The 249252-nt window shown below is 39.2% G+C and overlaps 3 protein-coding genes across 5 annotated transcripts; 2 read left to right on the top strand and 1 right to left on the bottom strand.

The window, feature by feature from the left end:
- Positions 1 to 6665: 6665 nt before the first annotated feature.
- Positions 6666 to 17612, top strand: LOC134287596 (coiled-coil domain-containing protein 85C-A-like; the record flags this gene model as incomplete). Its single annotated transcript, XM_062849684.1, is given in 3 exon segments — positions 6666 to 6854; positions 6916 to 7185; positions 15978 to 17612. Coding segments are annotated over 3 exon segments (870 nt in total), but the record flags the coding sequence as incomplete, so codon positions are not given.
- Positions 17613 to 48318: 30706 nt separating this feature from the next.
- LOC109421544 (uncharacterized) lies at positions 48319 to 102152 on the top strand. 3 transcript variants are annotated; one of them, XM_062849683.1, is made up of 5 exons: positions 48319 to 48352; positions 65295 to 65948; positions 100007 to 100156; positions 100303 to 100466; positions 100891 to 102152. In XM_062849683.1, the coding sequence occupies exons 2-5, from the start codon at positions 65486 to 65488 to the stop codon at positions 102061 to 102063; spliced, it is 1950 nt and encodes a 649-aa protein (XP_062705667.1). In that variant the 5' UTR covers positions 48319 to 48352; positions 65295 to 65485; the 3' UTR covers positions 102064 to 102152. The 3 variants fall into 3 exon arrangements, with proteins under 3 accessions (XP_062705667.1, XP_062705666.1, XP_019551609.2); XM_062849682.1 differs by lacking the exon at positions 48319 to 48352 and adding an exon at positions 48449 to 48508; XM_019696064.3 differs by lacking the exon at positions 48319 to 48352 and having other exon boundaries at positions 64740 to 65948.
- Positions 102153 to 111629: 9477 nt separating this feature from the next.
- Positions 111630 to 236757, bottom strand: LOC109409153 (potassium voltage-gated channel protein Shaw). Its single transcript, XM_062847598.1, has 6 exons — positions 236717 to 236757; positions 222843 to 223080; positions 222519 to 222737; positions 205789 to 206392; positions 204624 to 204713; positions 111630 to 113192 (listed from the first exon to the last, which is right to left on the bottom strand). The coding sequence occupies exons 1-6, from the start codon at positions 236755 to 236757 to the stop codon at positions 112897 to 112899; spliced, it is 1488 nt and encodes a 495-aa protein (XP_062703582.1). The 3' UTR covers positions 111630 to 112896.
- Between the last annotated feature and the right edge of the window lie 12495 nt (positions 236758 to 249252).

Here is a 249252-nt window from a genome sequence, read left to right as displayed (position 1 = left end):
AAGGGAGACCCCGTGGGCGCATCAACATTGGATGCGCGCGAAAGCACATGTTTGTGGTTTATGGCATCTGGGAACGAATCATCTGCAGACTGCACAGCAGATGCTTTCAACAGCTCAGTCCTAACTCTATTATTGGGGATGGGTCGATCTTTGCTTGTTTGTACATATTAGAAACAAAAAAAGTTTATTTTCATGAACAGAAGCAGCCCTCAATATACTATTTAAGGTCCCTATACTGCTATTCTACGTCCGATTGTCCCATGTTATATGGGAATCCCACATAACAAAAAAAAATGGTCAAATGGTAAAGAACATTTTCAGCCAATAACTGTAGAAGTGCTCACAGAATACAGCTTTGTTTTAGTGAGGTCGTTAAGCCCAGAAGAAGAAAATAAGAGAAATGCTTAACCCTTTGAGGCCGGATTTTTTCAAAGCGTTATTATAGTATTATTTTTCTACGTATTTATGTAGAGAGTACCGACAACAGCATAATAGAGGTAGAATATGATGCAGAATTTTTTTTCTGGATATCCTAGATCATCCAAAGTATTCTTGAGCTTAGATCCCAATGTCTATGGGTGTAACGGTAACTTCTTGCATTATACAAAGCTACACGCAGAAAAAAACTATGTTGAAATCAAACATATTTGAGGTAAATTCAAATATATTGTTATTTTGTTCAGGCCACAAAAATAAAACTGTTTGGAGTAAATTGATTGATTGATTGATTTGTCTTTATTTGAGAGACTTTCAGCCCTTGGCTGGTTCGTCTCTCTTTTGGAGTAAGTCGAACGTCACATTTGAAGCTAATGCAATTCATGTTTGAAACAAAAATGCATCTTCTGACAGATTCTTCTTCTTTTTCTTCTTTATGGCTCTACGTCCCAACTGGGACTTGGCCTGCCTTGCTTCAACTTAGTGTTCTTTGAGCACTTCCACTCCACAGTTATTGATTGAAGGGCATTCTTTGCCTGCCATTGCATGAAATTGTATATTATGAGGCAAGTACAATGATACACTATGCCCAGGGAGTCGAGAAATTTTCCCGACCGGAACGGGAATCGAACGCGCCGTCTCCGGATTGGCGATCCATAGCCTTAACCACTAGGCTAACTGGAGACCCCCCTGACAGATTATGTTAGAAATAAATGCAAAAGTTTTTTTGTTTTTTTTTTTTTGTGGCAGGTCGGCCCTACGGAAATATTTGTTTTCCCATTAAACTTATTAAGTGTGTTAGGTGTGGCTTCGTGGTCGTGCGGCTAGTGTCACGTGTCTGTGTCTTTAAAGTCATTTCCTTCCCTGGAAAAACTACCTCTCGTGTTGTACTTACAATGCTAACATCAAGTGTACATCTATTAGATAACATACGCTCCTGAAAACAACGGGATTTCGTGAAAACTTTTGGTGAACCTTGCCTTTTTTTACAGGAGGAAATCTTGTTAGGTGTTGCAGCTGGAACTTGTAAGCGACGGCGGAACAGGATATTGCCGTAATCAATATGCAATTGCGTTAGTTTTAAAAATTAAAATTTTAATTTTAAACATTTTATCAGTTTACCGAATAAACTAGATTATTTCTGTTTCAAACGAACGAAATTTGTCTCCGTGTACAATTTGTAACCTATCTCGTCCAGTAAGCCCTCTGAAAGTTCAATATACAATATCAGATCGGTCGAGATATCCGAGGTCATCCAAACTGCTCTTGAGTTCAGTTTCTAAAGTCTACGGGTGTAACCATATCTTCTTTCATTATTCAAAGCTACGATTTGTAATCTATCATGACAATTTAAGGGTTCTGAAAGTTCAATAGACAGTATCAGATCAATCGGGATATCCTAGGTCGCCCAAACTGTTCTTGAGTTTGGATCTCAAAATCTATGGGTGTAGCGCTATCTTTTTTTTTATTATACATAGCTACGATTCATAATCTGTCATGTACATTAAGTCTTCTGAAAGTGTAATAGACAGTATTAGATCAGTCGGGATATCCAAGGTCGCCCAAACCATTCTTGAGTTCAGGTCCTAAAGTCTATGAGTGTAACAATATCTTCTTCTATTGTACAAAGCTACGATTCGTAATCTATCATATCCAGTAAGTCTTACGGGTGTAGCGGTATCTTCTTTTATTATACAAAGCTACGATTTGTAATCTATCATATCCAGTAAGTCTTCTGAATGTTCATTGGGGTCATCCAAACTATTACGATTTTTAAAATTTAGCATCTATAGCTACAGAAGTTTCTGTTTTGACTATATATAGTTATGTTGCATAATCTATTATACTTCCTGGAGCTGCACAGAGTGCAGTCAGAGACTTTAACATAACTTCGGGATATTCAGAATAGAACACACTTTCCTGCAATACATATATTATATGGAGTCTATAGCAGTAATAATATATTTTTACTATTTTATTACTAACCGTAATAATTGAACCTAATTCATTTACTTAGGGTGGTGCGAAGGTGAATCTTTTTCGACCGCAGATTCTTGGGGAGTCCATGGTAGGCCCGACTTCCACTGATAATGCGCCTTCGTATTCCACGGTTAACGTTGTTGTCTGTCGTTAACAAGGACCCGAGGCATATGAAGTCCTCGACCACCTCGAAAGTGTCCCCGTGTATCGTAACATTGCTGCCTGCCTAGGCTTGCCCAGTCGTTCGCGGTTCTACCTGCCGACATGTACTTCGTTTTCGACACGTTCGCCATTAGTCCAACTTTTGCTGCTTCACGTTTCAGGCGGCTGTACAGTTCTGCCACCGTTCTCTATTCTACCGTACTCTAGAGACACGGTGTTTCTAAATGACATCTGAGATTTCAAGAGCTTCACGGATCCTAAATTATTCTTGTAGTTTTGAAGGACTTCATTATAGGACAGTTTGGATGACCCTGAATGTCCCAAAGGTTTATAGAGACTTAGTAGACTTCAAATTGGTCCAGTCACCAAGGTTAAATATGTAACGTTGCTCAGTATATTAGATATGGTTGCTGTTACGAGTGTAGACCTGAAGTTCTGAACTCTAAGAAAGTTTGGCTGACCTGGAATATCCCTATAGTGTTTCTAAATGACATTTTAGATTTCAAGAGCTTTACGAATCCCAGCAGATTATGTACTGCTGTTATTTATGGCGAAAACACATACAATAATTCTTGTAGACTTGAAGGACTTCACTATAACACAGTTTAGACGACCCTGAATGTCCCAAATATTTATAATAATTTCTAGTAGGCTTCAGGTTGATCCAGTAACCGCGGTTGGTTATGCAACGTTACTTAGCGTAACAGATATGGCTACTATTACGAGTGTAAACTTGAAGTTCTGAACTCCAAGGTAGTTTGACTGACCTGGAGTATTCCTAGAGTGTCTATTAATGACATTGGCGATTTCAAGGGATAATTTGTTAATAGTTTGAAATATGAATGTATGTTAACGGATGTATAACAAAAATGGATAAAAAAAATTAGTTATAAAAAAAGGGCTCTACCCCATTTGGCATAATGCCATTTGGTATTATGACATTTGGCATAATGCAATTCGGCATAAAAGCCATTTGGCATAACGGCCATTTGGCATAATAGTCATTTGGCATAACAAAGATTATGTACATTCTTACCAAGAAGGCTGTTCTTCGTATTATGGTAAGCGGCATTATGCCAAATGGCTGTTATGCCGAATGGCATTTATGCCAAATGGCATCGTTTCTCTAAATTTCATGGTGTTCAGGATGTTGTAAGTTGTCAATAAAGCCCTAAATACAAATATTCCCATTTTTACTTATTAGAGGACATAATTCACAGCAACTTTTCCGAAAACAGTATTCTGTTTTATTGAATGTGTGAATTTATACAGGCGTTTCTATGTTGGAGTAATGTATGACCCCTCCGGCTCCAAAGAGTTAAGGGGGAAGGCAAAAGGGGTTGTAAAGTAGCTTGATAGCGGGAAAGACAATGAAAGCTTGAAGTAGATAGAGGAAATTTTAGAAGACCCAAAAGTAGTTAAGGAAGTTACAATTTTGGTTGGAGAGGAGGGCCAGGGATTGGAAGTGGTTGTTCACCTGTTGCCCAGCAAACACACGATCGTATACGATATATATATATGATATTCCATGGGATGCTTAAGTGGAGGCGATTACGTACACTTTAGACGCAGGTAAATGGGAGCATGTGCGCATATGGCCTCCACTTTAGCATCCTATGTAACATCATATAAAACTCCATGCTCGACCATTATCTGCCATAACTCACTAAATCGTACGCAACCTTGACATTAATAAACAGGTGATGGTTTTGCAAGTAGTGCTCCCGAAATTTATCGAGAGTCACATTCACGAAAACCCTCCTTATATTTTCCGACGGAGAGTCCTCCTCGATCGGCCTCAGCCTGTTTGTTCGCTGGATTGAGGAGTGTTATTCTTCTGTAATTTGCGCATTCCAGTCGATGCCATTTCTTGTATAGAGAGCATAGGAGACCATCCAACCAATTAGCAGGTAGTTCTTGCTCTTTGCATATCCTCAATACAATACGGTGTAAGACTTGATACAGTTGCTAAAAACCGTGCTTGAAAAGCTCGGCCGGGAGTTCATTCTACCCAGCACTGCCGTAATTCTGCAAAGTGACGTAAGCGCCATTCAAAATTTCGATATTTTCAGGTATATTATATATAATATCTGGGGAAAGAATAACACTGTGGTATTCCTGCTGTATTAGAATGCAAGATCTAGTCGTAATCTATCATCTATGGAAAGAAACTTAGAGGATAAGTAAGAGTTTTATGCATCATAACTAAAAAATGGGCCAAAACTTTCAATGTCGCTTACGTCACTTTGCAGAATTGCGGCAGAGCAGCCTTGTTGTTCTTCAGATCTTAATGGCTGCCTTGACCTTGTCAAGCGTAGGACGTTCCACAGCCTGCCCGTCGTGTTTCCTCGGCTTCGATAAATCCCTGGGAAACAATTCCTTGGGAAACAGTGCTCTCTCCAGCTGGCTGCCACCTTTTTGTCTGTCAGCAAGTTTACGGGAGAAGGCGCTGTTTTTCTCCTTACGCCACTGCCAGTTTCGTAAAACTTCCGCATATCATTCTGTCCCATACTCTTTTGCGCCTGAGCAATCACATCACGTCATATGCGCTAATTCCCGTCACGTCAGACAGAAAATAGACACTAGTTACAGATATTTCCACTTGCCTTTGTCAATGGCCTATCAGATAGAAGCAAAAAGATGTAGACTATCACTAACCAGCCCATATAGCACTGGAAATTGACTAACAAGGCGAAATTTCACGTTACAATTTCGCTCCACTTACGAGTTGAAAAGTTTTCTCGTTTTGCATACGACGAATGCAACCACACTAAAGCAGCAGTTAGCCGAAATGTCTTCATAGTCGTGCAACTATAACTTCGCCAGATTCACTTGTTGAACCAACCTTCAGTTCAAAAGCTCTGTGGCACTTCAAAGTTAGTAGGATTTCACTGCTGCAGAATGCGGCAGAAGTTGTGCAATTAATCAAATAAATTATCTTTTCCCATCGGTAAAGTGTAAACAACAACTTGTCTTTGCCTAGAAAGCATGCAAGCAAATGTTTGCGTAGATTTCTACATACGAAACATCGTACGTCACAACCATAGAGAAGGATTTCTTCGTTGTCCTGTGATGGCGTTTAATGATCTGGTGGACAAAATATCAATTGAAATATTCAGGTCATTATTCCAAAGCTACAATTTAAAAGCAACCTGCTGGATTGCGAAGAATTTGACCGACTTTTCGAATAAACACCTACCTATGATAATCTTTGATCGTTTTGTGTACCATAATATTATGTAGAAGGTGTGCCGATAACTGAATTCAGGTTGTGCCCAAAATAGACGTGGACTAGACGGGAACAGAATTCAAGGGGCAGTTATTTAATCTTATTATTTTAAGGAATTACAGTTCTTTCACAATATTTGTTTTACATTATTTGAAAGCTATAAATAGCTATAAAAAGTTATAAATTGATAATTGATACCAAATTGGCCATGAGACATTAGGCGAGGTGCAAAATTATACTCGATCATTATTGGTCGGTGAATAGTTAGATGGGAATAAGGTTAAACCCTTTTAAGGAATTCAAAAAACAAAAAAAAAATGAACAGGCTTCCACTCTTCCCTAGCAGTAATGTTCTGTCGTGGTATGTTTCCACGTTATTTTGTAATGAATATTTTGAACTTGTAACCGACCCTGCCCTCTTTCGTTTTCTCTGCTGGCATCCTAAATTCCTCAGCTATGTTTCTTAAGATTAAAATGAAATTCCAGAAATGATATTTATAACTAACTTTCGTTTCCGTTACCGACATGGCAAACACTTCTACAGCTGATTTATCTCGCACCACGTACAATTAATTAGGACTAGCACTATAATTAATTATGCAAATATACTTAACTTACCCACCTCCTTGCAAGTGTAACTGACTGCTCACGATTTCATGGCACTATTGTACCTCCCTCGGAGCTGATGATGTTTACGTGTTTGGTTAAAGTCTATCATATTTTCTAAATACCAGCACTTGGACAAACCGCGGCTTTCGAGCCCATGCTCGAAATTGTTCGATCATGGTTTCGATCAGATCACTCTTCATCCCCCTTGTAAGATAAGTTAAATTTATCTTATTTTTCTTCACATCCGCAGAATCTCCTCGCCGAGCTGCGAGCGCTGAAAGAGGCTAACCAGCGGCTAAGCGATGACAACCAGGAGCTGCGCGATCTGTGCTGCTTCCTGGACGACGACCGGCAGAAGGGACGCAAGTTGGCACGCGAATGGCAACGATTCGGCCGGTACACGGCCAGTGTGATGCGGCAGGAGGTTTCCGCTTATCAGGTTCGATCGGATGTGATTTATTCTTAGATCCATTTATATAACGACTTATTCGTACTTTTAGACAAAACTGCGGCAGCTGGACGACAAGCAGCAGGAGCTGATTCGGGACAATCTGGAGCTGAAGGAGTTGTGTCTGTATTTGGACGAGGAACGATCGAACACCAATCGGCCGGCAGCGGTTTGCGGAAACTGTGGAGCGGCCCCCGGTAGTACGACCAGTGCGAATGCTGTTCCCCTCCGGGACGACGGAGATGGAAGCAGCTCGAGCACGAACGCTGATGAGAATATCCACCAGATAGGAGGAGGGCAGTTCGGCAGGAATGGATTAACGGTGAGTAAATTGGGAGAGCACCTTACTCACCTTACCGGTCAGACTAAGGCCTGAGTGACCTCTGCTGTACATAGGAGTTGTCTTCATTCTACTCGGTCCATGACTGCGTGTCTCCAGTTCCGTACCCTGCGAAAGGTCTGCAAATCGTACTCCACTTGATCGACCCACCTAGCTCACTGCGCTCCACATCTTCTTGTATCGGTTGGATGGCTCTCGAGAATCATTATAATTGGGTTGCTATCCGACATCCTGATGACGTGGCCTGCCCACCGTAGCCTCCCGATTTTCGCGGTATGGACGATGGTTGGTTCTCTTAGCAGCTGATGCAGTTCGTGCTTCTTTCGCCTTCTCCAAGTCCCGTCTTCCATTTGCACTCCGCCGTAGATGGTACGCAACACCTTCCGTTCGAAAACTCCAAGGGCGCGTTGGTCCTCCGCACGTAGAGTCCATGCCTCGTGTCCATAAAGGACTACCGGTCTAATTAGCGTCTTGTAGATAGACTTTGTTCGATCGTATAGTTTTGTGGAGTCCAAAGTAAGCTCGGTTTCCTGCTACAATGCGTATCTGAATTTCTCTGTTGGTGTCGTTGTCGGCGGTCACTAGTGAACCCAAGCACACGAATTCTTCAAGCGCCTCGATTTCATCACCGTCAATAGAAATTCGGGGTGGTGGGCGAGGTGATTCCTCCCTGGAACCCTTTGCCATTATGTACAGTCGAGACTCTTATAAGATCACTGGTCGGGGGGCGCAATAGGAATCCGCTTAATAGGAGATTAACAGCTTATGGGATTTCGGCATTTTGGGGGTGTGGCCTATTATCTCGGGTGTGTTAAGAGTTAACGCAACACTTTCTTCGGCAAAATTTTAGGGCTTGATAAGATCTACCATTTAGAACTTTGGTTCATATGATTAGTTGGCAATTTGGCCGCTAGAGGGACCATCAACAATTTGATGCTAAATTGCACTACGGGAACCATATCAGGTTGTCAAGCAAACGTTACGATATGCGACAGCTCAAGATCCTGATAATTTGGAAGGATAGTGTCTTCGGGAAAGTTGTTGGGTACGCCAATAACTTACTGACGATGAGTTGCGAAGTTCGAAATTCCTCCACTGGGCGGCGCTAGTGAGCAAGTAAAATTTCAAAACCTCATATCTCAGAATCCCGATAACTTAGGAAGATGGTGTCTTCGGCAAAGTTGATCAGTATGACATGAAATTACATAAAAATAAACACTTGTTTCGCAATTCTGCCACTAGGCGGCGCTAGTGAACATGCAAATTTTAGAAATCTCATAGCTCAGAATCCCGATAACTTAGGAAGATGGTGTCTTCGGTAAAGTTGATCAGTATGACATAAACTTACATAAAAATAAACACTTGTTTCAAAATTCTGCAACTAGGAGGCGCTAGTGAACTTGCAATTTTTAGAAATCTCATAGCTCAGAATTCTGATAACTTAGGAAGTTGGTGTTTTCGGCAAAGTTGATCAGTATGACATAAACTTACATAAAAATAAACATTCGTTTCGCAATTCTGCCACTAGGCGGCGTTTACCGGGTTTTTTCGTCTTTTTTCGACTTTTTTGGCGGTTTTTCGGCTTTGCATGTTCACTAGCGCCGCCTAGTGGCAGAATTGCGAAACAAGTGTTTATTTTTATGTAAGTTTATGTCACTCTGATCAACTTTTCCAAAGACACCAACTTTCTAAGTTATCAGGATTTGAGCTATGAGATTTCTAAAATTTGTATGTTCACTAGCGCCGCCTAGTGGCAGAACTGCGAAACAATTGTTTATTTTTATGTAAGTTTATGTCATTCTGATCAACTTTGCCAAAGACACCGTCTTTCTAAGTTATCGGGGGGAGCGACACTAATTTTGCTGAGCCGAAAAACCGCCAAAAAAATCGAAAAAAGATGAAAAAACCCGGTAAACGCCACCTAGTGGCAGAATTGCGAAACAAGTGTTTATTTTTATGTAAGTTTATGTCATACTGACCAACTTTGCCGAAAACACCAACTTCCTAAATTATCAGGATTCTGAGCTATGAGATTTCTAAAATTTCAAAGTTCACTAGCGCCTCCTAGTGGCAGAATTTTGAACCAAGTGTTTATTTTTATGTAAGTTTATGTCATACTGATCAACTTTGCCGAAGACACCAACTTCCTAAGTTATCAGGATGCTGAGCTTTGAGATTTTTAAAATTTGCAAGTTTACTAGCGCCTCCTAGTGGCAGAATTTTGAAACAAGTGTTTATTTTTATGTAAGTTCATGTCATTCTGATAGACTTTTCCGAAGACACCAACTTTCTAAGTTATCGGGGGGAGCGACACTAGTTTTGCCAAGCCGAAAAACCGCCAAAAAAATCGAAAAAAGACGAAAAAACCCGGTAAACGCCGCCTAGTGGCAGAATTGCAAAACAAATGTTTATTTTTATGGAAGTTTATGTTATACTGATCAACTTTGCCGAAGACACCAACTTTCTAAGTTATCAGAATTCTGAGCTATGAGATTTCTAAAATTTGCATGTTCACTAGCGCCGCCTAGTGGCAGAATTGCGAAACAAGTGTTTATTTGTATGTAAGTTTATGTCATACTGATCAACTTTGCCGAAGACACCATCTTCATAAGTTATCGGGATTCTGAGATATGATGTTTTGAAATTTTACTTGCTCACTAGCGCCGCCCAGTGGAGGAATTTCGAACTTCGCAACTCATCGTCAGTAAGTTATTGGCGTACCCAACAACTTTCCCGAAGACACTATCCTTCCAAATTATCAGGATCTTGAGCTGTCGCATATCGTAACGTTTGCTTGACAACCTGATATGGTTCCCGTAGTGCAATTTAGCATCAAATTGTTGATGGCCCCTCTAGCGGCCAAATTGCCAACTAATCATATGAACCAAAGTTCTAAATGGTAGATCTTATCAAGCCCTAAAACTTTGCCGTAGAAAGTATTGCGTTAACTCTTAACACACCCGAGATAATAGGCCACACCCCCAAAATGCCGAAATCCCGTAAGCTCTTAGTCTCCTATAACGCTCACCCCTGTCTAGTAGGAGTTCGTTTAATAGGAGTCCGTTTAATAGGAATTCGTTTAGTAAGAGACTCGACTGTACTTTGTCTTCGACACATTAACCCTTTATAAGGCCGAGAAAACTAGAAGAGTTGTCAACGCATACTATTATGGAAATGATTATATACATGATTTCAAGTACAAAACAATTTTTGTTTGAAAGAAACTCTCAAAAATCTAGGTGGCAATATAGTTGCCACTGCCCGTTTACCCCAAAAACAAGCTTTTGAGGTGGCAATATAGTTGCCACTGCCCGTTTAGGGTACTTTTCTTCTTTTGACTTCGACAAAAAAAAAAACAGAAAAGAGATTTTAGAGTGGATTAGGGCTTAACCCATAATATAAACTGTGTAGTTCAGCTCGTGTCAACCCATAATTTGATTATTTCTTAAAATATTCACCAAATCTATAATTTTACAAAAAGTTTGAGCTAATTTTCTTCACGTGGTCAAATTTAGCCATTTTTGAGACTACAAATGGCTCCAAAATTGTTGTTAGAGCTTTGTTTAGTACCAAACAAATACCAGGCGTTGTTAATAATCCCAATTTTGCGTAAACCAAAACAAAAGTTCGAAATAAATTGTTATATAACAGAAAAAATACAAACAGTAGGTGGCAATATAGTTGCCACTGCCTTATAAAGGGTTAAAGACTAATCCGATTCGCCTGGCTTCACTTTCAGAAATTTTACGGAAAAAATGAGTCAATTTCGTGGGGGTAATTCTTCCGAATCAGTAAAAAGTCGCAGAAAAAAGTTTTCTTACAGTTTAGCTAACAGTTCCTGCTGTGATTTATACAGAAATATCTGGTAGATTCTTTCAGGATGCCTTGCGGGGATTCCTGCTGGTTATCCTCCAGATAACCCAGGACTCCTAAGATCAATTACTGAAAAAGTCTTAGCTGCATTGCCGAAGATTTATGAGTAGGAATATCAGAAGAAATTTTAGACGGAATTTCTGGTGATATTCCAAAAGAAATTCCTTAGAGAATCCATGGAGAAATCTCTAAAAAAATCTCAGCAAGATTTTTTAGAGACATCCTATTAGGCATTTGTAGACTCAAAGAGAATTTCTCCAAAAAATTCTCAATGGGTTCCAGCAAAAGTTCCTCTAGGCATTTTGACATCAACATTTCAAAAGGGCGTAACTGTATTTTGAAACAAACCCCATTTTCACATCTTTGGATCGTATTTCATTGTGCTCATGCAATCCACCGCAGTTATCGGAAAGATGAGCAGTTAATCTGTCTAGTTATGTTTGTGAATTACGTGGGTGATATAAAATACGAACCACAACTTTGCAGATGTATCCAAAGGAAGCTACGCCCTTTTGTTTGTGTTGATTTGTCCGTGGTTTTCTCCAGGAGTTTTTTTTTTCAGGAATTTCTCTAGGAATTGTCCACAGGGATTCCTGCAGAAGTTCCTTCTGTGATTTCTTATTTTTTTTCAGTAATTCCTTCAAGAATATCTCCTGGAATTCCTCTTCCTATTCCTACTGGAAATTCTCTTCAGTTTCCTTTGTCTATTGATATTGCACTTGGAATGCTTCTGTGATTTTTCCAGAAGTCATGCTGAGATTCCTCAAGCATTCCTGCATGAAATATTTCAGAAGTTTTTGGAGGATTCCTTCAGATATACCATATGGAAATGTTCAAGCCATGTCAGCAAGAATGCTTGGAAAAATCCTGATTGGAGTTCCTGAAGGAATCCAAGCGAGAATTTCTGGTGGTATTCCGAGAGGAATTCCTAGAAGAAACGTTCCAGAAATCCCTAAAGGAATCATTGGGTGAATCCTTGGACAAATCCATGGAGGAATCCCAGCAGAAATTTCTAATAGATACCACTTCCTGGAGGGATTCCAAGAGGATCTCTTAAAAGATTTTTCTAGCAATTTTTCTTTGAATTCCTAAGGGGTTACCCCGAAAATTCTTCATAGGATTCCTCCAAGATTTACTCCTAGGATTTTTCAAGGAAGTCCTCCTGAAGTACTTCCAGATATTACTACTACGATTCTTTCAGTGATTTCTTCAAGGATTTCATACAGTGATAACTGCTGGAATTTCGTCGGAAATTCTTTCTTAGCTTTCTGGAGCATTTTCAGAGGAATATTTCCGATTATTGCGTTTGAGAGTCTTTCGGGAATTTTTGGAGGATTCCTTTCAGGTATTAGATGAGAAACCCAGATGAAAATTCTTCAGAACGCTTTCCAGAAATTTATAGACAATTCCCAGCAGTAGCTGTTGAAACAATCCCGGTAGGATTCCCTGTAGGAATACCACATTTCTGAAGAAACCTATGAAATAATTATAGGACGAAATGCTGGAGGAATCATAGTAGGAATTTCTAACGGTAAAGCCAGAAGATTCTCGGGTGAATCCTTGCAGAAATTGCTTTGAAAAAATGTCAAGAGGAATTCCTGGAGAAATCTTTGCAAAAATCTCTGAAGGAGCTATAGGAGAATCTGGAGGAGCAAGCATTCCTGGAAGGTTTCAGGAAGTATCTACTGATCTACTCGGAAATGTTTCCAAAGATTCCTTCGAATATCCATTCTCCTTCGATTTCTTTGCCAAATTCTTCCAGGGGTTCTATCGGGATTCCTATAGTGATTTTTTGGAAATTCTTTTAGCGGTCCATTTCCAAGATTTCTTTTAGGAAATCATCTGGGTGATTCCATTTGGGATCCTTGAGTATTGTTTTGCAATTCTTTCCAGGGATATCTTCAAAAATTCACCCAGGCATACCTTTAATATTTTCTACAGGGAATTTTTCCAGACACGAATGCCACATAAGTGGTAAAGTGTCTTTAATAAATATTAATAATAATAACAGGGAATTTTTAACAGGGATTCTGGAGTTTTTCTAGATGCTCCTTTGTATTTTCCTTCATGAACCCATCCTCTAACACTTTCTTTCCCCAAGGATTTCTTCAGAAATTCCTCCGGAGCTTGAAAACTTCAGCGATTGCATTTCAAATCGCTCCGGAGCTTCTTTCTGCGATTCGTTTACGATAAATTTTAGTGATTCTTCCAGAGATTCTTTATGAAACTCCCCAATTAAGTACTTAGGAAAGTTTTTAGTGATGCTTTCGGAATATGTTTTGCAGGGATTGCTACGTAATTTTTCCTAGAGTTCGCTCCGAGAAGTCCTCGAAAGATTCCTTCAGAAATTTATGCAATGATTTATTCGGAAATTCCTCTCCAGAGTGCCCGAGTCCGTGGCGCAGTTGATCGCATGTCCCCTTTCATTTGCGGATGGTCATGGGTTTGATATATTATTCTGGATAAAAAATATGAAGTTGGTGCCAGAAATTTATTTGAATATCTTTGCTAAAACTTGTGTGAATCATCATTATGAGAATATCTTTCTGAAGTTTACATTTTTCACGAAAACAAAAATCTGCCATAAGATCAAAGCTTTTGCAATAATTATACTGAAACCTTCATTCTACTAGAACTGAATCTCAAGAGAAACGTCTTGTACATTCGCGGAAAGTATTTCTGTAGATATTCTTGGGGAATACTCTCCAAGTGATCCTGAAATGATCGGAACTATGCTCTTCATTACCTGGAAGTACTCACAGTTCTGAACAACTTTGCCGAACATCGCACCTTCCTGTCTGGCTTAAATCTCGTGCTATATCCCACCAAAGTCGTAGCGGAAGTAACTATGTACACGTTGTGGTGAAATTCTGAACTATGCTCTTCATAATCTGGAAGTACTCGTAGTCCTGAACAACTTTGCTAAAGATCATACCTCCCTATCTGGCTTCAATTTCGTGCTATATCCCACAAAAGTCATACCGGAAGTCATTATGTACACTAGTGCCACGCGCTGGTGAAATTTGGAACTATGCTCTGCATGACCTGGAAGCAGGGATGCCAGATGATTTTTTTTGAAAAATCTGTGTCACTATTTCTAAAAATCTGGGTTTTACACAAAATTTGGGTGAAAAATATGAATCCCATACAAACAATAGTTCCTCTAGTCCAAAAATCAGTACTTTATATAAAACGGAATCTGTACGAATGCTCAAAAATCTGTATAATACAGATAAATCTGTATAGATGGCATCCCTGCCTGGAAGTACTGGTAGTCCTAAACAATTTTGTCGAAGATCGTACCTTCCTCTCTGGCTTCGATCTTGTGATATATCTCACTAAAATCGTACCGGAAGTAACTATGTACACTAGCGCCACTATGCTCTTCATGGCGTAGAAGTACTCGTAGACCTGAACAACTTTGTCGAAGATCGCACTTTCCTATCTGGCTTCAATCTCGTTCTATATCCCACCAAGGTCGTATCGGAAGTAGCTATGTACACTAGCGCTAAGTGGGGGTGAAATTTTGAACTATGCTCTTCTTGACCAGGAAGTAATCGTAATCCTGAACATTTTTGTCGAAGATCGTACCTTCCTATTTGGCTTCAATCTTGTGATATATCTTACTAAAGTCGTACCGGAAATCACTATGAACACTAGCGCCACATTGTGGTGAAATTCCGAACTATGTTTTTCATCACCTATAAGTACTAGTAGTCCTGAACAACTTTGCCGAAGATCGCACCTTCCTGTTTGGCAGGAATCTCGTGCTATATCCCACCAAAGTCGTACACTAGTGGCACGTGGTGGTGAAATTAGGAACTATGCTCTTCATGACCTGGAAGCACTCGTAGTCCTGAACAACTTTGCCGAAGATCGCATCTTCCTATCTGGCTTCAATCTCGTGCTATATTCCTCCAAAGTTATTCCGGAAGTAGCTATGTACACTAGCGGCACGTGGTGGAGAAATTCCGAACTATGCTCTTCATGACCTGGAAAAACTTGTAGTCCTGAACAACTTTGCCGAAGATCGTACCTCCCTATCTAGCTTCAATCAATTCCCACATGGCTTGGTCAGCCAAAGCAAAATCAAGAAATTGACATTTTTAATCTCGTGCTATATCCCTCCAAAGTCATACCGGAAGTATCTATGCACACTAGCGCCACGTGGTGGTGAAATTCGGAACTATGCTCTTCATGACCTGTAAGTACTCGTAGTCGTGAACAACTTTGGCGAAGATCATACCTCCCTATCGTGCTTCAATCTCGTGCTATATCCCACAAAAGTCGTACCAGAAGTCACTATGTACACTAGCGCCACGTGGTGGTGAAATTCGGAACTATGCTCTTCATGACCTGTAAGTACTCGTAGTCGTGAACAACTTTGGCGAAGATCATACCTCCCTATCGTGCTTCAATCTCGTGCTATATCCCACAAAAGTCGTACCAGAAGTCACTATGTACACTAGCGCCATGTGGTGGGGAAATTTGGAACTATGAAATCTAGCACCAGGAAGTGGTTGATGTTCTGAATAACTATGCCGAAGACAGAATGTTAATTGCTATCTTGTCGAGGTTCCGAAAGAACTCGCTACAAAGACATGGTACTCACAACCAATCTGGGAACAAAACGGAACCGGAAGAAGTTAAACATGTGGAACTAATGTTTTCGCCTGGTTCTCACCGGAAGCTGCATGAAATTCCAATCGACTTTCATTACACCTCTCTAGGATAGTGTAGGATTCCGTTTACGCCAAAAGATTGAAATTTGGTTCACTAACTGCTGAGATATGGATGTGCAAAAAAAATTAGTTTCACGTTTTTTTGCCTGTCGGTACTTTACGTTACAAAAACCCTGTTGGTATAAGCAGTGTTAAAATATCATCTTATATTCTTTTCAGGAACTCAACCTCCGCTCCGCCCTAAGCGACCAAACCCTGCAGTACGTCCGATCGCTTGAATCCCGAATACGACAGCTGGAAGAGGAACGATGCGCCATCCTGAAAAACGTCCAACCAATCGGACCCACCAACGGAACAGGACCCCCAGTATCGAATAACAACTCCACCAACAATCAGCCGCCACCTCCATCGTCCATTGCTGATCCCATATCGGGCCGACCGGAAGCAGTGGTGCGAGCCCTTCAGGTCCTGGAGGTCCGAGAACAACTCGAAAGGGAACGAATTGGACCGAACATCACGTCCGATCTTCAACTGGACGACGGTGAAAAAGCACTGGTACGCGAGATGTGCAACGTCGTGTGGCGAAAGTTGGAGGATGCTCCGAATACTGGAATCGATCAACACGTTTGACAGGTGGTTCCCTTGGGTCGAATGTGGTGTGCTTGAAATTTTCGGTGGGACATTTAAAGCTGTGCTTGATGATTTCAGGATATAAGTGAAAGCAATTGAAATACTACGGAGGTTACAGAACAATCTTCTCACTTGATCCATAAAAACCATCACAGGCTTCTGCTATAAGCGTAACTCCTGATTTCCTGCGAACCGCAGTTTCCCTATCTGGAGTTTCAAAATCCAGCTGAATTAGCATGACACGGCGCAATAGCTAGATAGAAACACACCCAGAGCACATGGAGGCTTCCTTGTGTAGCTTGTATTCTTGCCCTCCACCTTCATTCTTAACCCCTTTCCCCACAAACCTCAACACCGCAACTACAATGATGTACAAATTAATTATAATGATTCTTCACAGAAAATAGAAAAACACGCGGCCTGCGCGCCGCGCGCGCTCGTGTTTACTCAATAGTGAGCCAACAAGAGATGGCAGAGTCGGAAATCCCGTCGGAAAAAAATAGTTTGTGTACAGGAATGCCAACAAATCATCAGACGACAAAACAAGCCTTCAATCCGTCCCAAAATGGGGACCGGATCAAAATGTAGTGGAGCGTTGATGCGAGAGATTTCTAAAATCTCTCTGAGAGCAGTTTACTTACAGGAGAATGTAACCTAATCACTTAAAATTAACAAAGTATTTATCGTCGTTTATCGTTATATTTATGTCAATCACAAAAAAAATGATAAGATGAGAATGAAATACAATCCAACTTACCACCAAGCCAGCTAATAGCATCAAGTGTGGCCACTTTTGTGTAATTTAGTGTTGATACAGGACTAAAAAGTTTGAAGTCAGCTCTAAACTACACTAAGGGCCAACTAAATGCTAATATTAGGTTTGGTGATTATTTGGAAAGTTCAGAAAAAGTGTGGAAAATGATGATTTGCTAATGCCCGGTGACACGTTAAGTGTTTGTGGAATAATATGCTCGTCGAAATGAAGAATCAATAAATACCTTGCATGTACGGTTGAACCCAAAACGAGATTTGATTAAGAAGTATTGTAATAATGTATGCATGCCGCGTTTATAGGTAGGTTTACACAATTTACAAACTAAATAACGGAAGAAAACAATATTGGACAATATTTCAGCGCTATGTATCTGTGTATCCTAGGATTTCTTGTTAGAGGTTGTTTTTTATACATAATTTTTATTATTATTAAAATGGTTGTTATTCTTACATGCGATGTTTTAATTAGAGAAAGAAATTTTCCTCGGGGGTAATATTTTATCGGGTATGTTGAACACTTACAAACTGATTCTTAAATATCGTCGAAGTTATTTCTGTTGAATCTAGGAGTATTGACCTGGAAAGGTCTTTACAAGTTTCATCGCACCTGACTGGGAGATCGTTGCATAAACTGATTACTTGGCACAAGGTAATTAGTTAGCTAGATGGGAATAACGAAACGGGACACAACATTTTCAACTTATTGGACTCAGTGGCCTAATAAACGAAATGTGGATTAACATCATTGATGAATTCCAATAGAATTTGGTTTAACTGTCTCCGGTAAATTTGATGAAGCGTTTCCATGCATTCTGGTGAAAAAGTATTTCAACGTTAATTCGTTTATTGCATAGGGGCCCTTTAGCCACTGCTGGAGTGACGGGTTCGATTTCCGGTTAGTCCAGGAACTTTCTTTAAAATTTCTTGGGCATAGAATAGCTTCGTGTCTGCCACAAGATGTACACATGCAGAACACTAACACTAATCGGAAATGTGCGAACATACTATCTTGGACTCCTACATAAACCAGATTCTGAACTAATAACTCAGGGGCCGTCCATATACCACGTAGACAACTTGGAGGGGAAGGGGGTTCAAAAAATGTCCTCGTTTGTCCATGGAGTGGGGGTCTGTCAGATGTCCACGTGGACAACATTGATCTAAACATATAGCAATTAATATCAAGGAAACAAATCATCTCGATCAACGACGCAGCCGAGAGCACCATCGGGTACGTGGAACGGAATCGACGGAACGAATGGTTCGACGAAGAGTGCAGAACGGTTTTGGAGGAGAAGAACGCAGCGAGGGCGGTAATGCTGCAGCAAGGGACTCGACAGAACGTGGAACGATACAAACAGAAGCGGAAACAGCAGACACGCCTCTTTCGGGAGAAAAAGCGCCGCCTGGAAGAAGCGGAGTGTGAAGAAATGGAACTGCTGTGCCGTTCCCAAGAAACACGGAAGTTCTATCAGAAGCTCAACGCATCCCGCAACGGCTTCGTGCCGCGAGCCGATATATGCAGGGATAAAGACGGAGGCCTCTTGACGGACGGACGTGAGGTGATCGAAAGGTGGAAGCAGCACTTCGATCAGCACCTGAACGGCGTGGAGAACGTAGGCACGGGAGCCCACGGCAACGGAAGAATCGACGACGCCAGTGCAGCGGAGGACGAAAATGAACCAACTCCCACGCTGAGGGAAGTTAAGGATGCCATTCACCAGCTCAAAACCAACAAAGCAGCTGGTAAGGATGGTATCGCAGCTGAACTCTTCAAGATGGGCCCAGAAAAGTTGGCCACCTGTCTGCATCGGCTCATAGTCAGGATCTGGGAAACCGAACAGCTACCGGAGGAGTGGAAGGAAGGGGTAATCTGCCCCATTCACAAGAAAGGCGACCATTTGGAATGTGAGAACTTCAGGGCGATCACTATTTTGAATGCTGCCTACAAAGTGCTATCCCAGATCATCTTCCGTCGTCTGTCACCTAAAACAAATGAGTTCGTGGGAAGTTATCAAGCCGGCTTCATCGACGGCCGGTCGACAACGGACCAGATCTTTACCGTACGGCAAATCCTCCAGAAATGCCGTGAATACCAGGTCCCAACGCATCACCTGTTCATCGACTTCAAAGCGGCATACGACAGTATCGACCGCGCAGAGCTATGGAGAATCATGGACGAAAACGGCTTTCCTGGGAAGCTGACTAGACTGATTAAAGCAACGATGGACGGTGTGCAAAACTGCGTAAGGGTTTCGGGTGAACTATCCAGTTCATTCGTATCTCGCCGGGGACTGCGACAAGGTGACGGACTCTCATGTCTACTCTTCAACATCGCTCTGGAAGGTGTGATGCGACGAGCCGGGCTCAACAGCCGGGGAACGATTTTCACAAAATCCGGTCAATTTGTGTGCTTTGCGGACGACATGGACATTATCGCTAGAACATTTGGAACGGTGGCAGAACTGTACACCCGCCTGAAACGCGAAGCAGCAAAGGTCGGACTGGTGGTGAATGCCTCAAAAACAAAGTACATGCTGGTAGGCGGAACCGAAAACGACCGGATCCGTCTGGGTAGTAATGTTACGATAGACGGGGATACTTTCGAGGTGGTGGAGGAATTCGTCTACCTCGGATCCTTACTGACGGCTGACAACAACGTGAGCCGTGAAATTCGGAGGCGCATCATCAGCGGAAGTCGGGCCTACTACGGGCTCCAGAAGAAACTGCGGTCGAAAAAGATTCACCCACGCACCAAATGCACCATGTACAAAACGCTAATAAGACCGGTGATCCTCTACGGGCACGAGACATGGACCATGCTCGAGGAGGACCTACAAGCACTCGGAGTTTTCGAGCGACGCGTGCTAAGAACGATCTTCGGCGGTGTGCAGGAGAACGGCGTGTGGCGGAGAAGGATGAACCACGAGCTCGCTGCACTTTACGGCGAACCCAGCATCCAGAAGGTGGCCAAAGCCGGAAGGATACGGTGGGCAGGGCATGTTGCAAGAATGCCGGACAACAACCCTGCAAAGCTGGTGTTTGCAACTGATCCGGTTGGCACAAGAAGGCGTGGAGCGCAGAGAGCACGATGGGCGGACCAGGTGGAGCGTGACCTGGCGAGCATCGGGCGCGACCGAGGATGGAGAGCGGCAGCCACGAACCGTGTATTATGGAGAAATATTGTTGATTCAGTTTTATCTTGAATTTGATGTAATACTAAATAAATGAATGAATGAATCATTGATACAGCTCTCTTATCATTTTTTCTTTTAATAAAACCTTAATCAAAAATTATTCTGGAATTTTGAAATTTTGCGTAGATCATAACAGTATTGTAGTATCTTTAAAAGTTGTCGTTAAATTTCTTAACCTTCCGTAACTCGCGCGGTTGGCTGCTTACGTCAGCACCACACTAAAGCGGAGTACAAAAAGCGAGTTTTTTTCAACGTGTTGTACAAAATACAACAGCGCGATTACTCGAGGGTTAATGGATTACTTGCAATTTCATATCAATTTTAAAAACTACTTCTGTTTCAACCCTTCTTAATTTTGCAGTTTTACCTCATAATTTTGTTTTTTTAATTTGCCCGAACATGAAACAGTCAAAATCTTTGCACTATAATTCAATTAAAAAAAGACACTACATCGTCTTCAACCAGAGGTTATACAGACTGAACGAGCACTAGCGCACATAACTAGCGTGTGACAACGGACAACACACGAAACACCGGTGGTCCAGTGCAGAATTTTTCGTTTGACGAAAAGTTTTCACCAACTGGAGCTGGAATCGAATCCACACTCCGAGGCTTACAAAACGCCTGGACGGCTGCCGCTGCTAATCGCACGGCCACGAATCCCACAATTTCGAATCAGATTCAATTTCGAAATTGCACTATATTTTCTGTGGCTTTTACACACAACCTTAGATTGTAGAAACTTTTAGATAAATAAAATAATGATATTTTGTATTACGATAGCTATACAATATTTGAAATGCATTACATTATGAACTATTTTTGAGAAATTGTTTACAAAAAAAAAACAGTTCTCTTGAAACCTTTAAAATTCACCTTTTTATATGGTTTTAAAAATATTTAGAAAAAAACTATTTTTTCTGAAGTTCACGTGAGGAGGGAGGGGGTCGAAAACCATGATTTTCCATTCCACGTGGTATATGGACGGCCCCTAATAAATCTTAGCCACAGACAAACAGATGCACAGTGTTTTATTTTGCCGATTTTGTGCGCTTTTTTAATAACGTTTCAACCGATGATTTTAGCGATATAATTTCTTCGGAGAAGTTTCTACATTAGACAAGGCGCATCTTTTGACATAAAGAGTTGAATGATTAATCTCCCTATAAGTGAGATGAAATAAATATTTTTTTCAAAAAATGCAGATAGACGTTTGATGTCTTCGGCAAAGTTGTGCAAAATGCAATTTTGAACAACTTTGTCAAAGACGCCATAATGCTGAATCTCATACTTTACTAGATATATTGCGTTGTATGTGCATGACCCCCAGAAATCATATATTTCATCATAACTTTTTAACGGGATCTTTAAGATTTTTTGCGTCTTTTACAAAGTTGTTTCGCACGTAAAAATACATGTTTTTGCTGAACATCGAAAAACGCTAGCTTTTAAAATAACAAAGTTATTTAAAAATTAGTGATTTTATAGGGTAGCTTTGAACTGGTGTTACTTCTTTCGGCGCAAAATCGCGCAGAGAACCGTTTCGAATAATGAAACAACTATATTTCTACTATATGAAAATGGCCTTAGCTTTTGTATGCAAGTGTATTCTTTATGAGTAATGGTAAATATACAAACAATTATCAAATATTGAAATTATTCAATAACTTCTTAACTTAAAGGGATAGAATGTCGCAATGTTCAGCAAAATTGTGTATTCTTGTATGCTAAACAACTTTCTAGAACACGAAAAAATTGTAGAAAATCTTGGTAAAAAGCTATGATTATTTTAACGAATTATAAAAAAAAAATATTTAAAAATCACTCAGAAATTGATTTTTATTATAACTTTTAATCAATAATTTGTACATTATTTGCATGTTCTGCAAAATTGTTGAGCATATAAAAATACACAATTTTGCTGAACATTCTATCATTCTATCTCGTAGAATTAAGAAGTTATTAAATAATTTCAATATTTGATAATTGCTTGTTCATTTACCATAATACATAAAGAATACACTTGAATACAAAAGTTTAAGCCATTTTGATATAGAAGAAATATAGTTGTTTCATTATTCGAAACGGTTCTCTGCGCGATTTTGCGCCGAAAGCAGTTAGACGAGTTCAAAGTTACTCTTTGTAATTTTAAAAGCTAGCGTTTTTCGATGTTTAGCAAAAACATGTAGGGTCTGGGACCATTTGGGCAGGAGCACCTATTTTGGGCACTTGCTGCTATATCTCAGTCAATTTTGAACCGATTGACTAGATTTTTGAAACACGATCAGATACGCACAGTATCTAGCCATGTACAAAAATTCAAGTCAATCGGTTCAAAATTGACTGAGTTATAGCAGCAAGTGCCCAAAATAGGTGCACCTGCCCAAATGGTTCCAGACCCTATTTTTACGTGCCAAACAACTTTGTAGAAGACACAAAAAATCTAAAAAATCCTGTTAAAAAGTTATGATGAAATATATGATTTCTAAGGGTCATGCACATACAACGCAATATATCTCGTAAAGTATGAGATTCAGCATTATGGCGTCCTTGACAAAGTTGTTCAAAATTGCATTTTGCACAACTTTACCGAAGACATCAAACGTCTATCTGCATTTTTTGAAAAAAAAAAAAACATTTTTTTCATCCCACTTATTTTTTTTTTTTGTTTTTATTTATGTGTATTTTAACTTAGAGCTAATTCTACACTTGGTATCCCACTTATAGGTGGATTAGTCATTCAACTCTTCATGCCAAAAGGTGCGCCTTGTTTTACGTAGCAACTTCTCCGAAGAAACTATATCGCTAAAATCATCGGTTGAAACGTTATTAAAAAAGCGCACGAAATCGGCAAAATAAAACACTGTAAGATGTAACACTTTGAACAAGTTTTGATTCAAATCATAGTCACGGAAACATGTTCGCACAATATTATAAGGACAGAGTTTGGCCAACCATCAGTGAGGAAACGTGAAACTCGAACAAAAACGATGCGAGCGCCACGGGTGGGCAGTTGGCAAACTATCATTTTTTTTAAAAGGCCGTTAAATCGGTGTACTATGAGAAAAATATTTATAAGTGTTACGTCTGTTTGTCCATGTCTCAGCTAACAATTTTTTTGAAGATTTATAGCAAATACTATTATAATGTTTTTTTTTCTTAAATGATGTTACCGTATTACCCCGCTAATACGACACCGGCTGTTGTCGAATAACCGGGCTAAACTTTTAATTCGGCAAACTGTTCACCCTACATCACCATGTTCGTTGCAATTTGGCAACTCTATTTTCGTTTTTGTTTTGATTTCCGATTTGTTACGAAACAAAATTTCAACTGATATTGCGGTGATGTGAATGAAAAGCTCGTTCTTTTTACAATTGTTTCCATCCCCAGTTCATTCCGGTTGGTCTTCAGGCGGTTTGAGTTTCGAATAGCACAAACTCAGAACTTCCGGAATTAGCGGCAGCAAGAGGAGCTGCTAACGGTGCGAATATAAGCGCAATATCAAACTTTTTTGCATTTACAGTGTACATCGCTGTGACATTTGGGACATTTGAACACTTTTTAATTCAACATATGTCGAATAAGCGGGGTACAAATTAAAAAGTGTATAAACATAAACTTATTGGTTTCTGAATTTTATATGGAAGAGTACTTTTTTTTTCTAAGCCACTTCGATGTTTAAAGCTTTACTTCGATACCTGAAATCAGTTTCAAATCGATGTTTTGATATGACCTTTAGCGTGGGACACAAAAAGACATTTTACTCCTGTACACTTTTTGAGGTCCATGTTGGTCCCACATCAACTGTGCAAAATTTCAGCTCGATCGGAGAAACTGTATTTTAGCGCCAGCCGTTTTAAGTTTTCATACGATTTACTATGAGGAATATCAATTATTCAAAGAAAAATCGCCACAGGTTGCCCCTTATCCCCTAAAAATATACCGATGAATGATTTCTGTTGGAAATTTTACGAGGAACAAACCCTCTGAAGACCGCAAAGCGATCTAAGGCATGTGGAAAAAGTTATTGACTGAAAACCGAATGACATGCCAACGCTGTTTAACATGTAAGGAATAACAATAAATAATAAAATCTCGTCATTTTATCGATCGGGTAAGGCTTAATAACTTTTTCCACGAATGTCGCATCGCTTTGCGGTCTTTGGAGGTCTGATTCCTCGTGAAGTTATCTACAGAAATCATTCAACGACTTATTTTTAGGGATCAATGAGTGACCTCAAGCGATTTTTTTTGAAGCAGTAAATTTTCCCCATAGTAAATCGTATGAAAAACTAAGAATGGCGGGCGCTAAAATATAGTTTCTTCGATCGATCTGAAATTTTGCACAGTTGATATGGGACCAAAATGGAACTCAAAAAGTATACAGGAGTTGGAGTTTTCCCATTTTTTATATTTTCCCATATAAACCGTGTACCAGGCTAATGACCTATGTCATAGGAAACTATTTGTCAGCTTTGCCCCAAATGCAAATTTGGATTTTGGTCCAGTTTGGCGTGCAATCCCAACATCGCTAAAGAATCGTACGGAATTCTCGAACAGTTTTCAGCACAATTCGATAATAAGGATCGACTAGTTGAAGAAATGAGCAACCCAATTGCAAGAAACTGTAATAACGCTACAAGAAAACCATGCACGTTTGAAATCTTGAAACCATGCCTGTTTGAAAATTGTTAGCTGCTCATCACATGTTTCACTTTTTGGGTTTTCTGGTTCAATTGTGAAACTTTCATATTATACATCATAGGTATAAGTACTAGAAATGTATAAATATCAAGTTTTCTTTATTTGGTTGCACGGTAAGATCCGTTTACCTTTGTTTCAAAAAGTGCACATTTGCAAATATGCGTAAACAAAACTCAAATATGGGTAAAGTGAAACCAAATATGATTAATTGTTACACAAATAAGGGAAAATATTACCTATAAATGCGAATGTGCGAAATTGAAATGAAAAATATAAGTAATATTCATCAATATTTTAGAAAAACAGGTAAACAGATCTTAGCGTGATGGAATAAAATACAGAAACGATAATTAAAAAGTTATGAGACACGGCAGGTAAGGGGCTGTTCATTTACCACGTAGACTTTTTGGGGGGGAGGGGGGGCCTGGCCAAAGTCTACGCTCCATACAAATTCCAAATTTTTTGTATGGACAAAAGTCTACGAGGGGGGGAGGGGGAGTCTGAGATGACCAAATTTTGGTCTACGTGGTTTATGAACAGCCCCTAAGGTATTACAGTGCTGGGTTTGCGCATTGGCTTAGTTAAAATGAAGCACTCTAAAAATTTCTACTCAATGTTCAAAACATTGCCATAAGAGTTATATATGGGATGTAACATGCTGTAATATTTGAGTCAACTAAAATATCATTGATATGAAAATGAAATGCACGCATCAAAAGAATTCACTCTTTTTCGAGCTAAAATGGAGAGCACAAAATATGAGTAAATTGCATTTGCATTTCCCGTGCTAGCGCTGGCCCAAGCTTGTACTCTGAGCTGATATTTCTAGTGTGTAGAAAGTGTATAACAGTTGAGATTTGTTTGCACACATAATTGAATTTGGGAAAAAATACAATTCATTTTATCCACCTTTCAACATCACATATTTTTTGCATTGTATGTTATAACTTTCAGAAATTCTAAATAAAGTCAGGCCAAACATGTCTAAAGGTCGTATCTGCAGAAGAGAGGCTCTCTTTGGTTTCCCTCTTTTTCGTTAATATCTCAGCTGTTTATTTGTATTATGATTGTCGCCTTGCATTGAACGATGGCCAAAAGAATCGTCTTTTGATTGGTACTGCAAAAATAGTTGAAAAGTATACCACAGACAAACAGACGTAACACTCTTCAAAACGACTTGGCACATTCATTTAACGATCAATTCAAATTTCATTTTATTCACGCGATCGTTCCACCAGATGCGCTAGTGTTCGATCGCTTTGACGTTTGCCAGTGTACACGTTGCTGAATGATGCAAACGAAAATTACAGGCAATTTGTGTAGTAGTGTGCGTGTCAGCAAAACGTCAAATCGAAATCCATCATGGCCGACAGTGTCGCGCGCGATTCTACCAACAGGTGGCAGTGCGCTCATGAAAATAACACCGGGCAAAAGTTTTTGATGAACTTCCTCTAAGTGTTACGTCTGTTTGTCTGTGGAAATACTGAAGGCATTTTTGCAGGTCAGATTGAATTATTAGGATTTATGTGAAGACTCTGGCAAGACTGTTTATGATTGTTTCCAACTTTTTCGTTAACAAAAATAAAAAAGAGCCTGTCCATAAAGTACTCAAAGGAATGGAGATAGTGAAGGCGAGGAGTTGCTCTGGTCTAGACATTGACCAGACTTAAGCGAAAAATTTGTGGACAAAAGTCTACAAGGAGGGTGGGAGTGGGGTGGCCAAAAATGAGTATGTTACTATGCAATCTCCCAAATTTATGTCCCGCGTTAGAGCTCTAATCATCTGGTCTTCATGTACAAAATGCAAGAATTTTTTGAGAAAAAATTTCCACTATGTTCTATATTTCTAAATATGATGCTTAGTATCTGGTTTTGAGTAAGAACTGTCAAAGAAAAGCCCTTAACACTAGCTTTAACATCAATAAAAAATAATAAAAATTAAAAGATGCTACAAGATTTGAAATCTGTCAAGGGAAATGATCGTACTCTGTTCTATTAATGGTGAAAAAATTGTGGGTATCTTTTTTGTTTGAAGCTTTTTATTTAATTTTAAAAATAAATCGATGAGATACAAACTTGGCGTCCTCGACAAAATTGTGAGTTTTTGGATGCTCTAAAAGTGATTAGAAGAAAGTATTGCGAAAAAATCAACGCATCAAATTATCTTCTTCTATATTTATAGAAATGAATTTCTGCCTGTCTGTCTGACCCTTATGCATACGGAAACTACTGCACCGATCGGCGTGAAATTTTGTATGCATGGGGCCGGAGAGGGTTCTTAGCTAGGATAAGGATGCGTCACGTAGTCAGCCGATTCGAGACCATTTTGCTGTCAAACGGAGACCAGTCGCTGATTGGTCGGAAATGGTATCCGTTTGCTGCGATCAGATCGCTTTGTTGTTGGTATGGCCGTGTTGCTAGTTTGCAGGTTTAGCATGTGATACCAATATTCAAAATCGTTGTATTTTTCTATTCAAGTTTAATCGACTCAAATATGTCAGCTTTCAAATGTAAATCAATCTAAAGTGCCTCGCATATCTAAACATTGATAGAATTCATTGATTTGGTACAAAATCATTTGATTTTTTGATATATTTCACTATAAATGAAAGAACTTTTCATTTGAAAGCAATTTTACTTGCAAGTAATGCTATTCCAATTGTAAATAATGATTTACGGCACGAAATATGCATCCAAATTTCAATCGTTAATTTTAAATTGTGTGAAAGATTTGGATTAAAGTAAATTGGCAGCACTGGATTTTCGTCTTCGACAAAATCAAACGAAAAAATAATAAGGCACACGGAGAGACGAAACTACCCAAAAGTGGGTTCTTTCCACCCAACTTCGGGGTTGCGTGCGTCAAGCCAATTTTGAGTTGATGGAATCGATGTTTTTGTTGGGTTGTTCCCGCTTGCTTCCATGTGAAAAAAATACCTAATTTTAAGTTTTTTCAACTCAACCGAAATTTTGACTAGCTTGTATTCACTCAAATTTGAGTACTGTGCTAGAAACTCAGTTTTGGCTTGACGCACGGAACTGCAAAAGTTGGGGTGTTTCTCTCTTCACTCTCTGACAACAATAGAAAGAGCGCATGAAAAGGGAGATGAAAAAGAACTCAAAATTGAGTTTAAAAGTACCTAATTTTGAGTTTTTCAGTTTCTCCGTGCAGGCGAATTTCTGTTGTCACATCCTACACGGAACTACAAATGAACCCAAATTTAAGTTGTTTTGACGCAATCCCGGTCTTCCGTGGAATTACTCAAATTTGCGTCAAACAGCGATAGTGCCGAGTGAGTCGTTCTCGTTTGAGAGCGGCAAAAAAATTAACCCAGTGGTAAGTTATTTTCACCCAACGGAGGCCTCAATTGACGCAAATTTGGGTTAACTCAAGAAAACCCAAATTTGGCTTCTTCCACGGAAGAGCACCCGAGCAGGAACGAATAACTGCCACATAACTGGAGCATACCAAAATCAGGTATCATACTAAGACAAGGTATTGGTCGGTTATCCAGGTATTGAAAATAACTTATTTTGGTATTTTGTAGTTATTGATACAATACCTCAACGAGTGTTGAGGACTGCTTGAGGTATTATTGAATTATGGAAAAATCGCTATTTATATGGAAAAACTGCCAATTATTAATTAGGTATTGCCATACCTGATGTCATTATTCACGCGTTATGCATAGAATACACACCAGTTATTATTTTAGGTATTTTACCTCTTATGCAGGGCTACTTAATACCTCATTCAGGTTGTAAGTATTCGGTTTTCCATACCTGAGTTAGTTATTCTTCAGCTATTTTCTCCTGCTCGGGCAGCGGATGCGTCGGTGCTTCTCTCTTTGTTTTCGACAACATTGCGGTGGGGCGAGGGAGAAAACAACCCAACTTTGAGTTAAAACTTTAAGCAGTTTAGTCAAATTTGAGTTTTTAAAACTTATTCTTTGGGTTATAATATTTTTCCGTGTATCCCTCTCTGGAAAGAAGGGCTCCAGGGCAGCCCTGGCAGGGCTCCCATATAGAAGACTATGGAGCTGTGTGTCAAAAACACAGTAGGCAGGCGGTACGATGTTTGCCGAGACAGCTAGTATTGAATAGGAACAGATTTTCAAATAGAAACCGAAACATTTCAAGCAATAAGTTTTACTACAACTTTGTAGAACATTTTGTAAATGTATATAGCTCACGGTGTGTCTGGTAGAACAAATTTATTACAAAAAAATGGGCATCGCTAATTTTTACGCTACGTGAAAGTTGACGCTACCAGTTTTCATTCAAGCCCAACATCGAAATATTCCATCGGGGGAACTTTTTCATACAAAAATTGGGTATGTTTGTTAAGTAGAAATAGGGATTAATTTGGAACCGTGCATTTTGTATGGGGAAAAACAGTATTCTGAAAAAGTTGTTCGGGATCCCTCGGTGGATTTTTTTGCAAATGAAAGCTGAAAGCCTCTATTTTTGAATAGCGAAAAATTTGACGATGCCCATTTTTTTGTTATAAACTTTTCCCATACACACACCGTGAGCTATTTAAAAGCAAATGTTCGGATCAGCTTCACTGGAGGGACCAGTCTAATTTCACAAATATGAGAAAAAAGGTCGAAAAGTAAGAAGAAACTTTCCCATTCCTGTGAGCTGGTAGCGATCAGGCAGTGCCTGCGAAGTGGACGAAAGTCTCCCCGTATTTTCTACAGAAAGTCCATCACCCTGTCATGTCGTAGCCACCGTCGAGATTGGAATGAACTAGAGCAGGGATTCTCAAACACCTTTAATGGAACATTTATAAATGAGCACTTAAACAACTGAGAGTTTGCCTAGTTAATGACCATTTTTGCATATGTATATCGTGTGTCAGGCCCAAAAATACTCTATGCCGAAGAAAGTCAAGGATGATGGTAATGCTTGTGCGACCTTCACTAAATTCTGCGAGCTTTAAGGTACAACTACAAGGTAAAAGTCCTCCATTGACGGTATTGATAGCAGGCTTCTGAACCGAGGGAAAAACAAGGGAGTGTAACTCTTTCCAAGTGAGTGTTCTATACTTGGGCCAAATTCAACTATGTAGAGATGTTGCCCAGATTGTTAGGAAGGTTTCTTATCGATTAGTAACACTAAAGATTGCGGATTTATTGAAAGAAATTTTCTTGTTTTGTACAACTTACTATAATTGCGAGATAAAATCATCCAACATGTCATCTCCTGTTTACCTGGCTACAAGCCTGGCTATAATCCATCATCTGATACCTGTGCTGAACTTCCCTGCCAAAGTGTTACCACACAGTAAAATTTCTTTTCCGTTTCCATGTTTTGTTATTGAATTTCTTCATACCTATTGCGATATGCGCCTACACGAAAGCCAAACATTTTCCCTCGCTCGACTTGTCGTGACACACGGCAACGGTGGTGAGTCAATGTAGCAGATTTACTTATTACCCGGTTCGGCTCGGCGGCGTTGTGGAGGGGATGTCAATCCATCTTGCTTCGCCATCATGCGATCTTGCGACGACAACATGACCACGACGACGACCGGCACCGAGATCCACGGCATGCAAAGTTATGCTTTCTTTGCGTGGTTTACCTTGACTTTGCGTCTCGCGGGTTTGGTCCATCCGGCCTAGGCCGGGCTGTTGAGGTGGGAAAGAGGAGGCCAACGACCGATCGCCGACCGATCCTCAAACCGCACATCTCGAAAGCAGAAGCAGCATGCTACCAACTACAACGGTGATGGGCCATTTGCGGCTGCCAGTCGGTGGCAGCCTAATGATTGCAAAATGAATGGGTCATAATATCCCACCGAACCGACCGACACCACACCGGTACTCGATGCGATCGTCATAGGTAAAATAGCATAGCCGTCGAACGAAATCGTCATGACACAAGCTGGACTTATGCTGCTGCGTGCATTCCAAAACTGGTGAGTGACGTTAGTTCTTTTTCCGTTGTTTTTCCCACTGCAGTCGTGATTGCGTACGATCAATTTTCCCCGTTTTAATGAGCTTCCGACGAAAGGAGATTACCGGCGCGCGAAAGACGTTACCCAGAACCAATCAGGAACACGTGGAGCGATCGCGCGGGATGCAATATGCGCACCGGCAGCAGCAGCCTTCCCTCCCGTATTGTACATCTCTTTCGTCAGGTGGCTTTGTCAGTAAACATCCTCGAGCGAAGCATCCACTTGAGACGCGCTGAAGATGTGTGTCTGTTGTTATTCAATCGGTTTGCAGTAGGGAAACACATTTCAAGTGAGTACTGTGAGAAAGAATAACAGATCACATAGTAGGGAACGGGGAATGAGCATAGACGATCGGATTATTTGATGGCACCCCTTCGATATTTATTTCGCCAGGAACTATCGTGACGCCTTGACCACTACCTAGTGGTAGAGCAGTTGGAGTACTCAAGATTACAGATAAATTTGGTTTATGGAAAAAAGGCAGAATTAAGATTTTAGGGACGTTTAAGAATTAAAAGTTTAAGAGTATTTGAGAAATCCCTGGAGTTTAGGCCATCTGATCTACAAGCGTAATCCGTGATCTATTGGAGCATTATGAATGAAATTTATGCTTACACAGTTACATGTTGTTATGTGTTGTCAAGTGATGAGTTCGTTGTCAGTTTGAAGATCTTCAAGACCTTCCTTGTTTATAGGTCATTGGATCTACCGATGATTCATTAAGGTTCTCCAAGAACTCCCTTGAGTACAGATCTTCGAATCTATGAGGGCTACTAGTTGTATCTAACAGCATTAAGAATGAGGCTTATACTCACACAATCCCAGGCATATATGTATGTTCTATCAAGTGGTGGGTCTTATGATTGTATAGCATATCCGAGAGTTCCCTAGAGTTAAGGTCATCTGATCTACAATCGTAATCAGTGATCTATTGGAGTATTATGAATGAAATATATGCTTGCATAGCCTCATGCAACTATGCGCTGTCGAGTGATGAGTTCATTGTCAGTTTGAGGATCTCCAAGAACTTCCTTGAGTATAGGTCATCGGATCTACTAACGAATTTGGTTGTCTCTAAGAGATTTACGGCTAAGGTTCATACTCACACACCCTCAGATAACTATTTTTTTCTCTGTTCGGAACATAAACCACTGCGACCAATATTTGATCTATTGTGGTATTTTTTTTTTTTTTCCTTCTAAACCATAGGGGGATAATCTGCTCAACAGACACCCTAACAGAAGGTTAGGGTAGTGTAGGTCTGACAGGCCGTCTTCTACAACAAAAGTAAAATCCAGGACTACTCTCTCCTCGTACCCACTAAACCATTCCTATGGTCGCCAGACCCTACGTCTCTCCGGAACCACCAAGAAGGTATTGCTTCAGAGAGGGGCTAGTACACATCGCACCCACAAGGTTAGCTGCGTAGCCTGCAGCAACGAACATCGATGACTCGCTTTGGAGAGTCCATCACGGTAGCATGCTGGCGCTTAGCCAGTTTCCCGAGTGGTCCTCGCCACTCCCTTTGTCCTCGGAAGGCGGGCAGGGTCAACCCCGCCCGCGCCCTACTGCTGAGCGGACATCAAGAACTGATGCCCACGTGCAACCCGATCTGACCTGCCCGTAAGGAAGGGTATGACTACCCTTCAGGCCCTATCAGATGCACCCGTAGGTTGCAGACAGCAGGATCTCACCTACCCCGACCCTTGCCGGGGACCCCTTTCCAACCGCGGGCTCGGATCCAACCCAGTAGACCGACGCCACGACAGCACCACTACCGGGACTTCCTCTCCGCGGCCACTTAATCGTTGTAAGGGTCGATCTCGACCGCAGGGCACCGGTATGACCTACGAAGCCGACTCCGAACCCCTGGACCACCTCTTGTACTGCATCTGGACTAGCCATTCTCCGAGTCCACGCGCCACCTCCTCTGTAGCTCCCAGACGATGTGTGTAATAGCCGTTGAAACGGCGTTCCAGCCAAACTCATCCCTACACATCCTCTGGACCAAGTTGTCCGGAGTTGTGTCCTCCCCGCATGTGGCAAGCATGCGGTCACGCATTGTGCGAAAACGCGGGCACACGAACAAAACGTGTTCCGCCGTTTCCTCTAAACCATTGCACACTGGGCATTCGGGAGAATCCGCATGCCCGAAACGGTGTAGATACTGTCGGAAGCAACCATGACCTGTAAGGACCTGTGTCAGGTGGAATGTGACTTCCCCATGGCGCCTATTAATCCAACTATCTACCCTCGGTATCAACCTATAGGTCCACCTTCCTTTGGTGGAACTGTCCCACGCGCGCTGCCATTTGACCATAGAGGCCATCCTGACAGTCCTGCGTATGCCTCTTGTGCCGCGCATTTCGAAGCACTCCATGTCCTCACTGATAAGAATGCTGATAGGCACCATACCAGTAATGACGCAGAGAGCGTCGTGTGACACGGTACGGTACGCGCTCGCAACCCTCAGGCACATAAGCCTGTAAGTACTTTCCAGCTTCCGTCGGTAGCATTTAGTACTTAGCGCGGTGCCCCACGCCGGGCCGCCATACCTAAGTATGGATGTAGCAACACTAGCCAGAAGCTTGCGCTTACTGGCGTACACCGCAGAGCTATTGGACATCATCCGGGACAGTGCCGCAATAGCTGTGGAGGCTCTTTTACAGGCATAATCGACGTGGCTACCGAAGGTAAGCTTATCGTCGATCATCACGCCCAAGTGTTTGACGGAGCGCTTTGACAGGATAGTACAGTCTCCTACACTGATCTCCGTCTGCTGCTCCGACTTCAGGTTGTTAACAACCGTCACCTCTGTCTTGTGGTGAGCCAGCTCCAGTTTCCTGGACCGCATCCACGCCTCCACAACCTTGATCGAGTGGTTGGTAGTCAACTTTACCTCCTCGATCGTTTCACCGTAGACTTCGAGCGTAATGTCGTCGGCAAATCCGACAATCACCACTCCCACTGGATACTCTAACCTCAACACCTCGTCGTACATGACATTCCATAACACCGGACCCAGGATGGAACCTTGCGGGACTCCTGAGGTTATGTGAAAGCACTTCCGACCCACCTCCGTGTCGTAGACTAGTACACGATTCTGAAAGTAACTTCCGAGAATCTTGTACAGGTACTCCGGTATCCCCAGACGCAAGAGCGCATCGGCAATAGCAGACCAGCTGGCGCTATTAAACGCATTCCTTACATCCAGAGTCACTACCGCGCAAAAGCGAATTCCCCTCCTCTTAGGCTTTGTAACCGATAAGGCGGTTTTTGTAACCGACAAGATAGCGTCTACGGTGGACCTCCCCTTCCGGAAGCCGTACTGGTTACTCGAAAGACCATTTTCGCCCTCGGTGAACCGCAACATTCTATTGAGGATGATCTTTTCGAGCACCTTCCCCGCCGTGTCAATCAAGCATATTGGTCTATATGCCGACGGGTCTCCGGGTGGTTTCCCCGCCTTTGGCAATAGTACCAGGCTCTGCCTCTTCCAAGCTTCTGGGAAAACTCCCTCGTCCAGGCATTTCTGCATAGCAGACCTGAACATCTCGAGAGCCTCTGCAATAGCTACTTTTAAGGCCAGGTTCGGAACTCCGTCCGGACCTGGGGCCTTACCTACGCTAAGGGACTTAGCTATCCCCGCAAGTTCCACATCGGTGATCCTCTCCTCATCGCCAGCCCCAGTCCCCGGCTGTCCTACGAAAGGAGGCCAAGGACTAGGATCATGACGCGGAAAAAGTCCTCCAATGATCCCCTCCAACATCTCTGGAGATTGCTCTGTAGGAGCCATCACACCTCTCGTCTTGGCCATAACGATCCTGTAGGCGTCACCCCACGGGTTCGTATTGGCACTCTGACAGAGACCCTCAAAGCAGGCCTTTTTGCTTGCTCTTATCTCGGTCTTAAGCGCGGCTTTTGCAGCGGCGAACACCACCCGCCGTTCGTTTCGCTCTTCTTCTGCTGATCGTGCTCGCTGCATCCGCCGCCTAGCCCGTAGGCAGGCGCGGCGCAGGTCCGCAATCGCGTCGGTCCACCAGTAAGCCGGTGGCCTCCCATTTCTAGGGTGGACTCGCCTAGGCATGGTCGCATCACACGCACGTAATCTATTGTGGTATATCCCGTGTCATTTGTATAGTGCATGTCGTATTACTTTATCACCATTGAGAAGTTATAAAGTATTCGGTTTTATTACAGTAGTCATTTTCAACTTGATCGCAAGGGAGGATTCTGATTGATAGGTTCCGCTTTGAACACGCTCCTTTTCTAGTCAAAATCTGATCCCCTAACGATAAAGTCAAGAAATGATACCGATATTGACCATGCATCGGAACCCTAGTCCTTACTGTTTCAAACTAGTGAACACCGAATAAAAGATTAGGAATACTAATCCATTTGTCCCTGTTTCAAGGTCTATCTCGGCCACACCTAAAACCGAGACCTATCACTTTCAACAAGGTGTAAAATGTAATAAGGACCAAAGTGTTTCCTTTGATTACTAAGTTATGCTGTTCCATTAGTTGGAAGCAGTTAGGACTAGGGTTCGGTTTGGTAGATCTTTCAGCGCAACGCAACCCAAAAAGGCGATCTACCCACGCTACGGGCTCCGTTAAAGATCGAGCATATTTTAAACCCCCTCAACCATTCATCCCTCAGCACGGATCGCCTGACACCTTGGATTGGGGTTACCTGTTTGGTGGACTCTTACCACCGGAACAGGTGGTCCGTAGTGCTATTCTAAGCCGGCAGCTACACGGGCAACTATAATATATCAAGTTTTGAGTTCGATGAACATTTGAGTATAGGTCATCGAATCTACGAGGGCTACTAGTTGTATCTAAGAGCATAAATAATGAGGTTTATACTCACACAGCCCCAATTCTATCAAGTAGGGGGTTCGATGATTGTATGGGAGTATCCGAGAACACCCTGGAGTCAAGGCCATCTGATCTACAAGTGTAGTTAGTGATCTATTTGAGCATTATAAATGAAATTTATGCTTACACAGCCTCATGAGCTATCAAGTGGTAAGTTCATTGACAGTTTGAGGATCCCCAAGAACTTCCTTGAGTATAGGTCATCGAATCCAATAACGTATTTGGTTGTTTCTAATGGGCTTCTATATTCCCCTGAAACCATTCTGAAGACAATTGAGACGCTTTGAAGCGCATTGAAACGCCTCTAGAACTCCCATGAAATCTTCATTAAAATTACCTGAGAGCATCTGAACCACCTTTAAACCACTCTGAAACCTCCTGAAACGCCCTGAACCGCATTGAAACAGCTTGAAACGCTTTGAAATGCCTTCGAAATCACAATGAAACCCCATGAGCCTCTGAGCCCCCTTAACCATCTTGAAACGCTTTAATACGCCTTGAAATGCCTTGAAACGTCTTAAAATGCTTCGAAATGTGTTGAAACGCTTTGAAACGCCTCGGAAACCCCTATTAACTTACGAGAAATTCACTGTTACGTCTTGAAACACCTTGAAACGCTTTGAAATACTCTGATACGCCTCTAAAATCCCTATATGTAAAACCTCAGTAAAATTATCCTGAGAGCTTTTGAAGCCCCCTAAAACCCCTGTGAAACCTCCTGAAACACATTGAAATGCCTTTAAATGCTTTGAAACGCTTGCCTCTGAAACCCCAATAAAACTCCCGTGAAATTCACATGAGACTCTCTGAAACCCCCTAAGCCTCCTGTCAAACCTTTCGAAATGCCCTGAAACGCTCTGAAGCGCATTGAAATGACTTGAAAAGCTTTGAAATGCCTCTGAAACCTCCCTGACATTCACCTGCGAGCAAGCCCTCTTAAGGCCCCCTAAACCTCCTGAAACGCATTAAAACGCCCTGAAGCGCATTGAAACGCATTGGAACGCTTTGAAATGCCTCTAAAACCCCTGTAAAACCTCCGTGAAATTCACCTGAGAGCCTCTGAAGCCCCCTTAAACCCCTGTGAAACCTCCTGAAACGTCTCTGAAATCCCTATAAAACCTCCGTGAAATTTACCTGAGATCCTCTGACGCCCCCTTAAACCTCTGTGAAACGCATTGAAACGCCTCTGAAACCCTCATGAAAGCTCCGTGAGATTCACCTGGGAGCCTCTTAAGAACCCTCGAATTTATCAGAAACCTTCTGAAACGCTCCTTGGAGTTTTCGAACGGAAGGTGTTGCGTACCATCTACGGCGGAGTGCAGATGGAAGACGGGACTTGGAGAAGACGAATGAACCACGAGCTGCATCAGCTGCTCGGAGGAGAACCAATCATCGTCCATACCGCGAAAATCAGGAGGCTACGGTGGGCGGGTCACGTCATCAGGATGTCGGACAGCAACCCGACTAAAATGGTTCTCGAGAGTCATCCGACCGGTACAAGAAAACGTGGAGCGCAGCGAGCTAGGTGGGTCGACCAAGTGGAGGACGATCTGCGGACCCTACGCAGAGTGCGGAACTGGAGACAAACAGCCATGGACCGAGTGGTATTGAGGCGGCTACTATGTACAGCAGAGGCCACCCCGGCCTTAGCGTGATCGGTAAGGTAAGTCTGAAACGCTTTGAAACGCCTCTGAAACCCTCATGAAACCTCAGTGAAATTCACCTGCGAGCCTCTGAAGCCCCTTAAATCCCCCCCTTAAACCTCCTGAAACACCATGAAATGCATTGAAACGCCATGAACAGGGATTGGCGGCATGCACCGTGCGGTGCGAAAAAAGCGTGTGTTTCACACAATCGCAAGTGCTCGTCTCCCGTTTTGCCGAGAGACAAGAGACGTATGAGTGAGAGCTTACGTAATTGTGCGAGAGACAATCGCAGCACTAGCTCTACGGCGCAGGGAGTAATGCACGGTGCTTGGGACTGTGCTTGTCTCCAAACAGAAAAAAATCAATTAATAAATTAATTGAAGAGTTTGTGTTTTCGGCAAAGTTGTTAAGCTTGTCAAGAGCTGACAAGTGATGGGTCGTTTGATTCGAAATTTTTCCAATCATGCGTAGTATCAAGCCAAGTGCAAAGCGCGGAGACATGCACCGAGAGAGTGCATACGACAAAGAGTGAGAGACAGGAGAGCTCCAGCGCGCGGCAAAGTAAGCGAGCAACACACAACCGTTTGCGCGTACTCGTCTCCTTCTAGTTTGTTGTGCTGTCTCGTAGCAGAGTGTGCGGCACGCAAAGAGTTTTGAGTCGCACCCTATCCCTGGCCATGAAACGCCTTGAAACTCTTTGAAACGCCTCTACAACCCCTATCGAACCTCCGCAAAATTCACCTGCGACACTCTGAAACGTTTCTGAAACCTCCGTGAAATTCAAACCTCTAAAAGCCCTCAAACCTTAAACCCCTAAAAGCCCTCTGTAACCTCCTGAAACGCCTGGAAACGCCTCTGGCCAGCCTCCCTTTACATCTGAAAGCCTTGACCCGCTCCCTTTCGCATCTGCAAGCCACTTGCCCTTCTTACAGGGTGCGGCAGGAAAAAATGCGAAAAGCTCAAGGCACTATTACACGCTAAATATAGGATATATATGACTATTTTTTCATGACAGTGTATCAGTCAATGTCTATATTCTAGCACTGAAAAATAAAAATCAACACATTTGATGTTTAACATGTGATAATGTAGGCCTAATAAACGGATATCAATAAACTGCGCGCCCAATGGTCATTAAACAAAATGACTATAACAGTAACAAAATTAGCTCAAATTCGATGAACAACCAGACCACACTGATCCAGAGCCATGTAGTTTCACATACCAGATGAAATAAATACATATATTTGATGATATTGTAGAGAAAATCAAATTTTTTGTTTTATCAGATGCGAAATTTAGCGACCTGTGCGATTTTCTGCGGTTTGAAAATTCTGGTTGTCTTCATCTTCAGGCGCCGCCCTGTAAAGGTTAGTGACCAAAATGGGAAATTTTTTAATTAACTTTTCAGAAAACTAGCCTATTATAGATCATGGAACGTTGAAACATAGATTGTTAAATGTCAAATGGACGAAAATGAGGTTTGAAGTTGAAAAACACTTTCGCATTTTTTCCTGCCGCATACTGTAAACCTCTTTGCAACCTTGAAATCCATTTAGGTAAAAAATCTATTTAGGCAGTCCCTCCCGTCCGGACTCGTTACCTAAACGGAGGTTCGGGTGTAGTACCAGAGACCGCCACAATTTGATCTAGAGAGAATGAACGCATCCCGAGACGGCTTCATGCCACGAGCTGAAATCTGTAGGCAGGGATAAGGACGGGGAGCGCTTCACCGACGGATTGAAAGATGTAAGCAGAACTTCGATGAGCAACTGATCGTAGGCACGGGGAGTAACGAATGAAACGACTATGGCAGTGCAGTAGAGGGCGGAAAGGATTCAGCTCTCACACACTGTCTGTCTGCACCGGTTAACAATCAGGATCTGGGAAAACGAATATCTACCGAAAGAGTTGAAGGAAATGGTAGGCTGATCAAAGCAACGATGGACGGTTTGTAAAACTGCGCAAGAGTTTCGAATGAACTATCTAGTTTATTCAAATTTCGTTGGGGGCCCGCATCAAATGTACAAAACGCTAAAAGATCGATAGTCCTCTACAGGTAATCGACGTAGGCAGTGCTCGTCGAGGACCTCCAAGCACTCACTCTAAGATGGGGCAGTGCATTTCGCTAGAATACCGGAAAAATTAGGATTGAAATTCTTCAAGAAGTTCTGTCTAAAATTTATGTAAATCCAGAGTTTCTCTTAACATATTATGCTTCAACGATTCTAGGTTCGATTTGAATAGGTCGTCAGTTTGCTAAATCAAGTCGAACCTAAGCATTTTTTTCCAAGCGTTACACCGCTCAACACATAATAGTGAACCCTAAGTTGTCACCGTATCAAACCCGCAATTACTCATTGATGCTGTTCAATGGAAACCTGCTGACTTGCAACTTCTGCAGTCTCAACCGGCCACTCGAAAGAAAGTGAAATGAAGATCTTTCCCGGCTAAACTGGTTATCGTCGGAACCACTCGTCGCATCATCGAGAAGACAAACCTGCAATACTGGAACTCACGTGGTTTAGCTCGCGGCGCGGCGCGGCGGTTTAGTACACACACCACCTTTATGATTGCGCATGTTTATGGCGAAAATACCTACTTCCCCCGATGACCGAATGGCCTAGCGCTGTGAACCATCATTATAGCTACCACCATACGGACGGAGTGTCACAGCGGGCGTACCTACGGTAGCATTCCTAGTCGAATGGATGGATGGATACATACTTACCAGTCAGTGCTGGCGTGGGTTAATATGTATGGAGCATTTATGATCATAGCGTATCTGTTCATGGCGCGATTTCAAATTGAAGAAAACCACAACTCTGGCAACGGTTCATGATGATGGCGGCGGGTGGTGGCGGTGATGTGAATGGTTTATTTACGTTTTCACTTTCCGTTGGCTTCTGCTCGGTTTAGATCTAATCATCGACAACACAGCAGACGCCACCGCGCCCGATGACCGGATCATGATGTGGGGGAATTCAATTGAATGGTGTAACTGGCAGAGAGGTTATCGAATGACTTTATTGTGTGGGTTGAAAACAACTCAAGTGTTGAACTGTTCATGCTTTAGAAATACCTACCTTTATACCTTGTCTTGTGGATGTTATTTACCTTACCGATCAGGCTAAGGCCGGGGCGACCTCTGGTGTACATAGGAGTCGTCTCCATTCCACTCGGTCCATGGCTGTTTGTCTCCAGTTCCGCACTCTGCGTAGGGTCCGCAGATCGTCCTCCATTTGGTCGACCTACCTAGCTCGCTGCGCTCCACGTCTTCTTGTGCCGGTCGTATGACTCTCGAGAACCATTTTAGTCGGGTTGCTATCCGACATCCTGATGACGTGACCCGTCCACCGCAGCCTTCCGATTTTCGCGGTATGGACGATGGTTGGTTCTCTGAGCAGCTGATGCAGCTCGTGGTTCATTCGCCTTCTCCAAGTCCCGTCTTCCATCTGCACTCCGCCGTAGATGGTACGCAACACCTTCCGTTCGAAAACTCCAAGGGCGCGTTGGTACTCTGCACGTAGGGTCCATGTTTCATGCCCATAGAGGACGACCGGTCTAATCAGCGTTTTGTATATAGTTAACTTCGTGTTACGGCAAACTTTATTCGATCGTAGAGTTCTGCGGAGTCCAAAGTAAGCACGATTCCCCGCCACAATGTACCTCTGAATTTCTCTGCTGGTGTCGTTGTCGTTGTCGGATGTACGTTTCCGCCATCGTCTCAAACTTACGAGCTATAATATCTATATCATCAGCGAAACCAAGCAGCTGAACGGACTTCGTGAAAATCGTTCCACTCGTGTTTTCTTCGCTCACGAGAGTTTTCCTGATACCCGAACTACGCATTTCACTCGATCCATCGTCGCCTTGAATCATCGTATCAGTTTATCCGGGAATCCGTATTCGTGCATAATCTGCCATAGCTGTTCTAGATCGATTGTATCATACGCCGATTTGAAATCGATGAAATGATGTGTGAGCACGTTGTATTCGCGGCATTTCTGCAACACCTGGCGGATGGCGAACATCTGGTCTATTGTAGCGCGTTCACCCATAAATCCAGCCTGATATTTCCCCACGAACTCTCTTGCAATCGGTGATAGACGGCGGCATAAATTTTGAGAGAGTATCTTGTAGGCAGTGCTCAGTAGTGTGATCACGCGGTAGTTCCCGCAATCCAACTTGTCGCCCTTTTTGTAGATCGGACACACGATACCTTCCATCCATTCTTCCGGTAATACTTCCTCCTCCCAAATCTTGGTAATGACCCAGTGTAGTGCTCTCACCAGTGCTTCTCCACCGTATTTTAGAAGTTCGCTTGGTAGTTGATCTGCTCCAGCGGCTTTGTTGTTTTTCAACCAGCCAACCTCCTCCTCAATCTCTTGAAGGTCAGGGGCCGGAAGTCTTTCGTCCTGTGCACATACTCCTAGATCTGTTACCACGCCACCTTCGGTACTTGCAACGTCGCCATTGAGGTGCTCATCGTAATGCTGCCGCCACCTCTCGGCCACCTCACGTTCGCTCGTGAGAATATTCCCGTGATTAACTCGGCACATGCCGGCTTGTGGCACAAAGCCTATGCGCGAGCGGTTCAGCTTCTCGTAGAACTTTCGTGTGTCATTAGCGCGGTACAGCTCTTCCATCGCTTCGTGATCTTGTTCTTCCTGCTGGCACTTCTTCATCCGGAAGACTGAGTTCTGCCTGTTCAGCGCCTGTCTGTAACGTGCCTCATTCGCTCTCGTACGGTGTTGCAGCATTCTCGCCCATGCTGCATTCTTCTCGTTTTTCAACTGTTCACATTCGCCGTCGTACCAGTCGTTTCTGTGATTCGGAGTCGCGAAGCCTAGTGCTGGGCCCATATAGCCGAGGCGGTAAACGCACGGGTATTCAGCATGACCATGCTGAGGGTGACGGGTTCGATTCCCGGTCGGTCCAGGATCTTTTCGTAAAGGAAATTTCCTTGACTTCCTTGGGCATAGAGTATCTTCGTGCCTGCCACACGATATACACATGCAAAAATGGTCATTGGCAGAGGAAGCTCTCAGTTAATAACTGTGGAAGTGCTCATAGAACACTAAGCTGAGAAGCAGGCTTTGTCCCAGTGAGGACGTTACGCCAAGAAGAGGAGAGGAGAGGAAGCCTAGTGCTGTAGCCGAGGTACTACCTATGGCGGATCGGATGTCCCTCCAACCATCTTCAAGTGTAGCTGCGCCAAGCTGCTCTTCCGTTGGTAGGGCCACTGCTAACTGCTGCGCGTAGTCTTGACCCACTTCTACGTTACGAAGTTGCTCGATGTTGAGCCGCGGCGTTCGACTTCGACGTGTGGTGATAACTGTCGAAAGTTTTGAGCGCATGCATTCAGCGACTAAGTAGTGATCCGAATCTATATTCGCACTGCGGTATGTGCGGACATTGGTTATATATCCGAGAAGAATTTACCGTCGATTAGAACGTGGTCGATTTGGGTTTTTGCCTTTCTCGTACACCAAAATGTACCGAAAGGCTATATGTTCACTCCAAAAACGAAAATTTGATAGAGCCCGCGGAGGGGTCAAGTGTTATATACCAATCGACTCAGCTCGACGAGTTTATACGAGTTGAGTGTACAAAAAGGTCACCTCATTTTTAGATAGTAAATATGAACCGATTTCAACGACCGATGGTTCATTCGACGCGATATATTGCCCCATTGTTTCCTATTGAAAATGGTTCAGATCGGTCCAGCCGTTCCGGAGTTATGGCCATTTAGGTGTTCCGGACCGGTACCCCAGGAAGGGGCCAGATATGAAAATGCAACAAACCCATGCATGCGACCCATCAAACCACTGCATTTTCGATTATCTAATGAACGGGAAGTAGGAAAATGGTCTCAGACTATATTTGAACCGGTAGTGTTTCGGAACCGGTTCCGGGTGTCCCGCCGGAAGTGGCCAAATATAAAAGTGAACATAACCCATGCATGCGACATGTCAAATAGCGGCATTTTCGATAACCAATTGAATGGTGAGCAGGAAAGTAGTTTCATACTATATTTGAACCGGTAGTGTTCCAGAACCGGTTCCAGGTGTCCCACCGGAAGTGGCCAACTAAAGAAGTGAACCAAAGCCATGCATGCGGCACATCAAACAACGGCTTTTTCGATAACCTGATGAACGGTAAGCAGGAGAATAGTTTCAGACCATATCTGAACCGGTTGTGTTCCGGAACCGGTTCCAGGTTTCCCGCCGGAAGTGGCCAATTAAAAAACTGAACCAAACCCATGCATGCGACACATCAAATAGCGGCTGTATCGATAACCAGATGAACGGTAAGCAGGAAAATAGTTTCAGACCATATCTGAATCTGTTGTGTTCCGGAACCGGTTCCAGGTGTTCCGCTGGAAGTTGCCAATTAAAATAAAACAAACCCAGGCATGCGACACATCGAATTGCGGCTTTTGCGATAACCAAATGAACGGTAAGCAGTAAAATAGTTTTAGCCCATATCTGAACCGGTTGTGTTCCGGAACCTGTTCCAGGTTTCCCGCCGGAAGTGGCCAATTAAAAAAGTGAACCAAATCCAGGCATGTGACACATCAAAGAGCGGCTTTTTCGATAACCAGATGAACGGTAAGCAGGCAAAAAGTTTCAGACTATATCTGAACCGGTTGTGTTCCGGAACAGGTTTCAGGTGTCCCGCTGGAAGTGGCCAATTAAAAAGTAAACCGAGCCCAGACATGCGACACACCAAATAGTGGCTTTATCGGTAATCAGATTAATGGTAAGCAGGAAAATAGTTTCAGACCATATCTGAATCGCTAATATAGTAAACTGACGAAGTTGAAGGGGTGAATCCTGCTGAATGCGTCTGATGATGACCGAAGAATAGTAGGTCGAAACGCTTAGCGCTAAACAAGCTGTTTATCACCGATAATCACTAATCTATCCTCTAAATAACATATCTGAACCGGTTGTGTTCCGGAACCGTTTCCAGATGTCTCGCCGGAAGTGGCCAGTTTAAAAAAGTGAACCAAACCCATGCATGCGAAATATCAAAACATCAAAAATGTTCGATAACCAGATAAACGGGCAGCAGGAAAACAGTCTTTGACCCAAGCTCTGACCACACCTAAGATTACCGGCAGTGTTGCAGAATCAGGATTAGATGCATCGCTCAAATTACAACAAAACAAAATCGATGCAAGCGATACATATGCGTGGAAGAACATAATCTTGATAAAAATTTAAGCGATCATGTCAAATCCCACCATTTTCCTGAGGCGTATTTATACAGTAGAATGAATCAACGTTGTATGGGAAAATTTTAATTTTATAGCACTTAAATTACTGCGCACAATTTTGATGCAACTGGTTGAGCCATCGCGCTCTGTAACACGGTTGAAATTTGAATGGGTTTTATTATGAGAAATTTTACTTGCTTGCACTTTTTTGTCAAATTTTACATCTATCTTATACTACCGTTCCACGCCCAATTGTCCCATGTTATATGGGAATCCCATATAACATGTGATAATCATGCGTAGAACGGCAGCATAACCAATATTAATAAAATAAAGGCTAAACTGTGCAGAAAAAAAAAACTGAAATGTCTTGATAATGTTCGGCATCCAGTTCTAGTAAAGGTGGTCAAGCAATCAACTGAGAGGTTTAATATTTTTCAGCTCTGCTTATACGTTTAAAATAATACATAACATAGGAATATGAGCCATCAATAAGTTTCCAAATTCGATTATGGCTTTGATAAGGTTCTTGCTTTTATGAACAAGGCTGACACAAATTTCGATTTTCTCTTAAGCCAAGAGGGGTCCCCCCTTGGAAGTTTTGGATCGGAATTCAACATTCTGAGGAAGGGCACAAATGAATAAACCAACAAATTTTTAAATTTTAAGGAAAATTTCTTACCAAACCCGATGAATTAAGCGGTTTTGCCTCATTGTTTGAGTATTTTTTTCATTCAATACATTTATTATTCATCAACTCCATCCACTCATTGACGAACGAGCACTGTGACAAAAGAAGAAAATGATATTTGTTCCGTTCTAGAGTATTTTCAGGATTTAGGAACACTTCGGCTTATGGCGACGGAAATATCTTAGAGTACATATTCGACGAGAAAGGCGCTATCACCACTAAATGGATTAATCTGGGTTTTTTATTTGATGGTCGGGTGATCTCCAGGTGGCTTTGTGGACATCTTTGCGGGGGAAGAAGGTGCTTCGGACTACCATACCACGGGAGGCTGCAAAGTTTACGCATCGTTGGCCGTTATCATTCGATACGGCGTGCATGCTGTTTCGCCCGATTACCGGTCTGTACATTTCCTCCCTTCCTACCTGCGCGTTCATGTCACCGGCAACGATTTTCATGTCACGCAGCGAACAACCATCGTATTTTTGCTCTAACTGCGCGTAGAACGCTTCTTTCTCGTCATCGGATTTCTCTTCATGTGGGCAGTGGACGTTGATGATGCTGTAGTTGAAGAAACGGCCCTTATCTCTTAACATGCACATCCTTGCGTTGATTGGCTGCCACCCGATCACACGTTGTCGCATCTTGCCCAACACTATAAATCCTGTTCTCAGTTCATTAGTGGTGCCACAGCTTTGGTAGAAGGTAGCCGCTCGATGCCCGCTTTTCCCCACTTTCTGTCCAGTCCAACAAAGCTTCTACATTGCCAGTTGCGGGGTGTAGTTCGTTGTGAATTATCCTGTCACATGCTGCGAAACCTAGTGACTTGCAATTTCATGTTTTCTCCTATGCTATTCGCAATGGGGATTTTTACGGGTGGCTTATTGGGCCTACGCCAACACTCCTGTCTCGCCGGAGGGCCATCGTGCCAGTTCTGTTTAACGTCCCAACCAACACTGGGACGACCACGCTGATGGGGCTACCACCTTAGATCTGCAGTGGTGGTGCAGCGTTTCTTACTCAGCCGCTGGATGCCAGAACAGACGCTGTTTGTTCCGCACCTCCTTGGTGAACAGACGCTCGGGTTGTACCTCCTCAATCTAGCTGAAGTCAGAAGGACAACAGTGCCCAGGCTGCACTACCAGCTAAGCACACAACTCTTAGTTGGCGGTCTTTGCCATCGCTTGACCCGTGGAAGCATGAGGTAGGAACTTGTGAGGACCAGAGCTATGTTGGACGCTCTTCTTATCGACTCACCGTTTTGCAGCCCGCATTAGCTATATGGTACATGCATTTTATATGCTTCAGCAATCACCACAGTAAAACTTGCTTTGAAACAACAATAGTAGCGCCACTGTCGACTTTAAACCTACTTTAATGGTACCTACAATGACAAAACAACTTTATACTGCATGTCATATAATGCACTATAAAGCGAAATTAATGCTCTATATCCAGCGTCATGATTACTTGGGTAGAGAGATGGAATGCAAGAGATGTTTAAGAATGATTCAGCGGTACAACAGATATACATGCATAAGGTTGGGTGGAATATATGGTTTCAGTTAGGTAGGTGCATAATTAATTTCAATTATAGTTCATTGAGAGACTCAAAAGTTTGGAGGGGGTGGGGTCAAGGAGAGATTAAGGGAATACTATGAGAGTATCAGGCTAAGGGGGACGAGACTGAGATATCTCTGGGGACGGGGTTTATAGGGAGTCAAGGAGATCCCTCGAATTTTACAGTAGCTTGTTTTGAGTGTTCAATGAGGGTTTCAGAGTAGTTTTTTCATGTGTATCTGTATATCGTGCGGCAGGCACTTCCATGGGTAAGGAAGTCAAGAAATTTTCGATTACGAGAAGTTCCTGGACCCTTAGCGGTTATACCGAATACCCCAGCCTTTACAACTGTTGCTATAGGAGCCCTTATATCGACTAGTGTGAACCATTTAGTTATATAACCATTAGCTTTTTATTATTAAGGAATTAAGCTCTATTTGTTTATTTGTATTGTATTGTATTGTTGTTTTGTATTTTTGTGTTGCATGAGCACGCATTACAAAAATAACAGAACCAATATGGCGCTGTCCACAAACTACGTAGACTCATTTTTGGCCATTTTAAGGCCGGACGGGACGGTGGTTGAATCGTCCGCCATTGCTCTGTTGCTAGTAAGATGCAAATCTCAATTTCTACTTCATATTATTGACTAGAAATTTGATCGTTCATTTGCTCACTTGTGGTGCACAATCGACTAAAGCTTCAGCTACGTCAGTGCAGTGGAAAATGATATTTGCTTCTTCAAAATCGCGAGGCAAATTGTTAGAAAGAGAGGGAAGATAGGAAAAATTACACGTCGTCCCGTGCGGCCTTAAATACCAACCCCTCCTCCCTTGTAGACTTTTGTCGATTCAAAATTTTCGTAATTTGTGTGAAGCGTAGACTTTATCCAGAGACCCCATTTATACAGATATTCAAATATTTTGAATAAGATGCTGCATATTAGGGTATTTCCCAACTTTGTTGTATTCAATCAATCATTCATATAAATGTTGATCGTTGCGGGACGGCATGTCGGAGCTTTTTTTTCATGCTTTTTAAACACTTCCAGCTGTACCATTTGATCATATTCTTTGCATTATTGTTGAAATTTTAAAAACTACCCACATGGAGCTCAGCAGTGCAAAACAAGCGGATCTTCATCTGCTCGCGCAAAAATTACAGTCTGCTTTCCCACCACCACCGCAGCAGCATCACCTCGGTAAGTACTGCAGCCGCCATCCGGCGCGGCGTGGCGGCGTGAGGTGCCTCGTGAGCGCAACCTCTTGGAGCATCGCGTTGAGTTTGTCGCAAGCCACCGAGTGGTACGGTCGTGTCTCTTCAGAGTAAGTCGAAGTAAAAACTCACACGCGCGGGCGCACCAACAAACGCGCAACGTCTTCGTCTGTTCGGAGTTCAAATTGTGCAAGGGTTCGGATCAATCCCGGTACAAAAAAACACGGATCAGTGTTTTGTTGCTGCTTTCAATTATCATCCAGCTGGTAATGGTTTAATCATCTTTGATCCTCCGGGGTGGGACTGTGGAGGAGATGACCGGAAAGTGTGTTAATTGAAACGATCGTTGGGACTGTTTCCGGCTGGTTTAGTGAGTGGGACTCAACGATGGAGTGTGGCTAACTAAATACGGAGAAGAAAGTGTTATGCCATGCGGCGAGTGCTCGGTGTGTGTTCGCTTCGAATTGCAGAGTTCGTTGATCCATCCGTTGGCAATTTGCGCGAGGGATTGCTGTGCTCGTGGGGTTGGGTCAGTGGTGCATACGGAGTTTTGCATATGTGATACAGAGAGTGATGTGCTGTTTCGATGTATGAACTGTTCTATTGCATATTGAAAATTGGACATGTTTTAGTTTCCGGAACAAGGCTTTGAAAGCTTCAGTTAGGTTTTATTGCAAAAGAAACTTTATTTCAAGTCATTTAGGAATTATGGTTTAAAGGCCGTTCACACCAAAATCCGGACACACAAAAAATATAGTAGCAAAACAACAGCATGTTTTTTCATACTTTTTAATTCATGTTATAGACAAATATGTGATACTCAACACAACAGCATGTGGATTTATAAGAATTTGATTCCGTAAGCTGCTTTCTTGTTTACACCTTTCGTGAAGCTTTGCACGGTGAACTTGTCGATTTTCTTCAAAGCAGTTTGTCACTTAGAACGAAATTCTTGGATTGTTGAAACCTTTCCTATGCTTTTTGAGGTCTTCCTTCACCATAGACCAGTATTCAATTGATCGCAGCTGTGAACTGTTTGGTTACATAAGCAACGTTGTTTTGATCGTACCAAGTGATTGTATGTTTAACGTAATAGCAGCTGGTCAAATCTGACCAGAATAAGATCTTCTTCTTTATGGCTCGACGTTCACATTGGAACTTGGCCTGCCTCTCTTCGACTTGGTGTTCTTAGATCACTTCCACAGTCATTAACTGAAGGGCTTTCTTTGCCTGCCATTGCATGAAGTTGTACATTGTGTGTCAAGTATAATGACCAGAACAAGGTCACATGTTTTTTTTTCAGAAAACGAAAGAGATGCTTTAGGTCCTAAAGCATCTCTTTCGTTCCTAAAGTTCCTAAAGTTTAGGAGGTATTGTTGTTACAAAAATCTGAGATTTTAGCTTACACGAACAAACCCAAGTAACAATCACTTATTCAATAAGTACCTTCATGACGAATCAATTGAGTAAAATGCTGAATAACTTTTGGAGATGTTTCAGGTAAAACCTTTGTTCGGGTTTTGTTAACACAAATTTGGAGAAATTTTAAGCCAAAGTGGTGTTTATCAACTGAACTGTTTGTTGTTAAAAGCGTTTTACAATTATATAGTAATGCTATTATTCAGCTTGAGCAAAAATGATTAAATTTTTACGAGGGTTTATAATTGGCACTTATGCTATAAATAACTATAATGAAATTATAACCACCGACTAACCGACGTGACAGCTAGAACAAATAAATTCAAATTTGTTGTCCGTGACGCCATGATGAAAAATAGCCGAACACTATCGTCACCTCTATAACGGCTCGCGATGATTTGATAGCTCGACACCGAACCCCGTGTGTTCATATAGGAAACGGTTCGCGTCTGCGCTGATTTGACAGAAGCGATCGCTCGCTTCGGTGGTCGACCGTTAAATTTTGGGGGGACACTTTTGAATCACCACTGTCACGTCGGTTCGTCGGTGTTATAACTACACATAAATTTACCTTAATCAAGATTTGAACTCGGGACCCGTCGATTGCTAGCCGCACGCCTTCCTATCTGCGCCATCCTAGAGATAACACTGCTCGACAAAATTTTACAAAATTTGGTGTTATGGGATGAGAAAAAAAAATAACAGGGGTTTGGGACCCTAGAAGTGTCAAAGTGAAAGAATTTTTGAAAAATATTGGACCGTGCCTTCACAGTTTAAAACCGAAGTTTGTATGGAGAACTTGGGGTGTTCAATTGATATGTGCATTAGAACGTGTCATGCATATTTTAGGCGTTTTCGGTGTTTGGGTTAGTTGCGTTATTCCCTAACGCCTAAATATATGCACAGCGCGTTCTGATGCACATTTCAATTGAACACCCCAAGTTCTCCATACAAACTTCGGTTTTGAACTGTGAAGGCCCGGTCCAATATTTTTCAAAATATCTTTCACTATGACACTTCGAGGGTCCCACACCCCTGTTATTTTTTTTTCTCATCTCATAACAAAATTTAGTGTTGAACGGTGTAATGAATGAAATACTCAAATCAAAACATGAATTCCCTTGGTTCAATAATGATCACACTTCTACTCCTATTCAGTAGTGGTGGATTAGCACATAATGTTGGTTAACAACTGATCAACAAATTAATTCAGCTGCTGTTCAGTAGAAACACGAATGTTTTGTCCTGTTCTCTGAGTCGAGTTATGATGAAATGAAAGCGCTTATTCGGCTTGTGAAGAACCCTCCTCCTCTCCTCTTCTTGGCGTAACGTCCTCACTGGGACAAAGCCATCTTCTCAGCTTAGTGTTCTATGAGCACTTCCACAGTTTTTGACTGAGAGCTTCCTCTGCCAATGACCATTTTGCATGTGTATATCGTGTGGCAGGCACGAAGATACTTTATGCCCAAGGAAGTCAAGGAAATTTCCTTTACGAAAAGATCCTGGACCGACCGGGAATCAAACCCGTCACCCTCAGCATGGTCATGCTGAATACCCGTGCGTTTACCGCCTCGGCTATATGGGCCCTTGTGAAGAACCCATTGTACAGAACAATGCGCTAATTTGTGCACAAACTCAACATGAAACAGAAAAAAAGGTCTTTTTAAACTATTTTGTTATGGAATTACACCACGTCAAATAGAGATGTTATTATACTCATGAAAAGTGTTTTAATTGATCATTGTTGATACCGATACGAAAGGTTGAACATTGGCTACTTCCTAAATTGAGAAAGCATTTGTACAGTAATGTGTACACTGTTCAGCATAATTTTAGTTCAGTTATCATTACTTTTGTAAAGCAACTGTTCAGCACGCATGCTTGTTTGTGGCCTGCGATTGTTAGCTGGGTATTGCTTGCTTGGCAAGTAATGTGAGTTTCATTATTCACTTTGTTGGGACCATACTGTTGGAAGGAGATTCTCTCAAACCCGCGGATTTTGCGTAAGTGTCTCTACTTCCGGGTCCGCCACACTCTCTTTTGGCTCTTCATACGGCGATATGTTGAATGTGGTAATGAAATGTAATCTTTACAGTTAAGTGGTACTGCTTACAAAGCAAGACTCAACCTGAGATGGTGGCTACCTACAGGAGATGGCCAAAATGTTTGGGATAGGCAACTTTTTTTCTCCCACAAAAAAAAATCAACATGCTGTAACTTTTCATAGAGTGCATCGAAAAATCTCAAATTTTGACTGTTTGTCAACCTATTATATGTGCATTATTGGTACAAATTTGGGCTCAATTGATTAATATTTCGCGAAGTTAGAACCGTTCGGGTAAAACACTATTATTTAGACAACTAATTTTTGAACTGTCACATCTCGGAAACCAGTGAACCGAATTAAATGAATTTTCTAACGTTTATCAAAAATATATTGATACTTAATACGACGTTATAAAATGTAATATTTTTTACGGCGAATTAAGTTATACTGGATTGAAATTTTAACCCATATAGAGGAAAATAAGTCAAATTTACAATACCACACAAAAATTACTAAATGTGTTCTTCCTTCAATCTTAATAGGCTCTAATAAATCTGATTAAAGATAACTTGAGAACAGAAGTGGAAAATCTTTGGATATCAACACTAAAATTCATTGACATTATTGATGTAAAAAAATTACATATTTTTCGAGAAAAATCCAAAAAGTGTCAATCCATGGTAACTTTTTTCAATGTTTAAAAAGCACCTATATTTTAATAGTTTGTGAAGCATTTGCATATTGTTAGTGTACGTTCAAAATTTCATTCAGTTCGGTTCACTGGTTTCCGAGATATAACACCTCAAAAATGAGTTGCCTGAAAAAAAGTGTTTTACCCGAACAGTTCTAACTTTGCGAAATATTAATCAATCGAGCCCAAATTTGTACCAATGATGCACACATAATAGGTTGACAAACAGTCAAAATTTGAGATTTTTTGATGCGCTCTATGAAAAGTTATAGCTTGATGAACTTTTTTGCGAGAGAAAAAAAAGTTGCCTATCCCAAACATTTTGGCCATCCCCTGTATATACATTTTTTTTCTGTTCGGGTGAGCCACTGCGACCAGTATTTAGATCTTTTGTGGCATTACCCGTATCCTTAGTATTTAGTGCATGTCGTACTACTCCATTGTCATTGAGAGGCAATGAAGCATCGATTTCTGTATAGTTGTTGTTTTGTTATCCCAGAGATGCAAGAAATCAATTGCGATGAAAAGGTTCCGTTATCATAGAGATTTTAATCCCAGTGAAAGAGCGCCCATAATCAAACACACTCTATTCGAATTCTGAGAAAATCAAAACGGCGGTACTGATATTTATCCATGCACCGGAACTCTAGCGCCATCCATGTCTTGCTTCTAGTTTAGTCCCAGGACAACATAAAAAAACCCGGGTAGGCTAGTTGCAAAACTCTGTCAAATTAGATAATGTGTTCTACAATAAGAATGCTCGTGAGTCCTTGAATTACCAGAACTTAACAGTCCTTGATTGGTTAGTACACAGTTAGATACGTATAGCATGTTTGTTTCCCTAACATCAAGTGTAGTCTCGGGTGGGCAAAGTCCGATTCAGAATAAATGCAATTTAAGAAACTGTCACCAGTAACAAGGACTTTGTACCATGAATCCTTATTACCAAATACATTACTCCAACTTTACAAACCGGATGTCACAAGGGTTCGGTTTGGTAGATCTTGAATCGTAACGCAACACATAAAGGCGATCTACCTACGCTACGGGCTCCGTTAAAGATCGAGCATATTTTAAACCCTCTCAACCATTCATCCATCAGCACGGGTCGCCTGACACCTTGGATTGGGGTTACCTGTTTAGTGGACTTTTAGCCCCGCAACAGGTGGTCCGTAGTGTTATTCTGGAAAAACTTGTAATTAAAAGGCACGAAATGTTGTTAATTGACAAATTGAGAGATGAAATTTGTGAAAAAAATCGCGTTCTGGTGGGATTCGAACCCACGACTACGTATCCGCTAGACCGGCGCTTTAACCAACTAAGCCACAGAACAGGTAATGGTAATTCGCTCGCACTTGTCGTTAGTGGGCACAAACAGGAGTGTGTTGTGGATTGGCATCAAAGCCGAAAAGAGAGATGAGTTTGTGAAATAGGAGTGTTCACGGTGCGGCTTCGGAGTCAGTTTGGCTTTTTATTCCACAGAACCATTATCTGTCCTGTGGCTTAGTTGGTTAAAGCGCCGGTCTAGCGAATACGGAGTCGTGGGGGTTGTATACCATTTCACCGAAAACCATTTCGCGGATTTTTTTTTCGCGGTGTAACATTTCGCGGAATGAACCATTTTGCCGAAAACCATTTCGCGGAATGACTTTTCGCGGAATGTACTGTTTCGCGGAATACCATTTCGCGGAATTGAGTGTTTTGCATATAATTATGGAACAACACATTATTTTCTCTGCTAAACTTTACTAGCTCCATCATTGATTCATGCGCAAACATAATCACCTTAGCTCTACGATTGTATTGATTGATGCTAAATTGGATACTATTATGAAAAAAAAAAGTTTGGCTTCTTTGATTCGTAGACTGTTCTTAAGAATTCTGAACGTCAGGCCAAAGGACATTAGGCCGAGTGTCATTAAGTCGAATGGAAATAAAAGCGAATGATCATTAGGCGTAATGATCAACAAGCCATCGTTGTCACATAGATTGAACTTTCAAGCGCCTACATATATTGCTAGCAACATCAGAGATTTTTCCATCTTTAAAAACAGACTGTTCTATCCAGTAACGTTGTTGTTTGGCGAGCGAATTGCTAAGTGTTTCATCATTTACCCTCTTCTTATCAAAAGCTGTTCATGTGTTGTGCAGTTTGCGGCGAACTAATGGATAACTTTATAGAATATTTGACCTTCTTTCGATAATAGGCTGTTCTTTCAAGTTACACTGTTGAAAATTTTGGCTGACGATCAAACTGGTAACTTCATCTGAGTGAGTTTTTTTGGTAGCTAGGCTGCTGGTCCTACTTTTTTATCCTTCTTCTATTCAAGAGCCGTTCTTTCGAGTTGCACTGTTACATATGTTATTTATTGGTGGTCTCACTGCTTACTCCGTGGGAGATTTGTTCTTCTTTAAGTAGGCTATTCTTGCAAATAACACTTGCTGGTGAAGAAACTGAATCTACATCTAAGATTGTTCCTTCTTTTAAAAAAAGGTTGTTTATTTATAAGTTGCTGTGCTACAGTGCTGTTTGGTGACCCAGCAACTAACTAATTCCTGTAAGATATTTCTTGCATCTGATAATAGACAGATCTTTCAAGGCCTATTATCCAATTGGTGTAACATCTATTCAGCCCAACGATTATTCGACCTTATGTTCATTTAGCCTAATATCCTTCGGTCTAATGACCCAGCATCATAATTCTGTATCTGAACCTGCTTCTTAGCCTCCACACTTTCACCCTTATTGATTGAAAGCATTATACATATATCAAAATGTTGCTATTTGTAAACCGGGTGACAATGTTACCCTCAAGCTATGTAACACTGTATTTTGTACGGCGAGTTTTAAAATTTTTAAAACTCGCCATACAAAATAAAACAGCATTGCGAACGGCCTTAGTGATAACTTTACAAGCCTTCTATGTTTTAATATATCGAGCTAGTTTATACTTGTATAATTAGATATGCTGTTGTTTTTATTTGGAAACTTTTCCTTCTTTTGATAAAAGGCTGCACTTTCATAAATGTTATGTATTATTTTCTTTGTATTAAAACTGCCAAATTTTTATTATTAGTGAATTTCCCTTCCCTTACAAATAGGCTGTTCTTTCAATGTTTACTATTACAAAAATTGAAATATTGATACGAAACATTTCATTTTTCACTTGGTGGTTATTTTGAATCTTATCATGATGTTGTTTCCCGGTCAATTAAATTTTTCTCTCTCATTAACGTTTTTCCGCGGAACGGTACATTCCGCCAAATGGTTTTCGGCGAAACGGTGCATTCCGCGAAATGTTACATCGCGAAAAGGAATTTCGCGAAATGGTTTTCGGCGAAATGTTATACAATCAGTCGTGGGTTCGAATCCCACCAGAACGCGATTTTTTTCACAAACTTCATCTCTCAATTTGTCAATTAGCAACATTTCGTGCCTTCTAATTATAAGTTATTCCAGTATGTTTCAGACATACCAGCAAATCTGGTAAAATGCCAGTAAAATGGGCAATATGTATCATCGTAGTGTTATTCTTAGCCAATTGAGACAACCGCTACCGACACTACACAGCTATCTAGGCTGATCGGGAGAAGAAGCTAACATTGATAGTTAACTTCTTAACGAGCCTGTTTTTGAAAATTTCAGCTTTAAATTCTTTTAGCAGTTTCTCTATAAATTCTGGCAAGAGCTTCTACTAAATTTGGGATAAAATTCCACGAATACACTCGTGAAAAGCTCACAACTGTTTTCACGCTAGAATTTCAAATCAGTTACGATTAAGTTTAGTGAACATTTTTTCTAGCTCTGCTTTATTGATCTAGATTTAAATTCTTTCATGACATTAATACCTTCATTAAGATACACATAAGATATACATTAAGATATTTGTAAGCATGGTTAATATGAATTTTTTAGATTTTTTCCATGTAAAAAATATAACTTCTATGTAAAGAGTTTCCAAAACACTGTGGCCCTGGGCCACATTTGCAAATCCGGCCCTGGTTGAGGCGGTTAACAGGTAGTGACAAACTTCCATCTGAAATCCGTGTTAGGGTAGTGGACGTATTTTGGCCTACGCTGGTTTTTTTTTTATTACATTTGTCATATAATCTCGACCAAATCTTGGCAAATGATTATTGGAACTTTTAGTTATGATTTACCAAGATTTGGTAGAGATTATATGATAAATGTAATAAAAAACCTAGGGTGGGCCAAAATACATGCCCTGGGTCAAAATATGTCCACTACCCTAATAGTAATTGACTTTCAATACAACATGGGATGCAACTGAATACGTCATTCCATCAAAAGAGACAACTGAAAATGAATAATGATGATAATCCGCGTGATAACCGATTAAGTTTGCTGCAATAATGTGCCAAACAATGATGATTCAATCTCCTGGAGTCAGATTGCCCATTTATCTCTCTTAGGGGCTGTCCATAAACCACGTGGTCATTTTTTTGGGACTTTTCAACCCCCCCCCCCCCCGCGTGGTCATTAGTCCATACAAAAAAAATTATTTGTCCATACAAAACGGTCATTGGCCGAAACCCCCCCCCCCCCCCCTCATGACCACGTGGTTTATGGACAGCCCCTTACCGCCCCTATAAAGACCGTGACGAACCCACTGTTGATGTTGCTAAACTGTGCTGTATTTCGGCACACAAGAGAAAGTGTCGTGCACCGTTCGGTTGTTGTAATATTGACCGAAAAAATAATAATTTTGGAGAACAAACACACGTACCTCCATAAGCATGTGCGTTGAAATGCACGGCACTGAATACCTTTATGAAGCTGTTGCTCTTAAAGTGGTTTCAGTTTCTTAACAGCGCGGTGGCGTGGCGAGCAAAGGAGAAATTTTGATTGACAGTAATTTCGGACGGCGGGAGACAGACCGGAACCTGCATTACCTTGTACGGTGGTGGTGCTGGATGAAAGTGATATTGTCGACGACGAGTTTGAGTGATGAATGAGCGCATGGTGCAAAAAAAAACCAAGTCGTGACCTTGTCCAGACGCGCAATCTTCTGTGACAGTAAGTTTTTGGCGTCATTGTGGTCGCTTAAGTAGGATGCTGGGTGGTCGCGCAGGAAAAAGTTAGGGATTTCCATTGGCGGTGGCACCGGATAATCCCAGTTAAGTTATAATCAGATTACGAAGTTTTGATGGATCATTATTTTTCGACACCGGAGTGCACTAGCAGGGTGGGGTTTATGATTAATTGTTTTGACTGTTCGGATTTCAATTACACCGTGGTCATGGTATTACTCGCTAAGTCAATTCTTTTTATGATCATGTTGTTTTGTTCGGATCTATTTATGTCTACGCCAACATTCAAGTTGGCGTAAATTTTAATGTCGTTCGTCATATTATACAGATTATTCAAATGGACATACAGGGAGCATGAGCATAGATGACCGACCGCACAATTCGTAGTTGCTGCTCCATGATTGACCAGAGCAATAGAAATTGCACAAGGAACCAATGAATAGGGCTTGGGACTAGCTTACTATTCTCAATGTGAACAATTCGAGAACTCACAAGTAATATCAATGGAGCGGACCTGGTGTGATGGTTAGAACACTTGACTATCACGCCGAGGACCTGGGATCGAATCCCACTCCCGACATACTCACAAAATGTGGGTTCTTCCTTCGGAAGGGAAGTAAAGCGTGGGTCCCGAGATGAACTAGCCCAGGGTTAAAAATCTCGTTAATACAGATAAAAAAAAAGTTATATCAATAACGGCGCTGGCCACGTCCTTACGGTCATCGAGGAGGGAAGGGAATGTTAGTAAGACTACCGTTGTTATAAATAGAGACCGGGAATCCCAGTGTCTCCATGATTGTCTTGGGAAGGAATTTTTGTTAGAATGGTAGGGTACATTGTCAGGTCTAGGAGTCACCTGTGACTGGTGATGTGATCTGACAATGTATCAATAAACACTAACTTTCGCGCACAACCGACCACTTTTCTATACGAGAACATGTCTAATAAAAGGAATCCTGAAGCGCGTCTCCACCCCACTAGGGAGCAGAAGCTTCAATCCCATTGCACACAGGAATGAACTGAACGCGACAAAGGACAAACCAATGATCCAAACCATATGCATTCATAGCAAGGAACATCACAATATTCTATTCAAATGGACATACAGGGAGTAGCCAAAATGTTTGGGATAGGCAACTTTTTTTCTCTCACAAAAAGGTTCAACATGCTGTAACTTTTCATAGAGTGCATAAAAAAATTCTCAAATTTCAATCCGGTATAACTTTTTTCGTTGTGAGAAAATATTACATTCTATAACGTCCTATCAAGTATCAATATATTGTTGATAATCGTTCAAAGTGTCATTCAATTCGGTTCTCTGGTTTCCGAGATATGCCAGTTCAAAAATTGGATGTCTAAAAAATAGTGTTTTACGAAGTCGGTTCTAATTTCGCGAAAGATTAACCAATCGAGCTCAAATTTGCAAAAGCAAAGCAAAGCAAAGATAACCGTACACATCGTAGTTGCTATTCCTTGATTGACCAGAACAATCGAAGTTGCACAGAGATCCATTGAATGGAGCTTGGGACTAGCTACACACTCTCAATGTGCACAATTCGACAGATTAATGTTTTGAAGTCAATAACGGCGCTGGCCACGTCCTTACGGTCATCGGGAAAGGGAAGGAATGTTACTTCGACAACCGTTGTTACTAGAAACCGTGGAATCCACAGTATCCCCACAGTTGTCTCGGGAAGGAGTATTTATTAGTAGGGTGGGGTAAGGTGTGGATCTTGGATCCACCTTCGGTAGGTTATATGATCCACTAATTATATAAAAATACACGACACGGTCTTCATCCCGATTATGTTTTATTTGGTCGCGTTAGTAAATGTTATGCACATACGTCAACGATCGTTCTAAATTTAACGCATTGATCGTTTACACAACCGTGAAAACCGACTTTCTCACGAAAGTTATCGCGCGCTTTTGATTTCGCATTCAATATTCGCGTCCCCATCTCCCTACCGAGAAAACCGACCGACTCACGGAAATAGTCGCGCGTTTCCCACAGTATGGAACTTACAGTATACGAAAAATGAACTTTCAAGCTTAGATTGCTATTTTCGAATTATGTATTTTACTTAGAGTAGATCCATGTGTTGAAGGGTGAGTCGATAGTTATTGTGCCATTTTCAAACTAACGTAACTTTTTTCCTACTTCACCAATATCAACCGAATTTTGCAGTTTCTCCTTATAGTCTATTGTTTACATATAATTGATTGAGCAGATATCAATGAGATTCCGGTCGATAAAGAATAAAATTAGTTAACAGTTCTAAAAAAGATGTTGTATAATCACATGCTAAAATCCAAAATCATGGTTTCGCGCCTTGGAACATTTAATGATTATTCATTATCGGATCATCTTAATGCTCGTCAATAGGTTTTAGGAATGGTTGAAAGTGAAACATAAGCTTGGAGGTAGGTGAAAACCAGGCACGATGCGCATAAACAAACCAGAGAGCTTGAATTATTTGTTTCAAGTGGAGGCTGAACATGTCCATATGGAGGGCGTTCATTAAAAATGTCGAGAATTTCACTAAAACGCATCCTAAATTTGAACCGATACCAAAAAGTTGAAATACATATAGGGTAGGTAATCAAAATTTGAACCAAATTAAGGCTTTCTGAAGCAGTGCTAATTTTAAGTGATTTTTTCTCCCACATGGAAATAATTTACTACGGCAAAATCGTATGTACTTGAAAGCCACGGGTATAAGCTTTCTGTTAAATGGTAAAAAGTTTGTATTTGCACCGAATTTCATTGAAATATTTGATTTTTCATCAACAATGATTTTAATCTTAATTTGAACTACTGGCGGCAGCAGCTCGAGCAACTCACAAAACAGCCAATTCTATGCTAAGCAATGAAAAATCACATGAATCTGCTAATTCTCATACCTCTTTTTCATTAGGCAGTGGAATCTCAACTCAGAATGTTCGAAATTCTTTAGAAATTTGGAAACTAAATTTGGATTTTTTCATCCCCCAAGAGTAAACAAAGCAACCACTAGCGCAATCTACAGGCCAACACTAGAAGCTCACCCCCGTTTACTAGTTCAAATTTAGATTACAAATGGTTCAACTTAAGATAACATTCTCCAAGTAAGAATCACTTAAATTTGATAATTTTATGACAAATAATGCGGAATATTATTCGGTTAGTCGATTCTACGATAAAAAAGCTTTCATTTGACGTGTTCACATATTGTGTGTGATACAATGCATGAGCCGTACGAGTGCACCGAAAATGTGCTTTATCTTGGGGGAAATGGGTGAAATCACAGTGATTTTTCAATTGCCAGTTTTCCATGACAAAAACGCTTTTTTCAATGCTTTAAAAGTCCATGTTATCAGGTTATATTACGGAAAGCTGTTTAACATCTTTTTCGGGACAATATTTGCCTGAAAAGTACGTCTTTTTAATGAATTTTGAAATGGTTCAAATTAAGATTACAATTTGACTAGTTCAAAGTTTGATTTCTTACCCTATATACTAGACTACTGTAAAAATTTGGTTTCATTTCGTTCACTGTAGACAATTTGCGAATCAGTTGAAGGTGGGGTGGCACAATAATTAACGACTCACCCTTTACCTGTGATCGACAGCCGTTGAGGTAATAAAGCCAATTATTTTAAATTTGCTCAACGATTGTTGTGAACTGCAATCACTTTCTTCTAGCATTTTTATCGCTTCAATATTAGGCCAGCACCAGAGCTACAAGATTAATTTGCAGATATTGCAGACTCCAGGAGTCCTCATGAAAACGCATTTGCGAAATTACCCCAACTTCTTCTATGTAAAGAAAAAAAAAACTCGGAATGATCTCACCCAGTTCTATGTCGTCGGATGACCGCAACCACTCCTTAACTCCTTCAATTTTCTACAATACTGTTTGCTACCAAGCGTGCATCCATTTTAATCACTTCGAAAAATGCTACCCGATCACGATCCCCATTGCAGCTGCCCCAAACACGCATCATTTTTAATACTACTCAAAATAGGAGGGAATAACGAATGTAATGAAAGAAACGGTGGAGTCGCAAGTGTGCGACGAGAGAAATTGAATAGAAGTTGAAAATTAACGGGGGCCATAATTTAACAATACAATCACAATTCTTTCATTACTTTCATTACGCCCTCCTTCTTTGAGTAGTATTAAGTTCACCGAGACAAGCCAATAATATTCATTTATCAGTTGCCAGTTTAGTCTAAGCGTCATATATCCCGCATTTTGGACAACTTGAAAGAAAATATTTGCTCAAAAGAATAGAAGCTTTTGAATTTTTATAGAATGTTTTCATTAAATCTCTTTGGAAACTCCTATTGAAATTTCCCAGACAATTGATTGCATTTCATTTGAAAACTTTTTCTTATTGTTCAAATGTTTTGATTTTTTATTTCTTCGGAAAATATTTTGAGATTTTAATTTCTTTGGTAACACCTTCGGAAATTTCTTCCAAATGTTGCTGGCAATTCTTCAGGAAACTCTTTGAGAAGTTTACTTTGATTTATACTGAAGAAATTTTCAAAAATTCAGTTTTGCAAGCAGCTATAGATAGAATTACAAAAGTAATTGTCAGCTAAATTTCCAAAGGGATTGCAGGTGAAACTTCCAAAGAAATTGATGAAGGAAATCTCGTAGAAGTTGCTTGATTAAACTGCACACCGTCTTCAGCCAGAGACCATCACAGTTAAAAATTGCGTGTAAATTTGCGTTTATTTTGATGCACATTAGAGCATTGAAATAAATGCAAAATTAGGTTTGACTTTAAAATTACACGACTTTAATTTTACACGATTCATGTCTCGTACATGAGTCGTGTAAAATTAAATATCGTTTAAATTTAAACGATTTATTTTTGGCGATTCCGTTTGTTGACATGGATGTTTTTTTTTCGCCACACGACTGCCAGAGCTAATTTTGTTGTGGAGACAAGCTTCACGGCGATGCAGTATTGCCATAATTCATACTTGCCGCTCATTATTTGGTCATACTAATTCTTGGCCATCAACAGTTTTGCTTTACGCAGCCGCATCGCAAAACGGAGCACCGGGAGACGCACTGCGATTGCAGTTGGTGCTGCTGCTGATGAACTTGTTTTTGAATGAACTCGATGGTTTTGTATCAGAATCAACAATCTGATAAATTGCACTAGTATCAATCAACATTTTATGCACTTGCGTACGCACAAGGATTCATAAAACACGAAAATTCGCGACACAAATCCAACAATCAGTGCGTCTTTCGGTGCTTCTCTCACGACCAACTGCCTTCTGTCGTCGCGCTAAACAAAACTGAAACAGAGACGCCATTTGTTTTGATTGTAAACGAATGTCACTGTAAATTTACACGCCAATTTAAATTTATAGTTTTGTTAACAGAAAATCGGTTGTTATTCAATTTAATTTTAAATTCAAACCTGAAAATTCTTTGCCATGGAATTTTAGGTTCATAAAAGTGCAAAATTGTATGTTTTTCAATGCTCTCAATATGTGCATCATATTCATATTCATAATTACTGATTCACTGAGCTCACTTCTGGCACTGTCAAACCCTTTTTCTAATCATCCAATATTACAAAATATCTTTGACAATATATTTTTATGTCAACAAACTCTCAAAACAATAAAATTCTTTTTTGTACCGAGCCATATCGGTATTCTTGGCAATGAAACAGTGGATAAAGCAGCAAAAGAGGCTTTGTCAGAGTCAACTCCGCAGGGGGAACTATTAGCGAAAGACTTCAGAAATTCAGCAAAAGCGAAATTATTGCATTCATGGGAAAACATATGGAAAAATACTACAGATAACAAATATCGTCAAATTCGTGATTCAACATCTTATCTACCGTGTATCAATATGTTCGGAAGGAGAGATTCAGTAGTTCTAACAAGATTACGACTAGGCCACACGCATTACACCCACTCATATTTAATTTCTAAAGACGAACCTCCATCTTGTGATTCTTGTAAGCAAATAATGTCTGTCAGACATATCTTTGATTGTCCCAAATATTCTATTATTAGAGAAAAATATTGTATTCAAGGAGTAAATTCTCTGGAAGATAATATTGATAGTATCAAAAATGTTATTCGTTTTATGAAAGAGGTAAATTTGTAGGATTTAATTTAAAAAAAAAATCAAAAAAAAATCACAAAAAAAAGATGTTAAAAAAATACGTACTTACTATTCAATAACACTTAAATTTATCGATGTACTTAAAATTAAGGAATCAACTACATTTAATATGTAAATACTTTTTTTTGTTTTTTCAAAATTGTAATTTCTAAATTTATACCATGTAATTAGGTAGTTAGAAACCTACGGCCCATATAGCCCTAGTAGTGCTGGCGGCCGATCAAATAAAATAAATAAATAAAATTTTCAATCATTTTTTGAATTAAATTCGTTTAAATTTACAGCTTCTGCCATTTACATGTCGTTTAAATATAATTATTTTTTTCTGTGCAGACTGAATATAACATACACTAGACAACGAATAACATGTAAGACTGTAAGACATTCAGTGGCTCAATGAAAATTTTTCCGTTTGACGAAACTTTTCTTTCGAATTGAATGGGAATCGAACCCCCAATCCGTGGCTTACAATACGCCTAAAAGCCTGGCGTTACTAACAGTACGGTGATTACACAGATCGAAAAAAGAGTGTAAAATTCTGTGACATATGATGCACATAATTGGAGCGTGGGATATCACAGAAGTTTACATGACATATCATGTAAAAGTCATGAAATATCATGTAAACTTCCATTATATGTCATGTAATTCAGCATGACTCTAAGGGGTTACATTATGTATAACACAAATTTACATGATATATCATGTAAACCATCAGAACAATAAATTTACATGACTAAAATGAAGTTTACATGACGTGTAAATTTCATTATTTTTATCTGTGTAACTCCACAGTCATGCTATAGGTATTTTCAAATATAATAACCTAATAACCAATATTACTGCCATTGCCGCCATGCTATCATGTCGCTCATGTTGTGTTTGGGCCTTTACATATTGTTTTACTGTGATTGACCATTGTTTAACTTCATTCATTAAAACAAATAGGTTTAAAAACAATATTTCGCTAACATTATTTTAAATTTGATATATGATATTACCATACCGAGTTGATCAAAATGAGCTTTAATTATTGTTCCAGAATCGTGATTCCATTTCAGTGCGATATCATCGCAGTAGTAAATTGGTTCGGAATGGCAGATATTTACCAGACCCGCAAGTACGAATCCGAAACGCATCGAGTTGCACGTGCATATTGCAATTTTATTTTGTTTACACTTCTGTTGATTTATTTTTTCACGTGCTTTCATATAACACTGTCAAGCCGATTCTTTTCCGGATCAGTTTACATGTACTTATGGGTAGCTTTTGATTTTTATTTCTCCATGGAGCCTGAAATAATATTGGACTTCTGGTGATTGTACATATCCTTTTCAACTGGCCTTTTAATATTTCACATCAACTAGGTGAACATTTGGACAGAATAGGGACCAAAAGCAATGCTGTCTAGTTGATTTATAATTCAGAATTGAAACAAATGTGACATCCTTAGGTACAGGTACTTTTCAATAAAAATTTTCACTGAAACAGGCTTTGTTTGGCATCATATAATATGAACGTGAATTAATGCTTCAATGACATTTTAAATTTGCATCATTCAAAGAATAATAACGTGGTATTATCCGGTAATTGTGAGCGAAAACAGTTTGGGTTTCATTAACATAATCAGTGAGAGGTAATTTGTTTCCATTGGACGACACGCAAGTTCAGTAAAAAATGTATTTTATTCGTCACAGACCTGTTAATCATCGTGGACAGTTTTCAGCTTGTATCCTGTAATGATTAATTAGTGTTCGGCCGGATACGCGTAAATCCATCAGCTGCACAGTTTCCGAACCAGATTAAACATGTGATTGCAATCCACCGCACTCAATCATGCGATAAACCACGGAAGAAAAGATAGAAGAAAAAAGCGAGCAGAAATACAATGCTGGTGAAAAATATGCCAAAATTAAATGTGAATCATCGCGAATTAATTGCATTACCGAGGGCGGCGACATCGGCGCTGGTGTCGCTGGTGTCGACGACGACGGTTGTTACCGCAGTGCTGTCGATGATGGTGCTGCACCGGAGTGGCTGTCAGGCGGCCCCGTCCCTCGCCGCGAAATCCTGGCCGGTGATGAAAAATTATGACATCTGGGGCACGACGCTAGCGGAACAAGTCTCGCGGGAGGCAGATTTATCATTATCAGGCCCGTTTTCGCCTGGTTCGCGCTCGTCGTCGTCACTGCTGCAGTCGGCCACCGACATACGCAATGGGACCGCCTTTCGGCGGCGGAGTCGAGTTTTCGGAATGGAAGGATTGGTGGAAAACGACATTTTTGACTTGGATCGGAGCAACGACTTTGGTGTGGGAGGACGCAACCGAAGCAGACGACGTAACTCTAAAGGTGAGTGTGATAGATTTTTATGGTTCAACTTTTTTCATTTGAAAATTCTGAATGAGTCTACCACATTTTGAAACTTTACATAGCCTTGAATCATCTAAAAAACAAACACATGAAACGAAAAAAAAAAATACATACAAAACGTATTCACAAATCTTGAATTGAGTTGCTAAGATGAATTATATGAGTACATATATCCATTAGACTGGGTCAACAAAGTCGATTTTTCGGAAGAAAGCTTTTTCGATTCCTTTTAGCGTCCAAAATAACTGTGCAAAACTTGGGAGCGATTGGTTGCTTCCCCGTATTCCGCATTGCAGTTGAAATATTTATGGAATTTAGTATGGAAAAATGTACTTTTTGCATTTTTTTTCATAAATTGAAATTTTTTGTCCAAAACGATCTTACTAATGATGTTGAAGTATAGACTAGGATATGCCGAAAAACATTACCGAAGACCGCAAAGTAATCCGACACTTGTGAAAAAAGTTATAACGTACAGATTGTCCGGTGGTGCCTAATATTTAACATGTAAAGAAATAAAATCTACAGGGGATAGACAAAATGATCGGGGCAGGCAAAATTTTCACTTTTCAAAAAATGTCTCATTAGCTGTAACTTTTTGAAAAGTGCATCAAATATTCTCAAATTTTCACTGTATGTTGATCAACTAGTTGTGCATCAGTGGACAAAATTTGGAAAAGATCGGGCTATTCTACACGAAGTTATAAACATTTTAGAAAAAGGTAGAATTATCCAATAGCCAACTTTGAACTGTTATATTTCCGGATTCAATAAACTGAATGCAATGAAATTTTGTCCATTTATGATTTTTATAATTAGCTCTGAAAAACATTTGACTAAACTTAAATTATTAACAAGAGAAAAAGTTATGACGATTTCATTAATTTTATGATTTTTTAGTAAATTGGTCTATTTTTAATATGCGTTGCATACCATTACTTTTTCAATGAATTGCCGTCTATGTTGTTAGTTTCTTTCAAAACATATCTGTATTCAAGACAATCACAAGGAATTTAAATAAACTATAATTAGCATATTGCATTTTGAAACAATGTTGAAATTTAAAAAAATTTGGTATTTTATTAGAAAAATAATCTAATCGTTATAATTTTCTTCCGTGTTAAGAATTTTAAGTTATGTCAAAAGTTTTTCAAAGCTAATTATATAAGTCAGATATGGCCAAAATTTCATTGCATTCGGTTCATTGAATCCGGAGATATAACAGCTCAAAGTTGGCTATCGGATAATTATACCTTTTTTTAGAATCTTTATAACTTCGTGCAGAATAGTTCGATCTTTTCCAAATTTTGTCCACTGATACACAAATAGTTGATCAACTCACAGTGAAAATTTGAGAATAATTGATGCAATTTTGAAAAGTTACAGCCATTTGAAATTTTTTTGAGAAGGGAAAATTTTGCCTGTCCCGATCATTGTGTCTATCCCCTGTATAATAAAATCTCAATTTTTGGCCTAAGTTACCAGGCGAATAACTTTTTTTAAAAGTGTCAGATCACTTTGTGGTCTTCGGCATATCCTAGGCTATACTGTAACGTCATTAGTTACATGGTATTAGACAAAAGAATTCATCTTATGAGTAAAATGCAAAAAAGTACGCTTTCCCATACTAACTTCCATACAAATTTCAATCGCAATGCGGAATACGAGGACGCAACCAATCGCTCCCAAATTTTGCACAGTTGTTTTGGACGCTAATATAGATTAAAAGAGCTTTGTTCCGGGTTAATACGATCAAATTTGAGGATTCTCCATACAACGTTGACCCACTCTAATATCCATTGCCATTGCATACTTTGGTACCATAAACCGGGGTCAAATTGATCGCTAGGATACTACATGTACATTAGGCCGTCCCTATTTTTGCAAAAGTTGGAAATGTTATAAGATCAATATTGCAAAACGATCGTTTAAGCTAAAAACCATTATGCCAAAATTCGAAGTCCGTATCTCAAGGCTAAGTGGTCCGCAATGGGGCCTAAAGTTCTTAAAAACTGTATGGAGTCACAAAAAAACACGATCTTTTTTCAACGAAAATTCCTTACTCTACTAGAATTGGTGATTTTAGGACCCATAAGCGTCAAAAATATGCTCAGAATTGCGATATCTATTTTCGTTTCTGAGTTATTGACAAAAAAAAAAAAACTATCCAAAAATGAACATTTTGATCATTTTTTGAGATGTTTGAGGAAACTTGCAATATATTGTCCGATAACTCAAAAACGAAAAGAGATATCGCAATTCTGATTTCTGCTTAAGATTCCTTCAGGTATAACTTCAAGGACTCTTCTAGCGAATTATCCTAAAAATATCTCCAGGAACTTTTACAAGGAATAATTTTCAGAATGTTTGCTGTGAATGCTTCTTCTAAGGATTCCTCGAGGAAAACTTTCAAGAATTACCCAGATTTTTTTTTTCGAACACCTTCCACGATATTTCCGTAGAAACCCTCCAAGAATTCTTCCAAGGACTCGTTCAGTTATTTGTTTTACGATTCCTCTTGGCATAATTCCAGGGATTTCTTTTAGGGGTTAGTCCGATAATTCCTCCAAGAATGCTTCAAACGACCATTCCAGGAACTTCTTAAATAATATATGCTGGAATGCTTTCAATTAACCAATTCAATAGGGTCCCAAAATGGAAAATATTTCCCTGGTTTTGTTATAAAATACGAAGAATATACTGTTCTGATCTCAAAACAAGTTTTTCCAAACTCAAACAATGACTGAATAGTTAATAAACTCGAGAATAAAATAATGGCAAACAGTTCTTGTTCGACATTCGAGGTCAACCTTGACGTAATGAAATTTGTACAGCGGGTTGCAAAAGATATCACATTGGCTCACTTTTGACAGCAAATGTTGCTGTTTAGAAACACGGTAAAAAAAATTTACCCAAAATTAAGTGCTAAACAAGAACAGTCGCATTTTTTTTTAATTAAAAAAATAATTTATGGCCTTTATCTAATAAGAATAATTAAAAATGAATAAATATGTCGTATTAACCAATGCTTGATCGATTTATGCAGAAATTGAGATAGGCCTTTAGGAGCCTATTCTATTCACGAACAATGATAAAAATGCTCCAAGATTTTTTTCCGAGGATTTCACTGGATTTTTTTTTACAAGAATCCCTCCAAGAATTCTTTCAAGGGTTCTCCCAGGAACTCTCCAAAAATTCTTTAGAATTTGTTTGGAAATGCTTCCACGTATTTCTCCAGAAATTATTCTGAGGACTCCTCCAGGAATTCTTCCAAATACTTTTTTAAGAACTCATCTTTAGATTCCTCTGACATTATTCGAAGTATTTTTTCAGGTATTCTTCGCTTGCTGAACACATTATCAGCGTGATTCTGACGGTGGTAGCCACCGCGTTATGGTCAATTCAATTACCTCTTCAAGCATTTTTTTTTGAAAAAGTTTTCCAGAATACTTCAGAGGATCTTTCCAAATTTAACCAAGATTTTCTCCAGATTTTTAAAAACAACTTTTTGAGGATTGCTTCACCACAAACATTTCCAAGAAATCCTGGAAAAAATTATAGATTCCTCCGGTAGTTCTTGGAAGGCCTAGTCCAGAATATGCATTTAAGGATTTGTTGAGAAATCCTCTCCATATATCTCCAACAATTCTTACAAGAATTGCTCCATACATTCCTCTAAGATTCTCTTAGGAATTCTTCAAAGGATTCCGCCAGGAATTCTTTTAAGGATTCCTTCAGTATTTCATTGGCATTCTGGACCCGAATTATTTTGTTCGGTTCCATCGCCACATATGATTCCTTTGGCCCATTTAAAGGAACATTTTTTATTTTTTCCGGGAATCCTCAAGAAAAAAAACCGAGGATTTTTCCAATACTTCTTCCAAGGATTTATCTAGGAATGCTTCTTAGGATTTGTCCAGGAACTCTCGTAAATATTCCGGTTATTCTTGTCAAGTTTTTTGAAGACTCTGTATAAAAACTATTCCACGAAGGACTCATCCGAAAATGGCCAGTAGGCTGCGGCTTATTTTTCAAAAGTTGTTGAAACCTGGAATTCGTAAGCTCTTTTGGATTCAAATCACACAAAAAGAGAAACCTCTGAGTTTAAGCGAAAAATATTGAGATTTAGAGGTCGCGCAATCGCTTCAAAGTCGAATTTTCGAGTAATAAAAAGGTGTTTTCACTTCAAGTGCCATAACTTTCTCAATTTTCAACCGATTTTCAATCTTTTTATGAATTTCTCACAAATTGAATTTCGAATAAACTCGTAGAACATCATTTTTTTTCCAAAGTCACGCAAAATATGAGTTTTTGAAGATTTAATTCATTTTTTTCTTCTTTTTACAAAAATTTTTAACTTTAGAGTTCTATAACTTTTTAACCGTTTGACCAATTTTAATCTTTTAAGCTTGCTTTTGTAGATATTTTTGTTGCCTATCTTTGTCCTAAAAAAACTTTTCATCAAAGTAGTCATTTTTATGATACTTTTTACCAAAAACTGCCAAAACATGCCTTAAAACTTGACTTTTTCATGCATTATTGGAGTTTTTAACAATTATTTGCAATTTTTTACTCCAAACCAGATACTTAGCAACATATTTAGGGATATGGAACACATTGGAGGATTTTTTTTTCAAATTTTTTTCTCGCATTTCGAACATGAAAATATTTTATTATTCAGAACACTCCAAAAACTGAATTTTAAGGCTTCCTAATGATTATCTAGTATAAATTTTTCACTTTGAGCTCGAAACTAAGCATGAAAACTATTAAAATTTTGCCAAAATTCTGATTTTTCCAATAAAATAGGTGTTTCTGAACGGTTTTTGGTATTTATCTATTTTGAAACGTTGTTTTAAAGGTATAGTTTATTCACAGCATTCTTAGGCAACAAAAATATCTACAAAAGCAAGCTAAAATATTCAAAATTGGTCCAACGGTTAAACAGTTATAGGACTCTAAAATTAAAATATTTTGTAAAAAGAAGAAAAAAATGAATTAAATCTTTAAAAGCTCATATTTTGCGTGACTTTGGAAAAAAATGATGGTCTACGAGTTTATTCGAAATTTAATTTGTGAGAAATTCATAAAAAAGATTGAAAATCGGTTGAAAATTGAGAAAGTTATGGCACTTGAAGTGAAAACACCTTTTTATTACTCGAAAATTCGACTTTGAAGCGATTGCGCGACCTCTAAATCTCAATATTTTTGGCTTAAACTCAGAGGTTTCTCTTTTTGTGTCATTTGAATCCAAAAGAGCTTACGAATTCAAGGTTTCAACAACTTTTGAAAAATAAGCCGCAGCCTAATGGCCAGGTTTGTTTTCAATAATTTCTTGCAATTTTTCCAAGAATACTTCTTGGAATTTCTAAAGAAATTCTCCTATGTGTTTCTCAAGAAATTTTGTCGATCAAATGTTTGGTAGTTGTTTCAAAGTTTTGTTCAGAAGTTCATTCAAAGATTACTCTGTAAATTCTTCCAAGAATTTATTCAAAAATACATCTAACGTCTTCTCCAGGAAATCTTTTAAGCCATCGTACTCAAACTTTAAAAATACTTTTAGTAATTTATCCTCTGATTAATCATGTTATTGTTCAAGGTTTTCTTTAAAAACTATTTTACAAATTCCTGCAAAAAATATTACAAAAAATTTCCAAATATTTTGCTAAGGTGTTCTCCAAAAATCAGAATTCTTTCAAAGATTTATCAAGTTTTTTTCCTCTACCAAATTCTTACAATAATTCTTCCACTGATCTCTACAGGTATTCTTCCAAAGATTTTTTTTTGGAATTTAATTCTAGGTTTTTCTCAGAAATTATTTCACAGATTCTTCTAAGCAACTTTTTGAAGATGTGTTTGGGAATTCTTGCAAGAATTGCTCCGAAAATTCTTCCAAGGATTTCCTCAGGAATTCTATCGAGGATTTTTTTTTCAGAAACTCTTACGAGGATTCCTTCTTAGAATTCTTCCAAGAACATCTAAGAAGTTTGTTTTAAATGTTTCTTTTTTTGAAATTCTCCCAACGAATTTTCCAGTTATTCCTCTAGGTTTTTCTGCAGAAGAAAACAAGAGACATATTTTTTTGTAAGAGGTACTAGAAGTGTTCTTGGGTGAAATTATGGAGGAATCTTCGGAAATATTCCTGTAGGGGTTTTTGAGGATATCTTTGAAGGAATTCTTTGTAGGAATATGTGGAGGGTTTTGAAGGTAAATTCGTGGTCATATTCATGTAACTATTTCTAGAATCTCTCCCGGAGAAATTCCTGGAGCAATCCATGGGAGACCTCTTGAAGAAACACTTGGCGAAAGCATAAAAATAATCAGTTGAAGCAATTTCTGGAGGAATCCTTGGATAAATTGCTGGAGTAATCCTTATTACAGTTCTTGCAGAAATTTATGTAGGAATTCTTGGAACAATTTCAAGGGGATACTACTACGATAAATACAAAATCCCGGAGTATATTTTTGAGTAATTTCGAAAAAGTTCCTTCTCTTTCACCTTGAAAGACTTTGAACTTCAGAAGGAAGTGACAAAGAATTTCTGGATGAATCTCAGTAATAATACTTGGTGTAATTCGTAGAAGATTTGTTTGATTCTGGAGGATTCATTGGAAGATTGTTTGGAGCAATATTTGAAAATATCCGGATAAACCATTTAAAGGAGTCCCGGAGACGTTCTCTAGATGATTGCATGGAGGAATCCTTAAAGAGATTCTTGGAGGACTTTTTGGAGCAGTCCTTAGAGAACACCAAAAACATTCTCGGATGAACTCCTAGAAGAGTTTCTGAAAGAACTCTAAAAATATCTCGAGAAACTATTACAAAAAAATTTGGAGGAACTCTGGCGTAAATTCCTATTAATATAGCTGAAAGAAGTTTTGGTGAGCTCCTGGGAATGTTTCTTGAAAATCTCCCAAAAAAAAAATCCTCGGTTAGTCCTGGAAGACCTTCCGGAGGAATTACTTTTTGATTTGCCGAAGGTACATCGGAAACAAATTCTGGAGAAACTTTTCAGGGTTTTCGTAAGAATACCTGTGGGGATGTTTCCCAGAGGAACTTCTGAAAGACCTTCTAGAGCAATTTCTGTAAGAAGACCCAGAACAACGCTCTGAAAAATTACGAGAAGAATTACTGAAAGAATTATCATAACCGCTTCTTAATGAAAACTTTTGGAAAAACTCCTTAAGAGGTTTCTAAAAGGACTCCCGGTGGAGCATCTGGAAGATTTTTTTGCAGTCGAGCACTCGACACTGAAGAAGTCTGTTAGTCGCAGACGAAATAGGCCTATCTATCCGAAGAATTTCACATTAGTGGAATTAAAAAGAATTTCCTTGTCCTTTCCAGTTATTCCTTAAAAGTTATTCAATTTTTGTTTTACAAAGGTGAAGTAATAGTGAAGTGTTATATATTAACCAGGGTTTCAAGTGAAAGAGTTCTACTAAAAGTTCAAAGTGATAGTTTCTCTCTCTTCTTGGCGTAACGTCCTCACTGGGACAAAGCCTGCTTCTCAGCTTAGTGTTCTATGAGCACTTCCACAGTTATCAACTGAGAGCTTCCTCTGCCAATGACCATTTTGCATGTGTATATCGTGTTGCAGGCACAAAGGTACTCTATGCCCAAGGAAATCAAGGAAATTTCCTTTAAGAAAAGATTCTGGACCGACCGGGAATCGAACCCGTCACCCTCAGCATGGTCATGCTGAATACCCGTGCGTTTACCGCCTCGGCTATATGGGCCCAAAGTGATAGTTTAGCGGTTTTGAATAACGACCATTGGCGTATCTAGGATTTTTTCCTAGGGGGTGCCTAGGGGGTGCCAGTTTCAGTGGCTCTCAGGTTGCTTTCTTTTAAGGAAATACCGATCCGGCCTCAATTTCTTAGAATAATGATATACTGCGTCGCGGGAAAATAGAATTTGTATTTTCAGTTTGAACTTAAGTACATAACGATTGTCTGATTATCGCGACAACCCATGTTTTGTGCATTGAAAACAATCAGGTCCATTAGAATACATTTTCGAAGCAATTATTAGACGTGTAAATCTCGGAAACTATAAAATATCCACTATCTATCGTGACATCCTCTTTGTTTTACTGCATGATAACAACCCTTATAAAAATAGCTTCCAAGAGCAATTTTAGGAAATATAAATACTTGAAATTTCAAAATCAGAATACATGTTTGCATTTTTGGTTTGGCCACAAAATTAATGGCTAAAAAGCGTTTTTTTAATTAGTTGAACCACGTCGACACAAAAATACTTTTACAGAAAAATTGTGAGTATGATTCTCAAAACTACAAAATTCGCACTCGATTATCCTGAGTTCCTTTCTAAGCTTCACTAACATATTATCAATCCAGTTGAAACCCGGAATTTGGTGCGAGCGCACTTCGATTTTTCTCATCGGGAATGATGTTCACACTAATTTCCGACTTCGACAGGATTCAGCGCACGAAAATGTGCGTTTTTGGTCTTTGGAAGCTCTTAAAGTGGTTCTTTGACGACTTTGATGAGAAAATTGAAATGAAAAAGATAAAGCGAAAAAACTGCTTTGCCCAAATTTTGAGCATTTTCCCATAGTTTTCATAGGGTGACGCTAGAACAAATCGTTTTATCGCTCTAATTTTTGTGTTTCAATTTTCTCATCAAAGTCGTTAAAGAACCACTTTTAGAGCTTCCAAAGACCAAAAACGCACATTTTCGTGCGTTGAAGTTTGTGTTTCTACAGCATTCCATTCACCAGATATATTAATATATGGTGATTACCAATCCTGTCGAAATCGGAATTTGGTGCGAACATCAGGAAAACGCACATTTTCGTGCGCTGAAAATGTTGCTACGTCATTCCGTTCAAAAGATATTGATGATTTTCTAGAAAATATGTGAAAATATGGACCACCTTAATTTTCATGTTTATGGGAAAGAGGGCCATATTATTAGCAACAACTTAGTAATTTGTCTAAAAAATCATTTGAAGGCGCTGCATGCATCTTTCCTCTTAAATCTGGTTCGTGGACCATTGTGCATTGTTTTGTTAATGTCAGCAATTCTATTGATATTTGCTTTTAAAAATTCTCCAATTATTCTCCAGGCAATTCCTTAGGGAATTCTTTTAGTGAAGCCATTCGACAATGACTCTTGGGAACTTCCACACATTTTTTTTTTAATATCTTCGGCAAGTCATTCTCGGCTTTTTTGAATTCTCGTCCATTTTTTGGACTTTTATTATTTATGCTATTCGATATTCCTTCGCCAATGCCTTCGAAAACTCCTTCAAAAAGTCTTTCATAAATCGCTTCTATAATTTTATTGAAACATTTTCAGACACTTCCGTCTAGATTTCTTCAGGTTTTATGTAAGGCATTCCTGCAGCAGATGATTCCGGAATACCTTCGGCAATTCCGATGTTTCTTACATTGAACATTTATTCGGGAGTTTCATCAGCAATTCATTCGAAAATTTTGGCAACTTCGATTATTACTTTTGGGAACTTCTTTGGTAATTCCTTTTGAAATTGATTCGGCAAATTTCTTAGTGATTTCCTTTGGCAATTTATTTGAAAAAAAAAAATAAAAAACTTTGTCGGTTCTTTAAAAATTCTGTCACGGTGATTCTACGGAAATTACTTTTGGGGTTCTTTTTAATTTTTCTTCAGAAATTCCTTTAATGCTTTCGGAAAATTCATTGAGAATTTCTTCGAATTCATTTCTTTGTTTTTTTTATAGACTACATAGAATACTTCGGCAATTTATTTTGAGATTGAATTTGTCAAATTGCCTTAAAAAGTCTTAATATTTTTTTTCAGGAATTCCTCTGGTAATTCTTAGATGAATTCTTTTGGCAACTACTCTGAAAGCTCTAATGTAATTTTGATGGATTTTTTTCCGACAATTTCTTGGGAAACTTTTTCAGTAAGTTTTTCGTGAATTTCATGGGATTTTCTTTGACCAAGACCAGTTGAGAATTTTAGATTTTTCAATTCAGCAACTTTCGGAAGCAATGAATATAAATACATAAAGAATTTCAAAAATAATCACAATAAAATTGCCTAATAAATCCACAAAATAACTGAAAAAGAAATTGCTGATATAATTTTGGAGGAATAGCCATTGAAATTAAGCAAAAAAAAATCCAAAGAAATTGCTGATGAAATTAAAAAAAAAAAGAAAAATAACCATGTCGAAGGAATTCTCAAAGAAATGGTCATACTACGACTGTAGGGAATACGGAGTCGTAGGTTCTAATCCCACCAGAACGCGCAAATTCATCTCTCTTGCAAATTGGCAACATTCTGTGTTTTCTAATTAATTACAAGTTTTTCCCTGTACATTCCTATAGGATTTCACTAGATTTCTCTAGTAATACCTTCTAGGATTTCTCTGGAAATTCCAACTATTCCCGAAATTCGATTAGGGATTCCTCTAGAGATTTCTACTGGAATTCCTTTAAGAAGCCCAAGAGGAGTTTAATTTCTATAGTAATTCACAAATAAAAATTCTAGAATAATTCCTGTATGAGTCTCTAGAAAAATCCATGGAAGGATCAAAGGCATTTCTGGAAGTAACCTAGGAACACTGCCTAGAAGAATCCTAGCTAGGAGGCCATGAGAAATCCCTAGAGGGATTCCTGCAGGTTTCACCGTGAGAATTTCTTGACGAGACCTACAGGAGGCATTCCTAAAACATTAGAAGCAGCAGGACTTTTTTTTCTTTTTTATTATTGTGTATTTTAACTTATGCAACTACGCTTATGGAATCCCAGGAGGAGTTCCTGGATGAAAGTCAAGAGAATTTCCTGGAATAATCCAATGAGAAATATTTGGAGAAATTCCAAGAAAACCTTTAGGATTTCCAGGAGGAATCACTGAAGGTACTTCTGAAATGCTCCTAGAAAGATTGCCTTGAAGAATCCCAGCAAGCTTTGGAGGAATCCCTAGAGAAATTCTTAAAATAATTCCTAGAAAAATTCCGGGAGATATTACAGTAAGACATTTTGGAGGAGTCCTAGGAGGAATTGCTGGAAGAACCACAGTAGGAACTGCTTGAGAAATCCAGCGGAAATTCCTGGAGGAAGACCAAGTGGAGTTCCTGGAGAAATCCCATGAGAAATTTATCAGAGAATCCTTGTATAAAATATCTTCCATACAAATGCCTGGAGGATCACCGGAAAGCTTCTGAAGAAATCACAGGAAAAATCTCAGGAGGTATTGTTAAAAGGGTTCTGGGGTGTATCATTGTAGAAATCTCAGCAGAAATCCTAGGAGGTATTGCTGGAGGAAACTATACAAGAATTTATAGAGAAACCCAATGAGGTATGCCTGGCGGAATCCAAAGAAAAAATCCTTGGAATGCCAAGAGAAGCCCCTGCAAGAACCGGTAGAGGTATTCTTGAAGAATTTTTAGAGAAGGTCCTGAAGGAATCACAAGCAAAGCAAAGATAACCGTACACATCGTAGTTGCTACTCCGTGATTGACCAGAACAATCGAAGTTGCACAGAGAGCCAATGAATGTGAAAGTTTGGGACTAGCTAACCATTCTCAATGTGCACAATTCGAGAGTTCAGCTATTTAAAGACAATAACGGCGCTGGCCACGTCCTTACGGTCATCAGGAAAGGGAAGGAATGTTAGTTCGACAACCGTTGCTACTAGAAACCGTGGAATCCACAGCATCCCCACAGTTGTCACGGGAAGGAATGGTGGTTAGTAGGGTAGGGTAAGGTGTGGATCTAGGAGCCACCTCTGTTAGGTGATATGATCCACTAGTTATATGGAAATACACGTCGCGGTCTTCATCACGATTATGATTTATTTGATCACGATGACCACTGATCCCGGATTTCGTGCTCGCGTTTCCATCGCCCTACCGTGGAAACCGACTGATTTACGATTATTGTAGCGCGATTCTGAACCCGGATTTTTCACTCGCACTTCCATCGCCCTACCGAGAAAACCGACTGACCAACGAATATTGTAGCGCGATTCTGAACCCGGATTTTTCACTCGCACTTCCATCGCCCTATCGAGAAAACCGACTGGCCCGAATTTTTAGAGAAGGTCCTGAAGGAATCACGAGGAATTACTGAAGAAATATCAGGAAGATTTCTCGGAAGAATTCCAGCTATAATGCTAGGATAAATTCGTAAAGGAATCACAAGAAGAATATCTGGACGTATCATAGTAAGAATTTCTGAAGGGATTGCTGTAAGAACCTTACTGCCGTGAGTCGCAAGTCAGTCTCATATGTAAAAAGTAGGCATTGAGCAAATGGACTCTGAAGTTTTTAAATTCGATTTCTATGTGATATTTAAAACATCGCCAAAAATTGAATATATCTGCGATCATCATGAAACTTTCACAAATTGTTTCAAACGTGAAAACGTAACTGCGAAAATTATCAAACTGGTTAAAACAGTGTTCAATGTTGTACTGCAGGGTACAAAAGTTCGTAATGGGACTGACTTGCGATAACTTTTCATTATGGGACAATCTGACTTGGTGTTGTTTTACGATTTTACTGAACAAACTAAATATTTTATTCACACAGCTGAAAGATCCTCCGAAGAAAGATCGAAAACGATCAAAACGATCAACGATCAATTCTGACTATACGTGTCAATGGTTGCTCCTCCGTGATTGATCTGAACTGGTACCAGTTGCACTGAGATCCAACTGAATAAGGGGCTGGGACATTCCACTTATTCTCAAAGTGCAATTTTAGCAGCTCATGCATATTTGATCAATAACGGCGCCGGCCAAGTCCTTATAGTCAGGCTGGGAAGGGAAAGGAATGTTAGAGTGTACCGGTTGTTGCTACTAGAGACCGAGAGCACTCTGCGTCCCCACAACGCAGCACGGACTGGGGTATTTGTTAGATGGAAAGGATGGGAGATCTGGGAGTCACCGTTGGGTCGGTGATGCGATTCATGGATAGGGTTATTTCGTGATAGATTGTGTGGTGAATAAGGTGAATAAGGTCAAGCGGCACAGCACGCTTTGGTTGCATAACTTATAGGCGTTATATACACTGTGCTGTGAGTGGAAGTTGGAAGGGAGGGAAACGACTTTTTTTCAATTCGTTTCTGGTTCTAGCGATGGCTATGAACATATGAATATACATGAGTTGTATATGTAGAGAAGAGAGAGCGAGAGAAAGTGGATAGAAAGATACAGAGTAGGATGAAAAGGACGGGCCAGGGATTGAACCCATGACCTTCTACATACGAATCAGAAGCGGTAGCCACTAGACCACCAAGCCCTAGATCCTCCGAAGAAAGATCGAAAACTGCCATTAACTCAATTTTGCCCAAAATGCAGATGGGACTGACTTGCGATTCACGGCAGCTTAGGAGGAGTTGTTTGAGGTATTCTTGGAGGAAGGCCAAAGGGAGTTTCTGGAGGAATTCCATGAGGAATTTCTATAGGAATTCCTGAATGAGTCCTTGGAGAAATCCCTGGTAGGACAACCAAAGAAATTTCTGCAAGAATTCCAGGAAGATTACCTGGAAAGATTCCAGCAAAAAAGCCAAGAGAAAGCTCTAGAAGAATCCGTAGCATAATTTCTGAACTACCATAACCATAACGTCTTCAGGCGCAAACGTCATCGGCGATACAGTTAACTGTGGAAATTATCGACTCGATAACGTCACCGAAAAATTTTCTTCGCGATCTGAACCGTTGTTGATGCCGTCACTAGGGTAACTAGATTTATCGCAAAATTATCGAAGCTACGTTGATCTTTGCGTTGATTTATCGTTTGGTTATCGTCAGTGGTGGAAAGCATCATGCGCTTGACGTGTTTTTTGGTTCGCATCAAACACAATCTTTACTCACGCGCTCGCGAACCCAAAAAGAGAGAACGGTTCACGATTTCCCGGATCGACGAACCAACACAAAACAAATGTCGAACGAGCAGAATCGCAGTTGGTTCGCCAGAAGGATCACAATGTAGAGCACTTGATTTGTTGCCATTTTTTGTACACTTAAAGGTAATTAGTTGGGTGTTTTTTGATTATACTGGTCAGCTACCATTCCAATAAATGATATCGACGAAAAAGTTTACCAATATTTTATTTCATTACAGAAATATCGGCCGCGAACCTCTAAAATAAAAAAAGCATCGCGCTTACAAAAGATGCGATGCACTCGTTGGCGTTCGTGTCGTACGATCGTGAGTCACAGACGTACGAACACCATCGCACAGCAAAGGTTTGCGATGCGATGGCATTTTTTTGTAGCGCGTAAGCACACGTTCGCGATCAATTTCCACCACTGGTTATCGTTATCGAGAGATTATCGAGCAACCTTTATCGTTATCGAGTTTGCGTTGAGTTAACTGTCGATAATTTATCGGTTAACAACCTTGGTTAGAATGTATTAAGGAAGAATAGCTGGAAGAACCGCAGGAATTGCTAGAAGAATCCCAGCTGGAATAACTGGAGCAGCGCTTCCCAAAATTGGGAAGTGGATCTTGGGAGTTTGGGAAGCGCGGATCTGGAGGAATTAATAGAATTCAGGGAGGTATCATAGAAGTAATTTCTAGAGAAATCCTTGAATCAGGAATGCCGGGGTATCCTAAAAGAAGTTCCTCTACCAAGTGCCCGGAGGAATACCTATAGTTCTCCTTTTTTTTTTTTTTTTATTATTATTTAACTTGCAGCGTAAGATTTACATCTTTTAATTGCTACAAAGTATTGAATACTGGAACGCGTCATAGCAACAACAGACTAACAATTACTAACACAAATTACAAATACAAAACTCAAAAATAAACTAATTAAAATACACTTTGCATTGCTTCTTAAACACTAAAATAGAATTCGTTTCCTTCAAGAAATTCGGTAGAGTATTCCACAAACTTACACCTCTTACGAAAAACGTACTCGCATATTGGGATGTACTATGAACAGGAATAGAAAAATTTCTACTTCTGTTACTCCGTAAAGGCCTCATTTTTGCGTGCAAATATTTAGGACATTTGGTAAGAATTAACTTATGCATGATAATACAAACACGTGCCTTGTAAAAACCAGTAAAAGAGTTGCCCAACAGAGAGCATTGCAGGTGCGAAACATGGTCAAAACGATTAAGGCTGTAGACAAAACGAATACATGAATTAAGTGCAACTCTGAGTCTTTGCTGGGTACAAGACGTAACGCCGGAAAACACAAAATCACAAAATAAAAAGTATGGTAATATGAAAGATTTGAACAATTTCAATTTTATGTCTACGTTCAACACATTGGGTTTGGAATAAAGAGTCCTTAAAACACCATAAAAAGAATCTTGAAAGAATCGGTAGAAGAAGTATACTGGAGGAATCCCTGATAGAATCGCAGGAGGATTTTTTTGAGGAATCTCAAGAAGATTTCCCGAAAGTATTGCAGCATGTAAGTATGCCTGGTGAAATCCCTAGAAGTATTTCTGAAGGAGTTATAATGGAAATTGCTTGAAGAATTCCAACCGGAATTCATGGAGGAAGGCCAATAGAAGTACTTGGAGAAATCCCCTGCGGAATTTCTGGAATAACCTCTAGAGGGAGTCCTGGTTAAATCCTTGAAGAAATCTCTGGAAGAATCACCGAAGGGATTTTTAGAAAAAAATCCCAGGATGATTTTCTGGAAGAATTTCCGAAAGAACTTCCCTAGTAGAATTCCTGAAGGTATCACAGTGAGAATTATTGGAGGAGTTCTAAGAGAACTTGCTGGAATCCTAGCCACAGTTCCCGGGGGAAGGCCAATATAAGCTCCTGGAGGAATTTCATGAGAAATTTCTGGAAGAATCTCTGAATAAAATCTCTGAAGGAATTCCTGGAAGAATCACCGGAAGAAACTTCTGAAAAAATCCCAGGAAGGTTTTGCTGAATAACCCCACGAGGAATTCCTGAAGAAATTCCAAAAACAATTTTTAGAAGAATTCCAAGAAGTATCATAGTAAGAATTTCGAAAGCAATACTACGAGAAATTGCTGGATCAATCTCCGTTGAAATTTTTAGTATGTACAACCCCATCTGAACAGCCTGGAGAATCCTGAGAGAAGTTTATTAAAGAAATATCGAGAGGAATCCATAAAGCAAGCCTAGAAAAATCACTGTTTGAACAGATAAAGGTATTACTGGAGGAATCCATGAAGAAGTCTGTTGATTGTTCTTACCAATATCCAAAACGCCAAAACGTGTAACAGGTGTATAAGTAATTCCGGGTGTGTTTATGTTTTTTTCAAATGTGCCTTTAATAAATATTGAAATTTATTGTGTGAAATTTTAAATTTTAGGTGACTGTCAAGGAAAAATTCTAAGGGGTGCCAAATTTGTTCTAGGGGGTGCCAGGCACCCCTGGAACCCCCCCTAGCTACGCCAATGATAACGACTGCAGCAACAAAAGTGTTCAAATATGATCATTAACAAAAAAGGAAATCGATTATTGCAATAAAACTTTGGAAATGTTTGAGTTGCAACTAATGTTATCCGCAAAAGCTGTTTTAAAGTGATCAATTTGACCTCGGATTACGGCACTATCCACAATACCTTGGCTCTACTCCTCCCTGTTTGCCTGAATTTGATGACGTCATGTGTCAAATCCAAATCATTTGAAAAGCATAATCTTTTTAGTATGATGCATTTTGGTTTCGTAAGGCGATGATATAAATGCAGCATCTACATAACGCAAATTGGCAAGAAAAAATCTGGAATTGAAATACATCCAGGAGATGCGCATTTCTTCTTGTCCATTTTATTCACAAAGTTGATAACCTAACCATCCTCCTACGGATATAAATCCACCACTAATGCTCCCCCGGAGCTTTCTTCGTCGAAGTTTCATCTCGGCAGCTGCCAATTTCGTTCGCGCGCTATATCCAACTGACAGCCAGCCGGCTGGCTGCTGTGATCTTGACATTGAAACCAGTCTTAGCATCATCAATGCGAGAAGCATAAAATATGCATTTTCCACCTAGGCTGAGTCAGTGGGTTCGGTCGCGGCGAACAGCAGTGCAGATTTATACCACCGCTGGCTGGCGCTGAGCTTGGGGGGAAGCCTTATGCACGTGCCTGCCATGTCGGCGAAGGCAATTTGAAACGGTGGATGTGCGAATAGAGGGGGCATATGGTTCAGTCGGTGAAGGAGTAGCTATTCAGCCGGACCATGTTTGGATTCGATTCCCAAGTCCTATCGTAATGCCGAGTTTTGACTCACACACGGTATAACTTCAAAAGTAGTAATTTAGCAAAAAAAAAAACAGCATAGATGAAGGCACTGTTCTACATGAGACGCCAAGCCAAGAAAAAGAGCAAACGGCAAAATCTAGGGTGAAATGTTTTACGATGATTATGATCTGAGCTGTACAGCAGCCGTATAGAATAAAATGCAAATCTGGAAATCTGGTTCTGTTGAGTGGGGGAAACGGTATGGATGCCTCGTTTCGGTGGGGATGATAATCGATAAAATTTTCAATCAAATGATGAAGCACATACTGTTGAGTAAAATTTGATTGAATCACTTGCAAACAAAGGATTTTATGAAGTTTCATTATGATTCAATCAGTAGAAATGCAGACGTTGTTTTCAGTTTTCTCATTATAAACAATATTGAACAAAATAGAAAATTAATTGGAGACCATTTCATTGCTATAGTTAGATCCTTAACTATTGTTTGAATGTATGACTAGTACTTTGATTGCTTTCAAAAGCAAAACTTTAAGGGATGTTTATGCAAAAATAAAAAAAAACCTTTGTCTTTTATGCAGTTATGCGCCTTTATTGATTACTTTGGTGGAATTAATATTCGAACAAGCATGGGTTAAGTACTGTCCATTTAGAATTTCACTAAGACTCGATTCGAGTCAAGTACGAGACACTGTGGACGACCTCACATTTGAGGTCGAACCCAAGCAACACGACTTGTTTCTGAGCTAGTAACAGCAATGTTAGTGCAATTACTTCACTGTCCGTATTACGGACGACAGAACACAATTGTTTTTCTGTGAAACCCAAAAAGCGCACATTTTGAATTGTTATGCATTATAAACGAAAGTGGATGATAAAAAAAATGAAACAGATATTGTCCAGATTCGAACCAGGATAATTATCCACTCACCTTACATACTACCTATACCAAGAGCTCTGTGAGAGAATCGCTGCCCAACGCACCATTAAACCTACTGAAGGTACTTGCTACTTTATTGCACCTTCTTTGTCACAAGCTAGATTACTGTCAAAATAAAAAGACACATAGCACATTTAATGTGAGCTGACTGTATTATAACTTACGAGGACTATGTAAGCTTCGCCTCCACGAACCGATGTCAAACACGAGGTAGTTTGTGATTTATATGAGACAAAGCCGCAACTTAAGGAATTTCGGACTTGAAATGCAGCTTAACTGACAAGATGAAAATTTCGTGTGCTTTTAGTGCAATCAGTGGCGTAGCAAGGGGGGTGCGATGGGTGCGGTCCGCACCGGGCCCCCGAAGTCAGGATCAAGGAAGGTTTCTAATACATACTAGTTTGAATAAAGTTCTTTAAATAGCGAAAGTTTCCTATAAGCATAAGTTCAACACTTCGCAGAACTGCTGATAGGTATAGGGCAGACTTGATCCCTTTTTCTTAATTTTCCTGAAACTTTGAGAAAAAACACAAAACCAGATTCGATTTCCATACAAAATGGCAGGTAAACATCTATTGCAAGTTTATAAACAGCAGAAGGCCTTTAAATTATTGTTAAAGTTTTCAAAACTGTGTTTTTATGGAGGCATGTCTTATGATGTATTTTTCAAAAATGGGTGACACTTGATCCCCCTTTGAGCACATGGTTTATTTAAAAAGAAAATAATTCGAGAGTCTTCCTATTCATGTTCTTTTTGAGTTTTCTTGTGTTTCCGATGAATACACGCTAACGCCGCTCAGCACTAAAGTGCATAATTTCCAGACTACACCAAAAATGTGTAACCCTTGCACATTTACAAAATCAGCTCCAGTGTCCGCAAAATTGTTAAAATCGCAAAAAATTTTGTACGCCAATCTAGGTAGGATTACTAGTGACCTTGGAAAACAAAAAAAAATCAACATTTCGCATCTAGAAGAGTGTACGAGCTGTTTTTTTGAGAATGTGTAACTGCTACACATTTTTGTGTGGTCTGGAAATTATGCACTTATGAGTAGGTCTTACACATTTTAGTGCTGAGCAGTTTTAGCGTGTATGGAGTGTTTGAAATTGTAAGATTTCCTTAAATTTTTAAGGATATGCCGGATTTTAAAAATGGGGAGACTTGATCCCCCTTTTCTTGGTTTGTACTCTAGTTATAATTATCTGACACATTTTATCGTTGAATAGACTAGAATCCCGAGTAAATAGAGGCTTCCGAATAGAATTTTATTTTTCACATGTATAATCCTCGAGGGATCAAGTCTCCCCATGTCACTGTTGTCAATACTGAGCTGAATTAATTAAAATATGTTATCAACAGCCTTATTTGGATTAATAAGTTTGAAAGTATTTTATTTAAACTATGTGCTGTGAAATTTTGACACCATTTGGTTCAATTTTCACAAAGTTATTGAGACTTTCGGAATCGCCTAAAAGATTTCTGAAGAACCGAAAACAAATCATCAGCCATTAAAAAATAATGTAATGTACAATCGAAATCACTTGTAGCCAAAACATAGTCGTTTGTCCATGAGTAGTTTTGGAAAAAACATGCTAGAAGAAAAATGTTTTTGATTCCGAGCAAATATGGGGGGAACAAGTCTCCCCAGGGATCAAGTCTCCTCAGTCTTCCCTATGGGGGCCGCTTTATGATCATCAAAAGATTTTTTGGAATGTGGCATACAGATAGCCCCAAAATGTCAAGAAAAATGTGTTCAATTAAAATTGAATTTTACGAAATTCAGTACCGACATGGATGCATTGTGAAAACGTCCCTAATATCCTAAAAACAGGACCAAACATAGTTGTTGACTTAGCTTAAGGTAGCAGCAAATCAGGGGCCGCATTTATGAAAATTATGATCTGAACACATTGTTGTAAATACTGGCCTGAAAACGGTAAGCTGCAACTGCAGCATCAACTACTGATTGTACAACACACATATATATGTGATCATGATGAATAAATAAAGCTTCGAGCGAAGGCTCAACCTCTTTTAGTAGTACTAGCTATGCAAGAAACATCATCTTTAATTCTCCTACGACCGAAAGTAAATCTTAGATAAATCTTGATTTTAAAATATTTTAAACTACTGCATAGATATAAAACACATGTCAAGTCAAAACCGTAATAAAATAACAATAGTTTGTCGATTTTTTATGCTTTGGTTTGATTTCATCAAGTATTTCTTTTCAAGCATTCCTTGAAGGGTTTCTGCAAGAATTCTTTCGGGCAAAGTTACCTTGCCTTCGGGAATATGTATTACGATTTACAAAAAAATCCTCTAAGATTTACTTCAGAACTTTTTTCATGGATTGCTTCAGGAATTCGTCTAAGCATTGATTTTGGAATACATGAATTGATTCCTTCAGGAACACCTCCAAGAATTTCTTCAGGGATTTCTTCAAAAATTTATCAAGGAATCCTTCAAATATTCCTTCAAGGATTACTTTTTTTGCGAATTCCTTCAAGCATTCCTTCAGGAATACCTCTTCGGATCCCTTCATAAAGTCCTTCAAGCATTATGTCATGAAGTCCTTTAACGGAGTTACGTACAAAAAGCTGAATTACTAAAGGCTGAAATAACAAAAGGCTGAAACACGAAGAGCTGAAATTACAAAAGGCTGAATGCATCAAAAGACTGAAGTAACATAATGCTGAAAAAGTGATTCGCATAGTTTTCATATGCATCAGCCCAAAGACTAACCTCAACACAAACAACTCGAACAAACAGACGTATCACTTTAATTGTAAATAATTACATACATACACTAATTTTACGATGCTTGTTGGTCCATTACCCAGCCGTGGCACTCGCATTGGATTTGCTTGAGCGTGACGTTTGACCGTCCTATCGTCCCCTAGTTCATGTTTGGCCAAATTAAACCATTTTGAGGGAACATGCCTCAGTTACTTTGTTCTGTATCGGAAAGTTTTACAACTGGTCATAATCCTATGCATTATTAAAGGCCTACATTACTAAGACAGAACTTCTCAAAAGAATAGCATATATTTTAAAGAAGGGAAATTCTCTCATGATATTGTTAGTAGCCGTAATGACAACAGTCTCCAAAATAACATGTAACATGACTCGGAAGAATAGGAACGGGCCATCCATAACTCACGTGGTCACTTTGAAGGGGGGGGGGGGCTAGGGTTCGGCCAAAGACCACAATCCATACAAAGGTGGGTGGAGTTCGGAATCTTGCAGGAGTTCCGCATGGAAAATATCTTTGATGTATTTCTGACATCATGCTTGATCAGGTATGGCTCCTGAATGGATCCTTTTGAGATATTCTGAAGGAATTTCGTAGGAATTCCCAAAATAATTCTTGTACAAATGCTTGCAGAAATTTTTGAAGGAATTTTTAATGGAATCCTCATAGAATCTTCTCTAAGATGCATTCGGCAAGAATCATTGGGTTGATTTTGGAGATATCTTTGATCCCATTCTTGGATTACTACAGTACTATGAAAAAGTAGTAGAAGTACTTGAAGTACTATGAGGAATTACGTAAAATAAAGGCTTCTTGAAGAAATTTTGAAAGCAAAGAGATTTTGGAAGAATTAATTGGGAAATGCCTAGACTATTTTTCAAAGAAATCAATTGCATAAACCCCAAAGAATTCCTCTCATATTCGTTGATGCAATTTAAAAAACAATTGTCAAAAGAATTATTATAGATTTCCGTGGAGAAATTAATGCTGGGGGAATTTCTTTAATAGGATATTTGTGCAGGAATCCTTTGGGGATGAATGCGTTCACCCTTGTAGGGTTATCTGAAGGAAAAGTTTGAGAAATCACTGAAAACATCTTTGTAACATAGCTTGATAAAATCCTTGGAGAAAAAGATTAAGTCTTCACTGGAATTTCTTAAAGGATTCATTAATTCATGAGTTTGGGAAATTTGCTCAAGGGATCATGTGGGGTAGCCCAAAAGGAATCGCTTGTTGAAATCTTTATGAAACTCTTTATCGAATTCTTTGGAATACATGTTACTGAGGAAATTGCGTCAGAAACACTTGGAGAAGTTCGGAGGAATTCCCGACCAATTGGTGTAGTAACTTTCGAAGCAAATATTGGAGGAATTTGTTTGGTGTTATCGCTAAGTATAGATGGAAACCATGGAAGAATATCTAAAAAAATTATTGGAAGAATTTCAGTAAAATTTCTTGGACGAATGTCTGTGAGAATTCTTGAAAGAATTCTTGCATTTTTTTATTAGAATTTTCATTCGGAAATTTCTTTTGGATCTTTTTAAGTAATTACTTTGGAAATCCGTGCAGCAATTCGTTTAGGAATACCTTTGAGTTTTGTTTGAAACTTTTTTGCTAATATTCGGGCTTTTGTAATTCTTTCCACTAGGAACTATTGCCTTGCGAAATTCATTCGGCAGGTACTTTTAAAATTCCTTAGTCAATTCGTTTGTAAATTGAGACTGCAATTTTAGAAAATTTCTCCGGTAGTTGTTCAGAAAATTCCCTTGGTAATTCCTCTTAAAATTCCATTTGATAGTTCCTTATGGAATTCCGTCTATTGTTACTTTTGAAATTCTATGAGATACACTATTGAGAATTAAACAAAAAAAAAAAAAAAAACAAACATTTACAATGGAACGGCCGAAGAAAATCTCAAAAGAATTGCCAAAGGAATTTCCAAAAATCTAAGTAAGTTCACAAACAATATCCTTAAATAAACGGAAAAATGTTTGAAGGAATACCAGTTGAATTAGGGTAATTTCTATGAGAATGCTTGAAAAAAATCTTCTCTCGAATTTTGAATTAAACCATGGTAGAATTCCTGAAGCGATCCCTGGAAAAAGCTCAAAAGTAATCCTCTAAAGAGCTCTTGGAGAAATTATTGAATAAATTAAGCAAGAGATGCTTTATCTGATTCATGCAACCTTCGCAGAGGTTCCTAACAAGACCTTTAAAGATATTCCAAAAGATTTTTTTCAAGAAATATTTAAGAAATCCTTGGAAAAAATCGTGTAAGAAATCTTGAAACGATTCCTGAAGAATTGGATTGGAAGATTGGATCTTCAACTTTCATTAATCACTTAAAATATGCTTCTAGACATTCTTAAAGAATTCTTGAAAAAAGTGGCAAAACAGTCTTAAGAGGAGTCCTTTGAGAAACTTCACAAGATAAAATCTAAAAAAATCTTGTGAAATCATTGATTGATTGATTTATCTTTATTTGAGAGACTTTCAGCCCTTGGCTGGTTCGTCTCCCTTGTGAAATCAGGTATCTGTTCCTTTAAGCATATACGCTCCTATTTTTATCTCACTGAAAATAAAGGAATGAAGCGCTTGTTTGTTAAAAGTGGCACAAATGATAACAAAAATAACATAATCAATCGGTGTCACAATCACTTTGTTATCGAGTAGGATGAATTTGGGATTGTAAGATTACACAGTGCAGCATTTTTTTTGTCTCAGCAGCAAACTTATGTGTCTCTGACAGATTTTGGGCCGCTGAATCCGAATCCGGGCTCAAATTTGCTCCAGCACGCCAAAATTTTGAGCTATACCTCAATTTATAGGGCAAAATATGCGATTTTGGGCTTTTTTGACTGCAAGCCATTAAGCATAGAAATATTTTTTTAGGCAATGCAAAATATTCCGTTTTACCAAATCAAATTTGATAGATTTAAGCATTTTATGTTAGTATGTAAACTTGCATGCAACTTTTGAAGGGTGACTTGTATGGGAAATATGGTACCTAACATAAATCTCTTAAAACTAGTAAATTCGATTTAGTAAAACGAAATATTTTGCATGAGTCGTTAATTTAGATGTTGATTGACCAATTTACGTTTCGATTGCTTAAAAAAAATTCCATGTTCAATGGCTTGCAGTAAAAAAGCCCAAAATCGCATGTTTTGCCCTGTTAATTAAGGTATAGCTCAAAATTGTGACGTGCTGGAGCAAATCTGAGGCCGGATTCGGATTCAGCGGCCCAAAATCTGTCGGAGACACATAAGTTTGCTCTTGAGACAGACCAAAAGTTTATTTTTGTAACGCTGTGTTTTTGGACTGAAGACTTGTTTTTGCATGTGGATCGATAATTTGATGTGACACGGGTAGGTAAAAAAAAGTGAACAGGTCTAATATCCATAATACATGGTTTTAGAACTTAAAATTTGGCTGTAGGTTTGGGCGTGGCACAATATCACTCACGAATCGTACCGCCACTTGTTCGCTTGCGATACGAATGTGGACGAATAAATGCATAATTTACAAATGTGGCTTCCAACCGTTTGCCGGAGTTTGATATAGTCACTGACAAACAAGTACATAAACTGAAGCATACACCGTTTGCTGCAGACTGGTTTCGAATGTGGAGGAAAATGCAAAGTGGAAATCAGGAACCCTGGTTTTAGGGGCATATCATGGTATCCAAGGAGGTTTGAAGGAGATTTCAGAGGCATTTTTGGCGGATTTCAGAAGCGTTACGGAGGCGTTTTCGAGGGCTTCGGAGGCTCTCAGATGCAATACAAGGGTCTAAGAGGGTTTTAGGGGGATTTTGAAGGCGTTTCAGGGAGTTTCAGGGAATTTTAAGCAAACTCAAGAGGCGCTATGGATGAGTTTTTGTGGGTTTCGGAGGGTCATAGCATTATCACTGATTCTAATGGAGGCTCGACTGTATCGTTTCAACTATCATTAAAAAAGGCTACGTAGTCTTGAAATTAGCAAGCGATGTTTATTACTTGCCCAACGTTTCGACACTGGGTTAGTGTCTTCCCTGAAGAAGAAACTTACCCCGTGTCGAAACGTTGGGCAAGTAATAAACATCGTTTGCTAATTTCAAGATTGCGTAGCCGTTTTTAATGATTATTACTGATTATGCTGAATTATACTACACTGCTACACTGCTTATGCTAGATTATCACAATTATTTTTTTGAAATGCCTCTGAAACGTCTTGAAACGCCCTTGAAACTCCCGTTAAAGGCTTCAACCGCCCCCTTCTCTAATTCCCTTAAATCCGCTTGAAACGTCCATTAAATTCCCTTAATATTGCTGAAATGCTCCTGAAATCCCTTCACTCCCACTAAATCGCCAACGAAACCTGACAGAACGTCCTTAAAAAGCTTCTTAAATCCCCTGAAACGCCCCTTATTTGGGCTCTTTGGGAGCGTTCTGGAAATTTCCTGGGCCACATCTTACATGCCCAGGATTAAGACCTGATTTCGCGAACAAGATTCCCTCATTAAAGTCCTGAATTCTTTTGTGGACAAAATTTCCTTTTTTCTTTGCCTTTTTTAACCTTCATCCAGCTAACGTATATTTTCCACCTTCGGAAAAGCACAAAAATGGTCAGAACTTATTTGTTTTTCGATAATTCCCAGTGGATTTTATTTTGAAAAAAAAAAGAAAGTTTTCCTGAAGAAACTCCCGGAGGAATTTCTGGGGGATTTCCTGGACAACTTCTTGAAGAAATTTCCGAAGCAATTCCTGGCGGATTACGGAAGGAATTCCCGGAAACATTCCCGGAGATATTCCTGGAGGAACTTCTAGAAAAATTCTCGGAGAAATGCAGCCTGGAGAATTCCTTAAAGAATTTCTGAAGAGAATCCCAGATCAATTCATGGAGTATTTGCCGGAGGATCTTATGGAGGTATTCCTGAGAACTCCTAGAGAAATTCCCAGAAGAATTCCTGAGGACATTACCGAAGGAATTCCTGAAGGAATATCCGCATGAGTTCCTGATGCGGTTCCTAGAGGAAATCCTGGAAAAATTTCCGGAAGAATTCCCGGACACATTTCCAGAGGAATTCTTAGAGAAATTCCCGGAGAAATTCCTGGAAAAATTCCCGGAAGAGTTCCTGTAGAAACTCCCGGAGACATTCCCGGAATAATAAACGGAGCAATATTGTGGGGTGACAAAATTTGTCTACGGGGGGTCAAAGACGGCGAATTACATAGCGAATTAATCACGAATCAAAGACTCAACTATCAGACAGTTTTTAGTTTGCTGAAGAACTTTGTTGAAGACGGCACCATTCTATCTTATCAGGATTCTGGGATATAGAAGTTTGAAGATTTTTGACCCTGGCGCCACCTAGCGGACGATTCTCGAACCAAAGGCGCCATTGCCAGATAGTTCTTAGCCTGCCGAACAACTTTGCTGAAAACGGCATGCTTGTACCTCGAGATAAACGTGTTTGAATTTTCCAGACACAATGCACCACCTAGCGGATAAATACCAAACCAAAGACTTTATTATCAGATAGCACTGAGCTTGCTGAAGAATTTTGCCGAAGACAGCATCATTCAATATTATCAGGTTTCTGAGATCAGAAGATTTGAACATTTTTGACACTGGCGCCACCTAGCGGCCGAATGGCGAACCAAAGTCGCCGTCGCCAGTTAGTTCTTAACCTGCTGAACAAATTCGCCGAAGACTTTTTACTTCTACCTAATCGGGATCTTGAGATATACGTTGCGCAAAGTATGTGGCCAATTTTGGTACCCTAAGACAATCCGGAATAACTCCGGAACCATGTGGACCAGGTACCCGTGTCCCCGGCATCTTACACTAGAAGAGTTTTTCGGGAAGTTGTGAAAATTCCATCAAAATCCATCGAAAAACAAAAAAGTTATGACCATTTTTGTGCTTTTCCGAAGGTGGAAAATGTACTTTGGCTGGATGAAGGTTAATTTGCACCCCTGCCAATGGCATAAAAAGAGGTTCCAGAGTGTAAGATATTCTATGTACGAATGTGGTAATAATGAATACTTTTGTTAGTTATCCAAATCTACTTCAGTTTTTAGGGTGCCAGTCCGGTCCATAACTCCGGAACCCCTTGGCTTCCCGAATAAAAAAGTAGAAAAACCGAACGTTTTATTGTAACAGCACTATTCAGAACCATATTTTTTACAATAGACACCACTGTAAAAATAAAAATACAAAAACAATAAGATGTAATGTAGACACCATACAGTGAACTGTGTATAGGACTTTTACAATATAGTATACGGGTTGTTAAGTATCGTAACAATACAAAAAAAATATTTTTCTCCATATATACATATTTGAAAAACCATACATTTTATTGTAAATGAATTGTTCTAAGTACTCATCATCGAGTGTGAGTGTGATGAAGCGCGGTAGTTAGTGAGTTGTTCTGGTCGTGATTCGATGAAGTTTTTCGACGTGCAAAACTCCCTCATGCTATAATTTTCTTCGCGATCGTGGCACACATCAACACTGCCGTTCTAGTTTTGCCAAATTTCAACCGATGTTTGCTGCTCGCCGCTGGTAAACGGAATTTTATTGTCGTGCAAAAGTACAACTGTTGCCCTCCATATCGATTCACATTGTTGTTGGTCCATTGCTACTGCGCTCACGTCTTCCATCCACTCACTTGGATGAGCTACAACAGGCAAACTCGTGCCGCTGCTATGGGTAAAGACGGTAAGGAGAAACCCACACTAGCTCTGCCTTTAGGTTCGAGTGGTGAGAACCAAAACAAAAAACGCTCACGAGATGATCTGGATCAGACGGATGATCAGGTAGAGGGTTTTGACGTTCTGCTCATGCGTATGAAGGAACTGATCGCAGAGGGAAATGCGCGGATTGAGCAGAAAATTGACGCCAATAATACTGCTCTCGTCAATGAAATCACTTCTTTGAGGATGGAAGTACATCAACTAAAAGCAGACTGTGCTCGGGACTTCAAGCAGATTTGTGAGGTCCAAACAAAAACGGAAATGGATGTGCGGAAGAATAGAGATGCTATCAACAGACTGGCTAAATCGGACGACCTAATCCTCACCGGTGTTCCTTACAGTGCCACGGAGAACACCAAAACTATCGTGAAGCTACTTTCTGCTGCTATTGGTTACTGTGAATCTGATTGCCCTTCAGTGTATACCAAACGGCTGGCTCGTGCTCCAATCGCAGCCGGTGCGTCACCGCCAATATTGCTACAGTTTGCTTTTCGTGCCTCCCGAGATGACTTCTTCTTTCGCTACCTATCGAAGAAAAGCTTGAATCTGAACCAGCTTGGATTTGATGTCGATAAAAGGGTGTATTTGAACGAGAACCTCACCGAGTCGGCGCGCAACATCAAAGGAATCGCGTTGAAGTTGAAGACTGGCGGCCGGATAAAGAACGTCTACTCCAAGGATGGTACTATCTATGTCAAACCGAATGATGGTGCTGCTGCTCAACCGATCTTTGAAGTTGGACAACTGACCGAGTATGGATACAGTCCAAAATAACCTTTCCTAGCAATTTCTTTTCCTACCTATTACGATCCATGATTCCTATCATCAATACATCCTATGATTCTTCCCCTCCTAGAAGTCAATAGCATAAACCTTTTCTACGGACGTTTTTTTATTTTTCCTACCAAGCATTTTCCATGACTCCTTTCCCATTACTTTTCCATGACTCCTGCCTTCCTAAAAGTTAACTGCTGCTGTCGCTGTTGCTGTTGGGAACTGCTGCTGTTGTTGAATTCGCTGCTGCTGGAGTTTGCCGTTGGAGTCTACTGCTGTCGGTTGCTGCGGTTTTTTGATGCTGCTGGTGTCATGATGTTGCCAATGATAATGCTACATTGTATCGAATAGCTTATAAACTTGTTTCATTGTATTCACGACCTATTGCCACTTTCTTAGTTAAATTTAATGGATTACTTGGAGTTTGTGTTTAGTTCGTTTGTTGATTTGTTGCTCTTTTCGTTCACAATTTCTGCTCACCTCAGTTGGCTCTTTCATTCACGATTGGACTTGTTGCTCGCCGATGATGCCGGATAGTCAATCAAGAAATGATGCACGTACAAATATAGGTATCACCGATATTCCACGAGTTGTCATGAATGTTGCTCTGCCCGACGATCTTATCAATTTATGTCACATCAATGCTCAAAGTTTGTGCGCTCGTCAACTAGAGAAACTTGATGAATTCAAATACTGTTTCGTCAACAGTAAATTAGATATTATTTGCATTTCAGAAACATGGCTGCAAGACAACATTCCTGACACTACCGTTGATGTCGAGGGTTATGCGATTCTGAGGAATGATCGAAGCTATAGCCGTGGTGGAGGTGTTTGTATCTACTACAAAAAAGGAATTAGTTGCAAACAAATTGCTGCTTCCGCGCCGGTGTTAGGCTTGGAAGATTCTAACCGCACTGAATATTTATTTGCTGAAATGTGTATCAACCAAGTTAAGTTTTTGTTGGGTGTAGTTTATTGTCCTCCAGGGGTTGATTGCTCACATGTACTAGAACAAAAATTTTCAGAATTATCTCTAAATTATTCTAATATGGTTCTAACAGGAGACTTTAATACCAACCTGATGAAGAGTTGCTCTCAAACAGTGCGCTTTACTGATGCTTTGGCCAATTACGGTATACATTGTGTTAACAACGAGCCTACTCATTTTTATAATGGGGGAAGTTCCCTGATTGATTTGATGTTAACAAACAGTTCTAATTTTATCCTTAACTTCAATCAAGTGTCAGCTCCAGTGTTCTCACAGCATGATATTATTTTTGCATCGCTTAACATAACTCGTACTCAATCGGAGCAATCGAAATCGTTCAGAGATTACAATCGGATTGATTATGCTCGTCTCAGAAACGCATTAGAGTTTCTTGATTGGTCGTTGCTTTATAGTATCAATGACTCTGATTTGGCACTTGATCTTTTCAATAATAAAATCAACGAACTTTACGATAATTTTGTTCCATTGCGCTTGCATAGACCAAGAGCAAATGCACCATGGATGACCAATGATATTGTAAAAGCTATGTTAGAAAGGGACGTAGCATATCGACAATGGATTCGCAGCAAAAACACAGCTGACCGAAATGAGTACAAGAGGTTGCGTAATAGAGTCACTTGCGTGATCTGTAAGGCTAAATCTGATTATCTCTCAACAAACTTAGAGTCATCACTGTCTAGCAAAGAATTGTGGAAGAAATTAAAAAAAATAAATGTTACAAATTCAAAAAGCGATGCAGAATTCTGTAATACTAGCGATGAAATAAATAATTACTTTGGCGGTAACTTTACTCGTGAATCAGAATTTCATTCAATACCACCGCTTAACGCATATGGTTTCAAATTCATTGCGTGTAGTGAGTTGGAAGTTTCATCAGCAATTTCCGCTGTTTCTTCAAACGCTGTTGGTTTAGATGGCGTGTCTCTAAGGTTTATTAAGATTATTTTACCTTATGTTATTACTCCAATTACTCACCTTTTTAACTTATTCATTACTACAGCCAAATTTCCTAGAGCGTGGAAAACTGCCAAAGTCTTACCAATTCGCAAAAAGTCGTCTGGAAATAGTTTGGATAACCTTCGACCGATCAGTATCCTATGCTCTCTTTCGAAAGCATTCGAAAAGATTTTGAAAGTTCAAATCCAAGATTATGTGAAACGATACGATCTTCTCAGTCCTTACCAGTCTGGATTTAGATCAGGGCGCAGTACAACATCCGCCTTACTAAAAGTACACGATGATATACATCAAACTATTGATAAGAAAGGTGTAGCATTCTTGCTTCTGATCGACTTCTCTAAAGCCTTCGACAGGGTCCCACATGTTAAACTTCTAAAAAAGCTCTCAACACAGTTCAATTTTCACCGGAATGCAGTAGAGTTGATAAAATCCTACTTGAACCAACGCATGCAAGTGGTGGAAGCAAATGATAATCTTTCGAAACCAATCTTTATTTTGTCAGGTGTACCTCAGGGTTCAGTTTTAGGCCCCCTGCTGTTCTCTCTGTTTATAAATGACCTTCCAACTGTGTTGAAATCATGCTTTATACATATGTTTGCTGATGACGTACAGCTTTACCTTTGTACTACAAGTAATGACCTTGGAAACATAGCGCTGTTGATAAATTCAGACCTCAAACGTGTTCAACAATGGTCCGAACATAATCTTCTACCCGTAAATTCTTCTAAAACAAAGGCTATGTTTATCTCTAGATTACAAACACGTCCATCTCTACCTGTTTTACTTATTAATGATGAAATTATCGAATATGTAGATAGAGCTACAAACTTAGGAATTATATTTCAAAATAATCTTGAATGGAACTTTCAAGTTAATTCACAATGCGGGAAAATATATGCTGGTCTTCGCCACTTGAAACTTACTGCTTCAATGCTTCCGGTTACTACCAAGTTAAAGTTGTTCAAGTCGCTAATATTACCTCATTTCGCATATGGTCTGGAATTGATTATAAATGTTACTGTTGCTAGTTATGATCGCCTTAGAGTTGCTCTGAACCACTGCGTACCATGGATTTATAATCTCAATAGATATGCAAGTGTAACGCATCTACAGCGCCATCTTTTAGGCTGCTCTTTCTATAACTATTTTAAACTACGCTGCTATACTTCTTTGTTTAGAATAATTCATCATGGACCTCAATACCTAGCTGATAAGCTGCAACCTTTTAGGAGCAATCGTGTAAGACATTATGTTCTATTGCATCACAACTCGTCACACTATGGCAATACCTTTTTTGTACGTGCCATCATTCTATGGAATCAGCTTCCTAACGAAATTAAAGTTTTGCGAGCTGCAGCAAGTTTTCGTCGTGAGTGTTTGAGCTGGCTCAATGAGGGGAATTGAAGTGAACGAGGCAACTAATCAACAAAGTAGAGTATAGTTTAAACTTGTTTTTTTTAATGTATATATTTAGAAATGAATTAGCTTGAGTATATGAAAGTGGTTGAACAACATTAAGATACCGATTGTAGTAATTTTATAAGGGTGAACCCTTACGCTACAAGTATTTGGCAAATAAATAAATAAATAAATAAATAAATACGTGGGTTTTCATATACCGTACATTGTATGGTACATATATGGTTTCAAACAATAAAATGAACCGTAGATATATTGTTTTTAATTGTAATTTCACTACTGGCTATACATTTAATCAAATGGTTTTGGAATGGTTCTTTTTTGTTATGTTGTATTGTTTTACATTCCATATCCTTTTATAATATCTTGTCATTTTCCTCCTGTTAATGGCATCTTAGGCTTTCTAGCCAAACTTACCTGAAAATAATGTGAAGTAGAACTATCTTTGATAGTGAGGATTAGAACCTATCAAGTTCAACATTATTAGAATGCGCTTTGGTAATTCTCCAAAGTGTCTTGAACAACCCTTCATGTTTAGGATCGCCCCGTCTGAGTAGTCTCTAATTGCATTAACAGTTGAAGCTTAGGCTCCCATGCTCAGTGTTTTATTTTGCCGATATCGTGCGCTTTTTTAATAACTTTTCATTGTGAAAAATTAGCTTAAGATAAAATTCACGAATAAAAAAAAAAAAAATAACTTTTCAACCGATATGCGATATAGTTTCTTCTGAGAAGTTTGTACATAAGACAAAGCGCATCTTTTGACATGAAGAGCTGGATGATCAGTATACCTATAAGTGAGATAAAAACAATAATTTCTCAAAAAATGCAGATAGACGTCTGATGTCTTTGGCAAACTTGTGCAAAATGCAATTTTGAACAACTTTGTCAAAGACGTCATAATGCTAAATTACATACTTTACGAGAAATCATATATTTCACCATAACTTTTTAACGGGACTTTTTACATTTTTTTGCGTTTTATACAAAATTGTTTGGAATGTAAAAATACATTTTTTGCTGAATGTCAAAAAACTCTAGCTTTTGAAATAACAAAGTTATTCACAAATTTATTATTTTTATAGGGTAACTTTGAAATCGTCTAACTTCTTTCGGCGCAAATGGCGCAGAGAACCGTTTCGAATAATGAAGCAACTATGTGCTAATCGTTATTGCAATATTGAGCTTAATCGTTATTGCAATATTGAGGCTCCAGTTTGACTAATGTTTGAAATGCATAACAACTCATGAGGAAACCGTCAAGTTCAACTCAAATATAAGTTAGGTTAAACAGCAAACCCGCAGACGAACCTATATTAGAAGTCATTTCAGTGTCCCGTCCATATGTTAAAGATGGCTCTTCGTCAAAGATAAATTTCGTCAATCGCATTTGATGGAAGATGGCAAATTCACATGAGAGAAGGATAGAAAACTCTCCTAAATGCAAATACAGAAAGAATAGTATTGGACTCATCCACTGATTTACAATAATCTGACCTGTGTCTTTCCGGGTTGACCTACTTTCGTATTCCTCTCATCACACTCTATATACCTTGCCCGCCATATCTCTTGGATCTGCAGTCCTTAGAACACCTGGTTTACCACTTATTTAAACATTTGATTGATTTTGAATTGTTTCAACTCATTCACTTTTTTCTCTTTCCTTTCCTTAAATCTTAAATTGAATAAAACATTAAAAATGCACGAAAAATAATATTTCGGAAAAATGAATGGTTCACGCGTATGATAAACAGTATAATATATTGTTACATAAAGATCGGATGTAAATGTATAGTAGCTACAATGTACAAAGGTTTTAGCGAATCATTCAATTACAATACACTTTATTGTAGCTGATACACTGTATGGTACAGGAATGATTTTCACCTAATACCTTATGGTTAGTTTTAATCCGGGTTATCGTTACTATTTTCTACAGACAACACGTGCTAAACTCCTCAGAATCGATTAAAGGGAAGTATTTAATTGGAGAGTAACTTTTTTGTACATAGACGCACATATAGACATCATCTGAATTCTGCAAAAGAATGCCGTTTGTCCACCACCCTGATGTTCAGCCTGAAAAACAGTTTGAGACGAGACCCTACCATATAAAGTTTTGTTGTTTGCAACACCGACCACCGATCTAATCTCGTTTACATTTGTTTGTCCAGAAAATTGTACTTTGCCAAACTCAATAACCAACTGCCGTCATTCACGAGGATTCTCTGGTAATTAATTCTAAATTTTCCGTTTTCCCTCCTCTCGTTTATTTCTCAGTGCTCAACTTTTTCCCGGTCCCGGTGGATGACGAGTGTCTCTCGGAGGACGGACTGCGGACCGGTCAGTGTTTGAACACGTACGAATGCCGCATCCAGGGTGGCTCAGCGCGGGGCCAATGTGCGCTCGGTTTCGGCGTTTGCTGCGTCTGTAAGGCTTAATTTCAGTTTTGTTCCCTCGAGGTGTTTTGGGCGGAAATTTAGCGTTTATTTATTCATTTTATTGCCAAACTTTGCAGAAGCTAATTTGCCTTTAAATATTTCCGTTTTTGTTTGTTTTTGTTCACACGATTTCAGTCACCGCCACGTGCGACCAGGAGATGGCCAACAACATTACGTACTTTGTGTCCCCGAGCTTCCCGGCGTTGGTACCGAGGGATATGTCACTGTGCAAGCTGAAGATCAAGCTAATGAGCGAGGAAATCACCCAACTCAAATTCGATTTCATCCATTTTGCATTGGTAATTGAGCGTAATTAGATTCATTGCCGTTAACCTGTTGAACGGATGCTGTGACCATTTGTGTGTGGGTCATTCCATGCCAAATGGAACATGGAACATTTGGACATAATAAGTATCATTTTTGAGTATACCTCATCAAGCACAATAGATGTTAGACATAATGGATGTTAGGTGTAGCGAGCGGTTAAATGATTGACAAGTTATGCCTATCGCCCAGTAATCCTGACGTCCGCTATGCCGGTCGTCGATTATGCCTAACGTATTTATGCCCAACTTTACGCATCTGTCATATTTTCATGGAGTTGTTAAACCTTGTGTTAAACTAATAGGTACCTACTGGTGATTGATACATACAAAACGATTTGTCGATACAACGTGGAACAACCCGTCCGTATTTATCTGTTTGTTTGCTTTCATTCCGCAGGGACAACCCAATCGACGGACAGGAATATGCGAAGGGGATGTGTTCAAACTAATTGGCGGAGTGTTACCGTTTGACCTGTGCGGTCAAAACAGTGGACAACATTTGTACTACGACCTGAACCCGAAGCGGCGGGACGACGAGGAGATTGAACTGCTGATGAACTTTTCGCCGCGGTCCTTCACACAGCGACTGTGGGAAATCAAGATTACACAGATACCGTTCAGCCAGCGGGCTCCGAGTGGATGCATGCAGTATTATACGGGACTGGAAGGGGTCATACAGACGTTCAATTTTGCCGAAAACGGAAGGCATTTGGCGAACCACAACTATCGAGCGTGCATTCGACAGGAGAAAGGCATGTGTTCAGTTGCTTATGAGCCGTGTGATGATCAATCTTTCAGGATTGGGAATCCTTTATCGGATGGGGGAGGGAGCGGTTCTCCGGGTGGCGGTTTTCCCGGGGGATCGTCAGGTGGGCCTGGAGGCTCAGCTGGACCAGGCGGAAGCATTGGTGGTCCGGGTGGAACAGGAACGTTTTCGGATCCGGCATTGGCAAGTGATCCACTTGCACCGGCTGCTGACATTCCGGTAGTGGACGATTTAGTTCCCGCGGCGGATGGCGAGGGCAGTCCAGGATTGCTCGATTCACCGGCAGATGACGCCGTAGCGGCAGACGATCCAGTGGCCGCAGATGAGCCGGCAGCAGATGAACCGGCTGCTGACCCGCCTGAAGCTGACGAGCCACAAGCAGATGACCCTGATGCTGCCGACGAGGGCTCTGGAGGGGGTGGAGGTGGCTTTTTCGATAGCTTCTTCCCGTCGTTCTTTTCGCGGAGTATTTTCGATTCGTATCGAAGCTTCGATGGATCTCATCGGCAAGGCCGACAGTTTGGCGGTTATTCGCGGCAGTTTATCTCCAACTGTCGGGACCGCATTACGCTTCCCTGTATAGTGGAAGATTTCATCGGCGCCGGGATGGGCGATTTGCCCAGCTGCATTCCGGTGCATTGCGGGAACTCTCTATGTCCTTTGGGGGTTTCTCCATGCCGGGTGGAAACGTCGGTGACCCCGTTCGGGTTGGGGATTCACTTTGGTGAAGGAATGGACAAAGGGAGTCCAGAGGATAACATCGGAGCTTGTTTGAGGTATAATCAGCTACCGTGTGCAGGGTAACCGGGGTTTAGCAATAGTATGTGAGAGTGTGTGCGTTTGTATTTATTAGCTGTGAGCGCTTGCCAGTAAATGAAAAATTGTAAAAATTAGTGTGAAGCTTGCCTTTAATAACATCCGAAACATTCCCAGTAAATATAGAAGCGTACGAATGGCTTCATATTAAATCAAACCACCAATTCGCCGTCATAAATTCGAGCGAGTTTTGTGCTACTTGATTTGAATACTGCAACGTTTCATCGCGCTGTGATTTATAATCGACGATAGCCTGTTATGGTATTGTCACGGTCGCCATGTTATGACTTGTCATTATTTATGAAAATATAACATACTTGTTCATATACGTGATTATACTTGCTCAAATAGGATAATTTGGACCTTCTTCATTTGTATGGTTAGTTATGGCCTTGGATATATCGAAACGATGGACTATCTTTGTTTACGTATTAGATGATCAAATCTGCTATTTTGTAAGTGTTTTTTTGTAAGTCAAAAGCACCTAATTTTCTGCAGCACATATATGACGAAATCCAAAGATGGTCGTCACAATGGCAGCCTTGCAAATACGCAAACATAACACAGAGCTTGAAAAAAAAACTCTACTTGTTGCTTTCTCACTTTACCAGAGATGCATTTCAAAGTGGTCTGTTCAAAAGTGGTCTGTTGATCAAGGTCTCTCGGAGATTTTTACAAGATTTTCGTGACATCGTTGGAAGTGAAATATCTGCGGAGCTAACGAAAATGAAGGCAAAGTCTGAATGATTGGATGGTCAGATCTTGAGGCTTTTGGTCCATTTTTCATTCTCTAAACATATTATTGGGCTTATTAGATCGAGCTACTCGTGGGTCGTGACATTCAAAAATGAGCTTAAATACCTAAAAACCAAAAATCAAATACAGTTAGCAGCGGTATTTGTGAGATAAACCCTTTCACGACAGGTGAGTTAGTTGAGTCTCTTCTAAAGAGAGCAGAGGCAGAAGAACGTAGAGAATACCATTTTCTTTCCCACTAGTGCGTCTGGAGAGGTCATTGATAGAGCGTACATAGTTGTTAAGAACCATAAATGAAAACAGGAATGTGCTTTCTGTGGTTGAGGTAGTTGCGCAGCAGCTTTTGGCTTTGCGTCATCGAAATCTAAAATTAGCAAGGATCTTAAGCAGGGCTTGTTATACAGAGCCGATGAAGCTGAAAAGGCCAAAGTCTACCCAGACTGAGATTTTCGCCTTCTCAGGCAACCCGAAGAGTGTACCAGATACGATCGCTTACGACAAGATCAGAAAATAAGTAGTAGGGGTAGTGACGAGGTGAACCCCGTTGCAAGAAGTGGGAGGCAGCTGCGCGCCAAATGTCAGCGTGGGGAACTTCATTATGTCCACGACCAGTTTGTTGGGATAGGTCATGTGCGAAGCGTAGAGATAGCTCTGTACAAAGGAGGTGGCTGCGCAGCAGCTTGCCTCCATCATTGGCTTTGCGCCCTTGAGAAGTCTAACATCAGTAAAGGCCTCAAACTTCGGAAGTCTACGATGGCGGTCAAGCAGTACCAGGATAAACTCATGACAACTGCGGCAGAACCGTGAAGTTAGTCTACACAGACGAATGCCTTTTCAATGCCAGCAATCGCAGAGCGTGTGAGGCAGCCGTCAACTGTGGAGTAACCAGGCGGAGCTCGCAAGTCTAGAAGTTTATTAACCCCGAAAGTCGGCGATAATGCCAGTGGAAAGCTGGGAAGGATGGGCCCAGAGACCATTGATAGGTCCTCAGTCACCGCATGTTGGGGCGGGCCATTTGGAGGACACCCTCTGGACCCTAGTGGATAGAAAAAAGAAGAAGAAGAAGAAGAATTCGGAGGGTCAGAATTGTACGGTCCTGGTCGAAAAATGGGTAGGAGGACAAGTGCCAAGCGCGGGAAGGATGATGTGTTGGAGCTGACGTACGCAGTATTTGACGTACTCGTACAGGCGAAATGATCTTCGAGCTCAAGCGCAACAAAGAGCACAAGGGAGCCTTGCTGATAGTGTCGAGGTTACAGGGTGCGGCTGGAAAAAATACGAAAAGTTCAAGACACTATTACACGCTAAATATTATAGCACTGCAAAATAAAAATAAACATACACTCTGTTCCATAACTATAGATCCATCTAATATATATTTGCTATTTATTCAAAGTGCAACTGATTATTTCATGCTCTATGCCATTATGATTACCCATGTGCCTTACATATACTACCATGTAATTCTATTCATGCACATGTGTGTATACAGATAAATTTAGAAAAACTGAAAGCCCTTTGTTTCATGACTATAGATCCAATACATGTAAGTCATTCGTTGTGCCTAATCAACGCGTTGTTTTAGGTTCTGTGCTCAGGTTTATTTCGGCGTTTGATGTATTGTAACGTGTAAACTTCAGTTTATAATATGCCGTGTGCAAAATATATATCTGAAGTTGAAATAAGAAAGATTTTGACACATCAATACAAGTGTTTAACAGTTTGTGAAATTTCTCGTCGTGTATGCAGATTTCATCGTGCCGTTGTAATTTTCTTTTAAGATTCAATTCAACACGTGGAAGCTGTCTAATCACACAAAACGAAATACGGATGGAAATCAACTCACTAAAAAGTTTGAACCAGTTAAAGAAAGAACTAGGTAGCACTAGACGTCTCACGTTTGACAATTTATAGAGTCCTGAAAGAATGTTCACATGACCAACGTGAAAAAATAGAATGAGCTCCACAACTTTTGAGCCATCATAAGGATTCGTGCTCAAATTTTGATTGCGATAACATGCGTTGGGATTGGAGTAAAGTAGGTACTACAGTTGACACCACATCCTGATGTTCTACAGGTAAATATCATCGTGTACCGACTTTTCAAACCCTTTATACAGAATACTCTCTTCGAATGAGTGTACTTCAAAAGAAGTTCAGCTTGTATCGGCCGAATGGCTTTTTTTCGTATTGGAGAGATTTACGAAAATAACCACGTTACTTCTTAAGGAATCTCTCGGGGATGGCGGCATAATAGTATGGAGAGGGTTCTGTCGACTCGAATGGACGGGCATTCAGGGATGTGCCGAGCTTCTGAACCTGAAAAATATATACTATCGTTTCTTGCAGCAACGCCGTTAAACAAATTAGACAACGTTTCATCAAGATCGTGAATACACTTGTGCACACGGCTCAAGCAACTATGGCTTAGTTTCGTGAAAAGCTTATTCAGATTAATGAATGGTCTTAATTAATTGAATTAAAGTTAATTGAAAGTATCCTGAATAGGCTGTTTGAGCTTATTAAAAACAAAAGAGAGACTACTCATTATTGATATGTTGAATGTTTTGTGTCGCTTGAATTAACTAGAATGAATTCTCGCTTGGATCTATTGCTATGAAACAAGGGAATTTATATGAGATTATTTATCAGATTCAGAGAACACATGTAATATCGAATTATTATTTTCTCATGTCTACTCTAAATAATGAATTAAACAGGAGAACAATATGATTCGAATTCATTCTACATATCTGAGTATCCAGAAATATTGTTTGGATCTATAGTTATGAAACACAGTGTATTTGATGTTAACATGTGATAATGTAAGCCTAATATGCGGGTATCAATAAACTGCGCGCCCAATGGTCATTAAACAAAATGACTATAACAGTAAAAAAAATAGCTTAAATTCGATGAACAACTAGACCACACTGATCCAGAGCTTTGTAGTTTCACATACTAGATGAAATAAGTGCATATATTTAATGATATTGTAGAGAAAATTGAAAATTTAATTTTATCAGATACGAAATTTAGCGACCTGTGTACTTTTCTGCGTACTTCAGCGTACTTCAGCGGATGCAACTCAGAAGATGAAAGTGAAGTTCACTGACGCGGAAGAGCACGGCACTGTGGCAATAGTTCGAGGTACAGGTGGCCACCACGGACGCTCAAAAATCCATTAAAAGCTCAAGATAGGCTGGTGGATATGTCCACTGTACTGGTCATAAACTAGCCACTTTAGGCTTGCTACAGGGGTCTTGAACCGAAACACAAGTCTGCACTGACTGCAAAGACCCTGCAGGGTCTGTAGGCTTTGCAGGCGATGTGGAGATGAAGATCATAAGGCGCAAGGTAGCACAACGCGAAACCCTTATGCTTCATTTATTCCGCATGCAACCGACACTAGACCCAAGGTGCCCGGCCTTCAAGAGATTCTCAGTTGACAAGTCACATTGCACGTAATGCAGCGATTTCTGAACTACTAAGATGCAGCCCAGCAACTGATGTGTCAGGCAGTCGCTGAGTAGGGGACGGATATTGCCATCATAGTGGACTCATTCTGAGCACCCGTCGGCAACGATAACTAGGCCACCGTTGAGTCCAAAATGGCGGCGATAATTAGAATGGGTAAATACTCAGTCCAGAAGTTGGTGTTTACATCCCCCGAGGGAGTCGTGGTCGCCAAAGCCAACGGAGTCTTCTTTTGTAGTTGCAATGGGCCTCCACGGTGATCGATCGAGCAGTTCGTGTAAATCCTGTGCTGTATAATCATAGTCTTTTAATATTATAATGGCCATGATAATAGCTGAGCTGACAGGGCGAAAACCGATGGTAATAGCGGGTGAATTCAATTCCTGGGCCATGGAATGGGGAAGCTGTTTCACGAACCAGCGGGGTCAGATTCTGCTACAGACATTGGCCATGCTCGATCTGACTAATGTCGATACTAAAAAATGTCTTTTGTTGGAAAGGAGAGAAGTCGATTATCGTTGTTACTTTTTATAGTCCTGGCCTAACAAGTAGTTAAGACACTCACAGCGACCATCTGACGATTCGCTACAGAATCGACTTCAATAACAGCAAGTATGGGACGGGAGAAGATGTATCTTGATCAATGCCAAACCCTCGTAGATGGAAGGCATCATACTTCAACGACAAGATATTCAAGAAGGCGCTCTGCTATGAACGATACTTATTCGGTCTAAACGGTGACCAGTTGGTAGCGGTCACCATGCCTAGGCAAGTTTACCCTAGGAATGGGGGACCACCGGCGTACTGGTGGACTCAAGCTACTGGAAACTTACACCGTGTCTACCTAGGCGACGGATGCAGCGAACAGGGAAGGTTCATCGATAAGGAACTTACAGTTGCGTTATGTATCATCACCGGTGTGATGCTTATCAGCAATTTTATCGGGATGGATGTAGTGCTTCGAAATGCGTGATGCAAGGGGCATAATAGGTCTACCAGGTTGGCCTCAATGGTTGGTTCAGAGGGTAGATAGTTGGGTCAATAGGAGCCATGAAAAATTAACATACCACCTGACTCAGGTCCTTTCAGGCCATGGTTGCTTTAGACAGTATCTAATTTCGATCATGTGGATTGTCCCGACTCCGGACAATCTTGTTCTGCTGAGTTTCGCTGTAATGCCGTTTTATCAGCTATATTCTACATCATCTTGGAACTGTAGAGGAGGTATCTCATGCACTCGAACTAGTGCAGGGGATAAACAAGAGGTGGTCTAAGGGTTCAGAGTCGCTGCGGTCGGACATCCTATTAGAGTCGCTGTCTTCGGGTCGGATCCGAGCCCGTGTATGGTAAGGTGTCCACGAAAGGTCCAGGGCAGTTGGAGGCCTCATGTCAGAAAGTCCTTCTGTGTTCTATCTGATACAGGAGTGGTAAGGCCACCTGTTAAACTGGCAGCGCCAGCGCATGACCTCCCAACTAACAATCACTCATTTTACAAGCGCCTTTACGACGAATTGATTCAGCATGATGCTGAATGACATTTGGATAATTTTCAGGCACAACCCTTGTTCGGGTTTTGTTCACACAAATTTGGAGAAACTATAAAGCATAGTGTTGTGGACCAACTGCACTGTTTGTTGTTAAATTGTTTTACAACTATATAGTAAAGCTGTTATTCAGCTTTAGCAAAAATGATTAAATATTTATAAAATGAAAAAAAATTCAATTTCCACGAGAATTTACGATTGGAACTTAATGCTGTGAACAAATATTGTGAAATAATAACTACCCATAAATTTACCTATATGTAGATTCGAACTCAAGATCCGTCGATTGCCAGCCGCATGCCTTCCTATCTGCGCCATCCTAGAAATGATGAATTGCAGCGCTCAAATCAAAACATAAACTTCCCGTGGTTTAATAATGATCAGACTTCGACTCCCGTTCAGCAGTGGTGAATTAGCAACGACTGAACAACAGATTAATTCAGCTGTTGGTCAGTAAAAAACACGTGTTTCTCATCATGTACTCTGAGTCGAAGTATGAAACAACAAAAGCGCTTATTTGACTTGTGAAAAACACATTATACAGATACATGTCCTAATTTTTATATGAACATAACAAGAAGCAGAAAAAAGTCTTGTTAAACTATGTTGTAAAGGAATTACTGCGAATTGAATAAAAATCTTATTAAACGCTTGAAAAATGTTTTAAATTATCATTGTTAATACTAATACGAAAAGTTGAACATTGGCTACTTTTGCAATTGAAATAGCATTTGTACAGTAATGTGGCCAGCATAATTTTAGTTCAGCTATAATTACTATTATAAAGCAACAATTCAGCATGCATGTTTGTTTGCGGCTGGCGATTGTTAGTTGGGCTTGGTGTCCTCCTAAGCATGCCATGATGTTCATTGCTGCAAAGCTGCGCAGCTAACCTCGAGGGTGCGAAATGCTCTAGCAGTACTCCGAAACAATACCTAGAGAATAAAAAAAAACAGGGGCTACATCGAGCTCGCCTTTGTCTGGTAAGGCTGCCCGGAGACTTTGTGCGTATGTTGGGACGACATCCGGTTGCTTCAGTCGCTCTGAGTTATACCGTTATGGTGGCCGGTATCTGACAATGTTGATAAAGGAGAGTTTCGGTGAAATTTGACCATCACTAGCTAGTGATCAGAGTCGATATTGACGCAGATTTATGTACATTCGCTGATTTTTATGTCCATGCTAGTGGCAGTGATCTTCGTGCAATTGGAATCAGGTTATGGATAACGTAGTTAGGATAAAAGCGATACGGTGTACCAAATAATGTAAGCCAAGACGATAAATCGAATGTGCCACAGGTCTAACAGATGCTATGACGGGCGTTTAATGCGTCACGAACTTCACACTGCACGTTAGCGATTGTCGACTGGAAGGCCAGCCCGTTTAGCTAGATCAATACAAACCTTCATGATTTTGTCATGCAACAATTCAAGGCTAATTAACGACACATATTTGCATACACTGAAAAAAAATTGGTTGTGGAAACTGCCGATTCCACAGTAAAATTAATAACCGTTCCTATGATTCTCAACCGACAGCAAAATCTGTTAAGGTTACTGAAATATGTATGCATTGTAGTAAATTCAACTGAAAGGGCAGTCGCCTCAACAACAAAACATTGTCAATTTTTCCTGGACACATATTTAACAACACAGTATGGTTAAAAATACAATGCTCAGTTGTTAAATTAAGATTATTTTTGGTAATGTTAACTGCACTGCTAGTTAAGTTGACAGTGTTTTAGCGGAATTAACTGGAAATTGCTGTCGGTTGAGAATCATAGGTACGGTTAGTAATTTTACTATGGAATCGGTAGTTTCCACAACAAAATTTATTTCAGTGTAGTTGGCGTAAGCACCACTGTTGTTTTCAACACACTTTTGAAATTTTAACAATGAATGATGGAAATAAAAAAAAGAATTTCACGTCTACATCTAGCTAGTGATTAGATTTTGCTCTATTGAATAAAATTGGCCACAATTATGCACATGCGATAGATATTAGCTTGTGAATGCTGGGTGAACAGCTGACATTGCCAACGGTGGTTACGACGACTATGCGACTATGCGAAATTGGTCAATTAACATCTAAATTAACGACTCATGCGAAATCTATCGTTTTACCAAACCAAATTTGCAAGTAAACTACACTTTTGGAGGGTACTTTGTATGGGGAATATAGTACCTAACATAAATCGATTAAAATTATCAAATTCAAACATGTCAGCAAATTGCCATTAAATGGCTCAAGAAACGGCTAAAATATAAACGACTCATAAGAAAGTGATCATTCTACATAAATAATTCCAAAAGTGCCAGTGAAGAAACAGGGGTGTAAGCAGTCATAAATTACAAAAGTTCCATAAACAAATAAAAAAATGCAAAAATAAATCAAAAGTTTCCATAAATAATTGATTTTCGAGCAATTATAAAAGTCAAAAATGCAATGAATAAATCAACTGTTGCAATAAAAAAAGCAATTTTTCCCACCGAATAGCTTCGAATTTTCCATAAATAATTCCGATTTTTCCATAATAAATTAGAAAATTCACAATAAAAAATATCTAAAAAGCAATAAATAATTTGAAGAGTGCAATAAATTAAAAAATAAATTATCAATAAATGTTAAAAAACGAGCAATAAACGTAAATGCATTTTGAGCCAAAAAAATATATCGACCATGCGGCGAAGCCGCATAGAGGATTGAGGATTTCCGATATCCGATGCACCGCAACTGCATCGTTTCGATTCTAGGCAAACCACAGATCCAAGAATTTGCCCGGTATAATGCAAACATAGATGTTATCCTTTTTTTAGGTCCGACGAGCGATAGCGAGTTCGGACAGCAAGCGATTGCTCGGTAAATTGCAATCATAGTTAGGCAGGCTTTTCAGTCGTTACAGTCATATCTCGCGCTCAGTATCATACGGGCGTATCTACAATGATCGATTTCTCTTCATCGATTTTCTCTTTGGTTAATAACTTGGCCGGCAAAACATTTTTGGTTCTTTTTGTTGCTTTAGATGCTAGTCCTAGTCGTCCTTCACCGAAATACACCGATAGATCATCCGACTATTGGTCGTAGTTTCCGGAATAATCCGAAGAGAAAATCGATGAAGAGAAATCGATCATTGTAGATACGCCTGTATGATACTAAACGCGAGATATATGTGCGATTCAGCTTTTCACTGCCTCATACTTTCCTGCATTTGTTTTTCATGGGTAATTTAGTCATTTTTTATTGCATTTTTTGAATTTTTTATTGCTTTTTCGATTTTTTTTTATTGTGAGTTTTCTAATTTATTATGGAAAAATCGGATTTATTTATGGAAAATTCGAAGTTATTTGGTGGGAAAAATGGCTTTTTTTATTGCAACAGTTGATTTATTCATTGCATTTTTGACTTTTTTAATTGCTCGAAAATCAATTATTTATGGAAACTTTTGATTTATTTATGCATTTTTTTATTTGTTTATGGAACTTTTGTAAGTTATTACTGCTTACACCCCTGTTTCTTCACTGGGACTTTTCGAATTATTTATGGCAAATTTTGTATTTATTATGGAATGTTCAATTGTCTGCCCTTAAGAAACCGTAAGTGACTCGAAGCAGTCGGGCAAAGTTGTTTTTTAAATGATGATTTCTATTCCAGAATCTAGGTTAAATAAGAACGACATTTTTTACAACAACCGTGTACGTTGGATATGTGTCAACTAGGGACTTTCGGATACAATGAATGATGAATTAGCTCTCGAAAGCACTTCAACTAGCTTATCGATAGTTTGTCGCAGGTGGCCATGAGCGTTTTTATTCATTCATTACCAGATAAAGAAAGACCATGTTCATCAAAGTTTTCCGTTAAGTACTAATTCCTTGATTGGTGCTGTTCACTCAGATTGTTAGGTATGCAACGTAAAATTCAGCTTCAGTTGACTGACACAAATTAAAAAGTAGTAGCAGCTAATGCGGGCTTTGGCTTAAATCGTGTACTAGTTATCGATTTTATCCTACGCTTAGCGGTTAAGGTTTAAATATAATTCTTTCGTAACCGGCTTGTTAAAATTTCTCTGTTGATAACGCAGTGTGATAGTTTCTCTGTGAGTGAAATGCGGCGATTAACACAACTGTTCGATCTGATCGTATTCGTTATTCGATTTCTTCGTTAAATTCCTCGATTCCAGTGCAAACTTCGTTAGGTAACTCTACTTGTATCACATTTGATGCTTCTTGTCCTTCGTTTGAAAATGACTTTGATTAAAATGGGTTTGAACTGACTAGATAAAACTAAAATATTTCTATTGTTTGTATGAGATGCTTTCCCTAGTGATGGTGGAAAGCTGTTTCATTGGAAATCTTACCTCGTCGTCTAAGATTGATACATAAGTCGTTTTGAATCTGAAGTTTGTATGCACGTTCGGTTTTGGTCCATGTAGCCTGATCTAAACAAAGCATGGTAAAGAATGCGTGAAATTTGTCTGACCCGTAGCATTAGTAGTTGTTTTACGGAAATATTCGCTTTTCGTTTTTACTTGGTAAAAGTGGGAAACCTGTGGAATGAAGTTATACTTTCTCAACTAATATGATCATCAGTTTGGTTTGTACTGTAAAAAGCGAGTTTCTAGGTGAAAGTCATCCCCTACCGATTATGTCTTTCTTCCGATGCAGTTCAATCAATATGGACCAAAATGTTACGTTCTAATTGAGCGATCATAAGAATAATTGTTTAGTTCCTCTTTTATCTTAAGCAAGAATTGAAAGTTAAAGCGTTTCCTCACTGCAACTGCCCTCATTGCGCTTAAAAGGACAAAACTCCACCAAGAATGAGTAGTAAATTTCTTAGAATACATCTGCATAACTATTTGACTATAAATGCTGCGAGATTGCTGAAATATGTACAGATTCCGGTTGTTCTCTAGATATTTACATAAAGCTAGCTACATGTATCTCTGTCGAATGTACAAAGTTAAGCTTCGAAAAAGTGCACCCATCCGCAGGAGAATCCGTTTCAGGGAGCGAACCAACTTTCCGAGGCTCTTGGCCTGGCTTCATTTGGTGTTGTTTTCATTTTCGGTTTTGCCGGTAACGGTGCTGGCGTTACCATTTGCATTCATGGTACTGTTGTTGTTATTGTTATTATTGAACTTTCCGATGCTGGCATCTCGGGGGATCAGCGTCGTCGTCGGTTTGGTGCTCATCGGCGCAGGTGGCGCCACTGGGTTACTCAGGGTGTTGATCACCGGAGGTCGCACCTCGAACGTTGGCTTGCACATGGCCAGTGCTGGGTTGGTGTGAAGGCCCACGTTTTTGGGGCACATGGCGACGATACTGGCACCGATTGGACCTGATGAAGAGAATGGAATGGCTGAATTAGATTTTTTGCGGTAGTACTCAGAACCATCGACCATTGAGAAATACAGTAAAGGGGAGTTCGAACTACACGATGAATTCGACTGTGACCATGCAGTGTGAGATGGTGCTTCGCTACAGTTCTACTGTGATGTTCCATGTTGCGTACAGTCCAACTGTTCTGATATACGACATCAATTCGACAATCAATCTGCTCTGCTGGAAATGGCATTGACACTAACCTACATGAGTATTGTTAGAGAAATAGAAAGTTGATGAGCCAAACTGTGGTGTCATTTGAAGTTCTACGACATTCAACATTTAGATACATTTGGATCTTATTATAATTACATGCTACGTCACTTTGCTGAGATGGGCCGAACATCGAAGGGTACTGAACGTCGAATAGCTATAAAAATGTATGGGCTGCCCAACGTACGGCCCGCGAGGACATTTTGTGCGGCCCGTGGCACAAATAAAGAAAAATAATAGGCAAAGATCTGTAAAAGTTCTGAAAACCTCATGGAAGTTCAAAAAAATAGGTCTAAATCCGTGAAGACCTATGAAAGTATTATTACGTTTGTAAAAGTTCACGAAGACTGAAGTACATCAATTCAAACGTCCATAAATGTCTAAGGTCCGCAAGGATGCGAGATGATAGAGTCACTATTGCGAATCTTTTCTGAAATCCGCATACTGGCCAACAACTTGTGCGCGGACAGCCCATGCGCCGGGTTGTGCGCCATACAAAATGTAAATAAACAAATGTCAAAATGGTTCTCGCCAAGAGCTCTATCTCTCTTAGGGTTCGGATCAATTTTTTGTCTAAAACATTAAACTTCCTTATGTTTGGAAATAATGTACGGCAATGATATTATTGGCGGTAACAACGCTTTTACTTCATTTAATCAGTGATTAATAGTGGTTTGGTCAGTGAAAAACTTGGCGCATAGGCAATCGGCGCGCAAATTGTGCGCTGGTGTGTGGATTTGAGTTAATCGTCGCAAAGTGCCCAACACACATTATACCCTGGCGCGCAACCTAGAGGTCGGAGAGAAACTTGTCGAAATGCTAAAAATTCTTGAGAAGCTCAATAAAGGATTGTTTAGATTATCAACGAAGCTGCGACGATCCATAATAGTGGTCTGGATGGTTCAATCGCCGCGAATTGATGTGTTGGTGGTTCATCGATTTCTTTCGACGAGAACCATTCCGTACAAGAAATTCTTTAAAGTAATCATCAATGAAATGCAATAGAAATTCGTACGTTATTTTATTTTACGTCGGGTGTAGTTTTCAGAATTTTTTGCTGTGTATGAAGATCGTTAGACATCCACGGAGAGAATTTACGCTGATGAGGACACTTCAGTCTAGTAGGATGTTGGGGTAAATATTTATGACCCACACACTAAGATTGAGATGTTCCAGCTCAGTAATTATTTCATTGAGTTCAGCATTTTTTCCATCTTTTTACTGAGCTTTCAACAGCAGATTTATCTCGATACACTCGGTAATCGTATTTACCGTACACCAGTAACGGTTTTTACCGTACATCAGTAACTTTTGACAGTTTATTAGCTGAGCTTTGTAACTCATTTACAGAATATCCGCAAAATAGACAACCGAGCGTACCGAGTTAAATCTGCTGTTGAGAACTCAGTAAAAAGATGGGGAAAATACCGAGCTGATCTTAGTGTGCAGACAGGTTCACTGAACGTACGCTACGCTATCCTAGCTATCGCCTAGCCTTACGTCTTAGGAGGTTTAAATGTTTGAAATGGTGTGTGCATATTTGTGGAGGTTTGCAAAGTGTATGTAAAGTATGTCTACAGGTATGCAGAGTTTCGCGAAGGTTGTGTGAAGCCTGAGTATCGATTTTACTAATCTACAGAATAGAACTCATAAAAATCAGATTTTCATTCTTTCATTCAACCACCAGTTCTAATTTATGGTTAATTGGAAAACAATTTGTATTCATGGGGTGCTACGCACTACGCAGCAACCACACTAAACATTCGCTTTCTCAAGCAAATCGGCTTACTCCGTGTTCCACTGCTGATTTGATTCTACGTTAGCAACATTTCATTTCCTCCGAAATGTTTGGGCTACAATTTGCCAAAACACCGCCAAACAAATAGCAGATATCATGACCAACCCCCTATCTAGAATCAACCATGCGTTTTATTCCGGTCATGTCTTGCAATCAATACCACACGTACCCACCCAACTCGCTCATGTACTTTCTCTGGAAACAATGAACTATTTATCACACCTCTCGTACGTTCTCAGATCTCAGCTCTCAGTGCATTCAACCAACCTCCAGGCGGGGCGGCGAAGCACATTATACTCGTTTCAATTCAACCATGCTGGTTGCTGCGTCAGAGAAATGGGATAGCCACACGGCCACCTCGAATTGGCCTGATCGTTGCGAAGTCACGCTTTGTGAATAAAATTTAACTCCTTGCTATCGGTGCGGTGGTGGGTGTGCTTCGTGAGAAAAAGTTTGTGCTGCTGCTTGAAAGCTTCCCCGCTCGCAGTGTGTGTGGGTGCAAGATCTTTTTTTCTTTTGACCCATTGCTCAATAGGAAGCGAAACTGTGAAGATAATTGAAAATGCTCGTTCTGAAAGAATATTAAAATAAGACTAGTTGCTTGTTAGCTTTATGCCAATAGGGTGGAAATCTTATCATAACCAAAGAAAGGATAATCGCTTGAGCGGATTGAAAGTTTTTTTTTATGTGCTGCTCGTTCATTGGTTTAGGATTAAGCTTTTGTTGCAGGTAAAGTGATATGTACTGAACTGATAAAGATTCAACTTCAAGAGTCAATTAGCTTTCGATGGTTGAAGAAGGAGAATTGTTGCATTGCTAGTACATACTCACAACAGTTCTTGTTGATGACCTATTGAGACTTAACTCTGTCATTCGTCATTATTCTTATTGAATTGATTGAATAACAACAAAAAGGTATTACGTCCGACGTTGTCACTGGCGAATCCAACATACAGTGTATCAAACAATTGTCCGTACAGCAAATTTTTCATCAAAATAATTTTTCATTCAAATGTTTATAACTTTTTTATACGCCAATCAAAAACTCTGAAATTTTGACCAATCATGAAACATATAATAATGCTCCATTGGTGAAACTTTGAGCGAGATCGAATAAGTATTCTGAAAGTTATAGAACTTTTAGTAAAAATTATAATATTTTTGAACATATTTTCAAATCGTTATATCCCAATATGTACTCGATAAAACTTTTTAATTTTTTTTTGTGTCACAGCTTAAACCTGTTGCTTTCATATGCAGCTACGTTTGAAATTTTATATTCACTACAAAAAATATGAAAAATTTGCTTATGTAGTTGACGATATTTAAAAAATTACCATATTTTGCACATATAATCTGCCAAACGTTTTCCACCAATAAAAGTGCATTAACTGAACGAAAAATGCATAGGACCTACTAAGGCATTGTCCAGTTAGAATCCGGACGCAGATAATCACTTATATCTCAGAGGTGGAATAACAAACATAAAAGGTTAAGCCCTCAAAACAAAGATAATTTACTGTAGCTTCATGGAAAAATATCATTAAAATTATTAAATTTGGTTTTTAATACATTTTCTCATTTTTTCCGTGATAACTTTCCTAAAAATCTGCACAATGGTAGTAAATTTTAACATCAACCCCTTCGGCGTATTTGTTTAACAATCGGGTCATCTCTGTAGTGTCCTGAGACCCTCTACCAGTCTGATTAGGAATCCAAAGAAACTTTACCAAATATTTCTCTTCTTGGCGAAATTACGGGCTTATCAGTGAATTCCAAAGAAGCGAAATTTGAGTGTTTTTTCGTTAATAAACACTATCCAACAGTGATGACACCACTGCACATCTCAAGCTGTCGTGATAGCTCACCAAAGTAGCTCAAACCTCTTCAGATCCCTTGTGGGCATTTTTGAAAAGCAGCACGCGATTCTTGAGGTTATCATCTTGGTGTCATCTTTGGTGTCAAAATCGTGATGTGAGAAAACGATGTCCAGAGCTCGAACTTCCTGCCAAATCTTGGAATTCCAAGCAGATTTATCCATGAACATAAACTTTAATCTTCCTTGGACACTTCCTCATGGCATGGTTAACAACATCTGAGCACATCACACATAATGGTTTTGGAGATATTAACATTGTAAGGGGATCGACTGTAATTGGTATTATGCAAGCGGGGATTTTCGGCTTCCAGTCTCTATGTAATCATAAACGGATATTGGTTCAACACCTGACGTTTCGGTCACATATATTGTGCCTTTTTCAAAGGATCTGCAAATTGGACAGGTTTTAACATAGGTTTTAAGCACGAGTAAACGGAGGGATTGTATCTGTAAGATTATGTAGAATTATGCTTAAAACCTATGTTAAAACCTGTCCAATTTGCAGATCCTTTGAAAAAGGCACAATATATGTGACCGAAACGTCAGGTGTTGAACCAATATCCGTTTATGATTACATAGAGACTGGAAGCCGAAAATCCCCGCTTGCATGATATTAACATTTTTCGCGACTGTCGTACCTGACCACCCTAAATTTTTAGCGTGTTTGTGCAAGATTTTTTTTCCTTCGCATGTGTTCAATCTTAAATAACTTTTCACTCGTAGCAAGAAAATCGATGAAATTTTCACCGTCAATAGAGGACTTGTTTATGATCAGACTGCAGTGAAAAAAATATGATTATGATCATTTAGAGCGTCACAATAAATTATCCTTTGCGTCCGGATTCTAACTGGACAATGCTTTATTCATATGTAGTTTAGTCGGTCCTGTATAAAAATATTACATAAAAAGAGTTTAAAAAAGTTGAAAACACTTGGCACTTTTATTGATCAAAATATGATAAATTTCCAAATAATACTCTGAACATATACAGATTTTTCATATTTTTTGTGGTGAATATAAAACCTCAAACGAAGCTGCATATGAAAGCCTTAGGTATAAGCTGTAACACAAAAAAGATCGAAAAAGTTTCATCGAGTATATACTGAGATATAATGTTTTAAAAATGTGTTCAAAAATCTTAAAAGTTTTACTAAAAGTTCTATAACTTCCAGAAAACTTATTTGATCTCGCTCAAAATTTTACGAATGGAGCTTCAATATATGGTTTATGATTGGTCAAAATTTCAGAGTTTTTAATTGACGTATAAAAAAGTTATAATCATTTGAATGAAAAATTATTTTGACCAGAAAATTGCTGTACGGACAATTGTTTGATACACTGTACGTACGTTACTAAAGCATAGGGTTCCAGTACAGAAAATATTATTCTACCAAACAAACTAATTATCATTCGAGTTTTTTTTACAAGAGTCCCACAAAAGATTTCCTGTGCAGTTCCTGGAAAGATTCCTCCTTTTACAAAATCTGCATGCATTCTCATCATTATCTTATCCCATCAGCAGGTGGTTGCCATTTCCAATGGCGCGGTTTGCATCGTGCTGGTACCTTTGAAGTAGATGGTCTTTGCGATTGTGCAACGTTACTACTATAGTGGGTGCAAGTGAAAGTTAAATGCAAGTGCTAAGAAGCAGCAAAAACTGAAACTAATGGAACGAACAATAACGCTCAAACGGTGCAAATTTAACTCATCCCTTAGTGCCTCTAGCTTTCCTTTTTTATTTTCTGAGTGAAAAGAGCTCCACGGAACACCCATAAAGGGGAAGGAAAACAGCATGACTTCACAAAAGCTGTAAAAATCTCGCAAGATTATATCCTGTTTTACTTTCATGACGGTCGGTGTTAAAAGCATTTGCAAAAAAAAAAAGAAATTGCTTCTGTTTCCCTGACAGCCAATCAAAGGGAATAAAACACCGGATTGAAGTGGTTCAATAACCACTACTTTTTCACACAATCAATCGGTGCAAGTATTGACCGTTTCCGTTAAAGGGGAAATCACTCGCGTCATACGGTTTTTCTTCAACCGTTCATTCACCGCTGACCGTCGCGTCGTGGCGGGTAATCAAAGTCCAATAAATCCCTCAATGAACCCCACTCATTCGCGGGAGGAAGGAAAACCTCATCATCGACCTCCCACGCACCAAACCGAATGTAGGCAGGAACGCACAAACACTACATACTAGCCTGGTACACGCTTTATATGGGGAAATATAAAAAATGGAAAAACTCCAACTCCTGTATACTTTTTAAGTTCCATTTTGGTCCCATATCAACTGTGCAAAATTTCAGATCGATCGAAGAAACTATATTTTAGCGCCCGCCATTCTTAGTTTTTCATACGATTTACTATGGGGAGAATTTACTTCTTCAAAGAAAAATCGCTTGAGGTCACCCATTGATCCCTAAAAACAAGTCGTTGAATGATTCCTATAGATAATCACGAGGAATCAGACCTCCGAAGACCGCAAAGCGATGCGACATTCGTGGAAAAAGTTATTAAGCCATACACGATCGATAAAATGACGAGATTTTATTATTTATTGTTATTCCTTACATGTTAAACAGCGCCAGCGTTGGCATGCCATTCGGTTTTGAGTAAATAACTTTTTCCACATGCCTTATATCGCTTTGAGGTCTTCAGAGGGTTTGTTCCTCGTAAAATTTCCAACAGAAATCATTCATCGATATATTTTCGATATAAGTTAAGGGTCAACCTATGCCGATTTTTCTTTGAAAAAGTAATTTTCCCCATAGTAAATCGTATGAAAACTTAAAACGGCTGGCGCTAAAATATAGTTTTTCCGATCGAGCTGAAATTTTGCACAGTTGATATGGGGCCAAAATGGAACTCAAAAAGTGTACAGGAGTAAAATGTCTTTTTGTGTCCCACGCTACTACATACTGCTGTTTGCTTGCTACTGGATGGCAGTCAGTATGTACACATAGGCAAGGTCTCGAGCTTCACTAATGATGACTGGGAAGCAATGGTACCTACTCGCTCTGGGGGATCGTAAATCTGCAATGATGGCTATTAATTTTTAATACCTACATCACCCGCCAGCACACGTACCCCATGTTAGTATCTGCAAAATGGGTAGGTCCCATTAACACAACATAGAGGGTTTCCTATTTGTAGAATTAATGAATATGGATTGCGCGGATGGATGTAAGTTCGTGACGTGATATCTGACACGTCTAATTTTAATTGCTGAAAAAGGCTGTCAACTTTGTATTTTAAGTAGTGTTCTAACTGATTTGAAAATGTGGAGTAGTACATGACAAACGTACGCGCCTTTTAATTATTTTCGCACATTAACTGTTAAACAAAATGCATATAAAATCAAATGTCTTGCATGTGCGTCGTTACTTTCAAAACATAATACTTGCTTTTCTCTAAATGGCGTTAGTGGTGCAAATTCAACATTATTTAAGCAATAGGTTGCCTTTAAGAGTCACGTGTTGATCGCATAAACACTACAGTTTACTCATTGTACTGTTTTGTTGGTGATATTCATCCGAAACCGACTCCTAATGGCTATGATTAGGATAGCCCAGTTCAATGTTCAGCATAAAATAAGTGCTACGATTAACATTTTCATACTTAAGCAAAATAACGGATATTATATGTTTTTCTCGAGAGAAAATTCTGTGTAGGCTACCTTCGGTACTCCATTTTTATAGTTTTACAGCTATCAATATACATGAAATGGCAAACCCGCGGTCATGCCTCGAGCATGTGAGCTTTTCAACAATACAATAATCTCTTAACAAACTACCAGAGATGTAATGCCGTTGTATGAATAATTTTCCAATGTAGTATGCTAATTCCTATATACGCGGTCGGCCTAGGGTCTGAAAGTCCTCTGCTGTACTTTAAACTGTGCTCATAAGTATGCTCGTGGCAAAACAACCTTTTACTTCTCAAGCATTTTTTAAACATATTTCTCAGACTATTAGACAACCCGAGATGACCTGAGTAGTACACGTACACACGGAATAGCTACGGCTATTTTTATTTTGTTAATTTCCACAGCAATAATTTTGGATTTACGTACCTTCAGCAATTCTCTTGAAATTTTGTTCGAAAATTTCTTAGGAAACTTTTTTTGACAATAGCTCAAGGATCATCACTGGAAATTTATTGGTAAAACAAAAATCATTTTCCACCAAGAAAAAGAAATCAGGAGATACCTTGACCCTTCTTCTAAACGAATGTGAAAACCGATTTGAAAAATATTGCTATCTCTGAACCCCCCCCCCCCCCCCTCGTAGACTTTCGTCCATACAAGAATTTTAAAATTTGTATGGAGCGTAGACTTTGGCAAGACCCCCCCCTCCCCCCAAAAAGTCTACGTGGTTTATGATTGGTCTCTAAGTAGAATAGTAGATTTTAGAAACTTGTTGGTGGTAGTAGCTCCTCTCTGGAGCCACCAAATTGTTGGTGTCAGAACAATCTCCCAATTGGCAGCACGATTGGTATGATGTTCCTATTGTGGACCGAATACTTACTGAATGCAGGAACACTCTTGTCCACAGCTATATGCGATGATGAATCGACGATGATCAGGATGACGAAACCCACAATCACGTTTCACGATATCGTTGCGAAGGGATACGGTATTGGTATTTGAATTACATCCCGTTTGTGCCAACCAACAGACTTGACGGAACGCGTTGCTTTCGAACACCGATTCTACTCACTCAGAGTAGGAGGTTCGAGAGGGTATCAGGTATCAGGTATCAGTAGGTCGGCTCTAGGGGCACGTTCTCCTCCATTCGGGAAATTTGTGCCATCGCCATGAACACGAGCCTATTCATCATTTACCTGACGGAGAAGGGAAGGAAAAAGGATAGGACAAAGGGCAGGTAAGGGAATATGATCGTCATACTCGCAAAAGCGTACCACAATGGGTTCACATAGCGTCCTGAAAAGGACACTGTAATAACGCATAAGCGTGCCACAATGGGTTCGAACAGCGCCCTGAAAAGGGCACTGTGATAATGCATAAAGCGTAAAGAGAGCCTATAGCTCTTTACCACAGCGGGTCAAGAACAACAGAACGTCCTGAAGATTCAGGTTTCTGAAGTCAGATTCACTTAATAAGTGTTTCCCGAGTACTCGGAAACGCAATTGCGCAAAAACTGTACAGTTACATATTAAATGATACGAAGTTCCATAATCGGATTCACAGCTATCACATGGAAATGAATCAGCTTGCTGAATATTCGCCATGTGATAACTGAGTCGGCAGTGGCCAGTCAATGCTTTGACCAGCATGCTGCAATTCTGCTTTGACAGATTTGTTAGATACTTTGCCACCCCTAGAGATGGCTCAGTACAATACAATTTTGTTTGACGACATGACTCCAAACTATTCCAGTATTGTTTGTGCTGAGTGGCAGCCCACGTGTCAATCCGAAGCTTCACCCAACACTTGGATCGGAATAGCTGGCTCAGGGCCAATGAAGTCATGTGATGCTCCAGTGCGAGCTAACTCATCAGCCAATTCATTTCCAGCGATGGAAGAATGGCCAGGTACCCATACAAGGTGAACAGCGTTTGCTGAATTCAGCTCCTCAATTTGAGTTCGACAAGCGATAACTATCTTCGACCTGGAGTTAGCCGAAGCAAGTGCTTTAATAGCAGCCTGGCTATCTGAACAGAAGTATATTACTTTGCCCATTACGTGCTGCTAAAGTGCTGATTGCACTCCGCGCATAAGAGCAAAGATTTCGGCCTGAAAAACGGTGCAGTGTCTGCCAAGTGAATAAGACTGATACAGCCTTAGCTCACGAGAATAAACACCAGCACCTGCTCGACTTTCGAGAAGGGAGCCATCAGTGTAACATACGATGCCGTCTGAAATACCTCTCTCCAGATAACCAGATGTCCACTCTTCCCGGGAAGGGAATTTCGTGGAAAATGTCCTATATGGAAAATTACAAGCAATTGTGAGATCACTTGGAGCAAGGACAACTTTGTCCCAATTCACCAAAAGTGGAAACAACGAGGTGTGTGTTGAACTGCGGTTCACAGGAGTTTCCTCTAGTAAACCGAGTACCCATAGGCGGTAAGTGCAAGAAAGCGCTTCTTGTTTGAGATGAATGTGTAGTGGGGCAACGTCAAAGAGAACTTCGAGAGCTGCCGTGGGAGTTGAAGAGAACGCTCCAGACATCGCCATTAAGCACATTCTTTGGAGATGGCCTAACTTTGATTGGACCGTTCTCACTTCGCCCTTTTGCCACCATATAAGGCATCCATAAGCCAATATTGGCCGAACAACAGTTGTGTAGATCCATTTGATATACTTGGGATTTAGACCCCAAGTTGTACCAAAGGTTCGCCGGCATTGCCCGAAGGCCATACAAGCTTTCTTGATTCTGAACTCAACATGAGGTGTCTAGGAAAGCTTGGAATCAATAATGACTCCAACGTACTTTACCTGTTCAGTCACATTGATTTCAGAATCAAAGAGACGCAAAGTTCGAACACCATTACGGTTTCGCTTTTCCGTGAAAAGAACAATAGATGTTTTACTCGGATTTACCGAAAGGCCATATTGGCGACACCAACCCTCAACTACCTGAAGAGCGTTTTGCATCAGGTCGAAAAGGGTGCTGATGCACATACCGACTAACAATGTTAGGTAGTCGTCGGCAAAACCATAAGTAGGAAAACCGCTATTATTGAGTTGCCTCAATAGCGTATCTGCTACGAGATTCCATAAAAGTGGTGATAAGACTCCCCCTTGGGGGCATCCACAAACACTAAATTTCCTAATCGCCGCTTGACGCAATGTCGAGAAGAGATGTCGGTTTTTGAGCATTTGGTGAATCCAATTGGAAATCATTGGAGATATACCATGACCCCGTGCGGCTTCCAATATGGCATCGAAAGGCACGTTGTCAAAGGCACCCTCGATATCTAAGAAAACACCCAAGCAGGATTGCTTTTGAGCGAATACCTTCTCGATATCGTAGACAACTTTGTGTAAAAGAGCCACAGTGGACTTTCCGGATTGGTAAGCATGTTGGTTCAAATGAAAAGCCACATTGGCCAGATGAACATCACGGATGTGATGATCGACTATGCGTTCTAAGCATTTCAGAAGAAAAGAGGTCAAACTGATAGGTCTGAAGCTCTTTGCTTCTTCATACGACGCGCGTCCCACTTTCGGAATAAACTTCACAGTAATATCCTGCCAGGATTTGGGAATATACCCTGTAGCAAAACTGCAAACAAGTAGTTGTTTCAAAACATGTTTGAAATGATCAAATCCCTTCTGAAGCAAAATAGGATAAATCCCATCTGCCCCAGGAGATTTGAAAGGAGCAAAGCTATTAAGTGCCCATTCAATCGATTCTAAAGTTATGATACTCCGAGCCGAAGCTAAAGAATCATAACTACAAGAAAAGACATCAGGTTCATCCGAAGATGTAATATCCACACATTCGGGGAAGTGTGTACTGAATAAACATTCTAAAACTTCCTCATCAGAGGAAGTGAAATCACCATTTGGCAAACGAAGTTCGTTCACTTGAAAATCCTTAGATTTTGCAAGGATTTTGTTCGAATCGACTGGCTTCACTCAGACTGGAAACATTTGTACAAAAGTTTTTCCAGCCGGATCGTTCAGCAGACCGAAGAGCTTTCTGGTAGGCCTTGCGAGCCGACCTGAAAGCCTCCGATCCAGCCGAACGTCGTCTGTTCCAACTCTTTCTACATTGTTTCCTGAGCTTCGCCAGATCGGAGTTCCACCAAGGGGTTCCTCTCGTGGTCTTCACAGACCGCAGAGGGCAGGCTTCTTCAAAAGCTTCCATGATGAAGGCCGTTGTAGTATCAACGGCATCATCTAAATCACTTGGAGTGTCAATTGATGATGAGTATCCATGAAATTTGGCTGCAACCAAATCGGTAAAGAGATCCCAGTTGGTTGACCGGGGATTCCTGAAACGCAAAGTTTGCGAAGTAACATTCACATGTTCAAACAAAATGTAACGATGGTCAGATAAAGATTCTTCATCTGACACATGCCAATTGGTCAGCTCATGACTTATTCTGCTAGAGCAAAGCGTTATGTCTAACCAGATACCATGAAGGTTGGGCGGTTGCCTATGTTAAGTAATCCAAGATCTGTACTACCCAAGTAACAAAATTAAATTTATAATGCTTTTGAAGTATTCTTCAATACCTGTTCTTTAAAACCATGCATAAACCAAATTGCTCTGCAACACGACATCAACTCAACCATAAACCCGCCATAATACCAAAGAGGCCCATCCTAAGATGCTCTTTGAGAGTTGTTTTTAAATTTCTCTTAAAACTTGTTGTACTTCCCAAGTTGTCCTCAAGGCGAATTGCTCTCTCCTTGTAGAATTCTTCAAGTGCACGATAAAACGATAATAAATTTGTCAGTGTTGTTGCTGATGCAGCTTTTTTGTCGACAGAAAAGTTTGGTGAATTAAATTGAAATTAAAAACACAATGAAAATGACACATTATTGTAATCGGGATTAATTTATTACACAAATTGGAAATATTTCCGTGGTGTAACAAGGATGCCAAATGCCAAGCGAAATTCATTGTATATATGTGGCAAGATACTTCCAAAAATTGCAACGCGCTTCCATTATAACGCACTAATAAAATATTTAAAAATATTATTCCTGGTCATGCGAACATTGCTCATGAGTTTTCTCAACATGGCTTCCATTGAAATCTAGGCCGGTGGTCGGTCCATCATCGATGGTTTTAATCAACATCACCATAAGATCGTCTTAAATTTCTTTCAACTCATGCCAGAGCTAAAAGCATAACTCAAGAATACTAGGATTTATAACGTTCTCAATGCAGCCTGGTTGGCATCCATCCAGAACGCCTTAAATTTATTTCATCTTATGCAAGGGTAAGAAGTATTACTCAAGAGTACCCAGGTTTATAACATTCTTGATATAGGTTTATGCAATCTCCGCCAAGAACGTCATAAAACATGTACGCCAAATTGTAAACAAACAATAAATTATCGCACCGCGGTGGATTTTGTGAATCTCGTCCGATGAATTTATTTATCAGCCCGGTGCCGTTGCCAACCAGGCAGACCTTTTTCGATAACCGGCCTTGATGCGGTGCAGTGCCTCATTCCTCCGGTCAGCACTTCCAACAGGTAAGTAGTTGTTGATTTCGAAGATCGATGATTGGAACCCCGATTGCACGGGAATCGACGTCCTGGATGACGATACCCACCTCATTTCGGATGCGGCAACCGGAGGAACTTGGCACTGCACCGCATCGCGGTTGGGTTTCCGGGTAGGTGTTCTTGATTGGCAGCAATAATGGAACGATGAGAATCAAAATCTGATGCTTGAGTTTTTTCTTGTATTTTTCATGTACCAAACTGTTCTTATGCGAGAACAGTTACTCTTGACCAAGAACGGATGATTGAAGATAATTACAAGAACCTTATAAAACTGAAAATAAGTTCAACAGTTATTGTTGTGTTTATGGTTTTATGAACTGAACCTCAAGTATTCTTGAAGGTGTTTTTAAAACCACATATTGACGAAGAATAGTTGTGCTCAGCTGAGACTCCGATAAGATCAACTAGAATATGCAATGTTCCGATAAAACTATCATAAAAACAAATAAAACCAAATAGAATTAAGATTGTTACTTGGGTACTTAAGTATTCCATCAAACTGGAGCCTCTCAAATTGATGTCTGAGCTGCCCCAGATTATATGGTGAGCATTAGCATCACTACCAACAATTAGCGGAAGGCCTTTCGAAGTGCAGTATGCAATGACTTGCTTGAAAGCATCCGTAGGGGATGGTTCATCATGCGGTAAATAAACCGAACAATAAACGTATTTCCTGTTGAGGTTTCCAACAGATACATCTATTGTGATAGCACATACATCTCTGGTAGTTAGTTCAGAGATGAGTGTAGCAACGATTGCGTTGTTGACAAGCACACATGCTCGAGGCATGACACGTGAGTTTGCCATTTCATTTTTACTGAAAGTAGCAAACACCGGATTCACAAGGTTTCCTAAATAGAAATTCCCCTTACGAAAGTAAGGTTCTTGGACTAACGCCACTTGGGCTGTACCATTTTGCATAAGTCTACAAAGATTGATCGTTGCTGTTTTTTTGTGCTGAAGATTGATCTGAGCTATCCTAACCGTAGCCACTACCCAAAACTAGGCAAGATTAAACTCTTAACAATCACAGCACAAAAAAGAACAGCAACAATAAAGCCAGATCGGTATCGATTTGAGTGCGCCAAAGGCGAGGATTCACAGAATACACTGTGTAAAACGCATAATGCGAAACCATATAGGTGAAAATCTAAACTAATTAATAACATCTTCATAATCCCGCCCTTATTCAGCCTCAACTATTAGATTGAAGAAGGGCAGCTGATTGTCTCGGAGAAACACAAGGTCCACCGCGCTATTGCTCCGGTTAGCACAGTAAGGGCAAATATTGTGGAGGGTGCCCTGGTACTCCACAGGCTCCGTTTGCGATTAGGTTTTTATAAGACCCCCCTAATCATTCATTCCTAGGCACGATAAGCATAAAGCCGCATAACACCATGAATTAGGTAGACTTTGGCCAGACCCCCCCTCCCTCCAAAAAGTCTACGTGGTTTATGAATGGTCCCTAAGTAGAATAGTAGATTTTGGAAACTTGTTGGTGGTAGTAGCTCCTCTCTGGAGCCACCAAATTGTTGGTGTCAGCACAATCTCCCAATTGGCAGCACGATTGCTATGGTGTTCCTAGTGTGGACCGAATACTTACTGAATGCAGGAGCTCTCTTGTCCGCAGCTATGCGATGATGAATCGACGATGATCAGGATGACGAAACCCACAATCACGTTTCACGATATCGTTGCGAAGGGATACGGTATTGGTATTTGAATTACATCCCGTTTGTGCCAACCAACAGACTTGACGGAACGCGTTGCTTTCGAACACCGATTCTACTCACTCAGGGTAGGAGGTTCGAGAGGAAGAACAGTTGTAATCGATACGTCCAAATCGTGTGTGATAGCATTATGGTCTTACTAAACTCATGCTAACGTTCTCGGATTCGGAACCTTAGCTTGCCAGATTGAGAAAAAGTGATCGATCCAATGATTTTTGAGTTCCACGATTCTAAGTATCAACATTTTTGAAGGAATGAGTGTAATCAACTTCGTACCTTTTAATTTCGCCCAAATTGCTTATTCTTTGACAGATACGCACACTTATTTTAGAGTCACTTCGGCAACATATTACCGGAATTCGTCAAAAATTACCGAACGTTCGGTTAAGTCTACCGAATCATCGGTAATGTTTACCGAACGTTCGGTAAAAAATTGCCGAACTTCGGTAAAACTGTGCTGAATTTCGGTAATCCGAACTTTCACTGAAAATAGAACAGCCCAACAAGTGACTCTGAAATAAGTGTGCGTATCTGTCAAAGGATAAGCAATTAGGGCGGATTTAAAAGGTACGAAACTGATTATACTCATTCGTAGATTCTGTTAGAGGGTTCAAAAAGTCGGTACAAGATTTTTGAAGGCTTGAATTATCCAATGGAGTGATCAGAATAATTTAAGCTTTGCAAGTGCTAGTTCAGAATCAAAGGAATTTGAGCAGCAAAATACTTAACCGGGAGGTATTCAGCGTGCAGTCCAAAATAAAACTGACTGTCGTCTTTATTGATCTTGCTCTGTTATAGCCGCAGGGCCTAATAAAAATTACACATGATCTTTCCTGAAAAGATGATGAAATAGTAACTCTCGTTATCATCTACACATCTAACACTTTGGTACGTGTATTAACATGAATATATGAGCGGCAAGAATTTGAGAATGATCTTTTGCAGGTACATGGTTTACGTGTTTGCCGAAGGAATTTGCAAGGAAATTAAAGTCCAAAATTAACTTTTACGAGAACTTCCAAGTAAATTACAAGACAAGTTATCAGATGCATTTTAAAGAAATTTGAAAGAGCATTAAATTACATGAGAATTGTCAGAGGAGTTGCTGGAAAAAAAATCGATGGAAATTAACCCATGATTTCTCAAATAAATTTCCAACGGAATTTTCAGAGAATTTATATAAGTTATAGCAGAAAGTGGGTTTCCACTTGCATACAAATGGATCCATTGCATTTTGAAGTATGGGTCGCAATATCTGCAAATCTTAGGATATTTTTATTTCAGCGAATGCTCGCGGAATATAATCTACGCTACTCCTAGAGCCTCAGAGTTCAATTCTGATATCTCAGCAATATTCACTTGGTGATCTAGGTGATCTAACCGATCAGGCTAAGGCCGGGGTGGCCTCTGCTGTACATTATAGCCGTCTCCATTCCACTCGGTCCATGGCTGTTTTCTCCAGTTCCGCACTCTGCGTAGGGTCTGCAGATCGTCCTCCACTTGGTCGACGCACCTAGCTCGCTGCGCGCCACGTCGTAGATGGTACGCAGCACCTTCCGTTCGAAAACTCCAAGGGCGCGTTGGTCCTCTGCACGTAGGGTCCATGTTTCGTACCCATAGAGGACTACCGGTCTAATCAGCGTTTTGTAGATAGTTAACTTCGTGTTACGGCGAACTTTATTCCATCGTAGAGTTCTGCGGAGTCCAAAGTAAGCTCGATTTCCTACCACAATGCGCCTCTGAATTTCTCTGGTGGTGTCGTTGTCGGCGGTCACCAGTGAGCCCAAGTACACAAATTCTTCAACCGCGATTCCGAAGTGTAAGCATGTACCAAAACCGACACAAAACGACAGTTTAAGTAAGACAAAACATTTGACCAAAAACGTTAATATTTATTTTCCCCCTGAGGAAGACACTATCCCCGTGTTGAAACGTCGGGTGAATAATAAAACTCGTTTTTTGCACCCTAAGACTGCGTAGCCGTTAATCTAGTCAAGATTACAGTCGATTTTCAACAGCAATTAATGACTATTCCGATTCGCCTGGCTTCACTCTTCAGTCGGATGTACGTTTCCGCCATCGTCTCAAATTTACGAGCAATAATATCAATATCATCAGCGAAACCAAGCAGCTGAACGGACTTCGTGAAAATCGTCACACTCGTGTTTATCCCCGCTCTCCTTATTATACCTTCCAACGCAATGTTGAACAGCCAGAACGAAAGACCATCACCTTGCCGTAACCCTCTGCGAGATTTGAAGGGACTCGAGAGTGTCTCTGATACTCGAACTATGCACTTCACTCGATCCATCGTCGCCTTGATCAACCGTATCAGTTTATCCGGGAATCCGTATTGGTGCATAATCTGCCAAAGCTTTTCTCGATCGATAGTATCATACGCCGATTTGAACTCGATGAACAAGTGATGTGTGGGCACGTTGTATTCGCGACATTTCTGCAACACCTGGCGGATGGCGAACTTCTGGTGCGTTGTAGCGCGTTCACCCATGAATCCAGCCTGATATTGCCCCACAAACTCTCTTGCAATTTCAGAGAATACCTTGTAGGCAGCGCTCAGTAGTGTGATCGCGCGATAGTTTCCGCAATCCAACTTGTCACCCTTTTTGTAGATGGGACACACGATACCTTCCATCCAGTGTTGCATTTGAACTGAACGCGAGCCAAAAATGAACTGAACGCGTTCAATTTTTTGAACGTGAACGCAGTACACATTGAACTTGCGTGTCAGAGCTTTTCACTGCTCAAGAACGCCCGTTCAGATCCCCATTCGGCTCAATGTTCTAATGCACTATTCTATCAATATGTAAAGCTAATGAATCGGTCCAGTCGTCCAGAGCTCCGTAAAAATAAGACTTCATGGAACATGGCCCTTTACGGTACCACATAATACCATATTAGTAATACGTACATACATTGCATTGTGGGGTTGGGAAGGGAGCGGATCGAATCGTCCGGGGTGACAACGCCTCGGTCCTTATGACGCGTTTTTATGCGAAATAACGTCCAAAAGCTTGGATGCGTCATCATATCTTATATGTCTTCTCTCCTAGGACTTTGTGACACATTTGTATACACTCGTTGTTGCACGGAAAAATGCGCCATACGACCTGGGCCATTGTGGCATCGGGCATTAATATTCTGCACCGAAATACGGATTATCCGCAATCCACGGTGACCAGACCGGTTCCCCCTCACAATAGAAGGTCAGATTCTGAATTCAATGAGCCCAAGATTGCTAGAATTGGCGAAAAAATGGTAGAAATATGACCATTTCAGTTTAGCGGGTACCAGGGTATCATGTTAGCATGGTGGCATTATACTGGTGCAGTTCTTGCTCATTGTTCAAGGTGCGTTCAATTTCGAGCTCGCTCGCGTTCCAAATTTTGAACTGAACAATGTTCTAATCGTTTTGATCGCAGCGTGCCGAATTTGAACATGAACGCAAACTGATCGCGTTCAAATGCAACACTGCTTCCATCCACTCCTCCGGTTATACTTCCTCTTCCCAGATCTTGGTAATGATCCAGTGAAGTGCTCTCACTAGTGATTCTCCACCGTGTTTTAGTATCTCGCTTGGTAGTTGATCTGCTCCAGCGGCTTTGTTGCTTTTCAACCGGCTAACCTATTCTTAAATCTCTTGAAGGTTAGGGGCTGGAAATCTTTCGTCCTACGCACGTACTCCTATATCTGTTACCGCTCCACCTTTGGTGCTTGCAACGTCGTCATTGAGGTGCTCATCTTAATGCTGCCGCCACCTCTCGACTACCTCACACTCGCTCGTGAGAATATTCCCGTGATTGTTTCGGCACATCGCGGCTTGTGGCACAATGCCTCTGCGCGAGCGGTTCAGCTTCTCGTAGAACTTTCGTGTGTCCTTAGCGCGGTACAGCTCTTCCATCGCTTCGCGATCTCGTTCTTTCTGCTGGCGCTTCTTCATCTGGAAGACTGAGTTATGATGTTCCGCGCCTGTCTGTAACGTGCCTCATTCGCTCTCGTACTGCGTATTAGCACTGCGGTATGTGCGGACGTTGGTTATATCCGAGAAGAATTTACCGTCGATTAGAACGTGGTCGATTTGGTTTTCTGTTTGATGGTCGGGTGATCTTCAGGTGGCTTTGTGGATATCTTTGCGGGGGAAGAAGGTGCTTCGGACTACCATACCACGGGAAGCTGCAAAGTTTACGCATCGCTGGCCGTTATCATTCGATATGGCGTACAGGCTGTTTCACCCGATTACCGGTCTGTACATTTCCTTCCTTCCTACCTGCGCGTTCATGTCGCCGACAACGATTTTCACGTCACGCGGCGAGCAACCATCGTATGTTTGCTCTAACTGCGCGTAGAACGCTTCTTTCTCGCCATCAGGTCTCCCTTCGTGTGGACAGTGGACGTTGATGATGCTGTAGTTGAAGAAACGACCCTTAACTCTCAACATGCACATCCTTGCGTTGATCGGCTGCCACCCGATCACACGTTGTCGCATCTTGCCCAACACTATAAATCCTGTTCCCAGTTCATTGGTGGTGCCACAGCTTTGGTAGAAGGTAGCCGCTCGATGCCCGCTTTTCCACACTTTCTGTCCAGTCCAACAAAGTTTCTGCAACGCCACGATGTCAGAGTTGCGGGGTTGTAGTTCGTCGTAAATTATCCTGTCACATCCTGCGAAACCAAGTGACTTGCAATTCCATGTTCCAAGTTTCCAATCGTAGTCCTTATTTCGTCGCGTGGGTCTTTGCCGATTGTATCGAGTCGTATTTTCTCCTATGTTATTCGCAAAGGGGATTTTTACGGGTGGCTTATTGGGCCTACGCCAACACTGCTGTCTCGCCGGAGGGCCATCGTGCCAGTTCTGTTTAACGTCCCAACCAACACTAGGACGACCACGCTGATGGGGCTACCACCTTGGATCTAGCTGGGTCTGGTGCTTAGCTGGTAGTGTTCAAGTAGTAGAATGAAGGCTCTCCTTACCAATTATCGGGTGGTTAAAATCCTCTCTACTGATCTGACGGTCAGAGTCCCCGATAACAATTTACGTTATTCTTTGGACACTCTCCTAAAATTTCCCCGAGACATCCATAAAATGCGTCCTTCGTGTCAGCCCGATTACATATCGTTTATCAGCACATAGATAGTGATCAAGATGAAGTTGCAAAATTTTACCCGTATCTTCAATACACAGATGCGTTCACTAACCGGTTTCCATCGTGTAATTCGTCACAACAGCTTCCCGCGCGCAATGGAACTTACTCCATGTTCTGCCTTATTAAGCCACCGCTATGGTTGATGATGTATTTAAAGGAAGTGTTGGCGATGGGATTCATTGCCTTGAATTCACGTGCTTCAGATTGCTACCTATACATATCGCGCTAGTGGGGCTGCCATCCGTGGTATAGCTGACGCATTTCTACATTCAGCCGTTGAATGCTAAAACAGACGCTGTTTAAGCCGCACCTCTCTGGTGAACAGACACTCGGGGCGTACCTCGTCAATCAATATGAAGTCAGAACGACAACAGTGCCCAGGCTGCACTACCAGCTAAGCACACAACTCTTAACTGGTAGTCTTTGTCATCGGTTTCCCGTAGAAGCATGAGGGAGGAACTTGTGAGAACCCGAGCTATGTTAGTCGCTCCTTCAGGTTGTCGACTCACCACTTTCTAACCCCTAAGGCTAAACATTCCAATCAATATTATCGAATTACTGAAAACTCTAAACTGAACAGCTAGAGTTAAATGTGACTGACACACAAATCCAACCTGACGACAAGGCACGCCGTTCGAACGCGTTCCTTTGAGGTTCACGTAATCCACCAAAACTGTTTGATGGCTACCATGTAATCAATTCAAGCCCACGACGACATCAACACATTCGTGGGGTGTTGTGCACCGAAATATATTGTCGTCGTTCGTCAGCTGCCGCAGGAAGAGCCTATAAAATGGCATGACCCCATCTACCGACGAATCAGATATTACCACCTACCCGACCGGGTAATGACAACGCAACCCAAATTAGGGGCTGTCCATAAACCACGTGGTCATGAGGGGGGGGGGGGGTTCGGCGTATGAGCATTTTGTATGGACGAATAAAAAATTTTGTATGGACAAATGACCACGGGGGGGGGGGGGGGGTTGAGAAGTCCCAAAAAAATGACCACGTGGTTTATGGACAGCCCCTTAGAGGTGCGAACCAACAACAAGATGACGACGGTAAATGTCAGAGGGTCTTCCACGCTAAAACCGTGAGCGCAGGTATAGGTAGCACTGACTGTGTGTACCCGCCAGCCAAACCGTATCTTCCACGCCGACCGGCATGATTTATGCCGGAAGGATTTATTGTCCGTGTCGCAGCACGTGCCCCGACCTGGTTCTGTTTTTCGTAGCCATGTTGTTTTGCTACTAATATCCTTAATATACCGTTTGCCGACCCCCCTGACCCCTTCGGCTCCCGTAACGCGCGCAGGACGTCGTCGCCGTCGTCGTGTCGTCCTGTCCTGTCGTCTCGTAGTACTCATGTCCATGCCCAACAGATACAAGCCGCCGCCACCGGGTGCACGAAACATCATCGCGGTGAAAACCGAAATGGAAGGGTTCATCCCATGAAGTGGAACACCGTATCCGTTTTCCGCTGGCAAAGCGTTCGACTTCCTCCGGTCGCACAGTGGCGGGCCTCCATACAATAGTCGGACAAAACCTCAAATGTTAACTGAAAATGCTAAAATTCACAGGTTATGATGATTTTAGTTCCCTAAATCTATTTCTGATATGGAATTTTTCATATATTTTTATTTTACTATATTAGGGTGGTTCAAAATTTTGAAAGCTGCTGATTACACTAGTTTACAAAATAAAACGAAAGTCGTGAACTCCTGTCAACGACCAAAATTTTTGAAGCATAATTTAGCGCTGATTTCGAAACCGTGCTTCACAAAATTTAAAGTAGAACAGTTTTTGAGTTTTAGCTCAATATCGAGTTTTATAACTTTTTAAAATATGGAATTTAATAAAATTCAAATATCTTGCGTTTTGATCAGCCAATTTTAAATCTTTTTCCATAAAGTAAAAGCTGAATATAATACCATTCGATCATCTGAATGCAGGTTTTGCGTCAGATTGATGAATTTCAAGATATTGGCGAGTTTTAGGGACGATCTCCTTAAATTTTAGCAAATTTTCCAAAAATATATGAAGAAATGTATTTTTTTCAATAAGAAAAAAACCATTTAAAAATTCTTTCTCAACGTTTATTTGACATATCATATGTAGGCGAGTTACAGTAAAAAATTCAGCTCAATCAGAGCATTGATGACGTAGAATGAGATGTGTGAAGTGAGCGACGTTGCTTAAAAATAGAACAAACATCCATTTCAAATCATCAACCTTGTATGGAAAGTCGAAAAATTTTTCGCTCTACTGTAATTTTTTTCCTTTGCGTTTTCAAACTCAGGGCATGATTCTACACCAAAAACAATCATCAGCTTACCAAGTTCAAAAATGCTGTAAACTAGTGTTATGGAAAGCATGAAAAATAATCGATAATAAGCTATCACGATGTGCTTTCTGAACGTAGATTTTGATTAACCTTTTAATTTGGGGGTTCTTAAATCATGTATTGGAATTGAAATAAACTATATTTGTGTATTTGTTGCTGTTAGGGTGGTCCAAAATCTTCAAAACTACATAAATCATTTGATAAAATCGTTCACCTACGTTTTCTTTTTTTGTATCTGTATTAACAAGATTTTTAGCCCTAGGCTAGTTCATCTCGACCTACGTTTTCTTTCAATGGATCAATTCAGATACACACCAATGTTGGCTGACAAGACATGGTCTATTCTCAGGTACTGCCCATAGACCACGTGACATTTTATGGTGGGTTCACGGTGGTGTAATATTTTAATCGTTATGGGGTCAGATAGTCTAATATAGTGAACTGCGTAAAATTTGAATTGCTTTTTATCAATCTCGTTTCAACAACTTCATATATGCTCATCCGAGTTTGGGTTGTAAGGTATATCGATATCTGCTATCACTTGTCGCAGCAACCGAAACAACGCTATCTATAAAGAATTGGCAATTCAAAGTCGCAATATTAAAGGGAGTTTATGATGAACGATCATCAGAGATCGGGAATCATATTGATGAACAGTAGAATTCCACCAAATATTTTCAAAAAATTGTATCACTCTGTGTGTCGTTCAGTAGAAATGTGTTCAACGAAACCGCATGAATAACATACAATAAAACTTCAAGTTTAAAAAAACAATATAAGGGGTTACACTAAAGAGTGTAAAATGTTCGTTTCATAAAATTGCGATTAAAATATTCAAAGATTGCCTTGGTGATCGCGACGTTAACGCAGAAAAATATCTAACGTAGCGTTTTACGCTGTTTAGTGAATTCCTCTTATATTTTATAGATGATTGTTGCTTTGAACTGTAGCGACATGCGTGTAGAAAAGAAACGCGTAGATGTCGACGAATTTGTGTCACTATATATATACTTCACTTCGATAGAAGTTCGTGAAGAGATTGCTTCCAAGGTTGTTGAGCAATTCCAACGATTAAGATTAATCGAAGAAACGACCAGTTAAAAAAATCAATGAGCAATAGTTTGTAGTTATTTTTACACATTTTTCACGATTGTTTTTCTCTTTCTTTTATTTTGAAGGTTAAAAGAGTTAGTTGTATCTGGTGAAGCAACATGTAGGTAGTGTTTATGTAAATAAAGGCTTATTTATATTTAGTCATTACTCCTTTCCTATCCAGCTTACTGTTTTTAACTGAAGCACCCACCTTCTTGTATTTTTCTGCAAAAAAATAAAATAATATTTAAAAAAAATAATAAACAATATTAAAGCTGTGGTCATTACATTATCAGACAAACCTCCCCTCTCCCCCTATGACCATCTGACTTGGTGAAAGTCTCTTACAAGAATGAAAATTACACTAAATTGTTAGTATTCTGAAGTCAATTTGAACTATGTTAAGATTAAATATAAACATCAAACAATATCACTTCCTCCACAACCATGCGGCTCCATTGTGACATGACAGAAAAAAAAATTTTTTTCGCGCTTAGCGCAAAAATGCGCAAACAGTGACCTATATAGCCAAAAACTAGACAAAATTGCACGTCAGATCCGGGATACGGCGTCGTTTTCTGATGTTTCCTAAACAAGTACTAGATCTTTTTAATAGGAAGTTTTTCTCCAAAATTTCATAAAAGTCAATATGTTAGCAAATTGTAAAAACATAATAATTTTGTGATTGAATTCCAAACAATTCCTGAAATGTAATGGTTATTCATACCCAAAAACATAAAAAATATTGTCACATTATTCAAGTCTTCCTAACTTTTACAACGAACTCATGAAGAAAGCTCATAAAATAAAGACAATAAATACTAATATTGCAGCACATAAAACTTCAACTTTGAAAAAATCTACAAGACTCAATTTTCGACCAAATGACTTAAAAATTTGGGGTTTTCTTAGTTGAAGTATCTATAATGGAAGAAAAATATTAGAAAAATGAAATATTGAAGTCGATTTTTGAGGTTTTGTCCGGCTTCCGGCCACTGTGGGTCGGTCGGGTGACCGATGATGCTGTGGACTGTGAGGGGTAGCCAACAACGGAAAGTGGAACGATAGCAAGCTGACAGTCAGCTAGCTAGCGTTACAGCAACGGTGGCAGCTCGCCAACGGTGCCGAAGTCACGTTCCGTATGCTATAATTTAGAGGAATTGCTACACTTTTTTTTTTTTCGGACCGACAACGGATCCTTGCAGCAACTGATTGGGAGATATTGCGCTTTTATCTCGCTTGGTTGTGCATGTAGAACAGAGCACAGATCGAATGATGCCGATGGTAGTCGTATCTTGTGTTTCCACCAGCAACAACGCTGCGTGAGACATTTGGTTCTGCGTTGGGCTGGTGCAACGTTGAAGACAGAGTCCAAGGTCGTTTGCTGACTGGGGTGAAGGTCTTCGGGTCGTAACCGAAACCCGACTGGGAAGAATGGTTACCTGAATATTTAAAGACACAGACGATGAAGCATCGAAATTCTGTAATCAAATAATCGTAGGCGGATTTCCTAATTCATAGGCATATTACGTGACAAGTAGTGTGGACCAAAAGAGGCAAAAAAGAAACCTTACTTTAGTAAAACAGTACCTGAGATGCCCCTTAAAGATTTAAGCTTATTTTGATGATTGAGAGATACTGTCACAGGTCGGTCTATGATGGTCTAATGCCTTTTTTGTTTCACGTTTAACAAAAATGTCGTATCTGACAATCTTTTAGGTATGGCAAAAGCCTCCAAATTTGCGAACACAGTACGACCCTCTTTTTAAAGTTGTGTTAGTTATGTGTAAGTTATAGATTTTGAACAGCCTAGGAATTGTGGGAGCTTGGCTGATGGTTCTCGATGAGGATCACCCAGCGTAGTGACCCGCTACACTGCAGTACGTCCGATGTGGTCGAACGCTGACCGAAGAAAGAGGGAGAGTTGTGGCCTGCTATGATCTCGTCAGCAGCTGTCAGTCGATAACGTAGGAGGATTTTTTTTTTCATTATTTATCGTACAAATTGGGTTGAATGGTCTCAGATGTTCATGAAACTTTTTCCACAGGTAGGGCTCATTATTAAAAAAATTGAAAAAAAAATCCCGGAAAATTAAGGTGGATTTTTTTTTGTTTTCCTCTGACACGTAGAAACAAAGTTTTTTTTTCTAGAAAATTTCCTCAGATCTAAAAAAAAATATGAACTGGCAAAAGTTTTCCACAAAATTTTCCACAGTTGAGAAAATACGTTAAGAAAAATCGGAAAAACTATGCCCGAACTCGTGGAAAATTTTCAAAAAAAAAAATTTTTGAGAAGGTTATTTTATAAGATTTGATCGCTGAAATTTTTGGAATGCAGTTTTTTTTCCTTCTTGAATTATGGCCAATTTTGTTGAAAAATGTCCAAATGTGCCATATTAGCCTTTTTTTTGAAAAATCATAACTCAAGAACGAAGCATCGTAGGAACAAAGTTTTTTAATAAAAATGAAAGCAAATTTTCTCAGAAATCCAAAAAAGATTAAGTGGAAAAAGTTTTCCACAATTTTTTTTACCGTTGAAAAAACTCATAAAAAATGCCGGAAAAACTATGCCCCAATTCGCGGGAAAATTAAAAAAAAAATCTTTTGAAAAGGTGATATTATAAACTTTGATTGGTGAATTTTTTGGAATGCACTTTTTTTTCTGAGTTATGGCAAATCTTGTGTATAATGACCATTTCTTACAAAATTTGGCATAACCTAGGAAAGAAAAAAGTGCGTTCCAAAAATTTCAGCAATTAAAGCCTTTCTCAAAAATATTTTTTCAAAATTTTCGGCGAGTAAGGGCATAGTTTTTCGTTTTTTAAAATGAATTTTCTCAACGGTGGAAAATTTTGTAGAAAACTTTTTTCCATTTCAATTTTTTTTATGTTTTCTGAGAAAATTTGCCTTCATTTTCATAAAAAAAAAACTCTTCTTATACGTTCTTGAATTATGGTTTTTCAAAAAAAAGGCTAATATGGCACAATTGGACATATTTCAACAAAATTGGGCATAACTCAAAAACTAAAAAAAAGAGCATTCCGAAAATTCAGCGATTCCAGCTTACGGAATAACCTTCTCAAAAATATTTTATTTTTAAATTTTTCACAAGTTCGGGCATAGTTTTTCCGGATTTTCTTTACGAATTTTCTCAACTGTGGAACATTTTGTGAAAAACTTTTGTCAGTTTATATTTTTTTGATTTGCTTCCATTAAACAACAACTTTGTTTCTACGATGCTTCGTTCTTGAGTTATGATTTTTCAAAGTTAGTAGTGTCAGGGAAAACAAAAAAAAATCCATCTAAGTTTTCCGAGAAAATAGGGGACCCAGAACAGAACAGAAAAAAAATATTTTTGGGATAACTAGAATGATTTCAGCAGAATTTTCCAACAATTTTACTTTTTATTTATTTAGAATGTATTCCTGCCCATGCATGTATTGAACAATTTCTTTAGGAATCCCTCCAGGAAGTCGATGTGTTATTTAACTTGGGGGGTTTTAATGAGTTTCGCAAGAAATTACTCATAAAATTAATCTAGGAACCAGTCAACGTTTTTTTTTCAGAAATGCCTCAAGGAAGTTATTCGCTTTCAGGGGTTCCTTCATGAATTTCTTCAAAATGTAAGAAATTACTGAAAATATTCTTCATGAAACTAGTTCACGGGTTTCTCCAAGTACACCGTCAGATATTCCTTAAAAAAATAAATTCTTGCGGAAATTGATTGGCAGTTTCATTTAAAAATTCATCCAGAGATACCTTAAAGTAGGATTTTTTCTAGAATTTTCTGCATGAGTTTCAGAAATTGTTCCAGCGATACTTGAGGTTTTCTAGGGATTCGTCCAGATAATCAGATTTTTTTTTCCAGGAATTGTTTAAGAAATTTTTGTTGGAAGTTCTCCAGACGTCTTTACAGATATTCCTCATTGTATTTGTTTTATGAATTTCTACGGAGTGGGAATTCCTCTCGATAATTTTGTCTCAAGGAATTGCTCCATAAATTCCTTTTAGTTACGGAGTTCTTAAAGAATATCTCCTAAGATTCTCTCAAAAAATTTTACAGAAATTACTCCAAGAATTATTGTTTGAAATTACTGCATATTTTTACAAGAACTTTATATATAGAAATATTTACTGAGGGTTGTTCAGTTAAAAACTTGTAGTTTGTATTATGATGACTTATAATGCAGGGATTTTCAGCCTGTTGACATGGGAAGCACTTCATATCAATTAATTGATTTGTGGAGCACCCATAATAGCGCCAAAGCATACCTCATGACATACAAGATTTATTCCATTTTTTTTATAAACTTCTCTGGCTTTGTCGATGATAACGATGAGTGGAGTATAAGGTGTGATTCTCTGGCAATATTTTTTACAGATTCCTTAGCAATGATAGCATTTTTGGCGGATGCATGCAAACTGACCATTCATCAGTCTTTTCCTCAAAGCTTTCTAACAAACTACTTTCATCATTCTTATGACTTTCTCACCGAGAATTGTAATATATTCCTGATATTTTTGGTATCTGCCTTATACTATATTAGCGTGTACTCAGCTGATTGACTTCAGAATATTTCTGAAAGAATCGCTGAAGAAATTTCAGAAGGAATTTTAAAAAAAATCTGAAAAAAATTCTAAATGAATTCATGAAAGAATTTCTGGAAAAAAAACTTCCATAGATCAATTTTCTGAAGAAATTTCAGAGAGAATACCTGAAGAAACACCTGGAAACCTAACAAAACATTTTGTTAATATATATCTCAAGAAAAAAAATGCAGAAGCAATCCCTCAATAAAAATCCTAAACAATGTTTTAAGGAATTCATATAGAAAAATTCCAAAAGGTACACTTGGAGGAAACCCTGGATAAAGTTCTGTGAAAATACATAGAGGAATATCCGACTAAATTTCTGCCGAAATCTCTGTGTGAACTTCTGCAGGAATTTCTGCAAGAATGTCTTCCAACCTTTCCATAAAAATTCTTATAACACTCTCCGAAAGAATCTGTAGCAAGAATTCTGAAAGAATCCTTGGAAGATTTCCTAAGACTTTCTTAAGTCTGTTGACTTTCTTAAGAAATCCTTGTAGAAATTTCACGCTAAAGCCGGTCAGCACTAAAGTGCATAACTTCCAGACTACACCAAAAATAACCCTTGCACTTTCATAAAATCAGCTTCTGCGTCCACAAAATCGTGAAGTTCGCAAAAAAATTTGTACGGCGATCTAGCTAGGTTTACTAGTGACCTTGGTGAACAAAAAAATATCGACATTTTGCATCTAGAAAAGTGTACGAGCTGTTTTTGTGAATGTGTAACTGCTACACATTTTTGTGTAGTCTGGAAATTATGAATTTATGAGTAGGTCTTACACATTTTAGTGCTGAGCAGTTTTAGCGTGAATATTTGAAGGTATGTGAAGAAATTATCGGAGCTTCCCTCATAATCTCTTGTAGAAAATTCAATGTTTGGAGAAATTTCTGTAGAATGCTTCTGAGCAAATGTTGAAGGAGTTCTATTTTTTTTTCAATGAAGCCGTGAATCATTTTCAGGAGAAAAAATAATGGAATATTTTTAAGAAAGTTCATGGAAGGTTCTCCATGCAAAACATCTGGAGAAATTTATAGATAAATTTCATGAACAATCTATGCATGATTTTTTTTTGAATGGAAGACAAGCACGAGGAGTTTTCAAAGGAGTCTCTGAAATAATTTCTTTAAGAATTCCTGGGAAGTTTTTCATGAAGGGTTCATGAAGGAATTATAGAAAAATCAATGGAAGTTTTTTCAAAGTAATCCTTGTAGAAATTTGTAAAGGAGTCTCTGGATAAAATGTGGAAATATTTCTGAATAAATTATTAGTCGAATTCATAATGAAAGCAATGGGAGATTTTCAGAAAGAATTCTTCGAAAAACTTGTGAAGGTACCCCTAGGACAGTTTCTATAGGAATCCTTGCAGAAATTTTTTGAATGGATCTCACAACTTAAAAAAAAAGAGCCACTTGAGAATTTCTTAAAAAATTCTAGAATATTGTCTGACAGAAATTCAGATATTCATGAAGAAATTTCTAAAGCAAACCCCGAAGAATGTTTTGGAATAAGGCTGACACAAATTTCGATTTCTCTCATGTCACCCCCCTCCGGAAATTTTTGGTCGGATTTCAACAGTTTGAGGGGGGGGGGGGGTCTCAATAATATTATTTAAGAAATTTAAAAATTTTAAGTGAAATTAGAGTTGTCGAGAAAATTTCTTAACAAATCCGATGAGTTTGACAATTTTGCCTAATTGTTTGGATAATTTTGCATAAAATACATTTGTTATTTATCATCCCCCCCCCCTTGACGAGTCAACGAGCAAAGTGACAAAAGAAGAAAATGATATTTGTTCCGGCCTAAAACCGTGGAAGATCAATTGAGAGGATGCATGAAGGAATTGCCGAAGGATTTTTCGAAAAAAAAATCTAGAAATATCCCGAAAAAATAGGGTTAATCTCTTAGGGATTTTCTAAAAAAAATCTCTGTAGAAATTTCTAAAGAAACTCAAACACAACTCTATGTCAAACTTATGGAGGTATCCCTATTGGAAATTCTGAAGAAATTGGAAGTTACTGTGGGAATTTCTGGTGCAATCCTTATAAGAATTTCCAAAGTCACCCCAGTACAAATTTTTGACGGAACTTTTGAAGCATTTTCTGAAAAACTTTGGAATAGTTTCTGAAGGCATCGCTGAAAGTTTTGTTGAAGGAATATTTGGAGAAATTCCTAAAAGTATCTCTAAACAAATTGTTGATAGAATCACTGGAAGAATTTCTACTCAAATTGATGGATATTTTTTTTGAAAAAGTGGAGCAATTTCAGAAGCAAATCAAATATGCAAGATCCATTGAAATAATTCTTTGTGGAATTTTTTGAATAGAAGGTATTTCAAAACAAATTCCTGAAGAAAATTTCAGAATGAATCTATGTGAGGTTTTTTTAAAAGATGAATCCATGTTAAGATTTTTTTATTTTTTTATAATCTGTGAGGGAATTTTTGTTGAGCACTCGGACAAATTTCAGAATGATTTTTTAAAAAGATTTTTGAGAAGAATTTCTGAAGAATTTTTTGGTAGATTTTCTTCAAAAGATTCTCCAAACGAATGCTTTGAGGATTATGTAAACAATGACTTGATGATAATTTGTGAAAAATCATGGAGGAAATAGTGCAGCAAATCTTGCCAGATTTCATGAAACAATGCTTTGTGACTCTTTTTGGAACCCAAGGAAGATTTTCTGAAATAATCTGTAATATGATGATTTGATTTGGGAAGTTTTCTTCGGAGACCGTCGTGGGCATTAGCGTGGAACACAAAAAAGACATTTTACTCCTGTACACTTTTTGAGTTCCATTTTGCCCCCATATCAACTGTGCAAAATTTCAGATTGATCGGAGAAACTATATTTGAGCGCCAGCCATTTTAAGTTTTCATACGATTTAGTATGGGGAAAATCACTTTTTCAAAGAAAAATCGCTACAGGTTGCCCCTTAACCCCTTAAAATAAATTGATGAATGATTTCTGTTGGAAATTTTACGAGGAACCAACCATCCGAAGACCGCAAAGCGATCTAAGGCATGTGGAAAAAGTTATGGACTGAAAACCGAATGACATGCAAACGCTGTTTAACATGTAAGGAATAACAATAAATAATAAAATCTCGTCATTTTATCGATCGGGTGAGGCCTAATAACTTTTTCCACGAACGTCGCATCGATTTGCTGTCTTCGGAGGTCTGATTCCTAGTGAAGCTTCCTACAGAAATCATTTATCGACTTATTTTTAGGGATCTAGGAGTGACTCCTAGCGATTTTTATTTGCAGGAGTAAAATTTCCCCATAATAAATCGTATGAAAAACTAAGAATGGCGGGCGCTGAAATATAGTTTTTCCGATCGATCTTAAATTTTGCACAGTTGATATGGGACCAAAGTGAAACTCAAAAAGTATACAGGAACTTGAGTTTTTCCATTTTTTATATTTTCCCATATAAACCGTGTACCAGGCTAGTGGGCATATAGTCTTTGTAACTGGCTCTGTACCCATCAGGCCCGAGCCTGAGACCCAGAAAGAAGAAGAAGGCGACCGTCGTAATAAAGTTGAAAATTCTGGGTTCACTTTCATTTAACACCACAGAATTGCAACAAAAGGCGACCGAGCAGATAATGGTACAAACCAACACTACTCGTACAGAAAGATCCTTCGGCAAATACCGCACAACCAGTAATCACGCTCTATCAAGTGTTTTTTTTACGAATCTCTAAGTTTCCGAAGGAACCCCTTGAGGAATTTCAGAAGGGATCCCAAGAGGAATATTTGAATTAATTACTGTTTTTAATTTTTTTGGACATTTATGATAATAACGACATTGTGTATGCCCATTGCTTAAAATATTGGTTTTTGAATCAATTATACATGTCGATCAAAAGATGTCGATCTTAACAACCTAGAGAGATAGTGGTTTATTCGTTATTTAGCGAGAATTTTTATAAAAGCCAAAAACTCCAAGCCTTTTATCAAAAAGTTGATTTTCATGCAGTTTTTATGGGTTTTGGTACATTTTCGTACACACTTCAACCCTCCTAAGATGTGTGTAAAGAATTAGCATTAAGTTAAAATTCACAAATACAAAAAAACTAAAAAAAAAAAAACTTTCTAAGATGTTGAGTTTTTCGCACCACGATGGCGTAATGAGCGTTCAGCGTGTCTGTCTGGATCATATTGACCCCAATATTCTACTAGGGTTAAATAAAAATAAAATAAAAATTTTTGCTTCGATTACACTAGTTTACAAAATAAAACGAAAGTCGTGAACTTCTGTCAACGACCCAAATTTTTGAAGCACAATTTAGTGCTGATTTCGAAACCGAGCTTCAAAAAATTTTAAGTTGAATAGTTTTTGAGTTTTAGCTCAATATCGAGCTTTACAACTTTTCAAAATATGTAATTTACTAAAATTCAAATACATTGCGTTTTGTTCAACCAATTTTTATACTTTTTCCATAAATTAAAAGCTGAATATAATACCATTCGATCATCTGAATACAGGTTTTGCGTTAGATGGTTGAATTTCAAGATATTGGCGAGTTTTAGGGACGATCTCCTTAAATTTTAGCAAAATTCCCAATGATTTTTGAAGAAATGTATTTTTTTCAATAAGAAAAAAAAACAATTTATAAATTCTTTCTCGACGTTTACTTGGCACATCATAGTTACAGTAAAAATTTCAGCTCAATCGGAGCATTGGTTACGAAGAATGAGATGTCTGGAGTGAGCGACTTTGCTTAAAAATAGAACAAAAATCGATTTCAAATTATCAACCTTGTATGGAAAGTCGAAAAAAACTCAACTCTACTGTAATTTTTTTCTTTCGCGTTTTCGAACTCAGGGCATGGTTCTACACCAAAAATGATCATCAGCTTACCGAGTTCAAAAATGCTGTAAACTAATGTTATATGAAAAATGTGATTTGATAGACATTTTGAAAATTGAAATGTACGCTAAATCGAGGTATACCTGTAAAGCGTGGGACACGAGATAAACTAGTAGCGCTAGAAATCTCATTAATACAGGAAAAAGAAAGATGCTCATTGTCAGACATACATACCATTCTGGAATGACAAAAGAGTACATTTTCTATTTTTTCTGTCGACCATGGGCCACCCTAGTAACGATTCACTGGTTTACTCGCATCCCAATTTCCCGTAGTCATTCGCCGGTACTTTCCGGTGGTAACCTTCACGCCAAGGAAACAATTCCCTTATCGCATCGGGACATCGTGTGTCCCCATCATCGCTCGTCCACGTCGTCGCGTCGTCGCTGTTTGTTACCATTACCTGAGGTTAGATTTGTGGCAAATGCAAATATAGTTTCCACCGCGCAGACGGTGCGGTGGTGGACGAAGAACAGGTGCTTCCGGAATCGCTTCATCAAATCAATGCTTCTCCAGCCCGATGCTGTGTGGAGCTCGGTTTGTTGGTTGGGTAGGTGTGGTACCACAACAAGTGTATGCAAATCGATCCGGCTAGGCCGCAACAAAGGCTTTGCATAATTTAACCTTCACCATCTTTAGCGAGAGACAAGGTTCGGCTCGACGAGTGTAGACAGTTGGATAGGATCCTATTATAGTCAATCCTACGTAGGCAGGCTGCCCGTGAGAAATGCTACGATGGCAAAAAGGTTCTTAAAGTACCTTATGAGGGGCTTCACCTACCTCCACTCGGGATATTACATGGTTCCCAATATGGTAACGGTCCGCACACTTTGGATTCGATGGTAGCTATGTAAGGAAAACAACACTGGAGCGGATAATATATAGAACGGTGGGGATGTAAAGGGAAAATCTATCGGCAGGGGCAATTACCAATAATTGATGGTAATGCTGAACGATTATTGGGCTTAAGTGCTGTTTTTAAAACGAGTGAAATGGCTTGGAAAAAGGGAACATTTACATGCTTTCAGGATTGCAAGGATGACATGAATCGTTTGCGATGGGAAGAGCATGCATGTACTTTTAATTAAGCCACGTTTTATTCATTTGACTTTAATGAAACGTGTTTCAAAAAATTGATATTGGCACCGCAATTGTTTTTCCGACAATTAATGTGAACAAAAATATTATTGGAAAGGGATGTTCTCAGTAAAAAGTACTGTATGCGTTAACAAAATTTTCAGCTGTGATGAGGATCTGACTCATTTTGACTCAAAAATTTGAAAAGCTTTCTGAGCGTTTCCAAAAATTTCACCTTCAGAATAATAAAAACTAACAAATAATTTTCAGTTCCCCGTGAAACCGCGCGATAAGCCCAGGATGCTTCTCTCGAAACAGCATACGCCACGAGCCACAACCGACACGACGCGGCGACACAAATTCCCTCAACCTGTCGGAATGTTTGCGCCACCGGAAACCCTAATTGAAATGGTTATTACCTTTGGCAGCTTCCACGTGCCTTTAGTGATATTTTTACACTCGTCCTAACAGTACACTGACTGCCTCTCGGGTCCCACCCGCCCATCCTTTGTTTGGGTTACCAATAAAATCTAGGTTATTTCGGCAGGATAATAAGGAGAACACATTTATGTTCGTTTGCGAGCCGTTTCCCGCCGTGTAACAACCCGCAAACGCGAAGGTAAATTTTTTGGTGATGCCATCTAATGGTGTACACGTGGAGACTCCGACATAAAATAGGGTACAGGCGAGAATACCGGCATTAAATTAATATTTGCGCAAATCGTGGGTTGAGTTGCAAAGATGAGTATATCAATAACCGCTACTATCTTCAATTACATAGGTCCACGCATCTCTACACAACTGACCAAATCTTTGCAATCGTTGACGCGAAGCAGCCCAGGATGGTGATTTTTCATTTCGACGCTCTGCACTACCGCATGGGTGCTCAAGACTAAAGGTAAGTAAGTAGTCACCTTAAACGAATGACTTCGTGGGAAATTATCTGACTGGCTACATCCAACTGCCGGTTGACAACGGGCGAGTTCTTTGCCGTACAGCAAACCCTTCAGAAATGCCGTGAATACCTGATCCAAACGCTTCACATGTTCATAGCTTACAACGAGGCATACGGCAGTATAGACCATACAGAGCTTTGGAAAATAATGGACGCAAACGGATTTCCTGATAAGTTGACCAGACTATTCAAAGCAACGATGGACGGTGTGCAAAACTGTAGTAGTATTGTCACGATAGATGGGGATACCTTCAAAATGATGGAGGAATTCCTCTACACCCGAACCTCAATTTAGGTAGTGAGTAACGTTGGGCAATTTTGAATCGATGTTCGTAACATGTTGAAGCCCCACGACATCTACTGAATCGATTTTCCATCGATTTTTCTTTCGATTCAAAAATATTCAATTTCTTTTTTTTTTTTCAGAATGTACTGTAGAATTTCATCATTTCAGAAATGTACATAAAATCGAAGTACATAAAATCGAAGGTCTATATAATCTACTATTGCTTTTCTGGGTGTTTGAAGGTTTTCAGCAGGCTACCTTACCGGGGCCGCGCTGCCTACATTGCGTTGAAGGGGCTGCCTTCTTAGGTATAGCTGACACAATACAGCATTTCATACTCAGCCGCTGGATGCCAGAACAGACGCTGTTTGAGCCGCACCTCCTTGGTGAACAGACGCTCGGATCGTACCTCCTCAATCTAGCTGAAGTCAGAAGGACAACAGTGCCCAGGCTGCACTACCAGCTAAGCACACAACTCTTAGCTGGCGGTCTTTGTCATCGTTTGACCCGTGGAAGCATGAGGTAGGAACTTGTGAGGACCAGAGCTATGTTGGACGCTCTCCTTATCGACTCACCGTTTTGCAGCCCTATATAATATCTATATAATCTAGGGACCACTAAATCGAGGTATACCTGTATATCTCAGGTTTCTTGGGCAATCCCTTCCAGGAGTCTGGGTGAATATTTTTCAGGATTATGGAGGAATCTTTCTTATGGTCTAGAGCTAGCGAGCCCCTTTCAGGGTTCTAGCTCATCCTTCTCAGGATTCCAAGTCAGCCCATCACTGGATTCCAAATATTTTTTGAGAATCCTTCACAGGACTTGAGATGAATTTCTCTTAACAACTTGGAAGATCCTCTCTTAGGATCCCTCTCAGGGTTCTGGGGCAATCTCTTTCAGGATATTATTGGGATGTGGGACATTTTAGGGGCCCCAACAAAAACATTTTTTGGTTGCTAACATTAGCTTTATTTTTCATATTACTCAAGTACTGTTCGAAAATAAGGAAAAACATTTTTGGCCATCACTCCGAGGGGCCTCCACATCCGCTCGGGCCCCGGGCCCCCACAATCCTTAATCCGGGCCTGGGTATCATAACAAAAACAGAACTTATCACTATTTTTTTTAAATTTCAGCACCCCATATACCGATACGCCCTTAAGAAAATTACTTCAATATTGAACCTTATTTGGATGATTTTTATTAATCAGGACGATAATTCCTTAAGAGTAGATTTCTTTCAGAAGTATAAATTTTATTGCCGGAATGCTTTCTGAAATTTTTGTTGGAGTTCATCGAGAGATTCCTAAATTATATCCCCTATATATTTCCTAAGGGTTTCTGGAATTTTTCCAGGGATTCTCTCAGGCGTTTCTTCAGGAATTCCTCCAGAAAATTCTCTAGAGATTCTCCTGGAACTTCCTCCAGGGGGCTTCCTAGAAGATCTTCAGATATTTCTCCTTGCATCGGATCGTAAACTTCTCTAAAGGTTCAAAGGAACCTTTCTATAGGCATTCTTCCGGATTTTTTTTCCAGTGACCCTTTAGGAATTCCTTCACCCTTCAGAGATTCTTTCACGAACTTCTTTAGAAATCACTTAAGAATTTATATCTTGATATTTCTTTCCTCTATGGAAATTTAATATGCAAATACCTTTCAGACATTTTGCAAAAAAATCACCCAGAAAAATCTCTAGAATTTCTTCCAGGGTTTGTTCCAAATCATCCTCCACGAATCCCATTAGAAATTTATTAGGAGGTTTTTTCAAGAATTTTCCCAGAACCTTTGCCTGCAATTTATGAACGTATTACTGAAGAGCATTTTTTAAGAATTCCTCATGAAACTTCTTCGAGTTATAATTCAGAAATTCCTCAAGGATGTCCTCTAGAAATCCTTTCAGATATTTTTCTCCGATACTTTTCCACAATTTGTCTTCAAATTTTTCTTAAAATAGTAATAAAATTATTCTTGAAATTCCTTCAAAGCCAAATGAGAAGTTTCTCAAGGCATTCCCCAAGGGTTCCTTCAGGAGCTCCTCCGACGATTGTTTCTGAAATTGTTTCAATAAAATTGAATCTTATCAGGAAATATTCAAACATACCCAGGGCTAAAAATCTCGTTAATACAGTAAAAAAAACTACTTCAATATTTTAAATGTAATTTTAAAAAATACTTCTGAAAATATCCGTAGAGGAATATCTCGAAGAAATACTGGAGAAATTTATGAAGGAAGCGTAGAAGGAATTTAAAAAAGAAACCTTTTAGACATTACTTCGGTAACCCCTGATTCCTGGAGAACTCATGTACGAATTTCGGAATCGCTGGAAATTCTCTAAAAAATCTGGAAATTAAACATAAAATCCGTGGAAACTTATTTGAGGTTATCTCTTATTGATGTTCATGAAAAATCCTTAAACTACTGAAAGACACTTTAGTGATGTTGCTGAAGGAATTCCTGAGTAAGTTTTAGATAGATAGAATTTCTGAAAGAATCCTTGGAGGATTTAAAAAAAATCAATTATCTACTTAATTCTTGCAGAAATCCCTGGAAATATTCATTAACGAATCCCTGGAGGATTATGTGGAAGAATCCTAAGGAATTTTCTGAAGGAATTCTAGAATGAGTTACTAAAGAAATTTCTGGAAATTCTCCTTGAGACCCTTGATGGAATTTCAAAATTCATGAAGAATTTTCTGGAAGAACTCCCGGAAGAATTCATTAACATATTTCAAAATTTCCAAAGAAATTTACGTAAAACTTTCTGGGAATTGTTCCTGAAGAAATTTCTGAATTTCCTAAGGAATCCGAGTAAAAATTCCTAAACTTATCTTTTTAAGAAATTCAGAAGGAATTCATAGTAAAACACATGGAGGAATATCCGGAGGAACTCATGCAGTAATCAATATACGAATTTCTGCAGAAATCACTGAAAGAATGCCTACTAAAATCACTTGAAAATCATGAAATAGCTTTAGAAAATTTCCTCCATGAATATATTTATAGAAAAATCCCTGAAATAATTTTCGAAGTAACCGATGGAGGCATTACTGAAACAACCCTGGAATTACCTTGTCAACAGAATTCCTGATGCCAGGGCCCATGGCGTAGTGACTACACGTTTGCTTCATTAGCATGGTCATAAGGTCATGGGTTCGATCTCAGACCCGGCACTATCGTCGGTTGCTCTTCCCCCCTGAGAGCAGCTGGCACTGACCCTCTTCTGAGCCCATGGCTCAAATGAACCTAGATACTTGGACATTGGCAAACGGCAACCCATAATGGACCCCCAATCGGACTGGAAACAGGAACAACCAACAGCCACACATCAACATCCTCCTCGAGCTCATCATTCTACGCAACGGCCACCAGCTTGATGTTGTACAGTTAGAAATAGAATACATTCAGGCGCTGTACAAAGTGTATGTACAGCTTCCCAGTGGAATCGCTCACGCAGTGCCCTAGTGGACAATAGAGCTGTAAATTAGGTTAAGTTATTGAAGAATAAAAAAAACAGAATTCCTGGAGTTCTGAATGGGGGGAAGTCCACAAATTACAAAACGCTTTGAGAAAGGATTGGTTCTGAAAAGGGTGATAACCTAAACTCAAGTTTCGCCCGAGCAGAAGGGAATAACAACATCATAAGGAGCTGTGTTATTCGGGCAAAATAACTGAATAATAAAATCGATTATTCTAAAGTTATTACCATAACATATTGTGTTATAAACTTGTCTGTCATAACAAAAAAATGTTCCTGGAAAACCATTTCAATAACTTGTTTTGTTAGTTTTAAAAACAACTTAATAACAGTGAAGTCGGAAAATATTTCAATAACAAATTTTGATATTAATATGTTATTGATAGTAATCGGAGAGCGGAATTTGCTATGATATCAAACTCGTTACCAAATAAGTTATAATACTTATTATATAAAACTATTCGCTTTGTCTCACAAACCCGCCAATATCATGAGGTTCATCACTCTGGCGTAAGAAATATTGAGCATTTAATTCATTCTAAGAGATTTGAAGTCGCAAGATAATCGAACTTTAGTAATTTCTATAATATCGACGAGCTTCGACTTCCACCTGTAATTCATAAACTGTTCTACTTAAATTGTTCTCGGAGCACGGTTTTGAAATCAACACGTGTACTTGAAAAAGCTTGATCGTCGATAGCAATTTATGACTTTTGTTTTTTTTCAGCCTAGAAACTGAAGAATTTTTAGAATGCTCAACAGTTTTGCAGAAAATTTTTGGAATATTGGAAATATTGTATAGATTATTACAACTTTTCTGGAAACTTTGGTTTAATTCCTCCGATTTTCCTTGGATACAAGAATTATGTCGAGTATTCCTTCTGGATTCTACTAGGATTCCTCCAAAAATTTTTCTATAATTTCTCCTGAACTTCCTCTGATGATTCCTACAAAACTTTCACCAGAATTTTTTGCAATATTTTTTCTAAAATTCCTCTATTTATATCTCTAAGTTAACTTGATGATTTTGTGGCTATATCGGTCTCTTTCTACTCATAAGTATAAGGGAGTAGAGATCAAAGTGGATAATGAAATGATAGATATGATAGAATTCGCTAGGTAGCGAACAAGTGTGAACATTTTATAGAAGGTGAAATTAGGCCATGTGAAAAAGTGTTCTATCCAATAAGATCGAAAAAGCTAACAGGAAGAACACGCCGCGATATAGGCATACCCAAGGGCATACCTCTATGAACGGAGTGCGAATTCCGAAAAAGCTACCGATCGTTAGAATTTGTGATGAAAACAGAACAATACATAGGCAGTCGGGTGCCTGAAACTTTTGCCAGTCTTGGTAAGGTGGTATGAACTACCAACCAAGCCGATCTGTTTAAAAGCACAGGTCACACGGCAGAAGTTTCACGCATTCGATGTATTCGTTTAATACATGGCCTACTTGCCTAATTTCACCTTCTATAAAATTTTCACACTTGTTCGCTACCTAACGAATTCTATCATATCTATCATTTCATTATCCACTTTGATCTCTACTCCCTTATACTTATGAGTAGAAAGAGACCGATATGGCCACAAAATTATCAAGTCAATTATAGAATAAGGTCGATAAATCAGTACATGATATATCTCTAAGGATTCCGTCAAAAACACTTTTTGTGTTTATCAAGTGACTTTGAAATTTCTTCCAGAAACTCGTCGACAGATTTGGTCATAAACTTTTCCATAAATTACTTCAAAAATATTCCAGAAATTTCTTCGAGAGTTCTTCGACGGAATCTTCCATGGATTTTCAAAGACTCCTCTAGAAATTCTTCCAAAATCCTGCATAGAATCCCTTCAAGGATTTCTTCAGAACTTCCTGTGATCATTAGTCCTGAAGTTCATCTTAAGATTTCTCTGAAAATTTCTTTGAGGATTTCACCAGGAGTTTTTCCGAATGAGGAGTTTTTCAAAAGATTCTGCCAAGAATTTTAATAATTGCTTAGAAGAATTATCTTCGGAATATCTAAGAAAATTGCGCCAGGAGTTCTCTCGAAGACTTCTCCGGGGATTTATCGAAAGGTTCCTGCAGAACTTCCAAGTGCTTATCCGAAAATTATTTAAGGAATTCTTAAAAGGAGTCGTTCAGAAATTTCCTTCTTAACTGAATACGAAAATGGAACAACACAAAGGGACAGGTCATAATCGTCGAAATGTTGCTGAGATTTCAAAATTTGTTACTGTTGTTTTATTGTTGATAAGTTGATCAACAGTACAACAATAACTAAACATGTACGTTATTTAAATGTAATTTAGTTAATGCATATCAATAGCTTGATTATCACAAAATGAGATTGTCCAACAAAATTTCTTATGGAAAAGCTATGCCTTGATAATTTAATAATAACAAAACAAGATATAAAAAAACAGCTTATGTGATTTCGTAGTTATTAACTAGATATTCTCCTCTGCTCGGGTCAGACGATGTCCCATACAAAAAGTCTGACAAGGGGGGAAGGGAGTTAAAAATGGACATTTTTTTGTGTGACCTAATTTATGGAATTTTTAGGAAACCCATGGAGCCGATTCAGAAGGTTCTATATAGAAATTCTTAGCAAAATTGATGGAGGAATTTATGGCAGTTTCTGGAGAGTCCTCTATAGGAGTTTCTGAAGAAGATTTCATGAAATAAATGCCTCCAAAAATGTCATTCGTAAATTGCCATAAAAACCTTCCCAGAGATATACCAAGAACATGTACGAGAATGTGTTTGTGGACCTCATGAGAATACCGCCAAGAATTTAAGGTATACAGAAGAGAATCATTTAGTACTTACAAAAGAACAAGTGAGAATATTCAAAGTATTGCCCTAAGAAAGCATTTTAAAGAAACCATAAAAATATTACTAAAGATTCTCAAAAAGAAGTCCAGACAAAAAACTGAAAAATGCGAGAAAGGTAGAAGTTGAAAGAAAGAACAACGGGGTTGTCATGGAGACGCAGAGAAGAAGGCAGGTAAGCAGTCTTTTGAATTATTTCGACGGAAACGAACGTGTTTTATTTCGCAGTGGAAGTTGACCGAAAGGAGCAACCCCAAACAATGTTTAGGGCTGGAATTGGACTCTACTCGTTTCGGACACGACAATTTTGAATAACATTCCGTCAAATATTATAATGGATAGTACTTTGCCGTCTATGTTAGCGATTTGTCCTCTACACATCACCATTAATTCCTAGGCACGAAATGGAATCACCAAAGAACGTAAACGCACGCTATGTCCAAAGGGAAGTATTAAGAAAATATAATGTACCTCAAATGTTATTCCCTAGGATCGTAGCTTTGGACCTCTAATTTCAGAATCTGTGCGGTTTAAAATGTTTCATCTTGGGTTTTTGATATTTTTGATTGTTTTTTTTTCCTATTTTCCCATACAAATATCGTAATATCGCAAAAAGTCATATTCAGGTCAATTTCATCGCATATAAAAATGTATGAAAAAAAAAAACCAAGATTGATTATTTTGAACCATACATTTTCTAAATCTAGGGGTCCAAAAATATGGTTCTAGCGAATACATTTTGAGGTACTCACTTTTCATGATACTTCCCTTTGGACATAGCGTGAAACGTTTTCAAGACTGAATGACAAATTGGACTCAATGTTACACGCATCATGAAGTGCTGGTTGGTTGCGTTAGATGTCAACAAATTAGTTTCACCAGAAGCGTAAAATCTGTATCACGTTCATCAGCCGCCTTCAAACTCGGTGAAATAGCTGAGAGGTAAGAGATGTGGCTCGCGATCGGTAGATCCGGTGTTCGAATCCATGGCATTATGTCTAGCGATCGCTAGATGCTAAGAAAAAATATATTTTATTTTGGGATGCTTGGAAGGCGTAAATTTACATGTTTTTAACTTCAAATTTGTGTTTTTGAAGATGCTCGATGTCAGGTTGAGGACACTTAAAATTACATGATATTTTCTAGGTGTGTAGGGTAACATGTCCAATTGTAGATAATAAATCAGATGTCACGCCATTGAAACATTCTTGTGATATATTAACAGTTTTCTTCAGTTTTGATAGGTCGTATTTGGTCGGTATGGGGAAATTTGGTTATATTTACTTTCGGATTTTCACACTAATGGAATATTTTGCAGATTAGATACGCTTATGGTGCATACCTAGTGTCCCGTCACTCCAAAGACTTCTTATAATAATGAGTTGATTTTAAGTATGATGAACATTTGGTATAACAGTGGGGATTACTTTGGTGCTAGGTTGTATGGTTTACACTATGAAATACACCAAACAGAGTTCTACATGATGTTTCATATGAGTAAACTATGTTCAATGCTAATTTTTCAGGCAGGGAATTTCTACAAACCCTCGTTTGAATGTATACCATACATATCACCCATCACAGTACACAAACGACACAACGAATCCACCAAACATCAAAATAACTACTTCTGGTACGTACACAATACACATCTCTAGGTTTGGGACTGTCTACGAGAAGGGGAAAGCATCTACTACACGATTACGATCGGATAAAATGGATTGCGATTTACAAGCTTGAGCGTTTTTTGGCGTGGCTGTCTTCGGGCAGCTACCCCGCCGTTGCGTTGGTGGTTTTGTGAAGAGAGCTGATGAGTGTTATTAGAGCTTGACTAGAGTCTGATTCTGGTGTGTCGTTACTGTTGTTCTTGTAGCGGTAATTAGGGTTGACACCACCACGGTTAGTGATTCGTTTGTTTTTTGATTATGTGACTAGTTCCGTAGGTGGTAATTTGCTACGCTTGCAGAGCTGCTGATTGCGCGACTGAGAGGCTTGCTAGCGAATGTACGGTGAAGTTGCAAGAAAGCTTTTCGTTATAACAGCTGTGCCATCTTGCCACCTGTTTTGCCTATGATGGATGATGCTACGTCTAGAAAATTGCAAATTCGGTTATAATTGTGATTATGCCGGTGGGAAAAGTACTGTTTGAATGGAAACTTGCGTGACTTCTATGTACAAAATAATAGGGTGATGGATGCGATTTCAGCGAGATGATGATTGAAAAGATGGTGATGTTGAAATGACGATCAACGAATTGCATTTGCTGTTACCATTTTGTTTCAAGTAGTATACAACTGTAGAGCTTATTGAACTGTAAGAATTATGATGAAGATTTCGATATATTTCCTAAAAAAGCAAATTTTAATCAACAACGGATTACACTAAGCTGCGAACGCATTAAACAGACTGTGGTGAGATTTATCCACTACATAAAATGTATCCTTTCGAGAGAAATGAAAATGGAATCTCATTTCCACCGCGTTGTCGTCCGTTGTCGGCATACGAGTGATATGGGAAGCCATTAAATACATTAGTCGGGAGAAATCTTCCGTCCTTACTTGTATAGCATTCGTTGTGCAACACACTTCGCCGTCGTTGTTGGCTGTTTTGCCCACAAAAGCAAACCAAAGATGTCTCATCAAGCGGAGCGGAGGTTTTCCTCTATCATATGGTTTAGTCGTTTCTGTAATTTCGTATTCTTGCTAACGGTATCCACACGACATCAAATATTCCAACGATGTTCGTTTTCAGTTCCATTTCTCGGGCTGAACTGGGACGTCCAAACCGACTGGATACTAATACCAAAATTTGATCAAAGTTGTTCATATCAAGCTTTGTGAAGACATGGACTTGAATTCCACTGTAATGTACTTCTCAAATCTTGAGTTCACTTCTACCATAATGCATACGTATTAAACTCAAAGATTATACTTTGTTCATGGACCAATATTACATTCTAACATCATGTAGCAGGCACGATAACACTTTGTGTAAGAAAGTCAAGCATAGTTCCATTACGAACTCTCTTAGGCCATACCGGAAATCCCAGGCCCCCTCAGTATGTTAAATATTAAGAAATTCTGTTATATTAAACACTTTTTATACAATTCTTGGGAGCGGACCTGGTGTGATGGTTAGAACACTTGACTATCACGCCGAGGACCTGGGATCGAATCCCACTCCCGACAAACTCACAAAATGTGAGTTCTTCTTTCGGAAGGGAAGTAAAGCGTGGGTCGCGAGATGAACTAGCCTTGGGCTAAAAATCTCGTTACAACAGATAAAAAAAATACAATTCTTAAACCATTAGGTTAATTAAAAGATTTACTGGAGATTTTTTTTTTCTTTTTTTGTGTTTTTTTTTTCTTTTTTCAACATTATTGTTCTGAACGAGTTCTTCTGTTCGGGAGTATAATTAATTATTCATCAGAAAAAATCTCAATTCCCACAATCCAGGCAGCCACGGTCCAGTACTTCATGGTGAATCCAGCTTTCTACATCCAAACAGTTGGAAGAGGATTATTTGAAACGCAAAACGTACAATCTGGCTGCTGTTGAATCATCAGGTACCTTATACTCCTACCCATACAACTCTTGTGCACAGCAATAATGGTTAACTAGATAGCGGGTTAACACAACAATGAGTAGGAAAACGTAGGAACGGTTCTGCTTTGGCAACCGTGTCGACATGGGTGTTCCGTTTCCGCCATATATACAATTTTTTTTTGCGTTTACGTTTGCGGTGTATGTACTCGAAAATGCTTATTCCGGTTGCTTGCCGAAGCACAAAAGGTTGAAGTTTGTGGGAGTGTTTGCTTTTACTGTATAAAAAGATTATTTTTCGGTTTTTCAAATTTAAATTTCAAAAGCTAGGATGTAGAACCACTTACTGCTATTTAAGGATTTTTTCCGCAATAACTCGGTCAATTTCAAAACAATCGACTTGAATTCTGTACACTGCAGGATACTATACGTATCTCAGCGCGAATTAAGTCAGTTGGTTTCAACTTAACTGAGCATTGGTTTATTCATAAACATAAAAACATGAGTTTTTGAGCCCGCATAAAAAAACGTATTTATTGTGATATTGGGAAATATAAGAAAATTAAGGCGATTCTTAAATAACAAGTTTTCATTTTTTTTTCAGAAAATTCTCCAAAGATTCCTTTTTAAAATGTCTTCAGGGATTTATTTCTTCGAGAAACTACTTCAGTAATTCCATTGAGAATTTCTTTCAAGAATTTCGCAGAGAATTTTCCTCAGAAATTTCACGATAAAATCGTTTGGAATGTTTTGTATGAATCGCTTTATATTTTTTGGAATCCTTCTAAGGACTCGTTCAGAACATCGTTCATGGATTTTTTCAGAAATTACTGTGGGAGTTTTTCAGAAAATCTTCAAAGAATTCCTCTGACATTTTGTTCTTAAATTTCAGGAATTTCTTCACAAATTAACTACAACGATTTTTTTTTAAATTTTCTTCAGGGTTTTCTCCACAAATAAAAAAAAAACTTTAGAATTTTTTTTTCAGATTCTCTCTGAAATGTATCGAAGGATTCCTTTAGGAAACCGTTCATAAAATTCATTCATGGATTCCTTTAGACTTTCTACAGGGATTTTTTTTCAGAAACTCCTCCAAAATGTCTTTCAGGATGTTTTGGATGGATTTCTTCTGAAATAAGTCTGATTGTTTCTACAGAACTACAAGACTGAGAAAGCCAGCATTCCGGAATCAACATATTCCAGTCGTACTCATCCAGCACATTTCTATAGAAATTGCTCCAAGTATGAAAAAAGCTTCCACGAATTCTTTCCAAAAACCTTTGTAGGATTTATTTGGATTTTTTTTTCAATGGATCTATTCAGAAAGTCTCTCATGAGTTGCTCCAAAAAATCCTACATAGAAAAAATCTTGAAAAATCCCTTCGAAAAGTGGAACTTAAGGGTTTCAAAAATAATGATTCCCATACCAATAGCAACTCCACCAGGGATTCTGTCAAAAATTGGACCAGAGGTTATTTGACAAAATTTCTCTAGTTTTTTAGATTTTTCCTGAGATTTCCTATGAGATGAGTTAAAAAATTCCTCCAGTTATTTTTTTTTCAGAAAATCTTTCAAAGATTTCTTCAATAATGCCTCTAGGGATTTCTTCGAGAATAACTTCAAGGATTCCGTCAGGAATTTCTTCAACCATTCGTTTAAAATACTTCCAAGAATTTATTTGGAAGAGATTGTTTGATAAATTCCTCCCATAAATTCTCCAAAAATATCATACAAATTGTTTTTAGAGAATCTTGTGAGGATTACTTCGAAAACTTCTCCATGAACTTCTTTGGACATTCCTCCAGATATTCTTCCCGAATTCATCCAGGGATTTTTTCAAAAATTCTTCTAGATACTTATTAAGAAATTTCATTAGAAATTCATTTAGCAGAGATTCGAGTTCCTCCAGAAATTCTGCTTAGGGATTTTCAGAAAACGTTCCAAGAATTCCTTCGAAAATATCAGGTTTTGTTCGGAAATTTCGCAAAGTATTCCTCCAGAAATTCCTACAAAACATTTGTACAATATGCATGGTTTAAAATACACATCATGCATGCATTTCAAATTCTTTTTCAAAATTGCTTTGGAATTTCCTCTACGGAATCCTTCAGAAATTTCACTGAGAATTTCCATCAGAAATTTTACAAACAATTTTTGAGAAAGTATTGCATGTGATGCTTCAGATTTCTTTTAGAAATCCTCAAGGGATTCTTTAAGAAGTATGCCCATGGATGCAGAAGATCTTTCGAAATTCTTCTGGGAGTTTTTCAGAAAATTTTCCTAAAATTCCTCCAGAAACTTCTTCAAGAATTATTTAGAAAAATAAATCTACAATTATTTGGAAATTCTCCCCAGCAGTTTGTTTTTCAAGTTTCCCTAATTCGCGAATTATTTGGAAATTCTTTTACATATTCCTCCTTAAATTTCTCGAAGGATTCCTTTGGAAAACCATCCAACCAATTATCCGTTTATGTGATTCATTTGGAAATTTTTTGAGAGATCCTTCCAGAAAATCTCCCATGGGTTACTTCAGAAACTCCTATAAGAAATTTTTCAGAAATCCCCTCTGAATTTCTCTTCAGTAATTCCATTATTTTCTTCAGTTATTCCCCCAGGGAGTCCTTCAGAGATTTTCTGTTTGAAAAAGCAATGGATATTTTCTTCGTAATATTCTTACAGAGACTTGTTTTGAAGATTCACTGAAAATACATTTATAAATTCTTTCAGGAATTTCTTTACGAAATCTTTCCAAGATTCCATTCGAAATTTCTCTCAAGCTTCCTTCAGATTTTGCTTCCCCAGGGAGTCCTTAAGAAATTCCTTCATAGTTTCTCCCCTTCAAAAAATTTTCGATAAAATCTTCTTTGGATTACTTTTGAAATTGCTGCATGATTTTTTTAGAAAATCATCCTCGGATTCTTTCAAACCAATTCCAGGTTTTCTCTCAATAAATTCCGGCATAATTTTTACAGAGATAATTTTACAGACAACCTTCCACAGAAATTCGTCTATACATTTTTTCAGATACCCCTTAGATTCCTTTGAAATATCTTCAAAGGATTTTTCCAAAAAAAGTCCCCCAGACATTCTTTCTGACGGATATTCAGAATCTCTTCAGAATTTTCAAAAAGGTTTCTTCATAAATTCTTGGATAGATTCCTTAAGAAAATCCTCCTGGGATTCATTTGGAAATTCTTCAAGAAATGCGTCAGGCAATGCATTAAGGTTCCTCAAGGAATTTCCCCGTTGATTACTTTAGGAACAATCTAGAACGTGTTTTTTTTTATTTCATGGACGGCCTTTTTTTTAGAAATCACTCAAGGAAAAAAATAAATAATGCTGAAATCTTTCAACGATTCGATGTTCGTTAGGAAAACCTTAAGCAATTTTTATATGTATTCCGTAAAATATTATTTCAATTCCACCTTCTAAAAATCCTTCTAAAATTTATTCAAGTTAGCCTTCTGAAAATCTTTCATGAATTCCATCAGAATTCATTCAAATTCTTTCAGAGATTCCTTCAGATTTTTTTTCATGGATACCATTAGGGATTCTTTCAAGTATTTTTTTCAATTAATCTGCCGATTTCTTAAGAAATTCTTCCAGGGATTCTTTCGAGATTTTTTTCTGGGAATCCATCGCCATTACTCGAAGAAATGTCTCCAGGAATTACTTCACGAGTTCAACCAGCCATTCTAACATGATCAGTGTTTCCAGCAGGAAGTTCCTCAAATATTCATGCAGAAAGCCAATAGATTCCTTCAGGAATTCCTCCTGGTATTTCAGCATTTTTCCACCAGTAATTACTTCAACAATTTTTTTATGAAGTCTATCAGAAAATTTTCCAGAAATTACTCCAATAGTTTCCCTCTGATATTCCTTCATAAGTTTACCAAGATAGCTTCATTAGAAATACATTGGCTTCTCTAGATATCACTTTAAGGATGACTATAGGTATACACCCACAGATTCCTCCAGACATTCCTTCAGGTAATAGTCTCCTGAAATTCTACTTGGGCTTTCTCCAGGAATTATTCTTGAGTTGACTCAAAAGACTCTTTAAGGAATTTTACCCAAGGAGTTCCAATGGATATTCGTCTTGGTATTCATGTACTCCTTTGATTTGTTCAGCAATTTTCCTTGAATTACTTTCGGTGTTTCTCCATGATTTTTTTATACTTTTTCAGAGATTTTCATAGGAATTAAACAAGAAATATTTAGAAATTCTTTCTTGCTCTAATTTGGTAATTCATTTAGAAAATTGTTCATATATTCCTCCATGGATTCCGTATAAAATTGCACCATGGATTCTAAAAAAACTACAGAGACTTCTCCAATTTTTGATGGACATATGAGAGACATATCGACAGGGATGGCTTCAGAAATTCTACCAAATTTCAGAATATACTCAATTCTTTGGCTCTATAACATCTTCCAAAAATTCTTTGAGAACTTCTTGCAATTATTCTCTCAGAAACGTCCGATCATGCAGTTTCTCTATGGATTCCTTAAGATATTACTTTCTAGTGGAGGCTCGACTGTATTATTCCAACTATCATTAAAAACGGCTACGCAGTCTTGAAATTAGCAAACATATGTTTGACACGGGGTTAGTGTCTTCTTCAGGGGGAAACTAATTTGGTCGTTTTTGGCCTTGTATTTGCTAATTTCAAGACTACGTAGCCGTTTTTAATGATAGTTAAGATATTACTTCAAGTAATTACAACTTCAGAAATTTATTCAAGAATGCTTTCATAAATTCCTTCAACAAACTCTTCAGGGATTTTTTTAAATGTTTATGGATGGATTCCTCCAGAGATTCTTTCAAGGTTTTTTTTAGAAATTTATCTGTCGGTTTCTTAAGGAATTCTTCCAGTAATTCCTTCCAAAGTAATATCTCCAGGAATTGCTTCAGGGGTTTCTCCGGACATTCCAGGCAATCTTGCATAATGAATTTTTCCAGCTAAAACTATTTTGAATAATCATTCATCCGGGCTTTCCAATAAGTATTGCACAGAAAATCTACGAGAAATAAGTTCAAAGATACCTTCAAGAATTTTACCACGTATTTTCACAGAAATTTCTCCTGCAGTACTTCCTATGAAGCTACAAATTTCTTAAATTAGGAATTTTCTTCAAATGTTTCATGAGATTTTTTGAAGAATTATACTGGGAGTTTCTCAACAAGTTTTTTCGGTATGTTTTCAATTTGGTTGAGATTTTGTTCATGCACAGGATTTTGTGAATCAATTACTTTTTGATCAACATACAGCCCTTATCCTCACCTATCTGATGGGGACGTATGAAAAGTACCTAATTTTCTTCAGCAAAAATTAAAGCTTGAAAACTATTCGTTGGGTAGAAATGATGTGTGGAGATGATTGAGAACATTATGCTTTAAGAAACTTAAAAAAAAAATACACTGATAGTTATATTCAGCGCAGATCTATGTTGGATGTTACTTAATTTCAATTTTCTGAAAATCTTAGATTTAGATTTGTTTTATTATTCTGAAGAAAGCTGACCTCCAGCCTAAAATTTTTTCAAGTAGCTCAGGATGTTCGCTTCTAACTATTTTATCTTTATTTTTTTTCTTGTCGATTAGGTACAAACATTTGTGTTTGGATCAAGAAAACTGCTTTCCAAACTTTGGTGATAACGATGATTTCAATTAAGGTTTTTTCAACCATAAAGCGAATGAAGCAGGGCGGTGCGCTTTCGACTGATACAAGCTAATCTGACACAAATTAGCGCCATTATTCACCCAATCAACGCGACAATCGAACGCATCTGTAATTCCCTGTGATGGAAGCAAATCGAACGCCAAGTTGTGCTGTGACCAGGTCAACAAATACTTGACATGCCAAATGCAAATACAAACACTTCAAAAGACCTCGCTACATTAACTCCAAATACAGCGCCAGTATGAGCAGTAGCCTGGAGGGGGTGCGACTTCCCTAGTGGGCAGGACTTTGACGTTACAATGATTCCAATACAGAGTGGAAGAGAGTTTTTGCTTCAACAATATTGTTCTAACTAGCTAGATAATGAAATTATGAAATCGAATTTAGAACACTAAAATGAGAACAGGCTTGGTTCAAGTTGAATTGTAGATCCAAACAATGCTACTGAACCTAATGCTCAGACTTTGAATAGGGTAAAGTAGAACAAGATGTCATTTTTGCTGTTTTCAATGATGAATAGCCTCATTTGTTTGGCATTCAAAGTGGTTACAGCAACTAAACAATATTTGCAGATATATTCATATTTGAATGATCTCAAACATGGATAGCGTTGCCATCAACAACCATGCGCCTCCATGTGGTTCTCAATCTTCTTGGAAACACTTGACTGATAATAAAATTGCCAGGAAACCTTAATTGCAAGCAAGAAAAACCAGAAGTTCAAGGTGTCGATTTTTCATCGGGGAATCAAAAGATTTTACGTCGGTTTGCTTGCCTGGCTTCTAGAAGGATGTTTTATGCAAACATATCTTGGCACCATTCACCTACCTATAGTAATAATTAAATTACATTCAGGAATGATTTCATGAGTTTGGCCAACCCCACCTTGGCATTTTGGACTTTGTTCCCCTATCTTGTTCGTCGGACCATCGCTCATGAGCGGAAAAGCCCTCGATCGTAAATTGTGTTTACCATTCCGTCGGCGTGTTGTGACTGTTGGACAGTCGTCCTACCAGCCCACCAGCACCATTATCCCGAACCCAATCTAGACAAAATTCACCAAATTCCTGCAAACAACGGACGGCAACGCATTCGCATGGCGGCGGTGGACGTCTTGTTGTTGGTCTATGTGTAGTAGGTAGTAGCTACCGGGAACAACAACGTCCTTCTAGTAAATGTCACCATCGTTCGCTATACCTTCCAACAGACACTCGAGAACAGCTTTGTCAGTTTCCCGGTAAAGCAGAATGTACTGTCGTCGTCGTTACCGTGTTTGCGTTTGGGCAAATAGTATCAGGCCAATTTGATTCAATACAGCTCATTTGATTGTTGTTTTGGATTTAACAAGCTGCTGCTTCTCTGTTGGGTGAGGCGCTTGAGTGCTCAGCAATGTGCGCGAAAGCGGCTAGGTTGGTTTGTTGGTTTGTTAGGTTTATGCCCAGAAGGAAATGGCGCAGCAAACTGCCACCATTGCACGTTAATCTTCTTGTTCTTTTTGGCAAAGCGCCCCAGCTGAAACAACTCCTGCTTCTCAGTTTGGCGTTTTATGAGCACTTCTACAGTTATTAGCTTAGAACTTCCTCTGTCAATGACTAGTTTCAATCGTTGTTGCGTAGCAGGGACAAAGATATTCAATGCTGTAGGAAATTTTCTTTGATATTCGTATGCTATTCTTGATTTGAACTTAATGAACTCTTTTTACGTCATGCATAGTACAATATGGGCTGCAAAACGGTGAGTCGATAAGGAGAGCGTCCAACATAGCTCTGGTCCTCAGAAGTTCCTACCTCATGCTTCCACGGGTCAAACGATGACAAAGACCGCAAGCTAAAAGTTGTGGCTTAGCTGGTAGTGCAGCCTGGGTACTGTTGTCCTTCTGACTTCAGCTATATTGAGGAGGTACGATACGAGCGTTTGTTCACCAAGGAGGTGCGGCTCAAACAGCGTCTGTTCTGGCATCCAGCGGCTGAGTAAGAAACGCTGCACCACGCCCAGCTAGATTCAAGGTGGTAGCCCCATCAGCGTGGTCGTCCTAGTGTTGGTTGGGACGTTAAACAGAACTGGCACAATGGCCCTCCGGCGAGACAGGAGTGTTGGCGTAGACCCAATAAGCCACCTGTAAAAATCCCCATTGCGAATAACATCGGAGAAAATACGACTCGATACAATCGGCAAAGACCCACGCGACGAAATAAGGACTACGATTGGAAACTTGGAACATGGAATTGCAAGTCACTAGGTTTCGCAGGATGTGACAGGATAATCTACGACGAACTACATCCCCGCAACTTCGACATCGTGGCGTTGCAGGAACTTTGTTGGACTGGACAGAAAGTGTGGAAAAGCGGCCATCAAGCGGCTACCTTCTACCAAAGCTGTGGCCCCACCAATGAACTGGGAATAGGATTTATAGTGTTGGGCAAGATGCGACAACGTGTGATTGGGTGGCAGCCGATCAACGCAAGGATGTGCATGATGAGAGTTAAGGGCCGTTTCTTCAACTACAGCATCATCAACGTCCACTGCCCACACGAAGGGAGACCCGATGACGAGAAAGAAGCGTTCTACGCGCAGTTAGAGCAAACATACGATGGTTGCTCGCCGCGTGACGTGAAAATCGTTGTCGGCGACATGAACGCGCAGGTAGGAAGGGAGGAAATGTACAGACCGGTAATCGGGCAAAACAGCCTGTACGCCGTATCGAATGATAACGGCCAGCGATGCGTAAACTTTGCAGCCTCCCGTGGTATGGTAGTCCGAAGCACCTTCTTCCCCCGCAAAGATATCCACAAAGCCACCTGGAGATCACCCGACCATCAAACAGAAAACCAAATCGACCACGTTCTAATCGACGGTAAATTCTTCTCGGATATAACCCACGTCCGCACTTACCGCAGTGCGAATATAGATTCGGATCACTACTTAGTCGCTGTATGCATGCGCTCAAAACTTTCGACAGTTATCACCACGCGTCGAAGTCGAACGCCGCGGCTCAACATCGAGCAACTTCGTAACGTAGAAGTGGCTCAAGATTACGCGCAGCAGTTAGCAGTGGCCCTACCAACGGAAGAGCAGCTTGGCGCAGCTACACTTGAAGATGGCTGGAGGGACATCTGATCCGCCATAGGTAGTACCTCGGCTACAGCACTAGGCTTCGCGACTCCGAATCACAGAAACGACTGGTACGACGGCGAATGTGAACAGTTGAAAAACGAGAAGAATGCAGCATGGGCGAGAATGCTGCAACACCGTACGAGAGCGAATGAGGCACGTTACAAACAGGCGCGGAACAGGCAGAACTCAGTCTTCCGGATGAAGAAGCGCCAGCAGGAAGAACGAGATCGCGAAGCGATGGAAGAGCTGTACCGCGCTAAGGACACACGAAAGTTCTACGAGAAGCTGAACCGCTCGCGCAGAGGCTTTGTGCCACAAGCCGACATGTGCCGAGATAATCACGGGAATATTCTCACGAGCGAGCGTGAGGTGGTCGAGAGGTGGCGGCAGCATTACGATGAGCACCACAATGGCGACGTTGCAAGTACCGAAGATGGCGTGATAACAGATCTTGGAGTATGTGCACAGGACGAAAGACTTCCGGCCCATGACCTCCAAGAGATTGAGGAGGAGGTATGCCGGTTGAAAAACAACAAAGCCGCTGGAGCAGATCAACTACCAAGCGAGCTTCTAAAATACGGTTGAGAAGCACTGGTGAGAGCACTACACTGGGTCATTACCAAGATTTGGGAGGAGGAAGTATTACCGGAGGAATGGATGGAAGGTATCGTGTGTCCCATCTACAAAAAGGGCGACAAGTTGGATTGCGGGAGCTACCGCGCGATCACACTACTGAGCGCTGCCTACAAGATACTCTCTCAAATTTTATGCCGTCGTCTATCACCGATTGCAAGAGAGTTCGTGGGGCAATATCAGGCTGGATTCATGGGTGAACGCGCTACAACGGACCAGATGTTCGTCATCCGCCAGGTGTTGCAGAAATGCCGCGAATACAACGTGCCCACACATAACTTGTTCATCGATTTCAAAACGGCGTATGATACAATCGATCGAGAACAGCTATGGCAGATTATGCACAAATACGGAATCCCGGATAAACTGATACGGTTGATCAAGGCGACGATGGATCGAGTGATGAGCGTAGTTCGATTATCAGGGACACTCTCGAGTCCCTTCGAATCTCGCAGAGGGTTACGGCAAGGTGATGGTCTTTCGTGCTTGCTGTTCAACATTGCTTTGGAGGGTGTAATACGAAGAGCGGGGATAAACACGAGTGGAACGATTTTCACGAAGTCCGTTCAGCTGCTTGGTTTCGCTGATGATATTGATATTATTGCTCGTAAATTTGAGACGATGGTGGAAACGTACATCCGACCAAAGTGTGAAGCCAGACGAATCGGATTAGTCGTTAATGTGTCAAAGGCAAAGTATATGATGGCAAAGGGCTCCAGGGAGGAATCAGCGTGCCCGCCACCCCGAATTTATATCGACGACGGTGATGAAATCGAGGCGGTTGAAGAATTCGTGTACTTGGGCTCACTGGTGACCGCCGACAATGACACCAGCAGAGAAATTCAGAGGCGCATTGTGGCAGGAAATCGTGCTTACTTTGGACTCCGCAGAACTCTACGATCGAATAAAGTTCGCCGTGACACGAAGTTAACCATCTACAAAACGCTGATTAGACCGGTGGTCCTCTATGGGCACGAAACATGGACCCTACGTGCAGAGGACCACCGCGCCCTTGGAGTTTTCGAACGGAAGGTGTTGCGTACCATCTACGGTGGAGTGCAGATGGAAGATGGGACTTGGAGAAGGCGAATGAACCACGAGCTGCATCAGCTGCTGAGAGAACCAACCATCGCCCATACCGTGAAAATCGGAAGGCTACGGTGGGCGGGTCACGTCATCAGGATGTCGGATAGCAACCCGACTAAAATGGTTCTCGAGAGTCATCCGACCGGTATAAGAAGACGTGGAGCGCAGCGAGCTAGATGGGTCGACCAAGTCGGACGATCTGCGGACCCTACGCAGAGTGCGGAACTGGAGACAAACAGCCATGGACCGAGTGGAATGGAGGCGGCTACTATGTACAGCAGAGGCCACCCCGGCCTTAGCCTGATCGGTAAGGTAAGTACAGGAGAAGGCGGTGGTTGGCAATCGCCCAGGATGAAATCTTTCAATTCGGCCCTCTGCACCACTGTGGGTACCCTGGACTGTAAGTAAGTAGTAAGTTTCCGGGGGTATTGGGAGATCTCAATGGCATTTCAAGGAAGTTTTAGGGGGTTCCAGGGGTTATAGGAGATCCCAAGGGCGCTTCAAGCAGTCTTAGGGACATTCCAGGGGGCATCAGGTGGAATTTAGAGGGTTCCTGGATGTATCATGAGCACAAAATTCGAAAAAGCCTGAAAAATACCGTGAAAATGAAAAAAAATGTTGGATGTCGGGTCTAGGTTGGATCATATTTAACCCAATGTTGGACTAATATTGAACTCACATCAGATAGCTGTAGGGTCTATATTGGATTAGGTGACCAAAATAAAAACAGCTATACGTTATTAATAACAAACTTCAAACATGCGACAGCACCATTTTTACTTGCTTGCTGGGGCTCAATTGAATGATATGTGCTGGTAATCAGGGGTATTCCAGGGAAACTCTATAGGCTCTTCCCCCATGGGGATCCAGAGGAGTACCTGGAAGTCTCACAGGCGTTTCAGTGGGTTCCTGGGATATTTATCAGGGATACATGGAAGTCTCATGGGCGTTTCAAGGGGCGCTTCAGGGCGTCTCTGTCGGAATACTCTTAAAGGCTCCTGAAACTTCCTGTAACGTCACTGAAGCCCCTTTGAATTTCCTGGAAGCGCCCATGGCCTGAACAAAAACTACCCGGATCAAAGCCTATTCTTTTAAACTACATTTCCCCATCAAAGCCCTGATTTGATGTTTGCACAAGTTCAGACACCCCCTTCGTAAAAAAAACCTTGAAACCCCTTTAAACGCCTCTGAAACCTTAATAATCCCATTGAAATGCCCTTGAAATCTCCGTAATCTATTCGAAGTGCCCCTGAAATGCCTTAGATTTAAGGGTATTCTAGAAACTCCCCTGATACGACCCTGACCTGAAACGCCTGAAAAGAAAACCTCTGTAATCACCCTTGAAATAAACTTTATGGGTTTGAAATGTCCCTGAAACCCCCTGAAACGCCTTTGAAAGACCCCTGAAACCCCATGAAACGCACCTGAAACCCCCTTGAAATCCCCCTGAAATGCTATCAAACGCTACTGAAATCACTAGGAACACTAACCGCCTGAAACTCTGAAATGTCTAAAACTCTCCTGAATTCCCTGTAATCCCACTAAGATGCCAATGAAACCTGAAAGAACGCCCATAAAAGGCTTCTGAAATCCCTAGAAGTAACTTTCTGAAATGCCCCTGAAGTCCTTATCTTTTGAGCTCTCTGGAAGTTTCCTGGAAACATTTCACGTATCCAGAAGCAAGACCTTTTCTCGCGAACTTCATTAAAGCCTTGAGTTAAAAGACTGGACTCGAAAAAAATGAGACACTCAAAATAATGTATAACTTTTGATTGCGTTCACAAAAATAGCTGATTTTCTAACCAGGAATAGCATGTTATGTGTAGTTAATGCCCTAAAAATTTCATCAAAATCGGTTCAGTATTGGCGCAAATATTGTCGATACAATAAAATGTGATTTTGGAAATTTTAGGCTATAACTTGATTGTTAGCTCATCAAACCATCTGAAAATTTGACTGTAAGTTCTTCAAGTAAGTCATAATAAGTGATAAAAATTTCATTATAATCGGTTCAGTACTTTTTTTTAACAATTCAAACAAAAAAACGGGGTTTTCAAATTTGGGCACTTTTTAACATTTTAAAACCAGTGTACATTATTTTGACTGTAGTATTGGCAACACAGTCCCGATTTTTTTGAAACTTTGACAGTGTAAAATCGTTGTGTTAATCTGTTCTCAGTGAAAATTTCAGCCATTTTGATTCAACATTTTAAAAGTTAGAGCAGTTTGAATGTCACTATACCAAAACCACATCTGCTTATTGTGACATAGTGCTAAATATATGGCTATAACTTTTTAAAGGTCAAATCAAATTGAATGAAATTTTGACACAATACATCTACATACATACTTTTTGTACAGAAAAATTTGCATTGAAATTGGTTCAGAATTTTTGGCTCTACAGTTTTAGGTAAAAAATGTGATATTTTTTAAATTGTTTGTTTGGCCCAACCGAACAGAAGAGAATACGGGCTTGGTGGTCTAGTGGCTACCGCTTCTGATTTATATGCAGAAGGTCCTGGGTTCAATCCCTGGCCCGTCCCTTTCCTCCTACTTTATATCTTTCTATATACTTTCTCTCTGTTCTCTACATATACAACTCACGTATATAAACATGTTCATAGCCGTCGCTAGAACAGAAACGGGTTGAAAAAGCCGTTTCCCTTCCTTCCAAACTTTCACAGCACAGTGTCACAATCCTATTAGAAAACGCCTACAAGTTATGCAATCAAGCGAACTGTGCCGCACATCTTCAAAATAATAAAAACACACAATTCTATCACCTTCCCCTGGTATCCACACACCAATGTGTGAACCTTCTGCCAACCAATTCCTACCAACACTCCAACATCCGCATGAGTTTGTGCTGGCGCAGAGGTATATTCGGCCAGATGTGGATACAAACGATTGCAGTCATCACTTCCTTACCCCTTCCCTACATTGACCTGCAACCTGACGTGGCAGGCGCCATTGTCGCCTAAACATAGAAGATCATCAACGCTCACACACTGAAGATGCCTGCTAGTCCCCGGCAGTTATCTCATTGGTCCTTGTGTCAGTGCAGCTGGTCTGGCGATACTGGAGTAGCATCCACGGGCGGTCAATCAAGCTCAAGCTCAAGCTCAAGCCCGAACAGAAGAGAATAACAATTGCATAACAATATGCGTTATTTTGGCAAAATAATTGAGTAATGCAATCAGTTATTTTAATGTTATTAATATAACATGTTATGTTATAAACTTGCGTGTCATAAGCGGCAAAATAACAAATATCATAACACAAATATGTTCCTGGAAGACCAATTTAATAACATGTTTTGTTTGTGACAATAACAACTTATTGACAATGAATTTGGAAAATATTTCAATAACAAATTTTGATCTTCAAAAGTTATTGATAATAAACCAAAAGCAAATTTTTTTGGACCACCCTTTAGATAGAGTTATCCTAATTGCGAATTATAACATGTGGATCTAACTATTTCCGAGGAACTACTGATCCATCAAGTATCACAACATTCTGAGATTTTCTATGGAATGGATACGACTATATGTAACTGCATACAAAAAATGATAAAAACAGGACATAATTGTCGAAGATTTCATAAAATAAGAATATGACAAGAATAATAATTAGAATAATAAGATAATATATCCGGAATGCTATAAAGAATGTAAATCTCCAATGTTGTAGTTACAATTTAAAAACTTGTTATTGTTGTGATATTGTTTATCAAATATTTGTTCACTCTCAATATCACAATAATATCTTAGTTTGCTCCATAACAAAACATGTTATTTAAATGTTGTTTTATGGGTGCATATCAACAGCTGGGTAATAACAAATTAAGATTGTCCAACAAAAGATATAATGGAAAAGTAACTCCTTGATAAGCTAATAACAACTTTTTTTTGGAGATTTTGGCTTTCTCAGTCTAGGGAATCCAAACGATTAAATTGGCATTGCCCGACGTTTCGGCATAATTTAGTTGGCCTTTTTCAGCCGTTACAAAGCAATAGTACCAAGTGAGTTGATGGATGTGCAAAAGCAGTGTCTACGTCCCTTCCAAAATTATTGCAAAAATTCGCCTAAAATCCATATGTTTAGAAATGCTACAAGAAGCTCCAAAAGAAACTGTGGGACTAAACTATAACAAAAAACGATAGACAGCTTTACCCTAGAAAAAGGCCAAATAAGTTAGGCCGAAACGTCGGGCAATGCCAATTTAATCGTTTGGATTCCCTAGACTGAGAAAGCCAAAATCTCCAAAACATTAAACTTCCAGTCGAAAATCTTACGCAAGCTAATAATAACAAAACAAGATTTAAAAACAGGTTATGTTATTTTGTAGTTATTGTTTTGCTATTCTCTTCTGCTCGGGCAAGATTCTCAAATGGTAAGTCTCTTGTTTCGACGATATCTCCGCCAACACTTAACCGATTTTGATGAAATTTTCATGGTATTAGCTACACATAATGTACTATTCCTGGTCAAAAAATCTGCTATTTTTGTGCATGCAATCAAAAGTTATACATTATTCTTTGTGTCTCATTTCTTTCGAGTCCAGTATTTTCTTATGCACAAAATTCAAAAAAGTTTTCAAAACAATCAAAGAACAGCCAGGACCAGGACCGCCTGGACCACCTTTTGGCCATTTTTTCGTCGAATTTAACTGACAGATGATCACGACAATAAATTTTGCTTTAGTCTATCTTCTCTAGACTCACAGACTTTCAACATCAGAAATGTGTCATTCCGCACCAGGTGCCATTTTCGAATGGTTTCCAACATCAAGTATGAGAAAAAGTATGATCCGTTAATCTTCGTTACAATCCACTCTCATGAAAAAGTAAACCAAGAGCCTCATTACTCATAATGCATATGGTGTGCCGAAAATTTTCCCCGCTCTTTTCTAGACAGCTGTAATCAGGAAAATCCTCAACGCACACATTTACATGAATAATGTTCTCGATCTCAAAAGAAGCCCGCCCCCAGGCGCACCTCTCATCAAGTCCATGAACTTCACCTTCGCCCGCCCTGGTTGCTGATTCATTTGCAGCAACCGAGAAACGTGTGCGTAATTCCTCGCTAATGAAATTACTCTTGTTAATTATGATTCAATGGAATGATCACCAGCCGAGAGGTGCGAAATGCTGCCGAGCCCACTTGAGAAATAATTGAAGACGCTGCTGCTGTTCTTCGATTTATTCACAGCTCATCGTTTGTTGGCAGTGTAGGTTGGCGCGTTACACAGCGGAAAATGGTTCTGGGAACATACTCGCTCATTTGATATGGAGGGTGAATTAATGAACTTGGGGGATTTGCAGAAACACATCGTTAGACTAATGAGCAGAGAACTTAGCGACACTCGATGCCAACAACAGGAAATTGGATTAAAAATTGCTCTAGTCGTATCGGGTGGATGAACTCGCAATGGAGACGCATGGTTCATATTCCCCTACTCCTATCCATTCGGCTCAACACGAAATGAGCATAATGCTTATAGCCATCATTTCGATTTGTGACGAGACAGGAGCCAAACAAAGAACCGACCTGAAAAAAGGTTGCTGTAATAAAACCCACATTTCTATACTGGTAGGATCTGTTTGTCTTGGCGTCGTCACACATTGCATACATTTGTCCTGCCTTTGTGTTTCGTTGCTACCGTTCGTTGCCACCGTTCGTTGTTTGCTTGCGGATTTGCTTTTGGACCTAGGGGAAGCCCCAGAGAGTAATAAAATTTGAATTTTCCTAACCCTGCAGTTTTCCCCCGTTTCTGTCTGCACCTTTTTCTCCCAATAAGCACGAGCAACGTAGCTACCTCCCAACGACATCCCAAAACGTGATGAACCCAAGGTGCCCTAAAATATTTGGTTCGTTGGCAGTTCCAACCCCGAGCCTTCCATTTCTCTGTTTTTTTTTGTTACGGCATTCATTTGGTGACACAAGGAAAAAATGTGTTGCCAGCCGGGAACTGCTTAACAGGAAGGAAATTAGATTTGATACTCTTCGGGTTGTTGGTCGGGCTACTTGGAAGCTCACAAAAGGTCCCGCCCCGTTTGGATGATTTGAGATAAGACTGGTGAGGCCGGGATGAAACAAAAACCGATTGGAATCCTTTCGGTAAGGTCGCCCGCCAGTTGGAAAACGTTGGAATATAGGGGTGAAATCTGTTGAAATTCTCAGTTTGCTTACTAATGGCGCATGAGGCCTAATTCAGTGGAGGAGTGTCAAGGGTCGTGGCAAAAGTAATATGCCGGTTTAAAGGGTCTGTCTAAACAGTTGGACTGTGATGAGGTAGATAAGGGAGTGGTTACATATAGTGAAGTACAAGTATTATATCATCTACACTAGGGGCAATTGCAATGTAGTGGGACTAAATTAATTAATTCGAAATCACCAAAGGAAGGTTACGATGGTGTCCCTGCGTATATCAACCGAACAATTTCTATGTGGAAATGTTATTGAACTAAAGGTTTATCGGGTGATGGGTCAGTGTTTTAACCGAGAGAGGCAAATTTGACCATATGTACTCACTCATGCATCCTGAAAATCCCTGAGGGTACATAGGTCCAAGGTAAAAAATCTCCATCTCGCTTTAGCCTTGTCCTGGGCCCAGGTCAGATTGCTATCGAATTCCTTGACTTTAGTTTTGAAGCTTCATTGCCTCAACAATTCCAAGAGTCTCTCTACCTGCAGTTCATTGATTGCGAAAAAGCTTTCGACTATCTCAATCACGAAAACATGTGGGCAGACCTCAGGCGCAAAGGTGTCCCTAAGGAAGTTGTTGGCCTCATAGAAGCACAGTACAGGACATTTTCGTGCAGAGTACTGCACAACGATGGAGTCTTGTCCGAACCCTTTCGGGTCGTTGCTGGAGTGAGGTAAGGATGTATCCTATCACCGCTACTGTTTCGCATCGTAATCGATGAGATCCTGGTAAGTGTTATTGATCCTGCGTTACTGTGGCCTGTGGTGTGGAAAGTGCCCATGAATGGGCTAAATGGCTTCGAATTGACTGATGACGTTGCTCTCCTAGCTCAATGGCGCTCTGATATGCAGAGCAAGCTTGAAGATCTTGCCAATCTCTTCTAAGCGGCAGGTATTACCATCAACGTCAACAAGACCAAATCGTGTGATGTAAACACGGTCAACCCTTTCAGCTTTACGGTAGCTGGGCAATCAGTGGAGAATGTTGAAAGCTTCCAATATATTGGTAGTCAAATGGCGGAACCATTGGTGCACGGATCAAGAATGCGAGGGCTGCTTTTGCGACTTTAAGAAATGTATGTAAACAATCCGAATTTTCAACTCGAACGTGAAATCTGTGCTGTTATACGCCAGTGAAACCTGGTGTATATCAGTGGAGAACACTCAACGGCCATTGGCGTAACTAGGATTTTTTCCTGGAGGGGGCCCAGGGGGGGCCTGACCTGAGATGAATTTTAAGCGGGATGGGCGCCCGATATGTGAATATGCAAATCAGTATTGTAGTTTTTAGTAATCATAATGACTTTTTCAGATTTGTTCATAGTTTTGTAAACTATATGAGTACAAACAATTCCTCCTAGATTTTTCCATAGCTTAATTCAGTGATTCCATCTTGGCTTCTTCCAGAAAATCAATCAAGAATTCATCTAGGGATTCCACTAGACATTTTTTCGGGGATTTGTCCTGGGATATCTTTAGAGGTTCCTCCAGTAATTGTTCCAGTGCATTTTTCGAAGTTTCCTTCAGGAATTTCTCCAGAGATCCTTTAAGGTATTTCTGCAGGTATTCAGAGATTTCTACAGGGATATCTCCATATATGCCTTCAAAAATTCCACTAGAGATTGCTCCAATAATTACATCTGGAATGATTCGAAGTATTTCTACAGGAATGTATTCCAGAAATTCTTTTAGAAAATTTTACTTAGAGATTCTTAAAAAACACTCCAAGAATTGCTTGAAAAATTTGTACAAAAAACCTTTAGGGATCCTAGTTTTTTTTATCTGTATTAACGAGATTTTTAGCCCTAGGCTAGTTCATCTCGAGACCCACGCTTTACTTCCCTTCCGACGGAATAACTCACATTTTGCGAGTTTGTCGGGAGTGGGATTCGATCCCAGGTCCTCGGCGTGATAGTCAAGTGTTCTAACCATCCCACCAGGTCCGCTCCACTAGGGATCCTAGTATTCCTTCAACAATTGCTGCAGACATTGATTTCTACATTTTTTTATCCAGGAATATTCCTACAAAAATTCTTCCAGGTATTCGCTAAGAAAGCTCTCCTGAGATTCCATAAAAAGCTCTTAATGGGGCTTGCTTCCGGGATTCCTCATCGGGTTTCTTCAGAAATTACTTCATGAGTTCCTCCAGGGATTTACCGGAAATTTCTTCTGTTATTCTTACAAAAACGAATTGCGAGATTATTTTGAACATTTCTAGAAGAACTCTTATTGTGATTCCTTCAGAAACTCCCGCAGGAATTAATCCAGGATTTCAAGATTTCCTCAGGAATTTCAACGGTTTCTTCAGTATTTCCCCTGAGAATTCTTCAGAAAATCCTCCTGGAATTCCCTCAGGAATCGAACTTTGTATTTCATCAGGAATGAATCTTGAGATTCCTCCAGGAACTCCTTCGGAAATTCCTCCCGGATTTTTTTTCAATAATTATTCCAGGTATTCCTCCTGGCATGTCTCTAGGATTTCATTCAGGAATTTCTCCAGAGACTTCTGCAAGAGTTCTACCAAGAATTTCTCCAGGTATTACCCCAGGTATTTCCTCAGGAATTACTCCAGGAATTTATTCAAGTATGGATCCAGGAATTCTTCCATGAATTCCTCCGAAAATTCTTCCAGGAATTTCTTCTCTAGGGTTTCCTCTGCACATTCCTCCAGGATTTATTTCATGGATCCCTCCAGGAATTCCACCGATGATTCCTGCAGTAATTCCTCCAGAAAATCCTCCTGGAACTCCACCAGAAATTCCTTTCTGAATTCCTCTAAAAATTTCTCTAGGAATTCCTTCAGAAATTTCTCCATGGATTCCTTCCAGAATTCCTCTAGAGATTCTTCCAGGAATTCATTCAGGGATTCTCAAAATATTCATTTAGGGATTCCTCCTGCAGTTCTTCCATGAATAGTTCCACGGATTTTCCCCAAGATTTCCTATAGAGATTTGTCCAGGAATTCCTCCTGAGGTTCTCCCAGAAATTGTTTCAGGGATTCCTCCAGGTTTTTTTGCAAGATTTCCCCCAAGGGATTCTTCCAAGTAATTCTCTAGAAATTCCTCTAAGGATGCCTTCAGGAATTCCTCAAGAGTTTACTTAAGTATTACCCCAAGAATCCTTTCAGAAAGTCCTCCAGGAATTGATCCAGGAACTCCCATAAGAATTCCTTCAGAAATTACTACCGCAATTCCTTCAGGAATTCCTCCTGGAATTCCTCCAAAAATTCCTCTGGGAATTCCTCTAGAAATTTCTCTTGGATGTTCTTCAGAAATTTCTCTTGTAGTTTCTTCAGAAATTTCTCTTGGAATTTCTTCAGAAATTCCTCCATTAACTGCTTCCAGAATTTCTCTCGAGATTCCTCCAGGAATTCATTCAAGAATTCTTCCAGGGATAGTTCCAAGGAATTTCCACAAAAATTCCCTTACAGATTAATCCAGGAATTCTTCCTGGGGTTCCGCAAGGAATTTATTAAGAACTTCCTGCAGGAATTTGTCCAGAACTTTCCAGGCATTCTTCCTGAGGTTCCTCCAGAAATTGGTTCAGGGATTCCTCCAGGGATTTTTCGAAGAATTTTCTCAGGGATTCTTCCAAGAATTTCTCTAAAAAATTTATCTAAGGATTCCGCTAGGAATTTTTCAAGAAGTTTTTTTAGAAATTTCTCCTGGGAGTATCCCCATGGACTCATCCCGGGATTTCTCCAGCAATTCATATAGAGATTGCTTCGGGAGTTCTTATAAAACTCCAAATTCCACTCGATTGCTCCCAGAATTCTTCTGAAAACTCCTCCAGGAACTCATTTAGAAATGTATCCAGAGATTACTCCAGGCATTAGTCCAGGAATTTCTCCAGGGATTTTTCAAGAAAATTCCCCAGGGTTTCCTCCAGGGATTTCTTAAGGAATTTCTCGAGAGATTCCTCCAGGAATTGATACAGGCATGTCTCCAGGAATTTATCCAGGGGTTACTCCAGGCATTCCTCCAGAAGTTCCTCCAGAGATTTCTATAGGGATTCCTCCAGGCATTAATCCAGGATTCCTTCAAAAATTACTACCGCAATTTCTCCAAGAATTTATCTAGAAAATCCTCCAGGGATTCATTTAGAAATTACCCCAAGAATTCCTCCTAGAGTTTATCCAAGAAATATTCCAATAATTCTTCCTGGGATTCCTGAATGATTTCCTCCTGAGATATCTCTAGGAATTCCTTCAAAAAATTTTTCAGGAATTCTCCAGGAAACCCTCAAGGGATTCTTTTAAAAATTTCCCCACAAATTCTTTCTGGAATTTATTCAAGAATTATTCCTGGTATTCCTCCTGGCATTCTTCCAGGATTTCATCCAGGCATTTCTCCAGGGACTCCTCCAGGAGTTCTACCACGAATTTCACCAAAAATTACCCCAGGAATACTTTCGGTAATTTATTCAGGAATGGATCCAGGAATTCCTCCAGGAATTTCTTCGGAAATTCGTACAGCAATTCCTTCAGGAATTGTTCCAGGAATTCGTCCAGAAATCCTTCCAGGGTTTCCCCCAAGAATTAATCCAGGAATTTCTTCTCCGCGGTTTCCTCTACACATTCCTCCAGGAACTATTTCATGGATTCTTCCAGAAATTCCTCCGATGATTTCTCCAGTAATTTTTCCAGAAATTCCTTCTGAAATTGCTCCTGTAAGTCCTCCAGAAATTCCTCTGAAAATTTCTCCTGGAACTCCATTAGAAATTCCTCTCAGAATTCCTCTAGGAAATTCCTCTCAGAATTCCTCTAGGAAATTCTCTAGGAATTTCTTTAGGAATTTCTCTATGAATATATTCAGAAATTTCTCCATGGATTCCTTCCAGAATTCCTCTAGAGATTCTTTTAGGAATTCATTGAAGGGTTCCTCAAAGAATTGATTAAGGGATTCCTCCTGGAATTCATCCATGAATAGTTCCATGGAATTTCCCCAAGATTTCCTATAAAGATTTGTCCAGAAATTCCTCCTGAAATTCCACCTGGAACTTGTCCGGAAGTTCCTCCAGGAATCCCTCCTAAGGTTCCTCCAGAAATTTGTTTCAGGGATTTCTCCAGGGTTCTTTCCAAAAATATCTCCAGGGATTCTTTCAAGAATTTTTGTAGAAACTTCTCTAAGAAATTTTGCGGGAATTCCTTATGAGGTATCTTCAAAAATACCCCAGGAATTCCTTCAGAAAGTCCTTCAGGAATTCATATAGGAATTCCTTCAGGAATTCCTCTGGGAATTCCTCAGAAATTACTACCGCAGTGTCTCCAGGGGTTCCTCAAGAAATTCCACCGAGATTTACCGTAGGTATTTCTTCAGAAATTCCTACAGGAATTTCTACAGAAATTGATCAAGGAATCCCTCCAGGAATTTCTTCAGAAATTCCTACAGCATTCCTCCAGGAATTTCTGCAGGAAATCCTTTAGAGATTGCTTCCGATATTCTTTCAGGAGATTCTTCAGAAAATTCTATAGGAATTTTTCCAAGGGATTCCTCCGGAAATTCTTTCAGGTTTCCTCTGGGAATTAATCCATGAATTTCAACTCCAGGGATTCCTCTAGAAATCCGTCCAGGAGTTATTTCACGGGTTCTTCTAGAATTTCCACCAGGAATTCCTCCAAGAATATACCAGAAATTCCTGCAGGGATTCCTCTAAGGATTCTTCCGTGAAATTCTTCCAAGAATTCCTCCTGGAATTCCTCCAGAAATTCCTCTGGGAATTCTTCGAGAAATTTATCTTGGAATTTCATCAGAAATTTCTCTAATGCTCCAGGAACTTCTCCAGGGATACCTCCTTCAGAAATTTATCCATTAACTTTGGAGCCAAGGGCTTAAAGTATCTTAAAAAAAGACAAATCAATCAATCAATCCATTAACTTTTCCAGGGAGTCCGCCAGGAATTTGTCCAAAAAATTTTCTAGGATTTCCTCCAGAAATCCATCTTGGAATGGCTGAGAAAATTTGCTTATGATTTCACAAAAAAAAATGTGCCTATGATGCTTCGTTCTATGATTTTTCAAAGTAGGTGGTGTCTGTGGAAAATGTTTGATTTTCACTGGAGTTTTCCGGAAAATTAGGCGACCCTGATTTTTTCAATTTAGTTTTTCAAATATATATGATCGCTACCTAATTTCATTAACCTTCAGAAACTTCATACCAATTTGTACGATAATAAAAAAATGCCCTAATGCTCCAGGCATTAGGGATATCCTTCAGAAATACATCTAGGAACTCCTCCTGTGATTTCTTGAAGAATTCCTCTAAGGATTCCTCCAAGAATGCATCCAGAAATTCTTCCAAGGATTCATCTAAAAAAAATTCTAGTAATTTCTACAGGGATTTCTGATGCGGATTCTTCAGATTTTTTTTCTCGAAATTCCTAGCATAATTGCTCTTCGGATTCCTCCAAGAATTCATCCAGGGATTCCTACAGGTATACTTTTACAAATTACTCCAGGGATTCCTGCAGGTGTTGCTCCGAGAATTCTTGTAATGATTTCTTCCGAAATTTCTCTCGGGATTTTTTTAAAAATTTATTCAGCGGTTAGTTAAAAAATTACAGTATTCCGTTCATAATGTTTTTCAGGGATTCACCCCAGGGTTTTTTAGGATTACTTGTAGATTTTCTGAATAATTTGAAGGATTTCTAGAGGAATTCCTCCAGTGATTTGTATTGAAATTCTTTTAGAAAATTTTAGAGGGACATAGAAGCCAAGAAATTCTCCAAGAAGTCATCCAGGAATTCTTTCACAATTATCTCATGAATACCAAGTCTTACAAGTCCAATCATGAATACCTTCAAACTTACGATTACATCTAGCAGCACCAGCTTTTAAATATATTAAAAAACCTCAATGACCATTTGAATTTGTGCGTTGTTTGATAGACGCAAAAATACCCCTGGCCCACGAAATAAAAGAAATTAATAGTGACCGACTAGAAATCACCTCCAGCTTTGGTTTTAATGAATACACTCGCTCAATTGCTTAGTAGTTCTTTCATACATTTGTTTAAAAATTCATTTATAGATTAATCCGTAAACTCTTCCAAGAATTTATTCAATAGTCTTTCCAACACCTGGATTTCTTCCACATATTTTTAAAAGATCTACAAAAGGCGACTGAAATATTAACGCGCACTGAAACGGCAAAAAGTAACAAAAGCCAAAATCTCACCAAAATACTGATGAAAATTATCTAAGTCCGTGATAACAGAGAGATGTTCCTTCTTATTATCATCTGCACGAAAAACTGTATTCATAGAATTTCCAGTAATTCAACAAAAACTTGATTTTTCAATGATCCGTTCATACAAAGTGTCAGGCGATTTTGAGAAGGTTTTTTAGGTAATTTCTAATTTTTATTTGTGCGATAACAAGCTGCCTATAAAAACTTCTCCACACATACTTCTGAAAATTATTCCAGTAATTCACCCAAGAATTTATCCAAAATAATGAAACGATTCCACCACAATTTTTTCCTCTGATTTATCATGTTATGAACCAAGGTTTTCTTTGAAAACTATTTTACAAATTCCTGCAAAAATTACAGAAATTGCTCCTAATCGACACTGATTTTCCATCAATACTCTCTTTGTGTTTCTACAGAGTGTGTATTGAATTTCCAAAGATTTTTTGGTTAAAATACGAAGAAAACAGACGTCAACATCCTGCTACCGTCGATGGGGGTGACAATGGGTCTGGGGGGGTGAGATTGGGTCAAAACGAAGAAACATAAAATTTGAAATAGTTCATCAACTATCGCTAATTTATATTGAAACCTTTATATTATTTCAAAAAGGAGATGTTTTTACACGTCATGATGCAGAATAAGATGTTTAGCAATAATCGTTTTTTGTTAAATTTGTGGCTAAACTTATATGATGAAACTACTAGAAAATCACTCTGAAAAAATTTCTCCTCCGTAATGTTTCACACAAGTACATAACCATAAATTTTCTTATTAGTGGTTAGCTGTAGGTTTTGCCTAGTAGATGCAATGAAAAAAGCGGGCTGTCATTGCTCTTTTTATTTAAAAATTCAATATTTTCTACCCTATGTCTAAATATTAAGAATAGGGGTGAGATTGGGTCAAGCAAGTTATCGAGTGCACATAACCTAAACTAAAAATTCAACTTGTTATTCAGTCCCCATTAGACGTTAGAGTGGTACCATGTTTACGGTATCTTCATAAAAGCACTTTTTTTTTCGAAAATATGTCGAAGAAGTGTCAAGCGAGTGTGTTCATACGTTTAGTGCCTAATATCATTTATAACAAAAAACCCATGCGTTTGGACAGCTCCTCTAATCATCAGCTAATCTTCAGTGTACTGCAATATCGTAAGCTCACAAAATAAACTTAATAGCGTTCATCTTCCCCATTCATTTTTGAAATTTTAAGGAAATAACGTGAAACTACCAGACGGTAGTGGGATCCAGGAAATACCGGGGCTATAAAACCGGTAGCATAGCACAATGTCGGAAAGCGAACGAACGTCGAATTGCGGCATACGAGATTGGCATGTTTTTTATTTCAATCAATCTTTCAATGCGCCCCTCGCTCATTGTAATCCTCACTCCTCACATAGATGTTGAAATTTTAAATGAGGATGATTGTGGTAGCTAAAAATGGCGATACAATATACGAACGTTATTTTATCAAATTTCAACGATTTATTTGGTTGTATTAGCCCTTTTAGATGGATTAATCATTTCTTGAAATTACCTAAGTTTTTATTCGTCATGGTTACATTGTATTTTAAGTAGGTTTACTAGATATAATCAATAAAATTAACTTATATTCTTAGATAGGCGATTTCGAATACTTTGACCCATTCTCACCCCCTCTAAGGGGTGAGATTGGGTCAATTTTCAATCATTTGTAGTTTAGTAAGCAATTCATATAATGTGATACTTTCTTGCCAAACTATTATTACCACATAGAAGAGTATATAAACCAAATAAAAAGTTATTCCGACTTCAATTGAATTTGTTATTTAACAAACAATCTTTGAGTATCCTTTTTTGACCCATTCTCACCCCCAACGACGGTATAGAAACAAAAAGAATCATTGTTTAGTTTATTTTGATGAAGTTATTAGCGAAAGAGAAAATTGACGAAGAGTAATCGATCAAATCAGTTGAATGGAAAATCATTGCCGAAATATTCCAACTAAGCAGTAAGCATTTAAAATTGTCACAATAGATGTATCAACTGGTCGCAGTGACTTAGATACCCAAACAGGAATAAAAAAAGCATTGAAAATACCTAGCACTCCTTAAGCATTATAGCTGCCTCTAGGACAAGGCGTTTAATGCTAATTAACCATAGTACCGCCTTTAGTGCTACTCCTCAGCATGTTTTGGCAAAATAATGGGCTGTCTAAGTGCTACCCCTTCAGGAACGTCGTGTCAAAATGTCGAAGAAGCGTAACGCCAGTAATGCCTCGTCGAACAAAAAAAAAAAACAAAAAATAAATTAACGTCTGCTTCTCGGTCTCTCAGCCCGCTTCTCCGCTTCCTCATCCTTCCACACTCCAGCTGGTGATAGATGGTACTTTATGCTTGTTTTAGTAGTGATTTGGGTTCGAACTTAGGATCCGAAGATACTGAAACATGTTTACTTCTGAATCTACTGCTACTGCTCCACGATGTTACAGCTGTGCCGATGGCGTGCGTTGAATTTATCCCCAATATAAATAATGCTTGGAAAACAGTTTCAGTTGGAACACCCAAAACTTGTATTCAAAAAGATATTCCGTAGTGTGTAGAGCTTTTCCATTTCTTTTCGATCTGTAGCATATGATTTTCTCTTCCTCTCCCGAATATTCTTATGATCCGCTCTAGGATCGGCCAAACCATCCACCTATTCAGCATCAGCGCACATTTTCCGACGAAATCTCAATTAGTCATTTTTTGATGGCCAAGGTTCATCAAACCCAGTTGCAGAAATGTTTGCTTCTGAGCTCTTGCATTGGTGAGAAAAAAAAACGAAGAAGCAAATCAGATGCACAAATTTGTAAACAGAAGCCTAGATCCTGTAAAAGAGCGACACCATGTGCTGTGAAATGCATAACATATCTCCCATCCTCTTTGCTCGTAGCATTTAAAAAGAAGTTGGGAAGCATTCTGATTGCTTCCGAACGAAAACACCGCAAGCAGTTGAAATGCTAATTTACAGCCTAAAGCTTTTGAGCAGCACAGCAAGCATCTCAAATGCATAATACGGGCTGCTGTACGGCTTATTGAAATGCTTTGTGGTTACCTGGATTGTTTTATAGTATATTCCAAAAAAATGCTTTGAAATTTTCAAGGATTTTTTATCTACAAAATTCTCCAAGGATTTCGTTCTGTTTTTTTTTAAATATTGTTTCTTACTTCCAATAAAATCCTTTCACTTATCTGTACAGGTCAAACATTTCTCCAGACTTTCATTCCAGGATTTTCTCAGAAATTCTTCCACAGAATCCGTGATTTCAACACGATTTTCTCAGAAATTCTTACCAGGGTTCATTGTAAGAATTCTTCTAAGAACATCTCTGGGATTTCTTTTAAGTTTTTTTTTTGAAATTCTTCCAAGGATTTCTCCAGAAATACTTCTAGGGTTTTCTGCAGAAGTTGCTAGTGAAATTCTGTGTAAGAAATCCTAGAAGTGTTCAAGGGTGAACTTAGGGAGAAATCTTCGGAATTATTCCTGTAGGGGTTTTTCAAGAAATCCTTTGCAAGAATTAGTGGAGGATTTTTGAGGTAAACCCGTGACCGTTTTCATGTAATGATTTCTGGAATCTTAGAAGAAACTTATGGGAGATTCCCTGGAGAATTTCTTGGAGCATGCCATGGGAGATCTCTTGAAGAATCACTTGGGGAAAGCACAAGAAAAGCAATGAAGCAGTTCCTGGAGAAACCCTTGGGGAAATTACTCGAGTAATCTTTATTACAGTTCTTGGAGAAATTCATAAAGGTATTATTAGAACAACTCATGGAAATGCTGCTAGAATTCCCCCATATAAAGAAATCCCGGAGTATATTTTTAAGTATTTTTTTGAAATCGTTCCTCTTTCATTTTGAAAAGATTTGAATTCCTGGGGAAAGTGATAAAGAACTCCTGGATGAATCCCAGTAATAATACTTGGAGGAATTATTAGAAGATTTTTTTGAAGTCTTTCAGGAGCATACATTGGAAGATTGTTCGGAGGAATGCATGAAAATACCTGGTATACCATTCAACTCTTTGGAGCTGGTGGGGTCATATATGACCCCGGCGATGCAACTGAGTATGACAAACGTTTTCGACACCAGCGAGGTGGTGACATCAACGGCGAAACAAGATGGCTCTAAAGGGTTAATGAATTCCCGGAGAAATCAATGGAAGGTTTAGTGAAGAAGTGTTTAAGGTTTTCTCGAAGAAATTCCCAAGGAGTTTTTGGAGATTTTAGCGAGGAATCGTGCTAGATTCCTGGATGATTTCTTCAAAGAACTTCTTTAAAAAACTGACGAGAGTTTCCTGGAAATCCTTGGAAGATTTCTTGGAGAAGTCGTTGGAAGCATTCCAAAAGGATTCCTTGGAAGGATTCATGGAAAAAATCTTGAAGATGATTGAAACAATCTCGAATGCGCGAATTGGAGTACAGGTCGGACTCGATTATTCGGGGGTTCAATTAACCGGGGGCCCGATTATCCGGGGCTCGATTATCCGGAAAAAATGGCTCGATTATCCGGGGACCAAATACTTTTTCGTTTTGTTTGCTCAATTTTAGATGGCAATATGTCAAAAGATGTAGCAAATGTCAAATGCAACACCCATAAATCAGATTCAGCCTATTTGAGAATTATTTTTATCATGCAGATTTTTCGGCTAAAATTCCACTCCTAACAATTATGGTTATAATCATGCCAGCCGTTGAGTTTAAGGACTATAACATCATACAAGCTTGCTTCTATGTTTATCGAACTGTTTTTGATTGATATTTAATATTTAAATAAAAAAAGTTTGGCTCGATTATCCGGAAATTCGATTATCCGGGGTGAATTTTTTTCGGAGTCACCCGGATAATCAAGTCCGACCTGTAATAAGTGTCCGGCCATTTGGCCGAATGCCGTTTGGCCGAATGCCATCTGGTCAAACGCCATCTGGCTGAATGCCATCTGACCGAATGCCATTTTGGCCGAATTGTGATCAAAAGAATTAAGAAATTGTTGACATTCTAACTGCCATTATGATCATCAGAAATTTTTACCTTTTTTAATCATATGCTATTCTTCCTAGTTTTCACATTCAGAAATCAGTTGTCGTTGAAACTGCCAATATTTTATCAATGATTTTATTTCTTTGAGTTATAGGCTATATTGATGCGGGAAACAGTGGCATGGTCACTTCAGTTCATAATTTATTTTTCAGCCAAACGGCATTCGGCCAAATGGCATTCGGTAAAATGCCCAATGACCTTTTTGGCCAAATGGAGTTCGCCCAAACGGCATTCGCCTAAATGGCGTTCGGCCAAATGACCCGGGACCGAAGAAATTGTAGAGGAAATTCCTTAAACAACTTGTGGTGCAGTACTAGAATTATACATTATTGACGAAATAGTATATTTCGGAAATACTAAGATAAATAATTGGAGGAATTCTCGGGAAAATAATGGAGTAATCTTTGAAAAAATGGTTGGAAAAAATCCTGAAAGAATCTGCGGAGAAAATTCCTACAAAAACATTAGATTTGAAAAATATCCTGAGAATGCATGAATGAGACCTTAAATAAATCATTGAAAGAACTCCTTAAGAAAGCTTTGAAGTTATTTCTACAGAAATTGTGCGCAGAATTTTTGAGATTTTACTTTGCTGAAATTTAGGAAAAAATATTCTGATGAAATTGATCCGATTTAAAGAAATTCTGAAAGTCATGGAGGAAATATTTTGTAAATTACCATGAGAATTCCTTGGAAGACCTTCTGAATGATTGTATGGAGGAATAAATCTAAAGTGTTTTTAGGAGGAATTTCTGGAGCAGTCCTTAGAGAACTGCAAACAAATTCTCGGAGGAATTTCCAAACAAAAAACCTAAAAGATCTCCAAAAATAGCTCGAGAAACTCTTACAAAAAAATCTGGAGGAACTCTGGCATAAATTTCAGGTGATATTGCAGAAATATTTTTTGATGAACTCATGAGAAAGTTTCTAGGGAAATTCCTTAAAGAATTCCCGGTAGACTTATCAGAAGAATTACTATTTGAACTGCCGAAGGAACATAGGGAAGAATTTCTGGAGAAACTTCTGGAAGGGTTTTCGTAAGAATACCTAGGAACGTTTCCCAGAGATACTTCTGAATAACATTCTAGAGCAATTCCTGTAAGGAACAACGCTCTGCAAAATTACTGGAAGAATTATCATAAACACTTCTTATTGATAACTTCGAAATAGATGGAGAGTTGCAAAGAAGAGTGTGGAGTGTGGTCTTAAGAATCGTTAACTGCTCTGTGGTAAAGATAGTTAACGCGCTCTGTCTTACGAACTGGAGTGTCGTGGGTTCAAATCCTGTAAGAACGACGGGGATTTTTACACCTTCACACCTTTCCATTTCAATATATGTATTTTTAAACACATGTGACTACAAACTTCTGGCCTTACGTATGTTCAAGCTTGCCACAAAAGTGCAACTTATTGGACGCAGTGGCTTAATTTCCCCAACAGGGGAGAAAAACAAAATGTTCAAGCATATATTGACTATTTCAAATACTATAAACTCTCAACGTTTTCAGTTCGTCTGTGAGACTTTCAAAAAGCTGGAAAATTGAATTTGTTGAAAAGAGACAATTGAAATATCGATGAAGAGTTATGGCTGAATAAGACAATTTCAATCTAGCTACAATGTCCACTTGCAGCTTGCCTGAAAATCTCAAATTACACATGACAAAACAAATGAAACTAATTTCACTTTCTGATGATCCCAAAGTTTGCGTATTTTTCTCCTATTTTGCGATCGGGCTCCGGCTGGCGTCACCAACCGTATCTGTCGTTGATACCAGCCCAGCATATTGGTGGGCGTGATTCGCAATCAAGTATGACTTGGCAAGCTCGAAACAGAGATTCTTCCTCTTCAGCAGCTGCCGCTGCGGTTGATTAAGTGTAATTAAACTTTTCTCATCAATAGCCGGATGACTTTGTATTGGGTAAGAGAGGAAGGGGACTATTATTCTGACGTGACACAAAAACTTTACCGTCCCGAACAGCAATTAATTCACGTATTGTCGTTGCGTTGGGATTAATCTACTGGGACTGGGACTGGGAAGGAAATAACTTGTTTCATCCATACCAGTAGCATGATTAAATTTTGAAAGCCTGCAATCCGAACCACAATAGGCACAATTTACAGTCACGAGCCTGCTATAAATAATAAACAGGCTGCAAAAAGGATTGAATTTATCATGTGGTCTCTGGGATTCATTTTCTCTTTGCGGTCCATTTCCCACACGACTCTAGAGGCAAGATATTACGGTATTGGAAGAAAGTTCTCATCCTTTCCTCCGTGTGACAAAGTGCTTCGGTCACCACCCTTGTCACCCACCCGATATCGTTTTCCTAATCTCATTCAAAAGTCAAACAAGGAAAGACACTCTCCACCATCGCCGCGCCACCGTCTCGGCCTATATCTAAGGGCACTCCAGGGGCTTGACCTGCTTGTTTCAAGAACCAATTTTTTATCTCTTTTCGAGCGAAATGCCGGGCAGGAATGAACACAATCAATCAGAAAAGTTCTTCCGCATGCCATTGTTTGTCATCTAGCGGGCCGTTTTGCCGGACAAGAATGGGCGTCATATTCCAGCTGACGGGACATTGGAAGCAAAACGTGTGTTTTTGGGCAGGGTTGCCATTTTTCTGAACTTTGAAAATGCCATAGAATACCTTCATGACTGTGAAAATGCTCACAGAACGATAAGCTGAAAATCAGGCTCGGTTTCAGTTGGGACGGCACATCTGGAACCCCTGGCTCGAACTCCTTTCGTCGAAATGACGAACGTGACAAATGGGGGGTACAGTTTGTGGCCAATCCTCTCGAGACTGATGGGCAAACAGCCAAGAAAAGTCTTAGGAGTGGGGTATGATAGGAGAAAAGCTATCAGAACGTCAATTTAGTACACTAGCAGCACACAAGATGAGACACATCTTTCGCTTGCCCAAAACCGGTTGGCGCTAGCTGGCTGGCTCGTGCTCCTCCAAGGGGATATGCAAACAAAGCATCAACACCACAGATACCGATGTCAATCGGATGATGCCCCTCAGGGGGTTCGAAATCATCCCGAACGGGTGATAAATTTGTCGGTTCGACAAGTGTGATTCGACGAAAGGCGATCACCCGGTGGGAATGGGCAGGACTTTAAAGCCAGTTATTGGCTTTAATTTGAATTTTAAATGAGCCATTGATGCCACATCTGCAATGTGTCATTTATTAAAGAGGGTTTACCAAGTGGAAGCTTAAATCAAATTAACGGAATTTGGAAGGATTAATCGTTCAGTGATTGATTAAATCATTTTAAACAAACGTGAGAAGCTCGACGGATAAATTTTCTGCTCTTTTCAATAAATTCTCTTCATCCCTTCATGGAAATAACCCTCCCGAATAGTTCTTCAATTAAAGCTCATTAATCAATCTGCTAACAGGCATGCGATTTGCAGTGCCCGTGGATCACGGTAATTAATAAAGATTATGAAAAGGCTCTGTTCTCGGTATTTTGGGTAGTGTTTGACGGATACACTCAATAGCAATAGACATTTGCTGATGGATGTTCATATTCGGCTCAAAGATCAGCGCAAAGTCTCGGAAATGCTTTGACTACTTAGTCTTGCCTCTTACTATTTACCGATTGTTCTCAACAATTTTTCAGTAAAAAAAAAATCTCCTTAAAAATTTTCAAACCGAAATCGGATTGAAAAACAAATAACAAAATAGATGTGTTCATGCGAAAATGTGTGATTTTTTTTTTATTTTCGGATAGACCAAATTCTGGTATGTTGTAGGATGCCATTTTATTATAACGAAAATTCAATGAAGCACAAGAAAAGCATATTAAAAATATAACATATTGTAGTGGAGCACTACAAATGCGTAATAAAATAGGACGTAATATAACAACACACAACATACATTGAGCCCTGTTGCCTTAGAGGATAACAAATTCCAAACCCAGTAGTAATTTTTGTTGGTCCATCAGTCTTGCAACCGTATTTTTTTTTTTTTGAAAATTGCCTTTTGTTCACAGCATTGGTTGCCTTCATAGCTTGAGCTTTGTCGAGGAATTCCTAATCATAAGGGGGCATACTGAATCTCGTTTTAATATGAGACGTCTACACTTTAATGTCTCTGTTAGGGAAGGGTCTACATATGTCTTCTAGTTTACATTGTAGGTCATCAAAACGAGACTGATGAGATCTCATGATGCTCTATTTCGCCAGAGCGCTACAAAGGTACATTTAGCATGTGGCTATATTTACTTGGGTTTCCCAAAAGAATCCTCCATGTTTTTTTTTATGAATCCGTAAGAGAATTCTTTCAGGAAATCATCCACGGATTCAGAAATTGTTTCAAAAATTCTTTATAAAAAAAATAAAAGGTTCCTCCAAAAATTGCTGCCAGAATTTCTTTAGAAAATCTTCCACAAACTCCAGAAAGTCTTACTAAGATTCCTTCAGAGATATCTGGCGATTCATTTTGAAATTTCCCTGGGGCATCGTTCAAAAATTTCCTATGAGATTCCGCAACAAATTTTCCAAAGATTAGAAGTCCGAAGAAATCTTCTATGGATTTTAAAAGAAATCCAAGAATTCCTTCAGAAATTACTCCTGGAGTTTATTCTTAAAATATATCAAGCTTTCTTACAGAAACTCCTACGGCGTTTTTTTTTCTCGGATTTTTATAGGGATTCTTTAAAACAAATCGAAAGGGACCCCTTTCCCTTATGAATTTTTCAAATGAAATCTTCTAAGTAGATTTCTTTGGGTTACTACTGCAACTCTGCAACTCCGCCAAGAATAACTTCACAAATTTCCCCAGGAAATCGTTTAACTTTTCTTTTGCATCACGTTGGGAGTAGCTCGCTGAGGCAGTGCACGGTTTGGGTCAAAAAATGATCCTAATGGAGGGTTAAAAAATCATCGAAAATATCTCCAAAGACTCCTTCAGAAATTTCTACAAGGATTTTTTGAAGACGCTTACCTATGCCTTTCTCCAGATGTTCAGATTTTTTTATTTTTCAGAAAAACGTCCACAGATTTCATCAGGAATACTCTCAGAAAATCCTCTAAGATTTGAAAATACTTTTTTAATTAATCCGGGTTTTTCCTATAATTTCTTAAATAGTTTTTTTCTTGGAATTTCAATAAGTGCTTCCGAGAAGTTCCTCCAGGTATATACACTACCCGTCATAAGTACGGACTCACAAAAAGTATTGCAACAATATTGCATCACCCTGACTCACCTCGATATCTCCAAAACCTGAGGACTTACAAAGATGCTGTCTTCAGGAAAGTTATTCAGAAGACCAAAAGCAACAACTTTTCTGAAGGCGGCATTTTTGTAGGTGTTTTGGTTTTAGAGATATCGAGGTGAGTCAGGGTGATGCAATATTGTTGCAATACTTTCAGTGAGTCCGTACTTATGACGGGTAGTGTATCTATCTAGGAGTTGTTCAAGAAGTTCCTCCTGGGATTTTTCTTCGACTATTCCTTCAAAATTTATTCAAAATTCTTCCCAAAATTTCTAGAGAGACTCTACTGAAGATTTTTTTCAGCAGATCTGTTTTATCTCCAGAAACTTATTCAGAATGTTAGGGATTGCTTCAGAAATTTCAGCAAGGAATTTTTTCAAAAGTTCTTCCAAAAAGGTTTTCAGAAAATTATCTGAAAATTTCTTGAAAAATCTTACAGGGATTGCATCGGAAATGTTTCCCTGGGTTTCTCCAAGAATTCATCAAATAATTCCTTCAGATATTTTTGCAGAAATACCTACGTTTTTCTTTCTTTGAGAGAAATTGCTCTTGCGGTTCCATCAGAAACATCTCCTAAGATGTATCAAGAGATGCCTACAGAAAAGGTTCAGATATTCTTCCAGGGATTTTTCCTGGAGATACCCCTAAAAGGACATACTGGAAAAATTTGTAATTAGGCTGACATAAATTTCGATTTTCTTTTATGCACCCCCCCCCCTTCATCGAGAAAATTTCTTAACAAATCAAATGAGTTTGACGATTTTGCCTAATTGTTTGAGTAATATTTCAACAAATACATTTATTATCTATCATGTTAAATATAGTATGAGTTAAGAGCTCGGCACGGTCGCACGCTTGACGACAAACTGCGTCGATGCGATGCAAGTTAGAGATATCATTGTACCTCTAAAGGAATTCTCAGTTAAAAAATCTTATATAATTTCTGAAGGAAATTGTACACAAAAATCATTTTACTATTACCTGGAGAAATTGATGTAGGAAATCCTGCAGAAACAATAAAAGTCTTGGAGAAATTTTTTGAACAATTACTGAAAAAATAAAAGATTTTTAGAAGGAATCTTCGAAATAACACTTCCCGAGCAAAAGGGAATAACTTACAAATATCATGCAAAGAACAGCCTGTGCTCTAATACTTAAAATTGTTATAACTTTTTTTTATCAATCTGTATTACCGAGATTTTTAGCCCTGTGCTAGTTCATCTCGGGACCCACGCTTTACTTCCCTTCCGAAGGAAGAACTCACATTTTGCGAGTTTGTCGGGAGTGGGATTCGATCCCAGGTCCTCGGCGTGATAGTCAAGTGTTCTAACCATCACACCAGGTCCGCTCCACATTGTTATTATTAAAATATTCTACAAAATGTTATGAGAACATCACAATAACAATTGCAGGTATTTCAGCAAAGTTTTGTATTGATGTGGTATTTGCTGATTTAACAGTGAAATAATTGAGTAACAAGTTTTGCTTTTCCATCATGGAGCTGTTGAACAAAAGTACAAATTAATATTAAGAATTGTTATTACTTTATTATTCAATACCTTTTGAACTCAGCTTAAGATATGCATTAGCTATTGAAATAACAAGGATTGATATTTTCTAGGTATTATCCATACAAAATTATGGTTTTCGTTTTTGTTATTTTGCCTCTTATGTTCACCTAATGAAGGGCATATCGAGGTATGATAGTATTTAATATTAATACCTTGATATGTTATTCAGTTGTTATTCTTTTCTGCTCGGGTTGAATTAACCGGAGAACTCTCTGCAGGCTGTTATAGAAAAACTTCGTGAAAAATCCCTTGAAAAATGGATAGAAGTTTATCTGAAGAAATTATTTATGAAACCCCTGGAAGAACTTCCAGAAATATGTCCGAAAAAACCCTTAATAAATGTAGCAATATCTGAAGGAATCTCTGGAAAAATTCAAGCAATACTTTCAGGTAAAGTTTCTGAGGAATTTTCTGAAATTCTATAAGAAAATCGTAGAGGCATTTCTGAAAGAATCTTCGAATGTTTGTGATTTTTTTTCCTGGAATTGTATCTTTTACAAAAGCGTTTCAAGGAATTCCTGGAGAAACCTATGGAGAAACTCCTAGAAGAATTTCTTGAGAAATTTAGGAGACATCCTAAAAAAATAAAATCTCTTGTAAAAAAATCTGGCAGCATTTCTGGAGGAGTTCCTTCAGAAATGTTCGAAGAAATACATGATGGACCACATGCACAAATTTTGGAGAAACTTCTAAGGAAACTTGTGGACCAGTTTAAAGATGAATCTTTTGAGAAATTTCATGGAAACTCCTGAAGGAGTGTCATCCCGAGTAGGTGAGAAAATCTAACGAATAACACATTCAGTTATTAATAATTGAATTACTGACAAACAAATCTGATATTATTTAGATTGATCTCGTCTGCCCGGGATGAAATATTCCTGTGGGAATTCCTAAAAGAGTCTCTGGAGGGGTTCCTGGAAAATTTTCAAAGCAATCCATGACCAGGAATGCATTTTGAAGAGTTAATAAGAGAAATGAAAAAAAAAGAAATGCATGCTTAACTCATGCTCAGACTTTAGCGAGAAACTTCTTTCTGTAAACATTCCATAAAATGTTTGAAGAAATTTTCAAAGGAATACACGGAAGTAATGCTAGAAAGCTTTCTAGAGAAAAAAATCTTACAAAACTTAAAAAAAAAATCCAGCAAAATTGTCCGTTCCGCGATAAGTAATAAAGCATGGAGGGGTTTTCCCCGAATACTTCTTTATTACGCGCAATAGTGAAGTTCTTTATCTGGGGCGAACTAGTATAGAAGACGCTGTAATTTGGAAACTTTGAGTAACCAGCTCTGATTTCCAATCATCAATGTGTGAGTAAACCTGCTAACCGTATACATTCGGGGAGGAACAATACCCATCTCCCATGATGCTTTAGTTGAAAATGGTACCACAGTATTTACACACTGATGGTACGACTACTCCGAAGTAGTTAAGTCTATATCCAATGATTTCTGGAGCAAATAGCAAAACAATAACAATGTAAGAGAATCAGTCATTTATAAAGAAATTGCGCTGGAAAAGCAGAACTCCTAGATGAAACTCTGAGAGAGTTCCTAAATTTCTGATGGAACCGATGCATTGGAGCAGGTTCTAAAAGAATTAGAATTAATTTTTTTTTTTCAATTCTTATGATTTGTTTATGGGAATTTCTGAAGAAATCCTTGCTGGAATAAAATTTTGAAGTACTGAAGGATTCTTGGAGGTATTTCTAAAGAAATGAAGTAATTTCAGATTTTAAATATTTCCTTTAATTGTTTCAAGTGAAACCTCTAGTCGAGTTCCTTAAGAAATTTCATTTTTTTTAAATAACCGTTTGGAGGAAAACGGAAGCAAATTCAAGACAAATTTCAGAAGAAATAAAAAGAGGGTTTTTAAGACATTCCTAGAAGAATACCTTAATACGCTCCTTGGGAAACCTCTGGTGGAATTGCTGAAAGAATCAAATTCCAAATCGATAAACTGATGAGAGTTTTGATGGAAATTGTGGACGTGATTCTGCAGAAATCTCCGGAGAATTATCTGAGAAACACATGGATAAACTACTGTTAAGGCCATTACAAATATATATTTCACTTTTTGTCCCATCACTTTTTAGCTGGTTGAGGGGGGGGGGGCATAAAAATAATAAAGCATTTAGTCTGAAAAATATTTAAAACTCATCGGATTTGTTAAAGAATTCTTAGCAAGACCCGATATTTCGATAAATGTTTTCTTATCTGCCCCCCTCAAAATGTAAAATCTAGCAAAAAAATTGAAGGGGGGGGGGGGGACAAAAAGTCAAAATTAAATTTGTATCCACCTTATATGCTAAGAAAAATCGCTCGAGGAATTGCTTGAAACAGTTTTAAAGAAATGGTGACTAAATATTTTTGGAGAAGTTTCAGAATGATTTTATAAAATAATCAGCGGAAAAATATTGACAGATATTCCTAAAGAAAAACATGCAGGAATTCATGAAAAACTCCCAAGAAGAAATCCTGCTGGAACCACTAATATAAATTATGCAAGAATCTCTTGAAGAGGTCATGACGAAATTCCTTTAGACGTTCTTTCAGGAATATCCTATGGAATTTCTGGAGAAGTACCTGGTGAAGTTTATCAAGATATTCTTGGAAGCAAGTCCGTGCACAAGGGGGGGGGGGTTGGGTGTTAAACTCCCCCCCCCCCCCCATTGCCAACGCTTCATATACTAGGCGCCCCTCCGCCTTTTGCCGATATTGAGAAACCCCCCCCCCCCCCTTTGGCGCCACTTCTGTGCACGGGTCTGCTTGGAAGTATTTCTGAATAAATCTGAACAACGCTTTACGGCTTTCTGAAAGACTCCTTGGACAAATCTCTGATGAAATCGTTGGACTTATTTTCGCCGGAATCCATGTAGATTTTTTTGAGGAAAAATCTAGAGGACTATCTGGAACAATCTTTGGAACAATTTCTTAAGGAATCCCTGGAAGAATAATTTCTGAAAGAATCTCTATAGGAATCCCTGAAGAAGTATCCAATGGATATCCTGAAAGATTTCATGAAATACCTGAATTTGTTTCTCGAGAAAGGCCTAGAAGATTATCTAAAGGAATCTCTGGAATAATTTTGGTAAGCATGTTTTGGAGGAATTTCTATTGAAATCTGGGCAAGATTTTGTTTACAATTTCGGAAAACAATCTTTGATAAATTTCGGGAACAAAGAAGAATTTTTCAAATCCCTCAAGATAATGTCCAAATGAATCGTTGCACGATTTTTAAAAGGATCCGTGAAGAAGTTCCTTTAGGTATTTAGGTATGTAGGAATCACTGAACAAAAATTCGGAATACCTGAAAGAAGGTTTTTAAGGATTTTTGGAAGATTTTCTGATAAATCCCCGGAGGAATCTCTGGAAAATTTTCTAACGGAAAAAGCGAACTTAAATTTTAGTTCTGAACTAAATTAAGATTTTTTTTAAATATTTCTTTGCAGCACGTTTCTGCGCAACAATCAAACTACTTTGACCATAATTAAATGTCCAGAGAACCGAAAGTCGGTTTGTGCTGAAAAGTTGATCAATTGGTTACCCGCTGCTCGTGACTAATCGATCAACTTTTCAGCGCAAATAGACGTTCAGGTCGTGAGATTTGTGTTCTTGAAATTTTGAGTTGTGGCTTAGTCATATCTTCACCTTAACGTGAACCATGGATAATAAATCAAATTAACAACAGTGAAGAATAGGTTCAGATATATAAAGTACATAGTTGGAACCCCTTCCTGCGGTTAGCAACAATATATAGGTTCACTTCTTGAATTTGATTCAAAGTCCTGTGACTTGAAGAACAACATAAATCCTATCTCCACTACTGTTTCGTACACCGGTACCCAGTCAAATACTTTTTCTGATTTGGTATCTTTGTCCAAGCACCTTTTCTTTTTCCACCTTTCCGTGAACCATGTTCGCCCTGTGCTTACCATCGACTTCAGCATCCACGTGTAAGAAAAGCCCATTTTCAGTAATGATTGTTATTATTTACCAATTTCGCCCGGATCAACAATCCTAATGCGACTGTTTAGCCATAGCTTACGCGACCAGAGGCTAACCAACCAACCACCCCTTCACTAATCCCCACCCCAACCTGATAGGATTTACCACCAGGCCTTCCTTTTCCATGTTTGTCTTCTGTTTTCGCGCTGTTGTTGGGTTGATTGTGACGGGGCTGGTTCTGCACAATTCCTATGTGCACCAAAGTGCGCCTTCATCGTCGCTTTTTTCGCCTATCCACGACCGGAGGCTGCGGTAGTAGCACTCGGAAATCTCAGCGATAGGTTTTGTGAACAGTTGGTTGAAACGCACAATGGCGAAAAAATAAGTCAGCAAAAGTTGAGAAGGTTGCGAGTGGTTTTGGCCAGAATTGGTGCGATTGACTGTTACAGTCAACAAACACGCATGGATTACTTTTATGTCTGGTCGAGGAAGTGAACCTTCTTCAAGGTTCCATAAAAAAATGAGCTCTGAAGAAGAATCTATCTTTGCCGAAACGTCGACAAAGGTTTTAAAGTAATTGATGCAAGTTGAGGGAAGTAGAGAAGGTTATTGCGTTTAAGAAATGTGACGAATATACGTCAAATGCCGAGGGCTGTAAATCTCGGCAATAAAGATGATAATAGTGATCATAACGTCAAACGGATAATTCGGAGAATCATTGAGTTGCTTTATAACATTCGACAATTTTTTGGTTGTACATTTTTGTTGTTGCTGTTTTTTCTCATGAATGTAACATTATTGTTTTTTTTATTATTATTTAGATTGGGTTTGATTCTTTCGAACCCACATATTTTGTTCTGATTTTATTGCTTTAATATTTTTGGTGCTTTGAGAAGTTTTATATTTTCCGTCTATTGCATTTTCGACCTGTTCGCGTTTGAGATACACTTTTTGACCGACGACAGTGAACCACAACCACATTGCCGAGCCAGCAGCAATGCACAATTGTTATGTCAATATTAATCCCTTTTGCCGAACGTTCTACCCCGGCTGCGGTTCTTTTATCGCAATTTTTCTCCAACAACAACGGTAGAGGATATGGTAACAGCAAATGGCATTATCAATGGATGAATGTGATACCGAGTTTCGAAAGATGAATAGTGAGCATGGTTCTTAAATTTGTGTTTCGAAGAAAAGAGGCAAAATGTGTCGTGACCGACCAGGGTAGTGGTGGTGGTGGTCAGGAACGAAAGTAAAAAAAAAACATAAGCACTTAATCAAATATATAACGCAAAGAACAAATGGTTGTCCAGGGAAAAATTGTCATTCAGGAACGGGAAACAATTTCCAAACTCGGGACCGGGTCGGGATTGGGAAGTTGTTGTGTGAAAGAGAAAAGTTGAAAGTTATTGCGATTATACTTTGACAACGGAACAAAAGCTGCTTTTGTTGGATGTGTGAAGGGTGGGATTTCAATGAAATAGCGTGAATGTAAAAAAAAATGAATAAACGATTTTAAAGACGAACTTTTGTTATTAAAGTGAAGTGCAATGAATTTAAATTTTTGCATTGTTAAAATGTGGCTGATTTAAAATAGCTTTACAGTGGTTCAGAAAGAGAAATAAATCGAAAAAAAAATCTTCCTATGCAAAACATGTCAGCATATAATGACTGAACTTTTAGTGGCTTAAACGTTTATTCTAGAATTGTTTGATTCTTGAAATTTTTGGATTATTCTCAGAGGAATTCTTGAAGAATTACCTGAGGATCTCTTGGAGAATTCTCGTATAAATGCTTGGAGTAATTCCGGAGAAATTCTTGGGGAATTTTCTGAAATAACTGGGAGAATAACAGCACATTCTCAGAGTAATTCTTGGAAAATTCCCAAAGGAATATTTGGAGAATTTTTAGAGGAAACCTTAGAAAATTCTCTGAGAAATCCTTGGAGGAATTCTTGGAGAATTCTCGAAATAACACTTGCAGTCTTCCCACAGAAATTCTCGGGAAATCCCGGAGGAATTCTTGGATAATTCAAGGTGGAATCCTTAAAAAATTTTTGGAGAAAACTCTTAGAAAATATTTTGAAGGAATTCCTGGAAAATATCGGAAAAAAACTAGGAAAATTCTTGGAGAATTCCCGGAGGAACTCTTGGAGAATTTCCAGAGGAAGTCCTGGAGAATGAAATATGTGAGAATTCCCAGAGAAAACTTTCGGAAAATCCCGTAGAAGTTCTTGGATAATTCTTGGAGGAATTTCCGGAAAAAAATCTTCGGAAATTTTCCTGAAAAAGAATTCTGGAAGGCATTCCTGGAGCAATTCTTGGGGAATTTCTGGAGGAATTCTTGGAGGAATTATTGAAGAATTTCTGAGATTTTTTTTTGAGAATTCCCGAAGGAATTCTTGGAGAGTTCTCGGAGGAATTCTTGAAAAATTTCTGGAAAACAATCTTAGAAAATATCTTGGAGAAATTCTGGAACATATCGAAAAAATCTCGGAAAATTTCCGGAGAAGTTCTTGGAGAACTCCCGAGGAAAATAGAAATTTGCGGGAATTCCTGGAGGAATTCTTTATTAGTTCCCGAAAGAATTTTTGGTAAATTCTCGGAGAAATTTTTAGAAAATTTCCGGAAAGAAATCCTGAAAAAAATCCTGGAGGAATTCTTGAAGAATTCCTGGAGAAATTCTTGTAGAACTCCTGGAGAAATCCTTGGAGAATTTCCGGCAAAAATCTGGGAAAATTTCGAGAAGAAATGTCGGGAAAAAAATCTTGGAAAATTAACGGAGAAATTCTTTGAGAATTCCCTGAGAAACCTTTGGATGATTCCCGGAGGAATTCTTGAAGAATTCCCGAAAGAATTCATGCAGATTCCCAGGAAAAACTTTTTGAGAATTTCCGGTAGAATTCCTGGAGGATTCCCGGAGAAATTCCTGGAGAATTAACGATGGAATTCTGAGGAAAACCACGCAGGAATTCTTGGATAATTCCTGAAGAAATTCTTGGATAATTCCTGAAGGAATTCTTGGGGAATTTCCGGAAAAAAATTATGGATAATTTCCTAAAGATATTCCAGGAGGAATTCTCAGAGAATTCTCGGATAAATTTTTGGGGAAATCCTGGAAGAATTCCTAGGGAGTTCCTGCAGGAATTCTTGTAGAGTTCCTGGAGGAAATCATGGAGAATTCCTGGAGAAATTCTCCAAGAATTCCTCCAGGAATTCTCCAAGAATTCCTCCAGGAATTCTCCAAGAATTCCTTCAGGAATTCTCCAAGAATTCCTGCAGGAATTCTCCAAGAGTTCCTCCAAGAATTCTCCGAGAATTCCTCCAGGAATTTTCCAAGAATTCCTCCAGGAATTCTCTAAGAAATCCCCCAGGAACTCTCCTAGAATTCCTCCAAAATTTTTTTCAGGATTGTTTTCCAGAAATTTTTCAAAAATTCCTTCGGGAATTCTCCATGAGTTCCTCCGGGATTTCTTGAAGAATTCCTCCTGTGAGGCTTCAAAAACTCCCCCAGAAATTCTCCAAGAATCCCTCCAGGAATAATCCTGAAATTGTTTATGAATTCCTACAGAATTTCTTTAAAAAATCCTCCACGAATTTTCCAAGAATTCCTCCAGGAATTCTCCAAGAATTTCTCCGGATATTCTCGAAAAATTCACCAGGAATTCTTCAAGAAATCCTCCAGGAATTCTTCAAGAATTCCTCCAGGAACTCTCCAAGAATTCCTTAAGGAATTCACCAAGAATTCCTTCAGGAATTCACCAAGAATTCCTTCAGGAATTCACCAAGAATTCATCCAGGAATTCTTCAAGAATTCCTCCAGGAATTCTTCAAGAATTCCTCCAGGAATTCTTCAAGAATTCCTCCAGGAATTCTTCAAGAATTCCTCCAGGAATTCTCCAAGAATTCCTTCAGGAATTCACCAAGAATTCTTTCAGGGCTTCTCCAAGAATTCCTTCAGGAATTCTCCAAGAATTCCTTCAGGAATCCTCCAAGAATTCCTTCAGGAATTCACCAAGAATTCTTTCAGGGCTTCTCCAAGAATTCCTCCAGGAATTCTCCAAGAATTCCTCCAGGAATTCTCCAAGAATTCCTCCAGGAATTCTCCAAGAATTCCTCCAGGAATTCTCCAAGAATTCCTCCAGGAATTCTCCAAGAATTCCTCTAGGAATTCTCCAAGAATTCCTCCAGGAATTCCCAAAGAATGCATTCCAGAATTCTCCAAAAATTTCTCCGGGAATTTCTTCAGGAAAATTTTTGAAGATTTGTTCCGGAAAACCCCCAAGAACTCCTTTGAGAATTATCCAAGAATTGCTCAAGGATTTTTTCCAGAATTCCTGCAGGAATTCTCCCAGAATTCCTCTAGGAATTCTCCAACAATTCCTCCAGGAATTCTCCAAGAATTTCTCCTGGAATTCTCCAAGAATTCCTCCAGGAATTCTCCAAGAATTCCTCCAGGAGTTCTCCAAGAATTCTTCCGGGAACTCCTTCAGGAATTCTCTCAGAATTCCTCCAGGAATTTTCTTAGAATTCCTCCAGGAATTTTCCAAGAATTTCTCCTGAGAGTTTCAAGAGTTCTTTCAGGTATTCTCCAAAAGTTCCTCCTGGAATTCTCCAAGAATTTCTCCAGGAATTCGCCAAGAATTCTCAAAGATTTCCTTTCCTCCAACAAATCTTCAGGAACTCCTTCAGTAATCAATTCAAAGTATTCTTCCTGGAATTATCCAAGAATTTCTCCAGGAATTCTCGAAGTATTTCTTCACTTATTCTTAAAGAATTCCTCCAGGAATTCTCCAAGAATTCCTCCAGGAAATCTCCAAGAATTTCTCCAGGAATTCTCAAAGAATTTCTCCACTAATTCGCATAGAATTTCTAAAGGCGTTCTCCAAGAATTCCTACAGGAATTATCCAAGAATTACCCCAAAAGTTCCTCAAAAACTCCTCCAGGAATTCTTTAAGAACTCCTCCAGGAATTCTCCAAGAACTCCTCCAGGGAATTTTCAAGGTATTCCTCAAATATATCCTCCAGAAATTCTCCAAGAATTCTTCCAGAAATTCCTACAGAATTCCTCCAGAAATTCTTAAAGAATTCCGCTAGAAATTATTAAAGAATTCTTCCAGCGGAATTCTTGGATGATTCCCAGTGGAATTCTTGGAAAACTTCCAGCGGAGTTCTTGGAGAGTTCCCATCGGAGTTCTGGGAGAATTCATAGCGGAATTCTTGGCGAATTTACAGCGGAATTCTTGGAGAATTCACAGCGGAATTCTTGGAGGATTTACAGCGGAATTCTTAGAGAATTTCCAGCGGAATTCCAGGAGATTTCCCAGCGGAATTCTTGGAGTATTCCCAGCGGACTTCTTGGAGAGTTCCCAGCGGAATTCTTGGAGAGTTCCCAGCGGAATTCTTGGAGATTTCCCAACGGAACTCTTGGAGAGTTCACAGCGAAATTTTCGGAGAATTCACAGCGGATTTTTTGGAGAATTCCCAATAGAACTCTTGGAGAATTCCCAGTGGAAGTATTGGAAAACTTCCAATGGAATTCTTGGAGAATTCCGAGCGGAGTTCTTGGAAAACTTCCAGAGGAATTTTCGGAGAACTTCCAGAGGAATTATTGGAGAATTCCCAGCGGAATTCTTGAAGAATACCCAGAGGAAGTCTTGGAGCATTTCTGAGGAAAATTTTGAACAATTTCTGTGGGATTTCTTGGAAAATTCCTGTGGGAATTCTTGGGGAGTTCCTGAGAGAATTTTTGGAGAATTCCTAAGGAAATTTTGGAAAATTTCTAAAATTATTCTTTGAAAAGTTTTTGAGGATTTTTTGAAGAAATCCTGTAGGATTTTAGGGGAATTCCTGAAGGAATTCTAGAAGAATTTCTTGAGGAACTCTTGAAGAATTCTTGGAAAAATTTTTGGAGAAATTTCAGGGGCATTTTGTGAGAATCGTCTAAGAATTCCAGGAGGAATCATTGAAAAAATCCTGGAGAAATGCCTTTATATTTTCACGGGAATTTCCGAAAATGATTCTGCGGATTCCTGGAAAAAATGTTGGGAAATTTGTGAAGAAATTCTGAGGAAGGCCAAGTTTTCCTTGAGAAATTTCTGTGAGAATTTGTTGAAGATTTTTTCGAAGGTTGTATGGCGCTTTCGAAAGTTATTTCAGGAGAACTTTGCTCTGGACCACTGTGAGCTGTATGGGGCTGTCCATTAACTACGTAAGGGATTTTTTACGATTTTTTGACACCCCCACCCCCCCCTTGTAAGATTTTTTGTATGGGAGCCAAACAATTTTTGTATGGCTCGTAAGATTTTTCAAACCTCCCCTCCCCCTATAAACCCTTACGTAATTAATGGATCGCCCCTATGGAAATAATTTTGCCACAACGTCGCTTCCGAAATGATTAATCTATCTCTATGCTTCCGTGTGTCACCTCCATCGAAAGTAATTGGGGTTGGCATCGAGTAGAGGTATGAGTGAAAAATGTGTTAAAAGACATGACAAAAAAGGAAATCGAAGGTGGATGTATGGCGGTGGCGGCTGGCGGTGAAGTAAAGCCAAAAAATGGAAAGCAATGTGGCAAATGGCAACAGGGCGTACTTACCTATTTTCGGACCGAGATCCTTTGTCTTCGTCTGGTTCATGCGGCGAGCCATCGGACCCGAACCGGGCATTCCCATAGCTCCCGGTTGTCCTGCATCAGTCGGATTCGATTCCGGTTGGGTTAAGCGAGCGGCGGTTGGGTGGGTGAAGGCGGTTTGGCGTGGTGGTCATTTTTGGTTTTTTGATTTGGCGTGAATACATTAAGTGGAGGCACGTGATAGGACGATGAATGGCAGGTTTTTGATATTTGTGGTATGGTTAGTGATGACGACCGGCGAAAAGAGACGAGAAAAGAAAAAAAAAAGGTGGAACCCTTTTTTGTAGTCTGAAAGGCAAAACGGCCGTAGTGGGTCGGGTGTCACGTCTGAAGGGGGTAACTCGATAGTTGAGGTTAATTACTGGCCTTTGGCCGAGTCAACAGATGGTTCGAAATAGGCTGACAAGGCTGATAATGCGCTTTTTGTTGAAGGGCTGGTGGCGAGAGTGCGACATTTCTCCGAAAATGATTTTCACGAAAGCTGTTTTCCCGCATGACCTTTGAGGAAAATTTACGATCTCTAAAAACATTTTCAAGTAAATTCTGCATCATAGCAATTCCTAGAAGAAATATGAAGAAATCCCAAGTAACAATTTGAAATACGATTTGTTTTTGAGAATCGTAATAAAACCTAAATGCTTTAATTGAGACTTCTTTGAATCTCATCGACCTGGAATTGTTGTTTGAGACTTGCAAGGTATTCCCTGATGGAATTTTTCAATAGAATGAATTTTTTCTATTAAATGGAACTTTCGAAAGAATTTCTAGGAGAAATTGCAAAAAAAAATATCATGAAGAATGGTTGGATGTTTTTTCCAAACAATCTTCCATGGAATTAAAAGGAAGAAAAAAAAAAGTTTTTTGAAACATTCCCGAAGATTTCCCAACGGAATTACTGGAAAATTCCATCCAGGAGTTCTTCGTGAAACTCCAAAAGAAAACCTTGAGAAAAACAATAGATTTTTTGGAGAAGTTACCAAATAAAAGTGATAGCTAATTTTTGAAAATACTAAATATTAAATAAACGGAAATTTTCCGTAGGTAAACATTCGGGGAAATCAGAATCGGAGAAATGTCGTATCCCAACAGCTGCTGATGATTTATTAACCAGTCATATACACACACTCACCTGCCACTCGTGGCGTCCGCAGCTGCTCAACCGGTATCACCCGTCGGCGTTTTTTCGGCAGTTTGGCCCGGGCTTGCGTGTGCGAGTAGTACATGGCAAAGTTGCTCACGATGACCGGCACCGGAAGAGCGATCGTCAGCACTCCGGCCAAAGCACACAACGCTCCGACAAACATCCCGATGTAGGTTTTCGGTGCCATGTCGCCATAGCCGACGGTGGTCATTGTGACCAGGGCCCACCACAGCCCCAACGGGATGCTGTTGAAATCGTTGTGCGGATTCGCCTGGATGCGCTCGGCGTAGTAGACCAGGCTGGCGAATATCACGATGCCCAGCACCAGGAAAAACACCAGTAGGGTTAGCTCCTTGGCCGAGGCGCGAAATGTCTGGATGAGGATTTTCAGCCCGGACGAGTGTCGCGTCAGTTTGAACAGTCTCATGATACGGATGATGGAGAAAAACTCCAGAATGTCGGCGTTCTCCAGATGGGAGGCGAATTTTTGCAGCACCAGGTCCACGTAGAAGCTCAGCGTGGCGATGTAGTCGATGATATTTACAGACGAAGTGATGAACTCGCACTTGTGCGGTGACGAGATGAAGCGAACCTGGGGGTGAGAAAAAATATGCATCTAATGAAACATCAAGTAATACAATATTACATATACAATTTGTATGTTAATAAAACGTTTAATAAACCTCTTCAAAATCGGATATCTCTCGAGTTCACTGCTGGTTCGTGCACCTTTAGATACTGCAGAAATTACGAATACCTCACTCAAGTTACGAACAGCGATATATTATTTCCTCCGCTTTTTTTTTTGCTTGTGTACAGCACCTAACTACCTCTCTCGCTTCTCCAAGTTCATCTTCCCTATTATTCTCATTGAGGTGCAGTTTCATCAGAGACTCTTTGACGCATTGCTCCATACAGTTCTTCGGGACTTCTTTTAAGGCGAAACTGGAAGCATTTCCTCATTTTTTTGGTTTTTGATTTTTTATTTAATAACGAAGCAATATTTTTAAAATCGGTTTTCGTGCGCATATAGAGTATGGATCAGGGTATGTTCTGTTTTTTTTTTACGCGGTAGAAAATGTTTTTCGTTATCGCAGAAACCATTTTTTAGTGAAATTTTGTTCAAATATGGTTTCTGCAAAAACGAAAAACATTTTCTACCGCGTAAAAAATTCAGAAGATACCCTGATCCACAGTCTACATGTGCACGAAAACCGATTTTAAAAATATTGCTTCGTTATTTAATAAAAAATCAAAAACCAAAAAATGAGGAAATGCTTCCAGTTTCGCCTTAAAGGAACTTCATCAGAAATTTCTTTAGAGATTCCTCTGCGTATTTCTCCAGTTTTTTAACTTTATTTTATTCTTATCAATGAAAGTTCAAACTGAAACAAAATTTTTACATGGATTTCTCCAGTGGCTCTGTAGATTTTTTCATGGTTTCCCGGAGGAATGCTGAGAGAATTCCCGAAGGAATTTCAGTATAATTCCCGGAGGAGATTTTGAAGAATTCCAGGCGAAGTTCTTGGGGAATTCCCGAAAAAAAAAATCAAGGAGAACTTCCTTAGATATTCCAATTTTCGAATTAATTTCAGGAGAATTCCCGAAAGAATTCTGGAAAAAGTTGCAGAGGAATTGTGGGAGAATATCCGGAGGTATTCTTAGATAATTTCAGGAAGACTCTTCGAGATTTTCCAGAAGAACTTTAGCAGGACTCCCGGTGGAATTCTTGGAGAATTCCTGAAGGAATTCTGGGAGGGAAAAATTCTATGAGAACTTCTAGGAGAATTCTCGAAGTATTTTTAGGATATTCTCGGAGAATTTTTTGGAGAATTCGCTGAAGAATTTGTGGGAAATGTTAGATTCATGAAAAAATAGTTAGAGGATTACTGGAGAAATTCTTGAAGAATTCACGTACACATTTTTGGTAAATTCCCGGAGAAAAATTTGAAGAAATTCCAGAAGAATTCGTGGAGAACTCCTTGGGTGTTTCCCGGAGAAATTCTTGGATAATTCAAGCGGGCGCTCTTGAAAAATTTCCAGAGGAATGATTGGAGAGTTTCCGGAGGAATTATTGAAGAAATTCCGAAGGAAATCTTGGTTAAATAACTTAGGAGTTCTTGTAGAATTTGCGGAGGAATGCTTTTGAAATTTTTGGAGAATTGCCAGAGATGAACTCCTGGGCAATTTCCAAAGAAACTCTTGGAGAATTCTTGGAGATTTGTAGAGAAATTCTCGTAGAATTCCTCGAGGAATCCTTGTAGAATTCCTCGAAGAATTCTTGGAGAATTCCTAGAAGAATTCTTTGAGAATTCCTGAAGAATTCTTTGAGAATTCCTGAAGAATTCTTGGAGAATTCCTGAAAAATTTTCAGAGGAATTCCCGGAAGTCTTCCTGGAGAATTCCTGGTAGAATTCTTGGGAAATTCGCGGAGGAGTTCTGGAGAAATCTCGGATAAATTGTGGAGCCTCGTGGCCGTGCGGTTAGCGTCACCAAGCGTATAACCGTACCATGCCAAGGGGTGAGGGTTCGATTCCCGCTCCGAGTGATGAAACTTTTCTCAAGAAATGTTTCTTCCTCGTATCCACTGGTGCTCGTAATGTTTGTCGTGTCCGTTGTCTAGTGTTAAGTTTCGTTCAGTCTGTACAGCCTCTGGCTGAAGACGGTGTCCGTGTCTTTTTTTAAATTCTTGGGGAATTCCCGAAAAAATTCTTGGAGAATCCTCGGATAAATTCTTGTAGAATTTCTTGAGGAATTCTTGCAGAATTTCTTGAGAAATTCTTGTAGAATTTCTTGAGGAATCTTTGAAAAATTCCCGGAGGAATTCTTGTTGAATTGCTTGAGGAATACTTGAAGAATTCCTGAAGATTTTCCAGATGAGTTCCCGGAGAAATTCTTGGAAAATCAACGGAGAAATTCTTGGAGAATTTCCGGATGAATTCTTGGGGAATTTCCGAAGGAATTCTCGAAGAATTTTCGGAGGATTTCTTCATTTCTCCAGAAATTCTTCAAGATATTCCTTCTCCTATTTTCACCCAGAAATATCTGAGCACATCATAAAGGAGTTCGTTCATCTAGCGAATTCCTCAAAAGTTTTTTCAAAGATTACTCCACTTTTTTTAGTAATTCCTCAGAAATTTTTTCAAGAAATTCTCAAGTTGTTCCTCCGAGTATTCATCCCGCAATTTCTCCAACGATTCCTTCAGAAATTCAGATTTTTTCTTCACAGGAATGCTTTCTAAAATTTTTTTTGGAGCTTGAAGAGGTTCTGGAATTCCTCCGGAGATTCTGTCAAACATTGCTTCAGAAATTTCTCTAGATTGTTCTCACGAGATTCGCCTCAGAAGTTTCTCAAATATTTCTTCAGAGATTGCACCACAAACTTCTCTCGGGATTCATTGAGGTCTTTTCTTTGCAGGTTCGAGAGTTTAGTGATTCCTTCAAGAATTCCTCCAGATTTGTTTCCATTTTCTGCTGGGTTTCCTTATAAGGTTCCTGAAGCGATTATTTAAAAAAAAATGATTCAGCGTGCATACCGTTTTCGTTACACTAAATGTGATTTCCCGCGTGGCTTCAAAGTTGTCCTTAAGTTATCCGGTGTGCTAAGGTTTCTGGGACCTTGGAGTACACGTGTGTCCCAGAAATCTACCTAAATCTCCCTGTAAGAAACCTGTCGGAGACTCACCGCGGCCAGAAAGATTCCATTCCGGACATACGCACCGTCGACTTCGTCCATCGGAAGGGCAAACGCCCGGGTGCCGCCAAGTTTTGTATCCTTGTGGAAGTGTCTCCGGGAATCCATCCACCCGGCTACCACGTACTGTCCTCCGTCATATCGGAATCGGGACCAAACCGGCCGTCACAGCCGAGAGCCGTCCACGAGTCGCCGAGCAGGATATCGAAGGCCCCAGTGAGCCATTCCGCCACAATGTGTCTACGCTCCGCTCTCTGCCAGCTCCGTCAGCGGCCAGATTCTTCGATCCAAGCCAAGCCAGCCGTCCCTGTCGATCACCGTCCACGTTGCCCGTTGTAGTCAAAGAGGCGTTGTAAGTCAAACCCACCTGACTGCCGGCGCTTAGACCGGCGGTCAGGGGTTTAAGTCGGTCCTCCGAGCGGTTCCGGGGTCAACTAGAGGCTTATAACGTTTTGCAATAAATTATTTTAAGCACTCCAGTTTCAGAAGCCTTCAGAAATGTATATATATAGCTTCATTCAAGAACTTCTCCAATACCTTTGTCTGCAGTTTCTGCTCGGATTCTTGCAGACATTATTTCCAGGATTCCTCCAGAAATTTTTCTGAGGTTTGTTTCAGAAATTCCTCAAGAGTGTCCTTTAGAAATGTCTTTCGGGATTTTTTTAAAGAGACTCCTGCAGGAATTTTTCCTTGAATTCCTCCAAAAGTTTCCCATAAAATTCATCTGGGACTTTCTCTAGAGCCATGTGAAGGAGTTCCTCCAGGTATTTCCTAGCTGAGCTTCAAAAATTATTTCAGTATGAAGTGTGGACTGTAACTCCCTGCAGCGCCTCTGAACCTCCAAAAATGCCCCCGAGAATCACCTGAAATATCCTGGGATTCACCCACTACCCTCTTAAATTCCCTATAGAGCTTCTGAGACACCCTAATACCCATATTATATCACTGGAACGCTCCTTAACCTTCCCGGAATCCCTTGAATGCGCATGAAGCATCCTGTAAAGCTTCCGCATTTTCCTTAAATCACCTGAAACGCCCCTTAATTCCCGAGAATCCCCCTGAAACACCTCTGGAACACATTTGAATGCCCTTCAAGTCCGTTGGAGCGTTCTTAACCCGGGAGCGGTCGCGTCGTGTACTGAGTACACGCACCATGAAAAATGCACGCTTGCGGTACACAGCATGAGCGCGGCGTCGTTGCAGGTAGTCAAATACGCGACTGCTCGAGGGTTAACACTCTTGAAACTCCTTGGGCCCCCAGGGACGCCATGAAACCTCTCTGAACATCTCTGAAACCCCTTGAAACCTCCTGGAACGCTCCTGAATTTCAAATCCAAGAGTACGGACCAGAATGCGTGACGGCGTTCACGGAGTGGTGGCTTGGGTTATCATATCATGCTTATTTGGGTATATTTCGGTCGGGCTTGATGAGTAGTACTCAAAAATAAATATCCGGAGCCATTTCAAAATCCCAGGTGGTGGAGCGGAATCCAAAATGGCGGAAATGGAATGGTAGTTTAAGATCTGATACCAAGCAATATGGGTATCTATCGATCGGACTTGATGAGTAAAAGGGTAGAGGGTCAGGGTAAATGGTAGTGTAGTGTAGAGGGTTTGGGTGAAGGATGGTAGAGCGGAGGGTGGAATGGTGAGTAAGGTAGGGTGAAGGATAGTGTAAAGGGTAGGATAGAAGGGTCATGGTAGAGGTTAGAGTAGAGGGTAGATGGTAGGACAGCGGGCTTAGATGGAGGCACATAGCATAAGTGAAACTGGCTTAAAATGTTGAAGCCTTGAAGGTATGGTAGGATGTAGGATAGAGGTTATAGTAGATGGAGGGGTAGTGGGTAGGGCAGGGTAGGGTAGGGTAGGGCAGGGTAGGGGGCTGTTCGGGTTCGTTTGGAAGTTGACCATCAATGTTAACTTCTTTTCCCGATCAGCCTAGATAGCTGTGTAGTGTCGGTAGCGGTTGCCTCAATTGGCTAAGAATAACACTACTGACCGCCTGATCCAGTGGTAAGAGTCCACTAAACAGGTGACCCCTAATTCATGGTGTTATGCGGCTTTATACTTAACGTGCAAAAGAATGAATGGTTAGAGGGGTCTAATAAAAACCTAACCACAAACGGAGCCTGTGGAGAATTAGGGCGTCCTCCACAGTATTACGCCCTTACTGCGCTAACCGGAGCAATGGTGCAGTGGACCTTGCTTTTCTCCGAGATAATCAGTTGCCTTTCTTAAGTCTCGAATTTGAGGCTAAATAAGGGCGGGGTTATTCAAATGTTGTTAATTAGCTTACATTACTGCCCATATGGGTTCGCTTAATGCGTTTTCGCCATTGGCGTTTTTCAATTGACACCGATTTGGTTCGTTGTTGATGTTTCCTTTTTGTGCTGTGTTTGTGAAGAGTGTAATCCTGTCTAGTTTGGGTAGTGGCTACGACCTCAGATCAATTTTCAGCGTAAAAAGTGTATGTAGCCCAAGTGAATCTACTTCAAAAAGTTCAATTTCGTAGGGTAATTTCCGTATAGGTTACCTTGTGAACCCAGCTTTGCTTTTTTCATTATAGATGAACTGTCGTGCCTCGAGCAAGCTCTATTTGAGAATAACGTTAACAGTATGTTTCAACTTATCCTTATGGATGCCTTCAAGCAAGCTCTTGTTTTCAGCATCTTTTCGCTGATATTTGGCATCTGAAGTAGCTCAAACATTGGTTTGAGATGCTTCACTTTGATGGAATACTTAGGTAGTACAGTTCATGGTTAACTTAACATAGAATTGCACCTAACCCAACTCTGCAAGAGCAGAATTTGTCATGAGTTGACTGATTGGCATGTGTCAGATGAGGACTCTCCATTTGACCTTTTTGCACTTTGGAGTGTTCCTTCGCAAACTTTGCGTATTCAGGCGTCCCTGCTCAAGAAGCTAGGGAACCTGTAATAATTGGTTGCGATCACATTTTATGGATAACTCGCTTCCATTGCTACTCCAAGAGAGTTTCATTATGGTTTTGTTATTACAACGCCCTGTATTGTGGTATACCATAGCTACTGCTTTGAAAGAAGCTTGTCCTCTGCGGTCTGTGCGGACCGAAAGAGGTATTCCTGAATGGAACTCGGACCTGTTCAAGTTCGAAATATTTTCGGATAAACCAGTCTTTTGTATAGCTACGAATCTTTAGCTTCTACCCCAAGGATTGTAGCTATAGAATCGATTAAGTGAGCACTAAAAAGCTCTACTTACTTCAAATCTCCTGGAGCAAATGGGGCTTTGTCCTATTTTTCTCCAGAGGGATTTGAGCTTTTCAAACATGTTTTGAACTCTTGTAGTTTTCTATTGGATATTTTCATGGCGTGAAATTACTTTGTAGTTTTATCCCGAAAGGGTGCGTGCGTTGTAAAAAGAAGGAATATGTTCCAGATTTATCTGGTTACGTCGTTCCTTCTTAAATGCTCGAAACGCATTATCGATTATCACATCTGTGATGTTCGTCTGGCTAACATGCCTGTTCATGTGAACTCACATGTCTCCCAATTTGGGATGTCCACAGTGACTCTTTTACACAAAGTTGTATACGTTTTCAAGAAAGCACTCGCTCAAACGTAGTTTTTGCTTGGGTGATTTCTTGAATATTGAGGATGCTTTTGATGACGTGCCTTTCTATGTCATATTGAAAGTCGCATGACGTCGCAAGCTACCTCCAATGAGCTATAGGCTCTTTTTACGCTTATGCGTTTTACAGTGTCCTTTCCAGGGCACTGATTAACCCCGTTGTGGTATGAGCTATGAGCTCTCAATGCGCTTATGCGTTCATTCCCTCTTCTAGGGCACCCCTTCCTATTTCATCACCTTTCCCTTTCCCAATTTCCATCCCTTGTCCCATTCTCCCTCAGGTAAATGATGAAATAGGCTCATATGTATGGCGATGGCACAAATGTCCCAAATGGAGGATAACGTGCCTCTGGAGCCGGCCTTCTGATACCTGATACCTGATATGGTTGGATGTAGGATAGAGGTTATAGTAGATGGAGGGGTAGTGGGTAGGGCAGATAGAAGGGTTGAGGGTTAGGATAGAGCATATGTAAGAGGACTGGAATAGAGGGCAGAGAAAACGGTATGGTAGAGGGTAGAGAGTAGGGTGAAGAATTGAGATGATATTAGGTCGGATGAGATTTTTCGAGATACCTTCAGGCAAGCCCGTGCTCAAAAGAAGGGTTTTAAGGGTCAAACCCCTCCTATTTCCAAATGTCCAAATACGAGGTACTCCTCCACCTTTTGCTGAAATTACGAAAATCCCTTCCCTTGCGGCCTTTTTTTAGCACGGGCCTGCCTTTTCGGGATTTTTTCAGACATTCTTCTCGAGAATCTTTCCAGGATTCCTCCTTAAGATGTTCAGCAAATCAGTTTTATAAAATTGGTCATGAAAATCTTAAACTTAAAATGTTACTTGGGATCCCAAGTTGGTCAGCTCTATAAGAGATTTTCATGACCAATTTTATTAAACTTCTATTCTAGTGCTTGCACAGCCAGTATTGAAAAGCATCCTGAAAATATCAGAATTTCTTCTGAAATTTTCTTGTCAATATTAATATTTGCAGCAAATCAGCGATGATATGATACAAATATTAAAACGGCCAGGCCCACTGTGCAGACTATTGGATTTGAAGATAATTCAAAAAATTATGGCAATCAGATCATCCACTTATGAATAACATGGTTGACACAAGCTTTCAAATTTGGTTATTGAGGAAACGGGGACAACCGTACCAACCGTTTCTTTATCAGGGGAATAATGTTTAGATACAGAATCGTTGGGAGTGGTGTAGCTAAGAAGGTTAATACGCACTCCATTGGTATGTCCACTCCTGGGATGGAACACAGGTATTTGATCCATGTGTCCAGGCTCGAAAGCCTAGGCTTAAGCGCCATTACTCGCTCTCTGAAACGAGAATAAAATAGTATAACAGATCCCACCCCCTGTTAATGCTATATACTTTTAAAATATTCAAAATTTTTATAATAAAGAAAAAAAATAGAAAGATATCACCGGATTCAGGTTTTATTTGAAGTGTCATTCTGAATTGATGCGACATCAGCAATGCCACAATGAATGTGGAACTCTCCGACCCCGATTCCGGTTTTATTCGGATCCACTGTTCTGCTACACGTGAAATGTTTAGATGGAAAACAATCCCTTGCATGTTGAATTAATTTTATGTTTTCGGTTAGTAGGGAGTTTTCCTAGCGACACTGATTTTCTTCCTATTTCCAAACACACTTGAAGCACTCCCACCTTCACAATTAATTTTCCAATTCAACGAAATGCAAGGTGAAACATAAATAAAGCCTTCCTGCCGATTCGCACTTACGGAAATATCGCGCGTCCCTTGCATCACTTTTTGAACGAACACTCGGGGTTAGGGAACAACTTTCGCGAAAATTTTATCTCCTGTCTTCCGTATCAAAAAGGCTCCAGGTAGTGAATTTCAATATACATCCCAATATCGGCTACCAACACTTAACTTCACACTAATGCAAACACCCAACAAATTCCGTTAATCACTCGCGTTCGGCTTCCGGATGGTACCTATATCACCAGCCGATTTTTTACCGAAACCAAAACAGGAGAGTGAAAAAACCGTGACAATTAAAACAAAAACACGTCCGATCGCGGCGATGCCTACTTCGATCTCTCATGACCAATTTTATTAAACTTGCAATAAAACTGATTTATACATCAAAACCTCTTGATATCCTCTTTAAGAATACCTACCGGCTAAATGGACCACTCTTAAAGAGGTGTTGCAAACCGGTTTAAGAGAAGCAATAACACCGTTTAAAAACCTGGTTGAAAAATTTCCCATATACGAAAAGAGGTTATGATGACTGATGTTACTTTTTTCTTAACAAAAACTATAACCGCTCAAGATGCAGAGAAGCTTCTTCAATAGCAGGTATAGTTCAAGACGAGACATCATTCGCATGAAGAAAGCGATTATTTCAATGTCATATTTTAGTAGTCATTGTGTTGCAAGGCTTATGCGCATTCAATTTTACCGTTAATATTGGGGTTGCAGAAACATAAAACTAATGTGCTCGAAAATATTGAATATTATCATCTTGGAATGAAATTTTATTAATTTAGTAATACTGTCTGGAATAACAGGAAAACTCAGCTGAGAGAGTTTATTTATGTTAGCATGTTATGGAAATGACGGCGAACTATCAATGTATTGCTAATTTGAGCAACATTATTAGCTATTTTCCATTTTCGTTATCTAATGCTTCAATATGGCGACGACCATGATTAGCGAAAATAAAACGAAAGCAAACTTACTTTTATGATGACCGCAATAAACCTAGCAGTGTCATAGTTTCTGCTTTTCCATCAAGAGATGTCGTTACTAATTGAACGGATCCCCATATGTTGAGAGTTATAACAGTTTTATTGTGATAATAATGAATGCCAGAAGGATAAAATATCGAAGAGTTTTGTTTACTCTTGAAATCTGGATTTATAGTTATCTTCAAGTATACTATAAAACATTTAATAAATGATTTTCATAAAAGTCGTCATAAGTTAAAGCTGTGAGTTTTAGTCATTATTGTAATAAGACCCTTATAAAAATCAAAGACCTGTGGGAAACCTTTTTAAGATTTGTTGACCCCGGGAAATCGTATTAAAAATATTCTGCGATATTCTGATGCGCATGGTGTGTTTTTTTGCCCGCGCCCAATTGTTAGTTTCGATTTTTGGTTTGACCATAGCCGAGAATAAATGTGAATGCCCACACCGCACAGAGCACGTGATAGGAGAGAATTAAAAACATAGGGGAACGAATTGGTGAATGATGTATGTATTAATATAGAGAGGGAGAGAAAAATACTGGGCGGGTCGGTAAAGTAGGCCTACAAACTGAATATAGAATGAATTAGATTAAATTGAAGTTTTGAGTTTGAATAAACGTAGTAGAGAACCACAGACAAAATATTAAAGTCTTTTGAGCGAGGAGAAGTAATGTAGGGGAGGTTTCCGTGTTACTCGGGTCGTCTTCTAGTTTGTTTCTTTATTTTATTTTACTGGGGAGGTTGACTCCGAATCCAAGCAATGACTTCTTTCTAATCTTCCAGGAAACAGTGAGTGGTTTAAGTGCTCATCCAATCATTGATGAGAACAAGCGTAGAGGTTCTATACTATAGGCTAGCTGGCCTTTATGCAGTTTAACAGTCTAGAGTATAATCCAAGGGAGGGTCTTTTTGTTGCAACAACGTAGCCATACGTACTTCGCTGTCCTGTAATTGAAACCCCAAAAATCCCTTCCCTCGAGATGTCTCAGGCTGGGCAACCATGAAAACTGGTGGATACCCGACTAGAAGATTCTAACAAAAATATAACATAATTATAACAAACCAAGATATGTATAACTCATTGTGATATAATCATGTTCAACATCTTTGGTGTTTAAAAATAATATAACTGAATTGTATCATATTATGTTATAAATGTTGTTCAATAACACATTGTGAAATAATTTAGTTTTAATTCTTTGACATTCAGAACATCATTTTACACAATTGTATCAAAATATGATAGAAACTAGATTTCTTGAAGCTAAAATGTATATCATATTGTGTTATAATTTTGATCTGATTATTACAAAATAGGTTATTATTTTGATAGGACCGGTGTACTTTTTGTTACAATTTTAGTTATTTTAACATCATCTTGCATCCAGTTTATAACATAATAAGTTATAGAAAAATTTCATAACATCGTAACACAATGTGTTCTAAAGTTGATATATTTTTCTAGCCATCTACTAACATTACCGAAAAGCAAGTTCGAGTGAAGGTTATAAGATTCCAAGTTGAATTCTTTCAGATATACGTGTTGGGATTCTTACTGGTATTCATTGAAAAACACTGCCGTGATTTCTCCCGAGATTTCTTCAGTTATTGCACTGATTATTGTTACTGATAAAATTTCTTCAGGGATTTCTCCTTCCATTCTTTCAAAGATTCCTTAAGGGTATCTTGCGGGTTTGTTTTGGGTACTCGTGCCAGGATGCCTGCTGGGGGCCCTTCAAATATTCTTTCAGGTTTTTTTTACATTGTTTCCGGAATTTCTTCAATAAATAATAGCAGGAATTCCTTCCATTTATTTATTCGATTCCCTGAAGAAGATCCAATAAGGATCGAAATTTGGAAATAGGAAACATATAGTTGTTTTTGATCCTCGAAAAGACTGAAACGCCTCACAATTATACAAAAAGTCTACTAAAAAGTCGTCAAGGCTGTGAAATGTATCAACTAAAATTACGACCAAAGTGACTATTTGTATTACCGATCAAGGTAACGTCGGTGGGTTTAAGAATGGGTCATAAATTCATACTTCCACATTCATTGTTCAGTAACTTTTGCTTCTTTGCATGCTTATCCTTCCCGACTGGAAAAATATATCAACTTTATAACACATTGTGTTATGATGTTATGAATTTTTCTATAACTTATTATGTTATAAACTAGAGATGCAGGATGATGTTAAAATATAACAAAAATTGTAACAAAAAGTACAACGGTCTATTCAAAATAGTAATAATCTATTTTGTTCTAATCAGATGAAAATTATAACACAATATGACATAAATTTAAGCTTCAAGAAAACTAGTTTCTATCATATTTTGATACAGTGAGCCAATCCATACAGCGTTCCGTTGCGCAGTATATTTCGATAGATCAACATGGATTCTACCCCGGTCGCTCGATTGAAACAAACTTATGTCGAAATCGTTTATTCCCGACGGTGCACTGCACCGGTTTAGCAATTGACACCGGAAAAACGAACGGTTTCGGTGCAATTTGCTTATGATGGTATTAGTAAGAGCGCGTGAGAGCGTCAATGAAAACAATAAAGGATATCAAAAATAAACATGATCAATGTTTTCATGATTTCAAGGTTGCGACCATTCATTTCAAAGATTTACATTCATTTGCTATTATCTCAGTGCAGAAGCATGCTATCGAAAAACAATGTATGGACGAATTTAACCTTGTAGTTTTATCTGAAAGTTTGCCGAATAACATTGGGGTCGCACACGCATACCAAAGTCGTGAGCGAGCTGTGAAGGCAACTTTCCACAGCGAGAATGTAATTTACATTCACCGCGTGGAGAGTTGCCTTCACAGCTCGCTCACGACTTTGGTATGCGTGTGCGACCCCAATGTTATTCGGCAAACTTTCATATAAAACTATAAGGTTAAATTCGTCCATACATTGGTTTTTCGATAGCATGCTTCTAAACTGAGATAATAGCAGATGAATGAAAATCTTTGCAAATGAATGGTCGCACCCTTGCATGATTTCCGTGATGAACAAAATTATTTTTATTTCGTTTTATTTTTACTCTCTATATCAAATTTAACAGTTTTAAAAGTTTTCAATAATCTACTTGTACATGATAAACTTGTAATGATAAATGTTACTAGAAAATTGTTATCCAATGTTTTAACACTCCTAAATTATTTATCTTCTTCAAATTCTCGTAATATCATGATTGTTTAATTAGAAGCAACTTTTTAGATTTTAACAAATTCCGTTGCTCAATTAAAAAGGATGCTAACATACAATTGTAAACGATCTACGTGCACAAATTTAACACAAAAAAATGTTAAAGGCAGTTCAATAGAAAACGTTTAGCTACAACGTAAAAAAGAAAATAAATAAATGCTTTTTAAAACATAACATTATTGAAACGCAACTTATTATCAACACGCTTTAACCATCCTTTAGTGACATTTGTTTGACTTTCAATGTAATTCAAAAATTCTATGTTTATTGTAAGAAAAAAAAATAGAATATACGGTTGGAACTGGTTGTACCTACAAAATGTTACTTCAGTAATATTTCAGTTCAATTTGAATTAATAGATTTTTATTCTATTCTGGGCTTATCAAAACTTTATTACGTCAATTTTTTTTATTCATAATTAATAGATCACCATGCGACAGAAAATTCTGATGATTAAAATCATTAAAAGTAATCCACATATTTGCGTTAATCAAAAATAGTGATGGGAGAAATATACGTTGAATCAACTCTTTGAAATTTCATGTTACCGATAAATTTTGAAAATTCCTCAGAATTTGAAAGACGTGATAATCATCGATCAAGTTTAAATAATTTTTCAACGCACAGATTTGCTGTTTGAAAATTAAAACATCTCAAAATAAACGAATATCCAAGAAAACTGTTTACCTAATACCGAAGAGAAAATCATCATTCCTACCCAAACAAAACCACGATCCAAGTTCAGCGATATGCATGTATTGGTAAAACTAGCTTTGTACCTGCTACACCGCGCTCAAACTGGGTGTAGAATTTTCTTGCACCGGTGCCAATCGGGTGTCAAAACAGAACAGTACCTGCGAATAAACGAACGGTTTCGGTGCAAGTTTGTTACTCCCGGTGGCAAAGCGGTGCAGGCGGTGCAAATAAACGAATTCGACATTAGTCGAGCTCAGCTTTTTTGTTTGCAGCACATAGAGAATGGCTCACAAATCGACACAGTTTATACAGACATTAAGGCTGCATTTGATCGAGTTAATCACACCATTTTGCTAGCTAAGCTTAAACGTATTGGAGCTTCTGATAACCTCGTTCGCTGGCTAGAATCATATCTTACTAACCATTTACTCTTAGTAAAACTAGGAAACGCTGAGTCGTGGATCTTTCATAGTACGTCAGGTGTTCCACAAGGAAGCAACGTCGGACCGCTTCTTTTCTCGATCATCTTCAACGATAGTGATGCTCCAAATATCACAGCAAAATTGTACATAATTGCATCTTCGGTAGCTCTGCGAAACAGGCCCTTTTTTTATGCTTCCTTTCCATCCGACAACATATGGACAAAAGGAACCTATACGTGCAATGTGTGAAATTTTTAATTCTGTGTATAATCTTTTTGATTTTAATGTTAGCTGTGAAACTTTTAAAACTCGTCTACGTAGTCTTGTATAATGTTCTTGTTAGTTTTGTAACATTTTGTTTTGTTGTTTAGTTGCGTTAGTTTAGTCATGTAGACCTTTGTCGTCAGATGATGTAATTTTTAAATAAATAAATAAATAAATAAATACAATTGTGTAGAATGATGTTCTGAATGTCAAAGAATCAAAACTAAATTATTTCACAATGAGTTATTGAACAACATTTATAACATAATATGTCACAATTGAGTTACAATATTTTCAAACACCAATGAGTTATACATATCATGGTTTGTTATAGTTATGTTATGTTTTTGTTAGAATCTTCTAGTTGGTTTACTAATTGGAATGTCATCTTTGGTAATGCATGCACAAATGATGAAATAATATTTGTAGTTTGTAATTTTCCTTGAAACTACAAGTGTATGAAAATTGACCCATTCTCATCCCTTCGAGGGGGTGAGCATGGGTCAAGGGAACCGATGTTATTCCGCATTGACAACAGCAGGTTACCAACCAATAATATATTATATGATGGATATGAGTTTGAGATTCTAAAAACTATCAATACACCTAAAAGTGTGATGTTTCATCGAGCCTTCAAAATAGCATTTTAAAAAGGTCTTATTTTCAAGCTTTATTCGATGATTTATCAAAAATAAACAATTGCTCTAGAAACTATGTTTCTGACTGATGGCAACTACGAGGATGCCTATAAAATTGTTGTTTCGATATTCGCAATATTCGATGAGATATTTCAGATAATGTTTCGACCCAATCTCGCTACACTGTCCCATTGTTACCCCCTAACGATGGCACTCTCCATTGAGCACTTTTAATTTCATTTGTCTTAATCTTGTAAAAAATACGGGCTTGGTGGTCTAGTGACTACCGCTTCTGATTTATATGCAGAAGGTCCTGGGTTCAATCCCTGGCCCGTCCCTTTCCTCCTACTTTGTATCTTTCTATATACTTTCTCTCTGCTCTCTACATATACAACTCATGTATATAAACATGTTCATAGCCGCCGCTAGAACAGAAACGGGTTGAAAAAGCCGTTTCCCTTCCTTCCAAACTTTCACAGCACAGTGTCACAATCCTATTAGAAAACGCCTACAAGTTATGCAACCAAGCGAGCTGTGCCGCACATCTTCAAAATAATAAAAAACACACAATTCTATCACCTTCCCCTGGTACCCACACACCAATGTGTGAACCTTCTGCCAACCAATTCCCACCAACACTCCAACATCCGCATGAATTTGTGCTGGCGCAGAGGTATATTCGGCCAGATGTGGATACAAACGCATGCAATCATCACTTCCTTACCCCTTCCCCACATTGATCTGCAACCTGACGTGGCAGGCGCCATTGTCGCCCAAAAATAGAAGATCACCAACGCTCACACACTGAAGATGCCTGCTAGTCCCCGGCAGTTATCTCATTGGTCCTTGTGTGAGTGTAGCTGGTCTGGCGATACTGGAGTAGCATCCACGGGCGGTCAATCAAGCTCAAGCTCAAGCTCAAGCTCATTTGTCTTAATCTTGTAAAAAATATATACGGTATTACTGATCTTTAAGAATTGTCCGTACTCACTCATAAAACCAGTGAAGAGAATTGTCAGACAAAAGAGGCACAAAACAAGCAACAAAGAAGGTGCGACGATTACTCTTTATCCCTACTGGTGACAGATAATGACATGATCTCGAATTTTTTTGTTGCAGACAAAACGGAAGCTGAATTTGTTGCGTACTTTTCAACTCGTGAATAATCAATTATTACTAACCCAAAGTCGAAACTGTTTGATGATGGAGCTTCACCAGAGTTGCAGTGTTTACCGACTAGAAGTTACCGTTCGAAAATCGCAATGCAAGGCTTGAAAATCTCTAAACTCGTGTTGTACGATGTTAATCCCATTATTTTCAAGTTGGGACAAACTTATGTCGCATGGGTTGTTTTGTTGCAACAAATACAGGTTGCGACATTGTCATTATTGTTGCGCGATGGTTGAATTTTGATTCACTGCATAAAACCATTAACTTACCAAAATTTCCAACGTGAACCACGCATTGCACACGCACTCAATGTAGAAGAACGCCACGTGCGCGTTGGTTTGGGTCTTGTCCAGCACCCAGGCCAGGCTCCCGTTGGCCGTCCGGACCGTGGTGTTCCGTATCACCGGCACTCGCATATCCGGATGGGTTTTCAGGCAGAAGGACAAAATCGACACACATATGAAGAACACCGATATCACACCAATTATCTGCGGAATGTAACGAGTTTCGACGGAATTAGAATATTTGATCAATTTGGGTTTCAATATTTGGGATTGGCGGAGGTGGCGGTGCCGAGCCGATGGTCAACTCACTTTGGCAGCATTGGAGCTGTACGGTTCATCGAACAGGGACCAAATTTGCGGTTTCATGTGCTGCCACCAGGAAACCGTTCCGTTGTAGTAGTCGTCCTCGTAGCCAAATTTCCGCGCCAGCTCCTCTTCCGTGGGCTTTTCCGTGTCCAGGTCCAACCGTTCGAGGACGGCCAACGTTTCCTGCGTGTCACGATGCTGGAAGTAGAGACAGAGAGAGAGAGGAAAAACGGTGCACACGCTTAGTGGTATCCGTGAACTTTCGCTTGTTTAGGACTTTATTTAATTTGGACTGTTCATGCTTGCATGCCGAAAGGTGGTAGGGATATAGAAAAAGGTGAACATGGTTTCAAAATTGGTAGTAAAATAGGTAAGTTATATTCATATGTGTAGCTAGAGTAGAAGGATCCCTACTTTTTCAAAACGTTTTCGAAAAAAAAAAGAACCCGACTCAGCACTTAGTCTCGACTCCACCCTTGACTGGTATCGATCGATCTAAAGGGAAACCTAAATATATTTGCAGAATGAAGGTCGCTTTTTCCGAAGCTTTCACTTCCACAAAACGTGTTGTGGTGGTCTGGTCACACGTGTCGTCGTTTATGCCTACGTGTGCTCCCAGTGTATTCATCACCAAACAAAAAATACAACACCATCATATATTTAAGCTACGATGTCCACCACTGTTATCGCAGCACTCAGCAGCACCAACCGGCGGCGCGGCAGTGGCAGAAAGAAACCGTCATCGTCGTCCTTCCCAAATTTGGCCAGTAGTGGTGCCGCATGCTTGGCTCATATACGTGGTGGTTGACCGAGATCATAAATTCCAACCGGACGACCACGACGACGACTACGACGGTCCCACTGCAATCACAATCTCAATAAATCATTACCATGCATTGGGGCTGTCTGCGTTGACTTCTGGCTACCCCAGTCCACCTAGTTTTTGCGTGTTTTGGATGGGGAACGAGGATTTGGACTTTTGGGTGTGATCAAAGGGTGACGACGGCCCACAGGAAATCGGGGCTAGGCGTTGTGTTAATTTTGTGTAATTTATTAGCCATTGTTTTACGCGATAGGAAGTTATTTTTTATGATGATTCTGGAATTTCGAAAATGATTATCGTATAAGAGTAGGTAGTTTTTGTACACGTTACCTCATAAATGTGGCGAATGAGGTGGATCACGGATTTCCTATCACCAGTTCATTTCGCATTTCCAGTTATATAGTACAGGTATTACAATCGGGTCTCCTATAAGACGCTACCACCCACTTTACAACCACCGTAATTTTCCCGTTGTCTTTTAACCAATTTAGTTCATTTTTCAGTATTTGACTTGCCTATAATATAGCCTGACTGTAGGCAAAAAATCAACTGGATCGGATGCCAGGCAGCTGAGAAATTGCAGTGAGCGTAAAGTGGGTGGCAGCGTCTTATAGGAGATCCGACTGTATATTTTTCCGAATATGTTTCAAGTTAGAGTATAACTATTCAAGAGACTGACTATAAAAACACAATTTCTGGTGGTAGCGATGGTAGGCATGCTCTAAAATCTATGATCTTTTTATGGCCAAAAGGTGATAAACTGATCACGTGTCAAATTTTGGATACTATACACTCCCGATCAAACATTATCTACGAATTTACATAGAAACGTAATTCATTAAATTATCTATTTAAATATTTTTTCTCAATACAGGCACTCCATAGAAAAACGATATAGTGCAGCTCCGATTATCGTGAAACTTGATGAGTTTAAAGTTCATCGAAAATAATTAGACACGTATTTTTTATTTCGTCATTAGGGTGACCAATTTTCAGATAGGGTGGTCCTAAATACCAAGGTTTTTAAAAAAATAAAAATATTCAAAAAACCATAACTTTTGAATCAGTTAACCGATTTTAAACTTCTTTTTTTATTTGAAAGCAATTGAATTCTAGTTTTCAGGAAAAAAACAAACTTTGAATGGGCCAAATTGTGTGTTTGTGCAAAAAAATATGCAAATACATAAGTTTTTCACGTTTTCATGTTCTCGGGACCAAAGAGGTACCGTGGTATAATATTTTTCCAGAAAATTCAGGAAATTTGGCGTAACATATTAAAAAATTAAAAAAATATTTGTTTTAGTTTTTGAAATATTGATTTTTATCGAGAGTCATATATTTTAATACTAGCTACTCTAATATTGCATGATATTGTAAATCTTCATAAAACAATGCCTTGTATTGCTTTTTTGAGTGATTTTGTGGATTTAAAATATAATCAAATTAAAAAACCCTTATTAACCCTCTAAAACCCAACCCTGCCTCTAGACGGGGTATAGTTTGAGCATTTTTGTAATTTTTATTCCGTGGGCAATCAATTTTTTTTAAATTTTTGGCTGATATTTAGGACTGTTCTGTACATCTCAATATGGTTTTTGGTGTCTTTTAAAGCGAATTTACATTTTTAAAAAATCATTAAAAAATTGATGTTTTAGTCACCTTTCAAAAATCATTGATTATTGTGTATTGAATCGCTACAATTAACATATTTAATTTTTTTTCCAATATCATTATATCATAGTAAAATAGTTAAAGGGAGTCAAATACGCTCTTAAATTATTTTCCTTAAAATTACACGGAAAATAAAATTTTCCATGAAAAAAAATTTAATATTTCAACAATTATCGTAAAATCTTAAAATGTTTTAGTCTCAAAAAATCCGTTTCCCAAATAGGCTTCCAGGAAAAATATAAAAGTGTAGAGATGTTCAAAAATAAAAATTAGAAATATCAAAAACCAAAATCCACAAAAATCGAGAAATAAAAAGAATCATCTTCCAAAACATGTTTAAATCGATTTTAGATGACGAAAAATGATATTTAGATCAAAATCAAAAATTTGGGTATTAGAGGGTTAATCCACCTAGCAGTGATGGCGCCTTTCTCGTGCCTTCGAAAACCCATTTCAACAAAACAAAGACACATTTTGATGAATATTGCACTTTCCTACGTTTAATAGAAATCCATTTCATGGCATATCGTTTATTTTTTGAAGCTTTTATTTCTATGTATTTTAACCTAGGGTAATTCTACAATTTATCTTTTATCTGGCTTTTGATGTTTGAGCCTCACGTCTCTATATTAAAATTTGAGCCGCCTTTTTGGATTTAAATCTGAAATCTTGAATATTCTGGTTTCCATTTTTGGACTCCGGACTTCTTCCCCATGCCATATATACCCATTTTGCATGGTTTTAGGGCCAAAAACTTCATTAAACAGCCGCTATCTTGAATTTTTAACCGCCATCTTGAATATTCTGGACGCCATTTTTGGACTCAAGACATCTTCTCCATACAAAATATACGCATATTGCATTGTTTTAAAGCCTAAAACCCCATCAAATAGCCGACACCTTGTATTTGGAGCCGAAATCTTGGATTTTAGGCCGCCATATTGGATATTTTGAGTCGTCATTTTTGAACTCCAGACATCTTCCTCATACTAAATATACCCATATTGCATGCTTTTAGGGCCTAACATTCCTTTGAATAACTGCCATTTTGAATTTTGAAGTGGTCATCTTGGATTTTAGGCGGCCACCTTTGATATTCTGGTCGCCATTTTTGGACTCCGGAGTTCTTCCCCATATCAAATGTACCCATATTGCATGATTTTCGAGCCTAAACTCCATTAAACAGCCGCCATCTTGAATTTTGAGCCGCCATTTTGGATTTTAGGTGGCCATCTTAAATATTCTGATCGCCATTTTTGGACTACAGACATCTTCCCCATACCAAATATACACATATTGCATGATTTTAGGGCCTAAAACTCTATTAAACAGCCGCCATCTTGAATATACGGCTGCCATCTTGAATTTTGGGCCGACATCGTGGAATTGCCGGTCTCCAGTGTTGATTTCTGGACAGAATTCGTCAATCATGCTGAAGGTTACACAAATCGCCGCAATTTGATGTGACGTGTGATGGGACTTGGTTGAGTTTTATATACGTCCAGTTCTACAGGTGCTGGTCCGGATCACTAAAATTGCCATAACTCTGGAACGCCTTGACCGACCCGGACCATTTTTAGTAGCAAACAATGCAACACAATTCCGGTTCGATTCAAGCTATAATCCGAACATCGGCCAATGGGAAGTGCCTTAGAAGTGAGTGAACTTTTTTGTACACAGACATACATACACACAGAAATCATGTCAATTTGTTGAACTGAGTTAATTGGTATATGTGACTTGACCCTCCGAGCCTTCTATCGAAAATTCGTGTGAAAATATAGCCTTTCAATTCCCTTCGGTGAACGAGAAAGGCAAAAAAGTGTTTTGTATGGGAAAACTTGGCTTTTTATTTTCAAAAAAAATGCATATCTCAAAAACTAAAAAACGTACGTCTCTGATTTTTTGATATGTTGCGCCAAATTTTCTGAATTTTTCGATAAAATTATAAATCTAGGGTACCTTTTTGGTCTCGAGACCATGAAAACGTTAAAAAAACTAATATTTCTGCATATTTTTTGCACAAACACACAATTTAGCCCATTCAATGTTTGTTTTTTTTTCCTTAAAACAAGAATTCAATAGCTTTCAAATAAAAAAAAAAGTTTTAAATCGGTTAACTGATTCAAAAGTTATGATTTTTTGAATATTTTTATTTAAAAAAAAAACCTTGGTTTTTAGGACCACCCTATCTGAAAATAGGGTGACGAAATAAAAAATACGGGTCTAATTATTTTCGATGAACTACAAACCCACCAAGTTTCACGATAATCGGAGTTGCACTATATCGTTTTTCTATGAAATGGCTGTATATTTGTATACTTGATTTACAAACAACATTGGATTTGTTGTACTGAAAGCACAAAAATTAGAAGAATTTAAAGTGATTAAAAGATGACGTATGAGTTTTATCAGGAATTGTTCCTCAAATTTTCTCAGGCATTATTCTAAAGATTCCACTTGGGATTATTCCAATAATTCTTCGTGATAAAGCTGTGATTGCTCCAGAAATTCTGCAAAAGATTTGTCAAAGAATATTGGGGCTTCTCCAGATTTTTTTTTTCTTAAACATCCACTGGAATTCTTTCAGGAACTACTTCATGTTTTTTTTTTCTTTCTTAAGATTCCTCCAGAGATTATTTCAACGAATCTTCTACGAAATTATCTCAAAAATATCTCCAGGAACTTACCAAGATTAACAAGAAATTTTCCCAAGAATTTTTGCCTTTGCTGGAAAGTTAATCCAAAAATCTTTCCAAGCATAAAAAAATGGAATTATTTCAAGGATTCTTCAAAGGAATTCAAAAGAACACATCTACAAAAAATGTTTCATGCTTTGTTCTAAGTTCTAAGATACTTTAAGAGGTTTTTATAAGGATTCCTCCAGAAGTTCTTCTATGGATTCCTTCGGTAAACCTTCATCTGGGTAAGAATTGTATTGCCGATGCTGCCATGAACACATTTGTTATGCTCGGTCCCATCGCTCCGGCCCCAAACGTTCAAGAAATCCTCAAGAAAATCTCCCTAGTATTTTTTCCAAATATTCTTTCAATGCATTCCCTAGGAACTCTTAAATGAGATTAAGTGGCAATGTTTCTGAGGATTTTACTAGGAACTCTTACAATAATTCAAGAGTTTATCTATAAGCTATTGTAATGGTTTTGCCAGAAACTCTTTTAATGAAATGTTTAATATTTTTTTAAAGGCTTCATCCCAAAATTCTTCCTAGGACTAACCCAAAAATTTCTCGTTTTTTTTCAAAATTTTTTTGAAATTCTATCAGGAAATCTATCTACAATTTCTTTAGATATTCTTCTAGGGGTTTCTCAAGAAATTCATTCGATCAAAGATTTGCCATCTTTCAAGGCTATGTTCTGAATTTTTTCCAAAGCTTCCTCTCTAAATTCTACGAACAATTTCTTCAAGAATTCTGCCAACGTCTTCTCCAAGAAATCTATTAAGCCCTTATCCTCAAAGTTTTCAAAAAACTTCAAAGAATTTTTCTAAATTTCCTATAAATTTCTCCAGAAATTATTCCGCTGATAAATCAAAGAATTTTCCAAGGGTTACAAAGGTTTCTTCAAATATTCTTACAAGGTATTCTCCCAAAACTGAAATCCTTCAAAGCTTTATCAAGGAAAAATTCATCAAGGATTTCGAACCGGATTTTTAAATACTTTTTTCAAAGATCCACCCAAGATTTTTTTCAGGTTTTCTCTCCAGTATTTCTTCCAGTGATCTGAATGATCAGGTATGCTATCCAGTAATTATTTAAATGATCTTTACAGGAATTCAACTAATAATTTCTCCAGAATTTCTCTCTGGGATTTTCTCAAAAATTTATTCATGGATTCTTCTAGGCAGTCTTTTGAAGATGTATCCAGAAATTCTTGAAAGAACTTCTTCAAAAACTCTGCCACAGGAATTCTTTCAAGGATTTTTTCAAAAATCCATAAGAGGATTTCTCCCAATAATTCTTCCAACTACATCTATGGGATTTCTTTAGCAAATTTTTTGAAATTTTCACAAGGACTTCCCTGGAAATTCTTCTGCAGAAGTTACTAGAGAAATTCTTTGTAAAAAATCCTTGAAGTGTTCTTGGGTGAACTTCGGTAGTATTCTTGTATGGATTCTTGAAAGAATCCTTGGAGGGACGCTTTGAAAGAATCCTTGGAGGGTTTCTGAATAAACCCTTGGAACCCAGCTAACACAAAGTCGTATACGATGCAACATAGGATGCTAAAGTGGAGGACATATACGTACATGCTCCCATTTACCCGCGTGAAAAGAGTGCGTATATCGCCTCCACTTTTGCATCCTATGTAACATCATATAAGATCGTGTGTTTGCTGGGAAGTGTTTTTTTTATTTTTTCCTGGAATCATAGATAAAAAAAACTTGGGGAATGTGTTGGAGAAATTCATGAGATAAAGCCCACAATAAGTTATTGGAATAATACCTAAAGGAATACTTAAAGGAACTCGTGCGGAAATCTTTGAAATGTTATTGGAGAAATTACTGAAAATATCAAAACATGATTTTTGGAAATTAAAAGTCTGAAGGAGTTGTTGTAGGAAGTTTTGTACTTAATTTTAGATTTTTTTTTTCGTTGGGATTTCGCACAACACAATTATTGAAACATTCTTGGAAAATGCCTTCGGATGGTTCCAGGAGGAATTTATCGAAATGAATGAGGGAATTCCGGGAAAGTGCAAAATAAACCATTGAGCAATTTTTGGCGCAGGATAATTATTGAAGAAATGCTAAAATAAATAAATAGATAAATAGTCGTTGGAGGAGTCTCCTAAAAAAACTGTATAAATCTTTAATAAATTTCTTGGAAAAGTTCATGAACATTTTTGCATAAAAATTCTGTTCAAAACCTCAGATTTTGGAAAAGTATTGAAGAAAAACTTGTAGAAACTCATGATGGAGGCCTTGGAAAAAAAATACTTAACGAATTCCTGAAGAAATCTTTGAAATAATTGCTGAAGAATGATTGACTTTATCCTTGGAGAAGACTTGCAAAAAAATCTGATCAAAATTAATCGATTGGGAGTAAATACACTCCCGATCAAAAGTTTGGGGTCACCCCATAAAAAACATATATTTTTTTTAGGCCCATATTTCCGCCAATTTGCGTCAGATTTCGAAACCCTAGGTCTCATTCAAAAGATAATAAGTCAAAGAAACTTTAAACATGATTTAAAAGATTCTTTGACTTATTATCTCTTGAATGAAACCTAGGGTTTTGAAATCGGACGCCAATTGGCGAAGATATGAACCTAAAAAAATGACATGTTTTTGAGGGGGTGACCCCAAACTTTTGATCGAGAGTGTAAATAAATAAATAAACTTACTGTCCAAACTGCCGGCAAGAATTTCTGGAAAAAAATCTGGAAGAATTTTCGGAAAAATACTTGAGAACGTTTTACACATGAACTTCCGAAAGACATTCCAGAGCAATGCCTGTAAGAATACCCGGAGCAACGATCTGAGAAAATACTACAATAATTGCTGTAAGAATTATTACAGCAAGGGAGTTTTGGTAAAACTATTCAAGGAACTTCTGAAAGATCTCCCGGTAGAACATCTGGACTAATTTTGAGTCAACACTCTGAAGAATTCTCAGAGGGGTTTCTGGAAGAATTCCCAGTGAAACTTTTGTAAAACTTTCCGATGAATTTATGGAAGAGCTCATGCATGAACTTTTGAATGAACTCAAAGATGCTCTGGAAGAACTCTCGGTAAAACATCAAATTCGTACCAGTTAGGATAAAGAGTAACCGCCACGCCTTCTTTGTTGCTTGTTTTGTACATCTATTGTCCAAACATTCTCGCCTGTGAATCAAAAATATTACAGATTTTTGGAAAATTATGGAGATTTCTCAGAAACTTTAATAATTTCGTACAGATTTTCAGATAAATAATACAGATTTCATTCAGAGCTCCAGCAAAAATGGGCAAACATCTGATACATTTTTTTTCGGATTTAATTGTGGCAACACTGGTTCCAAGGATTTTCAAAGGTGCTTCAGGGGGTCCCAGAGGGCTCCAGAAGATCTCAAGAGCGTTCTAGAAGGTCTCAGGGAGGATTAAGGAGCCTCAGAGGAGTTTTTGGGAAGCACAGATGCTAGCAGGAGGTGTCAGAGGAGTTTCAGAGGGTTCCGAGAGTGCCATATGTGAGCTTCAGGGGGTTTCAAGATCCAGGGAAATTCGGAAAGGTCCCAGGGTTGTTTCAGGAACTCTCAGAAGCATTCCAGGATGGATCCAGGGAGACTCAGGGACTTTAGGGGTCACTGTTGCGTTTGAAGGTGCCCCGGGAGTTTCAGGGGATGCCTAGAGGTCTCAGCCTCCCTGCGGGTCTCATAGGGTACCAGGAGCAAGGATGGGATCATTCATTTGCAATCATTTACATTCACTTGCTGTTAACTCGCTTCAGAAACATCACAGCAAAAATCAATGTATGGAACACTTTTTTTTTTGTTTTACCTGAAATTTTGTAGAAGAATATATTTGCGTAGAATCAATAGTTAAGTCAACAGAAGGCAGCAAACGCAACTCTCCACGGAGGGAATGTAATTTACATTCACCACGTGGAGAGTTGCTTTCACACGGTATGCGTGTGCGACCCCAATGTTATACGGGAAACTTTCAGATAAAACTTCAAGGTTAAATTCATCCATACATTGTTTTTTGATAGCATGCTTCTGAGCTGAGATAATAGCAAGTGAATGTAACTCTTTGCAAATGAATGGTTCCATCCCTGACCAGGAGATCTCGCAGTGGCGTTTCGGGGGAGTTTCAGGAGGTTTCAAGGGATATCAGGGGCGTTTAAAGAAGACAAAAAAAGTTTCAGAGGGGCACCTGGAGGTCTCAGGGGCGTTTCAGGGCAATTTGATGTCTTTTCATGGGGTCCCAGGGGGTTTCATCACGGGCTCCAAAAGAATCTGCGGTCGAAAAAGATTCACCCATGCACCAAATGCACCATGTACAAAACGCTAATAAGACCGGTGGTCCTCTACGGGCACGAGACATGGACCATGCTCGAGGAGGACCTGCAAGCACTCGGTGTTTTCGAGCGACGCGTGCTAAGAACGATCTTCGGCAGCGTGCAGGAGAACGGTGTGTGGCGGAGAAGAATGAACCACGAGCTCGCTGCACTTTACGGCGAACCCAGCATCCAGAAGGTGGCCAAAGCCGGAAGTCTACGGTGGGCAGGGCATGTTTCCAGAATGCCGGACAACAATCCTGCAAAGCTGGTGTTTGCAACTGATCCGGTTGGCACAAGAAGGCGTGCAGCGCAGAGAGCACGATGGGTGGACCTGGTGGAGCGTGACCTGGCGAGCATTGGGCGCGACCGAGGATGGAGAGCGGCAGCCACAAACCGAGTATTGTGGCGTACTATTGTTGATTATATCTTGTCTTAAATGTGATGTTGAACAAATAAATGTATGTATGTATGGGGTTTCAGAAAAGGAACTACGAAGTCTCAGGTGTTTTCAGGGAGGTTCCAAGGACTCTCAGGGACTCTCAGAGGTGTTTCAGGGTGCCTCCGAGGCAGAGATGCCAGATATGCAGATTTTTCTGTATTATACAGATTTTTAGAGGTTGATACAGACAGGATACAGAGTACAGAAAAAATACAGATTTCATGATTAACTGTTAATCAACTATAGCTAATGTGAAAGTATATTTAAGGCAACTAAAAAAAAAAAGAGAAAACGATCTCCTTATACCATTTTCATCCAGCTCTCTTGTTCTGGTGAGTTTTTTTTTCTATTTCGGGAATTGAACCTAGAATGCTGAGACTGATCCACGATGAAACCCGGACGCGCTGCTAACGATGTGTACTACGATTACCATGCGTTTGCACATGGAAAAATGTGCAATATAAAGTAAGGTATACTCCGCTCGTGCCTTGCTGAGTTGTGTTTCCAGCAGCTCTAAAAAGTTGTGCTAGGGTGCTGAATGCCATCATACCCACCCAAATCCATCCCATTCGAAAACAAGTGATTACGGAACCGATTGATTCTGTTCTTGATGTTTTCATGCGTGCTCATTTCTGACAAAAAAAAACAATAATAAGGAACAAATCAATCCTTTATTTTGGGTATAAAGAAATCGGAACATGCTTAATAAGGAAATCAATATCCCATATCATTTTTGTTTCCTCAATACCTAGTTTGCTTTATGTCACCAATCAGAAACCGAAAAACCATACATAACATAAATTTCATCTGAGTGTGACGCAGCAATCCATGAAAACTTGGGTTTGGTTTTCTTTTGTTTTGAATGGTTCTGTTTTTTGAAGTATTTTCCGAGCTATTTTCCGATTTTTTTTTTGGAACTGAGGGTTTTTCTATTTACAACGATGCAAGCTTTAGTAAATGCATATATGAAGTAATAAATGCTTGCATTATTGGATGCCATAAAGCTTTTAATATGGTAATGCAATGAAGCATTCAACAACGGCCCTATAGAACTATATCGATCTGTCAAAAATTCATTATGATTCAATGCATTCATAATGTAGAATTAACGCTTCATTACTTGATAGATGTGGAATAAAAGTTATCTTGCATTAGTTAATCTATTTATACGAGTGAATTAATGCAATGATATAATGCTTATGATTACTTGGGAACCCATCAAATTATCTATATTTTTCACATTTGACCTCCATTTTCAATCATTTCATTACAGAAAATTTTTCTTTAGAATTAATTTTAAATAAAACAAATATTACGAAACATAAAACGTCCAAAGCATACGTTAAGGGCGTTTTTTATGTTTTATCACGTTGAAATCCTAATCTTGTAATATAAAACTTTTAAACCTTCGCCCAAAATGAAGTTGTTTAGCAAGTTTTCAAAAATTATGTTAGTATAAGGAAAAATCGAATAAACTATATCTTTGCTGATTCTTTTTTATGTGTATTGTTGTTTGCTTGATAATTTGCAAGAGTCGCGAATTTCCAGTGAAATATGAAGATGCAAGGGAAATTTAAGCTTCAGTACATGAAAAATGAAATAAAAGTTGGAATTTTTGCTAAGCAAAAGACCTGGTTTTCTTTATGCTTTTCATTTTTATATGATGAATGAAAATAATGAGAAAACATACGAATAATGTTTTCGTTGTAAATTGAAAATAATGATAGTTTTTTAATAGAATAAAATCGAATCGAACCTGAGAAGAAATAGCCAGTACACACCTTTTCAAACAACTATAAAATTGTGTTGAAGATAAAAAATCGATAGAGCTTTTGGAAACTACAGAGTACGAATACAACCTGCAAAAATATGATGCATCGAATGTAGCAAAAAGAACACTTCATATGTGATGAAAATATTTGAACATTCTCAACGTTACCTTGCAGATGAAAAGAAAAGAATTGCGAACGCGGATTGAACTCAGGTCCTTTGGGTGTGAATATTACGCCCTAGCAATTTTGCCCATCTTAGCTTGTTGAAGCACAAAGAAGGCGGCATGGGAGGTTTCATTTTCTAATTTCGGTAAAAGGCGAAGAGGCGTCTAGTGTATGGAACACCGGTAATGAGAAGGGTTTTTTAAAGTAATTCTTGCAGGGATTCCTTAAGAAATTTCTAGAGGGCATTCTTAAGATATTCCTTGCTTAATTTCTCCAGGAATTCTTTTGAATAGATTTCTATGGGTTTCTTCTTAAACTCCAGCATGAACAACTTTACACACTCTTCTGGAGATTTGTTTAAAAAGTTATCGAATTTTTTTTGTCGACGGATAACTTCATTGATATATCCACGGATTCTTCAAGAAATTCATTCAGAAATATTTCCAAAGATTTTCTACGAAAATTCTTTAAGAAATACCTGAAGAATTTATTTCTGGGATCTTTGCAAATGTTTTGTCATGCGTTCCACCAAGGATTTCCCGAAATGTTTCTCCAGGTACTTCTTTTTGACTTACTTTACTTAAGAGTTAGATTTCTTTCAGAGTTTTCTGCTTATATTTCTTTAGAAATTCGTATGTGAAGATATATTTATCTGCAGAGATTTCATCAAGATTTCAAAATTTAGAAGTTCCTTATTGGAGTATACCTGAAAAAAAAAATTCTGAAATTCTTCAAGTAAATTATTTACAAATCTTAAAGGAATTTGTTCGGAAACTCTTCCCAGGGATCTACAAGATTTTTTGAGAAATTCGTTCAGTGATTCCTGCAGAAACTCCTTCATGTTTTTTTTAGAAAAATTGAAAAAAAATCTTGATAGACTTCTGGAGTAATTCTATCAATGCAAGAATCCTTGAGAAATTTCTGCAGTGATTCCTGGAAAATCCGTGGAGGAATTTCTAAAGAAATCTCTTAAAAAAAATGCAGACATTGCAGACAAAGGTACTTTAGGATTTTTTTAAGAAATCCTTCATTGAATTTCTAAAGATTCCCTGGACGATTTTCTGAAGGAATCCTTAGAAGAACTGCTGGAGGTACTTCTGAAGGATTCATCGAAAAAAAACTCGTGCAGTTCATGAAGAGATTCCTTGGAAGAATATTTTAGAGAACCAATAAAGAAATAAAAAAAGAGATTTTTCAAGGAATCTTTGAGAAACCTACAAGAAACATTTCTAGAAAAAATCTTTGAATAAAGCTTATTAGTAGTTCCAAAAGATTCTCTCAACAATAGCTGCAAAACTAATTGTTGAGAAAATCTTTTGAAAAAAAAAATGAAAAAAAGTCCCTGAAGAAAGGTCTGAACAAATCCAAAGCAATACTTCAAGGAACTATTGGATAAACTCCTGGAGGAACTTTACAGGAAAAACCTTCGAGAATTTTTAAATCCCGAGAAAATTTCTGAAAAAAATGAGTAATCCTTTAGGTAGAAATTCAAGCAAAAATTTCTGGAATGGTTCTTGAAGATTATTTTTTATAATCTCTCTATTTATGTGAATTTTAACTTATGCTAGTTCTTCATACAAACTGAAAGTTTCTTAATTTCTGATAGAATCTCTGAATGTTTGTTAAAGAAAAATATCTCCTGGAATTGCGTCTTTTCAACATACGAGAGAAGATATCCTGAAAAAAATTTGGAGGAATTTTTCCAAAAATATTTTAAAAAATATATTAAGAAATACAAGCATAGCTTATGTAGAAATGCCTGGAGGAATTTTCTCTTTAATCCTTTAAAGAATCCCTTGAGGATTTTCGAAAAGAATTTCTGCGGAAACTCGTGAACCAGTTTCAGGATATTTTTCGAGAAACTCCCAGGAAAGTCCCAGGGAAAATTCTTGGAAGAATCCCTGGAGAAATTTTCACAGACGTAAAAGTTCAGAATTATTAAGAATAGACTTATTTATTTTACTATTCAAAACCATAACGTTCTGCTATTTACACCGTTTAGTGCAAACTTACTGCAAATAGAAATGTTCGTGCAAAATTCGGGACACAAACATGTTGTTTACATGTTGAACCCACAGATTTCTAACGGGGTCTGACAGGACTTTGGTGTCACAGTTTCAAAATACAGACAAATACAGATTTTCTAAAATCCTGATACGGGATTTTTGGAAAAATCATCTGGCATCCCTGCTCCGAGGAGTCTTTCCCAGGTCAGTTCCAGGGAGTCTCAGGGACATTTCAAGGAATTTCATGAGCATTGTAGATGGTCTCAGGGACGTTTCAGGAGGTCACAAGGGGTTTCTAAGGGATATATGGGGGTGTCAGTGGTGTGTCAGGAGCGGGGTCTCATGGCTAAAAACTCTGTAACTCTGTAGACCGGCAATTTAACCAACTAACCAACTAACATGTAACGATTCTGCGGAATAGAAAGCCAAACTAACTCCGAAGCCACACCAGGAATACTTCTTTTTTAACATATCCATCTCTCTTTCGGCTTAGATGCCAATCTACAACACACTTGCGTTTATGCGCACTAACTACAAGTGAGCCGGGGCCCATGGCGTAGTGGCTGCACGTTCACTTCATAAGTGAATGGTCATTAGTGTGGGTCATCGGAAGCGTTTTCTCAGATCAAAGCTTTTTTGGTTCCGTTTCGGGTCCTGAGTATCTGTGCAAAATTTGAGCACGGTCGGTTGCGTCTACATTTTGCGCATTGCAATTGAAATTTGTATTGGATTTTGTATGGGAAAACATACTTTTTTGCATTTTAGCCATAAGTTGAAAAAGTTTGTCTGAAACTTTTCAACCGATACTGTAAAATGATACCCTAGGATGTTCTGAAGAACTTTGTTGAAGACCGAAAAGCGATCCGATGCTTGTGAAAATAGTTATAACCAACGAACCGCATGTTTTAACATGTAAATGAATAACAATAGCAACAAAATCATGATGTTTCGCCAAGCAATGCCAACGCTATAACTTTTTTCATAAGCATCAGATCACTTCGCGGTCTTCGACAAAGTTTTTCAGGACACCATAGGCTGTTTTCACTTTAACGGTTACACGGTTTTAGAAAAATTCGAGCTTGTTATGAGAGAAATGCAAAAAAGTGTGTTTTCCCATGTAAAACCCCATACAAACTTCAAACGCGATGCGCAAAACGTAGACATAACCGATCGTGCCCAAATTTTGCACACTTATTTGGGTCCTGAAATAGGATCAGAAAAGCTTTGATCTGATGGGATACCATTGAATTTTTCACTTTTCCATATAAACGATGACCCACTCTAATGGTTATGGGTTCGATCCCAGCCCTGGCACTTGCAATTATTCGTCAGTTGCTCTTCCCCCCGAGAACGGCTGACACCTGACCCTCTTCTGAGCATATGCTCTAATGAACCCGGAAACTTGGATATCGGCTAAACGGCAACTCATAATGGACCCCCAATCGGACTGGAAAAGGAACAAGAGCCACACATCAACATCATCGTGCTCATCATTCTATCATGGATAGAGTAGAAAAGTGACAGTAGCGCAAAAGGCAACCAGTTCGATACAGTAGAATTAGAATATAAAACATTTAGGCGCTGTACAAAGTGTAAGTGCAGCCGCCAATTGGAACCGCTCACGTAGTGCCCTAGTGGACAAATAAAGAGTTGTAAATTAGGTTTACTGATTTAAGAATAAAACTATAAGTGAGAGCGAATTACAAATTAATTTATTAAGCGATTACGGAATCGAATGCTTTCGATCTTTTTGTTTTCATGCGTGCTCATTTCTAACAAAAAGTACAAAAATAAGAAACAAAATAAACAGTGCTTCAATCAATTGTTTTTCGTGGGATGAAAATGGGAGCCACTTGTGTAATAAGGGAACCAATATCCTATTTGTTGGCTTATAAAACTAAACCATATAAAGTGTAGAACTAGCGTTATGTTAAAATACACATAAATAAATAAAAAAAACTATGCCTTATTTTTCGTGTCACGTCAAGTGTCGGCACATGTTTTCAAATTAGAAAAGTACTGTAGTAAGTTCTACGTGAATGAGGCCGATGCAATACCTGATTTGATAGTGCACCCGTTCTACAAAATGTTCGATATCCAAACAGAATAGCCAACCGGCGGAAAAAGTTTTATTCGATTTCCGTTTGATCATTTGCAGCAGCGACACATTTTTTAAAGGACGGAATAAAAGTCCCGGAAACGATATGGATCGGGCGACCACACAGATAGCATCATGAAAGAGTTTGCCAGAACTGTCTCCGGTGAATTTCAATCGACAGATTTCCTGACGAAACAAAACTTTCTTGGAATTGAGAATCGCGACGCTTCTGAAGTTGGAATGAATGGCAGCGGAATTTTAAGGAAGCGGAAAATAAGCTTGTTTGTTGACGTGCCACTGCCATTCCAAGCTCATTTCTGTTGGAGATATTTTCAGTTGGTGTTTGTGAGCGAAGGCTTTTATTTTCAGAGACGGAGTGAAGAATAAATGACATCCTTTATTCCAGGAAAGGAAAAATGGACATATACAGCCAGAAAGCTTTGCCTTTTTGGACACTGTCAAAATGCAGGGAATAACATCCAATCAGAAGACAGTTAGGGTTATAAAAGTAATCTTCTACAAATTTCAGAAAAGAATAGCAACTTGTAACGAAATTTTCACTCCAGATAATAATATAGACTTTCAAATTACTATAACTCACATCCAGCTAATGAAGTAACCTTCCCATCCCGGCTGGTCGAGAAATAACTTCTCTGTAATCAACTGTCCATCAACTCTCCCAACAGCACCATCAAAATTCACTGTTTTACCTCTTGGTGAACATAACTGCCGCCCACCACATCCATACAGCGCCCCATTTGGAACTCTTAAATTGAACATTCCAGCCAATGAATCCCCCTGTGTTCCGCATTTCCCCTATACTTACTTTTCGTTCTTCATCAGCAATCTCAGAGCGCAAATAAATCAAAGACTAAACCCATTTCCATTTACTAAAATAAACAATCACCGAGCGTACCCAGCGTGAACAGCAGCTTTATATGTCCGACCATACACTCAGGGAGCACAATTTTTTTTTTCATCCATCCGGTTACTCTGGAGTGGTCTTTTTTATGTACGGATGGGAAAAATATAAGTGAAACTCATCCTGTTTCGGTACATCAACGGTATGAAAGCATTACCCGATTCATGGAGACCAACATAGGACCCATCACCATACGTACCTGTTTCGCAATTGAACATACAGAATGACATCCATAAAAAACAAACCGATGAGCCGACGCGGCTTTATCTGTCTGCAGTACACAAGTGTGTAGTCAGATTATGGCTCGAAAAAGCTCGTTAGCCCCCGGGTGATTCCCGATGCTGCTGTGGATTGGAATCGTGAATCCTTCCGGTGATACATTTTCGTGGAAATCGTGAAATCAGAAATCGTGTGCGGATGTGTATTTTTACGTGTTTTTATTACTTTGCAGGCAGATCAAAGAGCTGCCGGTGCGGGTTTCCAATTGTTTTTCGCTGTCACTGCGTTTCGACGAATATGTAGTTGAGGTGGTTTTATTGTTTTTCTTTTTTGACATATTTGTTCAAATTAAATTGTACACCATTTCTCAACTATCTGAAGAGTGCATTGCATCAAGTTTTTGGCAATACCATAAGTAGGAAAACCGCTATTATTGAGTTGCCTCAATAACGTATCTGCTACGAGATTCCACAAAAGCGGTGACACGACTCCCCCTTGGGGGCATCCACAAACACTCAATTTCCTAATCGTTGCTTGACGCCTTGTTAAGAAGTGATATCGGTTTTTGAGTATTTGATAAAAAAGACAATTCACACCGTCTTCAGCCAGAGGCTGCACAGACTGAACACATTACTTACACTAGACAACGGACAATACACAGAACATCCAGTGGCCCAGTGATGAATTTTTCGTTTGACGAAAAGTTTCCACCGACTGGAGCGGGAATCGAACCCACACTCCGAGGCTTACGAGACACCTAAACGACCGACGCCGCTAACCGCTCGGCCACGAAGCCCACAAATAAATCCAATTGGAAATCATCGGAGATATACCATGACTCCGTGCGGCTTCCAATATGGCATCGAAATACACGTTGTCAAATGCACCTTCGACATCTAAGAAAACTCCAAAACTAGGTTGCTTTTGACTGAATGCTTTCTCGATATCGTAACAAAGTTTGTGCAAAAGAGTCACAGTGGCTTGTTTAGCATGGTAAGCATGTTGGTTCACATGAAAAGGTACGTTGGTCAGATGAACATCAATGCGTTCGAATTATATCAGAATAAAATAGGTCAAACAGATGGGTCTGAAACTTTTGGCTTCTCCGTACGATGCACGACCCACTTTCGGAATAAACTTTGCAGTAGAATCTTGCCAAAAATTTGGGAATACACCTTGCAAAAGAAAAATACAACTAGTAGTTTTTGCCTTTCGCGTACACCAAGTGTCCACAGTGCCGTCAGTGCAAAATCAGATTGATTACTCAAGGTTTCCATATTTCAACACTCCCAATACTGGTACGCCACCAAGGAAATGACATCAGTTCACTATAAGCCGTTTTACGGTGTGACAACAATGTTGATGATGACAGAGCGTTAATGATTAATCATAAATTTAATCATAATTAATGATTAATGATTAAGATTAATCAAAAATCATTAATCATAATCACTAAAATTTATTATTTAATCATTAATCATTAATCTTAATCACACTGATTTCTCAATTTAATCATTAATCAGTAATCATAATCATAAGAAAAAAAGAATTAATCAATCATTAATCATTCATCACCAAAAAATGATTCATCATATAAAAAATTTGATCCAACTAGAATTGGTCCAAATGCTGTTCTAAGTGTGATTCTTTTTTCAAAAATCTCTCAGACAAAGTAACTTTTACTTTTGAAACTTCAAAAATATTTTTAGCATCAAATACCTTTAAATCATTTAAAGTTTTTGTGATTGATTAATCATGATTAATCATGATTTTTAATCAATGAGCCGTTTTTAATCAATAATCATAATCAATAATCACAGATAAAAACAATTTTAATCATTAATCATAATCTTTAATCATCCTAAAAATCAAATTAATCATTAATCATAATCAATAATCACCGAAATTAGAATTTTAATCATCAATGATTAATCATGATTAAAAATTTTGTTAATCATGAACGCTCTGGATGATGATATTAATTTTCACAGGTTGGGACGCCACCTCCTGTCAAATTTTCATTCATAAAATCGTCTAGTAAAGTGGACTATTGCGCTTCATTAAGAATTATTCCTGGAAAACCTTTCCAGGATTATCGCGAAAGGGACATTCTTGCTGGAATTCCTTTTCGTGAGAATTCTTCCTAAAATTGTTTATAAACTTTGAAAATTTCATTCAATTCGGTTCACTGGTTTCCGAGGCACCACAGTTCAAAAATTCCATGTCTCAAAAATAGTGTTTTACGAGTACGGTTCTGGCTTCGCAAAAGATTAGCCAATCGAGTAAAAATTTGTACCAATGATGCACATATAATAGGTTGACGAACAGTGAAAATTTAAGAATTTTTGATGCACTCTATGAAAAGTTACAGCATGTTGAATTTTTTGTGAGAGAAAAAAAGTTGCCAGCCCCAAGCATTTTGGCCAACCCCTGTATCTTAAAGTATGGGTTCTTAAGAATGCTGTGTTAAATTTTCATAGAGTTCCAAGTAGTAGAAACAAAGATATATCGTTTTGGGCCTCGCTCCCTCACGGGCACGTAGTTTAAACATGAAACTTTAAACTCGATTATCTTGGAATCGTGTTTCTCCCAAAACTTCGATGCGGTGACTACGATTACGGAAACAGTTCTAAACCGATCTCAACCAATTTTTTATGAGTTTTCGCTATGCATGTGTCCTAAACATGTCTTAAGAAAAACCTCCAGGAATTCCACCACAGATTCCTCCAGGAGTTCTTCCATGAATTCCTTCAGGAATGTCTCCAGGGATATCTTCAGGTATTCCTCATAATTTTTTAGGGATTTCCCCAAGAAATCCTCAAAATATCTCCAAAAATTCCTCAAAGAATTTTCCTCGAATAGCTCCATAAATTCCTCCATGAATTCCTGCAGAAATTCCTACGTAAACTTCTACAGCAATTCCTCAAGAAATTCCTTCGGGAATTCTTGCAGAAATACATCCTGGATTTTCTCCAGGAATTTCTCGAGGAATTCCTCCAGGAATTTTTCCAGGGATTCCGTCAGAGATTTTTCTAGAGATTTCTCAAGGAATTCCATTAGGCTTTCCTTCAGGTTATAAGACCCTTATTTTTGGCCCCGGAACCTCTCGGCTCGGTTTCAGAGGGAAACCGGCCCAAAACCCCAGGCTGCTGGTCTGAGCCGGCGGCAGCCTCTGGGGTGTGCTCTCACGGCCTCTTCTGGAACCGGGTCTCAGGGCGAACGGACGAAGGGGGAGTTTTCGGAGTGCAGGATCCTAAATAATAGCAATACTCACAGTTAAACGGTTTATTGTAGATCCGTATAAACGCCGACCCTGGGCAGACACGCTTCTCTGACGATGCGGATGACTTCGGTGGCGGGCGGCGGGGCGACGACGGTGGCAGCTTGGAGCCGTGGCGGTGGCAACGATGGGGAGCAGTCCGGGTTTCCAGTATCGAGCGCTCGGTCCGGTGATGGCTTCGGCCCGAGGTGATCCAACTGGGGTTGCTGAGATCGGGGAGACAGACCTTCGGGCGCGTGGATTGGCCGGCTGTCGACGGCCGGGCGTGAAATGTTGGGTGAAGGCGGCGACCGGAGGAAATGATCTTTGCGTGGCCGATAGCAGGTGACCAGGCCGGTGGTGGAGCTTCGGACACGTGGAACTGCCGGAGCTTGGGACCAAAAGGGCCGGCTTTCGACGGCCAGGCACTGAACGAATGGCCGGGATGGCGATGGCTTCGGGCACGTGGAATAGAACTTCAGTCCGAGTTGGACGACTTGCGACGACCGAGCCTCGATCGGCTGGTTGCGAAGGTGATACGAACCGGCCGGAAGATGGCTGGCCGCGAGGGTGATACGAGCGCCGAAAATGAAAAGGAGGGGCACGGCCCTCGATGATCCCGGGCCACGAGGTTTCGCACTGGGCCGTAATACGGTGGACGATGGAGTGTCGGGCTTGCGCCCGATCGTGAGCTAAGGGTGCCCATGGAGGTCCCGCGAGGCAAATTCCACTCTTCACAGCCTTGCAACTGGCCTACTTTTTGCTTCGCTTGGCCAACACACACTTTTTCCTCACCAAAACGTGGCTGGATTACGGGAGGGTTATAGTGTCCGATATCTTTCACCGCTTTTTTTTCCTGCTGTCTAACAACTGACGACTGTTTTCCTCGCCGAGTCTATCTCCGCCTCCGAAGGTGCGCTCACTCTCTCGGGTCCTCCTTTTCCGCCTCCACCCAGTTGCGGTTCAGTGGAGACAGCCACCCACCGTACTCAGGCGGGATATCCCCATACGCGTGCGCATCACCACCCAGGCGCGGAAAACAAAACGACCGTTGGAGTTTGCGCCACCTTCACATTAGTTTCCCTAAATTCCCGCACTCATCAAACTAATATTTTACGGCAAATGTTACCCGCCGGTAACAAGGTATTCGTCAAAGAACTGTTACTGGAATTCATCCAGAAGTTCCTCCAAAGATTTCTCCAGGAATTCCTTCTGAAATTTATCAAGGCATTTATCCTGGAATTCCACCACGCATTCATCCAGAAATTTCTTCAGGAATCGCTCCAGTAATTCCTTCAGGAATACTTGCATGATATTTTACAGGAATTCCTAGCGAGATTCCTCCAGGAATTATGCAGAGCTTCTTCCAAGCTTCCTCCAGGAATCCTCCAGACATTCCATCATTTATGTCTCTAGGGATTCCTCAGAAGATTCTTAAGGGTTTACTCCTGAAAGTCCTCCTGGCATTTTCCTGGAATACCTCCAGTAATTCCTTCAAGAATTCCTTCAGTTATTCCTCGAGGAATTCCTCCAAGAATTTCTCCAGGAATTTCTTCAGGAATTTGTTCGGGTTTCTTTCAAAAAATCCTCCAGCAATTCCAGGGATTTCTATTGAATTTCTTTCAGGGACTCTTCCAGGAACACCTCAAAAATTTCCGCAAAAATTGTTCAATGAATTCTTCCAAAATTCCTCCAAAAATTCCTCCGGCAATTCCAGGGATTTCCCCTGAAATTCTTCCAGCGATTTATCCTGGAAAGCCCCAAAAATATCTCAAAGAATTCCTCTAGAAATTTCTTTACTAATGCCTCCAAAAATATCTCCAGCAACTCCAGGCATTCTTTCTACAATTCTTTCTGGGATTTCTGTAGGAATTCCTCCAGGATAGCCCTAAAAGTTTCTAAAGAAATTCCTTCGTAAATTCCTCCATATTTTTTTTTTCCAGAAATTCCTCCAGGAATTCTTCCGAAAATTTCACCTTTTAAGAAATGCCTCCAGAAATTCCTATATGGATTCTTCCAGAAATTCCTCCAAGGAATCCTCAAGGGATTCTTCCAAGGATTCCTCCGGGAAGTCTTCTAAGGATACCTATAGGAATGCCTACTAGGACTCTGCTCACGCACTAATCGGAATATGAGAGTCTCACTGTAGAATATTGGTAGCGGCTTCTTAGCAATTGTCGGCATAATTGCAACTGTATAGAATTGGCGCAAGAAACTGTGTATAAGCAGTGGCGTCTCGTAACCTCACTTTTTACCTGTTCAACGACCCTAAAAGTTGCATTTACGGAGAATTTAGGATCCGAATCAAATTGAAAATGGGCGGAAACGGCTATTCTCGTCATTTTCTACAAATTACACGCCAATTTATTGCGAAAAATCAAGAATTTGCATTCGTTGAACAGGTAGAATTGAGGTTAGGGAATCGCCACTGTGTATAAGTATTTGTTTGTATGTGAAGACCTACATTCTGTATTCTATTCCGTATTCCTTTAGTCAAAATACTGCAATGTTTGTTCATCTCATAATGTTTGTCATAAAAAAGCTTATAAAACCACCATAGATAATAGTACCAGATAACAGTCCTTGAGTCCGTACTACAAGTGACACACAGTCAGAAGCGTGCGCAGTTAGAATACATCATGGTTAGAATAAATCGTACTAGTCAAAGTTAATTGTCGGTATAATGTATCAAAACCATAAATACAGTCCATTCACAGTATCCGTCGATCCTCCGTGTAGTGCGTGCAATTCCAGGGATTCTCCTGAAACTCTTCCAGCGATTCTTCCAGGAAAGCCTTAAAAAATTCTCAAAGAATTCCTTTAGAAATCCCTCCAGGAATTCCCCTAGGAACTTCTCCAGGAAATCCTCCAGAGGAATTCAAGAACTCAAGGAATTCTGCCAGGATTTTTTTCAGAAGTTTCTACAAAAAATCATCTAGGGATTCCTCCACGAAAGTCCAAATATTTCTCAAGAAATTCCACCAGGAGCTCCTTCATAAATTCCTTCATAAATTCTTACAGAAATTTCTCCAGGAACTCCTCCAGGAATTCATCCGAAAATTCGTTCATGTTTTTTTTCATGAATTCTTTCAGATATTCCTTCCAGAAATTGCGTCAATGATTCCTCAAGGAGTTCTTCCATGGAATCCTTTAGGAATAACTACAATTCCCTCCAGTAATTTCTACTGATATTCCTCTTGAAAATCCTCTAAGAATTCCTCCTGAAAAGTACCCACTCCGTAGTACTTATGAGGGAGTCGCAGAGTCGGAGGCCTTCTAAGCAAGTGCTTCGTCAAGATTTCCTTCCCCTATCTCAAGTAACGGTAAAGATGGGTGTGGCAGAGAATAATGACATTGTGCTTTTGGTGTTCTTGCTTAAAGTTAACTCCCTTGCCTTGTTCCGAAAATCAATCTGAGCAAGATTACTAAAAGGTACATGAATGTTGTTAGTGTCACATCTACGAAGTATACCGTAACAACGCCAACGCTCACATAAAGGTATCCAAATAATTAGCTTTCTGCTTTTTATTTTATGCTTTACCGATGAAAGTTGATTTGCTTGACTTCCTACACGGTAATTATCCTCAAACGATAATTGATCCTTTACGATATCACCATTATTCCTTTATTCACTTGAGCAATACTCACATTTTTCTCTTGCTAACCATTTTGCACTCATACAAGCGTTAACTCAAGCAGAGCGTTAATGATTAATCATAAATTTAATCATGATTAATGATTAATGATTAAGATTAATCAAAATCATTAATCATAATCACAAAAAAATCTCATTTAATCATTAATCATTAATCTTAATCACACTGTTTTTGCAATCTAATCATTAATCAGTAATCATAATCATAAGAAAAAATATTAATCAATCATTAATCATTCATCACCAAAAATGATTCATCATATAAAATATATGATCCAATTTAAATTGGTTCAAATGCTGTTCTAGATAATATAATTTATGATTCTTTTTTCAAAAATCTCCCGGACAAAGTTATTTTTTACTTTTGAAACTTCAAAAACATGTTAAACAATAAATATATTTTAATCATTCCCAGTTTTTTGTGATTGATTTTATCATGATTAATCATGATTTTTAATCAATGAGCCATTTTTAATCATTAATCATAATCAATAATCACAGATCAAACCAATTTTAATCATTAATCATAATCTTTAATCATCCTAAAAATCAAATTAATAATTAATCATAATCAATAATCACCATAATTGGAATTTTAATCATCAATGATTAATCATGATTAATTTTTTTGTTAATCATGAACGCTCTGAACTCAAGCATAAGGTTTTAATTGCAAATATCTTCCACTTTTCCATCATTACTTACCTAAACCAAGACTATCAGCTTACGGTGCACGGCGGTGGAACAGTCTCTCTCTCCAATCGACAATCTTCATACGAACAGCACAATTGCAATCAGAATTTATCATCTTGGTAATAGCATTCGATTCAAAGTGTTTCTTGCTAGTAAATGAACAAATTATCATAACTACCTAGAACTAAGTGATAAAGCAATGTTTTTCCCCCGAAGCATGTAACGTCCCACATGTACGGGCTCATTCTGAAACTCATGTCGAAGCTAGTTTCCATTTCCATCGTGATCAACGATCATCGGAAGTCTGCCGAAGTTTGTATGTAGTTGTTGGTGTATTCCAGTAGTGTATACGGTCATACTAAACCTTCTTTCTAGCAGCCAATATTCGGAGTTCGCACACCAGAGATCCCATTTCAGGATGAAAAACTCAATTCATTATTCAACGTATCTTCAGCTTCAAAACCTGGACATGGTTAAGCAAACAAAAGTCGAATATGCTTTCAATAATGGATAAACACTAACAGTACCGGCGAGAAGGGCTATTTTGTCCAAAGCCTCTCGGTAAAAAAAAAAACAAAAAAGTAATAATCATCAAAATATAGTTAGTCCTTGGAACATCTAATATGCAAAATTAACTATTTTATAACTCCTGACTGCCTTCATTGTTACTTATGGCTATGCTCTTGATTTTCATTTTTAGGCTATGCTCTTAAGTTTCAAAAAAGCCACTGAAACACAATTGACTTATTTTGGAAGATACTTATCGGTACTAATTTGGATTCTCAAAATGTCCACAACAAACTACCAAATTTCCCCAATCAAAATTACTCGCAAATACAGTACTTCCCTTCCGCAAACCAGAACCAGCACAAGAGATGCACTGCTGCACCATCCAATGTTAAGTGTAATGCATATTACCCTGCCCCGCATACAGCATCCCATACCAAACATTCTGCTCCAGGAACAGGAAGTATGCGCTTCGGGTAGTTCTGGTAGGTAACGTTGCGCTGCTGTCTGGCCTGTTCCTTCTGCATAAGCTTACATATCGTCAGGGCGTGCACCAGGGCCCGAAACCATTTAACGACGTGTTTGCTAGCGATATTGTTGCCACATGATTAATGTATAGGTCCTAGTGTACCGCAGGGAAATTAGTCGGTCGGGAGTGTATAACCAAACCGGTCGTCACTGTTGGTAATGGGTCAGCGGAAGGTTGAAGAAGTACTGCATGGTTCTCGTCAAATATGAAGTGGTCTGGAAGATGAGACATTAAAATTGCAAGGCGTCAACTTTGGAATCTTGACGGTTCCATAAATATCGAAATTTTAGGAAGTATTCCATAGAGAACCTAAGATCTCTAATCGAGCATCCAAATTTGTTTGATGGGTGGGTTAAGCCTGGGGTACCCAGCTAGACTATGATACATAAAAACTAGATTTTTTTTCGCAATATCCCCGTCTAGTTGCACATTTCACCAGTTTATCAAATTTCGCGCATCGTTACAAGCGCAGCAATTGAAATTCCTCTGTCGTCAGAGCCATTTGTTTTCCTCCATTGGAAAATATTGCCCTGCACTCAAATTGCAATACATGGACGGACGGACAGCCAGCTGAATGTGCGCTTCGACCCAGCTTCACCCAATGAGAGTGCACAACAATGGAATCTCGACAAAACGATTACTCAATCGATGCCGGACCGAC

Source organism: Aedes albopictus, chromosome 2, assembly GCF_035046485.1.
Source record: "Aedes albopictus strain Foshan chromosome 2, AalbF5, whole genome shotgun sequence".
Classification (NCBI taxonomy): Eukaryota; Metazoa; Arthropoda; class Insecta; order Diptera; family Culicidae; genus Aedes; species Aedes albopictus.
This window is presented reverse-complemented; position numbering and strand designations above follow the sequence as displayed.

Excerpts from the sequence above, each read along its gene's own strand:
- LOC109421544 (XM_062849683.1), top strand. The coding sequence starts at position 65,486 with ATGCTGGTGAAAAATATGCCAAAATTAAATGTGAATCATCGCGAATTA. Across the intron at positions 65,949-100,006 it reads CAGACGACGTAACTCTAAAG|TGCTCAACTTTTTCCCGGTC; the intron begins GTGAGTGTGATA and ends TTTATTTCTCAG. Across the intron at positions 100,467-100,890 it reads ATTTCATCCATTTTGCATTG|GGACAACCCAATCGACGGAC; the intron begins GTAATTGAGCGT and ends TTCATTCCGCAG.
- LOC109409153 (XM_062847598.1), bottom strand. The coding sequence starts at position 236,757 with ATGTTTGTGTCCCGAATTTTGCACGAACATTTCTATTTGCA. Across the intron at positions 223,081-236,716 it reads CACGAACATTTCTATTTGCA|CGTGTGCACCGTTTTTCCTC; the intron begins GTAAGTTTGCAC and ends GATACCACTAAG. Across the intron at positions 113,193-204,623 it reads GGATCTCGGTCCGAAAATAG|GTCCAATCGGTGCCAGTATC; the intron begins GTAAGTACGCCC and ends TCTCTTCATCAG.